The 234,363-nt window shown below is 42.4% G+C and overlaps 5 protein-coding genes across 6 annotated transcripts in view; 4 read left to right on the top strand and 1 right to left on the bottom strand.

The window, feature by feature from the left end:
* Positions 1–23,563, top strand: part of SLC5A1 (solute carrier family 5 member 1) — a 26,273-nt gene extending 2,710 nt beyond the window's left edge. The window contains exons 2-15 of the mRNA XM_041488611.1: positions 1,708–1,779; positions 9,057–9,161; positions 11,154–11,213; positions 11,564–11,668; positions 16,018–16,123; positions 16,340–16,420; positions 16,757–16,977; positions 17,908–18,043; positions 18,809–18,916; positions 19,936–20,086; positions 20,578–20,746; positions 21,764–21,979; positions 22,264–22,366; positions 23,141–23,563. Of these exons, the coding sequence (XP_041344545.1) occupies positions 1,708–1,779; positions 9,057–9,161; positions 11,154–11,213; positions 11,564–11,668; positions 16,018–16,123; positions 16,340–16,420; positions 16,757–16,977; positions 17,908–18,043; positions 18,809–18,916; positions 19,936–20,086; positions 20,578–20,746; positions 21,764–21,979; positions 22,264–22,366; positions 23,141–23,364 (1,857 nt within the window). The 3' untranslated portion in view covers positions 23,365–23,563. The remainder of the gene's footprint in view (positions 1–1,707; positions 1,780–9,056; positions 9,162–11,153; positions 11,214–11,563; positions 11,669–16,017; positions 16,124–16,339; positions 16,421–16,756; positions 16,978–17,907; positions 18,044–18,808; positions 18,917–19,935; positions 20,087–20,577; positions 20,747–21,763; positions 21,980–22,263; positions 22,367–23,140) is intronic.
* A 7,236-nt stretch (positions 23,564–30,799) lies between these two features.
* On the bottom strand, positions 30,800–102,446 carry RSPH14 (radial spoke head 14 homolog). The gene is made up of 6 exons (XM_041488683.1): positions 102,248–102,446; positions 100,889–100,991; positions 100,588–100,706; positions 34,329–34,554; positions 32,044–32,180; positions 30,800–31,059 (listed from the first exon to the last, which is right to left on the bottom strand). The coding sequence occupies exons 1-6, from the start codon at positions 102,444–102,446 to the stop codon at positions 30,800–30,802; spliced, it is 1,044 nt and encodes a 347-aa protein (XP_041344617.1).
* Positions 68,831–96,956, top strand: GNAZ (G protein subunit alpha z). Its single transcript, XM_041488682.1, has 2 exons — positions 68,831–69,658; positions 95,024–96,956. The coding sequence occupies exons 1-2, from the start codon at positions 68,936–68,938 to the stop codon at positions 95,366–95,368; spliced, it is 1,068 nt and encodes a 355-aa protein (XP_041344616.1). The 5' UTR covers positions 68,831–68,935; the 3' UTR covers positions 95,369–96,956.
* A 4,342-nt stretch (positions 102,447–106,788) lies between the features above and the next one.
* Positions 106,789–117,339, top strand: RAB36 (RAB36, member RAS oncogene family). Of its 2 annotated transcripts, XM_041488824.1 has the most exons (10): positions 106,789–106,885; positions 108,045–108,133; positions 110,651–110,716; positions 111,381–111,482; positions 113,123–113,187; positions 113,777–113,828; positions 115,188–115,269; positions 116,257–116,347; positions 116,891–117,010; positions 117,241–117,305. In XM_041488824.1, exons 1-10 carry the CDS (start codon positions 106,817–106,819, stop codon positions 117,303–117,305), a joined length of 801 nt encoding a protein of 266 aa, XP_041344758.1. In that variant the 5' UTR covers positions 106,789–106,816. The 2 variants fall into 2 exon arrangements, with proteins under 2 accessions (XP_041344758.1, XP_041344759.1); XM_041488825.1 differs by lacking the exon at positions 111,381–111,482 and having other exon boundaries at positions 117,241–117,339.
* A 5,279-nt stretch (positions 117,340–122,618) lies between these two features.
* Positions 122,619–222,774, top strand: BCR (BCR activator of RhoGEF and GTPase). Its single transcript, XM_041488525.1, has 23 exons — positions 122,619–124,807; positions 170,474–170,658; positions 180,730–180,834; positions 181,326–181,511; positions 185,041–185,148; positions 186,552–186,612; positions 187,063–187,115; positions 187,466–187,606; positions 196,111–196,232; positions 197,462–197,630; positions 198,916–199,035; positions 199,646–199,721; positions 200,407–200,511; positions 201,094–201,168; positions 201,735–201,832; positions 202,510–202,641; positions 210,264–210,323; positions 210,443–210,552; positions 211,370–211,509; positions 212,924–213,058; positions 213,666–213,771; positions 214,576–214,738; positions 215,481–222,774. Exons 1-23 carry the CDS (start codon positions 123,298–123,300, stop codon positions 215,568–215,570), a joined length of 4,050 nt encoding a protein of 1,349 aa, XP_041344459.1. The 5' UTR covers positions 122,619–123,297; the 3' UTR covers positions 215,571–222,774.
* Positions 222,775–234,363: the final 11,589 nt, after the last annotated feature.

The following is a 234,363-nucleotide window of genomic DNA, read 5'->3' as shown; positions in this document are numbered from 1 at the left end:
CGGGACAGGGACGGGACAGGGACGGGACAGGGACGGGACAGGGATGGGACAGGGACGGGACAGGGACCGGGACAGGGACGGGACAGGGACGGGACAGGGACGGGACAGAGACGGGACAAGGACGGGACAGGGACGGCAGAGCCGCCTCGGCCGAGCTGCGGGTGCCGTCGGAGGGCAGGTGCCGGGGCTGTGTCTGCAGGGGCAGCCCCTCTGCAGGGCGCGGAGCCGCGGGGCTGTGAGCAGGGCCAGCACCGGGGCTGTGAGCAGGAGCAGCCCGGGGCTGTGAGCAGGAGCAGCCCCAGAGCTGTGAGCAGGAGCAGCCCCGGGACAGGCGCTGGCAGCGCCTCTGCTCGGGCCGAGCCCCGAGGTGCCTCCAGCGTTGCCAGGGGAGCCCCGAGCCCCGGGAAACAAAGGCCCGGCAGCCAGGGGACAAAAGCAGCGCTGGGACCCCAGAGCTGAAGCGTTTGAGAGGATGGGCCAATGCTCTGAGCCACCCGGGAATGGCACTGAATTCGGGTTTCCCTGGGGTGAGCCCTCCTGGTCACCTGAACACCTGACCAGTAAGGAGCAGAGAGGAGGGATTGCCCTTCAGGAATCCTCTGCTTTCCAGGAGCATCCCGGCAACATTTCACAGTGCAGAAAAGTCAGCTGCAGAACAAACATCCCTTTCTAACAACCTGGCAATATTTTGAGGGGCACCAACAATTTACGGTTTGCATAAAGTGGACACAACCTTTTCTTTGCCTCTTCAGCACAGGAGCAGAGGCCAAAAATATAGCTAAAAACCTGAAGCCTCAGTCCACCAGAACACCTTGTCTGGCAGGAGGGAACTGGGTCTTACCATGAGAGTCTGGCTGTTGCTGTAGTTGAACTTCATGTTAAAGATCTCTGACAATAAGGGCTGATCTCTGCCTTCTCAAGCCATTGTGTGCTCAGTTAATTCCTGGAGCCTTTTCTTTCCAGCCATGAAGACATGGTTACTGGACAAATACTTACTCAGTTGCTATGTGCAGTTAAATGTAAATCCATCATATTTACTTCCTTTCTTCTGCATCGTAAGAAAATACATGGATATTTTTCCCAGGTCTTCTTTCTCTATTTACCTGTTCAAAGTCCATCAGAGATGACAATGGAAATCCAGTAAATAACGGCTCAAGGTCATTAATAAAAATTGGAGGAAACTTCCCTCTAAAGCCCATCCCTTGACAAAGACAATATGAGTTTGTAAAAAGGAAATTTTAGCTGGCTTCTTTTGGAACTTCAGAGGAATCAGACACAATGCTGATATAACAAGAAAACAGATACCTGTAGGGGCAGGATGGTATTGAGTAAAAAAGCTGCATACTTTCTGTAAATAAACTTGCACCTTGTAGTCTATTTTGATGCCTGAAAGCAAAGGCTTTTCACTCCAATGAAAAATTCATGTGAGCTTTTACTTGAGTGATATTTTTTTCTTGGTTAAATTTAATTTTATTTAGTGTTTCACACTATAATGAAAGGTAAAGGAATGAAACTTGAATGGCTAATGCAGACCTAGATAAAAGAGTCATTGTTCCATTGTATAATTTTCTTCATCATAAGGTTGTTCTCTGTTTTTTCCACTTTACCCTGCCTGTGTGTTTTTTTTATCCCTTCATTCTAGCTGTTTGTTCTCAGCCTGTGTACACTTGAAATATGATGAAAACTTTCTTTTTTCCTTTTTTGCAGGCTATGTACTCCACCAACCGAGGCACAGTGGGGGGGTTTTTCCTGGCTGGACGCAGCATGGTGTGGTGGCCGGTGAGTGCTGTGTGTGAAAACGTGGCATGGGCATCTGCACCCTGGCACTGCCCAGTCTGACATATCCAGAGCTCTGGGACACTGCCCAGGCTGTGGTGGCTTTGTTGTGTGGCTGCAAATCCAGCTCTTTCTCCAGCCCTGGTGTCACAGGGCAGACTGCACAAACAAAGCCACGGGATGGGCAGGGAAAGTGTTGGGGAGGTTGTCTGAGCTGTCTTGATTATGTGATCAACTTGTTTGAACATAAATGCATTGGTAATGTCAGTACAGACAAATCCAGTGCTTTGCCTTTCATCCCACTTTAAAACTTTCCAACATTTGGACTCTGTTCTTTTCATTGCAATCAAAGAATCTGGCTCATTTTAAGGTTATCACAGACAGGAATTAATTTACTGAAATTTTCCCCTTTATTGCTCTATTGTTTCTACTTTTGGTAACAAATTCTGGTCTGCACAAGGAGAAAAATCCTGGAAATTGGTAAAATATATTTTAAATGTATTTAAAGATTAGCTGTGTCTTACCTTGATTGTCTTCTGTGGATCTCTATTATCTTCTAAGGTAGAGAATGGGAGTCAAAGCTACAAAGTGGTTTTAGCCATCCATTCCATCAGGCCATTTGGCAGAAATGATATTAGAAACAATTAGCTGTTTCTTCCTGATCATACAGTCTCTTTAATATGAAAAGCAAACAACTTAGACTGACCTGCATTTTCTGTACTTGAAATCCAGGAAATGTAATCATGTTTTACATGATTCTGTTTGTTTGAATGAATTCCTCAACACTTCTGATCTTGCATTCACTCTCAGAAAATGTTTCTGCACTTCATTAAGATTTGGGAGTCAAGACTCCACACACATTGATTCAATTACAGGACCAGGAGAGTGAGAGTAAATATTGGTTCCCTGAAGATTTAGGATTTTTTTTGAAGTAGGCTGCAGAAATACCTACAGACCTTTCAGTCCTGTGCTTCAGGGAGCTGCTCTGTGCCTTTAGAAGGCATTGGGACAGCCTCTTTAAGGACATGAAAGGATTAAAGGCCAATGACAGTAAAAGGTTTCTTCATCTGATGTGGTAGGTCTAAGAAAATTCAGGTTCCTTTGGAAGATTGAGGAAAGAGAAAGTTTCCAAGTAATTTTAAGATAAAAGCCATTGTTCTGGAAGAGGAGAAGAAAACCTAACAGATTACTCTTTTGACTGTAACTTTAATCAGGAGGCTGGTTTTAACCTTGTGCAGTTCTGTCTGCCTGACAAGGGGATATGAATATCCTTTTGTGCAGATGTAAACGGAGATGGAGGCAGCAAGGCAGCCAAGACTCACCATAGGAAAGTTCTGTCTTGCTCCAGTGGCACTGAGAACTCCTCAGGATCCCCCTGAGGCTCGGGGGAGAGGATCTGCCACCGAGTCCTCTGCCAGCACAGACCCAACAGACCCAGCAAGCTCCCCTCCTCCAGTGGGGAGCCAGCAGGGATCACCCCACAGTTCCTGCCAGGATCCCCTCTCTCCTTCCCAGACTCTGTGAGCTCAGTGTGGACAAAGTGCTAGTCCTCAGTGCAGTCCTAGATCTCCTCTTCAGTCCTTCCCTTTGGAATGCCAGGAGTTGCTTCCCATGCCATAAAAATGAACCCTTCTTGCTATTCTTCCTCGTATCACTCAAAATAAACAAAGAGCAAGCACTCCAAAACCACAAACTAAATAACATGTCAGCAGCACCACCCTGGAAAGTTTGCCTTGGTTCCAAAACACCAATTCTCACAGCTTAGCAGGTAGATGGGATGTCAATCACCCAGAGCAAACTGGGCTGAAATGATGATGAAACCAAGGAAAGTATAGGAAGTTTAGTCAGAGATGTGATCTCAGCTCTGCAATTGCTAAAGCTGTGTGTGATGTTTTACTTTGTGCTTTGACTTCTCTGTTGTGCCAAGTCAGGGCTAACCTGGGATGGTTCTGGATAGCCTCAGTGCATTTCCACAGAAAGGGTGGGGGCAGTTGTTTCGCAAGTGGACTCTTGTTTGTCAGATTTCTCCCCTGCCATTTCAGGATAATGACCCTTGTCATGTAATTGCTTTCTGGAACAGAACAAAATGAAGAAAAAAATCCTTCCACAAACTTGGTATAAAGTTAAATCCCCTCAGCTAACTGTGTTTTTCAGTTATTGTCTGTATTCTATGCTCTGCAGGGCTTTTCTGACCCTGGAGGGAAGGAGGCTCATTAGCAGTGTGTTAGGATCTCTTAATGACAAACTGGGGAAGGGATTCTCTTCACTTAAACCATCTCATATCTCTGGTTTGGTAGACTAGAGGAGACCCTGGTGATGAAGAGCTAGAGATTATTCCTACTTTTACTGTGGATTTTGAACGTTTTAGTCACTGGCAAACTGTGATTGTGATTTGATTTCTCAATGTATAAAGTAGGACCAAGACACATCTTGGGTCAAATCTGTCCTGCTTTGGCTCTGATTGTTCTGCTCCAGCAGAATCCAGGAAAGTTGCTCAGCATTTTGCAGAACCAAGCCCACAGAGAGTTTTCTGGCTGAGGTGAGAGTTCACTTCCCTGGAATCACTGCCCTTGCGCAGTGGCTGAGCCATCTCAGTAGTTCCATGGTTAATTAGGGATAAAGGTATATAAGAACATTCTCCCAGATTACCCGAAACTGAAATCTGTTGTTGGTTAGTCATAACCTAAGAAATGCTTACGAAATGCTGTGCCCTTTCCACCGTCTTTTCATAGAAACTGACAGAAGAATCTTCAAGAAACTGGTCTTGGTCTCTTGGGCTTTGAGGGAAATATCTTCAGGAAAGGCTCATGGCTCTTTAAATCCTCTTAATCAGCTCTGCTTTTTCCAAAAAGACACAGAGGAGTTCAAGGCAATGACAGCTCTGTAGCAATGGGCCTTGCCAACTTCAGCTTCCTTTGCCAGATGAAGGAGTTGGGTTCAGCCAAATTCTCCCTGCCACTGTAGGACATGAAGTATCTGTTCCTGCAGAGCAGTCAGCTTTGGTAGCAGCCACTCTCACAGGATTGACAGCCCTTCATGCAAAATTAAAAAACCTCAAACTTTTGAAGCTTTCCTGCTTTTGAATTTTCTTCTTCAGGTTCTGTAGTTTTGCAGACAGATCTCCTGCACAAAATTATGGGTTACCTTCTACACCTCATCTCCTGAGGCATGGATGGTAATAGGACAAAGAGTATCTGCTGGGCATGTGAAGGGCAGCTCTGCTAGAAAGATTTACTGAACAGCAGTGCAGGGTCAAGGGCACTCCAAAGAGAAATGTAACTCAGCTTGTTTCTGGTCATGTACATCTAGATCTTTGTGAGACAGATAAGAATTAGGGGAAAAAACCCAATAGATTCTTGCTTCAGCTGTGCACAGCTAATCTTTGTGGCCATCAGACCTGACCACTGGCATGATTTCTCTGATCTTTGCAGCCAGGTAAGTTTCACATAGTGTCAGGATTTTGCCCACTTGCTGAATCTGACACTGCTATGAGGAACCAGGAACAACAATTCAATTCTGCTGTGAATAAGATTTGCATTTCCTTTTCTTAGGTAAAGTAGAATGAAAAATTACCTTGTCAAGAAAAAAAAAAAAAAAAAAATTGTTAAATCAATAGTTTTCAGGGTAAAAAGAAGAATGAAGTAATCAAAGCAAAGCTCTGATAGAAAAATAAAAGTTCAGTGAAATGGATTTCTATAGAATCTGTGAGACTTTCCAGCTGGCTGGGAGGTGTTTTTTCTGTCTCAGAGTACAAAGTGGGTTGGTGTCAGATCCTCCTGAGCCTGAGCTGTTCCAGGTTTGTTGGAGCACAGACATTTTGATGATTATTGTCCATCCATCCCTCTTGTTTAGTACACTGGGAATTGTAAAGATGTGGTTTAATTGGGTAATAATGCAATTCATAGAATTTTCAGGTTAATTGGGAAAGAAGACTAAAACCCCACACTTCCTTCTTTGGGTCTCAGAGCCCTGGAAGTGTGGCAGTAATATTGCATTGTACTGATTTTTCAAAAGTGACTGTGATCCCAAAAACTCAGGTAGGAAAAGTAATGCCTTTGCATCAGAGTAAAGTCACATGTTGCATGGCAGAGCTGTTAAAGAAAAGCATGAACAGCCTCAAGGAGTAGGAATGAGGAATGTGTCAGGGAAGAGGGATTTGGGAAGCAGCTTCTGCAGGGGTGATACCTCAGGGATGGCTCAGGAGCCTGTGGGTGAGAGGAGCCCCTGCTGCTCTAAGGATCAGTGGGAAGAGGTTTGGTACTGAGCTAATGCCTGCAGGAGGGTGGCAGGGGGCAGGGGGATGTGCTGGCAGGGAGAGGAGCCACAGGCTGTGCATTCTGCACCCTGCAGAGTGCATCCATCCAGCTGGGAATGGCCAGGGCCAGGATGTCACTGCATCCTCCACCTAGTGAGAAGAGCAAGGTGAAAGAGTTAATGAGTAACAGGAAAAAACACAGTGATCATCATCTGTTTCAGGGTGGTGGTACTTCTGCTGAACAGAGTGCTCTTGTTAAGGCCTGACCTCTTAAAATATATTAAAAGAGTTAATGTTCCACGTTTGCCTCAGGTTAGTTCAGGTTTTTCATCCTCTTTCCCTCTTAGCAGCTTTTGTCCCTTTCAACCAACTTTCTTCTCCACCTTGCCTCCTAGATCTGTCTTTAAAGTCAGTTTACTCACACATTCACTGAGAACAGTTAACACTTGCAGAAGATTGTTTCCCTCTGCCATTCCCAGTTTCAGTTTTTAAGATGTTCAGCAGCATCTACCAATGGCAGATCAAGAATTCCAGTAATCAGCCTTTCCAGTACAAAAATCCCACAGTTCTCCAACAAGGCAGCTTGGGCCCAGAGCCCATCTGCTTTCTTTCCTCATCCTTAAAATATGGCAGATGGGAAATTTCTCTTTCCCCCCGGCATCAGCCGCCAGTGGGCTGTGAGGGTATTTGGTCAGCACTCTTCTTGCTGTGACCATGCTGCAGATTTAAGAGTAATCTGCATTTCCCTGGCTGTGAGCCATGTTCTTCCTTCCCAGGTGTATGACATAACTGAAACCTATTTTTAAATTGCATCCATTATTAGCATATGTTGATCTTAAAGTTCTGCTGCACTGGATGTTCCATAATTCAGAGAAAAAAATTTAGGATGTGAATGTGGGATTTGCATTCACATTGTTTTGTCCTAGTGCTGGTCCTGAATATGTTGGTAGTTTTGCATTAGTTTGGTTTGGTTTTGTATTTTTCTTTCAATACAATGCTATTTTAGATAAATTTGAGAACACAGCATGAGCAGCATTGCCTGCAGCATGTCCTGGGGTTTCAGGCACTGAGCCAAAGCTTGTGCCTGTCAGTTCTCAACGTTCTTCTTCAGCCGCTTTTGTTACTTGGATCTGCCTTTAAGCTTTTGAACCAGGAGAGGGAACACATTAAATAAAATCAGAGATTAATGTGGTTAATATTTTCTGGTGATTGCACTTCTAGTAACCTAGATTTAAGTTTAATTATTTATCTCCAAGGAAAGCATTGGGCAACAGTGCTAATGCTTGGTAGAAGTGGCACTTTTTTCTTCACTATCATTTCTGGAAAACTGTTGCTGTCACAAAGAGGTTAGAAGAAACAGAGGTCTTTTGTTTGTTGCAAAACTTATCAGTCCTGTAGAAATGTCATATGACCAACTGGTTACAGTTCTGTAGGGCACAAATGGCTTTTAGAAATGTGTAGAAAAACCCCAAATCCAGTACCGAGTGAACTTAGAAACATAAATTTCCTGTCCCAGCAAAAGAACAGTTTGTCTGCAGAAAAAGACTTGAAGAAATCAGGAGATCAAACTGAGGGAAGAGAAAAACAGCCTGGAAAAGAAAGAGTGGAACCCTCTGAATTTTATTTGTGTGTTGCAAATAAAAATAGGGGAGGATAATCTATTTGTTATCAGAGATCAGGACTGGGGGTTGAAGAGTGTGGTTGCTATTTCTGGCTATGCCATAGCTCTGTAGAATAAATCTGCTCTGCAGAGGTGGATTTCTAGGATGAAATCCTTCATCCTCCCAAAGCTCAGGTGATCATCCCTGTGCTCCCAGACACATTGCTTGAATATTTGCTGCTATTCAAATCAGTTGGACCCAATGATCCTTGTGGGTCTCTTCCAACTCAGGATATTCCATGAATCAAATGAGAGCCTTGGAAGAGGTCAGCAGAAATTCCCTTGCCTGCTTTCTATGTGGTTTTCTTTTTAACCCTGTTTATTGTTGTTGTTGTTGTTTTAGCTTTCAGAGGATGTAAGAGAAAAAGAGAGAAGAATAAAAAAATGTTCACTTTATTTTTTCATCTCAGAACTTTTCCAGCTTTCTTGTCCTCTGCCCACAATACTCAATCCAATCCAACCTCTTTTTTATGCCTGACTTCTCAGCCTACATGCTTCAGTACCTGATCCAGTAAATTATCACTGGGTATTTCTGCTGCCTTTAATGTGTTCATTTGGAGGAAATGAAGCTCATTCCTTTTCATCTTTTCTATTGTCTAAGACACTTGATTAAGAATTATATCTTTGTGAATGGCTCCTGCCTGTCTGTAAACCAACAGGAACCTTTCATTTTTTTAAATCTTCCCTGTTCATCAATTCCCATGTTCTCCCTACTGTTATGCATGTACTCCATACTGTTTGTATGATAAGTGCAATATTTGGGGGTCTTAAAGATCCAGCACTTCTTAAATATAACTCCTTGATTTACTATTACTCCTAGCTTCCAGAGGCATTTTCTCAGCAGACATTCCTGCTATGCAGCTTTCAGGATTTAATTCAGTAATCAAATACCTTTTGGCTAAAAGTGAACCGAGTCCAGCTCTCACCAATGGCACGTTTGGATGCACAGGCTGTGCAATGTGGAACAGGGAGTGCAGGTTTGGCAGGTGGGGATGCCCTGGTCACTTCCTCCTTGAACAAGGAGATCACAGTCTTCTTCCCTGATTGCCTGGATGTCATCCCAGTGTCTGTTTGGCAAGTTTTGCAAACATTTTAAAATCTATATTGGTGTAATATATTTTTTGACTCAACTGGAAGATATTTTATTCAACATCCTATTCTCCCTCACTCTTGTAGATGTGATGGCTGGAGGCTCTGGTTTCAGGGGGAACAAGTGGGAGTCCTGCAAGTTATCAAGGAAATCGATTGTCAGTCATTGTCATCACCACCACCACAGACAGGCACGAGTTCAATGTGCCAAATGAAGGGGATTTTTTAGCAATTCCCATGAACATAAGAGCCAATTTTTGTTTTTTCTCTTTGCAGATTGGTGCTTCTCTGTTTGCCAGCAACATTGGCAGTGGGCACTTTGTGGGAATAGCAGGAACAGCAGCAGCTGGAGGAATTGCCATCGGAGGATATGAGTGGAATGTAAGTGGCATATATGTCAGGGAAATACTTGTGACATCTGGATTATCTGCAGAGCTTAATCAAAATAACATTGCCTAGTAATTTAGGACTGTCAAAGTTTGTGCTTGGCAACATTTGTTTTCTGTACAGACCAGTAAGAGCCAATGTAATCTAGCATTTCTAAACCACTGGAAAAGGTGACACTTTTCAGTTGAGGCTTTTTAGAGAGCATTTGAACCAAATAAGCTGGTGGATTTTCTTCTCTATGCATATATTTTATTACTTTTAAAGTATTTGTGAACAACATTTTCAGACTGCGGGATGCTGGGAAGAATTTATCAGGTAATCCGTGGTAATTTTTGCAGCATTTTGCTATGTAGAAATTATTGAAGAGGCTTTGATTTCTTCACAGGCTGTAAGGAATTTTGAACATCCTTCACAAGCACCTGCATTCCAAAACCCTTTTCTTCTTTACCTTCTCCTTCCTGTAATTCTGCTCGTGTTTTGCTTATGGTTCCAGCAGAGGGTAGAGACATCCAGTACATGTAATTGATACAGAAATGAGCTTCCCGGAGTGCCAGGGTCGGTGTCAATGCAGCAGACTCCCCCGAACGAGTGCAGTCCCTTTCCTTGTGCTGTCAGGCTCTGAGGGTGCGGCTGACAATGTCGCTGTTGTGCCCAATTCACCCTCGGGGAGGGAATTAGCCATGACACGAAGGGTTGAATGAGCCTCCACAGGTCGATGCTTCCCTCGAATTTACTGCTGGGCAGCGAAAGAAGCCTCCCACCCTGGGCGATTTGGCTTCTGTTCCTTTTAGCAAGTAAATTGTTGCTGCAAATAATCAAGTACTGGTATGATATAAATGTTTAAGGAAACGGGACAAAGCTTAAAATGCACTGTATGAGATGTGCAGTTTCTGTCAGCTCCCTCTTTTTGGTTTTATCAGGCCTATGGCAGACCTGATTCTCCTTCTTTTTCCAGCAGAACAAAGCAAATCAATACAGAACACCAATCTCTAGGCCCCATATCCTTCTTCAGACATCTCTAACCCTTTATCTCCTGCGAGGCTCCTGCTGGAGCAGCATCAATACGGCTGGAAGCAGCAGTGATGTCCGTGGGTGTTTGGGCACACACACTGCAGAGTTCATGACTTACAGTGGCACAGTTAACACACTTAACAGAAGCAATGAAAGTGATGCCAGGTTTGACTGTTGTCATCCTTGTGTGTCCCTGTTCCATTCAAATTATTTTTATTTTGTATCAGAATGACAGCAGAAGCTGACCCAGTGTTTCTTGTCCATCTTACAGTTTTGACCTAAGGGCAGAACTTAAAAGATACAGTTTAAAAGCCCTCTAAGCCCTGTGGACAAAATGAATACAGAGTGCAGCTCTGAGGGCAGGAATTTGTTTTGTATTTGTTGATTTAACTCGATATTGGACAGCATTCCAGCCATTTAAGTCAGGAAACTGTAGCACTGCTATAAGTAAGATCAGTAGTTCACAGAATACACATGGACACACAAAATATATTATTAAATTGCAATATAAAAATACAAAATATTTTACAAATTGCACGTGGTGCATCCTGTACAGTCAATGAAATTGTTGTAAAGCATTCAACCATCGTGGGCTTGCTCTGAAGAGAGCTGGGATAGTCTGGTGCCTCTGGTGGAGTTGTCATTCAATACTAGAGGGCAATCCTGTGAGGAGAAATCAGCTGATGAAAAATTCTGATTTTATGTAGAAAATACATAACCATGTGTGCTTCTTTGGGACAGCTAGCATGAAACCTAGGCTGCATTATACCTGATGAAGTTTTTAGCCAAGATTCCATCTCCAAATTTTCAACTGTGAATCAAAGGACAGAGCAGAACCTCCTCCCCCACACCCCTGCAGTACCCAGGTTTTTGTGATTTCACTGGTCTCTAGCTGCTGTTGGCTCTGATAAATGGTCTTTGGGAGCAGTGTCCAGAGACAGGAGGCTAATTCAGCTGCTCTTGTCTTGGCTGCAGGCTCTGATATTTGTGGTGGTTCTAGGATGGATCTTTGTACCCATCTACATCAAGGCTGGGGTAAGTCAAACCACACCATTGCTCTTGTCTTTGCTGCTCATTTCTGCAGCTCGGGGCTGGAGTACTGCAAACTCATTATGAATGGCACGAGATCCCAGTGTGCCAGAGCAGCACTTTGTTGTATCTGTGTACTTGAAAAATGAGGATTCTCTGTTCTAAGGCCAGAGCTGAGAAGTACTTGGTGCTCTCTCCTTGTTCTCCTTTGATTTCTGGAGCTGCTCTTCCTTGAAACTGCAATTACAGTCTCCTAATTTTGTGCTCCACTCTCACAGTATCTGAGTGCCAAAAATCTTCCTGTAATTTGATTTGTACCTGTTCCCCATTAGCTGAAACCTTCTCTGCCTCCCCAGGTGGTGACAATGCCAGAGTACCTGAGGAAGCGTTTTGGTGGGAAGCGGATCCAGGTCTACCTGTCAGTCCTGTCCCTGATCATTTATGTTTTCACAAAGATCTCAGTAAGTGAAACTTCTACAGCAATTTCTTCCATCCTACACTGACCTAAAGAAAAGAAATGCCCTTTTACAATATTGCTCTCACAACTGGTCAGCCATTTCAGGTTTGGAGCTCTTGGCTGAATCAACTTCTGTCAAAATATGATTTTGTGTTTTATTTATTCTGTCCAGTGAGACTCTGTGCTGCAGTCGAAGGTTTTTTCTTCCTGGCAGTGTCTCTTGCTGCTTGTTGTGCTTGTCCTCTTTTTAAAGTTTTAGAGTTTACTTTTATATTTGCTCTTTTCTAGAAAACATCAGAGTGGAGGGAAATTTATATTGTATTATGGTCTGTTATCTTAGAGATCTGTGAAATCCAGGGCAGGAATTTTTGTCCCTAGATTTCATATTTATCTGTTTTAGTATCCTCTGGTGAACATGCCATCAGTAATATAGATGAGGGAAAAGAGCAAGGGGACTATGGATAAAAAAAGAATAACAAGAATTAGAAAATGTAAGAGTGGGGAAATGGAAATGATGGAAATTGTATCAGCTGAGGTGAAAGGAGGGAAGAGGAGATTCTTTTAATGGGCAAGTGATTGGTGTAAACTTTAAGGTACTACGAAGTTAATGTTTATTAAGTAAATGGATGTGTTTCTGTGGAGTAGTAAAGGGAGCTGGTATTTTCCATATGTCTTGAAAGTACCAAGCTTCTAAGGAAGTCCACAGTTCAGGCATACTTCAGTCTGTTGTTTTGCAGAAGTTGTCATGGCAGATTAGTCTTTGCCCTCTGAATGGGAGCTGAGTGATAATAGTGCAATTTAAGCTAAAAGATTGGCCTTTTGCTCTCATTCTCACATTATAACTGATCCTTAGAGAGGTTATAAATTAAACAGGTTGGTAGGATGAGCTGACCTCAGAGCTGGATTTCTGTATATTTCAAAAGGATTAGAGACTTTGCTGTGGTTGTGCTCAACTCTCAGAATCAGAACTCCTGGGTACAGCACAGAGTTCTGGACGTTCCAGCAACAGAGAAAGTCCTCCAGTCAGAGGCTCACAGCCCTTTTCAGCAATCAAACATGCTGGTGGTGAGCCTATCAAGGTGCTACACAGGTTCTGAATTTACTATCCAACTTTGATTTCCAGCCTGTGTCATGCCTGAGGCTCTCATTATGGGATTTTTCACCATTTCAGTTGGAGTGTCCTGTTTCCAGGAAAAACAGGTTCTTCATTTAAGCTTCCAGTGCGGTCATGAGCATTAAACACCCTCTCCATAGTCAAGGGATCCAACAGCAGCAGCTTACCTGGGCCCCACTCTAGCACTGGCCCACCCCAGCTTCCCATTAGCCCCTTTATTCCAGGTGTTTGTGGGGAGCTGCCACGGAGCTGGGTCTCTGTGCTGTGCAGGGGAAAACATGGTGTTCCATTTCCTCTAAGCATTTCTTTTGTTTCCCCCAGCTGCCCTGAGCAGCTCTGGCAGTGTCTGTGCCTGTGCAGGTGAGATTCCTGCAGTGCACAGGCAGGGCTCTGCATTGCTGCCTCGTGCAGTGCATTTGGATGGGCAGGATCTGCCCAGGGCTGACTTATTTGCTCTGTCTGGTTCAGATTAGGCAGAGCAGCCAGGCCTTGGAGGTTTCAGGTGCTGTCAGAGGATCTCAGAGTAGGTTTTGCTATGCCAAGCTGTGCAGCCCCATGTCCACACGGTGGCCAGAGCAGGGAGGGAAGGGCTGCAGGGAGCTGTGCTGTGGGGAGAGGCACAAGCACAGGGAGGGAGCACAGCCTCCCTCCCCACAGACACGTTGGAAATCCAAACACATTCACGTGTTGGCAAGCCATTGTATTTTACTTCCCGCAGCGCTGCCTTGGCAAACACTCCCCTGTGATCACTGGGGCTCTCTGGGATTTGATAGAGAAGGATGGGCTGCTGCCCTGCCCGGAATGGGAGGTCACACCCACCAGCAATTCTCACTGCCTCTCATCCTTGCAGAAGAGTGGCATCTCTTGCTTCTGGGGTAGTTATTTCATGTGCTTCTTCCTTGCTGTGTTGAAATATTATGTAGTATACTTAATAACATAATTATAACAATGCTTTCTAGGGAGCAGTATCACATACCAGGTGGTGACTCCTGCTGTGCTTTCTGGCACAGTGCCACCACCCTCTGAGGATCAGATTCCCTTCACACACCTCTACAGTGTCCTCACCATTTCTCTTTCCTTGCACATTTTCTGTGAGTTTTGTTGATTCCTTACCTTGCTTTGTGGCTAATCAGCCACTTGACAGACAAGGACATGCTGCAAGGAGTTCATCCTTGGGATCAGGACACATGTGATTTTTGAGCCCAAAGGATCTCTGTCATACAGGGACCTCAGCTGTTCCTGCTCCCTAAGTGTGCAGCACATTATGAGTAGTGCCCATAGCAGCTTGCAGAGGCTTTTTAGCCACTAGTGTTGATGGTGTTGGTCATTATGCCAAAGGAAATGGTCTGGGAAAAATAAAGTCTTGATGGATAGTAATAGATTAAGTTATGACAAGACAAAAAGGAATTAAGGTCTGAATGTTGTTGAAGAAATCAGAAATCATAAACTGAAACTTCTAAATCTGTTACAGCATTGTCTCTCTGTTCATTGTGCATAATTTCAGTAGGAAATCTATGAGCATAGACTTCCCAGGGGAAAGAGGAAGAGAAGAATAACTTTCTCCTAGGAGTGCACAGTTCAGGGGTTAGAGTAGGTGCCCCTGCTCTGGCACCCACAGGATACACCCAGCTGCACTTGCCTGGCCAGCTGTCCCTTTGTGATCCCTGCCTCTGCAGAGATAGCCTGTAGTGTACAGGAGAGAGTGACTCTAATTAGAGATTAGCTAAAGATTGTCTATAAAAGAGTATGAATGGAGAAACAGGGAAGTATTGGAAGGCAATAATCTTACTAGGGAGGAGGAGCAGTGAAGCTGGAAGATAACTCAGCAATTTGAAGACAGTGATACTTTTCTCAGAATGCTCAATAATTAACTATACATTTCTTGGTGGGAATCATTTTAGGCCCATCAATATTTAATGATATGTAGGCTAAACTAAAGCCAAGAACAATAAAAGAAATGTCTGGAACATAGACTGATTAGTGGTGTGAAAAGATAGGAAACAAATTACCATAGAGAGATGGGGCAAAGGATATGGTCTGACAGCCACTGGGGTAAGAGCTAAAGGTCCTGGTTCCCAGTGCCAAGGGAAAGCCTCTAAGGAATCTGCTCCAGAGGCGCTTTTGGGAGTGGGAGCTCTGCTGTGACTCTGCTCCACAGCAGTGGCTGTGTGCCAGCACAGTGGGGCTGCAGGGGCCCAGCCCGTTCCTCCTTTTCAGCAGGAGCCAGGGAGAGCTCCTGCCCTGCAGGCTCATTTCGGTGTCTCGGGAATGAAGATGTTTTTTCCCTCTGGCATCTCCCAGGCTGCATCCCTCCCAGCTGGGCTGTGACCCCCGGCTCTGGCCGGCCCCTGGAGCCCCCGCAGGGCCGCTGGAGCCCAGGGCTCGGGCAGAGCTCTGTGTCTGCTTCAGCTGGTGGCCCCCACGGGGACTTGCTGCCAGCTGAGCACGGCAGAGCCCTCCGTGGGCGCTGGGGATGCAGAGCAGCCCGTCAGCTGCGTGCCCAGGAGCAGCCTCTAATGAAAGCATCATTTACAGTAAGGCACCACAAGTGCACCGGGGCAGATTATTCTGATTGCAAACTTGTGTAAATAACATTGATGCCAATTATCTCTGAATCAGGAACTGATTTAATGGGATTAACATCCCAGTGTTACTCTGAAACCTGAACAATTCCTTCCTTACGCAAGAGCTAAAGGTTTCCTCTCTTAGCCAACCACTGTCAATTCTTCTGACAGGAACTGAAAAATGGAAACCATGTAAGACGTTTGCCTTTAATGCAAATGCAGCATTTGTCCTGAGCCAGCAGGACAACCTACACCACACCTGAGCAGTAAAGGGAAAGAGATTTGTGGGTGACACTGAAGGAAGAGAACTGTCCCGGAGGTGTCACACAGTCCAGCCCTGCACACAGCAGCAAATGAACTCACACTCAGTTTTAAGCAGTTTGTTTTGAATCTGTCTCTTAGTGCCTAAGTACTGAGCAGTGATGTAACTGTCTAGAGAAGACAACCCTGGTAAAAAAGGCCTGGAAATTCTCTGAGGAGTGTTACACCTCTTGTACTAAGAACTCCACAGTTCTGAGGGGACACTGGCAGGTGCACAAAAATGGTTTCTATTTTCTCTTTGATTTGTGTGTGCAGTACTACAAGGGGCAGAGTTGTGTATTTCAGTGCCTTCATTATGGAACTATGTCACCATGAACCTAAACATGGCTGAACCTACCATTTTTTCTTTTCTAGGCTGACATCTTCTCTGGAGCTGTATTTATCCAGCTGGCCATAGGGCTGAATCTTTATTTGGCCATAATTATCCTCCTTTCTATTACTGCTCTTTACACCATCACCGGTGAGTTTGCAGAGCAGTCTGAAAAATCAGAGATGTTGAGGGAGGCAGAAGAAAGAGAAGTGGAAAAAAAGGGAGAAATGAAAACCTGAAAGGGGGGTTATTTATAGTGGTCCTTGAATGACAGAGGTGGTGAGAAAAGGGAAGAAAAGAAAAAAGCATTTCCACTGAGACATTTGCCCAGGACTAACTTATTTGTCCTGACTTCTCTGCCATCAGGTGGCCTTGCAGCTGTAATTTACACAGACACCCTACAAACATTCATCATGGTATTGGGATCCTTTATTCTCATGGGATTTGGTAAGTAAATCAGATGAATTAAACTGGAATGTTCAGCCACAAATCTTGCAGTGGCTACAGGAATGAATCCTGCAGTGTGAAACTGTTACCTTAACCAGGAGGTTTCAGCTCCTGTATCTATTTATCAGGGAAGAAACCAGGCATGTTGCCAAAAGTCAGGCATCTTTAGTCACTGAGTCTCTGTCTCCCAAGCACAAGTGAGTGTGTAAGGTAACAAACAGCATCCCATGGCAGGATTTTTATGCCCACATTAAGGAGGCTTTTCTCCTCACACTCTCAAGCTCTGAGATTTCAGTAATAAATCCTTTATTGCCACTTTTATTTTCTACGTTTCAGCATTTGCTGAGGTGGGAGGGTATGAGGCTTTCATGCAGAAGTACATGGCGGCCATTCCCTCCAACATCTCCTACGGGAACACGGCGGTGGATCCCGCGTGCTACACCCCCCGCCAGGACGCCTTCCACATCTTCCGCGACGCCACCAGCGGGGACCTGCCCTGGCCAGGCCTGGTCTTTGGCCTCAGCATCCTTGCCATGTGGTACTGGTGCACTGACCAGGTAATGTGGGAGCCCAGCACCTTGCAAAGGCCAAACACAGAGCTCTGTGCTCCAGGGTGAGCTTCCCCTGCTATGCAAAGCTGGGCCACAGAACTGGCTGTTATTTCAAGACTGGTCGGTGACTTTTCAGTTCCTGGTTTCAAGGCATCTCTCACATGTAGGAAAGTGGGATGGGTGTTCTTTCAAATCTTCCTGCACACCTCTGCCCAGCAGATACCACGTCTGCGTCCTTTCTCATTTTTTATGTGTGGCATTGTGTGAAAACAGAGAGGTTGTGTTGTGAACGCTTACTTAGGAAGCCATGGAACAAATGGCCCTTGTTAGACTGGGTCTAGATACCATTCCCTTTTCAGTAAGACAAGTTTGTTTCCTGTATATGCAGCTTTCATCTTTGCTTGCATAGCCTTGGGGGGATGTTCTTTATATGTTTGGTCTTTCAGCCTGGAGACTCTTCCCCAATCATCCTTCCTTCTCTCTAAAACCTACTGTCCAGTTTCCTCAAGAGATAACACTGACATGAGTAAAGAAAAAGGTGTTCCTGCAACATGTGAATGTGTCTCTAGCAAATGATCTCTCTGTATCCTGAATTGTGAGAAAGATAATCTTCATGATTTTGCAACAAATTAACAAAATCCCAATACAACTGTATTTACTGCTCAGTTAAATATTCTATTCCTTTTTGGAGTTTTAGTCTGTCTGCTTTAAAAACTTATTGTGAGAGAAGTCTTACCTCTCAAACACACACTAGATAAGTAATATTTTCCTATATCTTATTTCAAACATATTATTTGATTTTCATATAGATTTCACTTTTCCTAGTGGCAGAAATGCTAAATAGGCTCTTTTGCTACCACAGAAGTTAAGAAGTACCTTGTATGTGGAACATGGTGTGATCATGGAAATGTTATAGCTGCCACGTGTCATTGACAGGTTATTGTCCAAAGATGTCTGTCTGGCAAGAACATGTCCCATGTGAAGGCTGGCTGTATCATGTGTGGGTACCTCAAACTCCTGCCCATGTTTATCATAGTGATGCCTGGAATGATCAGCCGGATTCTGTACACAGGTATGACATGGATACAGAAATGCAAAGTTCTTGCTGCCTGCCTTTCATTGCCAATCTCTCTGTCCCTTCCAAAGTACCTGTTATGTTGTCATCTTCTCATCCAGATAGTCCAGGGACCTTCAGCTAACTGCACTGTTAGAAGCCACAGGCCTTCCTTTTTTCCCTGATCCCAGGTTCCTGCTAATACTATTGCTGTCTGTTTTAGGGGGAAGAAATTCCACAGGGTACCTCCCCAGCTGTCTGTTTGTTACAGCCCCACTCTGACTGAATGAGTAGAAAATGCTGTCCAGGACAGATACTGTGCTGGCAATTGGAGGGACAGGGCCATCAGTCACAGACTGCAGGGTTTGGGGCCATGGACAGTCCCAAGGGCAGCATGGGGAAATGCTGCTTTCCTGTCTCCCTGACCAGCAGAGATTTTGGCTGTGTTTGGCAGCAGGCAGAGGAGAGAGGTTCAGGCTGCAGGGAGTGGGCTTTGTGTTCCTCTGCTTGTTTTTCTACTTGGTTTCCTTGTGTTGTTCAGCCCTGGTCTGACAAATGAGTGCTGATTTTCTTTTGACCTGCAGCACTTGTCAGTATCCTTTTAGAGAGGAAGGGAAGGGAAGAGGTTTAGAATCACCTTCCTCCTGCCAGCAAGCCAAGGATGAAGTCAAACGTGTCAATCTGGTGGCTCAACACCGAGATGCATTCTAGAAGCTCTGTTAATTTGGGAGCAATCTGTTGTTTACATGACCTTGTCTCAGTGTCTCATTATCCTCTCCTCAGATGTGGTGGCTTGTGTTGTGCCTGAAGTCTGTCAGCGCTACTGTGGCACCGCAGTGGGCTGCACAAACATTGCTTATCCAAAAATGGTAGTGGAGCTTATGCCAAATGGTAAGACACTGTCTGTATTTGTTGTTTCTTTGTTTTAGGAAAGCCAGACTGTAAAAACAAGTGATAGAGGGAGTCCAAGACCCATACTTAGTTCCAAAATTCTTGCTAGAATTATGTACTATTAACCAAAAGGGTTGTCTGTATTAGCTGTAGGTGCAGAATGACTCCACACTGACAGTGTCAGCCCTCAGCTGGCACTGACTGCATGCTGAAATGGTAAATGAGCTCCCTTTTTGTGAAGATAAAATATAACCTGCTTGGCCAATGGTTTATAAAAGACTCTCTGCCAGGATCTCTGAGCTGGAGGCCTATTCCTGTGGTCCTCCTGCCAACCCCAAAGAGATGGGTGCTGGCTCATAAGGCAAAAAAGCCAGGTTATGATAGAGACTGTGGTGCTTCCCTGATGGCTTTGGTACTTTCCCATCCTTGGATAATTGTTAATTAAAATCCTGCAGTACTTCCCCATGCTCTATGGCCAGACCAGACCACCTGGAAATGTGGATTTACTCTGGTTTTCAAACAGTAAAAGAAACTTGGTGTTATTTTGGGCAAATAACTGGTTCACAAATATACTATAAGCAAGTGAGCACTTTCCTGCAAACAGAAGGAATTATTTTTAAAATTGTTGGGAAGAGTCTGCTTAATATTATTTTATCATTTAGCTAGAATTCACTAAAGAAGTACCTATGTGCTAAAAGCTCAAGAGTTTCCCTGGCACTGCTGTAAACAGCTTTTTGCAAGCTCTGCTTGCCCAGCAAGGGAATGTCAGGCAGGATTTTGTGTCAGGCACATAAATGTGCCAGACAGGCTCAGAGCTGGCTGATGGAAAGGGTCAGGCAATGGTGCCAGGTACTGAGGCTGTCCACGGAGCACTCATCCCCATTCCCACCTCTGTGCTCATCCCTGTCCCATCTCTGTGCTCATCCCTGTTCCCATCTCTGTGCTCATCCCGTTCCCATCTCTGTGCTCATCCCCATCCCATCTCTGTGCTCATCCCCGTTCCCATCTTTGTGTTCCAGGTCTGCGGGGTCTGATGCTGGCAGTCATGCTGGCCTCCCTTATGAGCTCGCTGACATCCATTTTTAACAGTGCCAGTACTTTGTTCACGATGGACATTTACACCAAAATTCGGACGCGGCCGTCAGAGAAGGAGCTGATGCTGGCGGGCAGGTGAGCTCCCGGCGCCTCCTGCCCGAGCCCGGCCCCTGCGGCTGCGGCCGCTGTCCCGCCCCAGCTCTGGCACAGCACGCAGTGTGCAGGAAGAGCCCGGCCGATTGTCACTGCTTCCCACTGCTGTTCCAAGGAAAATCTTTTAAATTGTCTTCCTGGGCTCCGTGCTGCACCAGGCTGCAGCATCAACGAACTGGTTCTAGTTCATCTGCTATTGATTTGTCTCTGGGCATAACAACCACAGGAGAAAAGTGATTTTGTATGTTTTGATTGCATATTTAACCATGTGCTGATGGATATTTGACATACACAATACCCAGCTTGGATTTCTTTTGTTTGTTCAGTGCTAATTTGCCATTATAATTGATTTCACTAGTTGAAATGCAAAATGAACATGTAAATTATTGATTAATTGATGTTCTTTTTTCTTTCTGATAGATCATAGATACTTCTAAGCAGATGGCTAATTGAATATCTGGCTGTGTTTACAGGGCATTTATGTTACTCTTAATTGGCATCAGCATTGCCTGGGTTCCCGTGGTGCAGTCAGCTCAGAGTGGGCAGCTCTTTGATTATATTCAGTCTGTTACCAGCTACCTGGGACCTCCCATTGCTGCTGTTTTCCTGCTTGGTATCTTCTGCAAGCGTGTCAATGAGCAGGTAAGTGCAAATTAGGAAACAGGTATGCCACGTGTTCCTTTAGGAATTGGGAGAACTGGGTTTTTTTTTTTGTTATGAGCAATTTCTTCCTGTTTATTTTAATCCCAGTATAGCCCAGGGATTTTGTGTCTCCATACCCCAAAGCCTGAGGTTTCAGAGATGAGTTGGATAAAGTTCTTTCATAGTCTGATAGATAAACAGTCACCTAGGAATTCATAGATAGCTCTGAAGCTTAGGTTACCTATCACTTTGCCAAGAAATGTGTTAAAAGGATAATCTATGGACACATATTTGAAAGTTTTCATTTAGGATATTGGTCACCAAGCTGCTTTACCAAACAAACCACCTCTTACCTATCCTGTCCAGTTGGGTTTTGAATATCCCCAAGAGTGGAAACTGCACAGTGTCTCTAGGCAACCTGTTCCAATGATCAAGCACCTTTACAGTAAAACAACAAAAAATTTTGTTTAAACAGAATTTCCCATGTTTTAGTTTGTGCCCACACATACCTGTGTGTTTGTTACACCAGGCACCCATCAACAGTTCTGAGAATTAAATAACTACTCAGGGCCATTAGCAGGTAAACCAAACATACATTTCAGGAAGGATGACACAACATTCTGGCTGGTTCCATTGTGCCAGAGCTGTCAGGGATTAAGTCTTCAAAGGTAAAAAGGTATGAGAACAGCCCCTGAGGTGTGAAATCCATGGCTGAAACCCGTCCTGTAGAAGGAGGCAGTTGTGTGGAGCCAGATGGACTGTGAGAAATGGTCTGGATGCAGTGTCCTGAGGTGTGCCTGACATCTCAGAGCTGTTTGTTGCCCCTTTCAGCTGGACTCATACACTGAGCTGTAAACAAGGTAACTGAAAGGCTCTGGGTTAAAACCCACATGCCAAAGCCATTGTAACACATAACTACATCCATGTTTCCTCCAGCAGCTGTTTGAGAGCTCAGAGTTTATTTCCACGCCTAAAATGACTCATTTTGATCCCTTCTTGTCACACCCTTTTCTGCAGGGTGCCTTCTGGGGCCTGATCATTGGGCTGCTGGCTGGACTCAGCAGGATGATTGCAGAGTTTGCCTACGGAACCGGCAGCTGTGTGGCCCCTTCCAACTGCCCCTTCATCATCTGTGGCATTCACTACCTTTACTTTGCACTGATCCTCTTTGGGGTTTCTGCCATCGTCATCCTGGCAGTCTCCTTCATGACCAAGCCCATTCCTGATGTACATGTGAGTATCACTGCAGTCCTGCTCCTCAAGAAATGGAACCACCAGTTCGTACTTGGTGTGTTACCCCTCGACACTTCAGCCACCCCCAGCATACAGCTCTTGTAAGAAAGCAAAGGAAATAGTCTTCATTTACCTGTCACAGATCTTCAGTGACTCCTGATAGCCTGGGACATCCCAGACATTGGGGATGCTGTGGCCTTACAGCCAGCTCAGGTGCTGGCCAGGCTGGCTGGTCTCTGTGTAGTCGGCCCATGATCAATTCAAGTCCTTTTGTTCCATGGCAGCTTTACCGCTTGTGCTGGTCCTTGCGGCACAGCAAAGAAGAACGGATTGATCTCGATGCAGATGAGGAGCAGGACAGAGCTGATGAAAAAGATGCTGAATCAGGTAACTGTTGAATACCTAGAGATTTTGTCATATATTTGAGTATCCCTGTTTCATTCCTGAAGGAACATTAACATGCTTGATAGTTGAAGACATCCTCCCTTTCCCCAACAACAAATCCTCAGCCCCCACAAATTTAAATGGCTCATGAGCTGCCTTTTCCAATCTCTCAAGCTCAGTATAAATCAGAAGTGAAGTGGATTTGAAGGGAGAAAATCTTATTCTCGTGGTATCTGGGTGGCAGCTCTAGGACTAAAGCAATGGCAATGCTGTGGGTCAGAGGCACTGTGCATTGGCAGAACTGTGTGTGACTCCAGCACTCGGAGGGAATTCACCTGCAAATAGTGGGTTGTGGTCAGGATTGAAGGCACCATGAAAGCAGACTGCAAACCCACCTGCTCTCTTTACTGGGTTTCTGGTTCTGCTCCCAAGCTCCTTTTCAGAAATATCCTCAAATTAATTTATTTGTCTTTCAATTAAGAGTGTAGAAAGTATTGAAAAAATGGAGTTTAAGCTTTGAAGCAGTTTGCTTCTCCAATACCAGGACAAGACTCTGGGCTGCAAAAGGCCCAAGTGTCTTTTGCAGAAGGCTCTCTTGGAACATGTAGAAAATCCTGTGAAAACACAATATTAACTTGATTCTTGTACTGTTTTGTACTAAAATGCTTCCACTGAATTACGTCCATAAATCAGAATGGGAACATCCCCAGTCCCAGAGATCAAGTGTGTGCCATGATCTGTACTCACCTTTCCTGACCACAGTGTTATTCCTTCCAGTTAATGAGGAAAACCAGGAGGACCCAGGATGCTGTAGGAAAGCTTACAACTGGTTCTGTGGCTTGGACCAACAGAAGGGCCCCAAGCTGAGCAAGGAGGAAGAAGAGGCACTGAAGAAGAAACTGACAGACACCAGTGAAGTGCCACTGTGGAGAAACATTGTGAATATCAATGGCATCATCCTCTTGACTGTGGCTGTGTTTTGCCATGCCTACTTTGCATAACTCCCTGATCACAGTCCTGAAATTGTACTGCATTGTTCAAGCAAAAATGATGGTTTGTAGATTTACACAATTAGATACACATTGTATTTTCATCATCTACATTTGTAAAACACCAGAGTGATTTACTCACTGATTTTGTGATCATAATTTCAACAATTTAAAGATGAAGGCCACTGGGATTTCAAGAGAGAGAATTTCTATTTAGACATTGAACCAATCAAGGGCTAACTGAGGTTCAGAATTTCCATCCAGTATTCTCTCTGCTCATGATACATTTCATATTTTAGGTTCAGAACAAGGCTGTGTGAGCCATATTTCATATCAGGTTTTGTGAACTATCTTTTAGGGTTCACGATACTATTTTGATTTTCAACCCTTCCTCTGATCATTCAATTTTCCTTTTCCTTTGGCTATGATAATTTGATTGCAAAAAACTCACAACCACTGAGGGATTGTATTACAAACTCAAATTAAAACGTTGCTTTTGACCCCCTACCATAGGATCTTTATCTTAAGTAAAGGATTTATGTATATATCAATGTATTTGATATTACATATAATTTTCCATTATCAGTTTTCCCCCCTTTTTCTCACTTTCCACTGGGTTGTGTTTCTCAGTTGTCAGTGGAACACTAACCTCTGAATTGATCACATTTTGAAACTGGGGAGCACGTGTCTTGATGATCCTAAGAAGAATTTTGCTTACAGTAGATTATCTGTTTAAGGTTAAGTTCCAAAGGTCCTCCTCTCTTGATATTTTAATATATACCTTTACTTGAATGTGAAGCTTTTTATACAAAATACATGTATTATACATACACAAGCAATACATTATGTATATGCACTATGTATATTATATATATATTTAAAATATGTATTTATGTGTGTGTATATATATTTATTTCTTACTGCTCAATTCCCACCCTGGTGTGTTAAGGCCCCCTTAATGTGGGCTTGGAGTCAATGTACTGCCTCTGTCTATGGATGTGCTGCAGCCCAGCCCACGCCCATGGTGAAACATCCCCAGCATTGGAATGCTGGGCTGCATTGTGCAGATACATCCAAGGGCTCTGTACTGCTTTTCTGCAAAGCTATAAATCTTTCCTCTGAAGATTTCATTGAGAAATAGGATTCCTGCTGCATGGCAGCATGAGTTAGCAGTTCAGGAAGGAGAATAGCCACAGCTGTGGGATATCAGCTAAACCAGGGTGATTGTCTCCACTCCATAAGTTTGGTACCAGCTGGGGACACAGGAAAAGACAGATTTAACACTTCAAAGCAAAAAGCAATAGATCTTCTTTTCATCTCATTCAGCTTCCTGGGGAACCAAGTGTAGAAAGAAGATGCAGGTTGCTCAGTCAGGCAGTGCCACAGTTCCCTGCTCCTTTTTGCACACGTTGGTGGGACCGCGCTGTCCCGAGGCTCTGCCACAGGGTGCTCCGGGCTGGCAGCGAGCGCAGCTGCAGGGGAGGGCAGAGCAGCCCTGCAGTGCCACAGCACACTGCTCTGCCTCCTGGGCTGTCACCACTGCCGCTTCTTCATCTCCTGGCAGCATCTTTGCTTCATTAGGATCTATCCCCAAATGCTCTGGATTCCAGCAGAATTGCTGCTCTTCAGTAGAACTGGTGCTATTCAGCATAATCCCTGCAGGGTCCTTTGCATAGGCCAGATCAAATCAGTACTTCAGAAATACCAGTGCAAACCTTAACAGTGATAGAGTATTTTAAAGACCATGGAATTAATTGTATTTAATGAACGATGAAGACTTGTATGTATTAAAGTAATTGTATGTTTTGAACTATATGGTGTCCACAAAGTGATGGGATTCTTATATAATATGATGGAAGACAGAGAAACTTCATTTGGTGTCTAGGTTTTGGCTCTGGGTAATAGTAATGGATGAAAAACAAACAAGGAAGGCGTCACTGAGGATTGCCCAGGTCCCTCTTTGTCATTCTTTGCTACAAAAATACAGTGAAATTATAAAGCTATTTGAATAAAGACAAATAACACAAGTGATTTCCTGGCAGTCTGAGCAGCCTTTGGATGACCTCCTGGTTAATCAGGCATCATTGCATGATTTTGCTCCTCAGAACCACAGAGTTTTGAAAATCTAATGCACAGTTTCCCAGGGATATTCACTGTATGTCCTCAGCAACCTGATTCATTCTGGTCTGAAGGTGGATGTTGTGGAGGGAAGAGCTCAAATGTTTGCATAAAGTTTGACAGCTACTGTTGACTCCTGTAATTTTGTAGAATTTCAAAGAAAAATTGCCTTATATTGTGAACAGTTGATAAAATTGTAATGTTTACTTAACATTAAATGCCAAGTCAGGTTGGTAACTATTGCATTCATGATTTTAAGAAAGAAAATGACTTTCCTTCAGTTTTCAGGGGAGCTCTGTCCATGAGCTGTTGTTTGGGAGCTGTTTTACTCAGCTAAAAGCAGTAGCTTACACTGTTCTGGGCATTGTCATGCTTTAGAGGTGGGAGGTGTGAACACACCCTTTTCCCCAGTGTTTGATTATACATCTGAAATACCTCTGGTTAGTGCTGAGACTCCAAATAAATCTCTGGCTCACAGCACAAGGTACCTGCATGGCATGTACAGCATAACACAGCTCTGTTTCAGGGGACCTTGAGGCATCCCAGCTTACCCTGTGAGGTAAGATATATGGTTAAAGCTTATTTTAGTGAGCTTTAGTTAGATATACTGAATTATTTTAATAAAATAAAATAAAATAGGCTAGGCACTTAGTAGCATTGTCAGCAGATTGTGACACTGCTCTGTAAAGAACACACACTAAACAAAATCATCCATTTAAGAAATACTACATAGTTCTCAAGAAAAATCCTGGAAAAGGGTAATCACTGTTCATTTAATTTGTCTGTACCACCCACAAAAATGTATCCAAGTATCTCACAAATATTTAGTATTGATGATGACGAGAACACCCTGTTCTTAGAACTCAGAATTTGGGTTTATTTCTATTTCATTACTGAAAAACCTCATGCACTGAGATGCCAGGGGAGGGAAGGTCTGGGACTTTGCCTGGAATCAATCTGCAGTAGGCATGGTTTGGTTTCTGTAGGCTGTCTGGCCGTGCTGAATGAGGCACATTCACAAGGCTGAGCTCCTCAGGTGCAGCTGATCGTGGTGATTGGAGCCCAGCAGCAGCTGGGACTGCCAAGGACTGCTCCCTGACCTTCCTCAACTGGCACAACCAGGAGTGTTCCTGTAAAGTAAAAGCCCACACAAAAATGAGGAGCAAAGCTAAACAATAAATCCAGGTACTGTCAGTCATTGTATTTGAAGGGCACTTGAGCTCATTGGTTTGAGGTGTGGAGCCAGAGGAGTCTAGAGCTGACATTTCTTGGGGCAGACAGCACAGAACAGGGCTGGGCACAGGCTGAGGGTGACAGCAAAGCTGCCCTCAGGAAAGCTGCTGGGTGCTTTAATTTGCTTAGTGGCCTTATGTGCAGGTGTCTGTGCCCTGCAGTGTTCTCTGGGGGAGCAGAGAACCCACAGAGAGGGAAGGAGCAGCAATCAGAGACCTTTCCTTGTGCTGCACTGAGAATCTGCAGTCCCAGATTCAATAACAGCAGGCAATACACTGCTGGAAGAGATGGGAAATACAAAAAACCCCTGGCTTTATTTGGTGATTCATGGCATTTGCTCATGGAGTGTGTATTGTAGGCCTGTGCTGGAGAACATAAAGGACAGACAAAACTTCACTCACTCCAATTTCTACCACTGATGCAAGACAGTATAAGCAGTGCCTCCAGTTATCATCCTTATTAGTAATAAAAGAGGTTCCCTTTCTTGTGCCTCCTGAAGAACATTCCTTCTTGTCCTCTACTATGGGCAGCTGTGAGAAAGAATAATTCTCCTGGAGCTCCTGAGCCCACCCTCCCCTCACCTGGCACAGCTGAGGCCAGAGCAGCTGTGCCTGCCTGGGCCAGCACCTCCACTCCTTTTCTGAAGGTACCTGGAAGAGCTTCAAGCTGAAGTGTGGGTTTCTTGTCACTCCCTCATGCATTTTTGTTTACAGAAATGGAGCCTATAACTTTAAAAGTGTAGTTTTTATGCAAGGTATGCTAAAACAAATTATTAAAATGGGTTTTATTAATTCAAATTGCAAACTTTGTCTTGCTAAAAAGAAGTCCTGTGCTTTGAGCATATTAGCTTTGTGTGTAGCTGTCTCTGCCCTTCTGGTTTAATGTCATTAGCCAAATCTGATTTTCCCAGACTATTTTGTCCTTAGACAAATTTCTTGCTATATGATTTTTATATTTTTTTTAACAGGAAAGGTAGTGGTGGGAAACAAATATACTCCCTGCTTTGAAACATGAGGAGGTGGAATTAAAAGTTGTCATTTTCCAGAGCAGGGCAGAATGGATTTCCACCCCTTGGCCTTCTGAAAGCATGCAGGGACAGGGAAAATGAGTCTGTAGTTGCAAGAACAAAGAGCCATAACATTCTTAACCTTCTGGAAACTGTTAGAAAAAATTCAACATGACCTCTGCCTGGATGGGACACAAGACTCCACAGGGAAGTCTTGTTTCCCATGGATGCAGCTCTCTGGTCTTCTGGTGCTGCTGAGGACTGCTGGGCAACTGGTTTGAAAACTCAGCCTGTGTAGAGTGTAAGTGCATTAATTCCAGTATTGACCTGGGACCATATTAATTATATCTGGGCCTTAATAATTGTTGGCTTCAAGCTAAAAAGGCAAATTGATTTCATTGATGTTAAAAATTTGCCTTGGTGCTAAAGCCATCAGAGCATAGAGCACTGGGGAGGGCACAGTGCTAAAACCAGAGACTTGCTGTGCACAGCATTTCCTTTGAAAGGGTGAGTTTAATTAGGGTGTGGGTGCCAGATCCTGAGATGTTAATTTAAGTATTTGTAATGTGTACAAAGCAATTCCAAAAGATCTTCAGTATTTTTGTGACCAAGTCTGTGGTAGCTTTATTATGGATTATTCTTGACTGAAAGCTGTCAGTCCAGGGAAAGTGTTCATCAGCTGTTCCTTTGATCCAGCCAATTGTTTTACTGACACCTACAGTGCTAATTAATTCCCAGCCTCATGAAATGGGGACTCTTGTCTCTCATCCCAAAGCAGGGAATTAGCCCTCAGCACAGCCTGTGACTTTTGATTATTATATCTGCAACCACCTTTTTGTCAATAACGCAGCTTTGCAAGTAGAAAACCACAATTAACAGTGGTTAACAGTGGCTGTTCCATACAATGACTTTAAATTCTGGCATTTGCAGAGGCAGCACATGGTCAGTACAGCCCAAGGGAATTCTTGTCGTGTTTGGAGTATGGTGGTTTCATGTTGTCAGGTGTAACAGGGCCAAAGAATTGCTGAGACAAAAGCTGACATTGGGAGGGCCCCAGCAGTGTCCATATCTCAGAGCTCACCTGAGGCTTTGTTCCATTTCTGTACTGTGTGTGTAAGATGAGAACACTGATCCATGCAGAGGCTTTTTTGGGAACAGTTTATGTTGTCTTTAAAGCATTGATCAGGCAGATACTTGGAACACACTATTTAAGGTCCAATCAATTTCTTCTAGTCAGAGCAGCTCAGTGTGGATGATCTTATTTCTGCACCTGAACAAGCTAATTATTTTGGGAACTCACTGAAGAGTGATACCTGAATTATCAGGGAAGGCTGTGGCAAGGTTGGACCTGGGTTAAAATGCTGATTCTTACCAGATTTTCCTGCAGTTCTGTAAGAGCAGCTGAGCCTACACTGTGCTGCTCTAGTCCTTTAGCATGTTATTAAAGCTGCCTGGCTTCTCTTATTGAGTTGGATGCACTCTGGCACCAATATGTATTACGTACGAGTGCCTTATGTGTTTAAAAGGCAGAGTTCCTCCAAGATCCTGCCTGGAGGGAATGAATCCAACTGACTCAATACTTTTAAATCACATCTTTATAAGAGAGGAAATTCACCCTTTGGTTACATTGTGGAAGAGAAACATTTTAACTGTAATCATTCCTACAGGAAGAGTTTATCCTGTGTTAAGGGTAATGCAGTTTGCAGTGGGACTGTGGGTTTGAATGGAAAAGCAGCTCTGACAAATAACCCCTTTTATAGACCTGATGCAGCTTCTTTGTAGCTACAATTCTGGATATAAAACTCTCATGTGAGAACAAAACCCAAGTGAAAACAAATGGGACTTGCTGTGAAGCTGTGCCAGCCACGCTGTCACATCTTCCTTGGTGGCTGAGAATGGCCAAGGCTGTCCTGCTCATTTGTGTTATTTCTTTGCCCAGGCCTTCTGTTGAAGCCTCTTAAATTACAGTCTTGTAACTGCAGACAGAAATTTGCAACATGTCAGTAGTGACCAGCCTTGAACTCCCAGTGAATAAAATGCTACTGAAACTTCCCCCACTTCCACTGCCCCTCAGCTCAAGGTGCTGAGGTGATTTTGTTCCTTATTACAATGTAATCATTCCTACAGGAAGAGTTTATCCTGTGTTAAGGGTAATGCAGTTTTCAGTGGGACTGTGGGTTTGAATGGAAAAGCAGCTCTGACAAATAACCCCTTTTATAGACCTGATGCAGCTTCTTTGTAGCTACAATTCTGGATATAAAACTCTCATGTGAGAACAAAACCCAAGTGAAAACAAATGGGACTTGCTGTGAAGCTGTGCCAGCCACGCTGTCACATCTTCCTTGGTGGCTGAGAATGGCCAAGGCTGTCCTGCTCATTTGTGTTATTTCTTTGCCCAGGCCTTCTGTTGAAGCCTCTTAAATTACAGTCTTGTAACTGCAGACAGAAATTTGCAACATGTCAGTAGTGACCAGCCTTGAACTCCCAGTGAATAAAAACTTCCCACCACCTCCACTGCTCTTCAGCTCAAGGTGCTGAGGTGATTTTGCTCCTTATTACAGGTAATTTCAACTAGGGACCAGAGCCCTCTCTTGTTGGAGAGGCCCCAACACAGCTTTACCAAGGGCTATCCTGGTAAAGGCTTTCTGACTTTGGTCTTAATCCCACGTTCAACAAATGTTTGCAGCAAAATACACGTGAATTCCTGTTGTTAGATCAATTTGTCAGTATGGACAAATTGCTGGAGGGGTTAATTGTGAACCTTTCTAATATAATTAATTATTGATTAGTGTTTGATAGGCTGAGGTTTAAAAAAAATAAAAGGAGAGAACATTATGAAGAAAACAGAAAGGGTTGCTGTCTTGTATCATAGGGAAATCTTGGTAATTTGGGCAATTACTCCTCGTGGAGAACTCCACACTTCTTTTCTTCTCCATTTTTCTGCTTGTGACCTGCAATATAGACGTGAAACTGTTGTCAAGTAACTTTTCGGGAGAAACTAATCCAGAGTAAGTGAGGAGCTCTGGTGTTGAAGGTCTCATGTAATCGCGTACCTTTTACAGCCAGACAACAACAGAGGGCAATAGCTCGCTAGAAAAGATCGCGGCTGCAGAAGGGCTTCCAGTCGATCACGGTGATGGCGATCTCGGCAGCTCTTTGCACGGCCTCGCTGGGATCATCCAGGCACCGCTGGAACGTGTCCCTGTGATCCAGCAGCGCCTGGCGGCCCTCGGGCAGCTCAGCCAGCAGGGTGAGGGCTTTGATTGCATTCAAACGCGCTTGGCTGGTTTCCTCAGCAACCAGCGGCAGTAAAGGTGGAATGGCTTCAGCACCCATGGCTGTGGATCTCCCTGCAGGGAAATAAACTGGCTTTGAAATGTGTAATGACAACTAAGCATCATCCTCCTGGACTGACATCTTCCATTCCCTGCCTGCCTGCAGCTCTGAGCAGCCCTGCAGGTGCAGTGCACAGAGACAGAACATGCTCTTCTTTCAGAGACCAAGGCTGGTTCCCAGCTGTTTATTTTTAAGGAAAAAAATCTTTCATGCTTAACTTTATCTGCCTTGCACATTAGTATTTCATTTGCAACAAATTATCAAAAATACACGAGGCACTAAATGGTAGAATAAACTATGCTTTGGAGGGGGGTGAGGAGCGGAGTTTGTTACATGCCCTTAAGAACATCCTCCAGTCTTTCATTTCTAAAAACACTTCAAAGACCGAGATTCACTCCTGAGTTGTCTTTGGAAGCCCGAGGAAGGTTTGCAGAGGAGGACTGGAACACAACTGCTGTTATTGAGACTTTTATGTCTAATTACTCATTCATCACACTGGAAATTTAACAGTTAGTGTTTTCTGTGTCGTGTAAGTTACTTGGGATTGCTCCAGACCTTATTAATATTCATTGCTCTTCCAGCTGTGAGAGAGGAGCTGCCTCTAATCCCAGAATGTTTCCAGAGAGCAGCACTCCTCTGCTGAGCACTGGTGATTCAGGGCAGCTCCAGCTTTCTGGATCTCTGTGTGGTCTGGACTTGAATGGAAAATGTTCCCTCTCTGGAGGGAAATGATGCAGGTGAGGTAGATAAAAACTTCTTGACCTACTTAAGGGAATGAAATGTGAACTATCCTGTCCCCCCTAGGCACTGTGACGAAGCAGCAATAGCTGCTAAAGACAGTCATAAAGAAATGTCCCAGTCTTAGAGTTTCTTGAGGACCATTAACACTGTCAGGAACTGAGGACTTGGGGAGGTGGGGGGGCAAATATTTTGTTATTTAGTAGCCCTAGAATTGGATTTCCAGGGGGTACTCCAACAGAATTGCCTCTGTCTCTCACCCTGAGGTGCCACAAGAGCAAACATCAGCGCTCCCGTTGAGCTGACTTGAACTTCGGGCTGGGTGTCTTCCAGCAGGCTCAGCAGCACAGGAATCACCTCTTCCTGGCACACGGCGATTTTCCCCTCAGCATGAGAGCTGTGGAGAGAAGATGGTTCAGCTGAGTGAGCCCTTGAACTGTTCCTGCTACCTGTGCAGCCCTGTGGAAGCCCAGGGCACTGGGAATATTTCTCTGTCTGCTCTGGGGTGCCCTGACACCCAGGGGAGCACTGACTTTGACCCTCATTCATAGAGAAAGTTTCCTAGACTTCAAGATAGACTAGAATCCACGAAAGTCTGAAATAGATTATAGAGAGTAGTGTAGGTGTATCACCTGGAGAGAAATTTAGGTTTTAGAGAAATTAGGGATTTTTAGTATGTTGTGGATGGAAGCAAGATGGAGGGCACGGGGTGCTGTCCTGGGTTTCTTCTTTGTGCTTCTTCTTCTTGGGTTTGGGTGGCATTCTGTAATTGGGCAAAAAAGTCTGCATTGGGGCATAGAGAAAGTTTCCTAGACTTCAAGATCCACAAAAGTCTGAAATAGATTATAGAGAGTAGTGTAGGTGTATCACTTGGTGGGAAATTGAGGTTTTTGGATTTTTTGTATGTTGTGGATGGAAGCAAGATGGAGGGCACAGGGTGTCCTCCTGGGTTTCTTCTTTGTGCTTCTTCTTCTTGAGTTTGGGTGGCGTTTTGTAATTGGGCAAAAAAGTCTGCATTGGGATCTTTGGGATCAGTTACTGGGTTAAAAGGGAAAATAATCTAGGTGTCAGTTCTTAATTGGATAGTTTAGTCTTAAAAGACCTTGTAACAAGAGCTTGTTAGCCATTCTGTGCATTCTAATGAAAGGCTGCTGAACTCACAGTAGTGAGACTGTTTTACTGATAAGAAATAATAAACACTCGAGTCCAAAAATGAACTAGCATCTCAAGTGCCTTCAATCCAGACCCAGAGAAACCCACAACTGCTACCCCCCGGCCTCTGGCCATGCTGGAGCCACAGCCCTGTCCTGGTGCCACCAGCACTGTCACAGCTGCTGTGTCCCCCTGGATGACTGTCCTGCCCCCCAGGCACCCGAGGGGATGGCTGTGACTGTGGCTGCTGAACCCACCTGCTGATACAGGCCTAGGACACCACACCCACCTGCTCAGACGAGCATCACAATATTCTAGGTTATTTTTAGGTGATATCTGGATTTTTAAAAAAGCATTCTATGGTACACTGGACACTGATGGGCAGCTGCATGTAACAGGATATAGGATTAAGGGTGTTGCTGGTCATAATTGCAACAGATTTACAAACCTGGCTGGTGAAGGCTCTAGAGATTTAAAAACCTGCTAAACCAGAGGACTAAAATGAATTCTTCTCCCAGATCACTTTTCTCTCTTTCTTTCCAGCCTCTCTAATGAGGAGAATATTTAATGTGGCCCAGCTATTGCAGGGACCTAGAATATAGCTCATATTCATATTTCAGTTGCATTTTGCTTTCTTTCTATGACTCATGTTAATTATACTCTTTTCCTCTAATACCTCACTTTATTATAGGACACGAGGAAATGTGTAGTACCAGTTGATATGTAAACTACATCAACTGCAGACCTTTTTAAATTAAGCATTTGTTGAACACTAATATTTTCTGATTGTAGTACAGTGGACGTATGTTATTCCTTTCATCTATTCTCTGATTTAATATCAAATTTAATATAAAGATTGTTTTTTTCTGATCCATTACTGATGTATGTGGCAGCCTGTGGCAGAAAACTATTTCTGTCTTCAATCACAGTGAAAGTTTCCAAGGATCTCTAATTTTCTGAGAGAGAGCACTTTTCCAAAAACCTAAGGGCTATTCTCCCTACCTCCATAGTGGTCAGAATTCTGTTTCTACAAGATTTTTTCATGTAAGAATTTTTTCCTAGCAGTGCTGTACCAGGAAAAAATCCTGATTCACTGCCAATACTGAAAACAAACAGAAGGAGAAGGAATGACTGATCAGCAACTCCTTTCTTCAGTCATTTATAGCAGTTAGGAATTTTTAAAGCCCCATGTGTCCCATTTTGTTTTACCCATGTGTGCATTCAGGCTGATAGTGCTTTACATGTGAAATGTGGCAGCTTCAGTGTGTAGTGGAACACAGCTGTAAATGAATGGCATTTATTTATTCCTGAATTAGTTCTGAATTTACTCCTGAATTTATTCCTGAAAGAATTAGTTCTTTCTTGGACTTAAGCATTAGAGAGGTTTCTGTACCTGATTTCTAAGAGGACCCAGGCTGCTTTGCTCCTGATGGCTGTGGAGGGGTGTGAGAGCTTTTCCTTCAGCACAGTAACAGCACCAGCTGCCAGGGCTTCAGAAATCTCCACACGAAGGCAGTTGGAGAGTGTACCAAGGATTAGCTCCTGGATCTCATCCAACTCTGTCTTCAACTTCAGGACCAGTGGGGGAATCAAACCAGCCTGCAGGACACCACCAGCCCCTGCAGAGGGGACAGGAAGGAACGTGGGTGAGAGCTGAGTGCAGTTACCATTGCTACCTGCACCTGGAATTTCTTCAAAGGATCAAAATACATGTGGGAACTCATTTCCTTACACAGAAGTGGAACTGAGAGATGGAAACTACTCCAACATTCCCCTGTTTATAAATGTCATCTCAGCACTGCTTCTTTGGGAAGCTTCCCCAAAACCCCTCTAAAGAAATCAAACCAAGTAATAACCAACATGACAATTGCTTTGATGTTCCCAGTTTCTCTGTAATATTTCTCCCAAAATTATCCTTGCAAGGAAAATATAGGAAATATACATACATACAAAGTCACCTCCTATGCCGCCTTTCTAACTGTTCTCAACATGAACAGATGCCAAGAGAGACAGAGATGTTGCCTTTAGGGCTCGTTCTTTTGCTCTCATGGTGGTTTCTGGTGGGGGGAAGTCAAGCTTTTGGGAACTGTCAGCTTCCTCACACATTTCTTTGTAGTAGTTCTGTCAAGGCAAAATTTTAAATTCTGAACTTTCCAGCAGTCAGTACTCTTGCACTGGCTCCTAAAATATAACATCAAAGGCAGAGAGATGATACCTTGCCCAGCAAGTGATGTCTTTGCTATGAGCCAGGGTCTGATTTGTACCATTTCTCACCCTTTACTAAGCCAACACTGCAACAGCAATGCCAGGGGAAAGCAGAATGTACTGTCCACGAGTAACTATGTGAAAACAAAATTCTCCAGCTTGTCTCGTTGCTAAGACTGATTCTTTGGTTGCTATGAGAAATGTGGCTCCTTTCAAAGTGATTAATATATGGTTAGATAAGGAAGTTTTGTGGATAAGAGTCATCAAGGTATGTTCAAACGAATCTTCACAGCAGAGACAAGTGGCAAAGACATTTTAATGACCCTTGGTAGTGCATAAGAGAAATCCCTCACCTTGATAATTGGGTGAAAAATAGGATTCTAATCTAGAGTTATTCTGTTGTACACATTTCTGAGGCTTTGCTAATACTGAATAACTTCTTATGGTACTGACTTCTTAGGATCCACATTACAATACCAAGGCAAAGAAATGCCTTGGGGTGATATTACATCTTTACTACCTGTGCTAAATTTGGAGGTCAGTTTCTGTGAGAATTCAAATAAATAAGGAAAACCAGTTCCAAGACAATTCACATTGAAGGCTAACAGCATTTTACAAACAAGGATTTCTCCTTGTGCCAGAAAGGCAAAGCAGGAAAGGCAAGTGAAATAATCTCTGAAACTGTGGCTCTGTGTGTCACTACACAGGGGGGTTGGTGCTTTCACTGTGAAAAAAACCCAGCCAACCCTATATTGTTCCCTGGAGGAACAAAAGAAATTTGTCAAAGAGTAACTCCAGCCCATTTGTACTGTTCCTGCAGAAGGATGTGACAAAGGACACCTGCACTATTGCTCTGCAAAGGGCTCTGTTGCAGGGTCCCTGGGAAGGAGGCCAGCTCGTCCATGACCAGCATCAGCCCTCTTGACAAGGATTGCTGGGGTTTGGATTGTACATTATAGGTATAGAAAGGTTTTGGCAGGTTAGACAGCAGCAGGAATATGTCTGGGAATTCTCCATGCCTTATGGAATGCCAGGCAGTAGTGAACTGCTCCCAAGGAAGCAGACTAAAGCAGTTAAATCATATCCAGGGCTCCTTTAGCCACACTTCCCAACAGTCTTTTGAAATGACCTGTGAAATACAAGATTTTTCAAATGCAACTTTTTAAACTCCTCCCAAAGTTTTTCATTAAAACAAAGTTTTCATTAAAACAAAAAGTTTTTCACGGCCTGAGTGCATGAAAATTGGGATCCCCAGCCTGCTCACGGTCACCATATGCACTTCTAAATTCTGGGTGGAAATCAGTACAGAATCTCGGCTTCAGAGGAAGAGCAATAAATCAGATGTGACAGACTTAGGCTCACACTGCCTGTCACAAGCACCTGTGTGTAGCTTTAACTCACATGGATCCCAGTGTTCCTTGGGACAGTCCATAAGCAAACCCTTTTTGCACAGTGCAAACACACTCTGGTTTGAGCCCAGAGAAACCACTGCTTGATTTAACTTAACTTTCCATCTGTCTGTAACAACTGCTGCTGCAGCATTCCCTCTACTTCCCTCGTGCTGGGAGATGTACTTGGCTCTTTCCTGTTTTTTGTATTTGCTTTCAATACTCACTAGCCATTTTTTAACCCATCACGTTAAGTTTCATTTTCACTTTGCTGCAATTCCCTCTTTTTCAGGACTTCCTTGCTAAGTTCTCTCAATTCTCTTGATCACTTTATCACCATACAGCCAGGAAGTATAACCAGCATTCAGGTTTCACTTCTTTCTGCCTGGGTTTCAATTATCTTTAATGTATTCCACCAATACATTGATGCAGCTAGGGCTGCTTTCACTTGCCCTTGGCTTTATTCCTTCCAGTTAATGTTTATTGACTTTCTTTGCCTCAGCCATCCCTCATTCATGGCACTTCATGTCTTCTTTTGGGGCTGGCCTTTACTACGGCATTGCAGTCCTGGGTGTGAAAGCCACTTTGTGTCTGTGTCCCTAAGCTGCTGAGATAATAACATGTACAATGTTGTCTAGAACAGCTTTGATTTTGTGCAGCCATTAACCAGTATTTATTCTGGGGCTACTGGTGCTCATTTTGTCTGAAGACTTGGGATGTTCTTATGTTTTTTTTTTTTAACTGATTTTGTTTTACCAGGCTGGGTCTCTGTACCAGGAACTTTCTTGTCTACTGTTTTTATCAAGATGTCTGAGCTCAAATGCTGTCGTGCTACTAGAGGGAGCTTCCCAGATATAAATATAGAAATAAAGATGAATTGTTTGACCTTGTCAAAAGTCTCAGTGTGGTGAAGAGAAAGAGGGTGGAGAGGAAAGGCCATCAACAGCAACAACAAAAAGAGACTACCTAACACTGGGACTGAAATTTCCACGTGGAAATTCGTCATGATTTTCCCAGGGGAACCACAGGTTGAAAGGTCTAGGGAGGGAAAAGGGAGGAGGCAAAATCAGTAGCAATTTGTTTGGGAGTCACTTGTAAATGAGAGAAGTCTCAGATCCTTGGATCTTAGTGGGTGAGCAATAGGAGGGGAAGGTAAGCTGGGGTTTTGAGTAGTCCTGTACTGAAAAATACAGTGGCATCCTCAGGATATCAATTTTTTTCATTAAAATACTGTCCTTTCAAAGGGGTTTGTCTATTGCAGAGAGTGTTCTAGATACCCTGGGCCCAGTGAAGTAGTTGGGAAAAATGTTTTCAAAATGCAAATAGTTGCATTTGCAGCTGCATAGTTAATGTCATTATTGATCTGTTTTTCTGAGAACTTGTAATCTTCCCCTGGGCTGCTTTTTATCTGAGCACTCATCTCTTCCTTCTCATAACTGTCTGGCCACTCTCATCCTCCCCTTCCTGATTTTTTTTCAAATAGGCCCAAAGAGGAGTTGCCATTTATTCTGTTCTCTCAGTATGGCTGCAGGGCATGTAAACAAGTTAAATTTAGTAGAAGATGAAGGAGTTATTTACAGTACATAAGAATGGTGTTTTGTTTTGGTTTTCAATTACATAAATCAAACCACATTGCAAATCCTTTTCCTTAAAAATGCCGGTTTTCAACTCAAAATGGTCTGGTCTGAAGCATGTGCCTCATGCATGGCCACAAAGTGATGATTGGTGTAAAAGAACACAGAAAAATAATATGGAAACACAGATTCTCTGGAATATGAATCTTTGTTGGCACCTTGGATGTGTCTCTGCAATGGTCACACAAGTATTTGAAATGCTCCAGTAAAGGCATTTGTGCTTAGGAAGGGGCACACAGGAAAAGCAAAGCAGAGCCATGGGAAGGGAACCTGCTGCCTGGCACCTCAGCCAGCTGGCACAGCCCTGGGGGAGCTCACTGCCTGAGGAGCCAAGTGATCCTGACTGAACTCCCAGAGCAGCAGCTCTCTTGCTTGCCCTGCAATAGTTTACCAGCATTTCAGAGGGAAGAAAGGGATTATTGCCCTTGGGAGTGCCACCATACATCATAGACACTGGCTAACAGTGCTGGGTGATGCTTCCTTGGTGCCAAGAGTGACACTTTGAGTGACAAGATGAGTACAGGGGATGCTGCCCCTGCACACCTTCCTTAACAACTCCTTGATCACTGCAGTTTAAATGGGAAAAATATAATTTATTCTGGGAAGATCTCTGAGTCACCTGTCACAAGAGCACAGTTTATGAACCTTGTAGTAGCTTATTTAATGTTAAGATTCAGCATTTTGATTCTCAGTGCTTCCAGCATTATGGCTGTGTCAGGGAGCAGATTGAATATAATACTAGAAATACTATAAAACTGGGATGACCTTTCTGGGAGTGAACTTTGGAGCAGGAGGCAGACCACATTCAGTGAACTACAGCTCACCTGCCTAGAACCCATCAGCTTCACCAGGACTCCTACCTGAAGAGGATAATTCTCTTGACCTCTTTGAAAATCAGAATATTCTGCTCTTCTTTGCAAGAATAGTTCTCTGTCTCTCCATGACAATTTAACAGGAACAAACAGCAGTGTCCCAAAGGATGGCTGTGCCTAGAGACAGAGGCCATCTCTTATCTGAAAGGACTGAGGGGTGGGAAGTCCCTGTTTACATGAACTGAAGAGCTACTGGGATATTAAGAGAACTGAGGAAAACACTGCAGAGATTGGATCAGACTAGAAATAGTAAACAATTCTGTATCAAACCATTTCAAATGGAAGCATTGGCTGGAGGTATTTATCTTATGAGAGCCCTAGGGATTCACCAGGTACAAAATCACAACCTCAACAGTAGTGTCTGCCAGATTTTCATTAAAAATACAAGAGCTTAATAAAACTTTATAAGCTTTATAAAAGCATTATGTGATCTGCTTTTGAAGCCACTGAGAATTTTTCCAATACTCAATATTTTGGGATGCTGTCTGAATAAAAGATATGACAGAAATTAAGGTTATAAAAATATTAAAAAGTCAGCAGTACCCTGCAGGAGCACATAATGTGGCTGCCTCTGGGGATGGTTTAAAAACCCAGAATGTTTCCAGCATTAACAAGGAACACGAAAGATTGGTCTGATAAACAAGAGGTTCCTAAGCTTCAGTAAAGAATGAAAGAGATTCCTGCATATCTTGTTTTTGTTTTTAGAAACTTTGAGTGTGTGCAATTGTAATATCAAAGCACCACTGAAAAAAATAGCATAGAAACTACATCTGATATATCTGCATTAGTTCCTCTGGTATAATTTAGAAATCCAAGAAACAGGTTACTTAAAAAAAAAAAATTGTCATTTTCATAGTAATTAAGACTGCCTGTGACCACCTGCTTGAAAGGAGCGGGTTTAATTATTTAAATAATTCATGGCCAATGAAAAGAGGAATAATATCTAAATAATTAAAAAACTTTAGTCTACAGTTCTATCATATCTCTAAAAATTCTGAGAATGAGTTAGAATAGACTTGTGTTTCACACAGAAATTATCCAAAATGAGAAATAAACCCTGGGTTCTGTTTTTGTACAAGGACTAGCTACAGTCCAATAACTGGCCAAGACAAATCCCCTCATTCTGACTGAGGGCAGTGTCAGATCCTTCAGTGGGAAATGCCCCAAAATACAAAGGTGGAAACAATTAAATGTGCTCTCTGTTGTGATAATGCATAATCCAGCAGCTGTGGATTGCTGCTCACTCATGTGGAATCTGAAGGCAGTCTCCACAGTGAAAGCAACTTTTCCTTCTTTTACTGAAACTATATTGACTTGTTATCACATACAAGAAAGTAAAAAATCAAAATGAAGGTGAAATAATTTTTTTTCCTAGCTCAAGTTGCTGATAGTCTGCCTGTAAGTTGCAGGATAAGCTGTGCTATCTCTTGCAGGGTTTTTTTTTTAGCCCTTCAGAATTCCAGGTGCTTGCACCTCCCTTTTAAGTAAATTTCTATAAGTTTTCTAAATTTGTAACTTCATCTATAGACACCCTCACAGTCATCCTGTGTACCCAAATGTGTGAATGCATGTGTACACACAGCATGCATATCACTGATCTTCCATGCAGATTGATCACACAAATTGGGAAATTGCTTGGATTTTATTTCTCTGACAAAATATCATGTGTACACACAGCATGCATGTCACTGATCTTCCATGCAGATTGATCACACAAAATATCTTTATCATTTAAAAAAAAAAATAAAAATCAAAGAAAAAATTCGTAAAAATTCACCCAGAGGGTTGGAGGTTTTTTCCTTGCTCTTTTAGATGAAGAAGGAAATGTCACCCTGAAATTTATTAATTTCCTCTACAGGGAAGACTTTGCCAAAATACATGGAGGAAGGAAAACAATCTGACATGTGCACTACTCGTGCCAAAGTCCTCAGATCAATAACTGTAGAGAAAATTAAAGCCTTAAGTTAACTACTCCCAAAAAGCTGAGCCTCAGCCACTGAGGCTATCCCATTTCAGATTTTCCAAGTCAGAATTTGTCCTTGTTTTCTGCTGGTCAGTGATGGACACTGTAGTTCTAAGATGAGACTAAGAGGGAGCAGGAGCAGTGCAGCCTTTAACCACAAGAGCCTCTTGAATTTCCACTTCCACAAGTACCCGCTGGGACACACAGCATTCACAGAAGGCAGTGGATTTACTGTGCCTGACAGAAAACATTCTGAAGAGAAGCTGGACTGGCACATTCACAAACACTGACTTAAATCTTGGATTTTGTACTTTATACCAAGCACGAACATCAAGTGTTTGCAGTTCCTGTAGCAAGTTTCAGTCACAGAAAAATTGATGCTGTAAGGTGAACATGACATTATCAGTTTGACAAACATTCATATGGTTATTACTTCCATTGTGGCAATTTTTAGAGATTCCTGTGGAGAAAGGTCTGCCTTGTCACAGAGGTTTGTAAAGATGTGTGAGAGCTCATTTCCTCCAGAGATTGTCTGGCTGGCTGGGGTGGAAGGAGTGGCTGGGGAGGAGGGAGGCAAACATTGTTTCAGGCAAGTCAGTTGAACAGCTGAGAAATCATTCAGAGACATTTTACACTAATAAAAAGAGTTTAAAACTTTTAAATTCAACTGTCTTACAAGCCTGTAATGTGAGAGCAATGAACAATTGCAAGTTTTCATAACTTCTGCTGAGAAAATAGGTTGAAAGAAAAAGAAATCTTTCTTCTTTTGGGGCAGAGGGACAAATAATTAAAGCAGAATGAATGAAGTTCAAGAAACAGTTTTCTCAACTATCTTAAATTTCTGCACCTGGAAGTTATACCTGTGCAACTGGAATTCTGCATTACAAAATGGCATTACACAGCCAAGTGACCATTAGAACATCTTGGTTATCTTTAAGGTTCACCTTCTGTAACCAGTGAATTAACCCCACACATGCTCAGACACCAAAGAACTTTTTTTTTTCAGTTTTGTTCCTTAGGAGAAATGTCATTAAGATGGTGAAATCATTCTCTGAACTTCCATAGTACAATTAAATGGCAATCCATCAGAAACAGAGGTATATGAATGAGAATGTTTCCTATAGAGATTTGATTATACTACTGTCAAACATTAAAAATGAGAGGCTTAAAGCAACCAAATATCTAGAATTAATTATGTGTCAGATTCTGTAGAATTTTGTCCTGAAAATTAATATAAACTTGCTTTGAAGACATGAATCATTGCACAGACTGAAAACTGAACAGACTGAAAAACTGCAAATAGTGGTAGAAGAAAACAAGAAGAAATTAATGGGAACATGAATTCAGTCTCATTGTGTAAGCACTTATTTTTTGCATTTTCTCCATTGTTAGAAGGGTGGGAGATATGTTTTATGTTATATATGTTACATATGCTATATGTTATATATGTTATATGTTATATTACGTTATTTTTAAAACGACCTGATAGAAATTTCAAAGAAGAAGGAACTGGAGAAATTGTAGTGCTGACAAATCCACTGCTTCTGTTAGCTGGTCAGGCCTGCTGGCAAAGCTGCAATAAGACAATTTTATCCTACAGTTCACAGTGCTTCCACTGATGCCATGATGAGCACAACTGACTGGTGAGAACTGATAAAACCTCCTGAAAAGAAGAACAGAGTACTACAGGTGGGTGAAATCCTTTTCTGCTTCAGATGCTCTGGCTTGGAAATTTTGTTTGAAATGAGAGCAGAAGCAACACATCTTGATTGGAACCACAGGCCCAGATGGCTGCACGACGTGAGTGGAGCTGGGTGGAACAGCAGATTGAGCCTCCCCTCTCCACTCAGACCTGCTACTTGCAGGTCTTTTTTTTATTGCATGAGGAGCCATGTTCTTAAGGAAAACTGCTTTTGCTACTCAACGAAAATTGCATTCTGTTCAGACTGAGGCTCTACAATAGTGCTTTCCAGTGTCTTTTAGCCCACATTTTATTTCAAGCAGTGATAAATTCAAAAATCCTAATTGAATACAAGCCTGCCAAGGTGTGGGTTGCTTTGAGGATGATTTGTTTTTTAAAGTACCTCCCCAGTAAATGTTTGGCACAACAGCAAAATGAAGCTGTTACTTAACCTGAATTAAAATATTAGGTCTGGCTTCTGTAAACATGCCAGATTAAGCACAGGCACTTCAACAGTACTACTTATGTGCTTATCTATTAGAACATTATATACAGAGGATTCAAACCACTGTTAAACAGAAACAGAGAACACACTTTGTGTCTACTTTGTACTGTCTATAAGTGGGCTGGTAGATAGATGGGAAGCTCTCAGAGTTTATGTAGGTGCAAAACCACCCGTGGGCCTGACGTTAAGTGGACAATTGTCCAAAACCCAATTACTCAGTCCTGACTGCAATATTACAAATTTTTTAAGAACTGGACTGGCATTTGAAGTCCCCATATAGTAAAGCTACCTGGATATTCCCAGCTCTTCTTCCATAGCTTCCCAGAATTACCTTTGTGTCCTCAAAAAAAAATTGTCCCACTTTTTATTTTTTTAATTACCAAATATTTTCTGTTAATCAGACACAAGGAGGTTATAGAACAGATAAATAACTGTGCCTTATGAAATTGTAGTTATATCTTGTGGTTCTTACATGAAGTGGAATTATCATGCTTAAAGGACACAAGAAAATGTGAAGTCCAATGACAACATTTTTTCTAAGTATCTATTAAATTATATATAATCCTTCTGAGGGCCCAGTTTGGTACTTCTTCATCTGGTAAGAACATAAGTGGCAAAACTAAATAGATTTGAAATCAATAGATTTCTTTTTGTTATTACAAAAAAATTTAAAACCCCACTAAATGCCTACTGATGTCCTCAAGTGGGAGAGACCTATTTTCAAGGCACTCTTCAGTGAATATTTAATCATTCTTATGAAGTGCAAAACCCCCAACCAGGAAGATTGCAGGAGGGAAGAGGGTGCCCTAAGAATAACCAACAACTTGTTACTCAGACCATTTTAACAGAAGATCCGAAGCTGGTACAATTTGTTTTAAAAGCTTTGGCTTCAAAAAATTCCTGGCACTCTTTAATTGCATTTCCTGGTGTAATTCCTAAAGATTTCTGTATTTTGATATCAAGTGATTTTTTTCTGTTCAACCTTCATGGATCCTTTGTTGTGTACTTTACTAAGTGATCCCCAGTTTGGGTTAATATTCAAAGGGTTTTGTTTTGGTTTTTTCCCTGTTCCTTTGCCCTTAATAGTGAAAAATCAGCAAAGAATACTTAAATTCACTTTTTTTTTTTTTTTTTTTTAATAACATAATAATACAGCCTTGAAGGACGTGCTCTTCACAAAGAACTATGTTCCTTTATCTTGTTTCACAGTATCACTGTAGCTTTCTTCCCATGGAGGCTCTGAAGGAATAGGAGTGCATGGATCCATCCCAAAGCTTAGGATAACCAAGGACTGCTGTGGAAAGTTTCCTGCACAGGAAAGCCAAGATATCTTCCAGGGCTCTGGGAGAGCAGCTCTCCTCCAGCTGCTGGATTTAATGTTTGTTTTTCTCAACTTGGCTTCAGTAGCAACTGCTGATGCAGCAGCTGAAACAATGAGCTGCACACACAGTAGGTACATAATAGAACTGTGAAGGGAGGGATGTAAAGCACTCAACGTTTGTAGGGTTTGGTCGTTGTTTTCTTTTTAAAGAAGTTCTCTTTTAGTTGATTGTCTTATTAGATGTAATGAATTGTTCACATTCACATTGCCAAATGTCTCTCATGATTTGCTCTCATAGAAAGAGTAAACTGCTGATATTAAGCAAAACCCTCAGCTGCCTGAAGGGTGAGAGAAGATAAAAGGGTGAAATCCTGGTAGAAAGTGAATTTTCATCCTAAATGATGAAGCCAAATGAGGTCAGGCTGATACCACCTGATAGAAGGTGCATTCATGATTTTTCCCCCACCATCTCACAGTCACTGATACAAAGCAACAATATATCAGATAGATATAAATATCAGATCCAAATCATCCGTACATTATGCTATTTTAAACTCTTCCACGTGAGAAAAATGGTTAAAAATAAAGATACAGCCCTTTTATTATCCTTTAAATGTTCTGTTCAGCTCTTCATGCTGAGAGAATCACAGACCTGTCTATAAATATCTAACCCAGATCTACAATTGCTTGTTAAAAAGAGAGTGTTTGGTAGAAGACTGAATGAAATACAAAATGTCTTTTATTATGTTTTTATTACAGACCAGATGTGGCCTCTAAATTTACCATCTATCATTTGGAGATGTACATTCACCAAGAACATTGCAAGTGTGCATGTAAATATTTTCATGTTGTCACGGTATAATAAAGAGTAATTGATTAGAAAAATCCCTATGGGATTTTCCACTTAAGAGCACATTTTTGTTTTAGCACTATTGTCTTCAAAATAAACATGTATGAAAGCATCTATTTTGATTGATCCAGCAGAAAGCAGAGTAAACAGGCAAGGCTTTGGCTTTTGGTTAATGAATAGCACTGGCAAGTTGAGTGAAACTCGTGCAGCCAATGAGCCCAGGAGGTTGTGTCTCGGATGCTGCACCTCAGCAGTCCAACTGCTCCCTCCAAACTCAAGCCTGCTCTGCTGGGGCAAAAATGGTGACCTCACTGACATAGGAGAGGAAATGGAAATCCAGTCAGATTGCCCAGGTCCCTAAAATTATTCTTTATATTTCCACACAACTATTCACTTTCTATAGTTATTTCTGTGCATCAGTCTATCTGTTTACAGAGCACAACATTCAGAGTCTTGGGCTAAGGACCTGGATTTCTGTGCTGTTTGACTTTGGCATTTAATCACCTGTCCAGGCTATTTGGAGACTTATTTCTCTTTAAATTCCTGTGGGAGCTTAGCTACATGTAATGCAATCAATACATGCTGAAAGGCCCTAATTGAGGATTTCTGGATGCAGGACAAGGTAACACTGAAGAAAACTTAGACATATCTGCTGAGGCATTTTTCAGACGAGTTGGTTTTTAACTCTGCTATTAATCAACAGCAAGCTCCCATATGGTGGCATTGAAATAATAGCCCCTAAACTTCTCAGACCTGTCCCATTACTCAGGTACTGCAGGTTTGTAATTCCTTCACTGCCAGCATTTGATCTATGCTCTGGTGCCTCCCTCAAAGCTGGAGGAAAGCAGGTGCTCTGTTATAGCAATGGAAAGTGCCTAAAGCTGCTCTCTCTGTAGACAGCATGCAAACGATGATCGTCCTAGCCAGGATGATGGTGGTTGGTGCTTTATTTCTGCCACAGTTGGTTAGTGTGTGGAAGATGCCTTTTCTCACATATCAAGTACTATGCTAAAGATACATGTAATGTGACAGTTTCTATAGTAACTACTTGTTCTTTATGGAATTGCAGATTAAACCTGTACACCTTGTTATTGTTCCTCTATCCCATTATCTAGACTACTCAGTTACCACAGATACTTTTTTTTTATTCTATTCCCTTGCCAACATAACTATATCAGGGATTTATGCACTTGCAAGTAAAGAGTATATACGAAAACGAAAACACTTAAAAGTTTTAAATTGACCACTATCTGATATTATAAATGCACTGAGATGTTTGGGCATGTATATCGAAAGCTAAAATTTTAAAACAAGACTGTTGAAATACTTTTATTAAAGCAGGTCAAAAGTATTATTTGAATATTATTTGTTTTTCTGGGAGAACAATGCAAGTTATGTATATGACATTTATTTTCTAACAAATTTTACTATAAAAAATTTGCCAGTCTAGATGTACTGGAAAACTTCTAATGTGAACGACATCTAAGATTCCTTATTATAGGAAAATTTTCTCAATATGGTGTACTGATTTTTACATGACATTATTTCATTATTATAATTCGTCAATGCTACAGCTCTGCTGATAATATCAGTACTGGAAGTGATATAATTTACAGGAATCAGATGCTTTCTGCTTTGTATTATGTTAGCCTTATTGTGGGAAAAAATGCCTGCATCCCGTCTGCGTGTGACAGTCTCTGTTGCTATCTCCAGCAGAAGTGTATCAGTTACAAATCAAGCTTATAAAATTAGCAGTGTAGGGAGAAATCAGCTACTTGATCAGGGCTGCAGATTCAACAATGCAACTAGTATTGTAGCCAAAAGGAAAAAGACACTAGGAAAAATGTAAAATACGAATTGGGTAAATCCATTAATGAGATAAAAAGAAAATGATACTCATGGTTAATTAAAAAAAAAAAAAAAAACAAAGCTGTAGTAAATTACACATACACAAATGCAAAAGGCAGAAGGGGAAAATCAGAAAATCCTCCCAGTACTGAGAGCAGCTGAGTGATGGTAGAAGCGGAAAGCAAACAGTAGATAAATTCCGTGTAATTTAAGAAACTGTTTTTTCTCCCTTTACCCTTGACCGTATCCTTCCAACATGTATGTGACTGGTTCGCTCTAAAACAGGCATTGTGACATGAATCCTGGAACTCCTGCCGCTGCCAGAGCCGGGCACTGCTGGGCTGCAGCGAGCCTGGACCCGCAGAGCGGCCCCGGGCGCGGATGCAGTTGTGCAGAGGCAGAGCCCGCGGCACGTCTGTACCCGCACATTATGTAACGCGCGAGTGCAGCGGAGCGTACGAGCCGGGAAAGAGGCACAAACCCCTCGCCAACACCCAGCTCCTTCTGCGCCGCGGCGGGGCGGGGGCTGCGGGGGCTGCGGGCCCGGCCGCCCCCCGGGCGGGAGCCGGAGCGGAGCCGCCCGCCGGCCGCGCCGCCGCCCCGCCCGCGGTACCCCCGCCGTTGGCGTGGAAACGGGCTGGCGGCTCCGGCTCCTCCTCCAGCGCCAGCCCCGCGCTCCCCCTGCCCGGCTCCCCGGCGAGAGCGCGGAGCACCTCCCTGTCTCCCGCGGGGGGCCGCCGGACAAGCGCTCCCACGGCCGCCTTTAGAACAGCCCGGGTTTTTACGGTTGTGTTTTCTAGGGAGAAGATGGGAAAGGACAGGTTCCTGCTCCTGCTGGGGCTGCGGGGCTAGTCCCTGCAGTCGTGGTGTGTCTGCTCGGCAAATCACAGATGCTGATGTGAAAAAGGGCCAAAGCAGAGGAGAGGCGTCAGTGGATGCGAGCGTTTGTACTGATGGATTGAGGAGGAGGTGGAGGCTGCCTGCCTGGTGCTGGAGAGGTGAGTGCAATATTCCGCATTTCCTTCTCTCTTAAATCAGTTCGGTGATGGACATTTCCAAAATAAAAAAAGCACTTCTATAGCAAGAAGGAAAAGATGTCATTTTGAAACAATAAGCTATGCTTCTGCTGGATAGAGAATATGAGTGTCACTGTGAGGTAGGAACATTTTGCTGTGTGTAGACAAAAAATAGTAAAGGGAGGCAGGCTGCTGATACAGTGAAAATGACCTTCTCAAGGGATACCGGCCTTCTATTAGCTACTGCTTCAGCTTGGGCCCTTCTTCTAAAAATTAAGTGGTCTCCCTTTCCTAGCCTGAATCGTAACCTATTAATTGCCAACACCTGAGCCTTAATAAGATCTGTTGTGTTCCCTTAATGATTCAGAAAGATAATCCATTAGATTCTGCCTGTTGGGAGAAGAACCTCCACGCTATGTAGCACCTCCTCCCAGGGAAATGCAGCCTGGATAACATTCTGTCGGAAAAGACTCCTGCTGCCAAATTTCTGTAATAAGTGCTCCTGGTAGCAGTCTCGTGTGCTCATTGGAAGGATGTGTGGCTCTGCAGAGCCTGGGTGCGTTCCCTCTCCGTGTGTGCCCATGCATGTGAAGGAATGAGGAGAGTTCATGTTAATCTGCACCTGTGGACGGCTCCCATCTGCACTTGTGAACCACAAGTTTTTTGGTATCTTTGCATTTGCATTTTGGGAGAGTGCTTCATACACGAAACCCCCAAGCCTTCAATGTTAGCTGAGAGAGCTGCAGACAAATAGATGTCAGCTTAATTTCTGCTCATAGAACTGATCTGATCTGCTTTTGGCTGTTTCACTGTAGAAGCCATAAACCGTTTAACATGTGTTCTTGCAGTATTTATTCTGCAAGATACTGACCTATCTCAACATTTTCCTGGGAAGATTTGAGAAAAAAATCACTAGATTTCCCTCCAGCATTTCTTTATATTTGTTTTAATCCATTTTCTGATAGCCTCACACCCACAAAGTGATTTTTATTTGGGCTCAGTATTTCGCGCCATTGTGGGTCACACCCTTCGGGTGGCCATCAACATTTCGTCTATAAAGGTTACTACAGCAGGTCAGGTGCTCTGAATACCTACTTATGGATCACAAAGGGGCAAAAAAAAAATGAGTGTATATTTTGGATTTAGGGGAAATTTTATCTGACTTTATGGATATAGATGATGGAAGTCCGAGCTGATGCCTTAGGTGCTGTTATAGGCAGAAATCCTCACTTTTCTTCAACAGGCACAGATTTGACAGCTGAATAGACACAGCTCTGCAGAGCAGAGAGTGTTTTGCCATTAACTTGGCTGTCTCCATCAAATCATTTGTTTGGAAGCTATCATGCAAAAAGCACAGATCCCTGCCCTTGGATTAAGGACATTATCAGAGGAGAGGCCTATGTGTATAGAAGGATGAAGATCCAGTCTTCAAGAAGCCAGTGACAGGTGTAATCAAAATAAAATCTCTTATCTATAAGGCATTTTTAGGAGAAAAATCTCATGCTATCTTTTGTTATCAAAGCACTGATTGCATTTTCACAGAAGAAATCCCTTCTGTGTACATATGCATAAGGAAGAAAAGCTGATTAATTCTGTGCAAGGCATGGAAATTTCACTCTGACAATGGACCTTACAGAGAGGAATAAACTCTGTGTGCTACATAAAGAATGCTACACCTCTGGCTGAGATTATTTGCTTGTCACTTCACAGGCCACAGGTGAGAAGAGTTGAATAAGTCTTCTGGAGGTACTACCTTGAATTTTGTAAACCTCCAGAACAGTTTCATGTTTCAGTTGCAGACCTTGGTTTTGAATTTAGTGTTGATAATCTAAAAATAACAGCCAGGTAGCTCTGAAGGACTGAAGTGAAAGTGTTCTGGTTGTCTCAGTTCTGACTATGCACAGATGGAACAAGGTATGTTAAATTTTAAGAAGTGTAGATAGAAACAGAAATGTGTCCCTTCTTAAGGAATCTACCTGCTAAGCAGTGGGGAAGGGGATAAGGATAATAGAAAATTCAGTAGGCAATAAAAACTCAAATCCTTAAATGGTGAAGTCAGCTCTTCCTCTCCAGCTTAAGCAGATAAGGATTTTGACAGCAGCCTTGCTTGATACACAGGAGTGAGGCAATATAAAGGAATGATGCCTTTTTCTCTCTCCCCCTCCATGAATTAAAGAAAAATACTTTTAATTCCTTTGGGTTAAATCACAGTAATCCCACTTATTTCAGAAGAGATTCTTCAGATTTATGTAATTGAAAATGAGAGTTGAATCTGACTATTTCTGCTAAAGTTTTGGTCCTGCTTTCACAGGAGTCACTGGAAGTTTTGTCATTTATTTTAGTTGGAGAGAGCCCGGCACACAGTTTCACTGATCAGGTTCTCCCTTGCTTTTAGGAACAACAATGCTGAACAGTTTTGTAGTTGGTTTCAGGAAGGTCACAGGCTTAATGACAAATTCAGTAAACTAATTCATAAATTATCAGTTATTTGAATCATGCTGTTTTACTGAGAACATGGAAGAGTTATTCCCATGTTCAGGCTGACAGTACCCATCCTCAGCAGTAATAGTTTCTACACAAGCAATCAACTATTTTCTTTTTCCTAAGAGAAAACTTATTCAAAGGCCCTTAAAAATCATAATCTTGGCCTATGTGCATAAAATCATATTTATACTTAGAGAGAATTGTCCTATTTTTATTTTAAAAAAAGGCTGAATTTTGTTCTTTGTGATGTCCAAAGTATCCAGAATTAATCCACATCCATTACTAGTTACAACAGATTCCCTTTGTTTGAGAGGATAATATGACTTATATTTTGTATGTTATATTCAAAGTTCACATTTTTATTAAACTTTCCAGAATTCAAGAGTGGTGATTAGGTCGTCCAAATTTCAACTATTATATTGATGAAAGAATAATCCCAAGAAAGATTATACTGTTCCAAAGCAACCAAAATCGATCCTCTTTGCAAAGTTCCCTGGCAATTTAAGGTATGTGGAATAGACAAGATGACAGAGAAGGGCTAAATACAGTTTGATTTATTCTGTTATTGAATCAGGAGTTGATACATATTAACAATTTTAGTTGTTTTAGCTTTCAGGTGGAATCAAGGACAGAATTTAACCCCTGACATGAAGGCTACAGAGAAAATACTCTTCTCTGAACTGTTGCTTTTCCTTAACACTGCAGGGCACTGGTAGAGTTGAATGGAAGGAACAGATTGGTGATGGTGCCATCTCTTCCATCCTACCCAGACTTCAAACATTGGTTACTACTAAATGCATTTAAACTGACAACTAACATTTTTTTTTTTTTTTTTTACTTCTTCAACTTAGAGCATTTTCTCTGGTTTAGCAGAAGCTCGACTCTCCTCAGAATCCCATTTTATTATTTAGTATTGGACACCCAGTGAATCATTAAGGAACATGGTTTTACCCAACAAATCCTATTTGCCTTTTGTTTTCTTTTTAATCCCCTTATACCAGACAGTTGTTTCTTCTCTGGATTCCTAAGCCATCACATCAAAAAGACAAATGTGATAACACTTCCACATGATTCTACATTGCAGAAATAACTGTTGGATTACCAGTCAACATCTTGGCCAACAGAAAATTTGAAGAGGCAAATCCAAAAATTCTAGGTATTTGTTTTGCTCACCCACATCAAAAATAATGACCAGAAAGTAAATAATAATTTCATAGGAACTACAATTGCTTAATCTGTTATTTTTACAATGGATTTATTAAATAGTAATTGCCTGGACTTGGCAGTTGGAAGGAATTATTCTCATCACTTTCAGATGTCCAGAACATGGACATGTACCTACAGAACAGTTGTTAAGACTTCCCTTTTAGCTGGTGGAAGAAAAAGAGATTTCTCCATTGGAGTTACCCAGACTAGTTTCTGACTACCACGTTAGTGTGAGATTGAGCTGACCTCTGGAAATGACAGCTCCTCTCCATTGCCTCTGAGGGAAGCACTGAGTGAGTAGCTCTGAGATAGCCACCTACATGCAGATGCTAAATCTGCACAGATGAATCCCACTCTTACTGTCTATAATGTAATGTTTAACCAAGATTTACTAGTTAATTATGAAGATATTTTCATGGTTCACCATACATATTTGTAAGTCATAATGCAGTTGCCATTCCCTACCTGCCTGCCCTGTTTCCTTGACAGTGACTGGGCTGGCACTGGCTCCCCACTCAGAGTGTCTCAACAACGGTTTGGTCACGGCGCTGGAAAGGCTTCACTGGAACAGCACCAGGAATCCAAATCTTTTTTCACTTTTTCCTGGTTATCCAGGCAGTATTCTAGCACACATTCCCAGTGTATTTCTACTGATTTTCTGTGCCTGCTTTCTATATTTTCAAACCTTGCCCAGACAATGTGGAATAAGCACCTTTATCTTCATAAGCTGCACGAATGCAAATACAATTAGGCAGCATAGCAAGTGTTGATGTACAAATACAGTTGACACAGTTGTGTTGTGGAAGGAAACAACACAGTGGAGCTGAATTGATTACAATTCAGTGTCATGGCACAGTAACAAAAGCCCAGCTGGGTGTTTAGCTCTGAGAGGGCTTGCTGTTCAGAGGGGGCATGCACCTGGTTATTATATTCCTTCCTTTAAAAGAGAAAAGTGTGTATGATTCAAAAGGGTACTTACCTACCAGCTAAGGGAACATCTTTCTGAAGATAATACAATTTGAGCTATTAGATTGGATTTTTCAAGTACAGAGTTTTGTCTCTGAATATTACCAGCTCAAGTAATATATTACAAATACTGGAATGTGTTAACAAAATATGATTTCTTTTGGATGTATAATATCTATTTATACATATATATGCATTAGAATATATTTTTTTGTTTGGATGTCTTATGAGGAAAGAAAGACCAGGATACTGGCTATTGCCCCTCTCCAGTGTTTATGTTAAAGAACAGGATTCAAACCAATACGACAGGAAATATTTTTTATATAATTCAAAGCACTCAATTCAGTAAATTAATGCATATGATGCTAACCAAATCCATTACAAACTACAATTTTCCAGAATTAACACCTTTGCACAGGAGCATCTCTTGGTACTGCCAGCAAGTTGATTGTTGCAACAGGCCTTGGCAAGAAGATTTACTCTCAAGATGCCTTTCTGTGCCTGACCTTTTAAATTTGGCAGAGTTCAGGGTACCACAGCAGAAGCCATTTTGTGACAGGAAGATATTAATATATTCTTACCATTGCTGAGAATCTACTGAGCTTCCATGTTATATTGCTCAGTAATGGTAGAACCTCACCTTAATCAGTCATTTCAGAGACATGTTTTTAATCTCTTTTTCAATTCATCTATGTCCATGAACAGATAAACTCACCTTAATTTGTAATTCAGTGACATTTATACAGGTATTTAAAATTCTAAGGCTAGCCTACTCCAAATTTGAACAATTGTTCTATTATCATATTGTTTCTGTTCCCTGACTAGATGTGCAATAAGTCCTCTGATTATGTTTCATGCTGTGAATGTTCCCGAAAGCAAATCTGAACTTTGCCTCATAGCTGTGATTACACAGGTGTGTCAAGTTTGCTTTTTGCATGTGTGCTCACAAAAAGCAACAGAATACTGAAGACTTTATGTAATTTTTTTAAGTTACAGGAACAAATTTTTGGCTAATAGGTTCAAGGGATCAACAATTGTTTTAAATGTGGCAAGACTTGAGGCTGATGTGCAGTTCAGTATATATCAGCACAATATTATTTGCTCTCACAGGTCAAGTAAATACACAATGTTCTAAACAAATTAAAGTATCAGGTAGCATCAGGAAGAGGTAGGAACCAGTGACTTTTAATACTGCAGACTACAATTCTCCCTTTTTCTAGAGAGGCCTCATTGTACCCTGCAGTCCTGAATCGTGCAAATTCTATATAAGAGAAGTTAAAACATCTATAAAGTAACAACAGTAATAACCTACCATATAGACAAAGAACTGAATTATTGGATCTCTTACAGTCCTGTTCTCTGTCAGCACACGCGGGTCATAAACTAAAATTAAATGTTTACAGAGCATATTACTCTGGTCTGTGACAAGAAAAACCTCTCTCTTTGCTGTATCCATGGCATAGCAATTCTACCTTTTTCCCACTTCTGCAGTCAAGGAAACCAAGAACAGCCACTGATATTGTGGCCTCTTGGGATCATACCTGGAAATTGTTCTAATTCACACTGCAACTTAGGCAGCCCCAATCTGGCTTTGCAATAAAGGCGGGATCACGAAAATGCCTTTCTCCCTCAGATTAAGACTAGAAGTGTTTGAGTTTCTCTGTATTTTTGATTACTTTATGTTGCTTTTCTAGTTGTGTCTTCTGATACTGGAAAGCAATGAACCCCATGTAGAAAATACTGGAATATTCCAATTCAGAAATCATTTAGGCAGAATAGATCTGAAAGAAATGGATGATGCCCATTACAGTAAAAGTGTGCTTTGAAGGGGAGATTGGGCACACAGGCATATGAAACTCTGGGGCTACCTTTAAATATTATAGACTTAATTACCAAGTGATGGGAGAACTTCTCAATGAGCAGCACAATTACAGTCTCCAGGTATTTTCATTCAGTATCTTCTTTGTGGTGGTGGATACCTCCAATGACAGGAGCCTGTAACTCATCAAAGCTTATCTATACAACTGTAGCTTTGGATTTTGGATGCATTATGTTTTCATGATTAACCTGTCAAGAATTATTCACAGACCCCATTGAAAGTTTACATAAACAAGTCAATTCAAGAAAATAGTCAAGTGTTTGTTTTAAAGAAGACCAGATGGAGTGCTGTCAATCTATGCAGCACTGTTCTTACTCAGCTGTGAGATTTGGTGCAAATGGAATTTCTGAAACATGGCATTTATGTTCTGTCCTTATCTATGTTGCAAAGACTTATAGTTGATGGAGGTATGTTAACAGTACATCAATCTCATTGTTTACTTGGCGTCTGCATCTTATTATCAGAATCATCAATTATAGATTCCGTAATTTTTAAGATGTAATTTAAAAGGATATGTTTTTTCAGAGTTAGCTAGTCACAAAATACTATTTTTCACTACAGTTTCTTAAGCTTCTATTGGTCAGAAGCAAGTGGTGATCAACAGAAGACAAGAAATGGAAGGTCAAGATTAAAAGATTTCAGAAAATAATACAGATGTGCAAGAGGTCAAGGACTTGGCTCTTCCTTTTAACTTTTGCAAAATCCTTTAGAAGTGTCACCCTTACCAATGAGCTCTCTCCTACAATCAACACAAAAAATGGGAAGGGACAGTTAAAATTATTTTTGTTCAGAGCACTAGTTAAGAGTGGACATGAGAATCTGAAATACAAACCAAAATTGTACCTCATTCTTATGAACTGAAAAAAAGAGTTCTCAGAATAGCCAAGGAGACACGAACAGTACCACGATGACAATGCACTGACTTGTTCAGTGCCACTCCTGTGTCACTACTACTTACAGCTTTTCGTGGAGGTTTCCCTATTGCCCTGAGCCTTCAGCTAGCAAAGAGTTGACACAAACTGGGGTTTATTTCTCCTGAACTATTTGGCACAAAATATTCTTTGGGATGAGGAGACTGCCAGTAGGTGTGTGTCAGTGGCACTGCATCCTAATAGGATTGCTGCCAGCTGGAAGAGATTGAAACCAAATTGGAATTGCTGTAAGGTGCGTTTGGGCTGAAAGCTAAGCCAGCTGTGAGCTCTGTAGCTCTTGCCTGCCTTTGTGCCTTTGGCAGAGGTGGGGAGGCACCTTATCAGGCATTTTCCTGCAGTTGAGAAGTAACAAATTTTATGTGCCTTGTTTTCTGGAATGCCTGTAGCTTTTTTGGGTAGATTATGGGCTGTTCTCTTACTACGAAGAATGCATCCTGAGGGGGAATTTTTCAGTCTTGCTACAACAGAGATGTAAAAGTTGTTTGAAAGCCAGAGATAGCTTTAAAAGGCAGTAGCCCTTTTCATAGTTAAAATACTGATCCAAAATCTCAATTTAAAAGTCTTGAGGTATACTGTAAGTGAACCAAAACATAACAAAAGCTGTGCTCTTAGGCACAATTATCCTGGTAGTTATCAATCAAGGAACAGTGTGATACCTAACCAGTGGTACCTGAGCTCACTGAAAATGCAGACCCCACACCTCACCCCAGTCAGCCAAGTGCCCTCAGAGATGTCCTTGTAGTCCTTTAATTAAGTTTTCAAGGTGAATTATTGTTCTGCTGTGCATTGTGGATATTTCCCTCCCATCCTCTCCCCTTGGTAAATCTCCTTTGTGAGTTTAAGGTGGATTTGGAATCCCTACAGCTGCAATAGCTTTTGCACTGTTTTGACCCAATATGGCTTGCTGAGAAATTCGTGTCCTGCCCCTCTGCTGAAGGCTGGATGTGCTGTGGGCAACCCCCACCATATGTGTTATTTCATCTCCCAGATCTGTGCCTTTTTCACAGAGCTGCTTCTACAACGATATCAACACTAGATTTTTAGTGAGCAAAAAGAAATAAAATGGTGAGTCATCAGCTTTTTTCCTGCATATCTCATCTGTGTGAAATGCAGAATGCTAACTAGAAGAGTTAGGCATCAGCGATAAAATTCCAGCTTTATGTGCCATCTTAATAGTAGGCTACAGTGTCACCAGAAGTATTTTTTTCCTGGTAATATGAGAAATGAATAACTAAGGATCCACTGCTGAATAATGAATAAACTAAAGGCTCGATTAGCACCTTTCAGCTTTCAGATAATTTTAGTGCTGCAGCTGCTTGAGTCAAGAAAGATGTCACTGAGAGTAAAAGGAAGAGAAAAGCAACTACCTGAGATGCTGCTGTTAAAGCTGTGCTGTGAGGGTGGTGGTGTACATGTGGCTGGTCAGCAAGGCTCCCCCTTAAGCCGACAGGGCAGCCTCATGGAGACAAAACCTGCAAAATTTGGGAGTTTTACTATTAACAGTAGCAGTAGATCATGTGTGTAGTCTCATAAATCAACCCATCAGTTCTCAAAATACTATTCAAGAGCCTGCTTCAAACAAAAGGAATGAAATTACCAGGGTCCCAAAATGGTGAGCTGACCTCTATGTACCTTAAAGAGGAGGAGACAAGTCCAGTTAGGGTGTGATACAAAAGGGAAACTTTTCTGACCTCAGCAAAGGAGAACTTGTACAACAGGAGACACATGGATTCTTTAGAGACAGAATTGAAGGACTAAAGGATAAGTAAAAATATAGACATATTGGCTGCATGACTAGGAAGTTTGCAAGACTACAGAGAATAAAAAAAGATGCGGGAAAATATCTGAATTAGGAGAATGCCCTTACAGGCAACACAACTTGAACAGGAGCAGTGATTACCCTCCTCCCTCTTTCTCTCCACACACACACATATGCACAGAAAAGTACAGATAGTGTTAATAGAACACCAAAAAATCATCAGCATGTGCAACAAAATTGGAAGCTACACCTGCTAATATTACTAGTAGTGGTACAGTTAGCAATGAAAAATAAAACATCAAGAAAAAATAGTGAATTTTGTTTTATCCCTAATAACAAAAATAAATCCATCTATCATTCGTATGTTTCAGGTTTGGGGAAAAATAACAATTTAAGCTTGCTTGAGGCTGAAAAATAACAACTTTGCCCAGCTAAATCTAAATCATGGTACTTCTACGTTAAAGTAAATACCAAGATTAAAAATCTACACAAGCTACCTCAAAAGATGGACTTACATGTAGCAGCTTATTTTGTTACTTATCCATTTTAAAAGTAATTGATATTAATCAATATACAATACCTAAAGTTTTGTATTTGTTTTATAGACAAAAATCTGTTACTGGAATGATATGAAAGCCATCCACAATTTTGACAGAAGCAGTATAGCCCTGTGAATATGTGAAGCCATCCAACCAAGTCTTGTCATAGCATGACTCAAAATGGATATGGTCAAATCTGGCCTCTGCTCTTCTAAGACTGATGAAATTAGGAACAAACATAGTGAATACCTGCAGAAGCCAGGCTGGGAACATGTGCACAGAGCAAGAAATTGGTGTTGAAACACAATGATACTGATCATGCTTCAGCATTTCCTAGAAATACAGTCATGCTGAGATCATACAAAAGCAGGGAGCTGAAAATTAAAGTATTTTTGTATCTATTTTTACAGAAGTTCTCACCGTAGATATTCCGATATATGAAGAGTATGAATCATGCACTGAATACTAAATTTTCATCAGTAAAACAGTCTCTATTGCTGGCACTTTGGTATCCTGCTTGCAGTGTTGTTAAATACATTGTTTTTATTTTCATCCCGTTCAAAACCAAATACAGGCTCATTTCAAAACCTACTGAAGTCAACAAAACCATTACTTTTTATGGTAAGTGGATCACAGCCACAGCACTTCACAGGGTTTGGAATGTTTTTACTCTTATTTTCTCTTAATAAATACTGTCACTGTTTCTGATGAGGAAGAATTATGAATACCCTCACCCTAAAGTGTCACTTATCATAGGGTGCCATTTCACCATAATTACTTGAGTTCCTCTAGCTCATTTTACGTTCTCATTTAGTGCCACATAGAAATATTTTTCATCTCAGTAGAAAAAGCAAGGTAGAATAAGGAAAATCCTAACATTATCTAAGGAACTTAAACTCTTCAGAGCACAAGTGGTGAAAAACGCACTGAGACTATTGCTAGAGATGTTTGTACTGCTACTTTAGCTTCACTTTTTGGATAAATCAGGCCTTCATCTTCTTCAAATCTGCAACTTGCATCTCTATCCATAACCAACTTGCATATTAAAAGACTTTTAAAAAGGTCTGATGAAAAGAATTTAACTACCAGTGTCCTCTAATATTCATTGTAAGTTCAACATAAGCTGCTTATAATCATTTGTGAGTTAGCAGCCAGCAGGGAGTGACTGGGATCCCTGTGCCGCGTGCTGGTGGGTGTGTAACTGCAGCAACTGCAGCTGGGGTGTGAGCAGGGTGTGATCACCCTGCAGAGGGAGAGAATTGAAAGGAGAGACTGAAGAGAAATCCTCATGGCTGCTAAACCTCAGAAGGATGTTAGGTCCTTTCTGGCATCAGCAATTAGTCGGTGGTGGGGTTTTGTGTTGGTGTTTTGTTTTGGTTTTGTTCAGGGGGAGGTGTCAGTGAAGGAAAAATGGGAGCCAAAGAAGTTGATGCATCAGATACCAAGGTCTTTTTGCTTTACTGTGAGTGAAAAAGAACTTAAGTTCTATAGATCTTTAGAAAACTTTATCTAGATGGCAAAGTGATGGCTTGGCTTGGCTTTTGAAGCCAGGAGTTTATTGGCCATTGTACAATGTTGTACTTAAAGGTTTCTGGTTGCAGAGTAATTTTCTTTGAAATAAAGTATATCTGTGTTTTGGATTTGGCACAAAACAATTTCATATCAAAACCAGAATATGGGTAACTTCCTTCATATTCATCTTATAAAAAAAAAGGTCCTTTGAATTAGAGAGTGACTCCAACAACAGCTCAGCTGTCTGAGATGTACCTGCTGAAGCTCTTGCAGGCAGCAGGAGTGTACGACTGTCAAAGCTTCTGAATTTCAAAAGAGAAGCAGAATGAGACCAGGCGTAGGCTGCAGCTGTAATCTGTGCTTGGTAGCATCCAAGTCCTCTCCCATGAGTCACACTGCTGAGAACATCGTGGATTCTCTTTAGCCTCTTGGGATTTATTTTTTTGGCCCTGGACTGCAGTCTAATACTTCTTCCGCTTCTCATCTCCCTTCTGCAGGTAAAATAATGTTTAATTTGAGTTGTTAAGAAGAAACCTAGCAAATCCACAGTTCTGATGTAGATACCTTCTGACATAGTTCATATGGTTAATTTTACGTGTGGCCTAGGGCTGGAAAATACTCTCTACCCTACCTACCCAATTAATCCCTGATGATGGCCCTGCCTTTTTTTGCTGATATTGACACTCTCTTCCTTTCTTTCTCTTATTATATTAGGAACAGCATTTTAATCTGTGATTCTGTCTTGCGTCCTGACAAAAGTGCTGAAGTTTTCTTGTTCTTCCCTAAATCCCCTTGTCCTTCCCATCATGAGAACTATTGGTTTTATTCTTCCACTGTACTGTTTTCCTCTCTTCCATTTTGACCAGCTATTTGAGTTTTTTTCTACACCATGTTGCTCTTTCCTCTCATGCTTTCATTGAGCTGCTCCCTCTGAACTCCCTTACGATTCATGTGAATCTTCTATAATCCTTTTTTGACTTTTTCTCATGTTGGGAACTTACTGCTCCTGCATACTCATTCAACCTATGTCTGTTTTTCTGTTTTTTCATTCACCAAGGTTCTTTTGATTTGTTCTCTTTGAAACATTACTCATTCTCTGTTGCTTAGTTTCCAGTTTTAACCATCACATTGCCAGTCCTCCCATGCTTTCACCCAGCCTTTCCATGAATTCAGCGTTTATTACTTCTGCTGTAATGGTTCCTGTATTTTGCTCTTCTCCTTTCAAAACCTTTTGCTCTGCCTCTCCCTGCAACTCTGTTCTTGACAACTTTCCAGTCCTGATCCACTCCCAACAATGTCCTTTCTCTAGCAAAACCATTCTGATGGAAGTCTGATGATCTAGGCAATTTTTTCAAACATGAACACCCTGCATTTATTCTCTCCTTCTTTTTTTCTCCTAGTGTAATTAAATTCCATATGTGCAGACCCATCTTTACAGATTTTGAGTCAGTCCTTTCCCTCTGTTCTTTTTTTTCTCCTGTGTGCAGATTTTTGCTGATCTTATGCCAGTATGATATAGTAAGATGTGCCCATCTGCTCTTCTCGCCTCATCTTTCGTTCCTCTATTGCTATCTCTTCCTTCTTTTTTTCATGGATATAGGATTTCTTGCTTCCTGTGAATATACCATTCAATTTACCTTAGAAATCTTTCCTAGCTTCTGTGTGTTTATTCTCTCATTCCTTGCTTTAATCTTTCCCATTCCTACAGTTCTTTCCCTTAAAACCAGCAGAACAGTAGTGGTGTATTTCTGTCTCCAAGATGCTTTCTTACACATCATCACACATAAAACTCATCTGTTGTTTCCAGGATTCCCATTTGCTGGATTGCCATCTTCTCCTTGCCTCTTGCTTGGCCTTGAGCTTCAATCTTTGAGGCTTCACCAGCTGATTTCTCTACTGCACTAAACAAACTTCCTGTCTTCAGGACACTGTTATCTGTACCCAGACTCTCATGTTCTCACTGCAGAGATTCCCATAGCTCATGCCTGTCACTGGAACAGCTAAAGCAAGCATGGTTGTGCTTTATTATGTCACCTTTAAGGCATGGGAAGAGAAATTTCCTTTTCCAAGGCTATACTGTTCTCCTGTTACAAATCCCTCTGAAAATTTCTCTTGCTAAAACTACCAAAATGCCCTTATCTTTTATAAAGCATTGTGTGCAATAAGGTTGTATAAGAGATAGGAAACTTGCCATTACATTCATGAAAAAATTCTAATGTTTACTAGTGCTTTTTTAAAAAAATGTAATAAAATAATCTCCTTAGCCCTGTAAGATTCATGAAACAGCAACCCTGTGATAGTGAGTCTTAGCTATTGAATCACCCACATAAGGCTTATGGGTCCCACTAATGACAAACAGCAACAATAATGAAGACATAACCTCTACTGCTGTCATCACTCGAGTGCTTACAAAACACTGAGTGGCTACTGCATTTTGTTTGCTGCTTTATTGCACACTTTTAAACGGCTCTGATGTTTGTATGTCCCTAAAGCAGCTGCTGCGTGTGTTGTTTCTTCTCACCCTTGTCTAGCAGCCAGGATTTCCTGCACACCCACTGCTAGACCCACTGTAATATTCTTGTTCTTGTGGTGCTTTTTGATGCCAGCCTAAAGGTCACCTCGAGCGTGGCTGCTGTGGCAGACTCTGGTTTAGTCAAACCGCTGAGAAGCACAGCGGCTCCCTGGGCAGCCACTGACCCTGCTCTGGGTTTTGGCCATGCAGCTCAGAACAGAACTGTGGTGTACCTGCCTCTATTCAAGAATCAGTCAGTCTCATGTTTGGTTGTGCTGGTGCTTCTTCTCACTGTGTCACCATAGTTTGTGGATGTTGTTAAAACAAGTCATAATTTAAATAACTAGTAAGTACTTTAGGTATTAATGCTTCACAGGATTTGTGTTTCCAACTTCCTCTAGTAAGTGGAGTGTGCACAGTTAAAAGAAAAATAACCAATAGATTTTTGTTGAATGCTTGGTTTATAAGAAATACTATGTTTTCATTGTAAGGTCTTAGATGTCCCTAATTCTTGGATGAAGCCTGTATGCTAAATTTTGGCTGGGTGATATACTTAGCTGGTGGATATCCCTGACCAGCATAATTTGTATTGTGGTATGCTAAAGTTTGTTGGATATTTTCCAAACAATAGATAAATATGTTTGACCTAATGAATGTAATATCTCACTGCAGCAAATCTGTTCTATCCCATGTCAGGCACTCTTGATTATACACTGAGAGGTCTATGCCTACACAGTAAGTAATTTTCTTTGCATTCTCCATTATCTCCTTGTAAAACTTCCTTCTGCCATGTATCACAGAATGGTATCCCTAGGTGGCAATTCTATTAGTTGAGCTCAGATTTTATGCCACAAATCTGAGTATTTCTATAAAATCACAGTGGGAATCAGCACATGAGAACCTAATGGACCTACCAATTGTTCTTCCTGCAAGGGTGCTGAGAGCAGCTGGGGCTGGTAACAGTCAGTGCTGGTGACACTACGGAGCTCATGGTATGGCACCAGTTCTGATCAGTGCCCTTCTCATCCCCTGCCTTGGTCTGAGTTCTGAATTAAATTTTTTTAATCATTGTCCTTTTACCTTCTTTGACAACCTTTATTGTAAGAATCCCATCCTTACACAGCAGCTTCTGTTACTTGGTGTTGTTTACTGTGGCTGAGGTCCTGTGCCATGAATATGCATTTCTTGACTCACTTGGCTATTCCTCTCATTTTGGTATCTTTTGCACAGACATTAATAATTTCTTGGCTCTGTCTTGGGGAGTTGGTATAGAGGATAGGTCCTATTTCTCAAATAGAGATCACGATAGATCAAGTGAAAAAAGATTATTTATTCAATATTTAAATATTTAGAGGCTGATTATACTTGAAAACTCAGTGCATTTCTTTGTCACAAACAGTATCTCAAATTGGGTATCTAAGAAATGAACAAGCAGAAATCATCTTGGAAAAGATGAGCTTAAGGGAGTTAATTGACATCACAAAGAACCCCCATGACAAAGAGGGACAGAATTTGGTAGTGTCCAGTTAAACAGCTAATTAAATAATGACACTTCTTCCTTCACTCATCTGACTAACAGAATACACATTTTAACTGCTGCAAAAAAATAAACCTCAGATACATCAGCTTTCTCTGCTGTTTTGTTCAACAACTACATCTGGCCCATCCTTTGTTTTGGGTGGGATTATAGTGCCTTAATGTGTAATTGAAAGTTTTGCCATAACTTGAACATACTTCCTTGTCTTCAGGTTTCCATGATTGTATAAAGAGAATGTCAGTAATATCTGTGGCCATAGTTTTAAAATAACTTTCTTCTGCTATAAATGGACTGCAATCCCCATAAATTAAACAGTAAATTATTTTCTGTGAAGTTATTTCAGCCTTGTATTTCTACAGCATGCATGTCTGGGACTCTTTCCTGGATGCTTCCTAGATCCAAAAATCTGGACCAATTTTCCCATTTCTCGTGAGCCTCAGTTCCTTTATTTTTCTCTCTCCCTCAAAAAAAAAAAAAAAAAAGCCTGCTTAGTAGAACACTTGATTTCTTCCTCAGTAAATGCCTTGGGTATGTCCTGATATATCACACTCCCTTGTGTCTTCTTCTCTTTCATTAATAGTATAAAAATGATTGAAAGTTAAAACATGCAGAAATAAGGTTTTGTTAAAGTACAGAAATTCTCAGAGGATGTGTATAATCATTAGAAACTGATTACAGTAGCTTGGCTTACACTTGTAGGTCTTATATGAGTTCTGTGCCACTTCTTTCTAGATTTGCTTGAGTTTGCTTTTACATGGGTGTAAAAGCTTTTTACTGTGTGTGAGTAGGCTGGTGGTCATGAAGCAAAATTATCAGATCACTTGCATTTGAGGGATAATACAGCTTTGTGCCTACATCTCCAGCTAAAATTCCTGCTGCCAGCAGCATGCTGTGTGCAGTCTGTGCTGTGACAGTCACAGCCACTGGTTTTGTTCTCAGCTTAGTAGTCACTGCATTTCTACAAGATCATGGGGGAAGCATCTTCCCAGGCAGCTTCTGTAACTCTGTGTTCCACGGTGACGTGTCAGTAGCTAATGAATCCAGAGACAATACTTGGATCTTTCCTTATGGAAGTATTTACAATTGAATTGTGGTGGTGCGTCGTTCTCCTTCCCTATGCCTCTTCTCCTTCTGCTGCCATAACTTGGGAACATGCTGGGAAAAGGGATAAGTGTTTGTATTGCAAATGGATCAGTTTGCACAAGCCAGGAGTGATGGACAGGGGCAAAGAGCGAACCTAGATATGAAACCAACAATAATCACTGGTTTTATTGGCTACAAATGGGTGGTCAGAACATGGCAGCACTAAACAGCTGCTCAGCTTAATGGGCTTCAACATTTTAACATAGTAACCAGCGCAGAAGTTTGTTCAGGTGTCCTTCCCATTCCAGGAATTGGTAGCATTCCTCTTTTGATAGTGGCAATAGATCACCATTAGGTCAGGATTTGGGGCATGTTAATCTTATGTTGTGGGAAAAGCTACCCATTCTGGTGATGACAAAATAGCCCATCTATATCGTCAGACTTAAAAAAAAACATGTTTTCTTAAAAATTCTGAGTCTTCAGTTGTCAGGAGAAGGCAAATATGTTAGTTTAGATACACAGACACAGTACAATCTGGTCATTTGAATAATAAGATTTTTTTTAAACAAACTTTAGACAAGTGTGCAAGTGAAAGGAAGCAATAGGGCTTTCCACTAGATTAACTGAAAATACACTTAACTAATTAGAAACTTACAGCCATAAAACACTTACATGTTTAATATGAAATCTGATTTTAAGAACCCAACAAATTCTAGACTGCCTTATTTTCTGAGTGTATTCCAAGAAAAAGTAAACCTGGTAAGAGAAAGTTCATCTGTATGTAGCCAGGGCAGTAAACTGCAATAATGTAATAGTTTGTGAAGTTTCCTGAATTTTAAAAAGTATTGATTGTGAACATGAGAGATATTTTTCACTGTATATGGGAAAACTTACTAAAATACACCAAACTTTCTTACTGTAGTGCTTTTCTGTAGTGCCTATTTGAAAATAGAATGTACTACTCTGCTTTACAAAGCAATAATATAATCACCTCATTGTGTTACCACTTGAAATAGCGATATCCAAATATCATTGCAATGTAAGCAATAGGAAAGATTAGAATAAAAAAAAAAAAAAGGAATTAAAGAGTGCAAAACTAATATGTATTTACATACTCCTGGTCTTTCCTACAATAAGGAGGTCCTACTTTACCTTTTTTTGGTGTTAAACATATTAATGAATGGCCAACAAAATAGTTGATATGTAAAACACTGTGGAATATGAATGATGCATCTGAATGTGTTGTGGAAATATGCAACAGGAAATACTCTACAGAATGTACGAGCTGAATGAAAACAAAAGATTATTCCTGAGAGAGTCTTTCTACCCAACCATTTGTCATAAGTGTTTGAGGCAAATAACATGAAGTTTAAAAAATATCTCCTTGTCTTATATAGTCATAAAATCTGCAGATTGCTCCTAAGACTGCTGCCTTTTGGCAGGAATATGTGCCCTCTTGCTGCTCGTTGCCAGCAAGCCTCTTTTGGTCAGGATGGAACTGAGAGAATAAAGAGAGGGAGTCTCATGTGTGTTTCTTGCAAAATTCTTCACCTGTAATCACCACAATATATAGAAAATGCCATAAAGAATTCAGCAAGTGGTTTTATCAATGACATGAAAATGAGGCCTGTGATGATGAGGATTTAAAGGAGAACCAGTTTGAAATGTCCTGAACGTGTCAGAATAAGTGAGATTAGTGGAAGCAGCACTGATTTTTATGTAAAATAAGAATCTGGCCTGATATCTAATACAGGCATTTCATTCTCTCTGCATGGCCAGAAAGTTATTAATTAAGATACAGCTTCCTCAATTCTAATTTTTCATTTTCTGTGATTATTGGGAAAAGTGACTTAGTTGAAGAAAGTGTAACTCCTCACTTGGGAGTGTTTTTCTTTCCACATCTTCAGAGTAAGTAAAGTTGTGCTAATTACAGTTCTATTAATGTGTACACTAATATTTTAATTTTTCATTGATTAATCTGTTCTTCATGAGCTAATGTCCTGTCATACAAAGAGAAGTAAGATAAATATAGCTGTTATTAAAACTCTTTTGTAGAATTTCAGACCAGGTGAGAGCAATACATGGTGCATTTGGGGCAAAGGATTTGGATGCCTTTACATTTAAGATATCCAAAATCCTTAAATTGCCAGTCTGTGGTCCCTTCAGGCAAAGACAAGAGACAAGCATTTCAAACTGCTATGGAGAGGTGACTCTCTTTACTGACTGGATAGTTTAGAACAACTCAGAGTAAGATTCGTTTAGAATATAATTCTAACCATATTCTATAACCATTAGAATAAGGTTAGTTAGAAAGTTAAATACATGAGGTTGCAAGTAGTTGTAGTTATACTTTTCTCACAAAAGCTTGAGGCTCAACATCTGGCTTGGAACATTCTGTCTCTCTCCTGGTAGTGTGGAATCATTCTCTTTAGCTTGTATTTTAATTTATTGTCACATCTACATTTAAATATTGGTAAGTTCAAACAGGAAAACTTCTAAAGGTTTGTAGGGCAACTTTGAAAATGGTATTGGGAGACTTAGTTATATTAAAATGTACTAGAAAGTTTTCTTTAGTAGACTCTGCAAGTTTCTGTAAGGATCTCAGTGCCGTGTACTTTGGTTTGCAAATGTGCTCACTGAGGAGCCTGCAGGCCCAAGTAACCAGGCAGCAGGAGAGGTGCCAAGGTGTGCTGGGGCAGCACTCGAGGAGGAAGCCGTACATCTGTGATTCCGCTGCCCACTGTGCTCAGAGCTTAGTGGGAGCAGCAAGCCCTTCCTAGAAGAGAGGCAAATGATCACCAATCAGCTGTTAGTAATGTGTTTTCCCTCTGCCAGAGTAACTGCTTCCTGCTGCTGCCTTCTGCAGAGTTCCAACTAGTAGGCTTAAACTCTAATCTGGGAAAGCATAATTGCTCCAACAGTCACTGAAAAGCTCTCTGCCCTTGCTTGGGATGGTGTTTCATGTGCTTCTTGTATGAAAAATTCACCTTGTAGTCACTGTTCTCTTTTACTGTAGCTCAGAATTTTCCTGTATTGAAATGGAAGGAGAGGAGGCTCAAAACCACTTAGCTGCTTGGCTATGGAAAGAAGCTTACAAAGTTGGCATCTCTTTATTGATTAAGCAAGATGCAGGTACTGTGTTTAACATTACTGTTCTCCAAGGGGAAAAAAGAAAAGAGCTGCTACAAAGATCAGTAACTCTTCCTTTCTCAAATTCATGAAGCAAAGTTAGTCAGTGTCCTTTACTTCTTAATTTAGTTATTTAAATGTTCAGTGGAGATAGATAAGATGAAAGAAAACTCAGGAGGACATCTGTCTGAGTACAAGACGTTGATATAAATAGAGAGGCTGGGAAAAGTAGTTGTGAGTGTTCATTTTCTACTTCAGACAAACCAGTCAGAACAGAACTGTGCAGGAAAAGCACTGCCATAAGCTCTTGCTGAGGGAGAAACTGGGGCACAGCTCAGCACTGTTTGTTTTCATGTCGGTTTAGATAATAAAACACAGAAGGCTGAAAGGGAGATTTGATTTTACTATTGTTCAGAAACCACATTTTCTTCATTTGCGAGTTTCAGCTGTCCCTATGCTTTTACTATAACTTTAGGTATTTGCTTTTCTTTACATTTTTTTCCAACTGTATTTTCCATTTGGCATAATAAAAGGTTTAGAAGTCTAGAAGTGGAGGAAAAAGTGAGTGGCTTGCTGCAAGGAAGCGAAGTCTCTCATTCATTTATTTTCCCATTGTTTGGCAGGTGGAAAGCACAGATTTGCAGAGCTGAACTGGATCAGCTGAAGAAGTGGGGGAAGAGAAACAAAACAAGTACAGTACCAGTGAAAAGAGCTTCAGCTTTATCTTGCAGCATCACCACAGCAACCAGAGAACACGATCAGAAGAAAAGGCTAGAGCAGAGAAGGCGAAAGTGCAGCTTCTTACCTTTGGACAGAAGGCAGCAAAATCATTATGCAGAACAGAAATGGGTATCTGATGGTTCTAGACAAACTGTGGCAAAGGGAAGTGTCCCATCATTAACAGGAATGTGCCACAGTTCATGCACTGGAAAGGGGAGTGCCATGAGATCTGCTGAAGAGACTATTTCTGTGGCTGCATACCTACATGGGTTTGCACCCTTGCTGGGACTCAATTAGGTGGCTGTAGGCATCGGGGATCACCAGGTGTTGGATAGTGACCTTTATTCCATTTGGGGTGTACCTGGCACGAGAACTGAAAGACAGCGCAGATCTTTTTGAGAGACGCCACCAGAGTGAGCCAATCTGCACCCCTTCCCTTCTGTACCTGCCTGCTGTACCATGGGATGTCGGCAAAGCTCTGAGGAGAAAGAGGCAGCGCGGCGGTCCCGTAGGATTGACCGCCACCTGCGCTCTGAAAGCCAGCGACAACGAAGAGAGATAAAACTCCTCCTCCTGGGCACTAGCAATTCTGGCAAGAGTACTATCGTAAAGCAGATGAAAATCATTCACAGCGGTGGCTTTAACTTGGAGGCCTGTAAGGAATACAAACCTCTGATTATCTATAATGCAATTGACTCTCTCACGCGTATCATTCGGGCTCTGGCCACCCTCAAGATAGAATTTCACAATCCTGACAGAGCATACGATGCAGTGCAGCTTTTTGCCCTGACAGGCCCAGCTGAGAGCAAAGGGGAGATCACCCCGGAGCTGCTGGGGGTGATGAAGAGGCTGTGGGCAGACCCCGGCGTGCAGGAGTGTTTTTGCCGCTCCAACGAGTACCACCTGGAGGATAATGCTGCCTACTACCTGAACGACCTGGAACGGATCGCAGCCCTGGACTACATCCCCACGGTGGAAGATATTCTGCGGTCTCGGGACATGACCACAGGGATTGTAGAAAATAAGTTCACCTTCAAAGAGCTGACTTTCAAAATGGTGGATGTGGGTGGACAGAGATCTGAACGCAAAAAGTGGATCCACTGTTTCGAGGGGGTTACAGCAATAATTTTCTGTGTGGAGCTGAGTGGGTATGACTTGAAGCTGTATGAAGATAACCAAACAGTAAGTGCACCTTCTGCTCCTTGTTCTCTTTCCTTCTTTTCCTTCCTCCTTCATCAGTATTTGGTCTTTTATCTCCCCCTCCTTCTTTCCCTCCCAAGGCAGTAATCCCCAATCATTAGGAAAACCCAGAAGTTATGGTTCCTTTATTTGGATGGTTTTCCCCACTGGACAGAGTTAGTTATTTAATGTTACTTTTGGGAAATGGAGGCACTTTTTACATGTCAGCCAGTTTTTTAATTTTTTTGGTGCCTTTAGCTAAAAGTTTACATGGTTAACTGTTACTTCAAACACCACTTAAAAAGGTAGGCAGTAGTGACATCCTGGTGTACAGGGATGGTGCATTTGGATACCATGAAGGTCCTGGGAAATGTTGAAGATAAAATAATAGTAAGTAACAGTTTCCTCCCCCTTTTTTCCCCAGGATTTTCAAGAGGAATTTGGGATTAAATTAATATTTAAAATGAATTAAACATGTTTTTAAATTAATATGACATTTTCATATTTAAAATTTTCTTTGACTGTTTCTGGTTAAATGGCCAATTTGCCTTGTCCAAAGAACAGCCATTCCCATTTAATAGTCTTTAAAGTTGTTAGCTTCTGGTTTTCACAGCATGCAAACACAGCCATGGGAAATAGATGAATGCTTACAGATACACAAATATGTATTTGCTGTGACTTTCAAAGTGTCTGAATTAAGCTTCACAGGGGTTTTACTTGAATTTTTTTTTTTTTTTTGACAGCCTTGTAAAACATGCTGTTTAAGAGAAAGGAGTTTGTGGACAGGAATGCATGATGGCCCCTTTTGTGTTGGTATAGCTTATCACACATATGATATTTCCCTATTCTTATCTTCTGTAGTGACTTTACTGTTTATAAACAGTACTTCTATTTTCTTCTCTGTACTATTCTGATGAGCCATTCCACTGTCCGGTGCGTGGACTTACCCTTCACTATCTGGAGATTCTTGCCTTGACATTAGTGCCTTCTTATTGTAACAGATTTCTGTATCTGCTTTTTGTTTAGTAACCTGCTCTTGACATGAGCGAAGCATTGCCACTAATTATTTCTCCTCATTTTCAGACATATTAGGAAAAGCATTTTACATTAGACCCTGACTAGGAGTTTCTTGCAGTTCTTTTGACTTTCCTGCCTTACTGTTCAGATTTAAAAATCAAAAAGAACTACCCGAAAGGGAAAAAATCAATATACTCTGAAAAATCCTTATAAGCATTGGTCCATACAAGACCAACAATAGTACTTACATTGGTACATTACTGGAACTGCAACACTGAGACTGCCACTCATGAGAAAAGCCCTACAAATGATGGAGTTGCAGAGTGTAAAATGCTTCCTGGTGTAGTATCTGTGGTGAAGAGAACTGCTAAATAAAACTAGTCTATTGCCAAACATAACTTACTGCTTGAGAGAGCATGTAAGAATCTGGCTGATTTATAAACTGTGAAAGTTGAGCAAATGATCTGTATGAATATGAAAACTTCTGTGATCCTGTTGACAGAAGTGGAGAAATGCTATGCATGAACTCTGTCTTTATTGAAGATGCGTTAAAGTAATGATTGACAGATATGGTAAAAAATGAGGGGAAAACCAGTTCTGCACACTGTGGGTTCTGATTATAGCTGAGTCGTGAAGTCTGCTGAGGGTGAGATTGTTGTAGTGACACCAGTGAGCAGAACAGGGGAACAAAAATAATGCCTGAACTATCGGCTGCCTGGACAACTTTTCCTTTGTGTGACATTTTAAGTGACTAAGTTAAATTTATCCTGCCTGAAAACAAATAACAGAAGGGGAAGGCTGACTTTTTCAGGGGCTTTTGTCTTTCTCCTGCTATGCTTTATTCTGTAACATCACTCCTAGGAACAAAATCACCTGAGCTGACAGTTTGTAGACCTGGACAAACCAATATTTTTGCTTGTTTGTTGAACATATGTGATATTTAGCTGTTTACTAAAGAGAAAGATAAATGAAGAATTACAGTTCACTTTTTCCCTTCACCTTGTATACTCTGTCACTCTGTTCCAATATTTTTCCTGCTTATGTAGGGTTATTTGGAAATGTGATGTGTGTCTGGTTTCATTTCTAGAGTACCTTGGGAGGTTTTTCCCCTACCTAATCTAATAAATATAGCTTTATCATTTCATGCACCATGGCTAGTTAGCATGACTCAACCTGCTGCCTCTTCTTTTGACACAGTTGCAAAATTGTAAAATACCTTTGGATTGCTATTGATTTATTGTATGATTATTATTCCTGACCAGCACTCTGAGAAGGTTGCCTTAAGTTTTTATATCCCATGCTGATTTCTTCTCTATTATGTCAAATAAATTACTTGTCTTGTTTTTTCATGGTCCTTAGCAGCTGATTGACCCATTGTACCTTTTATTATATATTAAGATGCCATCTCTGGCCTTTGATAATGTTACATTATCAAGTAATAATTTTTTTTTCCTTCTTACATGTTGCATCCTGCACTTCGAAGGAATACCTAAGTGTTTTATCTTTATTTCATTTTCTCTTTAAATGAATGTGTGCTAGAGAGTGTCAAATAATCTGTACTCTCAGAAGTCACGGCTGCTGCCTGTCCCCATGGAAAGGATTCTTGGTTTCTTTGTGAGTGTCCCCATCTGTCCAGCTCTGTCCTGCTGTACAGTTCATAGATGGTTTTATTTCACAGCCTGTAGCTGCAACAGGGTTTGAGACTGAGAAACATGTCAAAGGTGCAACAATAAAGTACATAATGAACTGAGTTAAACAGGAGTGTGTGCCTGAGAATTCCTGAGGTCAGTAGTCACAAGAGATTCACATGGTGCAGGAGGTACCAAGTAAAGGTTGTGCAGGTCTAGAAATGGCACTGGTTCAGTAATAATATAAATATGGATGTTAGAGGAAAACTGCTTGCAGGTAACAAGTAATTTTTATTCCCTTTCTTATAGCCACTGCAAATGAATATAAAAATTAAATTTTAGGCTTTTAGAGGCTATTTTTTAATATCTTGTTAAAAGGAAGATGCAGATGAAAAAGTCAGAATGCTGCAGCAAACAGTGCAGGTTGGAGTAGGCCTCATGCAACACTAATTGCTGGGGTCATAATCAAACCTCTCAATTATCTAATAATGACTGGGAAGCCTTCTGTCATGTTAATTGTATGAATTTTGAACAGAAATCCTGTTTCTGTAAGAAATTTTTTTATCAAGTAAACAACATTGGTAACAATGATTGATCAATAGCCAATTTGCAGGTTTTTTACTAGATATTCTTTCAAGTCTGAATATTTATTTTTGTTTACATTGTTCATTACAATTGTATGCTTCTTATGTGAATATTCTCACAGAGAACACATGGGACAGCAATTTTTCATATTTTGGATTTGTTGCCATACCCTGAACTTTACATTCTATGTAACTTCAGATACTAACAGTAATTTTGTATGCAAATAATTCTGTCTGTATGTTCACTAAATTATTTCCTCTAATTGGAAAAAAACCCCCAATAAATATTATAATGTGCCACACTACAGAATAGAAAAAATAGACTCACTCTAATGGCATTGTATGATTGCAGGAAGATGCTGGTATCAGATTGTAAAAGCCTGGGAAGCTTTGCTGTGAGGCTTATCTATTTCATGTCAATAGACTAATCCCTAAGACAACCCTGTATTTAAACGTACAGATAAATATTTCTGTCACTATAGAGCAGTAGAAGAAATGCACAGAAATGCACTTTCTGGGGCATGCACTTCTGGGGCATGCACTTCTGCAGTAGAAGAAATGCACTTTCTGGGGCAAAACCAGAAAGACTTTTACCTGTTTTGGCAAACCATGGCACAGAATGAATGGACCTACTGGGCAGTATTTGCCTGCTTTGGTATCCAGGGCTAGTTGTCAGACTTACATCTGAATTAGATGACTGAATTTTCTGACGTATTTAGGTAACAGCAGGCAATGTAAAATCCCCCATGACAAATGCCTGAGAGATGATGTAACTCCCTGGTTTTGGTCTCTGTGACTGGCTCTATTCAAAAGTACTAGGTATGGTGTTTTGCTGTGATTTTTAAATGAATTTCAAGCATTACAGCACTAAGGTAAGTAAAACATTGGGGCATCAGGAGTGGCAGAATGCTCCTAAATATCCTATGAACTTCAGGCTCAGAATAGTTCTTAGGTGGAAAGACATGGGCACTGACAGATGAATAAACAGAACTTAAGTTAAAATCTCAGTGATCCAGTAACACTGCTGCTCTTCAAACTATAAAAGAAGGAAAAAAACCCAAGCAAAACCCAGCTGAATTCCAGGACATGTAGAGGCAGTAAAGCTTGCTCTGTAAGTGCAGGGTTAAAGCAGCCACCAGCATAGTACACATGAATACAAGGCACCTGTCAAGCACTGGGAGAACTGTAATGAGTCAGAAAGCCACAGCCACTGACAGGCAGAGCAGCTGATCATACACACTGGATAATATCAACTGGATAAAGAATTGGTTTGTGAAGGAAAGAACTCAATGTCTCTGCCTCTCTCAATGCGGGTGGAAAGCCATGAACATCTCAAATATATTGTATGGAAAGATCCAAGTGAAATTGGAGAATTGGTTATAGCAAGCAAGGAGTTAGAAGAGGAATACACCAGAGCTATACAAGTTTTTTCAACAGCATATTGTCATTTTCATGTGCAATTCTCTAGATGACTCTATTGCAAATCATTTCCTTAAAAGCAAGCTGTAAATTTGCCCTCAAAGAATCCCTTGAACAGTAAGGCATGACACATAATTTTAGGGCTGTGAGGCACATGTGACAAGCCTGGCCTAGCCTGATGAAAAATATGCTTCTTGGACATGTAGAGGTTTAATCTTCAGAAGTTAATTAGATTCTCTGAAACTTAATGCATATGAAGTAGAGCTGCACAGTTCAGGCAATCAGTTTTACTTCTTTGTGTTGAAAATCTGTAGCTTTTAATGTGAACTTAACAATAAACTGAGCAACTTTTAAAAGACATATGAGAAATATTGATGATATAGATGCAGCTTGGAAATTCACTTGACTGCATTGTAGGGGGTCAAGATCACACTGAAGCCCAATGCCACAAAAACAATAATGTGGTTTGAGTTTAGAAACTTAGAATCCATCTAGTGGGTAGAGAAGTGTTGATATAAACTCTCATAATTCTGTATGTTGTCTACTTAACAATCACAGTGAATAGAAATGTGCCAACATGAGGAAAAAAAATAGGAAAATTCCATCCTGGTTTAGAAAAACAGCTGCTTTGGGTTATTTTTGTAGGTGTATAAGCTGTAACAACTCTCTGTGGTATGCCAACCCTGGACAGAGTAGTGGAGTCCAATTAGCCTTAAAAACAAGCAGAAATGCTGGAACAAAGGAGGATCCTTGCTGTTAATACAGCTTCAGAGTGAGTTTTGGTGGTGGTGGATTTTTCAGAACTTTCTTCCATTATTACAAGTCAGTAATTTAGATTGCAGGTCAAATCAACAACCTTGTCAGGCCAGCATTGGCCATAGACTGGTCCCTGAGCATTCTTGTTCTTGGAGGGCTACAGGATTCATCACGTTCTCTTTTTCAAAATTTACTATTAAGTTTGTCTACTGCCTTTACACTAATACCCTTACAGGGTAATCATCCTAATAGCCTTTTATACCAATCAGTGCAACATTGGCTGAGCATGTTCTGGCTGAGTTAGACAGCACTGGTAAAAGGAGCCATTCTAGGCCCTGACAGCAAATTTACAACTTAAGAAAATATAGATATTTGTTAGAGGCTGTTACAAGAGGTGGTCAGTTTTATTTAAGCTACAGAGTTTTGCAAATCCAAATTTTATCACCAAAACATACCTAGAAATATTCTCATGGGGAGTTTGAAGCAGCACTGAATCTAGACTACAGCCTTTTCAAATGTAACTTTCTTTGTTCCTTGTTTTTTTGCATATAAAATATTCTGTGTATGCAAAACTCTTACCCAACTTGAAACTCATTTTGCTTGTTTCCTTTGTAAGGATCATTAGTGACTACTCTCTGTCAATTCTGCAAAATCTCTGAATTGAATTACTTACATGAATTTTAAAAAATCTCTGTGACTTGGCATAGAGCTGAAATTAATTCTAATTCTGCTATATTGTTTCCTTAATCCTGGCCTGTGTTCATGGCATGTATTAATGTAGTGTTATCTGTTACTATAGTTACTCCTTCTGTCATTAACTAAGATATTAAACAAGCTTGGGCATTAAACAGATCCTATACACTAGCAGAGATTTAGTAATTTGCCCTTGTTGCTGCAGTTTTACTGCTTTCAGCTTTTTGCTTTTTTTTTTGCTTGTGTGCTGCCAAGACTGAATACGTATGCCTGTATCTTGGGAAAGATTTTTGAGCATCAAAATGCATTTTTTGAAAGCTATTAATACGCTCAGTTAAACTTTTAACTTGTCAACCAATGACAGTGTCCCCTGATTATACTTCAAAATTAGCAGACAATGAATAACTCCTCTACTCCAATTAATTCAGCTCTCTAACTCCTGTCACTTATTTTTTAGATATTTAAGCTTGATACTGTCCTTTCTTTCCATTATTAAGCTGATTGAAACAACTTGCTTTCAAAATACACAGTCCATGTATCCTCTGTGTACTTTTTCTCATTATTTACTGACTGGCCATATTTTACTTTGCTAATAGGAACCAACTGCCAGCCACTTCCCATCAGTAATAAAAAACTGTTGATAATAGTTTAAGCCAATTTAGCATAAAATGAGAAGCAAGAATCCTTCAGTCTCTCAGTTATGGGGAGGAAGCTTGTGCCTAAACTGATTTTGTAGAAGGCCATGGTGGTGTGTCAGACATGTTGCATCTCCTCCAGGACAGCTGGGCCCCTCAGTTCACCACCCTGATGTTCTCTCCCTCTGCTCTGTCCCTGCCAACACAGCACTGGGTGTCACAGCTGCTGACAACGGCTTCAGCCTGGTCCTGCCAAAGCTCCCAGTGCTTCCAGCAGCCTGAGCTTTCCCACTGCAACTCTGACATAGCAATGAGCTTATTTCCATTAATATTTCCTCAGATCAGTTGGAATTCTGCTGGAGTAAATGTTTATGCAGTAGCACTCTGGTAATACTGATTAGGGATGTCATTGGACTTGTCAGAGTACACTAATTTTTATAAAGCCTGTACTGATAGAGTGCGTTCTCCTGGCAGTGCTACAGAGAGGGATGGCTCCAATAGCAGCTTGCTGGGTGCCTTTGCTGTTCTTCAGAGATCAAATCAAAGTAGGATTAGAAAGAAAAAAAGAAATACCCTCAACAACCCACACATGGAAAAAGGAAAAAAATCCAACTGAATTGGAAATGTGAGAGGTTAACAAAGGAGGTTAAAGATATGTTAAAAAAAATAAAATGAAAGTTGACAAGAGTAAATGCTTTGTGGCTGTGCCTAAAATGTCCTGGAGGCAGTGTTCTGCAGAGCATGTGGCTGTCATTGCTATCCAGCAATCCAGACTGAGACTTAGAGCATTTAAGAAGGTTTCAAAAGGTTAATTAGTTTTATAGAGCTAAAAAAAGTGAAGTACCTGCTTAGTGTATAAATACCTGAAGGAGCAAAATATGCTCAATATTTAAAGAAATACATAATCTAATAGAAAAAGGCAAAGAACAACTGGCTGGAAGTTAGGTCAGATAAATACCAGGGGGTATTTATTTATGAAATAGTGGGGGGTTTCATTCTATTTTTTTTAGGAAAGAGGCTGAACCAACTTTTCTCTGGCAGCTAAGGCTGATCCAGGTGGCAGCAAAGACATAAAGGTTATTGATGTGTTAGAAGTCATGGAAAAGCCTGAGAATGGTCATGAGCAGAAATAGTGCTTGTTCCCCCAAAAGTGGTGGGATCAGTAGCTCAACTGAAGTGCATCTACACCAACACCCACAGTATGGGTAACAAACCAGGGAGCTGGAAGGCACTGCACAGCAGGAAAACCATGACATAGCTACCATCCAGAAATGTGGTGGGATGACTGGCACCACTGGAGTGCTGCAATGGGCAGCAGAAACTCTGCAGAAGGAATAGGAGAGCTGGTGGGTGATGTGCTGCTTGCAGGCTGCCCTGGCACAGCAATCACAGAGTGACAGTTTGCAATTCTCACAAAGCAAGGAGGGAGCTCAGCAGAACTGACACCTCGCACTTGGCCTGTTTAGGAGACTGGCTGTCCCTTGAGGGGACAGTCCTGAGGCCAAGAAAGCTGGACATCCTTCAAGAAGGAAATTTTAAAGGCACAGGAGCAGGACAGGCTGTCCCCATGTGCTAAAAGATGAGCCAGTGGGGAAGAACTTGCCTGGGAAACCTGTCTGCTCCTGGCTTCGATGGGTGTAGTGGTTTAATAGTCCTGTAAAATATACAACTAGCTGAGGAAAATCCCTATGTTTATATCATCATACATGGAGCTGAACAGTTGAAATATTTGTTTTACTGAAGAAGAAGTACTGGGAAATTGCACAGAATTGTAACAGATTATATTGTAGATGCTGATTTCATTTTATTGATAGTAGTTTTCAAATAACAAAATGAATTCAAATATTATTACCACTGATTTTAATATGAGCAAAACCAGGCTCCAGATTTTAATTCTTTGTATTTTGCTTTCCTGATTAATACTTCTGTATTTCTGTGCTGTTTGCATTCATTATTTGCTGTAAGGAAATGGCTATTTTTTATTAGTATGAATTTTCTTTATTAATACTGCACATTGTCAATTGTTTCCTTTATTGGTAAATAGATCCTGGATGATATCTTGCTTTCTGACTCATGAAGCTGACTTTCCTATTTAGAAATCAGTTTTATATGCAATTTGTTGCATTGCTCGATGTACAGGTACAATGTAAATAGGGAAGCTCTTGTACAATATCAGAGAGAAGTGAGGCGCTGTACAGCTAAGAAATATAGAACAAAAAAGTCTGGCTTTCCCCAGTTTGATTTTTCAATCATTCTCCCTCATCAATATAATTATTTTCATGAATAATTCATCCCCAATCTGTAATACCACTATGTCACTTTTTGAAGTTGTCATAGCTCAATAACAGCTCCTGCTAAAAGGGCATCACTCACACAGCAGGGCAATGTCAAGTGAGGTGCAGCTGGCCAGCAAAGAGAAGATGAATTATAAGATAAAGCCTTGGCTCACCTACATGATTATGTATTGAATTTACAGGCCATGCTGGTACATTGCTTTATTGCTTGGTATCTGAAGTCTTTCCCATCCATAAACCTCTGAAAAAAATCTTAGTTTTTTTTTTTTAATTTTTTATCCCACTTATAAGAATCATTTTTAGGTTAAAGATGACATAAATTAGTTTTCAATTTTACACTAGAGGCATAAAGATTAATAAATAATATGATTTTAACATTTATGCAGTAGTATTTTTACTGAGGAGCCCTGTTCCATGTTTTGACATTTTTTGCTCCAAAGTAGCCAGCATCTATCTTGAATGGAAGGTAATTGGGAGTTATTAGTTAGAGATTTAGTTGAAAATTATTCTGAATATGGATTTTGCAGATGGCATGATTTCAGTTAGTTGCAGGTTCTACTTAATGTGAAGATTTTTGAGAAATTATAACCCTTTTTCCACTGAGGGCTTTTGCAAGGTGCCTTCTCAGTTTGCCTTACACAAAGGATTCTAGGGCATGCTCATTAAGAAGTGATCAGTTTTCTGGAACAGCTTGACAAATGCTTTTATAATTCTACTGTTTTCTCTATTACGATGATTATCCTCTAAACAATAGGGAAACTACATGATTATCAAAAAGTGCAAGCTGGAAACCAACAGGTTTTCTATGGTAATAAATCCTGGACATAAAATGCCTCCACTGTTCTTAAAATTCAGTGCTAAAGTGGTATCTGTGTCACACAGCTCTGATTAGGGCATGCGGCACTTCTGGTGGAGAAAGAAGTTTTGAAAAAATGGAAGTGTCATATGATGACAAATGCACCTTCTAGAAAGAATGATTGAGTCACTGCTGTCTAAATCCCCTAATGTATCCTCAAAGGATCTTTCCTTCAGTAGTTGTTTAGTGTCCTGCTGTTCTCATTCAGCAGATGACAAATACTCCCCCTAAGTCCTTGCTGCTCCTTTTGATGTGCTCCTCTTGATTCAGTGTTGGCATTTATGTCATACATTGCCAGGAGCCCAATCCCCAGAGCTGAGGCCTGAATGGCAGCATCACAGTACAGAATTGTGTACAAGAGGGTGTATATTGGTTTTTAAATTTTAGTTATTAAACTTTATAGATGCAGTCAAAAGTGACTCTACAACAGTGACTCTGCAGTGACTCTACAACAACAATTCCTAAACTTTTCCATATATTAATGTTGCTTTTCTGTGGTAGAGCAGTGGAGATGAGGGGTTTATTTCTTGATTGTTCTATCAACTTGCTTCAGTGGCTTAATCTTCCTTGTCTGTCTTGCTTTTCTCAGTTCCAGATGTGTATGGCTTATAAAAAAAAAGATGTTTTTTGAAAGAGATGCTTCTTTAAACACTTTTTTAGCATAAAAATGTCCCAGAGTATTTGCTGCATGCAGAGCTTGGATAATTGGTTTAGCAGACTGGCATATCAGCCTTGTTTAAAAGGCTTTCAAAAAAAGGGTTTACCAATAAACATGCCTGAAGTCAGGCTGATTTTATAGATAAAGACTAATAAACATTTGGCTAGATCTTCATCAGTATGCATTGGTCATCTGCCTTATGATTTGCATATTTTTTTGAAAGTAACTTCATGCAAACAAGTCAATACAACATTCCTGACTTCCTTTATTAAAAGGGACAGTATTTTGACATATTGAAGTGTTTATTTTCATAGACTTATATTTTAAAAATACTTTTGTTCTTGGAAAATGAAAACCACACCAAGTCACTATGCAGTAAATGTTCTAACAGCAAGCTTTTGAATTATACATCTATTTACTGTTTGTTTTTAATACATTTTTAAAAGCTGCCTTTATATTACTTACTGTACTCCATTCTCCTTGAGGGTCAAAGTACTGCAGTGGAATCTGCCCATGAAATGGTCTTTTAAGGACTACAGTTTATATTTTGAATCAGAAAAACAGATTTCCTAGAATATAAATGCTTATTTATACTACTAGAATAATTTTAGTAATGCTCAAGTTTCAAATCCCTATAATGAGTAAACAACCAAAATAATTAGTCTGAATAAGATTCATGAATAAAAATATAGATAAGTCAGTGTATTTCCTGCTTCCAGTTAGATTTTCTGAGATTAAAAGAATGTTGAGGTTTTATAGTTATTTTAGAATATTCAATGTACTCAAGAGTTCAAATATATGAGAGCCTTTTTGGAAGGGTTAAATTTAAATTTTGCAATATTGCAAAATTCCATTTGCAATAACTGAAAGGAATTAGAAGCTTTATACAGGTAAGATTTTAAAACTTAATTAAATAGTTTGGAGTTGTGCAATATTTTTTTCAGTTAACAAAAGTAATTCTGTAAGCTTAAATCATCTTCTCTTCCCCTGAGAAATGGTTCAACTTCTAATAGCAAAATCTTAGCAGCATTGTATTTTGCATTGTTCTGGAAATCTTGCATCCCATTCCTGCCTTCTCTGCAGGTCAGGTTTGTCCTGCCTATCCCTTCTACTACCACTGTGAGGAATTTATTCTGGGCCTGCTCTCTCCAGAATACATTCGCTTACACACATGATCATTTACAGACAAGAACCCTAAATTTGACTGCCTGCTTCAGCAATACAGCATCTGTCATTTAAACCATCTCTTTATCCCTTTTTATGAATATTTTAATGCCAAGAATATAAGCACACTTCTGTGCTATTTCCATGGAAACCTGAAGAGGGACTTGAAATGAATGCAGTGGAAAACAGAAGCTGGAGGAGAAGGCACCTCGGGTTCTCTCTCTGTGCTTAGGACAGATTCAGGAGTCACGGGACCAAAATTACTTTCTGTTACAACTGGGTAAAAAATTAATTACAGTATTTCTGACCTAATATTTAAACACTAAGTTGAAAATAAGAAAGCAGTATACAACCCAAGAGCTTTTTTCCTTTTAATGGGTTGAACAGAAAATCAGTGTACACTTCCTTAAGAAATCCGAGAAATGGACAAGTGATAAGCAGCCTTGCAAATAAATGAAATCCCTTCCAGCCTGCAAAAGCTGGTAACTTGGTTAGTTTTCCTCTTTGTTTCCTCTGTTATAAGTAATTCTCAGAATGTCCTTTTCTTGATTGAATCCTAGATCTATTAATTAAGAGTCCTCCAACCAGACAGGAGTTATTTTACAGAGACAACACTAGAAGTTGATTTGTTGCAAAAGACATCAGGCAGGCTGCCAAGGCTGCTGCATTGTTACTCACATGGAGTAAACCTTTTTTAAAAAGTATTTTAAAAAGGTTAGTAAACATTAAAAAAAAAAGTTCTGTAATATCAGAAATAATCAAATGTTCAAATAGCTTCTCTTTTTCCTTCCCCGTTGCTCCATTCTCTTATCCAACTTGTCATTACTCCACCAGCACTTCCTGTGATTCCCCTTGTGATCCCCCAAGAAGCAGTTCAAGTGACACAGTAATGTTTTGGAAATAAGCCAATAATGCTGTTTCTATTGTCTCCTGAGAGCAGCAGAGTCCCACGAGACACTTCCTTGTGTAACTCAGTCTCAGCACATCTGACACCCCTCTTGATCTCAGCTATCAATTTCAGCTGGAACTATTAGATGGCAAGATAAAATAAATAATGTGATGTGTTAGATGTATGGAATCCCACAGTTTAAGGGAAAACAATCTGGTCTCACTGAGATTCACACACACAATCAACAACAAAATTTGGTGATGGATGTACAAAAGGCACAGCCCTATCTTCTAGCACTGCCAATTCTAGGATTAAAGTACCACAAAAGCTTTTCCCCAGTGTAGGAGAGAAGGAATTTTAGAATAATACAAGAGGATCCATTTAGAAGTAGCCACAGCCAAGATTCTTTCTCAGAATCTTTCTCTGATGCCTAGAGAGACCTTTAAATACACCAAAATGACTCTTACTGTACCAAACTAGTCATGAGGAAGCTGGGGACAGAAGACAAAAAATCTGTCTTCCTGCAAATGGTCAAATGTATGGTGATGATTGTTAAAAAATTATTCATTTGCAGGAAAAAAATATTTTAAACCATTATTATAAAAGAAAAACAATTAAGAATTTCATTATTTTAACAAGAGCTTTATATTTCAGATGGCACAGCCAGGGTCTCAGAGGTGCCGAGTTTTTTTCCTAATTCCTTTGCAAGTTTGAATTATTTTAAACTCTGCAAATTTCTGTGCTAATATGAATGGTACAAACCATTATTATGGAGATCTGCTCAGCCTTTAATGGTACAAAATTATATAAGCACTGTTTCTCATCTGGAATGTACAAGTCAGAGCAGGAAACAGCACTGGAAGAGTGAGGAGGTTGGAAGTAAGTTTGAATTGTGAAGCATTGTGGGTTGAGGATGAGGTGGAGAGGAGTTTAAGTGCTCTGGTGCAATCAAACAATCAAGAGTTAGTAAATGAGAGAATGTTGTTGTAACCTTATTTTGACTGTCTTGTTTGTGTATATTTTGATTCCAACTTTCTATTGATTATGGGTTTTTTCCACAGATTTTATGCCTCTTTCAATGAATGCAATGATTTTTCTATGATTAATGGGGGCTCATGTGACAAATAAGAATGTCAACTGCAGGAACACTGCCATCATCTCTAGCAGAGGGAGGAAAATGTGAAACGAATGGAACACAGGGTTACAGGAAAGCAGAAAGTTAATGTGGCTAAAGCAGTGCAACACTACTGAAAAACTGTACTAGAACCTGGCATAGGTCCATGTTCCTTTTTAGTTCCAAATGTGTTTATTAAATGACAATTTTATTAGGTAATCCCACATTCTTCCTTATTTTTCTCAAAGGAACCTAATTTGAGATGCTGTGATTTGATTTGTAGTAGGTCTGATTATTCAGAGCTATACCAGATATCACTGATACCTTGAAAAACCTATTAATCTTAGTTAAATACATTAATATATGTGCTGAAAGCTTATGTTCTAGAAAATTAGATTGGGTGTCTAGAATTACTGGGTTCCTTCTAACTATAATTTCTCATTGTATAGATTGTTTCTTCCCTATAATTTCTCATTGTATAGATTGTTTCATTCCCTATTTATAAGTTCCTTTCAACAGCACCTCTTGATCTGACAACATGCTGTGGAAACAAATGTAGTCAATGAAATATTCAGATACAATAATTATAAGCTTGAGAAGAAACCAGTAATTCTGGTTTTTGAGCAGTTCATAAACAGCAAGTCTATAGTAAAGCATGAATCTATAAATTGAGTTGTGACTCTAAAGACAAATATTGACTAGCACAGGACATTGTCCATCTTGCAAGCTGAATGAGACAGAGTCCAGTGAAGAGACAATGTGTTCCTGTAACCTAAGACCACAACATCGGGTTGTTTGGGGTTTTCTTAAATACTGTCCTGATCGAACAAAATTATTTTTACTTCTTTGTCTGTAGTCCAACAGATTAGAATTTCCATCTCAAATATGAGAGAAGCATTTTTTCAGCATATATCACCATTTCTTTCATTCTTCTCCAATTGTTCTGAAATAACTTCATAGAAACTATCTCTTGAAACTGATTTGTTCTGAATCTCAGTAATGTTGTTTAAAACCAAAAGAATTTATTGAAAATGAAGACAAGATTCTCCATGATGCCAAACATGCTGGTTTTGCACTCTTAGTACTCTTTTTTGCAGCTCTTAGTCAGCTGGTGCAAAAAAGGCCAAGATCAGACCCAGATTCAGACCCTCTGCTTGAGGCTGCTTTGCAGTTTCCCTTCAGTTTCTTCCTCTTGCCTTTTCATTCTTGACTTTGAACCCTGACCTTTGTGCCCCTCAGCCTTTGTTTCTTCCAGGTTAGTAGGAGGCAACCTCAGAACCCCACAATGGGAAGAACTTTGTTAGAATTACAGGCAAGGGTGCTAAAAATACCCACTTGCTCCTGCTACCTTAATCTTGCAACATGGACAGGCTACAAAGGGAATGCAGCTGTTGTTCCCACAAAAGCTCTTGCTGTGCTAAACTCTGTAAGCATCCTACCCAAAATATCTTCAAAGGTGCAATAAAACAAGAAGCCAGTCTCCTGCAAGAATTTCAGCTGCCTAAGCTGTGAGGGTAAGATGCATCCCTCTCCACATGTCCCACAGTCTGAGAAATGGTCTCAGGGTTTGTGAGACTTTTTTTTCCCTGCAGTGAATTTCTCAGTATAAAGGGCCATTTACCTTTTTTGGTGTATAATAGGCTGCTTTTATTGTTCAGATACTACTGAAGAATGAAACAACTGGCCAACTTATTCCGGTGAAAACTGGTTCAGCATCAATGTGAACCAGTCTCTCTTTCTTACTTTCTTTGTTTGTCTTTCTGTCATTTAAACACTCCAGCATTGGACAAAGCAAATTACTAGAGGTCAGTACTTCTAGTGCCAAGAGCCTTTGCCTACCTTTCAATGAGAAACACTCACTGCTTGAAATGATGGTGAAGTTTGGGAAACAAACTTTTTCTAAGCTGGGCAAGACTAATGGGAAAGGCAAAATTGCCTGGGAACTGAAGCGATTTCACATGGGTTACATAAGGGAGAAATTTTCACCAACAGGGAAATAAACAACTGATTTCTCCCCAAGGATGAGCTGCTCTGACAGCCAAAACACACAGACCAGCTGCACTAGGTCACAGCCAGTACCTGCAGCAGTCTGTGTCTGACTGTGGGCAACAATGGACATTTAGGAAAATTATGGGAACAGATCAAGCATACACTGATATTTCCTGCAATTTACCCTCCCAGGTAACTGAACAGCAGATTGCATCAACATCTCTTTGTTTAAGTGCCCTTTTAATTTAATTGCTTCTTGAACCCAATTACACTTTTTTGACTTTTACTATTATCATTATGATTCTCTAACATCTCATGACAGAGTTTTACATTTAATTATGCACTGTATGGAAGGAATACTTGTCTGCTGTCAGATAAATGAATTTGATGTTTCTTACTTCTTGCACTGTAAGAAATGGTGAAAAAATAATCCGCTATTCAACATTTCCATACCATTCATGGTTTTATGAGCTCTGCCGTGTTCTCCCTCAACTATTTATTTTTCCAGATTGAAAAGAACTAGTTTATTTAAATTCATATGATAATCATTCCATGCTTATGATAATTCTTGCTAGTTTTCTCTGTTTTCTAATGCTACTGTTACAAATGACTCCTCATGTTACATCATTCATAAAGATCCAGAGTCTTGTTTGAAAGGTGGGCTTGAGTGTGCTGAAATGAAAACCTACTTATTAGATAAGCACTCTTTTCTCTTTATCATATGGGTATTTTCTCCAGAGAAAGGGCATTCATAGGCATGAGATTTTGCAATCTGTCCCCGTGCCATTTAAAAAAGAATATTAATTTCCTCTTATGTTACCAATATATTGTTTTACTTCAATTAAGAGAATTGTAAGAAAGCAATATTCACCTATTAATACCTTTTCCCACCCTGCAATGTATTAGAAAAATGCCCATTTTAAAGAAGGTGCAATGAAAAGCATTCTTTACACAGACAGTATCAGCAAAAGCTTGGATTATGAATAAACTATACAGAAGTAGGTTAGTCAGTAGCCTGAAAGAGTGAATAAACATTTCTCTTTTCACTCGTGTATTCCTGTGTAGTTCTCTTGCAGATTTCTGCCCTATTTCAATAGCTTAAGGGCTATTCCAAGGACCAGAGAGCATCAAAGAACAGAAGAGAGTAAACCCTGGATATTTCAGAAAGGCCACAACTCTATTCATTAACTATTTCCTTTTCACCCTGCCTCAACAACAGGATAGAGACTCTTTCCATCAAAGGACAGCCCTTGTGCTTGAATTAATCTCTTTGGGAGGCAAAGTTTGAGACCTGCTCAGAACTGCATGTGTGAAATTGACTTCTTATTTATGCATTCAACTATAAATATGTTTTTACATTGCATGGAATTACAGAAATGAGGCTGGATGTGATCCCTAAAGGTCTGGACTACTGCCAACAGTAAATCAGGCCAGCTATGGCTTTATCAGTTAGTTGAGTGAAAATCCTCTACGGATGTATATTTCACAAAACTCAGCAAATTGTTGCAGAGCTGTGCTAGTCTTCTAGAGAAAATCTAACATCTAATCTGAACCTCCCAAACTTCAATTCATGTTCATTGCTGTTTATTCTTTCCTCTAACACTGCTGGGAAGAGTTCTGTGTCACCATTACTTCAAGCAATTGTTAGACTATCACCCTTTGGCCTCTTCTTTGCCAGCCCAAACAAGCTCAGCTCCCTCAGCCTCTCCTTGAAGGTCAATGCAGAGTTAAGTTCTGTCTTCTGGGTAGATGCAGATGGGAAATTAGGAAGAAATTATTAACTATGAAGGTGGTTAGGCCCTGGCACAGGTTGCCTGGAGAAGCTGTGGATGCCCCATTCCTGAAAGTGTCCCAAGGCCAGGCTGGATTGGGCTCTGAGCAACCTGGTCTAGCAGAGTGTGTCCCTGCCATGGCAGAACTGGAACTAGGTGATCTTAAAGGTCCCTTTCAACCTAAACCATTCTGTGATTCTGTGAATGTCTAGACACAGAAGGCTGACAGTAAGCTTAGGGGTCTGAAACAAGGACAGCTAAAGTCCTGAACCACCTTATGTGCAAAACAATGCAATATTTCAGCTGTGTGGAATATATGCTTGAAATGCTCGTTTTGCCCTTGAGCTAAGCAAGCAATCTAAAGACCCTGAAGAAAACAAAACCAAAAAACCCACCACACTTGGAAACACTGAGTCAGTGTTGAAAGCAAATGAAATATATTACCAGGAATAGAAAAACTGGACTCTATTACCACATAAAAAGCTCAATCTAAGGATAACACATCCAGGTATTTACAATTGAAATATGGATTTTAATAATACTTTGAACATATTTTCAAGAACAGTGACATTTTAAATTACTATGCTTTTATCAAGAAATAGATAGATTTTAAGCTAGATTTTTGCTAATCTCCAGAAATATGCAGCTTGCCTGGGATACTGTACAATGCTCAAAAAACTCCACCTTCCAAAGCAAACATACGTATTATATGCTGCAATTTTACTTTTTAGAATGACATGAAGATCCTAATTTGTACTCGGAAATCTTAATTTGCTGGCTCTGTGAAAGACCCTGGAGATTTATTTTTTATCTTTATAGGATGTTTGCCCTCTTAGTAGTGTTTGTGCCCCAAAATGATCCACAGAGGAGCAGAGCACATGCACTCATAACACAGCAGCCAGAGGCTTCTACAGCATTAAACTGTGCTGGCTTTGGGGCAGTAAAAGCAGAGTGTTAACAATTGTTTGCTGAGCAACTGAAACACATCAAGCTCTCCCTTAAGGAGAAAAACCAAGCTACCTGCCCATTTTGTGATTCTCTTGGGTGCTTTTACTGCAGGCCTGGCAGCACTGTCCTGGCTGGACACTGGCTGGGAAATGTGTAGGTTTCATTATGCTGGCCCATTGGGACACTGAGTTTCTTTTGGCACCTGCAGCAGCATTACTTTTGCCAATCTATCCCTATTACTGCTTCCCAGAAACATTGACTTGTGTGGCAGTTCTGTCAGGCACAGGACCAATATTGACTGCCCCATATTTCTATTTTCTTGAACATACCTTTTTCTAGAACTTTCTTCTAGACTTGCAATTCTCTTATGGGTAATGATAAATATAACACCTATCACATGCCCATTTTGTGATTTCTAAATACAATTTTGCTGTACTTCAGCTTACTTAAAAGATATGTATAGCCAATCACAAGTAATAAATCAAGTCTATGAGTATTTCTCCATTTCTATTTTGCCCCTTTTCTTGTTTGTGGAACAGCCTTTAATACTCTGGCCAGACATACAGGAGTAGTAGCCTTTATCTGGATCTTCTAGCATTTCTATGGAATGATGAATGTCCCAGCCTTTCTGATCCTTGAACTCAGTTTCTACTGTTCTTCTAAGACTTTTCTATATATCCTTTCTTTAAATTCCCTTTAATTTATAAGTCCTAGCAGAAGCACCTGTTGTCCTGCTCCTTCGCTTGGAAATCCCCTGGCCGAAAATCTAATCCTCCAGTCAGGAAATTTAACCAAACTTCATTCTCAGCTCAGCTTTCTTTACTACAACCATAGCTTGGTGTCAGACTGTAGTTAGCAGGATTAACAATTCTGCATTGTTCCTGATCTAGGAATATAAAATAGTTTTGATAGATAGTATTAAAGATTGCTTTACCCCAGTCTGTCACTGGCACAAGCATTACACATATGTAACAACTACATACCAATGTTTAACTGAGCATGCACTCCTAAAACATGACTTGCTGCAGGCCTGAAACATTTCAGGGATTAATTTTCAAAGACAAATGTTCAGGATTGTGTTAAAGTAATATTCCCAATTAAATCTGCCTTGTCTGGTTCAGTCCACAGTAAGCCTTAGTAACACTGCAGGGTTTTCTCAGTCACAGAGAACATACATGATAAAATATTCATGATGTTGCTCATTGTCATCCCATACAATAGCCAAGCCTAAAGGTCCTCTTGTAATTCTCATTCACACTGCCAGATTCAGTTATCATCTACAGGGTTCTATGTGAAGACAATAGCAATATTCAACAGGAAACCATCATGGGAGATAGTATGCTGTACTATCACTTTATAAGGTTTATTTTCCCTTGCTTCTCTGAAAAAGAGGTATCAAATACTGACTACTGCCTCCTCTACCAGTTCTACATTTGCATGTAAAAACTGTAAGCATGAACAATTGCAGTACATTATCTTTAAAATAAAGAAGAATTAATTTGGTAGCTTACAAATTTTGTTTGCTAATATATAGTTTCATCCTGATTTAAGAATGAATCTGATTTAAAAAACTCAAAACAAACTTGTATCATGCTTTACAAATTTTTTTGCCTTCACAATATAAATAGATATCTCCATATCAAAATTACACAAAATTTCTTCAGGGCTCCACTTCATAATGCATAGATTTCTCAGCCTTCTATAAGCTCATTTCATAGTAGAGATTCAATATTCCTACAATATAAAACATTTTACCATCCCTTTCAATTTCCCGTCACTGTGGTGGTATAAACTAACATGCTATGCTAGGTTTTCACCTTTCTACACTTCACAGTCCTCCTATATGCAGGACACTGAAAGGCATATTGCTAGGAAGGACATAAATAGTTGGCATGTGCATGCATGGATCTGTATGGTAGGTGCTATATTCACATAGCTGTTTTTAATTATCCCAAGCTGCTTCCTGTTTTGTTTACGATGTGACTGAGCAGGATTTCCTGCAGCGGTTTTAGACCAATGTAATAAATTGTTTGGGTGATGGGATAATGAGTTTGTCTGCTGGCAGAATAAGTTACGCTGCTAAGTGTCTTAAGGACACTTCTTAGTGAATTCACAGTGGGACTTACTCGTCTATGTCACCTCTTCTAATTTTGACAGTTTAGAATTCCAACATTTTCCAGAAAAACTTTGGGCTCCTAGGATTGGGAAGAAAAAGTTTTGAAACCAAAACAATTTTGTCTAGTCAAATCCCTATTGCTTACCCCATCCCTTCGGGGAGATGCCAAGGCTAGAAACAGGTATCTACAGGACAACCCAGGTAAAGAGCTGCTCTTGGATTTTTAGATGAAAGAAATTTTTAAAAACTCATTAAATTATCATAATTTTCCCCATTTTGTTCAGCAGCCACCTTAGCATATACATTCTTTAGAAATCTTCCTTTGAACAAAAGATGAATCATACAATAGTTTTGTATGCCTCTCTTACCCAGCACTCAGTCAGGACTGCCTGACTGCGACACAGGAAGGACATTTCAACTAGCACTCGTAGTCTTTTTTACAAGAAAAGAGTGTCTCTTTGTATTTACCCAAGCTATCACTTACTTTCTGTATTTTTGTTTGTGAAATTCTTCTGTTTTCCCTCTGCCTTTACTCAAGCATAGTTTGAATTCCTGAACTACTTTGACTATGAGTGTACTGGGCAATGGTATTTCCTTCATTTGTTTTGTAGACTGTCCTTATTTCAGAATGGATTACTTTTTTTTTTTCCCCTTTTTTTTTCTATTAAAATTAAGGCAAAACATCCAACTGATTCAATTACCTTTTTACCCCACTACCCCTTCTTTAAATACTTTAGCTTCATCTGCTTTCTTCAGAAGATTTTAAGTCATGGATCTCTAAAGAAGGTATTTGAAATAGAGAGTTTCATGCCATTTTGTGAAATAGCTCATAGCTACCAGCATATGCTAAATGTCAGCCACTATTGCAAGGAAAGTCTCTACAGGAAAATGGCAATAGCTTCCAGTGGTTATTCCAAGATTTACTGACATTTAAAGATTTTCTAACTTTTCTAGAAAGTAAATATTACTATTCCTGCACAAATTTTATTCATTATTGTTGATGCCTTACACAAGAAAAATTTTACGTGGTTTAGTTAGGGTTTTCAAATCCCCAAGTGCCTACCAGTTTTAAAATAATGATGATGAAAGAGATATAATGACTGAAAGATGAAGTTCTTAAGCTTTTAATACAAATGATAGTTAATTCCCCCATTTGTGATAGTTTCTCTCTTCATAATTTTTCATTTTTAATTTCAAAGCTCTCCCAGCTGTGACTAGAAAGCTTTAAGATAAAAGCTGAAAGGAGATACTACATTACAATTTGGCTCCATTTACAAACTCTGTTTTTTTAATTACTTGCTATCTTGATAACTGGGTCTTCCCTTTTGAAAATGCTTACTTGTTCAGAACTCTTTCCTGCTAAGCACACCTCTACTGTTCCAGAGGATGACCAGGGATGCTTGTGCCTCTGCAAACTATTGGAAGCATAAAAGCAGCCATCTGTTCCTTAGCATGTTCTTTCCCTTAAGCAACGAATTCCTTGTTCTTATGCGCAGAGAAGAATTTGCAATTAGCCCCCAACAAGGCCATCTGGGTAAGGCATTGGCATTATCTTGCTTATACTCCCAACTTATACTTATGAAATTACAGCAGCACATTTTTTTCTGGCCACCTGGCTATGTACTCCCTTCAGGATTCCAGAACTGGAAAAAACACTGCAGAGAAGAATGCCTATCATTATTTTACTATGTTTTATTACACCTTTGGGAGTCATACAACAATTTATTCTATTTTTATTATAACAAGCCATAACCCTCTCAAGTTCACTTTCCCGATGATATGTAAAGTAGTTTTATAATATTGTCAAAAGCAGAAATGAGCCTGTTATGCTGGGAGTATATGAGTGGCTATACCATGTATGTTTAGTGTCAGCCTCGACCTTAGAACTGTGGATATATCACTTAAGGTATGGCAAGAAATCATGTGGGATGAGGAGATGGAACAGTGCTGGGGAGAAGGACTTAGGGGTGCTGGTGGGTGAGGGCTGGCGCTGCCCTGTCCGTGTGTGCTGGGACACAGAAACCTCCCTGTGCTGGGCTGAGCCCCCAGCGTGGGCAGCAGGGGAGGGGGGATTCTGCCCCTCTGCCCCACTGAGGTGAGAACCCACCTGCAGAGCTGCATGCAGCCCTGGGGTCCCAGCACAGGAAGAACATAGTGAGTCCAGAGTTGGAGTGAGTCCAGAGGAGGGCCACCAAGTTGAATAGTGGGATGGAGCACCTCTCCTATAAGGAAAGGCTGAGAAAAATTGGATTGTTCAGCCTGGAGAAGACAAGGGTTAGGAGTGACCTCACTGGCCTTCCAGTACAGGAAAGGAACCTACAAGAAAGATGGAGAGAGACTAAATACAAGGGCCTGCAGTGATAGCACAAGGGGGAATGTCTTCAAACTGGATGACAGTAGATTCAGATTAGGTATTAATAAGTAACTCTTCCCTGTGAGAGTGGGGAGACACTGGTACAGGTTACCCAGAGAATCTTTGGATGCCCCATCCCTGGAAGCATTCAAGGTCAGGTGTCCATGGCCATGGCAGGAGATTTGGAGCTAGATGATATTTAAGGTCCCTTCCAGCCTGAACCACTGTATGACTGTAAGATTTCAAGACTTGGGTCTTCCTTTCTGATATATTTTCTCATTGTTCATTGATACATTTTCCTTCTTTGTCTATTAAAATCATGACCTGGATTTGGGGGGTTCATTTCCCAAGGTATATCACACATTTATACCATGCAACCACAGCCTAGCACTGGCAAAATATCATCTGCATCTTTGTTGCAAATTATTCTTGATTGGCTTACTTGCTTTTTAACTAAAAAAAATGGTATTCAGTTTAGTTAAGGATATTATGACTTTCAGATATTGAGCCAATACTAAAATATTACATTAAAGAAGAAATTTCTTAGGTGTCAAGATCAACAATTTACTAAAATTTTCTTTACATCATACAAGAGATCACCAAGTTTACAATAACTTAAAACTGTCTGTCCTCCTGTACGTCTTCATAACATCTCCCAATTTATGGAAGAGTTTTAACTCTCTGCTTTTGTCCTTGGATTACAGATTCCAATGGAGGATTTGGTAGAGAGACAGTGTTATGATTCACTACAAAATACAGTAGTGAACCCAAACCTCTTAAAATGCAATATCCAGTTGATATGGTTGTTCTGAGAGTTGGCCAAAAACCTATATTAGCTCTAAAAGATTTTTTTAAGACTATTAGTAGCAAAAGCATTTTGACTGAGATACAAGTTTCTTGCTTGGTTATTTATCAGATACAAAATCAGGAAAGGAAATCTTGAGTATTTGAAAACAGATCTATGATGTTTCAGGGGATTATCTGTTGTGTCAGTATTTACACTGTGAAAAGAAATGCAGAAACATATTTTTAAAGCTATGTTTTTACACCTATAAATCTGTCTATATATAAACCAGGCTGGAGTGTCAAATGACCCCATGTTACAAAGGAAGAAGTAAACAAACAGCCCCCAAATCAGAACTGTCTGACTGAGCTTGTGTTTCAGTGTGCCTCAAGAGGCTGGTGAGTCAGCTTTGCCCCTGGCTGCTGAGGCAGTGCCAGCCTTGCCGGCACTCCTGGGGCTTTGGGAATGACCAGCAACTGCCACCAGCCCTGGGTTTCACTGTAAACACAGAGCTACATCAGAGCCTTCATGGAATTCAGAGAACATAGGATGCAATTCTGAGCAAGCAACCCTTAGCAAATGAAAAGGAGTAATAACACAAAGTGAGGAAAGTCTAAGAGGTAATTTGAAAAACTTATGTAAACCAGTCTGCTCCTATTTCAGCAACTATGCATTTTTAAGAGGCATCTTTTCATTATATAGCTTTGGTGTAACAATAATGACCAAAACTGTTGCAGATTTCCTTTGAAATAATAACAATATATTTCATTTTCAAATAAAACAACATGAAAAAGTAAACTTTAAATAAATTATATTTTCATAATAATTTTTGTGCAATAAACAGTGCACAATTATTCTCTCTTCCTCTCACCAGGTGACTCTACTGAAGTCAAGGGAGATGCACTAGACACAACTGATACAAACTTCAGGAGAATTTACAATTTATATTAGAAATACTTTATTTCTATTAAAAGCCAAAGTCATCCTCTTTCCTCCACTGTTTGTTCCTTCCAAACTGGAGAACTGGCCTGAATACTTCACAGTTGAACAACAAGAAAAATGCCCAGACTCTGATTATTTTCATCCCCTCTGAACACAAGCCAGACAAATGGAACACATACATATTTACAAATAGTCTTGTAAACCAAATATACCCTTGGTTTTTGATATCCCAAATCCCTGCTGTTCATTACCCTGGATCACTCCCATGACTCATGATGTATGCATAACATTTTCTGAAACCTAAACAGGCTGGAAACATATTGACCTTGCCAAAAAAGCCTGATTAAGACATTTTCTGTATCTACTTTGGACAATACTTGAGTGATATTTCTTTTAATAATCTATAATATTTTATATTCAAAACATTACATTTATTTACACCTACTTACAGGTGTAAACCAAGCAATAAACACAGGCTCCCAAGCGCCGGTACCATGGACAGCTCCAGCTGCATCAGTGTCAGTGTCACCGTGGCAGCAATACCCCAGGAACATTTATGACAGCTGCTGATTTTTAACAGACCTCTCTCCTTTCAGTCTATAGCAGCATTGGATTTTAATTTCCAAACATAACTGTGGTGGAGATGCTCAATTGTTCTTAAATGAAGTTCACCTGCTCAGGGCAGCAGACAGAGCTGTGAGCTTCTCACAGTTCTGCTGAAGTACTATTGCTGACACTGTTGTTTCCTCTCCTACAGAGTCGAATGGCAGAAAGTTTGCGTCTGTTTGATTCCATCTGCAACAACAACTGGTTTATCAACACTTCCCTCATCCTTTTTTTGAATAAGAAAGATCTGCTGGCAGAAAAAATCCGACGCATCCCCTTAACAGTCTGCTTTCCTGAATACAAAGGCCAAAACACTTACGAGGAGGCAGCAGTCTACATCCAACGCCAGTTTGAGGACTTGAATCGCAACAAGGAGACCAAGGAGATCTACTCACACTTCACCTGTGCCACTGATACCAGTAACATACAATTTGTGTTTGATGCAGTGACAGATGTCATCATTCAGAACAATCTCAAATACATTGGCCTCTGCTAAGAATCCTTGGGTTTAATCTCTTTTCCTGAAGTGATAAAAAGGGGGCTAACTTCTTCCACTTCTAGTGGAAAAAAATTGGGCAATGCTTAATAGCCGAAGGAGAGAAACGGGGGAAATCTGATATATGAACACAGTTCCTCTTATGCCCCCTTAACCTGCTACATAAAGCTCCCCAAATATATGTTCTGGAGAGTGAGAGCCTCCTCTCCAAGAAAATCAAACACCCCCAGTGAAAAAAGAAAAAACCCAACCAAAAACTCAAAACCCCAAAAAAAAGAAAAAAAAGAGATTGAGGCCAAACTCTGTGGAGATGTTTCACCACAGTCACTGCACTTTTATTCCATTTGTTTCATTCCATTTCCTACAGTGGGAGTGTTATCATGTTCTGTGTAAGAAATGACTCTTCATCCAGTTGTCCTAAAATTTTATTGACATAAAAATATAAATCTGGTGAGTGACAGATGAACTTGTTTGCAGGGTGGGGAGCGGAATGCTTGTGTTGGGGAGAAAAGCTAGTTCAAACCAGAAGCTACTGAGTGAGAGAGTTAAAGCAAAATACTACTTAAATCTGTAGAGAGTGGGCATGCACCCACAACATTGGTATCCACAGTCAAGAGTATGTACACATCCATCATGTATGCACATGCACATGACTCTCAGCATATACTATGTACACACCTCTGCTTTACTTTACTGTTTCTCATGGACACCTTGCCTATTAAAGGAATTGTTGGTGCGCAACTGTTTTGTGAGTTCCTAAGACTAGCAGCTCTTTCTGCTCTTTCTGGCTTCAAATATGCAGCAAAACTACATGAAATGAATCTTTGAATAGGCCAAATTTAGGTCGGTGTTTCTTCTACTGTTAAGGAGTTTTATACATCAAAACAGTCTTCTTTTACATCTTTTTTTGCCAAATCTTGTGGTGTTTCATGAAAAACCAAATTATATTTAAGAAGTAGGTTAGTGTTCCTTTTTTAATACAGATTAAAAAAAATAAATCACAAAGCAATTTTTAAAATTATTGTTGTAGTGTCTGGATTGCTGAATGTGAAAGTTGCCAACGGACAATTATGTTCCACTGCTCCAAATACCTTCTGGGTATTGTAATATTATAACAGATTTCCCAAGAAGCAGGAGCCCTGGAGATTGTGTAGTGTATAACCTCAAAAGTCTTTTTTTGTTGGTTTTTAAAATTATTTTTAAAATGTGATGTGTTATTAGAAGGTTAAAGATGAGCGATATGAACAATAACTAAATGTCTTGTTATTTCAATTTAATAATTTAAATTATTTACAGTTTAGTGAAGTTAATGAAACTGAAGAGATGCAATCCTCAGCTCCAGGTTTCATCTCATAAAGAAACACTACTGGATGGAGTAACATTCCTGCAAAAGTTTGAATGCATAAGAAGCTCTGTGGGACTACACTGGAAAATCTCATATGGATTATATAGACCTAAGTCTTTGGTCAGTTGGTTCTTTCCCCTGCCATAGAAAAGACTTCTTAAAGACATCAGTGTAAAGTTGGTGTGTAAATAAATGTTTGATAACTGTAAAGCACATACGTACACAGAGACACAGACACACATGCACACTGGAAAATCACCTTCTACTACTTTTGTTCCCCTTATGTACTATGATTAGTGCAAGAAATCTCAGCCAAGGGCTCTAAGAAAATTAAAACAAAATGGTTAATAACATCAACATTTAAATTGTCCACTTCAAAAATAAATAATTCAAATGATACTGAATGTGTCTCTAGTGTGTTCATTAAGTAGTGTTATGACAATTACTTGATTGTGAAGTTTTCTTCTAATCTGTCTAATTTTGAACAAGATATTTTATCCCTGTACTGAAGACATGGGGTCCCTTTAACATTCTCTACCAACATTTACACCTGAAGAGTAGAGTCAAAAGAGCAAATGAGGCTGTGCCTTCAAGGTATAAAGGCACACAGAGATCTGTCTGTCATGACACACAGAGAGTTTTTAGATCTCATTTGTAATGAGGAGCTGCTGCCTGCTTGGGATATTTGCACTCAGGCTGCTTGGCTTGGCAAGTTTACTAAAATCTGTATACAGTAATTGCCAGTACAAGTTCCCCTAAGCTTTGTTTACTATTAAATTGCTATCATTTACCTGGAAAATTGTGTAATATTTCTAGTTTAATTTGCTTTTTTACATGTAGTATCCAATTATTAGCCAGCTGAATTGTGGAAAAGGTGGGAAGTGAGTCAGGGCTCCCTTTCCCAATGAATGGTCTATTAGATGTTGTGTCTCCTCCAGCTCTTTCTTTCATCAGACTGTGGCCTATTCATACTGGTGAAAGAAGACACAAGAAAACGCCAGCTTTCATTACAGCAAAGTTTCGAGGTAAGAAAGCTGGATGAAACCAAAAGTGTAGTCAGTTATCAGGAGGGTAGCAGACACTTTATGTTAAAAAATAGATATTTATTCAACTAAGAAGGTCTTTCTACCATAAGTATTAGAGATTATGAAGTGGAGAACATTTTAACAAAGACCCAAGGGGATTTCTAAAGCAAAGCAGCTAGTTCTGGTTCTCATTGACTGAAAGCTATTTGGAAAGGAGAAATGAAAGTGAAGCACCACCTGTGCTCCTACTTGACTTAAAATCAGAGGCATGGGGAGGAACAAAGAAGTAAATAATTATGTTTAAATAATCAAGTCACATAATCATGTTTTCTGAATAGCAATTTCTTGCTATTAACTCTCGAATAATTTAATTCCTATGATGTTTTTGATTTTAGTATTCTGTGTAATTAATGGTTACTCTGTTTTCTCTCTGAAGAATTCAAGACGTTAAAATAAATTATGTTTTATACAGAGTTTTCTGTAAAAAAATTCTGATTGTATAAGAAAACTGAGGCATAGGAAAGTTAGAACTAAAAAGTCTGTTGGCTGAAGACAGGTGCTGAAATTAAACCCCTTGACTCTTAGTCATCCACCTGGATAAATCATGCAATAAATTTGCATCTATTTTCTCAGTTCTCAGGTTTATCAGTGATGCAGTACACTGCCACCTGAAAGAGCTGCATTAATACAGCTGGGATTTCACTTCACCTGGGCAACAATGACATTCACAGAAGAGATGTCCCATCTGCTGCAGTAAGAATGCCATCTGTCCTTTCAGCATTTGCACTCCATACAGCAAAACAAGTTTTGAAGGGAAAAAGGTATCCTTAAAGAGTCCTTATCCACACATTCAATTAGTTATGATTTCTCAAGGGTGAAAGAGTGGAGACACTAAGACTCAGCAGTGTAGGAGGAATATTATCTCTTGGGCTCCTCCCAAACAGAGGTTCTGGCAAGCTTAAAAATCCATTGCCCCATCCATTCCACCTCAATCTTCACCTAAAAGGATTAAGTACCCATCAATGACAGGATAGGTAACGGGTAAGAATTATTAAACCTTTCCAGTGTTAACCACACAATAATGAAAGACATTTTTTCCTAGAACTATTTTTGCAGTTGCTATTTCTGAGGTCATTTATCATTGCACAACACCCCTTCACTAACATTATCAAGTATTATATATGTCAAATAATTGTTTTTATAAAGAGAGGAAGTTTTGCTATTAATTTCTTTAATGTTCCTAATTTTCTCCTCCTGCTGGCCCTTCTCCCTCTTCTGTCCTTTACTGAACATATATATCTATCTATTTTTGTCTTTTCTGCCCATTATTTTTTTCCACTAAGTTGTTGTTCCTTCTGGAAATGTTACTCCTCAGTGTTCTCCCAGTCTTTGTGCATTCTCCCACCTTTTGGTTTTTTAACTGTCCCACAGTTCCTGGAAGATACTGGTACACATCCTTAAATTTAGGAACCAAAAATACTCTGTAAGTGGATTTGCTCAAAATAACCGTATTTTCCTAAATTACTCCTTTTTGGAGTAAGACCAGGTGGCCTGGCATAGAGCTAGCTGGAGTCACTGACCACTTCCCAGTTAAAACAGCTACACTTCATGCCAAGGGCATGTACAGCCTCTGCTCCTTTTTGTCTAGCACAGAGCATGTTGCTTTATTGGCCCTGCAAATTACCTCAGCTCTGGAGAAAGCACAAATGGAGCTGTGGAGTGCTGCAGTAGCTGCTGACCTCCTCCAGCTGATCCAAGGTACACCTGTTACCCTAGGACAACATCCTATCTCACTTTCTGGATGTGAGGTGTGGAAGTGAATGCAAGGAGAAAAACAGTTTCTTGGCTAGCTGAAAGGGGCTGCATTACCAAGCAGAGACTATTTCTGTATCTGTAATATGTCAAATGAATTACATCAGGCCTTTTGACTCTTACTACTTATTGGAAAATATTTGTGGTTATCCTTGACAAACTGTCTCATAGCAAAAAGTTTTGCATCTTTTTGTTTTCCTTTCAAGTTGCCCTCTGTATGTGAGTCCATTCTACACTGACACAATTCTGCTCCAGAATTTATCTTCCAGCCCTTAAATACAGGCATGTATATTTTTATAGACACATTATGTTTTTATTTAAATAAACAGAATACATGACTCAAAAACCACATACTCCAAGAGTAATTACTCAGAGCTGCTTTTACAGACTTTTCCATACTGATGTTCACCAAGTTGTTTGGCCAACATACTAATATCCTTCAAATGAATGGAATTATTGAAGACTTTAAAAAGGATTGCTTGCATGTAAAAATACATATTTAGATTTTTTAGAATTCATGTACAGTTAGCAAGGCTCTAAACATTCATTTAATTCTTTTAAAGCATCAGTAATGAAACTGAATTTCTCAGACAATATACTTTGCTATGAATTTAAGCAGCATGGCTTTTTAACTGATAATTTCTACTGAAATTTTATTTTTAAAATTGTAATTTTTATCAACTGGAAGAGAAGTTTAAGACTAACGCTCAGATTAAAACACTGATGAAACTAATGCACTGTGATGAACAGCTGCTCCACACCTTGAACAAAAGGGAAAAAGTGAAATTTTGATGCAAGATTCTGAAATACCAATTCAAGCATGCAGTGCACTGCATCTTGAGCAGGTAGCTTAAACTTGCATAAAACCTAAGAAAGTTAACTAAGAAAAATTAAGATAAGCAAAAATAGACAAGATACTGTTTTTAAATATGAGTTTCAAGGGAAATGGAAAAAATTAAATCTGGAGCATAGGTGAATTTACCTGATTTCCTCTCTGTGTTGTCTATTTGAATACTTAACTGCTTAAAGCCTCCTACCTTCAGGTAATTTTGCCAGCATGTCAAAAATCTGATGGGTGTTCTTCCGACAGATATCTACTGGATCATCCAGGAGCCCAGTGAGGGCAGAAATGACTCCACTTCGTATTAGCCCTTCCCTAAAAACAACAATGGAGGACAGATTTAACACAACGTAATAAAACTTGTATATATTTGAGATATTTAATCTTAACTGCTCTTCTTTACGCTGCATCTGTCTCACAAAACTTAGGAGCTGCTCTTATTTCTCACTGAAACATCACTTCCCACAGGGTTCAGTAAGCCTTGCAATTGCACCTACCTGCCAATACTATGCAAAGCCATTATAGAGAGAACTTCTGTTGTTTTCTGCCGGACAGTTTGGTCTTGATGCACCAGCAAAGTCTTCAGGCTATCCAAAAATCCTATGAGACATCAGAGCACATTTTAACATTTCTTACTTCCAGCATGAATTTGAAATAGCAATATTCATCATTTATCTCACAATTTGAAGTGCCTCAGAATTTTCAGCTTGTCCTGACAGTGAAATTCTCATTGTCATATCTTAAGTAAGGAAGAAACTTTCAAATTTCAAGGCCTACTGCCAAAAATGTCACGCTACAAACAAGCTCCTGACTCCTTATCAAGTTAAATCCTAATCCTGCAAATATGAAGTGACATAACTCTAAAAATAAGACAGTGGAGCTATTGATGTCTTTAGAAAAGCATGTTTTTGCAGGATTGACACTCGTCTTTTTTGAACAGAAATAAATGTGGTGAACCATTAATGATTGTGTATGCACATATGGCACTCAACCACAGCCAAAAAACCTTACAACCCCAAACTAACAACAATCTCACATCGCTTTGGCAATCAACTGTTCATCAAACACTAACTTAATAAATTTTGAACATGACTAGTCTCTTTTATGAGAGGAAAAAAATGTAAAGGAAGTAAATGGAGAAAAAAGCAGTAGCAAACAAGGATTTTTTTCTGTGTTACATAATGAGCTGTGTAGATATACCACAGACTGCTAAAAATTGCAAAAATAAGCTTGTGGTTAGGGGTTTTTTCACTCCCAAAAATCAAAACTCAGGATTCTTCCAGGCTTTCAAAATAAGTGGTGGCCAGATGTCGTCCTGAGAACTAAGTTACATTTGGTTATATTAATTTCTTTTCTAATTTCTCATTAGGTTCCAGGCGAGTGGGTGATGATGGTGAAGGGGTTCTAACTTGGAACTAATTAGGTGGAGGTTTTTTTATTAGCCTATGTTAGGAATTATCTAAAATCGGAATAAAGTCTGGGGACATGTTTTAGTGGTGATCGTGGCAGGGCAGAGTTAACAGCTGAACTGGATTATCTCAGAGATCTTTCCCAACCTTAACAATTCTATGATTCTATGGAAAGAAAGATTCTGCACTACTTTTGTATTTAGGTGTTGATAAAACTTAGAATGAGCCAGTGATGAATCCTAAAGTGATGATAATTCTTATAATAACTGTCATATACATTGTATTATAATATTCTTTACCTTTCTAAGGCAAAACAAACAGGAAACTTTTCCCGGGCATCTTGCGTCATCAAAGATATTATAAGGAAAAAGGAATGTAAGAAAGTGAACTAGGGTTGCCCCCTCGTCTTGCCCACTGAGTCAGAGCTAGTGAGAACAGACCACTTACCCAATGCTATTGCCTGGTAGACTTTTTCTGGATCGTGGACCAGATCGCAGAGAGCCATCAGCGCCCGCTGCTGTGTCAGCAGCTCGGGAGACTGCAACTCCTCGTTCAGTTTGGGAAGGGCCCTCCTCCCAAAGGCCAGAGCAGCTTTGGTGGGGTCTATATCAGGGGGGAGGTAGGCTGAGATACGAGGTTGTGCCATCCCAAATCTTCCTGAGAAAGATTCTCCCTATCCCTAAAAATAGTTCAAAATGGCTGTACTTGGTGACTGGGCAGACAATGTAGCATAAAGACACCTACTGACTTTAAACTGTGTCCCCAGGGAGCTCTTTTAGCAAACATACACTGTCAGGAAGCTGTGAAAGAGGCTGGAATCGTGCATCATCAGCACTAATGTGTGTTCATCTGCTGAATTGTCTTAATCTGGTTTAATTCTCACTGAACACTGTAAAGAAAAGAGAGAGAGAGAAAGCTTAAAATTTCAAGGAAGGATGTTAAAATTGATAAAGGGAATGCTTTTTAAAGGATTAAAGGATTCAAGTGAGGCAGCCCAATGCCCAAAATCGGAGCGGACTCAAAATAATAAAATTAAAGCAAAGGAAAACAAAATACCTCTTTTTTTCCAAAGGGGGGTGGGGGGTGGGGAAGGCATTTTAAAGGGATCTGGTTAAATCCTGCCTCAGAATTCGGTAACGTTTGATAGAATACGTAAGGGCTGCCCCCCCAGCCCCCCGCCCTTCCCTTAGTACGGAAAGTGCCTCAGCTGATTGAATACTGAATACTGAAAACTGCTAACAGCAAAAACAAAACCAAAAGTTAAACCAGCCTCTAAACAACTCCACTTCTCCCTTCAAGGTAAACGAAATAACTAAATAATCGAAGGCGCCGTGCACCATTACCGAACCCCCGCTCCAGCCCCTCAGCGCCGGCCGCCCCTCAGCGCGCGCGTGCCCTGGTTGCCACAGCGCCCGCTCTTTGCGTAAGCGCCTCTTCGTGAATACCGACTAACGCCGCCGAGCCCCGGGTCCGTCTGCGTCACCAGCGTGAGCGCCGTATTTGACAGTGCCCGCGCTGAGGGAGTTACGTCAATGGCGTAGTTGGCAGCGGGGCGCGGGGCGGGTGTGGGCTGAGGCGCGGCCGCTGAGGGGACCCGTGAGGGGACGGGGATGTCGCCGTGAGGTCGCGGAGTGGTGGCCGTTCTGCCTCGGTTCTCTGCTGAAGTGAGGAGTCTCCCTCCTAGCCTCCTGTTTTCAAAGTAGTTTTACTTGAACAAAATCGAGGAAAATTCAGAGCGAACAAAATGGTGGTCGAGTTAAGGGCAGAAATACAGCAGGCGAGTGCCTTGGGGTACAAGGTCTGAAGGGAGCGCAGTAGTTTTGGACTAGATTTTCTTTCCTGACCTTCTCCAGAATGTCACTATGAACAGCTAGAATGTGTAGTAAGGGTTTCCATTATTACTTAGTTTCACATGACGAATGTACACAGAAAGAACGGACCATTGCAATGTTGTGGCACAATTTAAGGGTGTTCTGGATTGTTAGATGTTATCTGGCATCAGGAAAAAACTCTGAACAGCTTGTGCTGTAAAAGGATAGTGCAGATAGTGAAGTCGTTGAGACATTTTTCATTATGTCTGAGTAACAATTGTAATAATCAAAGTTCTTAAAAGGATTTTACAAATCCAAAGTAATTCTGATCAGCTGGATTAAAATGCATCACAGGAATAGGTTCTGGTTTGTTGATCTTCAAAATCCATAAAAGAAAAATTGCTACTTTAAAAATTAAAGGATTCATTTTTCTGCAACATTTTAGAACTGATTATTTACTTTACAGGTTATTTACCTGAATTAGATTAGACTTCCACTATGTACTTGTAAAAGTTCACCTGATTTCCATAGGAACAACATGAACTTTTCTCAGTGTAGAAAGAGCAGGACCAAATCAGAGACTTGTCTCTCAGTGTTGCCTCTGCTTTTGGTATGAGTTGTTCTGTCTTGTCCTTCACTGTGGCTTGGAATACTGATTTTGTTAGTGGTCATGATGTTAACTTATTTTATGTATGCCTTCTGAATGCCTTCCTCACATCCTTTGTCTATCCACAGAAGCTGCTGGCACTACTGTTCTTGCAATGTTGAGGTGAGGAGGGTTGTGATGCCATGGAGACACTGTGTTCCCAGCCCTCCCGGGTGACTGAATCCCCTTTCAGCTCATTAGGAAGAGAAAATATGCATAATTCTCAGTATGTTTAGCAGCTTTTTATTTCTTAAATTCTTTTCCTGTAATGGTGTGTCTTATTTGTTGATATGATGAGTTGGGATATGCTTATGTGTGTGTGAGATTTAGATGAAATACATTAAGTATAAGCGAAGAGGGTGTCTCAATTTTGAAATGTATCCGTGTGGTTGCCTTGGTCCCTCCTATACTTTGCATTCACTGAGATGGTTGAACTGTGGTTTTTGTAGCTGAGTTGGTGAAAGAGCTCTAGGAGAGGAGCAGTGAGTCAATCTGTGTACACATGACAAGTGTTTACCATGCTTAGGAGGTGTTGAACTACAGCTAGAACACGCAGAAAACAAGTTAGTGTTTGAAACACTTACCAACTCGTGGAGTTCTTGTTTTCAGAACTATACTAATAGTTCTGACATTAATGAAGACATTAATATTGCCATAAAATCATTCAGGCTGGCCAGAAGGGCAGAAGCACACCATAACAAGGATCTAGATCTCTCAAGGTTTATGGTCACAAGTAGCCTAAGTAGAACTCTCCACATGGTAATGGATAAATACTGTAATGTCACCTTCTTTGCTACAAATCTGGGTTCTTTGTGGGGAAGTGGCTGTCTTGGTGTGGTTGAGATCATATTCGTGCCTGAAGTGATTTAAAGCAATTTCTTGTGGAGGAGAATAAAACATTAATTCTAAGTGGTGACTAGTGATTTTCTTAAGCATTATTCTTTATGTGTGCTTGTAAGACACAACTCTAGCATTTTTTCTTCTGTACTTGCTCACTGTTTTAAATTACTGGTCTGCTTTGATGTGCCCTTTAACATTTTTAGTCTGCTGCAGAAGTGGGAGAGACTTGTCTCCTGGTTCAAAACCTCTTCCTTTACCAAAATATGACTATTAGAATGGGAGAGATTTGTTTTCTCCTGAAAGTTGAAAATTTAAGTCCTAATAAAATACACGGCAAAATCTTTTAGCATCCTAAATTGCACTCTGACTTACCAAATGCTGTCTAAATTAATGAGTTAATTGACAAAACTTAGGTAATGCAAAATGGCTGTGTAATTTCTTATTCCTTGTCTTTGGTGTTTTGTACATTAGAAAGCAAGATTATTAATGAGTAGAAAGACATTTATATAATTCAGAATGTCTCATTAGTGGCATGCGCATTCTGACTTTAAAGCTGAGATGAAATCAAGTTGAAATGCTGAAAAATCCCTTGGGAGTTTCTTTATAATTGCTGCTATGCTTAATATTAGCACTGTAACAGTTCCCACTCCGTTGCTTTCTTGTCTAATAGGTTAATCCTGCTCTTTGTATCCATATATACAACAATCTTTGAAGAAGATGGAACTGGTGTCTTATTCAGGATTAGGGACCATTGGGTTTATTGAGGAGCAGTTTCTGATCAAAGGAATCTGTATGACCACTAAAACGAGTTTGTTGTTTCAAAACCACTGCTCTGTGTATAGTTCAATTACTCCATCTCCGCCTTCTCGGTCTGTGGAAGAAGGGGAGGAAGGGAATTGTTGCAAACCTGTTGCTATGGCCACGTAGCAGGGGCTGGGCTGCTTGTGTGGCTGGAATCCTCTGCATCAGCTGCTGCTCGGTGAGTCCTTCCTTACACTTTGCTACATGATGAAAATGCTCCCTTTAGAAATGTTCTTTTGAATGCCAGTAAGAAATCAGTACCCTAATAAGGGTCCCCTCCCCCAGCAGCCCACGAGGTTTCCTTACATAACCAAATTGATGTAGCTCAGGTGAGACATCTGAATGCATTTGTGATTTTCATGTGAACATTATTCTTTTTCCATGTCAGACAGATTTCATTCTTTCTGAGCCGATCTAGGATGAAAGTTGATGTTGTGCCAAGAAATGTGGCAGCTTCATCTTTCTTCCCTTCTTCTTCTGACCACATGAAATCTGGGATCCCTAATGTTAATTAATGCACTGAGTGCAGAGGCATTTGAAACAATGATGAGCAAGATTTTAAAATTAAACACTGCAGAATCCTTTGAGGGCTAAACTGCAAGCACTTGGCTTGAATTAAGTGAGCAATTTTCTGCCCTCCCAGAGAATTCGAGTTGGTGCATTGTAGTTTCAGAAGGCCACTGTTTGCTACTACAGCTGTGCACAGTGAGGCAGTCCTGTTTACATGAGAGATGGCTTTCCCTCCTTGCAAACTGAGTTGAAGAACCACCAGTTGTACCGAAAAGAAAAAAGGAAAAACAAAGATGACAAGTCTGCAGGAACTTCTTTATCATGTTGTCCCTGTATTGAGGTAATTCCTGAATACTGTGTTTCTCTTTACATATTTTCAGACTTGTAGAATTTAACTGAACTTGGAGGATGAAGTCCAGCCTAATGCATTTGGTTCCCCCAGTGAGTAGAGAAAGAATAATCTCCCAGTTTCCCAAGGTAAGCAGTTTTTATCCCTTTGGTCACAGTGTGTAGCCCCTGCCACACTGATCTATCTCTCCATTGTGCTAATATGATATTTTAATTTAATTTAATGTACACTTATTGTCTTCTGTTAAAATTGCAAATTATTTAAGATTCTTTCAAAGTTTAATGTGACCTCATAGTCCCATCCAGTGCTGAGCTTTTTAATAACAATCCTCATTCTTCTTTCTAACCTTTACAAAAATTACTCTTGTGACAAAAGTGTTATCTTAAAATATTTATATTGTTTTTTCAGCAAAACAGTAATAATTACATGCATAAGAGCTCCAACACTGAGAACAAAGAGGAACCAGAGCCGACATTAAATTTGCCAAAAAAATCTAATTAGGAGTCTTTGGTTAAAGAATTTGAGCCAATTTTAATTTTCTGTTTGTACAAGAACCTTAGTCATACAGTAAATCAAATGTAGTAGGCACTGTAGAAACACAGACAAAATACCTTTGATGTCCCTAAAGACTTTTGTATTTGAAGTATAATAGAATGGTTAAGGACAGGGAAGGGCAAGGAATTACCTCTTGTTTTTTTTAAAGTTGTTCCAAAGATCTTTTTAAGGGAGTTCACTTTTTTTTTTTTCCATTCTTGATCTCAGCCACATATTTTGCTTTTAATGAAAAATACCACAGGTATTTTAAGCAAATGCAAGGGAAAATATATTTTCCTCATTTTTAAGCCAGTTAAAGGGCTATTAATAAATAATAGCCAGTTAAAGGGCTATTAATAAAAACAGTGCTTCAGACTTATAAAAGACTGAAACTGGTGTATGCTCCCATCCGTGTTTGTCTTGTGTGTCTTAGATTGTTGGGATAATTGAAGGCACTTCCTGTGGCACAGAATGATGAGCAAATGGATTTGGCCATGGGTGCTTAGGCAATGCTGGACACTGACACTCAGAAAGGTGCTCAAAGGATGGTGTTGTCCCAAGGAGTTTTTACAAATACAGCTCTGGGGAAACCTTACTGCCTTCTAACCCAACCTACCCCTTTTCTTATGCCAGGATAACCCTGTTCTTGACAAACCCTGGGAACAATCATTTCATCTGTTTTTTCTTGCCAGTTTGACTTCTTGCCAAGTAGCCATCACCCAGTTTGTCCCAGCAGCTGTTCTCTCTTTTCAGTGGTACACACCTGAAGCCTGTCTGCAGTTCAAAGAGCACTTCCATGCACAGGTCAGGACTGCTTGTCAGCAGAGCACTGGAACAGCTGGGTAAGTTTGGAATAACCCAGGTATGCAAGGAAGAAAGTATTTTAAGCTCTTTAAAACCTCCTTTCTTCACTGGCTTTCCCCCCCACCCCTCATTCCTCATGTTCCTCACTTCAGTATGTTTCAAGGCAGCTAAGCCCCTGCACGGGGCAGTTCTCTGACCTGTTCCACAGTACATGAATCGAGTGCCTCTTCTTCTGTTGGGATAGGTAGCACTGAAAAAAAGATATAGTAGTTTAGAAATGAACAGGTTTTTAACACCCTTTAAATAAACACTTCAGTTCAAAAGATCTAACACATCAAGCCTTGCTGTGTTCTCTGTAGATGTTCCAAAGGAGCAGTTAATAAAGGCTTCGCAGGGATATAAAGGCAGCAGTTCTAAGTGTCTTGGAAAATCTGGGAATCTGGTTTCAGCCTTTTTGAAGTATGCATGCTGAGATGTTCTCTTAAAAGGTTCCCTAAAACTGGAGCAAAATTCTGGTAAATATATAGCATTTAAAAATCAGAATAAGCTGATTTATACTCTACTAATAATCTTGAAGTTTGTTTTTTCCCCTGCACTATCTCTCCACCAGAACTGTTACTATTACTGATTTAATCTCTGAAGCAAGGCAAGAAAACTAAACTGTGCTGAAATCATCACTATTCAGTTAAAAAAATAGCTGTACATTTTAGTGATAAATGCTTCAGGTTTCAGTGTGAAGTATCCTCCATAAAGTGGAGCTCCTATGAATACTGGCAATTAGCTCACTATTCCTCCAGCTCTAGAGTTGCTGACATGAGACTTGTCATGATATCCATCTTTAAATGCAACTTTATATTCATTTCACTAGGGAGTCTTGCTAAAAAAAAATTACTGAAAATATGTCACCCTGAGAGACATCAGTGGCTTTATTCCCTTTTTAGAAACACAGTCATTATCTTAGTTTCATGTAAATTTGTTACAAGTGTCTGGACAATTTTCCAAGACATGCTTTATTGAATTGAGGTATTATTTCCTTCCATTTCCAAGATGTATTCATTTGGGATTTTTATTATTAGTGGTTTTTTTTTATTTCTGTATAGTAAACCAACTCTCTATGTAATTTATTCTGGTAACAGAATATAACTAAAAAGCTATATATTTTGTCTTCGTGAATAGAACTAAACTACTTTTCTGTCACTGCTTTCTAGATATGATTATTATTTAGTCATTTAGGTCCTTTTTTGGTGGAATGGGTGTACGAAAGGCAGCCAGAGTGTTTTATACAGTTCTTGTAAAGCTTGACAGGAATAACCATTACCTTTTCTTTCTCCATTACCCCAACTAATAAAATATTTCTTTGTCCTTTGCAAAGCTAGTCTGATAAATTCAGCAGCTAATGGCTTTATTTAATACTCTCCTGACAGTCCATCACTGTGTTAAATTATCTGATCTAGGGAGTTTTTTCCCCCAGTACAAATTAATGGAACACACACCTCTAAGCAATCACTTACTCTTTAGCTTTTCCCTTAAGGTTGTTGATTTTATTCAGTATTTTCTCAGTAACAATAATCAGGAGCACAGGGGCCTGTGGCCACCCAGTTAATGTTGACTGGCACATATAACTTTTTTTTTTCTTTTTTGAAATATTAGTCATGCAGTTTACCAGTCAATTTTTCAGCTATTTAGAATAGATAACTTGGAATCAGCATCACATGGAAGTTGATGGTTGATGTAACCAAAAATAGTATTCATTAGAAGATTAACTCCTTTGTTAAAAAGCCATTTCTTGATAGAAAAGGACATTAAAACTCTTAAGGCATTTTTGCAGCATTTGCACAGGAGATGTCAATCCAAGTTTAGGTCAACAAATGAACTTAAATTCACTTATCCACCTGGATCTCCTGAAAGAGACACAGTTTCAATTTTAAGAATGCAGGCTGAGTCACCTAAAGCCCATCTGCTGTATCCTGTGGGAGGACCTAGAGCAAAGAGGATTATTTGCATGAAACCAGGTTCAGATTAATATTATTCCAGATAGTCAGATAATGTATTGGATCTAACCCTGTGGGTTGTTTTTCCCAGAGGCACATTCTGCAGTGGGTTATTTTATTATCAGCAATTTCTTATTTCTGCACTTAGGACTTTGTTTGTCCTATTAAAGTCAATGAGAAACTTGGGATAAATTGTGATACAAAGGATGCACATACACTATGGTCTTATGTGTAAACTTATATAAAATTATGCCAAATGCATATACTTATAGTCAAAGCAATTTTAATAGGATAAAATTTGTTCCACTGAATTGAAATTAAGGAAAAAAAAAAAAAAACAGAGTAAGAAATGGACTATTTCTGCTCCAGAAGGGTTGGGGTTTTGGTGGCTTGCTTTCTCGCAGTTAAAGACTCAAATTGTGCAGCACAGTGGCACGTAGATAAACTGAAGTCACAGGTACATGTGCTCTTCACTTGCAATTTAAAGATCTAAATCAGAATTTTTAGAAGGAGACTGTGAAATTACTACTAACACTATGTAATATTTTCAAATATTTATAACAGGCTGAAGATATCCAAAGTGGTTGTGGTAGGAGACCTGCATGTTGGGAAAACCAGTCTTATCAACAGGTACAGTATATCTCAGCTGATGGTTTGATTCTCCTCTTTCTCAAATAAATATTATAATGTTTCCATTGCTGGCTTTAGAGCAGTGCTTCATGGTTCTGGTTTGAACCTGAACCAGTACTTCGTGGTTTTATTATTAAATGAAGACAAAAGAAAGTCAAGAGTATGAGACAGTCTTGATACATCAACACAAAAAGTTGTGCTCTAGCACTTCAATCAGTATATGTTACATTCTTAGGTATTTTTATCCAGTCAAATATTATACAGTGTTTTCTTAAGGAATCCAGTCTAAAGGCTAAACAATTAGAAAACAATTTCAGTGTCTGAGTCTAGGTCATTATTTATGACCCGGAATATATTCCTTTGTAACTAAAAGTGGAAAATACTGTACCTGCCTTGAGAGCCCAAAGATTTTTTTCTGAGTCTCATATTATCCTGAGAGTTTACTAGATATATGTGCTTTCTATTTGTTAAGCAATATCTCCTTTTCTTTTAGTGTCTTTATGTTTTTATGTCTGCTTCTACATTGTATAGCAAATCTACATTATATAGCAAATCCACAGTTAATTTTTTCTTTTCTTCATAATTTGCTCTAGACAGTGTTAGTTTTGCAGTTATTTGTACTTGTTTTACTAATTTTTCATCCTCTTTTTTTTTTCAATTGCAGATTTTGCAAAGATAATTTTGACCGAGACTACAAGGCGACCATTGGAGTAGATTTTGAGATTGAACGTTTTGAGATAATTGGAATGCCATATAACCTCCAGATGTGAGTTGAAAGAGCATGGTTAAGCATTGCACAGAGTACAGTCTCAGCAGAGCTTGAATTGCTGCAGGCTGTAGTGAAATAAAGATTTAAAAAATATAATACAATTGCACAAAGAATAATGTGATCTGAAGAAAAGATTCTGTCTCTGGACTTGCAGTTTTAGTAGAAATTTTACTCTTGGATTTCTCATGCCTAAAAAAATATTACAAGCTTGTAAATGAAAATTAATCTTGAATGTCTTGCACTGCTTCAGTGGAATTCTGTCATTTTTACTCAACATTCATGAAAGAGAAGTGGCAGCTTTTGTCACAGCCACCAGTGCTGGTGTAACCCCAGTCTGTGATTTGAGTGTAGTAGGCACAGTGAGCACTGAGCACTGAACTTGGCTTTACTGGGGGTTTTATTTCTGCAGTCATCGAAATTAAAGATAAGGTGTCCAGTGATTTCAACATCTCTTAATTAGCAACTAATTAATTATCCCTAAATCATAGAAAGGCTGGTGTGGTTTTATTAGAATGTGAACCTAATATCTTTGATTTTCAACTTTGCTTGTCAGAGTAGTGGGAATCCTGCCCTTCTTCCACCTGCTTTGGGTCTGTGGAGTGGTGTCCCTTGGTGTTTCTGGTGGCCAGAACATTGTTCTGTAGAGGGCATTTTGGAATCATGGATAGTGTGACCTAGAGCAGAAATAAGATGCTTTGCATGAGATATTTCAGTGCATGAATTAAAAAAACCTTTTTACTTAGGAACACTTTTCTGGTGAGATCACTGATGTAAACGGATAGCTCGTGGTATTTATTGAAAAATCCATTTCCCACTGATTTCACTGCAGTTGTGTTTGGGAAGTTTTGCCAGGTGCTGTCCTTTTGGAACTTGAGTCCCTCTAAAAATCCAAACTCATGCTTCAGCATTTTGCGAACTGGGACAATAAGGTCAGGTTGCATTATCTGCAAAGTCTTCAGAAGCTGGGTAGAACATTTCCATACGACAAGCACTAGTGCCCCCTCTTGCTGAGAGATTTCCATTCAAGATATATTTGCAAGTATCCGTGACTGGCAGTACAAGGCTACAACAAAACCCAAACCTCTGTAGTGCTGGCAGTAGCTGAAGGCACTGCATATCATGTTCATTAATGAGAAGGACATTCTTGATTTTATTTAATGGTGTCATTAGTACCTGCTAGACTGAGCTGCAGGTCTCTAATTTGTAGTGTAGAGACAGATACCTTATCTAGTGGTTGCAAGATTCTAACATGGGCTAATACATGATATAGCTAGTATTAGCACAGAAAATTTAACAATACTATATTGCCCTAGAAATGCATACAAATTACATAGGTGAAAGAAAAAAATGTTTTAAGTAAAGGACATTACCATGCAGAATACAAATATTTGAATTGTCTCCAAAATGATTAGTATTTTTTAAGAAAAGGTAAAAATGGTGTTTGCATGTCTTCTTGACTAATAGAGCTTTACTGTATTTCTATCAGTAGTTAATGAATAACATGTTCCAGATGGTGACACCTCCCTGGTATCACATTCTTCTTTGCCTAGTACCAGTCTGCTGCTTCATTAACATGTTTACTCAGGTTACCCTGGGTTTCATTAACCTGAAATTTCTTTTTTCCCCCCGTTGCACAGATGGGACACAGCAGGTCAGGAGAAGTTCAAGTGCATTGCATCTGCTTACTACCGAGGAGCAGAGGGTGAGAGCAATATTAATTTGATCCTGCTTTTGGTGGGAGACTGTATTTTGTACAGCAGCTTATATCCATGTATGCTCCTTGGGAAGGTACCTATTCTCACACTGTGGTGGAATGGATTGTCTATTGTTGAAGGGAAGAAGGGATGAAGAAGTTTTTGAGTTGATGTGTTGTCACATCTGCAAGCTCTGAGTGTTCTGATGGTGCAGTGATAGAAAGTGGCACTTGTGACTAGGGGGAAAGAATTTGAGGTTGAGTGAGATTAATGCTGGAGTTGGAAGTGGATATTTCTGGCTTTCCCTTTAGTAAAAGACAATCCTGTGGTAATCTGTGGTCCCAAAATGAAAGGGTTGATAGCACTATAGACTGCAGATTATAGATACAATGTTGAAGACGAAGGACTTGGGTCTTATTGGGTGCTAGAAAAAGAAAAGGAATGAGCAAATGGATAGTCTCCCACCTCCTATGTCTTAAATCTGTTCTTACACCTTATACATAAACATTCTCTCTCTTTCACAAGACAGGTTGGAGAGACTTCAGATACACTTTCTAATTTAATTACCTTTTTTTCTGTTCTTGTCTTTTGTTGCAGTTATAATAACAGTGTTTGATCTGGCTGATATCCAAACTTTGGATCACACCAAGTAAGTTTCTGCATTTTGGCTTATCTTTTAAAGGTTTTTACAGCAGGTTTAATTGCCTTCCATATGTAGGTGTTAAGAGCTTGCTGGATCATGAGTGTATTTTCTATTGAGCTAAGAAATTAAAAATGACAGTCACTAGTTTGGATTACATAGGGAGGGATTTTTCTGAAGAAAATACAGGGCATAAATTTGAACTGCTTACACTTGACTTCCTTTAAAGTCAGTGCAGAGAGAAAGGCACTTCAGTAAAAGCTTGATCCTTCCAAAGCTTGACATGCAGGAAAAGATGAAGTGCACTCAAAAAGCTTTTTTTTTTTAATTCATTTGCTATAAATAGAATAACAGGCTGGAATCTAATGTAAATGATAAAATTGATGAGATGCATCTCATACATAGTGTCTCATGAGCCTTTCATTTTTTAGGTGCACTGTTACCCAAAAATTTTTTCTCTAGTTTCTGTGGTTCTGATGGGAGATAGGCTGTCAAAAAGAGGAGAGAAAATTAAAAACTCCAAGTTCAGACGCAGCTAAACTTACTAGTTCAGATCCTTGTAATGATTTGGTTACAACAACACACTAATTGTTATGAGTAAACTCATTCTGTTTTTAGTGCAGGCTGCAAAACCCTGCATGGATCTATGATCCACACTGCTGTCACAGCTCAGAGTATATGTATTTCTAGCGTGCTGTTGTGACTGTAATGCAGGTACAGACTTCTTTACAACCTGTACTCTGTCTTATTTGAATGTGTACTATGGTGCTTAGCTCATTTACATAGGACTTTGTAAAATAATATATATATTAGTGTCTCTGCTTGGCTGAAAGTAATTGAAGCCTGTGAACCTGATTTCCCACACACGCACACACTCCCTTCCCTCCTTGACTTGTGTTGGATGACTCAAGAGAAACTTGATTGCCAGAGTAACGAGAATATAAAAGCTTGTGAGACAAGAATCATACAGCCTTCATAGGGAGCTGTTTTATAATGCTGAATAGATTATTTCACTCTTTATTCCTGTTTGTATCTAACCTGCTATGTGGTTCATGGCTTTTCAGTTGCTTCTTGCTTTCTTATTTCTTATCTCACACCAAACTTTGCCCTCTCCCTTACACTGAGGAATATCCTCCCTGGGTGCTAAAATGATTGTTGAATTTGTACCCTGCCATGGGTATGATTTTTTTTAGTAGGAGACATGTATTCAAAGGAGTTGGAATAGCTACTGCTCTCTCTGTCTAGAAAAAAAGGCTTTTGATACTCTCACATAAGTTCTTCCACTCACTTTTTTTGTGACCCTATTATCTGTCTCCTGTACTCCTTGTTCCCTCTGACTGATTTTTATTTTTTTTTTTGGTATTTCAGACAGTGGTTAGAAGATGCATTGAGGGAGAATGAGCCAGGTTCCAGCTTCATCTTTCTGGTTGGAACAAAAAAAGATTTGGTGGTGAGTAAATTGAGTGCAGATAAGGAAATCAGATTTTCCCTGGTTCCTCAAGCGATTTCCCTTGCAAGTCATGCACAATGTCATTGAGATAAAGACCTTGAGTGAAAACTTAAAAGGTAAATTGAACAGCCCACTTGAAACCAATTAAAGAAGATACACTGAAAAAAATGGGTAGTTAGTGAAATATTTATTGCATGACATTTTTCAAGCATATATAAACATACATAGTGATCTTGAAGGTTTTGTTGTTGTTCTGTAACTGTTCATAGGTTTTCTTCTTTCTCTCCATTTAAAATAGCTACAGTATGAAATTTAGAGTATTATATGTATTTTTGTTATGCCAGCAAGCCTGACATGCTGGATATGAATCCTAGAAATATGGAATTCTAAGCTAAATACTCACAACTGAGTATTAGAGTTCAGAGAGCTATTGGAAAAATTAGAGGGAAATTGATTTTTAAGGAGTGGTGTGTTCATTACTCAGGAACAGGGAAGGTTTCTTACTTAATTGAATATCACATAATTTTTAAAAGAACAGGGTGAATGCAGTCTCCCTATACAATTCTCAGTCCTGTGTTTGTCTTTCTGTAGAAAAAAAGATTTTTAAAGCTTTGAAAACAAACTTGTTTATTCTAGTTGGTCCCACAGCTCTTCTGCTGAGAATGATGGGGTGACAGGGATTTAAAGACCATTAACTGGGCTGCTGACTTGATAGTTCTGTACCAGGGAATGTGTTAGATACAAGGGTCACTTCTTAACTCTTGTTTTGTTTCAGTGCTGTGGGAGCTGGGTGGAGATTTCCATTTAAAGCCAGTACTAAATAGTTGAACGTTCTTGCAGTCATGTCTGAGTGCCCAAGTCTAGGCAAGGTCAGAAAGGCCACTGAGAAAACCTGAAGCATCACAGTGTAGGTGCTATGGCAGTGCCTGTGTGCTCTTCCCAGCCCAGACACACTTCTGTTCAAGCTGTTCCATGTTGTTTGCCCAGTCAGATGCTGTGTGTGAAAGGACAGAGCTGGATGCCATCCGTTTTGCCAAGGAGATGCAGGCAGAGTACTGGTCGGTTTCAGCCAAAACAGGTAAATTACTGCAAAGGATGTAAAAATAGCATAACCACGAGGGCCGATGTTGGAGTGGGAGGAACTTATTATCCTCCCATTGCCAGGTTTTTTTGTTGTTGTTCTTGTATTTTGTTGCTATGAGAAACTTCAGGCTTATTAATGGCTGATTTTATTTGAGCATTTGTATGTGTGCTTTCACTGTCGTGTATGCAGAAAGAAATAATCAAGCTGCTTTGCAGTATCTGAGCATGTATAATTCATAGATAGTTACATAAATACACATGTGCACTACTACTCAACGTTTGCAATGGAAAAAGATTACACCACAAAATGAATTCTCTCTGTTGCTGGCTAAAAATAAAGGTGCAGCACAGGGTACAGTATTCCAAAGTAAGAAAATCAGAAATTCTTTCTGCAGTGATCAGAATGGGAGACAGATTGTTGGAGAGGCCTGTTCTGTCCCAATACTGAGCAGTCAGCTGTTCACAGATGTGCTTGTTGTGCTTGATCATCTGTTGATGTGCCTTTATAAAAACACATAATTTCTGCCTTGTTTCCTAGGAGAAAATGTCAAAGAATTCTTTTCCCGAGTTGCTGCCTTGGCCTTTGAACAGTCCATGATAAAGGAGCTGGAGAGCACTCCTGGGCACGGGGCCCAAATTGGGGCAGGAAATCTCATCAGTATGTGGAGTTTTGCTTTTTGTGTGCATTTTTCTTGTTTATAGTCCAAAGGATTGGGGGGGGGTTTTCAAGCATTAGAGCCAGTTTCAAACACCTGCAAGCATTTTTATATCATTGTCTGCCCAGGTTTTAGCCTACAGCAGTGACTGGGCCTGCATCCAGTTTTGGTACCCTTAATATCAGATGGTATAATTTCTTGTACGTTGATTTTATAACTTTTGTTTCCACAGAACTAGAGAAGAACATTATGGAAGTCCCAGAAGACAATGCTCAAGGCAGCCTGAGTTGTTGCTGACTGTCAACTGTTTCTGCAAATGCCACACTACTCTGCAACAATGCTCTCAAACCAGAAATAGAGAGCTTTAATTTTAGAAATGAGGGAGGAAAAACTTACCCAAACTTTCTTGCTGAGAGTTCCCTTGCTGCTGCAGGCTCCCTGTGCAGGTGGTACAATTGTTATGAAACCTTTCTCTGTGTAGCTGAAACACAGCATCCTTGTGTTAATGCAAGAAGACATTGCCAGTGCCATGGGCTCACCTGTCTGCCAAAAAGGCTTGTAGTCAAAAATGTTGTCATTTTAGTGTGTTGTTTTTGATAATTCTCTCTTAGCTATTAAAGTGGCATTCTCTTGTGGGAGCAGAAAACAAGTGGCAGTTCAGAATGAAGGGTGGTATCAATACGGTTTTACCTTTTAAAACCATCATGTAAAATAACTCTGATTGCTTTTATGCATTCCAAGTATTTTAAAACTATTTGAAAAATCAATCTTTTTAAGTATCAGGCCTGGAAGTCCACAAATGCAGACTGCATAGTTTCCACTGTGGTTTCTCCATCCAGGAAAAATGTTTATTACTTTTCATTTTCCACTTGAGAATCAGAGCCCAGTATTAAATATTTCCAAGCCTAAAAGAAGTCCAGTTAGGAACTTGGTTTTAACACAGCTGTCTAATATTTTGAAAAATGTTGCCAGATAAGAATGCTATTCTTTTCCATTCTCTTGAATAAGAAAGAATGGTCACACAGGTGCATAAAATGGAAAACATATTATTTCCCTCTAATTTTTCCAATAGCTCTCTGAACTTTAATACTCTGTTGTATCTAGCTTAGAATTCCATGTTTCTAGTATTAATATCCAGCATGTCAGGCTTGCTGGCATTAAAAATATATATATAATGCTCTAAATTTCATATTGCAATTATTTTAAATGAAGAGAAGGAAAACCTATGAACAGTTACAAAGTACTGTTTCTTAGGATATTGATTCAATCATTGCAGAAACAACACTATCTTTAAAATAATTATAACAGGACTCAGGTTTGAGCTGTTGAGAAATAAAGAAATGTTTGTTAATAAAGAAATGCATCAATCTGAAAATATTCTGGATTCTCTGCCATTTTTCCCACTTTGATAAGAAATTGGAAAAAGTGGAGAAAAGATAGCTTGAGCATGCTTTTTATTGCTTTTTCCTTTTGACGTAAGTTAGAGCAGCTTCCTGGAATATGATGAATAGAGATCTAGGAACTCTGTGTCTTCATTATCAGACAATCTTCACTTTGGCAATTGTGCTGCCTGTTGGCAAGGACACAAATGTAGCATTTGGTGGAAAAAATGAATCTGTGAGGGTATAAAAGGAGCTCTTTATCCAAATGTGTAATATTTCGACCTTATGATGTTCTATGCAGTTGTTCACTTCCAGGGTCTGTTTCAGCAGGGTTCAATTCCAGAGTCTGTTTCACAAGGGAGGTGAATTTACACTGTGCTTGTAGCTCGTGCTGTGCTGGATGTGCAGCATGGCCACAGTCTGTGTTTCCTGAGCCTGAGTGAGAGTGGAGGTGGTTCACTCTGCTGCAGCAGATCAGGTTAGCTGGGCTTTGGTGGTGACATGAAAAACAGTGTTTACACTGCAGAATGACTCAGGAATGAATCTAAGAAAAGATCCATTTTTGGTGGTTTTTTTTTCCCCAGCAAGAAATATATCTCCTAAGGGTTTCTTCTGTTGATGAGCTCAATTATTGTACAAAGTCACAGAGATGCAATCTCTTCAACAACACGATCATGTTGCCTGGGAAATCAACTGGGACAGTTTTTTCCTAGGGATTCAGCACATTGCATGATGTCATTACTGTTTTGTATCATCTGGAGCTCCAAAAACTTCACGTACAAATGTAATACTCTATCAGTCATCAGCTATCATGGGACAATAGCCTGAGTCTGTTTATTAAATGGTGGATGCTTTGAGACTGGGTGGGTTTTTTTGGTGGTTTGTTGGGTTTTTTTTGTTGTAATTTTTTGTTTGTGTTTGGGGTTTTTTTGCTTGCTTGATGGTCTTAAGGGTGTTTTTAGCACCACCAAAACCTCCCCTGCAAAGAACTGCATATTAATAATTTATCATCTAAAATGAATCTTGGATCATGTAGCAAATGATGAGTTGCTTAGGAAAGCACAAAGGAAACTAACTATAGAAAAGAAATATAAATTTGTAAGTTCTACCTGGCCAATGTTTTATCTCTGTAAATCCATTCTATCAGCAACTTAATTGACTTTGAAGAAGCCTTAATATTTTGGAAAACAGTGTTGAAAAAACTTTATTAACTCTAACTATAGGTAGATTTCTATACCAGTGGAAATCCCCGCAGTGATCATGGCAACAGTCACAGTTTCATCTTCCTTGTGGAATTTGCAGGTGAAAGATTGAAGTAAACTCTGGAGTCAGTCTGAAGCAAAGGTAAAGAGCAATTGTAACAATCCATTTCCCAAAAGAAATACTGAAGTTGTGCTGTTTCTTGTCTTTAATAAGTAAAAGCTAATGTGTTCATGGATTGTGGATGCATTTGTGCTGAGCAAACCCTCTGGTAATGGATCAAAAGCCATTTAAGAAAGACACCTGACAAAGTTAATTTCTTACTATAAAAGCCTTTTCTTTTAACTTTTAACAGTGTGATTCATCTTTTGAGTTATTTTTTGACACTTAAGGTATTATTGTTTGTACTTACATAGGTCATGGGATTCAGAACTTTCTAAATCCTGTTGGTTCCCAGCTCAGGTTGACATTGTGGTGCAACTGGAGTCCATTCTCTGTGAATAAATCTGTCCCCCTCTGTGTTTTCAGCTTCCCATTAATAGTTAGAGGTTGTTCTAGTGTAACACACTGGTGAGTGAATGCTCTGAACACTCTGAATAACATCTCTGAGCATGCAAGTTATAATGAAATGTTTGGCAAGTTGTAGGAGAATATGTATTTGGTGATGGAGAGGGTTGATCAACTTTCCGTGGCCTGGAAGTTGTTCTCACAGTGAGAAATTGCCATTGTCTGAATTTGGAGAAGGAGAGTTCCTTTTTTATTTTTTCTCGGGTTCATAGAATGATTTAGACTGAATGGGACTTCCCAAGACTTGTCAGCTTTGTCAAACTCCTTCAAGAGTGCTGCTTTGTGTTAACAAAAATGCGATTTTTTAGTTTCAGCCACATATTAATCAGAAACTATGTTTTATTTCTCATTTTAAAAGTTCCGTTTATGTCCTACGGTTTTTTGTTTGATTGCTTGTCCTTAAAAACCCCCGGTTCTTCCGCGTGGGATGATGCTGAAGACCAGCTCTCGAGTGACAGACAGCTCGAGAGCTTTACGCAGAGCCAAGCGGCTCCTTTTTCCCACAAGAGGGAGCCCGGCGGTCGCCGCTGGATCAGATCCGTGCCGGCTCGGAAGCGCTTTGCGATCTCTCCGCGGCCAGCAGAGGGGATGTGCCGGGCAGGCCGGCCCGAGTTTAGCCCCTCAGCGCAGCATTCTCAGTCTCAAATCACACGTGAGTGTCTGCCACCGTAGTCTTAAAGAAATTTGTATCCAGTTAAAATACTGTTCTCTTCAACGCATAAAGTACCAGGAAAAATTCAGAGAACACTTCAATTCCCAGTGGGATTTCTGGAGTTGTGCTACCTCAGTGGATAAAGAGGGTGTAGTTGTTTAACAGTATTATTCACTGAAAGGTAAGTGTGCACACAGAAATCCCTCATGTGACTCATTACAATTCTTCCTCCCTCCAGAAAGGACGCAAATGTCAGAAAAGTGGACCCAAATAGAAGTCACTCCAGAAATAAATCAGAATGGTGAGCCTTCAGTAAAAGTTCTGTATGAATTCATGTCACATACCTGCCATTGTTTATAACCATGCCAGTACAATCTTATTATTCCTAGAAATACATTGCATGTCAGAATTTTGTTGGTCAAACTGCCACTAAGCAAACAAATAGTAGAGAAAAGGCAGTTTATTTTATTTCTGTGACAGATTGAGAAGCCCTGAATGATTTATAGAGTTATTTATTAAACATATAGATTTTATAACTATTTAGGTCATAATCTGTTTTCCATATAGGTCAGCCAAAGTCTGTTATGTGTTAAAAGCTGAGGAAACAAGTGCAGGAAAAGCAGTTAAAGCCAGGAAACAAAACCAAGAGGGATGAACTATGTAAAAGTGAATACATGAGTAGCTATTTGTGATATAGCTGAAAGTACCCCAAAATATTTTCATTGGCATATAAAAAAGCATGGAGAGGAAAACTGTTTAATGGATGTTGAAACAGTACATATCTCAAAGGTAAGAAAGCTACTCCCATGGAGTTGTGCTTTTCATTCCTATGGGATTTTATTTGTTCTTATCAGGGCTATATCCCACTCTCTTTTCTAGCAACATGTACCAGAAAAATATGCTTCACCACAAACATGAAAGAAACAGTTTTATGGGGGATATGAGGCGTACATGTCATCTTTGCCTGTACTCCAAACAGGCAAGATGGAGCTTCGGTTGGTTTTTATCCTTTTATCAGAGGCTGAATTAGTACACAGAAAGGACACATGCTGTCAGCAAGGTTAAGAAGGAAGTGTGATGGTGTGATTTCAGAAGGAAAATAATACCCAGCAGCCAGATTTCTGTTTAAATCATTTGCCACCCTTCACCCAGAGGTCAAGTGTGGGACTGAGTTACTGGGGCTAAATAATATACAGGACAAAAGTGAGACTAATGCCCAAACAAAGCAGCCTTTACTGTCAGTATCAGAGTTATTTTGGAGTAGCAGTTGCCCATCTCAGAAATCCAGTTTATAATTTATTGGCAAGGAAGGTAGGATTGAGTGAATGACGAGACTGCTACTAACCAGCACTTACAAGAGTGGGGGAAAACGTGACCTTTGAAGGTGAGCTGCATCAATGCCTGGGGGGGAGCTTTGCTATGAACACAAGAGAGAGCACAGAGACGTGCTGGTGTTTATACATAATATATGAGGGCATGGCTGTATGGACGGGAATGGATACCTCCCTGTGCACACAGGGCTGTGTGCATGGCATGTTCTTAACCAGTCGTAGCTATGGTCACGTCTGTACGGTGTGAGGATGCCCAGGCCTGTGGCTGCAAGGGCCAGCGGCCGGGACCGCTCACGACTCTGCCTTTGTCTCACGGGCAGCCGTGAGGAAGGCGCCGGGCCCCCCACCCCCGCGGGTCCCCGGGCCCGGCCGGCCCGGCTGCCCCTTTAAGAGGCCCCAGCGCCGTGTCAGTGCCTGCGCCGGGTCCTTCCCTCCCCTCCCCTTCCGCAGCGCCGCCGGAGCCGGGCCGCGATGGGCCGCCGCGGGCAGCGGGGGCTGCGCCGCCGGGGGGGCTCCCGCGGGGCCGCGGGGCGCTCGGGCACCGCCGGGTAGCGGCGGAGCTCGGCCGGGACGCGCCGCCGCATCGCCGCCCCGCGCGGGGACCGTGTGCGCCCTGAGCGCAGCACAATAGCCGGGAGGAGGAGACAGGGAAAGGGGCAGGGGGAGAGGAGGAGAGAGAAAGAGAAAGCACAACACGGGGGCTGGCGAGGCGGCGCGGAGCGGAGGGCTCCGGAGCGTGGCCGCGCTGAGGACCGTGCCCAGGACGGCGGCGACAGGAGGTGGGTGGGGGGCGATATTTACCTTCCCTCCCCCGCCCCGACCCCGCTCCTTTGTCCACGCGCTTTGAAGTGCTGGGGGATCGTCGGGGTGGGAGCATTGTTGTTCGCCAGCAAGCGATCAGTCATGCCGGGGAGAGAGTAGCGAGTGTACGCGGGGCTGGGGCCGGCAGAAGCAGAAGGAGACGGGGAGGAGAGACGATTGCGAGAGAGGATTGCTGCCTGCCTCCCAGTGCCCTGCATGGACCGCGAAAGAGACGCGCTGAGTTGACCCTGCCCGAGCTGTTTCTGCTTCTACATGTGAGATCCGGTTGGTTTTTTCTTTCCACCTCTTTCTCTCCAGCCTCCTTCTCGTATTCTCCACTTACTCCCGTATGCAAAATGGTGGACCCTGTGGGGTTTGTAGAGGCTTGGAAAGCACAATTTGCAGACTCTGAGCCTCCTAAAATGGAGCTGAAATCTGTGGGAGACATTGAACAGGAGCTGGAAATGTGCAAAGCATCTATCCGGAGACTGGAGATGGAGGTTAATAAGGAGAGGTTCCGCATGATTTACCTGCAGACTCTTCTGGCAAAGGAGAAAAAAAGCTATGATAGACAGAGATGGGGTTTTAAACGTGTTTCTCAGTTGCCTGAAGGGGGTGCAGAGCAGCAGATCCAGGACCTGCATCATCACCAGTCTGCTGACCAAGACGAATATGAGAAAAGCAAGTCACATCACGGGGAGGAAAAGTTCAAACCCAGGATACCCTCTATGCGGAAGCTGTCTACCCAGAGTGATGGGTCAGACCTGTCACCTTTGGACAGCCCCCACCATGGGGAAGGAGAGCAGGACAGGTGCAAGTACTATGGTGAAGAGAAACTGAAGAGAGTTGTAGAGGACATGGAGAATCGCTGTGATACAGATGGCTCTCCTTCAAAACACAGATCGGCTTCCACTCGCAGACTGGTGGGATCTGCTGAGAAGGAGGGATCATTTGAACCTAAGGAGAGAGGGAACAGCACCAGTGTGGCGGCCCTGAGGTCCAATTTTGAGAGAATGAAAAAGGTTAATTCACACTCTTCTGGTGATAACAAGGATGTTGTTGAAAAGCCCTTCTATGTGAACATGGAGTATCATCATGAGAAGGGTCTCGTAAAGGTCAACGATAAAGATGTTTCTGATAAAATAAGCTCCCTTGGTAGCCAAGCCATGCAAATGGAACGCAAAAAGTCTTTGCACTCCCTCCCTTCTAACATGGTACCCAGCTTCAGCGAGTTCCAGAGGCCTGCCTACAGGGGAAGGTCCTCAGAGAGCAGCTTTGGCTATGATGGAGAATATGAGGATGCTGAACTGAACCCCAAGTTTCTTAAAGATAACCTGATTAATGCCAATGGCAGCAACCGCTCACCTTGGCAGCCCATGGATTTTCAGCCGTATCAGAGTATCTACGTAGGTGGAATGATGGGGGAAGGAGAAGGAAAAGGACCTATTCTGCGAAATCAGGGCCCACCGGACCAGGAAAAACATCTCACGTGGCCCAGGAGATCTTATTCCCCCAGGAGTTTTGAAGATATTGGAGGAGGATATACTCCTGATTGTAGTTCTAATGAGAACCTTACCTCCAGTGAGGAAGATTTCTCCTCAGGACAGTCCAGCCATGTCTCCCCCAGCCCCACCACTTACCGCATGTACCGGGATAAAAGCCGCTCCCCCTCCCAGAACTCCCAGCAGTCCTTTGACAGCAGCAGCCCACCAACCCCCCAGTCTCAAAAACGGCACCGGCAGCAGCAGGTCATCGTGTCTGAGGCCACTATTGTGGGTGTACGAAAAACAGGACAGATCTGGCCAAGTGATGGAGATTTGCCCTCTGCGAGATGTCACCAGGACAGCTGTTTCCACGGGGATACAGGTGTGTAGCAGCTTTTTCTTGGTCTTTTAAATCCATTGAGCAGGGAATGGCATCGTGGAAATGAATGGGAGACCCTGGGTGAATCACTGTGAGGGGGCAACTGTTTCATGTGAGAATTCTGTGTTTAATTTGTAGTTTTGCTGTTTTAGGAAGATCCTACAGAAGTATATGCCACACTGCATTTTAGGAATTTAGTCTGGATTCCCAGATAGGTTGACGCAGGCTTCTTTTGAGAGGATCAGTGGAGTCCCATGTTAATAATTTCTTAAAGTTTCAGTCTGAACACTGAGCTTAAAAGGGGCCAGAACTTCACCAGGTATTCACCATTTGTGGTGAATTCACACCAAGTTTATTCCCTCCCTCATATTTGTGCACTACGGAGTAGTTAAACTCTACCTCAGAGGTGGTAGTGTGCCAACAAGCCACAACCTGAGGGTTTTGCCAGAGCTTTACCGATAATGATGCTGCTCCCACAGTCTTGTTTTTTCCTGTCTGTATTAATTGCAGTGCTAGTTTCTCGTTCTGTCTCGTGTCAGCCTTCAATTAGAGCTGATTGGAGGTGATGATTGTGCAGCTCTGTTCTTGGAGCTTTCTGCTATCGCTGAGTGAAGAAAGAACTTGGAATATCAGGAAGCCCTGAGGGAAAAGTGTTAACTAAATTTCAGCAGAATAAAACTTTTCATTTGGGGAAGAATGGGCAATGTTTGAATCCATTTTCATGTAACTCATTCAGGCATGCAGGTGTGTCTGTGGAATCACAGTGAGTTTATAGGTGGAAGAGGCACAAGGAATTGTATTAATTCAGATGCAGTTTTTGAATGTATGTGGATGTCTGAACCTATTTAGCAAGGCAAGGCATGTAATGTAAATATCTTGTGCTAACACCTGTAGTCTCCTGTGCAGTAAACGAAAATCAAATCCAGGAATGAAGAAAATAGGAATGTTTGTTTTGACAGATTTCTTTAATTATAAATGTGTGAGTTCTCTCATGGGTTTTCTTTGTCTCTTCGAATCTCTCATTTTAATAAGGGATTAACATGTTATTTGTCAGTGGGACCAAATTCCTGTAGTATTGGGTGAATTCAGAGGTCTGTCAGAGATGTCACTTTCTCAGGTTGTGAGAGTTTGCTCTATTACTTCTCAGAAGAGTAACTGCTCAAAGGAGATGCCTGGCTTTACTTTCCCTGCTGATTGTTTTTGTCAGCAATACTTTTGGGAGCAACAATGAAGGGAGAACTCTTCTGTGCCTTGCTGCCATCCTCTTGTCTCGTTGTGTTACTGGAAGGCTGGACAGTTGTAGTGGATGTTCGGTGTACATGGAAGCTCTGCACCTCCTCACAGTGACTTCTGCCTTATCAGATTGGATTGACATCCCTGTTTTCTCTCTGGGACTGCTGCATTCTTCCTGGGTTTTGGGGGAGAGGCTGAGTCTTGTGCTCATTTGAACTGAGCTCAGCCATCTGTCTCTGCTCTTGTTTACTGATGCTCTTTAGATGACTGGGAAGCCTCCTGGCAATTTCAGTTTTTGCAGAAGGGTACAAAGGGGTAAAAATAACAAAGGTTGATAAAGCTTGAGGATAAATTCAGCTTTCAAAAAGGCAATAGGTAATTTTTATTTTAAATAATTTTGCTGGGATGCAGTGATAAAAAAAAGGCAGCTGAAAAGTCAGAGCACTTACAATTCCTGGATGTGCTGGAAAGCTTTGTGTGTTCCTAAGGATGACCACACATTGCAGGCAAGGACATAATGTAACTGATCCACCTTCTGCTTTCCTCAGCACAGGGGGTGACATGGCAAGCTTAGCAGGAACTTTCACCAGATGGCTAATCAGCACTGTCTTGCACATTAGCTGGTGGCAACTTTTTACTTAACTGAAAAGGCTTATGCCTTCAGGAGGGCTGTGTTTCTGATTCATTTCTACTGAGCATCATTTTATAGGAGTTTTCTTTCCTTCCCGACTGGGATGAATTTTGATCTGAAACCAGTTGGCAGCACCTCCTTTTCATAAAACAAACAAAAGGCCTGAGAGAGCCCTGTGTGATTATCTGGCTGGCTCCCATTCCCAGCTACCCTGCTCTGATGCAGGCTGTTCTCCATGACCACGTGGTACCAAAGCCATTCACAGATCCAGACAGATTTTCCAGCACCTGTGGTTCAGTCACTGCTTCTGCCAGGCTTCCCTAAAGTTTTGCTTGAACAGAGTGCAAGTTTCAATCACAGTAGGTTCTGGCCAGCCTTCATGTTAATTAGCATCAAGTGGGGTTTATTCAACAGTACTTGACTTCCCTGTGTATTCAGATTGTTGTGTTTTCTGGCTTTGCCTTTGATCACTCTTCCCATAGTAATGCTGAGTGTGCTGTGGACAGGTGCAGTGTGAAATTTCCATCTGGATCTGTCCCAGTGCACCTTGAGCTTGGCCAGCAGACACATGCTGTTCTGTCCAAATTATTTCATGACTTCACAGTTAAGTGATGTTTTCCTGATTTTGGATTACAAAAAAAGGATGTAACTTTCAAATGGATGTGGTCTGAGCCAAAATTTGAATCTGGGTTTTTGGAGGTGGATTATCAAAAACATTAAAGCAGATAAAGGTATAGTAGGCTTTCAGTTTTTTCCAAGGAGCAGCATGAGAGCTTCAGGGTTGAGATTTGGTAATAGCTGTACTTTCTATTAAATGTACTTAATGAAGCCTGGGCAAAGATATTGATATTAGGATTAATTATGTATCACTAGTTTCCTGTAGTGGGAATAGAAAAAAAAATCACATCTTAACTTTGCATTAAGCTTACATGTCTTTACTATGATTGTGAAGAAAGAACAAGATTTTTAAAATTCTGCCTTCTGTTAAACATTAGTTGCAGAAATAGACGTGAGAAAAGCCACCCATTGTGCATTTCTGCTTATGGTCAAGGGGAAAGTTGCACAGAACTGTTATGGAGCAATGAGATCTTGCAATGGCCTCAGCTGGGACAGTTTTTAACTAACAGCATTTTGTTAATGAAGAGCACACTGGAGCTGTTGCTTGGCTTTGGAGCTTGCTGCATAAAATCAGTGTTCTCTGTGTGAAATGATTTCATCTGTCTGCATAATAACATGGAAACTTTCTGGAGTCCACATAAATAATATTTACCTGCTGCCTCCCTCAAGGTGCCCCAGGACTAACTCTGTTCACGTGAGAAGACTTGGTGGTGCTCTGAGAGAGCCACCAACCACCACAGTGCTCAATATGAGGTCAGTCTGGGGATATGTGTCATTTAATTCCATTGGAGTGAGGTTTTACTTATTTTAGCCTCTACTAAATGTGGGAGTTCTGAATGTCCCTTTCTGGAGAACATGGAACGTTCCCTATTTTTCAGAGAGTTTATTGTAGAGAAGGGAAAGGGCAGTGGAATTTATGCATGTGAACTGCAAACCTCACAGTTCCTGTTATGTCAACAGAAGGCCATTTTAAAACTGCTGCTTACCTAGAGCTGTAGGTTCTTCAGTTTTTGTGTGCCTTAAATGCCTGACCAGATAGGCAAGCATCTGAATTTCCTGCTTTTAAGGCAAACTTGACACTACTTATTTGTAAAGCCCCAAGAAATCATGTAGTGTGTCATCATGGGAGGACCTTATTCTGTACCAGTTTCTGCAAGGGTTTGCTTCCTGAGTTATTTGCATCTTCTGAGATCTTAGACAAGTTTCTTAACTCTGCACTTCTTTCACCAAATATTGTATTCTGTGAATTTTAGTTTGGAGATGTAGCTTGAAAAGTTCTTTGTGGGATTTTGCAGACTCCTGAGGCAACATGTCAGTCCTGTTGCTGTTGTTCAGAAGCACAACTTCCCTTTGAGCAGCTGAGGCAGACTTCAGTCCACTCTGTAGAGATTCTTCCTTCTGAGGAGCTGAAATGTAGGAACTTTTATAGTGTGCAGATTGCTTGTTAATTTTAAGGCCTGCTGGCCATAGGTCCTCCTTTCCATCTGTGACTTACATTGGATCAATAATGCAATTTAAATGTTCCTGACACTTGTTTAGTTCATTTTGCTGTTACTTCTTAGACATGTTTTAATTCTTTCCTGTGATTATCAGTGATTTCCTAGGAGCACTGATGCCAAGATGCTGTTTAAATGTGATCCCCCACCCTGCCTTGCTTTTCAGCGTTTTAAGTGGCTTTTGAGATTTTGGTGATTATCAGGATGCTTGCACTACCACTCCCTTCTTAGTCTGGGAGAGTGAAGAGCTCCCTCTCTTTCTCTTCCAGATTTCTCTTTCCCTACAGCAGAGTTTAATGGAATCTACAGAGCTGCTGTATGTCCCCAGTGACTACAGTGGACTCTGAAGTGTTTGTTTTCTTCCTTCTTCCACAGAGAGTTGCTGATGTTTACCTCAGGCCTACCAGAAGTAATAGCATGTAGACAGATTTTATTTTTTCTTTTCTTCACCCTAGATCAGGTACTTCTGCAGTCACAAAGCGCCTGCCTTTGAAATGGGAGTGAAAACCAATCCACATAGTATTGTCTGGTACTGGGGAGCCCTGGAGACTGCTGGTGTCCCCTCATCTGCCTGTGAGAAGCCCATTTTCATGGTCCATGGCAGGGAGATCAGAGTGGGACTGCCTTTCCTATGGAGTAAGCAGACAGACAGCTGTGAATTCTGCTAGTAGGGGGTCAGAAAGCTGCTTGTCCTCCCTGCACCCTTTCCAGCAGTTACAAAGGGTCTCTGGCAGTGGAGATGAGCTCACTTTGTGAGCTGCCACTGCTGCAGGAGGGCTTGTGCCTGTTGGAGGCAGGCAGTGGCCTGTGCTGGGCAGGTGAAATGTATTACCAGTGCAAGCTTGAAGCTTGGGAGTGGTGTAGGAGCTGAGCTAGGACCAAGCAGCCCCAGAGCCATAGGATATCCATGCAGCATCCATACTGTGCTGAGCACAGATGCAGTGCTGTGCTGGATACAAAACTGTTGGACCCAGGTGATTGCAGCTTGGTGATTTCACAGGGCAAGAGGCTCAAGCCCTAAAGCTTTGCAGTGACTTTTGAAGAGATTTACTTGTGTGTGTAGGTGATAGACTTTAAAGCACTGAATTATATTGGTGAATGAAGTGCTTTGGACTCCTGTGTCTTCTCATCTCTAGCAAAGCAGTTGATGGATGTGGTGTTAATCTTGAAGATTTTTATTGTTTAGTGTAAATATACATGACCCCATGTACAGACTTACAGGGTGCAGAACTGGAACATTATATTCTTAATTCTTATAGGTATGCTATCTCGAGCTAATGCTGAGAAAAAGAAAGCTAAGAGCTTGCTAATTTGTGGAAATAATTGCTTTACCATTTTTCCTAAGTGTTTCCATTTGTCTAATATCTCTGGTTTGGATATTTGGATGAAATGCTAAGTACTGTGTTCAGTTACTCCTTCATTGACAGCTTGCTTTTCACTGCCACCAGAAAGTTTCACTGAGACCTGAGCAAAAGTAGTAAAATGAGTTGACTGGAATAGCAAGGAGGCATCCTGAATAACAGATCTGGGATGAAAGAAAAATAAGGTTTAATTAGAAAATTTGCTAAACCTTCAAGTGTGGGTTAGGAAATGCTTATTTTTGACTACTGGGCAGCATACTAGAGTTATATACTGACACTTAAAAGAAGTGTTGTGGGTGGGGGCTGTGATTTGTAATCCAAATTTGGCTTTGAAGGCTCTCTAAAAGAAGGGCCAACAAAGGAGGCCTAAGCCTGTGAAGGTTTGGGCCCCAGTAATAGGCTGGAAACAGTTCTTCTTTCAGTTCTAGCATGTTTAGCAGTTTGCTCTCTAATGCCCTCCCTTGCTCCCCAACCTCTTAGGGGTAAACAGCTATCATGCAGAGGCAAGGGGGACCTGTATTTCAGCTTCAAGGAATTTTGGAGGTCAGTCCATAAAGGTTAATGAGGTGAGACTTGGCATGCTGTTTGGGAATTGCTCCATTTCAATTACCACAGGGAAGCATATTGCTGCTCATGAAAATCAGAGTGTTGATTGGAGGCACAGCTGATCTGGAGCTTGCTTTTCCCCAGAGATACCAAGACCAGCAGTTTGGGGTTTTTTTTACTGTCTCCTCTTTGATTTGTTCTGCTCAGTCAGATAAGCATGGAAAGAGTAATAAGGGTCTGATCCTGTTCTTGCCCTGATGAAATATAAGTAATCTCTTGCTGGCACATGTAGGAAAAGAAATGGTCTTCCAGTCCAGGTTGAATGGGAGATGGATGGAGGGGTGGGCTGCAAGTGACCACAGAAATGCTGGCTTGGATTAGTTTGAGTGAGCTGCATGTGAATGAAGGATTTCCAAAACATCAGTTTGAGTGTCTTGGGTTACAAAGCAGGTTTTGGCCAGCTCACTGATGACAAAGTGGATTGCTTTCCTGATCATATCTTTAAATTACAAGTGATGTGAAAGTAACCATGAGCTGTAAGTAAATCCTTGAATGTTAGTCTGTCCTTCTACTGAGACAGTTTTACAGATCAGTAACTTCTCTAGTTTTTTTTTCAAATTGTACTGAATGTGTTTTAAACAGTAAAAGTGTCCTGTGTAGGACAATGTGTTGTATTTCTCTCACAAAATCTGGCTAAATTTGCAGATCTGTCTGTTATTAAAACAACAAAGCATGTCTCCCTCTCCCTGTCTTCTTCCTAAGTGCCAAAATGGTATCTCTCAGACCCTTTCTTAACCAGGTTATGGCCATGTAGTAATCAGATTATTGCAAATGTAATTGGAGTCTCTGCTTTACAGGAGGCTCTGCCCAAATGTAGCAGCTGGAGTCAAGTTAGTTGCTCATGGCTACACGGATACTTGAGGAGTATGTGTGTGAGAATCCAGGAGGACTGCCCTGTAGGAAGAGTGAATTGCTAAAGTTCAGTGTGGGTTTATACTACTAAATTGTGCCTGTTAGTATTACAGGCCTTTTGTGTAGTTGTGACCTTTTTTTATTTTCAGTCATTTCACCAATCTCTGTTACTACTGGGTGGGGTGGGTTTTTAAAAAGTTATTTATTTTATCTTGTGGACGAGAAAGATTATTTTCCAGAAGAGTAGATCTACCACAACCTTCTTTCTTTTAAAAATAATATATTTTTTTAAAACCCTCAAAACCACCCCATCCTCTTCAGGAGCTTCTGCACAACTTCTGAAGTATCCAAAATCCACAAATTACTTGCAGATTGGTCTGTGACAACAGCACAGTAGCAGCTATGGCAGGCTGCTGTGGATCACACAGTATTATCTAAAATCTAAGCAGGCAGCCCTGGCAGGAGGAGTTACTTAGTAGTGAGTAACTCCTGTGCTTGGACTCCAGCTCCCCTCCTTGAGGTGTGGAGAAGTGCACTGTGCAGCCTTGGCTCACTGTGTGTGTTTACTTCTTCAGAACTCCAGAATATTCTAGACTCCACTCTGAAATGCAGCTCCTTCTCTGATGGGGTATTTACCAGCTATTCTGTTATCAGCAATTACGTACTCCCTGGCTGCAGAGCTAAGGAAGGAGTGCCCATTTTGAACCCACAAGATGGGTGAGGCTGGAGCAGGCTGTTGTTAGATCAGTTTTAAGAAACACAACACACAAAAAGCCACCAAAAACTAACAGATCCCTCAGTTGCCTACAGCCACATCTGTGTGTTCCTTTGAAACAAGGCAGCAGCTTCCTTGAGTAATCTGTTCTGAAGGAAAATACCTTGTTCCCTGGAGCATCAGGCTCCAAATATATTTGAGCTGCTGAGAAGTGAATGGAATTGGTGTGCTGCCATCAGGGAGGTGTCACACAGACAGGGCGCTGATTTGCTGCAGTGCAGTTACATGGCAGGGTATGACTGCCCAGCAGGGCAGCCCCTGGCTGGGCTCAGGGTGTCCCAAAGGACGTTAGATTATGGTGCTTACAGTGAGCCAAGGCACAGAACACTTGTTTCTGTGCCTGCTAGTCCAGCTGCCTCAGCTCATAATTCACTGCCTCATTTTCAGTTCTGCTTCCTGCTAACCTAGAGCTGCTCCGGAAATGTTTTCATAGTGGCCTGAAGTGACACTATGACACAAAGTTTCAGAAAATAATATGGTCAGAACAGTAGATAACTGTTGGAAGACTTGGATGCGTTTTCCCTTGTCTTTGCCTGTCACTTGTATAAACTGTCCCCTTTGTTTGAATCCTTTTAGGTAGAACAAGTCTGGGAGTCCCTTCCCTGGGCAGGACACTTTTGCTTTACACTTTCCTGAGGTGGTCATTGGAGCTGTCAGTCTGACAAGGATGAAATCACTGAGATTGTTCTGAGAAAACACAATAATGCCTCAACTGTCCTTGAGGAAATCATGGTATTCGGATGAATAAATCTGTCTTTGCCAGCTGTATCAATAACTTATTTAGATTTCTAGATTAGTGAGCAGAGAACATCCGGTTGCAAAATTCTCTTGCAGTTCTCCCACCTAAGCTTAATTGTGGTGGATACCAAAGCCAGTGCTTAGCTGGGATTGAAGGTGTCTTGTCTAGGTGATGGGCATCCTACATTACATCAGTGGCTGCAGTGAGGAGAGCACATCTTACAGTCCATTCCTTGTTTTACTTTTCTCAGTTTTCTTAGAAAGCTGATGAGTGAAATCTGAATTGCAAGGAAGAAGAATCTGACAAGCTGTCAGATGAAAATAGTCTCTTTAGCCTGGGGACATACACCACTTCTCTAGTTCTAGTATTGATCATCTGTGGCTCCTGATCTGGGGTAAATGGGTATCAGGAGGAGAATGTTTCAGTCAAATCCAGAGTATTGTCTCAAAGGCTTCCTAAGCTGGAACCTCTCAGCTCACAAAAGCAAGATCCTCAGGGGCCCTCAAGAGCTGCTTCTGACTCTGACAGAAAGCTGGTGCACTTAGTGTGAGCAATACATTGGGCTTAAAAGTCACCTGAATAATTGTTTGGGTGAATCTTTTGTTCAGCCTTTTCTCCATTGGCATCTTTCCTGAGGAACTTAGGGGAATGAAGTATACTGAATAACTCATTTGAGTTCTCCATTGTCTGCTCTTGCCCTCTTTCCCTTGAAACCTGTGACTGTAATGGGTCCAGAGGCAGATGCTGCTCTAACAGAACTCATGATAAGCATGTGTGTGATCAGGTGAGGGGGCTGGTGTGTGACAAGGAGGATTGTGTTTAGTACTTGAGTATATCCAGAAGAGCCAGTGTGTGCTCAGCTCAACAGGGAATCCAGAAACCATTTGCTGTCTTACACTAATTCAACAGTTCAGTTTTTCTTCTGGCAGAAGGGCCATTGGCAGACCTGGCTGATGGAGGACAGGGATAAAGAAAATTCAGAGGATAGGGATCAAGAAAATTCCCTTGTTTTCCTTTGGTATTCCAGGTGGTGTATTGAGCTACAGGCCTGACTGTCTTCTTGAATTGATCTGTACTGCATGACAGGGATGAGAGACTGATTGCAATTTTGAGGTGGTTTACATGGTCTGGTGCTCTTGCCATTCAGGTGAGGGCTGGGTTCTGCTTCATGTGAAAGCAGAAGGTCTCTCATATCTTATGAATTTATATGAGGCCACAGTGAAGACAATTGTTTTCCACTTCCCTGTATTCTTAAGTGATGTTTTAACACACAATGCTGCAAATGCAGACCTGTCACCTTTGCAGAGGCACTTGCTCTGTTTGACTTGCTGAATTTCTTTAAGGTCCTCACGAGCACAGCTGAGCAGTTCCACAAACCCATAAACCTTTGCTTTTGTAGTTGTTGAGAAACCACACTGCTTTATATCGAAATATTTACACAGGATTTGAGCATCACTTTGACCCTTCCTAATACAAATTGATTTTGCAGCTTCTGTATGCACTGAGTGAAATTTGCAGTCAAATTGCTATTACCAGTTTCTCTGTGTTGCTAAAAGGGTCAGCGTTCTCAATAGGAAAAAATACCAGGAAAGAAGGTATGCACTGGAATAAGTAACAAGGAAGGAGCAGGAGAGCTTAACAAATTTTGGTTGTTTGTTTGTTTTTTTACTTGGATTATTGTTTTTTTGGTTTTTTAATAGTTGAAAACACCAGTGGCTACCCTTGAGACCTCTAACAATGTCTTTGGAAAGAACTGATTTGAGGTCTTGCTGATGCCAGGAGATTTCTAGTGACTGTTTTGCTGTTTGTGAAGCTCCACAGCACTAGCTGTTTGTTTCTATGTAACTACCTGAAGCAGAATTTCCCAAGATACTTTGATTTTGAAGTTTGAGCTTGAGCTCTGACTTCAAAAGCACTGATAGGGTCTTCACAGGCTTAGATTATAAATGTTTTAAAACTGACATGCATGCAGGTTATGCTGTTTCAGTAGCAATACTGATGTGGCTGAGAGCTGGGTCAGAGCTATGCTGGGCAGGCAGTCCAAAACTGTAATTTTGTTTTGAAGTTTCTTGTAGCTCTTGGAGAACTGTGTAAGCTGGCCATATGTATCTGCCATGCCTCCTGATTAGGTGCTATGGCAACACTAATGTAATTTGGAAAGCATTTTTACTTTATTTAATAATTCTTTTAGCCATCCTGCATCTGCCTTCCTAAAGGGGAAAATGGCCTGACAGAGTGAGAAAACAGTATTTACATCAAAACATCAAATGTGTTCTTTCCAGTTTGCCCAGTCCTCTGAGCTAGGACTCTCAAAATGAGTTTTGGTTAGGTAGGGCTGTTTCAGTACTCATGGAGAGAAAAATCTGTCTGTTATGTCTCTAAGGTGTCTGAGACACCAGCAGAAGGTGCCTTCCTCTCTGCTGGGCCATTGTCTTCAGGCAGCTGAGGCTGTGTCACACCCTGCTGGGATGGGGCTGTCCCAGTGGCACTGACCTGTCCTGTGTGCTCAGCAAAAGTGCCCTAGGCCTGACCTTGGCTACCCCAAATTCACTCAGCCTTGAGCACTGACCTATACATAATTTGTTGTGGTCTCTGCTCAAACTGAAACACATACTAATGTGATCTAAGCTCTGCTTTGTTCTGTGCTGCTAGGTAAACACAATGAAATATTTTCTCCTGCAGATAAAGGGTTGCACATCTTCCTCCAGTTAGTGTCCTCCATTCCTGAGCATCTTAGGAATCTCAGTATCTCCACTTAAAGCAAAGAAGGAGACCTGATTATCTGTTACGTAAATGCGTTCTGAATATTTATGTGCACGAGAAGAATCTGAAGAGGAAGAATTTTTAACTTGAATATTTTATTCTGTATATAGGTGTTTCAGATTGGTTTCAATGTACGTGCAAATATGCGCTGATGCAAAGATACAAGCGAATTTAGAGAATTCTACCTAAACTTTATAAGGAACTTTTCCTTGTAATTAGATCAACATCTGGGTAAGGAAGCATTCTGATGCTAAAACTGGTTTTCCCATTAATAGACATTTGCCATCTAGGGCTGATGCACATTGAAACAGGCTTGTTTAATAGCTTTTAATAATTGGTTGCTTTGTGGTTGTGTTTTTTAGTCTGTAAGGAAACGAGTCATTTGCAAGTTTTTTTCCAAACACATGTAAAGAATGAAAAGGGAACCTTAAAAAGAAAAACAGCCTTAGGTTTATAGCAAGCTTTTATCTTTATATAGTGATTTGCATAAATAAATTTCCAAGTGTGTTAATGAGGAAATATGCAGCTCAGTCTTTTGAGTTGTTGAAACTCAGGGTTTTAGCTGCATTTGGTGAGTGGTAGTGTTCTGGAATCAAATTCAGTGCATTTCTCCTGGATCACGCTTTAGTTAGTAAATTGATTAACTTCCTCTATAGGTACGTGTTTAGAAAATGTTTTGTATCCGTGTTTAACTTTTAAGAGAAAATACTGTCAAAAATACCCCAAACTCACAGTGGAAAAAAACCTGAGTTCTGTTGCTGGAGGGCTTGCCCTATCACTGATTTCTACAATTCATATGCTTGCTTCCACTATTTCTTTTTTTCCTACTTAATTCTGTGTTCATATTAACTCATTCAGTTTCCTCTCTAAGTAAATAAGCTCAGAATCTGGGGTTTTGCCTGTGGCTGTGGTTGCTCCTTATGTGTTAATCTCTGGGTTTTCTACTTCTTCCTTTTTTTGGTTTATTTGCTTAAAATTGGAAGCACGAGCTGCCTTGTCTTACAACATGTATCTGTGTATGTCTTCCAGTATTTTCATATTATGCCCCTTGAGGCTAAATCTTGATTTAAATTGTCTCTGGTGCTAAAGCCTCATGCTGTGACCTGCTGCCCTGTCAGCCGTGCCAACAACTGCTCATTTCTAGCTTCACGCTGGGAACTGGATCAGGGAATTTATCTGTGGCATTTTTGGGGGTTTTATTTGGTTTTTTCTGAGCCAAAATCAATCAAACAAAAATCACAAAACTCACCCAGCCAAAGCACAAACCCCTCTAAGCATGGGTCGTAATCTGTCCTCCTACAAATGTTGCTGGTGGAGCAGTAACTGATGGGGTGGTGTTGGGGCAGAGAGTGTAATGCCATGAAAGACAATTTACACTTAAAGCCCCAGTCCCCTGCCACTCCAGGGCTGTTCATTCAAGTAACAATGGAACATGAATGCTGAGAAGTCTTGTTTAACTGCAGCAATTTCACTTATGACTCTCCAGCTGCTTTGGGGTTTCACAAAGAGGTTTGGAGTGTCCTTTCAGCAGAGTTCCTCTTCCCCAGGAAGATGCCTTTTTTCTGCTGCTGGCAGAGTGTGAATGAGTAAAAGCTGCCTGAGAGCTTGCAGATATTTGAAATTGCTTTGTAGAACAAATCCAAGTGGAATGCTAGGACTGAAAATGGGAGTATTTGCAGTAAGACAGACCTGATGACATCCTGGTGACCTGGTGCCTGAAAATACAGCTCTGTGACTGCATATGCCTGATGACACATTTTCTGTATGAGTGACTCCCTTTCCAGTTGCCTACATAAGTACTTTGTGGTTTCAATTATTACTTCAGCAAGTACTTTGATTGGTTATGACCAGGAGAAAATGGAAGAAAAGATACAATTACTTGTTTTTACTAAGACTTCAAAAGGTGACCAGCTTCTGCCAAAAGGTTGTTTAGATGATAAATCATCTGAAAGGAGCACAGGAGGGATGCCAGGTCAGCACAGCTTTTAGAGGTGAGTAGACCTCCTTTAGTAATTTGTGTTTGCTTTCTCTGTGTGTGTGAGTGTTCATGGGCTAAGATTTAATGTCATTTTTTATGATGCAATTACTGTAATGAGACATCTGTAGAATTACATCTTATAACTATGGGAATATTTTCCCTTCATGAGTGTTTTTGGGAAAGTGGAGTTTTAGAGGTCATTTGTAGGCCTTTTTACTTACATTTGTTTGCTTTGAATTATAAAATGTCATGTCCTGGCTTAATAGTGGAACTAAGATTTCGATCAGATGGTGCGATTTGCTTAAAAAGCTCAATCTTGGACAAGGATAGGGCAAGAGTCAACACCAGGAGAAAATACATGTAGCTTCCAGCATTGAAACATCTTTACGGTTTCTCTGTTCCGTTTTATTTTGAATGCTTACGTGACTCCCAGATAAGACTTCTATTTTTACCTGTGACTGCTGGTTCTGCAGAGATTTGTGAACTCTTCTGACTTAACTCTGCTGAATTCCTGCCTGTGCACCAGCCAGGTGCTATATTTCTGGCTTCCAGCTTCTTTTACTTTTTCTGTTCCTGTTCAGTCCACAAACATGGGAAAAAAATGCCCCACCCTGCTGACTCATTGAGCCCAGAGCAGTCCCTGTATTCCCGAAATAGGATTGCTATCTGAGGCACTTTGAGCAACTCAGCAGAGCTGGGTCTGGTTCTCTTTTCTAGAACCTTTTAAAATAGTTGATTTCTTGTTCTTGGCTGCTGCTCTGCCTCAGCCCCAAGGTGATTTCCTTAGCTCGTGTTCATTTAAAGGGCTTTTACAACAAATGCAACTGTTGTAGAAATCAACTCGTATGTAGAATAATCCTTTTAACAGGTTTATTCTGATACTCTGTTGGGTGTTTAAGTGGATTTGGCTGCATTGTTTAGTATGTCCTTGAAGATGGCTCCAAATGAAACCTGTCAGAGTGTGTCCTATCTGTGTGTGCATACCAAGTGTGCCTGGGAGATGTCAACCAGTGCCGTAGGCAGTGGGGAGGAGTTGCTATTTGTAGGGAAAAACTGGGGTAGCAAACCTTAACACTGTGCTGTCTACGACTCAGTCTCTCAGACAGTGCTGAGAAAGTCTCCTTGCTCTGCCAGGATTCAGCACCTTGTTACAAAGGCAAACTCGTGTTCTTTTGCCTCTTCTTCTCTTCTCCTCCTTGCACAGCCTGCAGGTGTCCAGTGGCTCACCCCAGGGCCAGCTGTACTGCTGAACGTATCCCTTCAGCTTGATTTGCCTTGGGACCAAAGGACTGTGTGAAGGCAAATATCAATTATTAATTCGTGGTTTTAAAAATACACAAAGTGACACACTTTTTGTCTTTGATTGAAGTAAACAGCAGTCTACTGTCTACTTTCTGTCAGCAATGCTGTGCAGCCCTGTTGAAATGCCGCGGGTTTTGAGTTCTTGCAGAAAAGTACATCCTGGAAAGGGCCGTGGTTGGCAGTGAAATAGTCAGCAGAATGCCTGGAAAAGAACATTACAACCTTGAGCACAGCCTTTTGGAATGTAGCAGGTTCCTGATAAGGCAAAAATTGGGTGGGTGAATGTTTTTCAGAGAAGCAGGCGTGGAGAAAGGAAGAGTGTTAAGGATGGTAGGAGTCCTGTGCTTAGAGAGTCCTGGGGTTTGTTCTAAGTATATTGAAATATAGTTTTAATAGTATGAAAGTCTGTGTGAGACTTCTGATTAGGGTCAGTTATTTACTTTTAAAAGGATAATTTGCCATTTTGTGTTGCAATATGCAAAATTGGTGGTTGGCTTAAAAAAATGCACATGGAGATCCTATACCTGACATGGGAATGGGGAATAGAGAACTCACTCTGAAATCTTCTGCACAAAAGAAGAAGGATACACACTGTTAAAACTGGGGGCTTCTTTCCATATGTTCTCTTGCACTGCTGTAATGATATGGGCTTATTTGTTCTTGGGGCCTGCAGGTAATTCAGAAATGTGGGTACATTCCCTGTCCATCCAGGGAAACACAAGGTTTTTTTTGTCCTAGATCATTTACAGATGGTAGTCTGGGGTCTTGACCCTGGACTTTAGTTTTGGTTCTAGAACTTACTGCATACATCTCATCCATGATGTGAGGTGGTATCATGAATGCTAAATTAGCTTTGGCCCCTCTCATTTTGCCTGTAGGGGTTAGATCAGTATGGTTTCCTCTTTCTTTTCACTGGTTCTGGTAGAGCACTGCTGTGGATAGGACCTGAATGGCCCTAGTTACTTAGCTCTGCTGCCTTCTTGTTGGCTTATGCTGCAGTATTTGGATGATAAAGAACCATACTGGTGACCACATTGTCTTTTATGTAACCAACCAAACAGCTATTTTTTAATTACTAATGCATGTAAATGAACTGAAGCTATAAAGTAGTTTGTGTCTCCTTAGCAGGCTCCTAATTGGGAAGCTTTTCTGTCTTTCTTTTTTTCTCCCAACATTTCTGTGGCTCTTGGCACAGCAGAATCCAGGGGTCTGACTTTTGTTCTCTTACTACAGTGCAAGAGACACTTCTCTTGACCATAACTGTTGTTAATTGAATGGTACTTGGCAATACAGAAATTTTGTGGCAGGAGAATATTTCAGGGAAATCCAGTCTATTCTCCCACTGGGTTTGCTTAAAATCAACCAAGCCTTTAGCTGGCAACAATAAAGGAGACAGGAATTGAAAAAATTCCATTTTTCCTGTGCTACAGGATTGACTGCTAGCCTAACCGGCTTTTCTTATTTGCAGTTCTCCAAAGGCAGATCTTATGTTGGGGGTTTTTTTGGGTTGATGTTTGGTTTGGGGTTTTTGTTTGTTTGCTTTGGATTTTTTGTTTGGCTTTTTGTTCGTGTTTTAACTGCTTAGAGGGGTGAATTTACAGTAAAGGTAATTTGTGTTTCAGAATGACTTACTAACCAGTAAGTTCCTGCCAGAACAGTACTCCCCTAAATTTTAAAGCCTTCCAGGTAGGTCTCATTAACATTCTCTTGTGAGATCTGTGTGAGAAGCTGGTGTACTCAGCCAAGAATGCAACTGTCTTGTGATCTGTGGTATATTACCAAGCCCAGAAACTGAAAGTTTCTTCCTTGCAGCAGCTTTGCCCAGGTTTTCACTGTGTGGTTACTTATTTATACCCCTTGTACCTATTATTTTTTCCAAAACTCCATTATTGTGTGCTCTGCTTGTTCTGCCTCTTAAGGAGAACTTTAAAATCTGATGCTCTGAATCCACAGCTCCCTAAACCAGTTCCTGTGGTGAGTCTGTTTACAGTAGTGTCAAGAAATAAAGTGGCACTGTTCAAGAGAAAAAGAAATAGCCAGCCCTCAGGGAATGAATGGTTTGAGAGGAGCAGTACCCACACAGCTCTCTTGACTCTGCTGAGAGCAGCCCTGCTGAGCTGAGCCCTCCTGCATGTGCAGCACTTGTTTGCTCCCCAGCATGGCTTTCATCAGCACAGGGGCACACTTTGCTGGAGAGGACTGCACCCTTTTGTAGCTGGTGTTGGGAGGGTATCTGCCTTTCCTAATGCAATGAAAGGGACAACTTGGTTTATGCATTGGGAAATTGCTTTTGTCTTCAGTGTTATTGTTCCTTCTGCCCAGCTGTGTGGTCTGAGCTGTCAGATATTGAGCTTAGGATCTCCTGATGCTTTGCCATGATTTTAGTTGGTTTTTTCTTCACTGCTGAAATATGTTCATTTTGCAGTCCCATGAAGTGATGATTACTTCTGCCTGGGAGCAGAAATCTATCTTCTCTAGAAGTGGCAGTGGCCATGTCAGATGCTGATTTCTCTCCTTGTTGGCAGTTTTTGGTTGTGGTGTTTTTCTCCTGTCTCAATGCCCTTTACTATTCTGGTATCCCTGGTGTCTATGTGCTGTGCATGATTCAGTTTCATATGTAATTAGTTTCCTCCTTGGTGTTGATTTGTCTGTTCTGAGCCTAATTAAACCTTAATTGCTCTCTGATACCTGTGTAAGGATTCTTTCTGTGTATGATTTGCTGCTGCACAAACCCACACTCCCTCATTAGTCTAGCTTAGCCTTACCCTGAGCTGGCTTTAAACCAACTTTTATTTGAGAGTCTTTGTGTTCCTGTCTCAACACTGCTTTTTATCGTTCATTTCCCTCCATCCCTTGGCCATCGTCTGCTTCTACTGCAACGCGCTGTCACCTTTGGGGCAGTGTGGGAGAGAGGAGGGTGGGAAGGTTGCAGTTACAGCAGCAGCCTTGGGGAACCCTAGAATCATGTGAATAGGGGCATGTGAACCCTTGGAGGGGGCAAATGGACTTGGCAGAGATGCTTCTGACTCTGCTTCTGCTAAAACAGTTATTCTTTATCCTTCATAGAGAGCATGTGTGTTTGAGTATCAGGTGATGGATGGGAGTCAGGCTGTAGTAAAGAGTGTATGAACAGAGAACAAAGAGATTTGAGATATCCGAAAAGGTGTTAAAACAGTAAAACTGCCCTTTATCTACTCAAAGCCTGTTGTTCTGTTACCCTTAACCTTTGATAGCTTTGTATTTATTGTCCTCAGGGGTCACCATACTTCTACAAGTTACAGAAGAGCTGTACTGAGGAGCAATAGAGTTCTAGGAGTACACTGCACCTGAGTTAGTACAACCTTCATCAGGAGGGTTTGTGAGACTGCTGCCAGCACATCTGTAAGCAAAGGCTTAAGGAAAGGGCAGTAGTTCTGTGGATTGCATCCTTCTAAATTGTTGCCAGACCCTTTGGATTTTCTTAGTTTTGTTTTTTCTCTGACTACCATTTCCCTGAAAATCACACATCCCCTACTGAGGTGGTAGGGAGGCAATGTCTGCAAATCAACAGCATAACAAGAAAGAGTATCTGCATTCTGTTGCTCTGCTTTTGTCTCTAAAAAATGCTGTGGCACCATTTCTAGCCCCAACCTACAGAGAGGGGTTTTCCAGAACAAGTTGTTGGTGATCCAGAATGGACCTGCCAGAGGGAGGGTAAGTAGCTGTCACAAACCAGGATGAATAAATTGCTTATCTGATCCATCCTGAAATGTTTAATCTGTCACAGGTGTCAGAATCTGGGTATATGCTGGAGGATAAGCTATATTTACGTCATGTCTTGGAGGGTGTGCAAGAGAGAGGTGAGGCTGAGGGGGAAAGAGGTGACGTTTTGCTTGCTGAACCCTAAAGGTTTGCTTTGTGTTGATCTGCTCCCCTGCACTTCCCTCCTACTTTAATGGCAGTGTTGAATGACAAATGGAGGCAAAGCAGTGAAAACAGGAAACATAGTCCCTTAAAAATAACTGGTGGGAAAGGAGGAAAGAAACTGTAAATAAAGGAACCCCTGCTTTCATGGGGCAGCTCCACAGAACAGCTAGTTGCATGCCAACAAGAAGGAGCTGATATTCTCTGAGGTCACCAGAGAGTCCTTTTGAGCTCCTGGAAGGGTGAGGAAGACCTAAAAGCAGGAGAGCTGTGGTCTGCTCTGTGTTGATTTTGTTACGTTTCTTTTTTAAAAGAAGGTTTAGAACCACTTGTGTTGACTACAGTGTGAGGTTTGGCTGGGATGTGATTTATACCCACACGTTGTTGTAGGCTGCAGGTGCCTCAGTTTTCTGTGGCTGTGGGAGGCCAGCCTTGCTTCTGTACTGCCCTGTGGTCATTGGGAGCAGGAGGAGCGGAGGAGAGCTGGCTGCAGGACTGGATCTGCTCAGGGACGGAGCCATTCGGAGTAGTGAGGAGCTGCTCAGCAGGACCTGTGTTGCCTCAGACTGGTTTTCTCATGTGGCTGTCTCTGGACCTTAGTTTTTATTTCTGCTATGTAAGAGAGGATGGCAGTGTCACGGCTTTATTGCGCACCCAGCACAGTTGCTGTTTGAGGGGTGGGCAGAAAGAGTTCTGGTGGGCACAACAAAAATCTCTGCCAATGGAGCATTTTAGGAGGCACCATGTTACCTGCTTGGCAAGGTTGAAGGCTCAAGATTTCCACAAAACTTGATTAAAGATGGCAGACAGGGACATTCTGCCAGTTCATGTGGCTTATCTTACAGGTCTTTTGATGCCATAGCTTTGGGGGGGAGTGTTGGATGGAGTGCCTTCACTGGGGAAATTCTTGAGGTTGAATAGAAGTGAAGAAAGCAGAAAGGGGAATCTCTAGTGCACTCGTACATCCTCTGAATAGCAGGTGCTGAGTAGCTTGTGGAGAAGTTACTGACCTAATCTGGTGAACAAGGTTCTGCTGGAGCCCAGCCTTCCCAGCTCCTGTCTCCTGATCAGCTGATTTGGGATGGTAAAAGGCAATTTGCCTTCTGACTGTGCTGATTCCTGTTCAAGAAAGGAAAGAGAACCTGAAGGGAGCAGGATCCCTTGGGTGTGGCTCAGGACAGTGAAAGAAAGTGGGACTGTTGAGAGGGATGTTCTTTACCTCTGCACCTCTATCATCTTGTGGAAGATGAAGATTTTCTTCATAAATTGTAAATATCTTTGTTTTAAATGTCACTTACTGCAAAGGGTGACCGAGTCCATGGCAGAACTGCCTGTGGATGTGTCTGAAATGCCCCCTGTGGCAAGTCCCTTCATTAGGAACAGCCAATGGCACTGCCAAGCTTTGCCTGTGTTCACATGCTCTGGTTAACTTTGGTTTGGACACCGTTCCTAAAGCAAGCTGGGCACAGCTTCCCTTTTTTCCCCCCTAAAATCTGTGAGGATGAGCAGCTCTGTAATATCTCATCTGAAATAGCTAGAGGAAGAAAATAAGTGACATGGATCAGTACATTGAGCCTTTTGTTTCCAAGTGGAGCCCACGTTAATGGAAAAATGGTTCCAAACGTGTGCCCAGGAGCTGCCAGGTGAAGACTGGCAGCCACAGTTGCCTGGAATGTGGCAGCATCTCAGATGCTGCAGAGTCTGGCCTCAATAAAGGGGTACAAGAAAGGCAGGTGAAAAAGCTGGGTGACTCACCTGTTTATTTCTTGTTTTCTTAGGACTTCTGTTAGTGGGGTGTGGATCCATAGTAGTGTTAATTTAACTGTAATTAAGTCAGTGTTAGAGAAATTTGCCTGTGCATATTTTTAGGTAGTTTCAGCCACTACTTGTATGTTTGTATATGTTTAAAGAGTTTGAGAAATACTGTTTGTGTGGCTCTTGTACTCTAGCCTCTCTGCAGCTATGCTTCCATTCTGGACTTCCTCAGAGTGCTGCTGCTTATGCATTTGCCTCATCTAACCCCTGTTAATCCAAGAATTTAGTGCTCAAACTTCTGCTGCCTGGCCTGCCCCTTAAGTTTGCAAGAGTACATACAGAAAACAGCTGATGGACCAGCTGTGACAGCATTAAAAACCAGAAGGTGCTGTCAAAGCTGAGCTGATGTTTGTTACCTGAGCTGTGCTGTGGAGTGAAATTCCCTGCTTAGCCTGAGAATTGCAGGATAGGCCTGAGAGGAATGTTGTAAGTATCTACATTTGAGTATCACCGCTTACCTGAGTTTAGAGGAGTAGCAATTCTTCAGCTGAAGGAACACTGAGGACCAGAGGAAGGCACAGGAGAATTTTTGAAAGGGAACACACATTTCAGTGTTACCAACTGACTGGTAAATGTTACCCAGGCATGTTTCATTGGTTCTCCCATTGTCCCTCGTATGGTTACTCTGCCAGTTTTGCTTTTTATCTGATGGTTTATGGCCTGAACTTGGAGGACTTGGCTCCAGGGAAAGCTGCAGCTTTTCCTGCTGCCTAGGTTCCCTTTCTGTCGCCACCACCCTCCAAACTCACTGCTTTGGGCTCCAGCTGGGTTCTGCTGAGAGCTGTCACCTGTTCAGCTGCTGCTTCCCTTCTGTGGCTTTGTCACTTGCCACTTGTTTGACCCAGCTGTTGCCTGTGGAATGGGAGCTGTCACACACCCTGGGGTGGCATCTGCTGCTGGCTCTGGGGCAGGACTGGGGTCCTGCAGCCACATGCCAGTGCTCAGGGCCACTTTGGCTTGTTCTGGTCCTTTGTCCCCTGCACCTTCTTGAAGCCTGGCTGGTGGAAGCTCTGGGTGACTAAGGTGCTTTGTCTGCCAGCCTTCTCTCCACTCCTTTTCCCAGAAAGGCTGCAGGCAGGTGAGATTGTACTGTGATTCACATTTTCTTTATAAATTCTCCAGCCTTAGGGGGACTTGGAATTTCCCCAGCATTAAACATTAGCCCTCAGAATAAATAACTGCGAGCTGGAAGGAAGAAGAGGATGCCAATACATGGCATCTGTGTGCTTGCTCTGTTTCCCCGTTTTCCTGAGTCCTTTTTTGTCCCCTGTCCCCTGGGTGAGTTGGGGAGAGCCCCCTGCTCCCAGCCCCCCTGGCTGTCCCTGCAGCTGCCAGGGAGGGAGGCACAAAAGCTGCCTGGGGAGACAGCTGATGGCTCAGCCCTGCTTTAGAAATTTCTGCTCAGCTCCAGGTGCTGGGCAGGGATCAACGCTGCTGCTGTTTCCTGGGGGAATGGTGGGAATTCTGGAATTTTTATCTGCTGCAGTGGGGAATGACAGAAAGGGGTCCTCCACAAACACACTTTGAAGGATCTTCAGCCTTTTCCTGCCCAGTGTAGCAAGATGGGATTTCCTCTGCCAACTACAGAGGAATTTGTTAAAAAACTGTGGATTGATTTTGGAGCACAAGTGCCTTTGTCAAGGTTGCTGTGCACTCTGGTACAAGGGTTATTTATTTCTCTTTTAAGGGAGGAATTTGCAGTCAAAATTTGCATTTTGAAAGTTCTGTGCATTGTCTCAGTGTATCCTGTCACTTGTAAATATTCATCACCTTCAAAGAGATTAGTGAGGGCAGTTCTGAGCCTTTCCTGACAAACCTACCCTAGAAATCTATGTATTTGTTCAGCTCTGATTAGCAGCCATTTGGATCAGTTTGGAATCTGATGTAAATTAAAGTGTACAGGCAGACTTTGTCCTTCCGTATTTGTTTCCATGGGAAAGGTGGAGGATGGTGAGAAGTGGAGAGGAATATGGAAGACAATACTATTTTTGATTGTGATAGGGATAGAAAGAATGCCATTGTGTAAAGGCTGAGATGAAGGAGTTATCTTTGAAAACAGCCCTTTTCTCTACAGTCTTTGTGTTTAGGTACTACTGAGAGTGTGCCATCTTCAGGTACACAGGAGTGACCTAAGGACAGTGTAAAGTGTGACAAGAGAAGTTTCTGCTTGTGTTTTAAATAGAAAACTATTACCTTATTACATGAATATAGTTGGATTTAAAAAGCTTGAAAAAATTATGGCTTGGATAGACAGTCACTGAAAGCTGTGAAGATGAAACACAACTGAAATTGTCTTTTCTTGTGTTTGTTTTCACTGATAAACTTCATGCATCTTCTGGCAAGGAATTAATACTCAACAGGAACAGAATGCCTGACTCTCCTGAGGTGCAGTCATTTCTGTAACTTTTTCACTGCTCAAGTCAATGACACTCAAGATTACACTTAGTATCTGTTACCACAGTTTCTGGTTTAATTTAGCCTTGTTTCTATTTCCCTGGCAAAACATGAGCTGGTTCTTGCATTGGCTTGTTTCTTTCTTTCAGCTTAGTGGTAACCACACCCAGAGTTCAAGTCCCAGCACACTTAACATTCCTAATTTTTTAACTGCTGAAATACTGGTCAGAAAGTGCCAATAAATTTGTTTGGGGGAATATTTATTTCTGCCTGAGTCTGAAGTATCTGGGAATGTACTGGAACCTTAAAAATGAAAGTGTGTCACGTACAACTGTGAAATCCTGGCAAAGAAGGTTCCTCAAAGCTCTGCCTGGCACATTTGAAGCATTGTCTGGGTGAAACTCTGTGATTTAGAAAAGCCTTGTAGTACCAGCTCTGAAATCCTGTTCATTGTCTCATGCTGATTCGTCCATGTGAACATGTCAGAAACCTTTCTTGCTCAAAAGACATTGGTCTGCAGAGTGTGACATCATACATTGAAGTCTGATTCTAGAATGTCTTGATGCTAAATTGTTACAACTGAGTCAGTATGTTCCCTTTGGATGACATTTAATTGGGGATACACTGTCCTTGGGAGACTTTTAGCTGCAAAGCTGGATTTAAGAATGAAAATTAATGGTTCAGCTGAATGGAAAATCTGTATCTTTTGGTTTACTTTTTTGTATAATTTCTTTGCCAAAGTCTATCGTAGTCAAGGTCAGATTTTATACTGAAGCTGAAAACTGGTGTGAGAGAAGAGTAATTTATTAAATGAATTGTTACTGAGGCTTTCAAAGTCATGATTTATCTCTGAGCAGGAGCCCAGACTCCTCGTGCTGGTACAGCAGAGGGATGTTCCCAGAGTGCTGTCCAACTGGACTGGCAAGCTGTGTCCTCTTCTGCCAGGAGATGCTCCTTCTTCCCTTTTGGTCTCCCCTCCTCTCTGGGGATGCAGTTTTGCTGTGATCAGAGCTGAGACTGCAGAAATACCTACAGAATTTCTTAATTCCCTGTCAGAGAAATATGACAGAGCAGCAGCATATAAAGCATGTAATGTTGCCTCTTTTTTCCTGCAGTAGTGCTTCATTTGCCTGGCAGGTTCTTCGTTGGACCTGGCATCCATTCTCTTTGGTCTGTGTTGCCTCTGGGGTAGCTGTTTCCAGAGCCATCTCTTTGTACTCCTGCTCTGTCAGTGCCTACTTAACCAGACTCACTGCTTGTTCATTGTCCCTTCCTTTGATGTCCTTGCTGTCACTGTAAGGTGATACAGAGGGAAAGAGGTTTTTATCACTGCAGTAATCCTCAGACAGCTGGTTCTGCTGGTGTTAAAAAACTACTTCATACTCTCCAGGAGGCTAATGTCTTCAGAATTTGTTGAGTAACTGTGTTATGACTGCAGGCGTAATAAGCTATAATTGCAGATAAATGCATGTACAGGTTGGTGACTGACACCATTTCTGTGCATGCATAATGCCCTTATCTGTGTTCTTTTGGATAGCTCTTGCAGTCTGGTCTCACTTGCTCCACTGTGGCAACGCGGAGAGGCTTCTTCCCTAGGAAATCTGGTTTTACAGTGTTCTGATAGCAAGACAGACAGACTCCTTCACGTGTGCTATAAAAGATGTGCTTCTCGTGTTATGGCTTGCTGTGCACACACTATCAAATGTTTTAAAGTCCTGTGGAGAGTGTTGATGGTTTTTGTGGTTGTTTTTTTTTTGGTATTGCAATGTGCAGAATATTTAATGGTTCAGCAGTAAGGCCTTTTCTCTTCACATTTGTGTAGTGCATAACGTGTGAGTTCATTTGCAACTCTTGTGTCAGAAAATACACAATCTCCTTCACTGACATACCAGGTTTTGACATCCAGTATTGTCTGTAAATATAATGTAAATTTATTTGTTTAGTCAGCATAAGAGCTCTGACCCTGGAAGGCTTTGGCACTGCTGAACTTTTTCTTGCTAAATGTGCAAGCCTTGGTTGGGGTGGTTTGGTCACCTGGAGCATCACAGCTGTGCCACAGCTGCCCACAAAAGCTGAGAGTTCTCCTCTCTCAGGCAGTCTGTGCAGAGGCTGATGCAGAGCTTCTCTTCCAGAGTCAGTGTAAGGAGGCAGTGGCTGCTGCAGAGCTCTGTGCAGGCCCTAATTTCCCTAAATATTTAATTGCATGGTGTAGGTTACCCATGGCTGTGTGTTAGTGTGGTCTTTGCTGTCTGTGTGTGCTGCACAGTGTGCTGCTCGTGCAGCCCCTGAGCTCAATGTGTGCCTTGTCAAATCTGAGCCCCTGCTCAATGACTTGCCCCAATCATTGCCCCAGGGTTACTCCTTTTCCTCACTGAAGGGCACTTTCCTGTTTGTTTTAATTATGAGTGTTTCTTCTTTCTATTTCAAATAAAATGCTGTATGTTTTTTCCTAAACTGACAGGCAGTCTTGTAGTACACTGTTAGGAGCCATTGATTAAACAAAATATTTGGATTTGCTTATCTAAGTGTTTTTCTGTTTTTGCTTTTTGTTTTTACATAAGCATTTTAAAGAACTGCAGTAGGTCAAAGGATCTGCAGATCTTAGCTGTGCTTGTATATACTGAGGGCATCTTGCTTTGTGTTTCTGGGGGAGTGTTTTTTTTTGCTCTAATTTGGATTATTCTGCAAATTACTTTCTTGTCTCAAGTAATATGTGCTTCAAAGCACTGGAATATTTGACTTTTTAGTGTTTCTTCTGACCAAATGTTCTATAATGAAATATAGTCCCAGTAGCTTCAGTGAAAATAACTTCCTCAAATGAACTATAAGAATCTTTTTTCTGATACCAGTTTCTTCCTATTTCTTGGTCTGGCCCACAGCTATCTCAGACTTTTCACTGGGGGGAAAAAACGGTCTCTGAGGGAGACACCAGACATGTACATTTTTAAACCCAGAGTAGTAAATATTTTAGTGCATTATGTGTAGGGATCACCTCAGGAGTTCAGTTCAGAAATGTCTGTGAGGTGTAGACTGTCTGCTGAAGATCAGGCTTCAGTGAAAATAACTTCCTCAAATGAACTATAAGAATCTTTTTTCTGATACCAGTTTCTTCCTATTTCTTGGTCTGGCCCACAGCTATCTCAGACTTTTCACTGGGGGGAAAAAAGGGTCTCTGAGGGAGACACCAGACATGTACATTTTTAAACCCAGAGTAGTAAATATTTCAGTGCATTGTGTGTAGGGATCACCTCAGGAGTTCAGTTCAGAAATGCCTGTGAGAAGATCAGCGCTGACAAGGATTCACACAGGACTTGAGTTAACAGAAGAAACCAGCCTGGAAGGGGAAGCATAGAGAAAATCTACTTAAAGTGCTGGGCAGCATTTTGATGAACAGAGCACATTATTGGAGTGCAGAAACATTGTCTCAGCTGTTTGACTAAGAGTTTCCAAATGTTTGGTAGTACAGACTTGTTTTCTTGCATCTCATTTCTGTGACCTTATTTCATGTTAAGTGTAGAGATGGAACTCCAGATTTGTAATGGCAATTGCCATGCTGATAGCTGTCTTTAGGAATGTGGCAACAGCTAAAAAGCACTGGAGAATGCAGCACATGAGCATAAATGAGAAGCACAGTTGTTGAAATGGGTTTAGGAATTTGCTTAATCTGCTTCTGGATTTCTCCAAATACTGTCTTCTTTTATTCCAGGGGACAAACATTATCTGTAAGGATGGGCGGGGTGACAGGGTCATTAAAAGTGCATCTGTTCTGTTATAGCTTGAGGTGGTGAGAAGTCCAGGCTTTACAGTGCCATGATGTTTGGAGTACATTTTCTTTGCCTGTGGGCAGTAGCATGCGCAGTTAAGGGGCACCAAGTAAGTTTTCACACACCCTTCTTAAATCATACTATTGTATTTTGGGACAAAATAAAAGGCAGGACTTTGGCACTTCCTGACATTTGCTGAAGTACTAGAATTACAGTATATTTTAAATGTTCCTCACCTTTGCTTTTTTGCTCAGTCATGTCTTTGATACTCTTTAGGTGATGCTGCTACCTGTGCCTCCCTGCAGAGGATGAGAAGACAAAGCTTCCTCATCTGTTAGACTGTGGTCTTCAAATTCCTTTGTGTTAAAGGGAGTTAATGTGGCAAAAGGCTGGTTTGAAAAGCTTTGCCAGTAAGTGTTGCTCTCCAAAGAACGGTTATCCACATCAGCTATTCACCCTCAGTTTTCCTAGGGAGGAGAACTAATTTTCTTTTCTGCAGAATTATAAGATTTGGTTACTTCCTGAGCCTAAAATAATGTGCCCTGCTGCTTAAACCTTGTTAGCAAGCTTAAACTTGCTGAAGAAGCATTTGCTTCTTCCACTCCTCAACCTGTCAGGTTTTCAGATTATCCTTGCTTATGTCCTGCTCGTAGAGCCAGGTGGAAAATAATAAAGCCCCTCTGCTTATCTGTGGTCAGCACTGACTGAAAGGGAGAGCTTATCTCTCCTCCCCATGTGTCCTAGAGGAAGCCAGGCTGCAGCACTGGATCCCGTTCCTAACAACAGGAAAACCCAGAATTTGACTTAAAGGGGATGATTGATTGGAGAAAACAAGCAAACAAAAAAAAGATCCCGAGTAAGTGGGATGGGTGCCAAGTGGCTGAAGGTCCATTTGTGGCCTGCTCAGGTGTGGCAATGCCCAGCTGCCTTCCCACTGCAACTGCAGAGCCCCCAGAGCAGAGCTGGGGCTGCACCAGCAGTCTGGTTATGTGTGCTGCAGGTCACAGCAGCATCCCACAGATTCATTTTTATTTGTTTTTTGAAGTTTCATTCTGGAGAAGCATGTACAGCAGGTTTCAGCTCAAGGAAGAGCAGGTGTGAGCAGAGGGGTGGTGCAGGATATGTCCAGGAGCTCAGTCTTTGTTCACCTTCCTCACACGTCAGTGCTGTGCCAGCAGATGTGATGTTGTATTCCAGGGCATGATTTCAGGAGAACTGCAGGTTGTGTGGGAGGCATGCCCTTATACAATGACCTTCCTACCTGTAAGCTCTCAAAATAATAGTGCAGAAGTGTTCAAGATGTCGAGTCAGTTACTGTGTAAAATTGTCTGCAGAGCAGCTGCTGGGACTGGCATCCATCAAGAGGGTGCAGAAGGGTAAAAACAGGAAACATAATGAATTTGAGACTGAGGAAGATTTTTCTCCATGCCCTTGCAGAAGCTTTGACTAAAGGATTGGTAATAGAACAGGTAAAAAAGGAGTAAAGTGCTGCATCCAGAAGAGCTTGACTGCAGAATAGTGCCTTGAAGGGGATAATATGCAAGATTTTGGGGGTCCTGGATTTATGTAATTCTGAAATTCCTCTGTTGTGTATGACAGTGCGTGTTGCTTGTTTCTATAGTAACTTAAACCTGTCTAGTTTTCCGTGTCTCTAAAAGCTGTTCCTGAGTGATACTTTGGAATTTCTCTTCTTTGCAATTGAATAATTCGGCCCTTAACTGTATAGGTTATCCTGATTCACTTCCCAAACCCTCCCTGCTATGAAAAGTGCAAGTGAGAAGCCTGAGAAGAGCTGGTTACCTGTAGGAAGTGACTTTTGCCCAAAAACCTGCAAATAGATATTTTTCTAGCTTTTACTTTACAGTTCTGAGTATAGGTAGCTATTATCTCAGGTTAAAAATTGAGAAAGTCAAGGCATTGCTGGATGCTAATCTGGCTCTTCCTAGAGTCAAACTGTTCACCTGCAGAGCAAAAGGCCCTGATCTCACCTGTTGTCTTTCTGTAAAGTGTCCTTAAAGTAATGGATAAAATGGTATATTCAGCACATCTATTCATGTTAGAAAGTTAAAAAACAATGGAAGAATTTGGGCTGTTGTTTAAAAAGCCACATTTCTAAAATATCATGGCTTTTCCCTATTACATGAAAGGAATTGCTGTCCCAGATGGTTGGACCCAAAGGGATTTGATATAGAGCAGGATTTTGTGCCATGTATTGTCTTAGTAACCATGGTGCCATGCTGTCAAACCTTGCAGAAGAGATTCCTAGATACCTTTCCAGTGATTGCTGTGAATCACTGGCTCCATTTTTTTTTTAGTCAGGCTTTGTACATCTACTAGATGCAGAGAAGTACAAGTTCATGGTGCCAGTCTCATGAAAAATGAGCTGCCCAGGTGATACTGGAAGTAGGGATATTTTTTGCCAGTTTCCAGAGCAGTCTAATTGCACTCAGAGAGCTGTGATGTTATAAGCAATTGAATTTAAGTTACTGGAATACTTCTAATTTCCAGCAGTCCTGGAGGCGTGGAAAGTGTCTGCCTTGGATTTGCTGCATGCCAGAACTTCTTTTCTCCAGCTGTCATTCTCAGAAAATCCACCTTCTCTTTGCCATCCAGTCTTTTTGGATTGAATTCTCTGTTTGTCACCAGCTCTTCTAGCCCTCTATGTCTCCTCAACTGAAATTTTTGTTCCTAGCCTTGCAGACAGAAGTATACCTAAATTAGGCTTTAGTCCTCCTGATTTGCAGCTCTAGCTCAGCATGTTTCCCTGTAAATTAGTTTTATCTTTTGTGGTGGAATTATGCTAAAATTCTGATGTTACCAGGATCATTTATTAGCCACTGCCAGGAGAGGCATTAACTTATATGCATGTAGAATCTATTACAAAGGTGACATTGAATGTGTTCCCAGGTAAGGGAGAAAAAGGTTTCAATTTCTTTAATGGGGTAAAAATCTCTGTAGCCAGGAATTCCTGACCCTTTGAATGGAGTACTGAGGGAACATTCTGAAATTACTGGGATTTGTTTGCTTGTGCAGAAGAAAGTTGTTTGATGTGTTTCCATTTGAAGCAACTGGCTTTGAACTTCTATTTCATGCTTTTTCTTCAGTGTTTTCTCCCATTTCTTCTGGACAGTACTGCAGGATGTCTGCGCTCCATTTCTTGCAAGGAATGACATCCCCAGAAATACAACTTCTTTTTGCATGTTCAAGCTCTTTTCATCCCTGACTGAGAGCCTTGCTCTGTAGGACCAGGCTCGTGGGCTCTGTGGAAGAGCTTTTGGCATTGGTTGCCATTGGTATAATGCTCCTTGTACCTGGCATGAGAACAGAGGGTAAGACTGGGAACAGGGAAATAGGTTTGACTAGACCTGTTGTTGCCACTTAAAGAAACTAGCAGAAGGGGCTTGTCCAAAGTGGTTTCCTCCTTCCCTTTTACCAAACTCAGTAACCATGGACAGTGGAGAGGGAGAGATTTAAATTATCCAACAAATACATAGGGAGTAACTCCTGACATCAAAGCTTCTATTCATGTCTTCTCCCCCTCCTTGCTTCCCTTAAATAATATATATTTTATACACAGCTTTTGGGCCTATTAATTGAGCTGGTTTTGGTAGGTTCAGAATGGGAATGTGGTGTTTTGAGGCTGGGCACTAAACCACAGAGCTGAGCTCATTGAGTGGTGCCTGAAGTTTTATGGCCTTGGCCTCCCTTTGCTTGCAGGCCTCCAGATGTGGAGCACAACCCACACTGGCATTCTTAGGATTTCTGTAATGTATGGACAGCATTCAGTAGGAAAAGCAGATTATTAACAGAACTTGAAGGAAGTGGGATCTTCACTGAAAGTCTCTCCTTCCAAGTTTCTTACCAAGCTGCATAGGGCAACCTGCTGTGCTGGAAGCCGGGCCTCTGTGCAGCAATGGGGGGTAGCATTCTTCCCAGCATTTTTGTAAAACAAGGCTAGAGAAAGAGGAATATTCACATCCAAAAACTTTTCCAGTCTTTTGCAACCTTGTGGACCAAGCAAGAGGAGTCCCAGCTTTTTGGAAGGCAAGAAAAAGCTTTACATTCTGTCCAGAGAAGCAGCGAGGAGAGGCAAACTTGTCATCTCCAGAGGGCAGATTAGAGAGAAAATACTGTTACTGGGGGAGAGGGGTATTTTAATCCTGGACTGTTCATATACCTGAAAGGTGAGTTTGAGTTTGAATAAGAAGTTGTACATCTGGGGGAAGTTCATTTTGCAGTATGGTCATTCCAAGTTTTAGCTGAGTGGATTTTAAACCCTGTCTTCTGAAGGCACAAGCCTGCCTAATGCCAGCTGGTGCCCATCTCTCCACATTCCCAGTCACAGGATGGAATTGCCTGTGCTTCCACAGTGGTATCTGCTGCTTGGTTACCACACCTGGTGAAGAACAGCATTGATCCCTCATGTCCCTGTGAGGCTGTGTTGGGGTGCCAAGACCTGCTGGTCTCGGTGAGCTCGGGTTCCACCTGTGCCAGTGGCCTGCCCTGCAGTGTGGGAGTGGGGCCTGAGCTCCTGTTTCAAGGCTGCTCTGGGGCTGAGCCCCATCAGCTGCTGTTGGTAGCTGTAGAGCTAATTCTGTCATCTGGCAAGGCTCCTGCTGCAGTAACTGCGCTGCTCTTTATCCCTAGTGAGCTGGGCTGTTGTGGCTGTGGTACCTGCTGTCTGTGCCATCCCTCCTGCCAGGACCGTGGCCAGCCTCGTGTAAAGAGCCCCCTCTGAGAGTGGCTGATAGCCAGCAATCCCTTCAGAAAAGTCTGTGTGCTGTGAGTGTTGTGCTGCAGATCCCACTGTTACTAAATTTTACATTTCACCCTTGGCTTTTTGCCAGGTCCCATGGGAATGTTGGTTTCCAAGAAGCAGTTACAGAAAAGGAATAGTGGCTGCTCTTGCTAGGGATCTATCAGGCAGTGTTCATCCTTCCCTGGGAGGAGAGGGAGGCAGCCCTGAAAGGTGGGATCACTTGTTAGGCTCAAATCCTCCAAACCAGGACTCAACAGCAGCAGGGATACTTTGTGGTACTCGATTAAAATAGTCCCTTGTGTGAGCACTTCAGGTCCTGAGACTCTCCCTGCCTTTGCTCCCATGACCTTTTGTACCTCTCTGAGGCAGAGCAGTGTGTGCATGACTTCAGGGTAATTTCAGGTTTAGTCCCAGACTAAATCTCCAGGCTGGGGAAGAGGGACCTGGCAGATGAAGGTCCTGCCATGACTGTAGAGAACAGGGACAGTGACTGAGGACCCAAGTCCTGTGGCTGACATGCAGGTTGTCGTGTCCAGGCCATTGTAGTGCCACCCTTTGATAAGCTCAGCTGTGCTTTTTGGTTTTGCTCTTCTTGTTCCCCTCCCATTTGTCAGCATCAGGTGCTGATCGTAGGGGCTGGAGAGCTGCCTTGTACAGAGCTGAGCAGAGGGTGGGTCCTTGTGCTCCTGCTGAAGGGGGATGTAGTAACCAAAGGCAGGAGACCCATCTCTTACAGATACATACAACATGGCATACAACTGAGCACTGAGGGCTTTAACCTTTGAGAGGGAGTGGCTGGGCACAAGGGTATGCTGGCTTTACCTGGGAAGTCCTCACCTTGCTCACTGAGTTTGGCCTTCAGCTTCAAGAAGACTTTCATTTAGATTCATTAATACACATGGATCAAAAGTGCAGATTATGAAACTTTATATTTTTTTTCTGAGCTGTTGCATTCAGGAGTAATATGCAAATAGAGTGAGTTATGCTTGTTTTGATTCTCTTCTTGTTCCCATCTGTTAAAAACAAACCCTTAAACAAAAATGAAGTCATTCCATCGTCTTTCATCTCTACCAGGCTGCTGTTAGAAGACAGCTTTGCCTTTATAACGTGCTGAGGTCCAGCCCATTTTTATTTTAGGACAGAAGAGACATAGAGGCTTGTTTCACTTCCTGCAGCTCCTGCTGTGTGTAGCCACTTGTGGTCCCCAAGCCCTGGGTTGCTGATGTGAAACTAACAACTTAAACGGTTGTGATTATTAACAGGAAGAAAGTGCCTGAGGATATTTGTCATCTCTTTTGTGTGAACTCTGTTTCTTCCATTACAACTTGATGTCATTCTCTGTGGCATCTTTAACACCTGCTGGTTTTATAGTCTACACTTATTTGATTGAAAGCTTCTTGGCCAAGGATCTAGGCTAAAATTTGCTCAAATACCTTGAGTCTAAGTCAAGTTACTTGGGCTTGTGAGGTACCAGTGTGTTCCCAGAAATTCCCCATTTTGACTTACATTCCCAAGACGTAATTCCTTCTTTTTTATTTTTAATGTTTTTGGTTTAGAAGAAGTTAATATTTGGGACAGAAAAGGAGCCCCTTGAAGGTGGTAATTATTGTTTTATGGTAGTGGTGTCCTGAACAGGGTTTCCATTGCCACATACAGCTTTTGTAGTTAAATATGTGCCCCCTGTTCTGGGTAAGTGCATTTTATGAGCTATATAAAATGTGGACTGAGGCATGCTCCCTCTCCGAGGAAGTAAAACAAATCCCCAGGTTAAGGTTTATTTTTCTGGGAACTATCTGTCAAACCCTGTTCTTGGGGGAGGATCAAACTTTCCCCTTTATGTGAGTGGATGCTGTGCTTGAAATAATTGGCTGGCTAGTCTCATGTAGCAACTTAGAAGTAGTGTTTTTTCTTTCTGCTGTAGTAATATTGACAGGAATCTTGTCTAATCCTATTAATTCTTCAGTATTTCAAACCTATCAAAGTGTGTGAGTCTGTCAGACAGTGTAGTTGTTGTTTAAAATTGCTGCAGAAAATTAAAAGGAGCATTAATGCAGGAAACGTAGTGGCGTGCAGAGGTTTTGTAGAAAACAGTGGCTGTGCTGTTGAACAGTATCTGCTCTGTGCAGCTTGCAGTCTGAAACGTCAGAACTTCTATTTCAGGGCTGTGGCAAATTGCTTGAAGCTTTTTAGGGCTGGACCAAGCATCAACACAACACGTCTTCCAAGTTTCTGTAACAGTCCCAGTAAAGCAGTGTCTAAATATAGTGCTGATGTACAAGTGTTCCTTTCTTTTCCCCTGTTGTGTTTTACTTGCTTCTGGTTGTACGTGTGTTCCATTTAAAGATGGTTAGGCTTTTTGCTGAAGTTTTCACTCAAAATATTTGACTGTCTGCAAACACGAGATGAAAGGCAAGAGATGAAAATAAATAAATACATTTCCTTTAAAAGGAATGAAGATTTGAGGCAGCTGTGCTGCATGGAGGAGTGCAGCCATCCTTCTGGGCGTGTGCTCCCCTACTGGCACAAGCATTAACTGTACACACAATTTACTCAGTTCAGAGCAATAGCTGGGCCTGGCTAATCTTTTTCCCTTTCAAAATGGTCCAGTCAAGTCAGAAACCATGGCCTGGATCCTCTCCCTGTGACAGGGGAGCATAACTGTGAGGATTTCTTCTGTTGACAAGTGATTGATCCCCTTCCAGTAAGCAGTTTATCCCATCTAAGATTTTTGTTTGCTTCTGGACATGCCTCTGGACTATATAAGGAGTTCAGGTTGACAGAATTTCTAAATCAGTTCCTTGGGGGTAGGTGGGGTTAAAGTACTTTCCACTGCAATACAAGTTGCTATGAATTTCTACATCCCACCTCTGTTAACTTGAATTGAATGAGGCCAAAGAGCCATTTAGGTCTGTATTCTTTCAAGATGTCTGGTTAAGGTGCCAAGGCCATATGTGCACTTGTAATGCATTTTGGCACCAAGTTCTCTTATCTCTTGCCTGACATAAAGGGCTTTTGGAAGCTCAGTGTCTTCAAGATTTTGGATATAGGTTGCCCTCCATAGACCTTCTCTTTGTGTTTCTGTGTTTGTAGAACCATTCTCCTCTCAAAATACTGATTGCAGTGTCAGTTCATGCAGAACGTGTCACAGCCAGGGTTTGCACAGGCACTGGTGAGGTGCCAGCTCCCTGCAGCACTCAGCCAGGCCAAGGGCTCAGGGGTCCCTGGCACAAGGGGAGCTGTTCCCCATCACCAGCTGCCCTCTGGGAGCTGCCCGGGCAGGGCTGTGGGTGCACTGGGGCTTGAGAGCTCCTGACAACAGCCCCTGCTCCTGCTGCTCCCACACACTTTCCTTTCTAATGCTTTGTTCTCTAGCAAAATGTTCCTTGTAAAGGGGGAGGGAGGAGATCCCAGGCTATTATCTGCTAAGTAGGTTGTAATTCTGGTAAATAATTGATTTTTTTTTTTTCAGGCTTGAAATCAGAAGCAGGTCTTAAGTGCCAGTGTCAGACCACTGTGATTATCACTCCTTCTGGAATTTCAGTGCTTCAGCTTGAAGGATAGTTGTCTGGCTCTTTTGGGAGGGGTGTGTCACTGGAACTAAAAGGAGAAAGTAATTCCAAAGCCATATGGAAAAAGCATTTATTTTGCTGTGCTATTGGTTTTTAAAGTTTTCTTACTTTAAACTAGCTCCTGTGAAAATTCTCTGCCTCTGGCTTCTATTATGCTCTGGAATAGCTGCTCAGACTCCTCACCTGTTTTTATTAAGCAGTGGAATTTGGAGATGAAAGTGTTAAGAGCAGCAAGCATCATCATTGGCTGTGTCTGCTCTGTATGTGACTGTCCATGCTGTACTGCTTAATCTTTTAAAATCTTACCCTGCTGTGCAGACTGCCCGGTAGGAGTCTGCTGTGGATTGCTTGGGTTCAGCCTGTATTTTGGCAGACCAAATCTGCTCCCAGATAGCTGGGACAGCTGGTCATTCTTCTTCTGTGGGGTGTATATGTAAATGTGTTGTGTTTATGTACAGACACTTGGTGTATGCTTTGTGGTTTTTAACTCTGGACACAGAGTGTTTCCTTAACAAGCTTTTTCCACCTCAAGGGAAAGAGCTCTTGTGCAGGGATGTGGGGTGTGGAGACACACTCCCCTGGAACTCTGTTTATTTTGTGACTTGCCTGGGGGTGAGTCCTCCCTGTGGGCAATCCTTGGCTCCATCACCTGCAGTACAGCAACAGTGCAGAGGCTGCTCTGGGGCCCGCAGTGGACAGAGCTGGTTTCACAGGTAAGTCCTTCTCCTGCTTTGCCCTCTCCTGCACCAGCTGAGCTGAACTGCAGCTTCTGGGTGCCCTTGAAGAATGTGTGTGTGTGTGGCTGTCACGGCTGTTCAGGCAGCCAGGCTCTGATCCTGCCTGGCTCTGTGTATCCCTGCATATCCACAGCTCCCCTCCAAGTACTGGGGAGCTGCAGGAGCTCAGTTCTTAGCTTTGGTGCAAAGTTACTGAGTGAAACTGCTTTGGGACTTGCTGGGCATGAGAACACTCAGTCTGCTTTGGGAGGTGCTGTCTGAGCAGGAGCTTGGTATGTACAAGTCTGGGTACAGAACAAAGCTCTTGGGGGGCACCATCATCTGCACAGGTTGTTTTGCCTTAGTTGGGACTGATGTGGTCCTGTTTTCCTTTGGCTGGAATTCATTGGTGTTTTAGTGCTTCCCCTTGGCATGTCTTCAAAATCCCTTGTTGGCTCATTCATGCTGTAGGATGGCAGGGCTTAATGAAGTGGTGGTGTAACACATCTGTGTTACCAAAATAAGCTCCCTCTTATCCCATGTTTTAATAAAATCTGAACAGCAATGAATCAGTCAGTGATGCTGAAGTGTAAACCAGCATTATTGGTGTCTGATGAAGTACACCACGAGCTTGGACTGAGAGGTCCTTCCTCTCATCTGCTTTTCAGCTTCTCAGAGAACTCTGGCACCACTGTTGTGCTGCTTGTTCTTGAATTGTGTTTTTCTAAATTTATTCTTCATAATAATTGGAGGAGGGCTTCCACTTCTAAAAGCAGGTTCCACACAGGAGCACACAGTTTGTGAAAAAGGTGGTGTGGTATGTCAGCTGAGAACTTCCTAACCCAGAGCAGACCTTGACCTTCACCTTAACCTAGTGGTTTCAGGGGGATGGAGATGGGGAGAAGATGGTGTTTACTAATGCTGGTAGGAAGCTGTGTTCCGCCTTCAGCATCTTTAATAAAAGAAGTTCCTATAACTACCTTGCCATGATTATGAATGACACAAAAGTGTTTTTTCTTCTCCAGCCAGATGACAGGAAGGCACTGAGCTTGGGCAGCAGCTGTGTTCAGAAGGGGTTGTCAGTGGTGTAGGCAGAACCATCTGCCTAGCAAGGCGTTTAGCTTGGGCTGCTTTTTCTAGGCCAAGATAGTAAATCAATAGCTTATTTTTCACAGTGTTACAAGTAAGATGTCACTGGGTAGATTTACAGTGTAAACAGGAAGAGGGAGCTACCTTTATTGGCTTCTTAGTGTCCCAGATGCATTAGTGAGAAAACAAAACAATATTGCACAAAAATAAAGCCAAAGCAACTCACCCTGAAAGAGGTTGAAGATCTAGAAAAACAACAGTGTTCTTATCAGACATTTTACTGTTTCTTTTAAATAGACTTTAATACCCCCCACTGCCTAGGGCTGACCCTCCCTTCCCTTCTCAGAGAACTGTCAGTTCAGTTAAACTCTTGTTTGAACAGGCCCTTTCCTCTCCACATGCCAGCACTGTTGGTCTGCTCTAGTTAAATAAAGGAAAAGGTGTATATAGAAATGGGGAGGGGTTTTAAGAGATCATGGGGTGAGAATTGCTCCATTTTGTTTCAGTTAATTTTCTAATCTCCTTCTCTGGAGATTCCTGTTGCCAAATGTTTGAAATGACTGCAAAAGTCTGAGACAGCTGTGAAGAGCAAAATAGTAAGTAATATGCTGGTCATGGTTGGAATTTTCTTCCATTCACCTGGCAGCTGACAGAGCCACCTGGGTATGAGAGCAGCAGCCCTCCCAGTGCAGTCAGTACATGCAGTTTCCACTTGGGCTTTGTTGCTGATGGTTTTTTTAGAACTGAATTGAAGGCTGAGGTTTGAGCACAGCAGTAGTGCTGACCTGAGCAGTCAGGTTTGCTGCATCCCACCTCTGTGTTCTCAGGCTGCTGCATTGTGTGGAGAGGATCAGTGAAATGGAATAGAAACTGCTCTGGCTTATCAAATAACACTCTTTACAGTTATTTTTAGCTTAGCCAGCTCCTACTGTGGTCTGCCATGGTCCCTGCAAATGTGATTTAGGGGACAGTGAGTGGACGTGGACAGGAACCTATACAGGGGGAACTGCTTGAATCCTGAAACTTTAGCCCTCATAATGAAGGCCCTGCTTTTGTTGGAAATATTTTTGACTTCCAGGTTCTTCTTACAGCAGTGCATGGTTCATGATTGTTTACTTGTTTGGTGTTTTTTACCTTATTTTTCATGGAAACTTTTTCAGTCAGTTTGCACCTCTGATCTAGTCAATGCTAAAGCTCCTGGTGCCTTTGGCACAAGGTCACACGTACTTCTGAATGTAGCTGCCTGTCCGCGTGTCTCTGTGCTGAAAAGTCTCTGTATGTGAACAACCAGGCCTAAAATTTGCTTTCTGCCTGTTAGACTTGCAGTAAATGAGGATAGCTAAACTTGGTGAATCCTGAGCAAGGAGTGGAAAAGAAAACTGCAAAAGTGTTCCAGTGTGCTTTGGGGTTTCCTTTGCCAAGGACATCCAGTGGCCTGACTGCCAGTAGGAACTGAACATGGAAACCTTTCCAACTTGCCTGAGAAAACATAGAACAGGAGAGGAATGTAAAGGCATAGATGCTGTAAGGAAAGAGATTAGTTTTCTGCTCTCTCTAAGGCAGAAACCTGAGGTATTCATCCATGTTATGGGGTGCAATGTTGTGCCATTATCACTCAGTGGTAAACAGAAGGGACAGTGAAAAAAGAAAAGAGGTAATAACAGGAGTTTCACTGCTTTGGGCCCTGGCCTGCACTGTGGGTATTTGGGCTCTCTTCCTTGAGTGGGTGATACCTTTGTAATTCAGCCTTGACCAAATCTCTCTGTCTTTACCTATTGGCAAGATATTTGCAGCCAGTGATGCTGGGAACGTCTCTTGTTCATGTATGTGTGTGATTACTGTTTAGGGCTCTAAGTGGGGCCATTAAACCTTGTGAGTGCCTAGAAGGATGTGCAGCAGCCACTGGGACATACAGGCACTGTCAGCTGTCAGAGGCATGCTCAAGTCTTGCCTTCTGCACTGGCGATGGGTGTAACTTTGTCTCCTAATGTTAGTCACACCCCACTGCTTGTAGTATATCCTAGAATTTACAAATGGCTGTGGAGACACCCTGTATTTGAATGGCCACATCTAAACATGTGTTCTCCTCCTAATCACAACTGTTGTTATCAGCTGGACTCCCCTGGCTGGTTTGTGGTGTGCACTGCTTGTGCTTCCCTCCCAGTATTTCAGCTGGATTGAAACTGCTCTAAGTGTCAGATGTCTTGGAGAGATGGGAATTTACACGTGTGCTGATGCTGCCCTGCTGTGCTGTGCTGGGCACTTTGTGCAGGCCTGGCTGGGTGTGAGGTGTGTGTGATTCCTCACTGTGTGAGGTGTGTGTGATTCCTCACTGTGTGAGCTGTGTGTGATTCCTCACCGTGTGAGGTGTGTGTGATTCCTCACTGTGTGAGCTGTGTGTGATTCCTCACCGTGTGAGCTGTGTGTGATTCCTCACTGTGTGAGGTGTGTGTGATTCCTCACCGTGTGAGGTGTGTGTGATTCCTCACCGTGTGAGGTGTGTGTGATTCCTCACCGTGTGAGGTGTGTGTGATTCCTCACCGTGTGAGGTGTGTGTGATTCCTCACCGTGTGAGGTGTGTGTGATTCCTCACCGTGTGAGGTGTGTGTGATTCCTCACCGTGTGAGCTGTGTGTGATTCCTCACCGTGCGGCACTCCGGCGCTGCTCACTGGAGTTGTCAAGATGAGCAGCAGGGAAGTTGTGCTGGCAGAAGGGAGATCCCTGGAATTTGCATGCTCCAGAGCAGTCGTGTCTGGACTCTGCTGGATAATCAGGTTAGCTTCCTGGATTTTTCTAATCACGCTCAGTAGCTGTAGTGAGCAGCTGCTGTCCTGTGGGAGGATGCCTTAGGTTTCCCTGAGGTGGAGAATGGCCTCAGTAGTCCCAGCTTTCACGTAATGGGTGGATCATGGAACCTCTCTGCATGGGCATTAGATCTGCATGGATGTTTAGTCTGTCCCCACAAACACACCAATGAGAGCAAATGCAACATGTTTTAGTAACAGACTGCTGCAAACAGATCAGACCTGTCCTCTAGTCTCTACATGAACTCTTCATGGAATATATGGGCAGATTAAAGAACTCTGATCTTCTTTTTTAGATGTTTAGTGATCTGGGTTTGACACACCTAAAAGATTAAAAGTGGACTGCAGTTAATTCATCTCCTAAAGACTTAAAGGCGCTGTCTGCTATGGGGATAAAGCTCATCTGTGGTAGAGACAGGAGTTTCTTGGAGGCTGGTTAACATCCATGGCCTGGGATCCCCCCGGGGGAGGGAGGGTGGAGAGAACCACCAGCTGTCTTGCTGCTTCCATATGCAAGGTACATTGCTTTCTCCTCTTTCTATCTCAAAAATAAGATGCAGTTTGCAATCTGTACATACACTTGACTCACCTGTGAGTCTCACCCTTCCTTAGCAGCCATTGAAGCTTTGTGTAAAATTCACATGTGACACGTCTTGTTCCTGCAGCCTCTCCACATGATTGAAAGGTGATTTACTGGAATGAGAGAGCAGAGGATGCAGACCTGAAATGGATGTTGGTGATTGTGGGAAAATCTGCTGAAATTTTGGACTCACAAACTCCTTTTCTGCATGCTGCATAAGCTGCAGTGTCATTCTAGTGTCCAGCAATGTATTTAGCAACCTCCCTTCCTGGGGTGCTGTTTCCCTTTTGTTCTGTTCCCTGGAGAGGCTTTCATGTCTCCTGCAGAAGGGACAGTGCAGCCTGGGTGAAGCTGCTTGTTTAGCTCTGGGTTTGAGCTGATGGCTCTTTCCTGGGTGAGCTGTGTTGTGTTTCACTGCAGCCCATGCTCCCAGTCAGCTTGTTCCGCAGTGTGAGGGATCATCCCCTGGACATTTTCAGTGATGGAGTGCCTGGTAAGAGTCTGTCAGCACTGACAGCTGGCTTCACTTCATGTTCCTAAAGGAGAAACATGTTCTGAGGCCATAGGCAGGCTTGGAGCTAACTTGGGATGGTTTTGTCTTTGATTTTACCTTGTACTGAAGAATGAGTTTACAAATTAATGGGACTTTTTGTTGCTAAATGAATTGGTTTTGTACATGAGGGGGGGCTTCTGGGTTCACTGAACATCCTTACATGTAGGTGTGCAGACTTCACGTAGAGAAGAGATAGAAAGGATGAAGAAAATAGTTTGTTTTTAATCTGTTTAGCATCCTAGCAGAGCCTTTTCTCCATCCATACAAGAAAAATAAATGTGTAGGGATTTGACATGGCAAACATATCTGTTCTTTTTCTTTTCAATTTGATCTTTGTGTCCTGGGGGACAGGCTCCTGGTATAGGTAAACACCATAATTATAACTTGTGGATCTCAGTCTTGTGTGAAATTGTACATATTGAGTGTGCTGTTTCCTGGGTTTGGAGATGATGATTCAGGATATGTCAAAGAAATAAGCAAGATGTTTAGCTTTCCTTAGCTTAGTTATTATATCTTTTAGAGAATGGTGCTGTATTCCCCAGGCAACTGCATTCACAGCCCATCCGCACTGATGTACTTGGACATGTGCTCAGCACTGGGCCTGAATCCCTGATCCTTCTCCAAGTAGCCTGGCCAGCACTAAGAAATAAAGTGACATGTTTCTGTATTGTTTATCACCAAGTAAACAGTGATATGCAAAAGCTGGAGCTAAGGTTGGAAGGCACGTTAGTAACTTAAAGGTTACAAAGGAAAAACGAAAATAGAAGGGGTGTTGCATTCCGGTAACTTATCCCTAAAGCAGCCACGTGTAAATCCCAGGAATTGACTGAGCTTCAGCCTGAAGGAAAATGAAGCAGTGTTTTGCTAATATGTTCTTCAGTTGCAGTAGAAGCTGTTAAATGTACCCACCCCATGTCTACTGTGTGTGTATCCTTCCAGTTTGGATTTCTGAGCCATGAACTAGATCACAGAGCTGATCCAGCTTAGAAGGGAAGCGTCAAAGATATTTTTCTTTGAGCTGGCTGAGTTCTTTATCTGGACCACAGGCATCTGCGGGGCTGCAGAACTAAGGGGATAAGAGGGGAAAGGGCAGTGAAGTGGTTTATGGCTTGGTGGGGGAAACCTAAAACCCTATTGCTGCCAAGACAATGCATTGTCAAACTATGGCCTCACACATTCCCTGGCAGAGAAACACAAGGGTGCAAACTGCCTTAGCTCTGTTCTGCTCTGCAGCTGTGGGGATGTTTTTGGAGTGAGTGTAGACATTACAAACTTGTGCTAGCTGTGGTACCATTCACAAAGAAGCCACAGTGATGTGGGGCTTTGGCAGGATGTACAGCTCCCTTCCCCCTCCAGGATTCTAGGTATTTACTTAGGCAGGCAGGTCTGAGCTGCTGTGGCTTCACTGCTCTTTTAGCAGGATTAGCTGGAGCACAGCTCGCTTGGAATCTTCTCTGCATGCTGCTGTTAAGCCTCTCAAGCAGCTATGGATGTTGTGCTGCTGTGAAAGTATGACACGTGCATTTGAACCATTGTGTGGCTGTGGATTAGATGCAGATAATCTTTCTTTTTACTTAGTAGTTAATTTCTTTTACCCTTCCTGCTTTCACATTAGGTCTATGATTTCATATTTCCAAAGAATGAATGTGGCACCCAGCAGGAAGGGTGTAGGCACCAGGGCAAGGGAGCAGTGTTGCTGTGCTCTCCCTGAGTGCCAGTGAATTTGTAACTGTAAATTTGTTAGATTCTTCCTTACCCCCCAGTCAGGTGAAATTTGAAGCAGTGAGGGGGGGAAGCAGTTTAGAAAAGGGGAGGCACAAGGTCACAGGGGAAAGGAATATTATATTTGAGTAAAACAAAAGAAAATTAAAATGGGACAGAGATGAAAAACAAGATGAAAGGATGGAAGCAGTAACTGAGGAGGGAAATGCTAGAACAGACTGAACATAAAAGCTGAAGCAAAACAAGGCTGTTGCTGTCAGAAGCAAAGGTAGAAGTAAATGCTTGAGTGGTTTTTTGCAGAATGGGTGAATTAGTGATGAGCCTTTGTAGCCCCAGGTGGTTCACAGCCCATTGTGCTGGTGCAGGAGAGTAGTAGTGCGAGAGAATGTTAGAGGGCCAGGGGTAGAAACCTCCTGTTGTGTGCTGAGAGGGCTCATTTCTGTAAGTCACAGCTGCTGCTCTTCTCTATGGGATGAGATCTCTTTCAGGTCACCCAAAGAGGAGAAAGGGCTGTGCCTGGTGGTGAGGTGAGAAGCAGAGCACACGTGGAGCCGTGTCCTCTCTGGTGCTCTCTCAGCACACCGTGTTGGAGCCATCAACCTCGTTTGCCTGCCCTTTTTCTTGTCAGCAGTCATCTGTTGTTGCGGTGGTTCATCTTCCTCTGGCATGGATGGCAAAGTTATTGATAGTAACTCTGAGCCTGGCTGGCCCTAAAATGAGAATAAGAACCCTCTTAATATTCACCTTAACAGACTTTGGCTGAGAAACCAAGTGCTCCTGCTTGAGCCCATGCGCTGTCTCCACTTGCCACCGGGCGTAGCAGCACCTGGAGCAGCTGCTAGTGTCAGAGCAGGTGAACTCCTGGCTCTGATCTCTTTGCTCTGGTCCTTTGCTCCCAGGTGGAGGCTGAGCAGCCTGAGAGCATTTTGCTGGGCTGAGGAGATGTGAATAACCCAGTTTCCCTGGCAACAGCGGGCTCTTTCATCACATAGACACAAGGCTACCTCTGTTCCTGGTGCTCAGGCTTGCATAGTGTATCTGGCTATGGCAGTACTTTGCTTTTCTGGGAATAAATGGCAAATAAAAGCAAGAAGGTCTTTCTGCCTTTGAGATAATTAAAATTTCTGTAGGTAGATTTCAGTGCTGCATTCAGCAATAATAGAAAGAAGAAGGATTATAACTACTTCTAAGCTTTTTAATGTGTGAAGAATCCCTGGAGGATACAGAAATAAAGTTTTAAATTCTGTGCAGGGCTTTATGAACAGATCTCATAGCAGTCTGTGACACTGATAGATTTGTGAGATGACTTATTTTCTTTTTTATGGATAGGGAAACAAAGTGATTCAAAGGTAGACTGAATCTTGTTGCAAAGCTGGGAATAAATATCCATCTGAGCTGATCCTCCACCTGGTGTTTCCTCCAGTTTCAGGTAAAGGTTTTCCTGTGCAGTAGGAGACAGAACACGTTAGGAAGGTAGAAGTGTGAAGCTGTTTTTTAGCTGGAGAAAGTGAGGAAAGTGGAAATACTGTTATTCACTGCAAGCCTTTCTGCTAATGTATTTTAGTCTGCATTTACTCCCCCACTAACAAAAGTGGAGCAAACTATTCATTTTGAGAGTGAGCACAGGGAGTGAAAAAAATAATCCTGCCTTAATTTCCACACAGTGACTTGGTCTTGTTACTGCAGGAGTGTGGAGAAATGGTTTGGATAAGATTAGTTTGAAGAAACTTCTGCAGGAAGAAGGAACTCTTCCTTGAGTGGGCTTGAGGCCAGCAGAAGTGCCCAGTACTGATGTTCCTCCTTGGATAGCACCCATGTTCATTTGTCAGTGATGTATCACAGGTTTCTTGGGTTAGAAAGTTCCTGTTTTCAGCAACTCCCATTCAAGTTGCTGTTTAGCAAATCAGCTTATATGGTGTTTTCTGAATGGTTGTGGACTCTGGAAACCTCTAACATCTAGACCAAAGTTCCTTCCAGAGAACAGATACCACCTGCCCTCTTGTTGCTGTGATTGTGCACAGTCTGACAAGTCTTTTGAGGAACTCTTGAGAGCTTGAGCACAAGGTAAGAACTAGAGCAGGTGGGTGACAAAAAACTCACTGAGTTTGTTAAAATAATATTGCCACAGTCCTTCAGCAGCCTCAAGGCCTTGTACCAGGCTGTTGCTTAGCTGGGTGACATTTAGTACAAGCTGAGACAGAGGCTCACATCTACAGTGAGTTTATTGTTGGGTTTTCAGTATATTGTTTGTGTAAATTCCCAGACCAGCTCTCCCTCCTGAAAAAGCCACATAGATCAAGTTTTATTCTGTTCCACATAAAGTTCACATCTTTTACTGAAATGAGTCATGCTTTAACTGCGTTTACTGTGAGGGAGGAAAGTGGGCTTTAAAATGTTACTCCTCCACCCTGCCTTAGTGATGTATAACAGGATTATTAGTATGCTTGGCAGCAGCTGCTTATTATTTTAGCAGAACCTGGATATTTGTGAAAACAAGAAACTGCTTCTGCTTGTGTTCAAGTGTAACTGTTTTTCCTTTTTTGATGGCTTTGTCTCCCATAAGGCTCGCTGGCTTCTGTAAAGGCAGATCTAGCTTGTCTCCTTGGGGTTATTTTTCAGTTTGGGGAGAAGGGTGGCATTCTGTGACTTGCAGCTGAAAGAGGAGGAGCAGCTCTGCCATTCTGTGGCCAGTGGGCTGTGCATGGCTGTTACTGTCACACACAGGACACTGCTGGCCCCTGGCAGGTGAAAGTGCTTCACAGGCCCGTGGACATCATGGTGCAGTGTCACTGTGTAGACCAAACTTGGCTCCTCTGAGAATATTTATTTGTGTAGAGAGATGAAAAGCTTTTTAACTTATGGCAGAAGGAGCTGCTCAGTGTGTGTCCTTGTTACAGATTTTTGCAGGAGCAGTGTCTATACACAGCAACTAAAGATGCCATAACCAGTTTTGCTACTCGTTTTTCCTGCAGAAGTTCATTGCTGTCTCATGCAGTAATGGTTAGCTTGACTCCTCATACCACCATCCTTTTCTGCTTGTGTTTTGGATGTGTTGTTTTGGGGCTTTTTGGGGGAGGGGAGATGGGATGTATAGAAAGGAATGGTGTGGTGGTTTGTTTATTTGTTTAAGGGGTTAAGCTCAAAATAGGAGGAGGGGAAGTCAACAGAAGAGGACCTTTTAGGATTTTATTTTTGTCAGTAGGTTGGTTCACTTGACATGTAGGACCTTTCTTTCCTACTCTTCTTGTTGCTGAGAGGTATGGGGAGAGTTACAGTTCTCCCCTGAGTTATGTATTACCTGTCTTACCCAAACTGGCAGGGGCATCATCTGCTCTTGACTGGCAGAAAACCCAGAGTCTGTTGCCCAGTAGCTTCCTAAACTCAGACTGGTAACTTTATGGAGCTGGCAAAAGCGTTTATTTTGATGCTAATGCTTTTGAAGGAAGATGAGGGAAAGAGCTGTAATTAAATGACAACTAATGCAAGAAAGGACTTTGCCTTTTAGGACTTATTCTAAGTGAAATGAACTTCTGGTGACAACATGAATGTAATGATGTGTGTTTGGCTTTCCCGAAAGCGACCCCCGGAGCCGTGGGGCCGTGCCCTGGCTGTGCAGGCTGAGCAGAGCCCGTGTTGTGTTTTGCAGATGCCCCGTTCGGGGGGACCCCGCCGGGCTACGCGTACGATGCTGACCGCGCCGAGGAGCAGAGGCGGCACCATGACATGATGCCCTACATCGACGACTCGCCGTCCTCCTCGCCGCACCTCAGCTCCAAGAGCCGCGGCAGCCGCGACACGCTGTCCTCGGGCTCCCTGGAATCCACCAAATCCGTGAGTCCTTCCCTGCCTCCCTGCTCCCAGCAAAGCCTTGCAGCACTGCCAGGGTGCTCGGGCTTAGTGGGGCACAGACGGGGACTGCCAGTGCTCTGGGGCATCACCCTGTAGCCATGATATTTTATGAAAAGTCCTGTGCTAGGATTTTTCTCTTATTCTAGCTGAGAAGCCTCAGAAAAGAAATGTAAACAATAACTATCTGCTGCTGTGGAGTGCAACAGGTGCATCTGTGGTTGGTGCATGTTGGTTGTTTCTAATTAATGGCCAATCACAGTCAGCTGGCTCAGACTCCCTGGGAGTCACGAGCTTTTGTTATCATTCATTCCTCTCCTGTCCTTGCTAGCCTTCTGATGAAATCTTTTCTCTCTATTCCTTTTAGTATATCATTTTAATATAATATATATCATAATATAATGAATCAGCCTTCTGAAACATGGAGGCAAGATTCATGTCTCTTCCCTCGTCCTGGCACCCTCGAACACGACCATATCACCTGACATGATACAGCACTGCCTGGTCTTGTACATTGTACATTCTACCTGATGCTAGGCCTAAACTTCAGGGCTCAGCGTTAAGTGTATATGATTTTTGAGCCCTTTGTGCATTTTAGTGGAGAGAATTGGTGACTAATTGCAGTTGAGAGGATTTGTAAATAGCAGGTATTTTGGAATGGAGGCTGTGGCATGAAACACATGCATACGTCTCTGCATGTGAGTTGTCACTGCCTTTCACAAGGAAAATAAAAGTTATTTTCAGGTAGGTTACATGTTTTGATCAAGCATCTGGAAGATCTATTTCCTTCACCCTGTGAAAAGGGAATAAAAAGAATTAAAAGTGAAATGGTGACTTTGGGTGGGAGATGGCTCCTACTTGTAATGGATTTGACTGTTCACTAAATAGCTGTCTATATAATCAATTATCATAGATTAAAAATACAGAAGGGGCTGCTTTGCCTGTGGTTTAAACATGGCCCTTCCATCTACCTTGCTTTGATTTTGCTTCAGGTTCAGTAGCATGGCTATAGCTTGGAACTTCAGGAAAATTTCTATTTTGTGTTTTACAGTATTCTTGGTAGTGGGTCATCTGCATGCCTTGATAAAGAACTTTTGGCTCTGCTGTCTTCACAGTCCAAAATGTTTTCATTTCAGCTTGGATTAGTCCCTTTGACTTTCAACCTTTTGTTTCTTTTTTATCCTTTTGCAATAGATTGCAGAGCACTTGAGTCCCAAGTTGCTGTTTTCCTGAATATTTTTGTCATTTTCAAACTTTTGGGTTTCCCAAATCATTGATAAAAATGTTCAATAGCACAAAGACAACTGTCACTTCCTTCCTACAGCACTTCAAAGAAAATGTGCCAAACAATCTTGACTTCCCACATTGTAAATGACACTTTGAAATCTCTCATCCAAGTGTTTTAACTTATGTGTTGCCTTTATATTGTTCTTTCCTGTTAATTAAGATATCATGGAAGATAATCATGGCTATTTTAGAGATATCAGTGTATGTGTAAATCAACACCATCACCATTATCAGGCAGTTTTATTTATCTTGCATCAAAAGGCAAGTGCCACAAACCATCAGTATACACATCCTCCTGCTGTCTGTTGGTTATTGTCACAGCTATGCTTACTTCTTCCAGGATGAATTCTAGGCTAAGAATCTTTCCTGGTACAGTGTCCTAGTTCTTTCTCATTTATAAAATTCATTGTCACGATCTCTTAAAGCATTATTGAGTAGATATATTGTTGCTGTTTGCTTAATTTTATTTGACTGTAAAGTGTAGAATCCAGTTAGCTGCTTATGCTTTAGTGTATTTGTTTTGAGATGCTTTCTTATCTCTCAAGATGAGAATTCTTGTGATATGTAAGAGGCTTTTGAGTGAAGAAATTAACATTAGTAAATTCAAAAAGCTCCAAAACCATTTTAATGTTAGCTTGAGCTTTTCAGGTTATGTTTCTCATGATGAAGGAAAAACCACTGTGTGACTACACATGGCTGAGAGTTATCTTCAAAGAACCAGTTATGACAGTGCCTGTGACTGGAGGCCTGGAAGAGACACTGCCTAATAGTTAATCTTCTTCTTTATTTGTTTGAATGTTGCCTCATAAGCATTTAACAGTAGTTAATTTAAAAGTTACTTTAATAACGCTTGAAGGCTGCTTCTTCAAAAATAATTTTTAACATAAACAGCTGCTTTATTTTCTCTGACAATAAAAAGATGTTTCATGGCTTCCAAAAGAAAGAGGTGTCCTGATACAGATTGGACTTCTAATCATGAACCTCAGCTGCTTCACTTGATCCTGTCTGTAATCAGTCCACAGGTGACAGTCCCTGGACAGTCTATGACAAGCAGAAAGAGACTAATTTATATCCAGGTATTTCCCAAGCAAGTTAAGCTATGTTTTCAGCTGTAGTGGAAAAGACATCAGTAACAAAGTTAAGTGTCAAACACACTGCTGAGCCAAGCACATAACATGTGTTGGACCAGAAATACCAAGACATGTCTCTTCCATTTTCTTTTGTACTAAACTTGATTAGCAGAAAACATGTTTTGTTTAGATCTGTTTGCTTTTTAAATTGTCTTCTTGCCCTTTTACTTTCAATTGAGGTGCCTGCAGTTACTTCTGAAAATTTCAGATTATTTTTATGGCCAGAGTCTGGAAGTGAAGTGAACTGTATGCAGCAGCACAATGCAGGCACTACATACATCATGGCAAAGCATTAAGGTTCTAAAGTCCTTGAATCATTATGATAACTTTGAATTACTCAGCTGTCCCATCTTTCCTGGGGGCTCCTGCATTGTGCAGTGGATACAGTGAATGGTACTCACTGGATTCAATATTTCATCTGCAGAGCTGCACCTTTTACAGGACACTGCAAACTCCAGTCTGGGTACAAAAGTATTCATTTCATTAAGTCCAGGTACAGCTGGAATGCCACACAGGTCTTAATTGTCCTTGCAGTGTTCCTGTGAGATAAGAGGATGGAATGTTCACTAACCACAGGTATCAGGGCAGACAGGTTATGGGAGAAGCATCTGCTAATTTTGGGTGCTTAATGTGAGATGCATAATGTTCTGCAAAACCGGGTTCTGACTTTTAACACAGCTTTCTTCACATTAAAGTAAAATTCCTTTCATTTCACTTTGCTACCAAGAGTTAACTGCACTTCAGTCAGACACCCAGAAAATGGAAAATGTAGCAAACAATTATATTTAAAATAATTTTTAAAATAAATATAAATCTAAGTAATTCACTTATCATCACACAGGCATTGCAGCTTTCTGCTGTGATGTTTATCTGCCTCATCCATGGGACCTCTTGGGAACTGCATTTTTGCTATCTGAATATCGAGGGCATTTTGCTTTGACTTATTTTATGGGCTTGCTCTGGGCTTTGTATTTTTCTGCCAGGTGTTTGAGCTCTTCCACCCCCCTAGAGCAGCTATAGCCCATGCTTGGGTAGCACATCAGGGTTCACCTGCTCTGTCCAGCCACCACAGAGAAAGTGCAGAGTGCCAGCAGTGGTGTCTCTTGCTAGAAGAGAATGAATGAAGGAAAACCTCCTGGACTGCTTGTGAAGGAGCTTCCTGCTGTTCCCTCAGTGTGCAGGGTCCAGCTGCCAGCACATTCTGTTCCAAGAACTGAGGCTTGCAGCTGACTTCCAGAGGTTTGTGGTGTTTGCACTTTGCACCTGGGCAGTGTTTTCTACTCCCTCCTACCACCTGTGTCTCCTGAGCAGATGAGGAGGTGCTGCCTGCTCTGCCTCCAGACTGTGCCACTCCAGCCACACTGGGGTACTCCCATTCCCCTGTTCCCTGCCCACTGCTGCCAAGCAGGAGGACAAGGCTGCACTGGCATTGGTTTTGTCTGTGACCCAGAGAGGGACAAGCAGCAGAGCTGTTCTAGTGTGGATCTCAGCAGCCCTTGACTTGTCATTTGTGTGGAAAGGAGGCCTTAGCAAATGTTTGTAGAGTCTGACCCAAGTTGCTCCATTTCTTCTGGCTCTTCTGGAATCTCAGGCTGGGCAGCTGATGCGTGTTCTGCCATAAAACCAGTGCTTTTGCCAAACTTTGCTCTGAAGCAAGCCTGCAGGGACAATGGAAAAAGAAGAAATAGGTTCCACTAATGCTTAAGATGTTTGTTTATTTAACTTGAGAAGAGATTTAATTTTCCCAAACCTTCCTTTCTGTAACAGCTGAACTGTTATGATTGAACTTTACAGAAATTCTGGAAACCTCTCTTGGAAAATGTCAGCCCAAATGTTTGCCAAATAAGACAGTGCTGGTAGCTTCAGAAGGTGTCAGACTGTTGGTAAAAAATAGTGATAATTCACTCCCAGAAGGAGAGAGAGTATGTGTCTGTCTTTCCCATATAGTGAGGGTGAAGAGCAGAGAAAATACCTGGATTAAGTTAGAGGAGGACAGAGGGAGAGCTTGGTACAGTATTCTTAGGCCACAGGAAGGTGTGTGGACAGCTGGAAAATCAGTGCCTGGCACCCTTCAGAAGAGAAGAGTTACTGCCAGGAGTTCTGGAGTGGGTAGCTAGCAGCCTGGAGGCTGAAGAAGGCTGGGAGAAGGGCAAGCCTCACTCACGGCCATCCTGGTGCTGCTCCTCTTACGAGGAGAGGTGGCAGCCCTGGGAAGTGCAGAAATAGGAAAGGCTTTTGAGGGTGCTCCCAGCAGAGGCAGGCTCAGGGATGTGCATGGGGCTCTGTGGAGCTGGGGGCAGGGCAGGCAGTGGAAAAGCAAAGCTCATTCCACTGCCCCAGGAAACGAGGAGAGTCCCTTCTCAGGAATTTAGAAGATGAGTTTTTGACAAAACAGATCTTTCCAATTCTTGCATATATCAAAGCAAGGGAGGCAAGAGTGCTAAACTCCTGCTACAACTTCCTACTGTCTGTTCTGTTTGGAGGAGGAATTGGCTGGTACTTACAGGCTTTCAGGTAGAATTTCTCTTTCCTTTTCTGCTGTGCAGCCATGGTTGGTGCAGCATTGGCAGCCATCGCCTGTCCTCAGATCAGATCCCTTTGTTCCTGCTGTCTGCCAGCTCAGCAAGAGCAGGGCTGCGGCAGAGCAGGTTGTGGATTTTGCTCCTAGCTTGGTCCCAAGGGGATGCAGAGAAGCTGACCTCTGAAGCTACACAGTAAATGGGATTACTGCTCCTCTTGGTGCTACTCTTGCTAGCTTGTCCTTCCCCCTCCAACATTTCCTAATCATTCTCCTTTCTTCCTCTCAGTATTTGAATTAGTTTGTTTTGTTTTACTGTCACTTTCCCCTCACCACCCCCAAGAGATGAAGCTTTTCCTTTTTATTCTCCAATTCTTTGCTCCTTAAGGCTCTGCCTGGATGTAAGCCCTTCCTGAGGAGAGCTGGCACACCAGTACTGATGTTATAAATAATGTTGGCTCCTCTCCCTGCTGCTTCCCCTCCCCACGTGGAGCATGATTGGCTTGATTACAGAATTTGCCCCATTTAATATCACCAGGACAATGAGACACCTCCAGCAGAAGCTTTCAAACATATTTACACTTTAAAAATTGAACAGAATGTTTTTCTCCTTGGAAAGCTGGCAGCTTCTGTATGAGATTGTGAGCTGTCCTTATGGGAAACCTTGCCTTTGAACACATTCATTGCATGGTGTATGAACAGCCTGTACCAAAGGAAGAGTTAAAGTGCCTTTTATACACCCACTTTGAATCCCTGATTCTCTTTAAAGAGCTGTGTCAGCAGCAACCTCTTTGCAAAATCTTATGTATTGTGGTTTCTAGATTCTTAATCTCTGCTCTTCTAACATTTGCAAGAAAACAATGATTGCTGTTAATTTAAACAAGAAGCAGGAAGCTCTGAGTTCTTTAACCAGAGTCAGGAAGAGCTGAATCTGTCTAAACCTTGGAGCTGGTGAATGTCAGCCTCGCAGTAATTGAGCACAGCACACAATGCCAACCTGGTTAGTAAACTCAAGTACTTAGGCTGACAAGCTGTAAACACATTCAGCCCAGCCATGGCTCGGGGCCAGGGTGTGCTCTCTGATATCTCCAGAGCTTCCAACCCCTCTCACTGGCCCTGGTTCAGGTTGTAAGATTGCACTGTGACTCGATCTTTTGGTTTTTAAGGCTTTAGAATAGCCAAAAGCATCACCCAATTGAGAAGAGAGGAGAACACCAGGAACTTATGTGCATGAGATACCTGTGTAATTTCCTGTAGCCTGCTTTCCACCTTCCTTACTGTTTTGGTGGTTTTTTAAATGTAGTTCACGAGGAGTGGAAGCAAAGCACTGATGTCTTGTTTGTTCAGATCTGGCTGGGTGCTTGGTCCTCACAGCTCCCACGGCAGGGAGACAGGAATGCCTGACTGCTGCCCTGGTACAGTCCTGTAAGATTTATTCTGAAACACGTGGGTGGAGAGGTAGCCAGAAGATGGGAGAGCAGTGGAGAAAGGCTAGACAGGGATGCTGGCATCAGAGAGGCAGGGACAGTCAGAGCATGAAATACCAGTCAGACTTGTACAAGTGGAAAACAGGCTAACCAAGCTGGGTAGGAAGCATGGGATGGACTGCTGACCACCTGGCACTCCCTGCTGAGTGGCTGGAGTTTGCCAATACAGGCTGCTCCCACATCCTGCTGGGAACATCCCATCTGCACTTTGGTAATAGGTGTATTTTCCCCATCCTCTGTGGTCTGGTATCTGTGGTACCAGCCCTTCCACTTGCCACAAGCAGCTCAAAGATTTCAGACTGCTCCCTTCTTGCCAGGGTAGGTGAAAGGAGTCCTCAGCCTTGGCAGGTCTCCCTGTACTGGTGGGAAGCTTGTGATGCCCAGGATGTTCCCTCTCAACTGTCCTGGCTGGAGAGCAGGAACAGAGGGGCAGCCAGGCTGTTGGAATCAGTGATGCTCTTTGTTTCCCTCCCGTGCCAGACACAGGCAAAGCAGAAATGCCCTTGGCCCAGAGTGCATCACAGCTTGGCTGCTGTGTGGGCAGGGTGGGAGGACAGTCCCACAGTCTCTGCCTGTCACTGCTGTCCTGTTCTGGGTGAGCAGGTGAGCTCCCAGCTCTGGAAGTGAGGAATGTTGTAATACCAAATAATAAACTTAGGTTTCTTCCTCCTGATTTTGGCACCAAGCGAATTTCTGAGTCTTGGAGTACATTTCATAACACGTGTGACTTAAAAAAACCCTGAGGCTGAAGAAGCACAGGGGCTGTTTTCCAGATGTTCGTGGTGCTCCACGCAGCCCCAGCTGACACTGTGAGCAAGGGCCTCCCTCAGCAGGAGCTCTTGTCAGGACACAGCTCCCGGAGGGAGCAGGAGCAGCAGCACAATGCACACAGCAGCTCCCTGGTGCTGCGCTGATCCCTGACACAGCAGGAGCAGGGGATCATCTTTTCACTCTGGAGGAAGCTGTATGTAAATTTGAGGTACTGCATTGGAGATCTTGTAATGTGCCCTGTGATTCTTGGAACAGCTCCCCTGAGGGTTTCTTGAGCAATGGCTGTGCAGAGCATAAAGCAGCCAGGCCCTGCCCAGTGTCCTGGCTGCCTGTGGCCAAGGCTGCACTTCTGCAAGCATCACACTTGGACAAATGCCCCTGTTAACAAAGGCTTAGGACAAATTCGTGGACTTTGCACAGTGCCCTTGTGGTAATGGGCAGGAAGGAAGGCCTGCAGTGTGTCCTGGGAGATGTTTGTCTCTCTGAAAGCGCATCTCTTAAAGGGAGGAAATTAACATTCCGCTGTCTCCGTCAGCTGACGGTGCCCAGCAAGAACTGGCTTGTAAATTAAAGCTTTTACTTGTGAAGAGAAAACTGTTCTCAGTGCTATAAGGAAAACTTTTGTGCCACTGTCGTGATGGGGAAGTTTAAGTCATTTAAATAACTTGTCATTGTGTGCTGCTCTTTACAGATGTTACAAACATACCCAGCTGGTTTTTAAATCCTCACCTCCTCCAAGAGAACCTGGTAAAGATAATTATACTGCTGTGTCAATATTGACCAGTTACCTCATCCTCAGCAGTGCAGACTTTGGAGCACTGTTAGTTTTTCTCAATGCTTCTTTGTGTAGCTGCACTTTTTCTTTTGTAAGTGTTGTAAGAAATCTTTGGAAACCAAGATCAATTGTGTTTTTCTTGCACCAGGGCTGCCACATCCCTTCCTCTTTGGATGAAGGCAATCTTTGTTAACCATGTTGGGGCTGCCTGTCTTGATTACGTGTGAGTGCCATGCCTTGCAAAATGGTCCAAGAGCTGGCCATGCAGGCCCTCCTGGCACACAGACCATGAGGAATGGTCACAGCCTTGCTGAACATCCCTGTGCCAGTCACACGGGTGTCCATGGATGCACAGTCTGGTGCAGTGTTCATTTTACCATGTAGTTTGTCACCTGTGTTTTTCTGAAATCTTCTGAACACAGACTGGTGAATTACAAATTTCTGCCTTCTTTGAGATGCCCTTTCAAGATTATAAAAGGCACTGTGGTTCTTACTGAATCTCACTGAAGGGTGGGATGCAAAGAGAAGTTCTTCTTTCCATGTAGTACCTAATGTGTGTGTAAATCTTACTCATTTCCTTAGAACAGCTTCTGTCTGCCACTTTTATTTAAGAGGTGGTGGTGGTATTTGACACCTTGCAAAATTTTTATGAAGTAGTTGCTGCAAGTCTTTTAGGCTAGAATATAGCTTGTGAAATTTAATGAAACTGTTCAAAAATCAGGATGGTTATTGATGAGACAGAATCCAGAAATATCTGGGAGCGTGAGGATCTGTTTCTTTCTTTGTGTTGTGCGTGGGCTCAAAGTCACACTCAGGATGTGATAGTTCCTGCAAACTGAACCTCTAGCCCAGGTACCTCATGTGTGCATCTGCAGAGGACCCTAAGTAAGTGGAGCTTTTTGGGGGGCAGCTATAGGGCTGTATATTCAGTCACCAGAGTGCAGTGTACTGCTCTGCTTCCCGATCCTCCCACTGTGAAATCAAAAGCTGAAGATTCCTCTGGATATTAAGAGTAGGATGGAGCCCCAAAAAACCTACCCAAATCCCTTGAAAAGCACGTACCCTTTCAGAGCCAACTTCTGACTCTATTCTTAGAGACATTTAAGAACATAAAAAGGCTGCAAGAGTTTTAAAATGCTATTTCTGTGAATGACAGAAATAAAAAGAACTGGGAATAGGACTCTGTAAAAGGGGGATGTTTCTCATTATTTATAACCTTCATTGCTCGACCAAATTTTTCTAGAGTTTTTGGAAAGACTCAGTTTCACTTTATCAGGTTAAAACACTTTTTCAGGTAACAGTTTTGAGAGGAAGGATAATTGAAATTCAACAGAAGGGATTACTGCTTCCCTTAACACTGCATGCCAGTCTTCCCCATTAGCCCTTGAATGTAGTTATGTGGGGCATTTCCCCCTCTTTCTTTAGATTTTTGGTTAAGAATTCCTTCATGGGATTCCAGTAAGAAAATCAGCATGTGCATTCCAAGCCATGCTGATTATTCCATCCTCTCATTAAAAACAGACATTGTGCTAGGTGGCACTGAAAAATAATTTAGGGAATAGTAGAGAGTGGGAGGAAGAACAGCTCTGTGGAGCCAGGTCAGGCTGTGACCGTGGCACACCTGGGGAGGTGTGATCCTGTCTGCTCACAGAAACACAGCTTTGGAGAGCTCCTGTGGAAGGAGGGAGGGCATTGCACAGAGCAAGGGCCCTAGCATTTGTTAGGAGGATGAATTCTGAATTTTTGAGTTCTGTGTTTTGAATTGTGTGAAGAGGGCTGGGCACCTAATTGAGACACCACTGTTGGATGACTACAGCTGAAAACTTTAAATAATCTAAATGGTATCTGTTGCTGGTAAATAAAAATTTCTTTAATGTTTTATGTTTGCATATTTCTAGAAACAAGATGCTGAGCACAAGTGGATGTTTTGGTTTTTAGTCTGAAAGTAAATTGAAAAAACACCTGTACTCTGGTTAACTGAATGGTCTTTTACTCTTCATCCTCATTCTTGGGGCTTTTTCTTACTCTCCCTGCAACCTGCTCTTTACTTTTTTAATTTTTTTTTTCTCCTAAACAACTATTTTGTAGAGTGAGCCAGACTTGGAGAAAGGCCTGGAGATGAGAAAATGGGTCCTGTCAGGAATCCTAGCCAGTGAGGAAACCTACCTGAGCCACCTGGAGGCCCTGCTGCTGGTAAGGCTGGGGCCAGATGCCAATGCAAACACTGGTACTTGAATTTTCACTGCTGCTTCTGTCCAGTTTCCCTGAACTTCACATACCATGGGTGCAAAAGGTACCTGTTACAGCTCCAGAAGAGAGAGAGGCTTAAAGGAAGGACTGGATGTAGCAGAGTTTGGGAGCTGTTAATGTGGCAGTACCCAGGAGCTCTCTTTAAGTATCCTGTGCTAATTATTACACATTGCTGTACAGCTGGACAGAGATTAGGGAAATGGAGTGCAAAGGGATTTTCATTGCAGCATTAATATCCAGGGAAAATCCACCTACCAGGAGTGGCTGATCCTCACGAGAGAACTTGTTCATGTCTAGCTTTCAGGACTTGTGTGAATGCAAATCTCACTTTTCATTAGGATGAAAACTAACTCTATGGAAGGACATGTTGCAGTGTGGCAAAGGTTAATGCTCATGGTTTGCATGATAATTATTTCCATCTTTCCTCATTTCAGCCTATGAAGCCTTTGAAAGCTGCTGCCACCACCTCCCAGCCCGTGCTGACCAGCCAGCAGATTGAGACAATATTCTTCAAAGTGCCTGAGCTCTATGAAATCCACAAAGAATTCTATGATGGGCTCTTTCCCCGAGTGCAGCAGTGGAGTCACCAGCAACGTGTTGGGGACCTCTTCCAAAAGCTGGTGAGTGAGCTGCTGTCACCAAAGGTGCTGGTACCCCTCACCCACCTCACTCCAGGAGCTGGAGGTTCCCTCTGGTGTCTGCAGAGACCAAAGGGATCAGAGTCTGTGGCTGGAACAGATGAGAGGTTTCTCACCGCCTCACTTTGCCACTGCAGTGGAGGCCCTACAACAAAAATGGCTCTTTCATTGTCTTTAATTAAAGACTGCAGCAAGCTGTGGTGGTAAAATAAATATAATTTCGCATAAATGTTGAATCTCCAGGGTTTCTGCAGAGTCCTCAAAGCATTTCCTTTAGATGGAGGTGGGAGAGTGGCAGTATTACCAAGTGAACTTAACACAGCAGTGAAGCATTCCTCATTCCTGTTGAACTCCCCACACATCCTTCCCTCTCTCTCTGGTGTTTTTCTCTACCTGGTGCTGATTTGCTGATTTATGGTCATCACCATTGGCTTTGCTTTTCTGCCACTATCCTGGCCTTTCTGCTCCCCTTGCTGTTATGCTGATGCAGTCAGCCTGCAGCTGAGAATCCTCCAAGCAACCTCAACAAAATTCTCCGAGTGCAGAAAAGGACAAAGACATATACAGCATACTCCTGAGGCTGAATTAAAATTGCTGAGTTTCTGAGCCAGATGACAAATTGTTTGCATTCTAGAAGGTTTTCTTGGGCCCTTTAGCCTCTCCCCTAGCATGTGCAGAGAGCAAAGGATTAAAGGAGCTGTTTTTTCCTTTTTAGAAAAGAAAAGAAGCTCTGCATTCCTGAGGTGCCTCTGGTTCTCAGGGTAGGAGTGACATTCCAGTGAGGGGTTTGTTGGCTGGGGAGTGTGCTTTACCAGGGTCCATCAATTGTTAGCAGCTGTGTAGCCCAGCATCAGCCCCATCCCCTATGGAGCAGGGGGAGCTGGCCTGGAGGAAGATGCTTTCTATACATGCCAGCAGCTTAAGATGAAAATACAGGAATCTGCTTTTCCCTGCCAGCATGTTTTAGCCAGGAGGGGTCAAGTTGGTGCCTTGGTGAATAGTTCATGGTATGCAATTTGAGCAGCTGGTTTGAGAGGACAAACCCAGCTGCTGCTGGGTGCTGAAGCAGACACAGGAGGCTGCTGGAAGTGGCAGCCCCTGGATGTGTGGTGCAGCAATGGGAATAGCAGTAATTGGAGAAGACTTAAACATATTCCTTGTCAGGGCTGTCCAGCAGCTCTCCACTCACTGCACACCTCCTCAGGCTTTTGTTTCAGACCATTTCTTGTTGCTGGCTGATCTCGGGTGCAGTAGTTCAGTCCTTCCTCTACTCTTATGTTCCCCTGATTTTGCTGCATTTGTGACAGAATTGTTGATTTTGTAGGGTTAGCATTGGAAACAAAGGAACAAACTGCCCTAGTGCAGGAGGCTTTGAGCTGCCATAGCAGTTTTAGTTTCGGGTGGTTTGGTACAGCAGTGGTGGGAATTGTTGGACGAGATAAAGCTAATAGTTCTTGGCAGGCACTGGGAAGCAACTAGATGAGAGAGACAGCAAGAACATCAGGCTTTATAAGGCATCTACACTGGATGTACATCACATCTTTTGGAGCAGACTGTTTACTCGTGGTCATGTCATGCAGTCTGATGATAAACACTGAAATATCCAGATGTCCCTGGGGACATTAATTTTCTGTACTCACGCAAAAAACAGCACAGTAGGTTGAAGTTACAGATAGGGGATGCAAAGAGTTTTAGAATTCCGTGTGTTCTAGTACAAAGTATGATCTATTTGCAACATCAAATTGACTGTTATTGCACCTTTTCCTGTTGAAAAAAAGAAAAGATGCCAGGCGTGTGGGAGTGAAATACGCTTCTCATTTTTGGAGAATATATTGTGCATATTTTTTTATAGCTAGAAAGGAAACTCTTTATAGCTCTTTTTAGAAATGAAGACATATTTAGCAAACATGCTCACTGATAGGCCTCAGAAATAAAAAATGTCCAAAAGCCAGCCATTTCTACCAACTCTTGTTTCATTATCAATGGGTTCTTTTTAATTGAAAAAAAAATTAAACAAGCATGAAAATGGTGTGTGAGCATTATTGCTTTTATTGGAAGCTCAGTTTTTAATGAAAAAGATGTCTTTGTGATGACACATTCACAGGAGGAAGATGAAACCTTAGAAAGACTGTTCAGGAGTAGCAGGAAATGAAAGAGCTGCGTGGGAATGGAGAAACTTTAAAGCTCTGCCATGTTAGCTGGCATCATCCAAATCTGAATGGCATAAGCTCTGCAAATGGTCAGTAATTCTGACAGCAACTTCTTCACAGGATTGTGCCTCAGTGGCAAATAAAGATTTCATTCTCTCCATGCTGCTGGGGTCATCCCTGCTATAAGTGAGCACAGTTTTCTTCAGCTTCAGACATAACTGTGTCATTTTGCATAAGGGTTGAGATTGGTTTCTAGCCTTTCAATAAAGTGTTACCTAGGAAATAGCTCACTGTTTCTCAGCCCTGTTAACAGAGTTTGTGCAGGGAATGTTGTCCTGGGAGTGGCTTTTTCTCTTCCATCACCTCTGGCACAAAGCTCCCCAGAGAGTGGGGAGCACGGTGGTTATGAGAGAGAGCAGGAGAGGGAAGGAGCAGTGGGGAAGTTCCCTGCTCTGCCTGTTGCACATCTGGTGCAGCAGTGCTGAGGTGAGTGCAGCCCCTGGCAATGTCTCCTTGCTGCACCCTTGGCTCAGGCTGCCAGGAGTGCCCAGCCCAGCCTGGCAGCTCGGCAGCACAAAGCCAGCTCTGCACTCCAGACAAGCTTGGAGGCTACCCAGGGATTTCCCATGCTGGGTCTTGTGTTCTCTGGCATGAATGTGGCTGAAGTTCCTAAGTCAGCAAATGGGATCAGTGCTAAGACTGTGATAATAATGACTTACTACTGCACTCTGAGGCCTGTTCCATCCTCTTCTGGACCAATTCCATATTCCTTCTGCTGCAAAAACTGCCGTTTTCTGTCACCTAGTGCCCCAGTCACTGCCATCCAAACAGATTGTGCTCTCTTCTGTATTTTCAGCACTCTGCTGCTCTTATAATAATGCTCACTAAGGCAGATCTGGGTAATATCTGGGTTGATTTAGTATATCCATCATGCAAAGGCCAACAAGTAGCTTACTGGGGTCACATTTGTGCTGTTGGGCTGAATCATTCCTCCCTGATTCATATGTTGTGGCAAAAAGCCAGCAGCTCCAGTTACATCAATGAGCTGCAATATTAATAGATACTAATCTGGCAGTTTAGAAGGGAAAAATAGATGTCAGAAATAAGGATGTGTCACTCTCATAGGCTTTCACATCCTTCACAAGTAAACTTGTTCAGCATAGGGTGGAACTGGGTGCATGAGGGCACAAGTGCTGGTTGGACAAAGTTGAGGGGTCAGAGATGTCGTTCTGGGCCTGCTCAGCATTCCCTGCAGTTGTTTGGTGTAAAAGAAACATGACCTGGTCACTGGATACCAAGACTGACCATCCCAAACTGTCTTCTTCCTCAGCATTTATTATATTTTGTTTTGCTTCCTGCAGGCCAGCCAGCTGGGAGTGTACCGGGCCTTTGTGGATAACTATGAAGTTGCTATGGAGACAGCAGAGAAGTGCTGCCAAGCCAATGCTCAGTTTGCTGAAATCTCTGAGGTAATGTCACGGTGTTCAGACACACGAGCTGTCTGGCTCTGACTAATACCCTGCCATGTCACTCCTGTCTATTCTCCAAGTACCTCTGCAGCCCTGACTTCTGGAGGAGTTGTGAGCTCCCACAGACTCCCTGGTTCAGCTCGTGCTCTTACACTGAATTGTACCCTGGGCTGGTCACAGACACAGCCTTTGTCTGCTGTCCCCACCCAGGGAATCTGCTAGAGACTGGCATTGCTTTGAACTTCTCCAGCTCTGTGCCACCTTCATGCATTTCTAGAAGGGAAAGCTCCATGGGAGTTTCTCAAATGTTTCTCTTGCTAATGATGATTCTGGCTGTGGTATAAAAGCCATCCTTAATGGCTTGCACAGTGGCTGTCAGTGGGATTGCAGGCTTCACTGGCATGGAGAGGAGAGGGTAATTCTCTCATGAAAAAGGCAAGTGTGTCAACCATAAATCTATAATACTACTCTTTGGCCTGCTCTGATTTCCTCCCTGACCTACCTCTCTCAAAGCATTTTGAATATTTTTTCAGGCTTCCCAGACCATCAGCTTTCCCTGCAGTGCATGGTCTCATTGACTCTTTGTATTGCAGTGATTATTTCTTGAAGAACTCAGTTGCCATGAAAACATGAATTTCATATGTGTCTCCTTAAAAACAATCCGATAAATCATCAGAGCTGAGTACTACCAGGTGTGTTTAGTGCTCTGAGAAAACTCCTGAGTACATTCTATATCACATGTCCCTTGAGACTTATGAGAAAGAGGTAAAAGATGATCTCTCAGTTTTGCTGTTTCTGACAAATAATTCTGAATCATGCCAGTATCTACCGTGTTTGGAATGATGGTGATGGTACTTCTGCATTTGTGTCCTGGTGAGGATTTTGGAGCTGAGCACATCAATGCATGGCATGGCCCATGGCAAAGAGCAGAGTCACAGACAGTGCTCCTCTGCTGCTGTGGAAGAACTGACGTGTCCAAGGTCACCCAGCTCTGAGTACAGGAGTAAGAAGTATAACCTGAGGGTATTGAATGCCACTCCTGTACTTTATTTATTGGTGCTGGGACAGTGGCTGTGTCCTTATGGATGTCTTTCTTCTTCAGGTGATTTAAAAGCTCCCTCATCCCTGTTGCTGTAGGTGGTTCCCTGCTTTGCTGCATGTCTATTGACAGGTGCTCCTGAGAACATTGCTTAATATTTGAGATGTGTGGGTGCCTCTGACATGGCAGTGGTGGATTTACCAAGAAGGAAAGTGCATTTTTCCATCACTGACTTGAACTGTGTCAAGGCTCTCCTCCTTTCACACCTAGGCCTTCCCCTGGAGGAGCAGATAGTCTGTTGTGTTCCTATGTGATATTTCAAGGTGACTGACCATCTGCTACATGGGTTTTCTTTTTCTTTTAGAATCTGAAGGCCAGAAGCACAAAGGAATCTAAAGATCAGACGACAAAAAATTCCTTGGAAAGTGAGTGATCCATGGAGAGGAGACTGGTCTGTCAGGACTGTGTGGAGGCTGTTGCCAAACCTCCACCCTCCCTTTTTCTTTTTGAATGCTGCAAGGTTATGGGGTCTGCTGGCTCTGCCTGGGAAGTCAGTTCCCTTTTGCTAAGTAGCAGAGCTCATGCAAGGTAGGCTGCCTGCATGGGGAAGTGCCTCCTGGCTTCAAACCTCATCAGTGCCTGTGTGCAAATCCAGCCCAAGCACTGGGCTGTTGTGATTTTAAGAGAACATCTGCTACCCAGTGATAGCACAAATGCAACCCCAGCAGTGGTGGTTTTATGGGGGCATGTAGAGAGCCTGGTGGAGATCAGGTTCCACAGTGCTTGTCTTTGTGCACGTGAGTAGAAGACACCCCATGCCAGAAGGAGCTTCCATACTCACTCTTCCTGATATTCCTGCTGCTTTGTTTCCACAGCTCTGTTGTACAAGCCAGTGGATCGAGTGACCCGCAGCACACTTGTCTTGCATGTAAGTATCTGAAGGGGAGTTTTCAAACTTTAGACCCCTGTCCTATTTTCTTTGACCTTCAAATTTTCCATGGAGCTGCAGGACTGCAAAAGTAAACCTGTTGAGCTGCATAAGAGCCTCTTCTTTTTACACCAAGGAGATGGAGCCCATGGGTAGGGTGCTGCTATCTTTGCAGTGATGTCACCAAGAAGTGCAGGGTATTTTTATCTTTATCTAGAGATAAAGCCTTGCTCTCATCTGTATGAAGAAGCTGGAGCATCTTGTCCTACAGCTCTGATTAGAGGTGCATGAGCTCTCCTGCCATCCAGTGCTGTCCGTGACTGTGGTCTCTGTTTGTGTTCTGCTGTCAGGATTTGCTCAAGCACACTCCTGTGAGCCACCCTGACCATCCCCTGCTGCAGGATGCTCTGCGGATCTCACAGAACTTCCTCTCCAGCATCAACGAGGAGATCACTCCTCGCCGGCAATCCATGACTGTAAAGAAAGGGGAGGTGAGTCTTCCTGTCTTGTTATTTTCTCAGTTTCTAAATACTGGTTATGTCTTTTCTGTAGAACTTAAGTTATGCTGTTAAGCTGTTTGTTGCTAAGATACAGTTTATCCAATGTCCTTGTTCTCTAAAGGATGTGGTACACCTCCCTCTGTTTTCTGTTCAGAAAACAGTTTGGAAACTGAGAGGAAAAGTATGATTAGAGTTTTGTCCTTAGCATTGTTATAATCATTTGTCATACGTAATTCCTGTGATGCACTAAATGGATTTTTATTTTACCTGCAAACTGAAACCAAATGGGAAGGCTAGGAGGAGAAAAAGATGAAGGAACATCAGAAGTCATCCAAGATTAGGAAAAGCTGTTTTCCAGCGTCTTCATTTTCGCCATAAAATTAATTTTCTGCATCTTTATTCTAAAGGAAAGTGTTGTAAATATGACTGGAAAGCAAAATGCATGGGTTGGGAAAGCAGAGACATGATTGACTCCTGGTAGTGTAATATAACCCTTCTCAGCTCTGTAAGGAGCTTACTGCACCCAGAAAGGTCTGAGACGTGCAGATCCTTCACCTGCATGCAGTGTTGTGCAGGGAAACCACGCAGCTTCTCTGTGGTGCAGTCTGCATTCCTCAGTGCCTTGGTGCAGCTGCCTCAGCAGTCCATTATAAAGGGACTCGGTCCCTCCTGATAAAGAAAGGCCAGGACTGGCAGAAGTGTTGAGAGAGGGAAGGATGTAGGAGATTGGACACAGAGAGGTGCAGCTCAGGTAGTAAAGGTGTAAGAAGAGCTGTGGCAGCATTCCAGACATGGGCTGATCAGCAGTGACCCAAATTACCCTGTACAAAAACATCTCTTACAAAGCCCAGGAGATTGTTAAGATAGCGTGAACCTTCCTGATTTATTCCCAAATCCTGACAGCTAAACATGCTTGCTTTTAGCTGTTAAACTGATTTTCAGCTGACAAAAGGTTTGCTGGAAGCTGCAGTTCTGGGAATTTGGTGCACTTTGTCCTGCAAGTCTTGCTCATTGTCTCATTTTGTCAACCGAGGACACCTCCAGCTGAGAAAAGGAGGGGCCGAGCAATTGGAGGCTGAGGTAGAAGCTGAGCCATCAGTCACCAGAGCCTCAGTGACAGGGGATGGCCTCGTTAAAGTGGCTGCTGATTGAGTCATAGCAGAAAGCACAGGCTAGAATGCCCCTCGCAGGGGAGGGAGCAGTTTGTGTTCTCTGGTTGTCTGTCAGCATCTCAGTGAGGGATGCAGGCTTTGAAAGGTGTCATGCAGAATCCCAATGAGGTGCCAGAGCCCAGGCAGAGGAGGGGGCTCAGGAGGATGATCCTGCTGATGGCTTTTTGGAGCGGTGTATTTGTCAGATCTCAGAAAGCAGGAGGGGAGGCATGGCAGGACGGGGCTCAGCAGGCCTGGTCACACTCTCACTGGTCCTGCAGTGACTCCAGGTACGATGTGGGGAGGGAGGAAGAGTACATACCAGAGGAGAGGGCTGTGGGTGTGCTAGGGGGGACTGGGAAGCCTTTGTGCCCCTCCTCACTGCAGACAGCTTTTTCTGAGCCCGGGGAAGAAAAGGACTCTGGGAATCTGACCATGAATATTTTCTTTAGTCATTTGGCACCAATATCCCACTTCTATCAAAGCAATAGTGCCCCAGCTGAACCCTCTGTGTCCTGAGAGTAGGTATGTTCACTCTCCATGTAGTAATGCAGAGACACAAATCTGCTCCCAGCTACTCTGTGTGGGTTAGTGATGGCTGTTCCTTCCTACAAGCTGCTCAGCTTGGGGTCATAACTGGGTTTTGTTTATGCCTGTAAATCTTTCCTTTTCTACTTATCCTTTCCTCCCACTCGCCTTGCTGGTGCTTCCCCCAGGGTGACAGGACAGTGTGTGGATTGCATCTCCTAATTGACTGCTCTCAATGCATAATGCATTTTTTATTTTAATGAATCACCAGCTTGCTTTGATGGCTTTTTTCATTATTTGTCTTCCTCCCATTGAAGTTTCCTTGGTGGAAAGGAAGGAGGGTAAAATAGCCTTTTCCCCTCATGTATTGCTTAGGTGCTGATCTCAGTTATCTTTTTTCCCAGTCCTTGCCTTTTATGTGGAGTATTTTTTCCTTTTGAGTGTATTGTGGGGAGGAATCAAATCTCCTTTGCCAGCTCTTGCTCCAGCTCTTTTTTTCAGGATTGCTTTGAACTGGGGGAAAGCAGCCAGTTGTTAATCTCCCTAGTGACAGGCTGCTAAGGAGGGGAGTGCAGGTCAGGAGAGAGTACAGGCTCATCAGCACAGTGTTGTTCTGTTTTGCAAGGTGATTCCCTGCTTTGGGAGCAGTGACTCAGCCCGCCCTGCCTGCTGGGCTCCCTGTATGGTGCCAGGTGTCCATCCTGCACTCCAGCCCCCCAGTTCTGCTGGGCTCCAGAGGCTTTGTTCTAATCTAGACTTATGCATAGAAACTGGGATGTTTCTGTTGTGTGGTTTGATTTGCTGAGCTGGATGAGTATTTCAGGTAGTGCAAAGAGATGGGAACAAAGGGAGTAAAATCCCTCCCTAGAGGGCCAGAAAGAGCTGCAGCAGGGAAGGCAAAATGCGTGCAGCAAGCCTGTGAACAGAGAGTTTGGTCCTGTAGCAGACTTTGCTGAGGGCCATGGTACAGAGGAGCCAGCAGAGCCTCAGCCCCAGCCTGGTAACACAGGGGAGCCAGAGGGGCATCTCTGGCCTTTGGGGTCTGTTTTCATTCAGCTTGATCCATCACATTCTCTTGCTCCCTTCTTTTCGTCCATCTTTCTACTTTCACAGTTTTACCTTTTTTACAGTTTTTTAATGAATTATCTACAGGTACCCACTTTGCTAACCCTCCAAATAACCAAGCAAATGCATGGAGGGGAAGGGAGTCTAAGTAGCCCTGTACTTTGTGGCTTGTGAGTGGTGAAGTCACCCAGCCCTTGGGGCCATGGAAGAGGCATCTTCTTGTCACTGCTGATCCTTCTGCACCACTGTTGTCTTGGTTTAATTAAGGAATGAGGTTAAGGTTCTGCTGGGGATGGTGCCTTGGGGAAGAAGGAAAACAAATGCATTGGGATGAAGGATGTGCCACTGTTAGGTGCAGGAGGGCAGTGATAACCTCTAGTCTTATTAACAGAGCAGCTCTAGGTACTGCATGTTGGGTTTTTTCAGCTAAGCCCAGATGCAAATGACTGTAGTGCTTGTGCCTTGGCCTGCCAGAGGTCAAGGCTGGTGTTTCAGCTAATTCATTTGTGCAAAGCAGAAATGAATGAAACAGCAAAAAATTGCAGAGTTCACTTGAGAGGTCATGGTTCCTTTCTTGACTGCTGCTCCTCTCGTGCTCTTTGCAGTGTTGTTCCAGGGCAGTACAGACCAACCTGAGTGTGGTGGCTGCCACTCTGCCTTGCCCTGGCCATGTTCTCCCACCCTTTCTGAGTTGTTCATACTGATGTTTGTGTGATCCCACAGCAACGCAGAGGAAAGAACCCGGAGTTTTGGGTCACTGCTGGCTGAGTGGCTTCATGTCTGGTCTCATCAGTACCAGTCTAGACACAGGGGAGCTGACAGGCAGCTTTTTCTGGGAGCAAGCCCAGTAGAGCACATCACAGATCTGCTTGTGCTACTGCACACCTTTGTCCTTGCCCTGGAGAGGAGAGGCTGCTTGGCAAGCTGCTCTACTGTTTCTAAATGTGGTTGCAATCTGCAGTCAAGGGACTGACTAGCATAGCCTTAGGCTTCAGTTTGACTTTGTAGAGGACCAAATGTACTAGAGAAGGGAAGGGACAAAGGACGTGTGCAAGGGAGCAGAAGTGCAAACTGAAGCCTTTGAAAAGCTGGAAGTGATGCTTAGACACAGCTGTGCACAGCATGGGACCTGGTGCCTACTGCTCCTGGAGGCCTTGGGCAGATGTTGGCAATAGAGCACTCAGAAATTATCTTGGCTGCTTCACACTCTGTCTTACAGCTGGAGCCAGAGAGCTCCTGGTGACACGAGCTTTGGGAAGAAGAAAGAGGCCATTAAAATGCTCAAAGAGCAGCCAGTTTAACTCCCTAGGCAGAGCATCCCTTTTTTTTATTTTTGCAGTGCTGGTCTTGCAACACACTTACACACACGAGGAATCATTTTCTTCCTACGCTCTGCAGAAAGCCAAACCACCTCTTCCTCACTGACATGTGCCAATACCCATCTCCTGGTTTTCCCCTCCTCCCTGTGCCTCACACACGTCCCAGCCCTTCCTGGGGCTCTCACCCACGCACACTGCAGGCCTCTGCTGTCAGCACATGGGATGAGCTCCTTCCTCAGCACACAAGAGATGGCCTTTTGTGCAGCTGTGGGTCTGCTTGAGTAGGTTTTTAAATTCCACTTTTTGTAATGTGTCTCAGACAAGCTGGCCACACTTCCTGGAGTTAATCAGTCTGTGACAGCAGCAGGATTTATCATATGCAAACAGCACAAAAACACTGTAGGATGAAAAGATGAGCACACAGGTAGTCGTGAGCTTGGTAGCAGAGGAGGGGAAGATGCTCAGTGACAGAGGTAAGAGGAGGAGGAGGACAGCAATAAGCAATCCAAAGAGGATAAGTAAGCTCTGGAAAAGGTACAGGGAGAGCTCTTTTGTTCAGAGCACTGAGGTGTGTGGGAGAAGAAGCAGATGAAAACATGCAAAGAAAAGCAGGGCCTGGAAAAGAGATGTGGAACTTATATTGCACCAGTACAGGAGCTTTGCAAGAGCCACTGAAGTTAACATCACAGACCTTGTGTGAGAGACTAAAGATGATCCTAATTCACTCTATTATGACACAAAATCAAGACTTTTCTCCCACACTTCCTGGAACATCTTTCTGAAGCTGAGCTGAGCTCCTGTGCTGGACACTTGCCAGACTTCGGGGCTGTCTGTGGATGAGAGGGGGTCACTCTGCCACTTTCCTGCCACTGTCACCCTATCACCCTAATCTTATGTTCTCTTGGATGTTTATTTGGTGTTTCTGTAGTCAGTGTTATTTCAGAGTATTTTAGGAAATCTTTAGCACCTTTGGTTATTTTACCAAACAGAGTAACTCTGGGAACAAGGTAGAGTGATGGTTTCCCACACCAGAGTTATTGTATGTCAGTACAGCAGGCTCACCCATCCAAAAACGCTTGTGTTTCAGGAGACCCCATTTAACTCCATTCAGGAGCCCACCAAAGGAATAGCTGTTGTTTGCCCTGGGTGGGAGGAGTTAACCAAAGTCTTGGCTCCAAAACTGCAGAGCTGAGGTGGCACAGGCCTCTGAGTGGCACAAGCCCTGTCTGAGGGGGCTGCTGGCTCCCCGAGGGTGGGAGAGGATGGGCTGACTCATGTCAGGAGGTCCAGGAAGGTGCCCTTTGCTCCCACACTGTGGGGTTTGGCGGGGATCTGGTAAGCCATTGGGAAATCCTTTTATTGTTTCCCTCTGACCTGCTGAACCTCCCGGCAAGATGACTCATTTGCAGCAAAGGATGTGCCCCTTTGCTGGAAGTGCCCCTCCTCAGCTCCACGGATGCTGAGCAGCCTGGGGCATGCCTGTTTTACCCAGTCCTAATGAAAGTTCTCTATTCCAAGAAAAGCTGGTAGTGAGGAGAGATTTCCTGACTCAATCCACAAATGTTTTCTCCTGTACTCTCCTTCCCAGATGCTTGGTTTCTCTTATGGCAGTTCACCCCCGCTGCTTGCTGGAGGAACACCTTCCCAACTAGCTCCCACGAGCAAGAAGATAAGAAGAATTAAGGGTTCTGGGAAGCTCCATGTTTCTCTCTGACTGACTGGAATATATCTCTTTCACCTCTTTCCTTCTGTTCCAGCCAAGCTTAGGAAGTACAGGCTTGTCCTCTTCCAGCCAGCTCTCTTTGTGTCTTGCTGCCTCAGAGTTGCACTGTGTCTATATCATTGATAGGATTTGATTCCCAGGAGTGCTAACCCAAATAAACTCAGTGCCACCTCAGCCCCAGATGGGAATGAGAAGGCTGTTGGGTCGTTTGGCATGGAATGCCTGAGCTTTCTGTTCGGGTTTTGGGGAGATGTGCTCTCGGCAGGGTGCTGGGCTGGAGCCCTGGCTCATCTCACACACTGCCAGTGCCTGGCAGAGGCAGACAGAAGGTCAGGACAGGACTGTGCCCTGTCAGTGCCAGGCAGGGAAAGGACAGTGCCACATCCTGCTGGGTAGCAGAGATGAGTAAGCTGTGAGAACGTCTTTACACCTACGAACAATGAGCAGAGGTTGAGCTGGCAGCAAGCAGCTATTCTCATTGCTCCAGAGGAGCTGAGCTGATTTGCAGTGTAATTAATATGCATCAGATCTAGAAACCTGAGATCAGGGGTTTGGCTTGCTCAGAAAATATCTTTCCCTGCTTACTATTATTGCTCCCAAATGAAATTCTTTGCAGGAGTGGAGAGTGTTCCTGCGCTACTGACAACATACCTCCTCCTGTTTGTTTATTTATTTGCAAAGCTCAGTGTTTCTAGTTTCCTGTCTGGGGCTTGCTCTCCCAGGCAGGAGGGAAAGGCGTGCTCAAGTGCCCATCAGCAGCAAAGGCAGGAGTGCAGGCAGGAGTTCTCTCCAAAAACACTGAGAAGAAGCCAGGACGATCACACCCACCTAAAAATAAACACTAACATATGTACAGGACTTCGTGAGCTGAATCACTGCTGGATGCCAGATCTCCCCAGAGTCCTGCCCAGAGATGGTGCAGCAGTCTGCCAGGGAGCAGCCTTGCTTCCTGCAGCTCTGGGGGAGGTGCAGCTTTTGCTGCCATCCTCACAGGTTTCCAGGACCTTCATGTAATGGAAGACAGCACCAAGATGAGCTGCTGACACTGCTCCACGTTCTTTTGCAGGTAGCTGTGGTGCTCTTGTAGCTGCAGACAGGAAAATGCAGGCTCCTAGTCCCTGTCAGGAAGTGTAGGGTGCCGTGGGACAGACTGTGGAAAGAAGAATTATGTCTGCAAGGGCATTTCTTTGTCATGTGTTCCTTGCCATGATGCCTGCTAGGCTCAGGACTGATGTGGTTTGTTTTAATTTTGGAGAGCCAAGATGCGAAGAATGGTAGGCAGGAGGAGAGGCAGCACGGGGGTTTGCACTCCCACACCCTTGGCAGGGAAGGCGTTCAGGGTTTGTTAAGTCACACAACAAACAGAACCCTGGGGCATCACCTGAGAAATGGAGGCATCACTTGTGGTGTGGGTGTCCTGACCTTGCCCAGGGGAGCTGCTCTTGTGGTGCTGCCCCTGGAGACCCTTGTGTGTGTGCAGATGTGGGATGTCTGATCTGTCACTTAGGGATGGCAGAGGAGCGTCCTCTTGGCTGGAATAACAAAGGAAGTACAGGTCAGGGAAGAGCTCTTTAGCATACCTTAGCATGTGTGGGGAAGCTGATGGTTCCTGCTTGTACTGGCTGTGAAGTGAGGCAACACTGACAGTTATACATATTGGTGGAAATAAAACCTGCCCAGAGCTGAATGCCCTGACTTCTGCTTGAAAATCGGTGGGAGGTATCTGTTCCAGGTGTCCACTGAGTCCTGCTGATCCTGACAGCACAGTGGAGGACCTGAGCGCAGAGCAGACCATGAAACTCCTGTCGTGGTCACTGGAAGGAGCAGACAGCCACCTGTCTACATGCCAGCATTCCAGCCTTTTGGGCTTTTAACTATCATCTGTCCCATCCCTCCCCCATAAGGGAATTAGGAAAGCAATGGTTCTGCCTACCAATGTGTGCCCCTTCTTTAGGAGGCTTTAAACTCTGTGGAACTAGAAGCAGGATTAAAGGCATCAGAGTTGTGCAGCTTCTTTTCATCTTCTAGGTTTGGGGAATCTTTATATGATATATAAAGAAGATTCCAATAGGCACATGGTGAGGGTACGTCCAGATGATCCTTTTAAAGCATAGGCTGATAAGGGACTCCTGAGAAGTTTGCCAGATACACATGTTCAGGAATTATCCCTTAACAGCACTTGTAATGAAGAAGCAGCCATGGCGTTCACCTGTTAATGTTGACAAAGCCATTCTGTGAATGGGAGAGGAAGGGGTCGAGGAGAGCTTTGCTGTCCCTTCTGGGCTGGCTGAAGCTGGTGCAGAGGCTGGGAAGTGACTGAGAGAAGTGGCGCTGGGAGAAGCGGTGTGTGCTGCTCTCTGCTGGCTCGGGAGGGGACGATCCGCTGGCAGGGATTCAGGGACTCGAGCTGGGCAGTGACTCACAGCAAACTGCACTTGGGCTCAGGAACAGGTGATGGAGAGAAGCCCAAAGTCTGACCCAGCACCAGGGTGGGGAGAAGATGCATGGCTCTTTCTGCCTTTGGAGAGAGGGCTGTAGCAGGGGGCAGAGTTGACAGCAAGGAGTATTTAGTAGGCTTTATCATTTTTCTGAATTAGACAAATGTACTGAATTTGCTCTGGTAGGAGTCAAGTTTAAGGACTGTGTTGCCCCAGTGCCAAATGTGGAGCTCGTATTGCACTGGAACATTTTTCCTGTTTTTTCCCCCAGCACCGGCAGCTGCTGAAGGACAGTTTCATGGTGGAGCTGGTGGAAGGGGCTCGCAAGTTACGCCATGTCTTTCTTTTCACTGACCTCTTCCTGTGTGCCAAGCTCAAGAAGCAGATTGGAGGGTGAGAGTTTCCTTTTGGACTTTGTGCTTTGCAACAGAATCCTGGGTTTAGCCTGCAGTTTCAGTTGCATATGGATACCCCAGACCTGGGTAACCATAATGCACAAGAAGTAGTTAGATAAGAAACGATCAGCAAGAGAGGAATCTTTACTGTATGAGATCCTGTCTTAAGTCCTGACCCCTCAGGAAAGGTAATTCCTCCCATCCCTGCCCTGAGCCTACCTAGGAGAGCAGGATATGTTGTAGCGGCTGATATTCTGGACAAATGTCAATCATTTTTCTACTTCCCCTTTCTTTTAATAGGTGACATTCTTCATTTTTTTTTTTTATGACTAGGGTTGTTAATTTTGGCTTTGCAGCTACAGCCTGTTAACAGTTTTACAGAAAAATGGCAAAGGTGCAGTAAGCAGACTATGTGTAAAGCCCAAAGAGCAGTTACTAAAGCAGTTTTGCTGACAATTTTCACATGTGAGGGGGGAGGAACCATTACCAATGTATTTGCCTCAAATAGGGCTTCTCTTCATTTGGTAAACATTCATCCTGGGGAGACATCTCTTATCATCTTGCCCTCCTCAAGCAAAAAAGTTATGCCTGCCCTTTTCAAAGCATGTGCTTGTGAGGAATGAACCTTCAGAGGAGTGGGACATTCCCAAGAGTGGATGTTCCTGACAACAGAGGAGAAGAGGGAATAAATTACATGAAACATTTAAAAAGTGCTGCTTACCCTGGTGAAATCCCTGGAGAATGGCAGCTATGAGCTGTAGTTTCTCTCCCCTGGTTGGATTACACAGAGGTTTTTGTCCATTGGCTCACCTGCCCCACCTTGGCCCCAGCTTGGGCAGTAGAGACCCAGGTTCAGATCCCAGGGGGCCACCAGGTCACAGGCATGGCACAGCTTTAGAACTTTGCCACAGCAGAGGCTTCAAAGAGAGAGCACGCAGAACCCAAATTGTCTTCAGGAGATGGATGTGGTTTCTTAGGATGCAAAGAACTAGATAACAAAATGAGTTTTTATGTGATGAGCCTTTTTATGTGCTGTACCAGCTAGCGGCCCTGCTAGGCTGTCTTGCTGAAAAGCAGCCTGTTGCCAGACTTTTTCCATATGGGAATCACAGTAAAGTTGGGCCAGTATCTGCATCTTCTGCACTATAGCAGGGAAGAGCTTGTGGGAAGGACTGGGTGTTGCCAAACACCAGTTGCAGTAAAAGGTTTGGACCTCCTGCCTTTCAGAAAAAGCCAACAATATGACTGCAAGTGGTACATCCCACTCACTGACCTCAGCTTCCAAATGGTGGACGAGTCTGAGGCAGTGCCCAATATCCCACTGGTACCTGATGAGGAGCTGGATGCCATGAAGATCAAGATATCCCAGATCAAGAACGACATCCAGCGGGAAAAGGTAAAGGAGTTGAGCACTCGAGGGCAATGCAGACACAGGGTCTGTGCTCAGATGAGGTGCTGGTGGCAGCTCTCCCAGGGCTGCACAGTGTGGGGACCAGGCTGCAACAGACTGTTCAGCAGGGGCTTTGCTCATCCGAGTGCACAGCCTGGGTGATGCTGCCCTGTGAGGAGGCAGAGACAAAAAGACCCTGTGGTTGTACCCAGCAGCTCCTCTATTCCTATGAGTATCCATGTGGAGGGCAAGGATCTTATGCTGCAGACATGAAAAGGACTGGAAGTGTTATTTGCCAATTTCTGGCTGGTAAATTATGATCCTGCCAGTGATTTTGGTCAGAAGCCATATACTCCTGAATTTTAGCAGGCTCAGTTATGCCTTTGAAGCTTTTTCCTACTTCACTGATGTCAAAGCAGCAGCAAATGTAAAAAAACCAGCAATTATGCTGTCAGACATGGACATGGTGTCTCTGGTCCAGGCTTCTCTTTTTTCAGAGAAGCATATCATTCTCAGATATGTTTTCTGAGAGCTGTTAGATCCCAAACCCTCCTGGAGCCTAAAAGAGAAATAAGAGTTTGAACACTGGTGGTGTGTAGGGCAGGATATGAATAACATTGAGCATGCTGTGGGAAGGTTATTCTCCACATTTCGAAAGAACACCTCTCAGCCCTGGCTGGCTTTCAAAGAGGGCTTCCTGGAAAAAGTAAGATATTAGGAAGAACTGTGGAAGCTGTTTACTCACCAGCTGCAGGTGTCTAAGATTTGTGCTTTGGTGCATCAGTGCTAAACAATACACATGGCTGAGTTTGGTACTGGATTTTATCCAGGAAAAAACATATTTTCAGCAGACTTCTGATGAAAATGGATCAGTGGGTGGTGAGTGGGAGAGTTCTGGTTGGCTTCTACAGAAGTTCCTTAGAGTCTCCTTAGTTAAGGACACTTGGAGGACCTGGCAGTGCTATGGCTGCCCAGTGACATGATGCTGCTGCAGCCTCTGGAACAGAAAATACAGGGTACAGCTGGGACAGTGGCCACACACCTCTGCACTTCAGCTGGGACAGCTGGAATTAGGGAACAGAGCCCTGTCCATGTGTACAGATTGTGCAAATAATACCATTCTGAGCAGCTGGGAGTCCTGTGGATCCTATTGACAGCATTTCTTCTGCTCTGGGGCCATTTGCCTACTCACAGGGTAGAGACCGTGGATTTCAAAATAGCAGTTTGTGTAAATGAGGGTAGACTGAAGAATAACACATGTCCTCTGCTCCCTCTCTTCCACACCCTTCAGAGAGCCAATAAAGGCAGCAAGGTCATTGAGAGGTTGAAAAAGAAGCTGTCGGAGCAGGAATCCCTCCTGCTGCTGATGTCTCCCAACATGGCCTTCCGGGTACACAATCGCAATGGCAAGGTGAGAGCACCCGCCACCCTCAGGCCAGGGATCCTGGGGGCTGGTGGCTGAGACTGCACGTGCTCCTGCACAGCGAGGCCTTTGTGGCCTCTACTGTGTGTCCTCAAAGCACTTTCCAAGCAGCAGACACCTCACCCTTGCTGTGCCAAAGTTATGATGGCATCCTATAAGTGTGTGACTAATTTGCATTCAAGACTGGCATTTAAGAAATAACCATAGAAATGAATCCCCTGTCTCAGCACCAGTCCTGGTGCAGCATGTCACTGCTTCATCACAGCACTGCCTGTGCTGGAGGCTTTTGGCATTCCTGGTGCAGCTGAATTCCTATTGTGAGGAGTAGCACAAGCTGCCATGGGAGCTGCTGCAGGGCCACAGCTGCCCTTGGCAGGGTGGGGCTCTGTGAGCCCTGACTGTCCATGTTGGTACCATGGGCACGTTGCCAGAGCCCAGCCTGTCTTGACAGAAATGTGATGCAGGATAAGTGGCAGGAGTGCCAGCAGAACAATCTGTCCAGCAATTTGCACTGGGGGAGGGTGGGAGCAGGCAGGCCCTGCCCTTAGTGCTGCATCAGACTAATGCGTAGCCTATTTTCTTCTGTGTTCCTGGGTAGAGTTACACATTCCTCATTTCATCGGACTATGAAAGGGCAGAGTGGAGGGAGAATATCCGGGAACAGCAGAAGAAATGTGAGTATCCCTCAGCTGTCATTGGTACAAATGCTGTGATCTTAAGAGAGCAGGGCTCCAGAGGATGGTGTGGGACAGGCTTCCCTGCCAAAACAGAGATCTGCGTTGAAATCCACAGCACAATATGGATGTCTCCTGTCTGAGGCTGTCTGGGGAATTTCTGCTGCAGCAACATGTGAGGAATGTGTAGAGAGAGCAGTTAGTAAGTAGATGTGTGTAGAGATTCTCCCATTTATCCTGGAGATCAGAGCTCAGTGCAATTCTAGGGAGAGGGAAGAGCTGCACCCTTTTCCCTGACTCCCTTCAAAAGAAACTTAGTTACTTTAATGGCATGGTGTTTTTGGCTTTGCCAGGAACTAAGACCCCCTCTAATTCTGGTGAGCCATCCTGAGACTTGGAAGAGTAACTGAATATGCCCCCAGCAGAGCTGGGCTGCAGCAGCAGCAGTACTGCCCTGAGCAGCTTGGTGCTGCTGCTGAGCAGTGCCCAGGGAGCACTGTCCCATGTGTGCCCAGGATGAGGTGCCCAGGGAGCACTGTTCCATGCATGCCCAGGATGAGGTGCCCATATCCCATGTGTGCCCAGGATGAGGTGCCCAGGGAGCACTATCCCATGTGTGCCCAGGATGAGGGGTCCAGCCTCTCCTTGGAATTTTTACTCCTCTCTCTTTCAATCTCCTTGGCAGGCTTTAAAAGCTTCTCACTCACATCAGTGGAGCTCCAGATGCTGACAAACTCCTGTGTGAAGCTTCAGACAGTGCACAACATTCCCCTCACCATCAATAAGGAAGGTAAGACCTTTGGGTTTTGCTTTCACATGGTGCAGCTGCAGTAAAACTCTCTCCCTGCCTGATTTTGTGCTTTCCCCTAGAACTGTTCTTACTGTTCCCTTTTGCTACAGGTTGCAGGCATCCTCCAGTATACATTAATCAGCCATTAAATGGTCCTTGCACGCAGCTGTTGTGCAAGGTGTTGGAGTACCTGGTGGGGTCCTAGCCTGGGACAGCTTTGAGCTATGTCTGAGAATTCTTTGGAACAGCACTAGCTGGCCAAAATTGTGTCAGGGATCATCCTAAATTACTACTTAATCTGCTAGTGTAGATTTAGCCTCTGTAATTTACTTTTTCTCCTTCGAATTTCTTCCATGCTGTCTTGCTGATGAACTGTCAGTGTAAAATTCCCCCAGTGCCAGAAGGTATTACAGGTGCCAACTGTGGAACAGTCTCCTGTCTTGCTGATGTGGTTGTTACTTGCTCCTGCCATCCCTGGGGACAGTTCACCCTCTGCTCATTAACCTGTGTAATATCAGTCTCATCACTCTCACTCTTGGCTCCATTGTGAATGTAACAAAGTCCCTTGGGTCTTTTTTACAGATGATGAATCCCCAGGTCTCTATGGATTCCTGAACGTCATTGTCCACTCTGCCACGGGATTCAAGCAAAGCTCAAGTGAGTTGCAGTTCTGGGACACACAGGAGGTACTGACAGGGGGTGGATAAGCCATGTGCTGGGACAGCTGAGCGTGGATTGCAGCATCTGTGGTGATGGTGAGGAGGAGAGGTGTTTTGGGGAACTGGAAGTTCTACTCTTAACTTCCAAAAAGATCAGCATCAAGGATCGTGCACACAGCATTTATTGTTAGGCCTAGTCTGTGTGAGGTTTTAAGCAATTTGCTGATTACCCAGCTGTTATAGAAAAAACATCCTGAATTCTTTCAGCTGTATTTTGTTTCACAGTGAAAGAATGAAAGGTGTTCTCTGGCATCCAGAATTTTTGTTGGGAAGAAAGTGGTGTTAAAATTCAGGGGAATGATTTGACAGAGGGATCAAAAAAGGTGACAGAGCTTCTTAAGGACAGTGGGGCTGATGAAGGTGACGAGATTTATATGGGATGGTGTTACTGGTACTAATACAGAGATGATGGAAATGAAGGCACCTTGTGCAACTGATTAATGCAAGTTAGGAGATTCTAGATATTTTCTTGAAGTTTTTGTCTCCCCTGTCTCCCCTCCTCAGATTTGTACTGCACGTTAGAGGTGGATTCTTTTGGGTATTTTGTGAACAAGGCCAAAACTAGAGTTTACAGAGACACCACGGAGCCCAACTGGAATGAGGTAGGTTTGATTTTTCTTGATGTGCCTTGTTCCATGTGCCAAACATCAATGCATGATGGGCAGAAAGCCTGCCAGTGGAAGAGGCTGCTGCATGCTCAGCACTTGTGCTGCACATGCTGCTTCTCAGAAAACACTTTTCTGCCAGGTTCATTTGGCTGTCAGGGCTTGCAGAAGATTTTCTCTTGGATTAGTGGTAGTTAAACAAACAATTTGATATAAATGGGTCTTGTCCAATATTTAATCTTTTAAACAGATGCATGCGTGATATTTTTTTTAAAGACACAAGTAAAAATATGTTGAAGGAGATGGTTTTGTTTATTTGTTGAGAGGGGGAAGAATTAGCTATAGACATTTTGCCTCTTTACAGCCAACTCAGACCTTCTGGTGAGCAAAATTTCTTAGAAGGAAGGTGAGCAAATTTGTGTCTTTGAATAATGTTTTGCTGAGACCTGTGAAACCTGACTAAGGAGTGAACCATCTTAGTCTCCAAACTTGACCATCTTATAGATACAAAATACAATTTCAGCTTATTTCTAGACCAATTCCAGTAGGGAGGAGGTTTTGGCCAGTCCTTAAGTGCTCTTCTGATGAGTATTAAAGAGACTGTATTGATTATTCTGAGACTGGTGTCCTGTTGTGATGCAGCCATTGCTCTTTTCTTTCCTGGTGCCCTGCAGGAGTTTGAGATTGAGCTGGAGGGCTCCCAGACCCTGCGGATTCTGTGCTATGAAAAGTGCTACAACAAAACCAAGCTCACCAAAGAGGATGGAGAGAGCACAGATCGCATAATGGGCAAAGGACAGATCCAGGTAGGACTGTGCTCAACTCATTCCTGATACCCTTACTGCAAAACATCACAGGACTTTGGAATCCTGCAGTTCACCACAGAGGTTTTTTCTTCTGATTGTCTCAGCATTGAAGATTTTTCCCTCAGATAGTGAGGTACACAGTGTGATTCACAGGCAGGAAATCAGCAGCTTTGTCCCTCTTGCTTTGTGCTCTGTGCCTTGCCTGCTCCATGGAATAACTGCTTGTTTTGATCTCTCATTTGCCCATTAACTTCAAAACTTCCACATCAATGTATAGGAACTGCCCCTGGGCACTGGTGAGGATGCTTCATTTGTGACAGGAGGATGCAAGAATATTCTCCCTACTCTGTAAATCATGTGCAGAAAGGCTGCCATCTGTGTGTGCTGGAAGTTGATGGATGTGTTGGCCAGGCCCTGGGACAGCCTGCCTGTCCTAGTGACTGCCATGCCCAGAGTGTGGTGTCCATGACAGCATCTGAGGAACATTTCCATTGCTGGGAATTGGCCTGGGACACTTAGTGTGGCAGATGTGTCATACAGTGGGGGAAGGTGATGATTGGAAAGGGCTGCTGCACTTGGGGAGCTGCTGTGTGACAGAGCACTAAAGCTGGATGTAGGAGAAATCAGGCCTTGTGTGGAGGAAGACATGGGGAACATATGTCCCCCATCCCATTCCAGTTTATTGCACTGTCTGTCCACAACTCTAGGAAGGTATTTAAAAGACTGCTCTGAGGACACATTCTTTGTGTTGGAGTGGCTGTTGAACAGAACAGGGACTCTGCCCAGATACCCTTTCCTTTCTGGCATGTTTAAAGATCTCACCAGTTCCCCTCCATTTAGGTCTGGCTGTTCATCTCCCTGTGGATTAAATCTTTCCCTGGCCATCACTGGAGTGATGGTCATGCAGACCAAGGCCATTTGTGGGATTGCAGAAGCAGCTCAGGGTGAGGGTGGCCTGTGGGATCACATCCCACCTTTGCTCTGGCAGGGTTCATTGCCTAAATGACTTTGATCAGGCCTCTTCCTTCCCCCTCTCCCTGTTTTCAGGGAGATCTTTTGTCTCAAATGCATGGTGGGATTTGGAAGGGAATTTGTGTGCAGATCAATAAATGCCAGCACAGGCTGGCTCCTGTGTGTGTGTCTCTGCTGACCAGAAATCCCTATGTCCCTTCAGCTAACAAAGGCTGTTTTCCACAGAGCTGAGCAACTACAAAAGAGCAAGTAGTCAGCCCTGAAATGCCCTGGAGATTTGTGTGCTCATAACAGAGAACCCTGAAATCACTGACCTGCTAAATTCTACAAATATGTTACATAGAAAGATTAAAAAAAAACCAAAATATTTTAAATTTTTGGCAATTTTTTTTCCTTCTCACAGCTGTGGGCATTTTTATGCACAGCAATTGTATATTTTTGTAAATATATTTTATACTTAAATAAATTAAAATTCTCTTTGATGGCAATTAAATATTAATTGCATCTTGATTCTTTTAGAGAAACCTAGACAGTGGGAAGGTTAAAAAATCAATTAAAATGTTTTTAATCAATGTACAAATGTTGCATTCTGTTGTATCATAAAAGGCACATGCAAAAGCTCTTTTGCTTTCTGTAAATCCCCTTTGCAATTTAAAAAGAAACTTGATGAATTGCCAGAATAACCCCTTAATTTTCAGTGATTTCTGTCCTATCGTGAATTTCAAACCCTTTTGAATCAGAGATAAGTCATATGACAGTCTGGTAAGATTTTGGATTGATAAAAATTATTAAAGGTTTTGATTTTGGTTTTGTTCTATTTTTGAAGGAAACACCATTTCTCTATTAAGAAACCATAGTAATGCAACAACAAAATCTGATTACAGCCTGAAGTTGGCTGTTCTCCCAGGTGCTTTTATATAAAATTTTGTTTACCTTAGAGTTTGTAGTTTATCCTGGGTTTCTGATTTGTTGTTGCACTGCCATTATTCAGCCCAAGTCTGTCTGTCTAAAGGCAAGGTCTGTGAGGTTGGGTGAGGATTTTTGTTTCATAAATTCCTTTTAGTTAAAAACTCTGGGAACATGAAGAGTCGTGCCTGCATCCTCTTGTTGATAAAAGCAGAGAAGTTTCTCTGTTGGCCAAATTGCAGTGTATTGTTAAGCCACGTCTTATTGTAAATATGCAACTTCCCACTACTGGGAATTCTGACTCACCAAATACTGGGCCTCAGTGATGAAGACAATCAAGGAGACTAGGACTGTTTTGGCTGTAAAAATGTTTATTAAATCTCTCCGTTACATTATGGCAGTGAAGGAAGGAAGGCTGGAAATTGGTCCATGTCACAAGTTTCCAGGAATGGGCAGCAATTTTAATAGCTCCCATTGCTCATATTTTCTTTTCCTATGGAATATTTTATTTGTCTGTCTTTACAGCCAGATGCAAGACCTGCTTCTTTCCTGCAAGTTTTTTATCTCTGAAATGTAAACCCATGAGGTTTTAGTGTAGGAGAACTTCCTGTAAATGTGGGAGTGAAGTCCTTACCAGACCTGGGCACAGCAGTGCTGGGTGTGCAGTGTTGAACTGACTGGCACACATGGCTGGGGCCTTCTGTGCACCTCAGGCATGAGAAATACTATTCCTGAGTACACTGTGAAACTGAAATTACTGGGGGAGCTGGAGGAGGATGGAATGGACATCACTTGGTGGGAGGAAATGTGAGGCTTAGCTCAGCTGTGGGCATAAGCCCCTCTCATTGTGAGCACCCTGGGCTTTTCTTTCTGTTGTTACCTTGCAGTCCATCTTTTGCACTTGGCTGGCCCTTCGGCTCCTTGAATTTTGCACTTCATGTGGCAGACACATCCCCATGTTTGGAGTGCAGCAGCCTTTTTTTGGCATTGAGACTGTACCACTGGGCACATGTGTCAGCAGGACCAGCCTGGCCTTGGGAACTGTGAGTGAGTGAAGTGATACTTCACCCTGTGATCCAGCTCCTCCCACTGGTGCCTCCTAGAAATGTCGTTTCCTTTGCTGTTTTCTTTTTCTGCATGATCAGCTCAAGCTAAATATTTCCTTCTCTCTCACAGCAGTGCTGGAAAATCAGGGAGGATGTGACCTTAGATCACTCATTCTGTGGAGCACCATTCCTCTGTTGCCTTGCAGAGCACTCTTATCTTAATTATCTGGGATGTCTCATAGCAGTGCCCATGGCTATTTCAGGCATTAGGTTGTTTTCCTTGTAAACCAGATTGTCCCATGCTGTACCTCCCAAGTGTTAACTTGGAAACCTTTTACTCACTCAAGCTTGTTTAAACAGTTTGCTGAAGCAGAACATTGTCCCAGCAGTGAAAAGAGGGGGGAAATGAAGAAGGCAATGGGTCATGCCTAAAGGGTGATGGTGGGAAAGATTAACCTGTCAGTGGGGAGCTGTGAGAAGAATGGGGTTATGGCAGGACTGGGAGTTCCCAGCAGCAGTGAGGCTCTGACAACATGGATGTCACATTAGTTACAGTTCAAAATTGATGGAGTGTAAAGTTGCTTGGGAAATTTAATAAAGGGAAGAAGTAATGTGAATGAATACATAAAACACACTAACCTTAATGTTCCACAGTCCATGCTCTTTCATTTCCACTGAGGCTTCTTTGTTTTTCCCTCCTTCTGCATGTTTTCTTTTCTCTCTGGGGAAAAAGAAATCATGATCAAGCTCTCTGTGGTGGTTTCCTGGGGCAGAGCACAGACACCGTTCCTAGTGCCTGGCTTGCATTTGCCAGAGCAGCATCCCCAGTTTGCCTTTTTCCAGCTCTCATCGTGCTGCTGTGCACTCTCAGCCTTTCCTGACTGCTGTGCCCTGTTTGAATTCAGTGCTGAGTTACTACAAGGGCCAGAGACCTGCACTCAGAAACCCCTGTGGTGCTGACCTGCTTTGTGCTGCTGTGTTTTGGGCAGGGTACAGAGGGTATTGGCTTGATTCATTAGTGACTTTGGGGCTGTAGCTTGCCACTGCAAATACCAAAGGCCACAAGGGGACTGGAGGGAGCAGCAAACAGACAGAGTGGTTGGTTTGTATTTTCCTGTTCAGCATGAGCTTTTGGTGGGGGCTGTGCAAAGAAGCCCATGAAATGCAGTCTGTGAGGGTTTTAGCAGGTCTGTCCTGTTTGCACAGAGCATGGAAACAACACAGTGGCTCTGCTTCAATGGAGACTCAAACCAAGCAACTGTTTGGAGGAACTGTGTAGAGGAGCAGTAAATTCCACTGTCAAATGCAGAGGCAGCAGCTGCACAGTGCCTCCCCTGCTTGAGCTGGCACAGCTTGCTCAGAGCTGCCTCCCTTTGCCATGCTGGCCGTGGATTGCATTCTTCTACTCAGTGCTCCTTCTTTCAGGTCACTGATTCCAAATCAGGCCAGAAGACAGCATGGCCCCATTTGTCCTCTCTGCTGGAGCATCACTCTTGCTAGCTCATTGTCCTCAGTGTGCTCTCTCCCTGCCTGCTCCAGTTGTTGTGCTTTCCCTCTGTTGCTCTTGCTGGCCTCAGAAGGTCAGTCATCACGTGGGACCACGACTGAAGCTTGATTGAAGTCCCAGTGACAGTTCTTGGTTTCCTGTTGACTCTGTGATATCCTGCTGTGACTTAACAGACTGTTAGACCTGATCTTCCTGTCTCACTCAGTGTTGCTGAGAGTTTATTCAAGCTTTGCTCTTTTAATAGCTTCCATCATTTTGCTTTGTTATTTAAAAAGCACCTTGGAGGAGTTTGGGTTTTTTCCCCCTTAATTACTGTTGTTATTGCCAGTGATTTATGCAGGGTTGGCTGGGTCAGCCAGCCATGGTGCTTGTTCTCCCTGGCTGTCCCCATTCAGTACAAGGCATTTTCCAGCAGGAGTCAAACAGTAGGAGGGAGTGCAGGGGTCCTGCCAGCTCTGCAGGAGAGCTGAGAAACAAGGGAGCAAGAGGCAGCAGCAGGTACATGGAGGTTTGCTCGTAGTCCTGGCTCAGCCCCAGCAGTTATCCAGCGAGGAAAAGTCTCTCTGAGCTCTCAGCTCTAGCAAGGAAAAGTCTTTGCGAGTTCTCAGCTCCAGCACTCTGCTTCTGCTCGTTTTTTGCAGCAGAGTCAAAGTTACTCTTGAGAGAGAGCAGGATGGTTTTATTTTTTAACAGCTATTTACTTGATTTTGTTCTGTGCCGTGGCAGGAATTCCCTGGTCATTACTGAGGCATACCCAGTAATACCTGTTAGCTTAAATAAACCGTAACTAGATTCTGCTGGACTTTCCCTTTAAAGTTTTTGGCAAATATTCAAACCCTCTTTCCCCTTTAGTCTTAAACTATAAATAATATAACTCCCTACTATAAATAATACACTCAGTGACTCCATTCTAAAAGCATATGGAAAACTGGTTCCCAGCAAGAGGATTGGCTGTGACTGTGTCCATCAGCAGGGCCATTTTGGCAGCTTAACCAGATGACTCCTCAGAGCTGGAGATCAAGCTTTCAGGAATACTTAGCATGGTTGCTCCTCATAGGAAACCAGACACTTCAGAAATGGTTTCCTCTTGATTCTGGGAAAGAATTCCGTTGTTGAAAGAAATCAAGCTTCCAGCACGGAAGTTCAGGGTAGAACAGCCAGCTCGTAGGGCCCTTGGCCAGCCCCACAGGCGGGGCGGATCTGTTCTGCCGGAGTTAAAAGCGAACCCCCTTGGTGAGCAGTCCTGTGTTTGGGGTTGCTGAGGCACTGAAGCCAAGCACTGCTGCCCATTGGCGCCCTGGACCTTTGCACAGTCCCATAATGTGGGAGCTGCTGGTTACTGACAATTCCTTGCAAGGGCTCTTCAGGAATTTCTGCCAGCGTTGCACCTACAGGAGCCGGTCCAATTCGACAGGGAAGCATGTGTGTGCTGGCAGCATCCCGCTGTGGGCTCACGTCCGTGACAGAGTGCGCAGGGATAAGGTTGGCCTTGCTTGTTCTGTTGCTGCTTGGGGTCTCTGCAGTGGGAGGAAGAAGGGAGGAACTTTGCTCTCTGCTGCTTGCCTTTCTTTGGAGAGTGGGGAAGGTTGAGACAGGGGCTTGTCTCTGTAGCTGTCAGCAGCACTGGGCTGCTCTGTTGATGATCTGAGTGCGACCATGACCATGTCTAAGCTCTCCCAGAATTTCCTGCAGCTGCCATTGTTCCAGCATTTCCCTCGCCTGCCAGAGCTCTCTGGCCCTGCACAGGGCTCTGTGAGAGGGGGGAGCTGTGCTGCAAAGCAGCTCTGGTTATGACTGCCTGTTTGCTGACAGCAGTAAACTCAAAACAGTTTGCTGCAGTTGTCTCCTCCCGGTCTTATGTGCCTCTGTGTTCAAGAGCCAAGTGTTACAAAGTGTCGGGGTCCGCTGTTATGTGTCTCTGCCCCGACACGGGGAAAGGTGGTTCTGAGCGGCCGCGATCGCGAAGGATGAGTCTGGACTCTCAGATTCTCGGTCTTCAGTCTTGTTTATTATCTCTTATCTACAAAGTTTTCTCTCTGTCCAGCCAAGGTCCGCTCAGCAAGACAGTCAAGTGCACTCTCCCCCGCCCACAGGGTGGCTGTGTCTTTTATAGTAAAAATTACGTGTAACATATTTACCTTTATTTCCCAATACTATTCACCCTTATAGACAAGTGTACCTTCACCATGAACCAATCCCCAAGTGCCAACATCACCACAGAAAATGGAAGACATGAAGAAGAAAGAAGAACACAGGACCACGCCCTGAATCCTCCATCTTGCCTTCATGACCCCCCTGTACCTATTTTTCTAAAATTTATATTTCCCTCCATAAATGTATCATTCACACCCAAGAAGCTCTCATTTCCTCATTCACAGGTTCTTCTCCTTTTGATGGATCGAAATCCAACCACCAAACCCTTTTGGCTGCATTCCAGGGTTTCCGAGCCCCCCAGGGGCTCCCCTGGTGCCTCTGCACATCCACAGTGATGTGTTGAGATCCTACAACAAAGCTGTCTCAGGAGGCACTGAATTCTTGCTTTGGCTGGTTCCAATGGCTGATCAAGCCCCCAAGAAGACAGCTCCTCCTCTCTCTTGACAATCTCCCTGGAGCTGAGTGCCACTCCTCAGCCCTTTGGATGTGTTTGGGCTCTCCCAAGGCAGTAGTAGAATTGCTGGGTGACAATCTAACACTTGAGTCAGCTGCTCCCCAGCCTCACAACTGTCCACTCGAGAGATCAAGCAAAGCTGAAAATGAGAGATTGGAACTTGTTTCTGTTTAATGAGTGCTTGCAATAGCAGGGCCTGGTGTTCTTCCTGCCTCTGTGTTCAAATAGAAATGAAAAGGAATAGGCTGTTTGAAGGACAACTTTCCATGACTTCTCAGCAGATTCAAATATTGGTTGTGCTCCCTGAGGTTGCCTTTATTGTTGAGCAGACACTGCTCTCATGTTGCTGGGTTTTCCATGTGTATGAACCCTCATCAGCCCCTCATCAGCCCTGTTTAGAGAACTGCACAATATCCAAAACCTGGTTTCCCTGAAACCAGGGAAACTTTGGAGTGTGGGTTTTCCTATGGAAAAGAAATAGCAAGGTAAAAGTGATTATCCTCTGCTCACTTGCAGAAGCCTTCCAGGCTAGCTGGCTTCTCTGAAGTCTGTTCCTAACTCATGGGTAACTTCTGTTTTCCAGCTGGACCCACAGGCACTGCAGGACAAAGATTGGCAGCGCACAGTCATCTCAATGAATGGGGTAAGTGTGGCACACAGAAATTAGCTCTGCTTCTGTACCTCCTGTGGGCTTTATTTCATTGCAGCATGAAGAAAAGAAAGAAAATGTTTAAAAAGTAACAGCTGTTCTCTTTGGTTCAGGTGGAAGTGAAGCTGTCAGTGAAGTTCACCAGTCGGGAGTTCAGCCTGAAAAGGATGCCGTCCCGCAAGCAGACGGGCGTGTTTGGGGTCAAGATTGCTATTGTCACCAAGTGAGCTGATGGGTCACATTTCTCCCCACTGTGTTTCAGGAAGACAACTGGCCAGTGGGGTGCACTTGCCTATGTCCCCTTGAGGGGTTTGGCAGTCCAGCTGCTCCACTGGTGTAGGAGTATAGATGTGGCTGCAGACAGGAGATGCTTTACAATCTCTGAGCTTCATTTTTTGCAGAGATAAAAGCCAGTGTGCACACAGGCTGTTTACTGACAGCCTATTACTCCTCTGAATTCCGGAAATCCCCCTTGCACTTGCCTTCTCTGTAGTTAGCTGACATGGTCACAAATTTCCAGAGCCACGGAACAGTGATGTTTCCTTTCCATAATCAAAAATGTTCAAGGTCTTTGGATCCCATGGTATTATTTTAACCCCTGATCTTTTGTCATGAATCATTTGCCGGCAGAAACCTGTTTGTTCTGTTGTATGGTTTGGCAAGTGTGGTATTTCCTCCCCATGGAATTGCATCAGTTTGAAAGCAACAGAGTTGCTATGTATCCAAGGGTTGTTTGGGAATCCTCTGATTACCTGAGCAGTCACAGGCTGTGGGGGCACTGGGACCTGGCCAAGAGCTCAAGCACTCAGGAAAGCTGCAGAAGAGCTAGAGCAAGGCTGAGACAGTCAGAAAACCCTCTGCAGTTTTAAAAGGAGTTTTTCAGCTCAGTCCTGACTGCCTGCTTGGACTTCCTACCACCCCATTTTCCAGAAGAGATTTGCACAGGGAAATGTGGGGGTGCTTGTAGCCATGCTGGCTGGCTGGGGAACAGGCACGGAGGGCCTGGGCTGAACTGAGCTCTTCTGTCTGGCTTCCTTCAGGAGAGAGAGGTCGAAGGTGCCGTACATCGTGCGGCAGTGCGTGGAGGAGATCGAGCGGCGCGGGATGGAGGAGGTGGGCATCTACCGCGTCTCTGGAGTTGCAACCGACATCCAGGCTTTGAAAGCTGCCTTTGATGTCAGTAAGTATTTGGGTCTGATTTTTCCCTTTGCTCTCTGAGAACCTGCCTGAGTTCCCTGTCAGGTGGCTGTGCTATTTTTAATCTTATGTTGCCCAAGAAGCATTAAGAAGTAGAGATTCTCACTCAAGAAAAACAATTTTAACCCTGGCTGCATATTTTATTTACTGATATAACCCAAGACACACAACAGGATGGATCCTTTACCAAACCATGCTTTTTTATTCTTCCCAGCAGAGATGAAATGATGGCTTTACCTGCCTTGCCAAATCTTTGTAAATGGCAGACATCTCTCTGGGGAAAAACATCAGCAATCAGAGGTCATAATTTCTTCACTGCTGTGAGGTGTCCAAATTAATAGAAGTCCTTAAAATAAAGAATGTTTTGTGAAAGCCAGTGTTCCTTAGAACTAGGAGCGGTATTTATGAAACTAGGGTTGGGCGGTCAGGGCTTCTGTCCCTAACTCCATCTGGACTGATGTGTGCAGGCTTAGAAAATTAGATCACTTTGAGCAACCTTTGCAAAGCTCTCTTTGATCTTGAGCAGACAAAGGCTCCTTACTGGTGCTACATTTAAAAGAGTGGCCTGTATTTCCCAAAAGGCACCTGAGATCATGCAGGTGAAATGCTTCCGAATTGCTGAGGTACAAAAAGTGAAATTTTTCCCTACTTTCAGCTTCCATGTGATGATCCAAGAACTGTTCAAGCCACACTCCAACAGTCACAAGATCTGTGCCAGACACCCAAATTCACCCTCCCTGCATTTTTCCTTCAGTTTCTAGTGAAATTCCCTTATTGTGTTTTCTTTTTAATCACCCTAAGATATAAAAAAACACGGATTAATTGCCACTAGTGCAAGTAAGGGTCTTTCACAGTTTGAAAAACAACTTTCTTCATTTCTGTAAAATGCTGGCTTACACTGCTTTATGAAACCAATGCTGGTTGGTGTTTAGTTCAGGGAGAGGGGCTGGTTTTGTTGTTCTTAATAGTAACAAAAGGGATATAAGCCCTGAATTGCCTCAGCTACACTCAATGGGGAGTTAGAGAATCTCAGAATCTCTTAGTCTAAGCTGTTAGAAGCAGGGAATTGGAATAACAACTGCTGTCAGTAATAAAATTGAAATGCATATAAATACAGTCAAGTAGGGCTTGTTCAGATTCAGGCCAGGTTTGCTGGCACAGCACAGCTAGCCCGGGGATGGTGAGGTTCCCTGGCTTGATGTAAAGCAATGAAGTGTTTGCAGTCATTTGTACAGTGCTTCTCACTGGAAGGTTGCTTATTTAATCCGGAGAAATGTAAACAGGAAAACTCTTAGCTCTTTGGGCAGAGACAAAAGATAAACAGACCCAAAGCAAGGAAAAGAAGGAATGCAAGGCCAGCAGTTCCTTTACCCTCCCTCTACTCTCCCCTCTTTCAGATAACAAGGATGTGTCAGTGATGATGAGTGAGATGGACGTTAACGCCATTGCAGGCACCCTCAAACTGTACTTCCGGGAGCTGCCGGAACCCCTGTTCACAGACGAACTGTACCCCAACTTTGCTGAAGGCATCGGTAGGTGCAGCACAAGGAACCCTTGCTTCCATTACCAATGGAGACTCTTCCATAGGAGGCTGCTTGTAGAGCATCATAAATATCATGTATTTATAGTGTTGGACAAAAGCTGGAACAAGCTGTGTGGGGAGTGGAATGGAGCTCAGAATGGCATTGCCTTCCCATGTGGTGCAGTATGGGCGCTTGCCGTGCTGTTCTGCAAGCTGCACAAGCCCAGGTTTCTGAAGGATAGGTTTAGGACAGAATGCCAGCCTGCCTGCTGGGGCCCTGCACACTCAATGCCCAGGCAGGCTTCAGGGAAAAGCCCCCTTTGGAAGGGAGGGGGATGTATACCTCATCTTATCTTGATGCAGAGAAAAACATCAATGATTGAAAACCTCAAAGCACTTGAACTGCTTTGAAAAAGTGAGAGAACGATTCTTAATGCATTTGAGAAACAAAGGAATGAGCTGCTGTGGGGTATTGATGTGCATCTCTGACCTTCCAGCCTATGATGATGTAGTCACAGTCCTTTTGGGACCATCTGTATTGGCTGTTTTGGGACGTGGCTCAGTCAGTCAGATTTGCACTCACTGCCTGTGGTGATGTCTTGTTCTCTGTCTTGTAGCACTTTCAGATCCTGTTGCAAAGGAGAGCTGTATGTTGAATCTGTTGCTATCACTTCCAGAACCCAACCTTGTGACATTCCTTTTCCTTCTGGACCATTTAAAAAGGTAATATGTGGTTCCTTCAGAAATGCATTTCATGTGTAAAAGCATCAGCTATTTTGAAACGTGGAGCCTTTTCTTTAAATACCTGCTGAGTCACAGAAATGAAGAAGTATTTGCTGATCTGCTGTGAATGCTCATCAGATAACTATTGTCTCATACTCATTTAGTGAGGTAGTAGATCCTGAATTCCATTTCCACTCATACTGAAAAAGGATTAGAACTGGTGGAAAGGAGTAACAAAAGAGTCAGGGCTTATCTATCACAAATGCAAATTTCTGCTGCAATGTCACTGAGATGCACCTGCATCTGGATACACAGACCAGGAAAGGTTTTTGTATAAACCATGAAGATTTACCTATATTTAAGGTCTAGGGAACCTTGTCTCAGAAGGTGTCTGAAATCCAGTACAATCTATTTTCTAAATTCCAGCATTTTGCCTAACTGCAGTTGTCAGTTCCTTTTGTAGTCAAGTCTTTCTGATTTTGTATATGTCTTTGTAATATGGTTGTGCCTGTGAAAAAGTATTGCCATGCAATTGACATTAATGCAATAAGCTGGCTTAATGCTTGCCCAATGCGTTGATTTGCATAAGTATGTTGTACATACCAGAGACTGTCCCTGGAGACATGAAAGATCATTTTGTGATTGAGATTGTGGATTAAAATCCAGGAAATCTGGGCTTTAGTTGTGTTTCTGCTGCAGACTTTCCTGCCCTTGGGCAAATTTTTTAAACTTTGTGCCTTGGTTTCTCATTTGTAAAACTCAGATATTTATGAAGGTCTGCCTTGTGCATGTTTCTTCTCCCAGGGTTGCTGAAAGGGAAAGCATCAACAAGATGTCCTTGCATAATCTTGCCACTGTCTTTGGACCAACACTGCTCAGACCTTCGGAGAAGGACAGTAAAATCCCTGCTAACCCAACCCAGCCCATCACCATGACTGACAGCTGGTCACTAGAAGTCATGTCCCAGGTAAAATCCTGAATGTGCCATTCCATCTTCTGAAGACGCTCTCTCGGAAAGCACAGTCCTGTGGCAGGCCTGACTCATTGACCCTGCTGGGTTTTCATGGTCATTTTTTTGGTAAACATAAAACAACTTTTGCCCTCACATAGACATTTTAACCTGTCTGTAGAACAGTGTTCCTTCTGGCAGGTCCATTTGCATCTGTACAAATACAGCTTTTCATGAAGGAGTGTCTGTGTGTGTGCATCCTGTGTGTGCTCGTGCATGGGAAGAGTTTTTGGGGAGCTGTGTCCCTGCACCATGCTGCTGGGCTGGGATAAAAGAATTGGCAGTGTTTCCACAATGCTCCTCAGCACTTAAACCACATTCACTGATCCACAACAAAATTATTTGGCCACTGCTGCCCCACTGCTGCCTTTGAAGGCTGCTGCCTTTGAAGGTAGAGGATTGGAGCACAGAACCTGTGTCACTGAGTCAGACTGGTTTATATTTCTCTGTTAAGTAATGGCAAATTCTAGATTTAGTTTTTTGAGTGCTGGAACCACCAGCATGATTTTTCCAACCTGGAATCTAAAAAGAGTGTCTCTGAAGCATGTCAAGTTCTACTATTTCTACTGCTGTTATACAGCATATTAAATACACAGCTGCTAGATGTCCCAGAGAGAGCTGTGTCACCAGCTCTCGCATAGCCAGGATAAGAATGAATTTTTACAGGGCTTTAGTATTACCTTGTCATTTCTCTTTCCAGGTTCAAGTTCTTCTGTACTTCCTGCAGCTAGAGACTATTCCTACCCCAGACAGCAAGAGGCAAAGCATTCTCTTTTCTACAGAGGTGTAGGTGCCTGCGGTACCAACAGGACACAAACTGCTTTTGGCATAACTCTGTCACCCTGGGAAAAAGATGACTGGTGTTTCCTGTGCTGGGGAATTCTGGCCCTCAGTGCTTCTGCAGTTTGTTAACCAGAGACAAGCTGGAGAGAATGGAGAAAAACCTCCTTGTGCTGGTAGAACCAGAACTAACCGGAGATGGAGCTGTGCGGAATCTCCACTAGAAGGAGCAATAGACACTTGGACAAATGCACCACAGAATGTGGTGATTATTCTTGTTAGGAATGTGACAGAAGGTATTCCTCATTTTATGGATTTAATTTATCATAAAGAAACTTCAAGATTTCTACTGGACCACTTGATAGGACACCCCTTTTTGGGAGAGGGGGCGTTAAAGGATATATCACAACTGTGTCTTTAATAACTGCTGTTTTTCAAGTACTGTTTGAGGCCACAAAAATTAGCATTGCTTTGCAAGAGGAAGGAGAAGAGAAGGGTCTGGGATCTAAAATTCTCTCCACATAAATTCAAGTCTTGATTTGAATATGGTTCTAAAGAAATCAAAGAGTTTAATGTACAGCTAGAACCGTTGTCTGGTTGGGGGCTGGGTTTTTTATTTTGTTTGTATGTTTTTTTTGGCTCAATCAGCCCTTCCCATAGAAATTTTTGTACACCCCGGGGAAGGAGATGCCCTGCTCTTGCCTATGTTGCACTTCTGATTGGTTTTGTTGGGTTGAGAGAGACTCAACAAAATTAAATAAATAAATACAGCAAATTAAAGAGAGGCAGGGAGGATAACAGTCAGTTATTCTGTTGTTTGTTTGCTTATAAAAGCAGGGGCAATATTATCTAGGAAGGATTGCTAAATTCCTTAGACCCCACCAAACTTAATGAAAATTAATTGGGAAGACTATTAATACCCAACACTCCAAAGAAAACACGTTATCTCTGCAAAAGTAATTGCAGTATTTCTGGATTAAAAAAAAAAAAAATCAATGGCTCTCAGTTTGGCTGGCTGCTTATTCCAGACTTTTATCAGAACATCTTTTTTTTTGATACTTGAATTTTTGGAGGCTTTGTACATTGTTTCTACAAGAGTCTTTTTCTGATAGATACAAACGCTCTGAAAAAATGCCAGAATGTACTTTATAGACAATCCAGCAAGTAGCATGCATTGTGGATTCTCCAAAAATTCCAACTCTGTTTTAATTAAGAGCAGTGGAGAAATTTCTGCAGAACTCCATCTAGCAGTACAAAAGGTCTGGCCAAACACCAATTTTGTATTTCCCTCCCTTAATCAGTTGAAGCTACAGGGGTGGAAAAGGCAGCAGTATTTGTCCAGGGAATTAAAACTGCAGAATCTAATTGCTGGTATCCAGAGCCAGCATTCTGGCTCTGCAGCAGTTGTGCCAAACATCCTGGGGGTGGGAGCGATGCCATTGTCCTAAACTATTCCAGCCCCTGCTACTCCTACCCAGCTATGCAGCATCCATTTAGTGGCATCTGTCCATCATCATCCTGGCAAGAAGTACAGCTGGAAGACAAGGGAAGGAATTGGCACAAAAAGGGGAGGGAGGGACAGATGTTGAAGAATTGGTAGGGTCAGGCTGTCAACATCATTTGCAGGGAAAAATGACACAGAAAGCAACTCCTCTTGTGATGAATTGCACATTTTCTGATGGGTGATCTGCAAACTCTCAATTTAAAAACATAGCAAAGGAGTGTTTCAAGCAAATAGAAAAAAATTAAAGGGAAATGATTTTGTAGTCACTGTAATTCTGACTGCTGCAGAATATTAGAAATTATTGTACTGTGAAGTTGCGAAATCAGAAAGAAACAAATATAAATTTCAATTTTGTGAGTATATCAATATTTTGCATGCTTTGTAAGGATTCTTATAGGAATTTAATATTGCTTAGTATCCCTCCCTCCTTAGGTCTGGGAGCAAACCTCTTTGTAACGTAATGTACAACTAGAAATTCCTTCTCTCTTGTATGTATTTCCACAACATTCCAACTTCTGAACCCGCAAAAAAGAAAAAACTGTCTGTAGTAGGAGGTGCTTTTTGGGGGAGGGAGGGAATGAAGGCAAGGAAACTTGAAGGCTTAAGATTTTGATTTATTTTTAATTTTTATATTCATTTTTTGCCTGTTTGAAGGTAAAAATTGGTCACAATCCTGAAAAACCATTGACTTGAGCCATGTCGTGCAGAGCAGTAAAGCATTCTCTGTGTTTGTTTCTCTGTATTTGTTCTCCCTTTTCCCCAGCAGCTCCACAGCAATTCTTGCACTCCTGCCTGCTCCCACTCGGGGGGATGGACCTGAGGCAGGAGCACTGCTGATGACTTCGTGGAAAAGGGAGAAAACCCAAGCTACACCTGGTGCTGGGTGATAGCCTTTTCCTTTGGTGTTTGCAATCTGTGGCTGCTGCTTGCAGTATTGAAACTGGAAAGTAATACCATAATGACTGTGCCAATTTACTTTTGCCCAACTTTTTAATTTTTATTTATATAGGAAGTTAATTTTAATATTAGATCACTGATCTATAGTATGTAACCATGAGAACATTGCTTTTGCTTTGGTTACTGTGACAGGTTGTTGCTGTCAGTCTCTCATTACAATGCTCAGTTCTAATGTAATGTTATCTAACATGCAGGCATGTGGATCAGGGAAAAAAAGTTAATTTAACTTAACCCGTTAATTATTTCTGTTAAGTATGAATATGTTTTCCCCAAAGCTGGTAATTTTGGGCTGGAAAAGATAGTGGACCATATTGCTGATGATGAAATAATGGACTGATTTGAAATACGAGAATTGATTTCTTGAATTTCCTTTAATTTTGCAACTCATTTTTTTTCCAGTAGTCTTATGTTTTCAGAAATTAAGTATTTCCAAAAGCTTTTATGTCTTTTTTTCCCAGGGATGTTGGTTGGGGTTTTTGTTTGTTTGGAGGGGTTTTTTTGTGTTTTGGCTTTTATTTTCATTTTATTTTTTTAATAAGCCTTATCATACTTAAACAAAAAGGGAAATGCAAAACTTGGCTTTAGAAAAGGCCTTCTGATTTCTTCTCTTATACATTCCCTTGTGAGTTGTGTCAGAAAACTGAACTCTTTAATTTTCTATGTTAAAAGGTACAATATAAACAACACAAGAGCAAACTAGCAAGAAGTTACCCTTTATGTGTGTACTGGGAGATTTTGCTCCTTCAGTTTCTAATGTATTGGAGAGACTTTTCTATAAATGTTGCTTTCAGGAACAGGAATCTGAAATGGTTAAATTTTCAGCTAAGGGAATTCAGGTGATTATGATAGTCTGTGTCTCTCCAGTTTAAGGAGGGGAATAAGCATCAGTTTCTTGGCATTTAGAAATTACCTTAAAATTCTTGTGGGTTTTTTAACACTGAATAGGTTTTTAAGTACAATTTTAAAAAGTTAAGTAAATGAAGGGGAAAGTTTTCAAAGATGGACAAGAAATAACAGTAACTAGCTCAGAGTCAGCTTTGTGTTTGTGTATGCTTTGTATAGGAGGGAAGTGTCAGAAACCAAATTGAAATACATCCATTCAAATGCTGCTGGTGTTCTTTATTCTTGCACATTTTTAACAAGTTGAGGTAGTAGCTAAGCTATTTCAGGCTGTATTTTAATGCTGCTATTTTTCAGTGTATAGCTAAGGGCAAAATGCAGCAGTGGGGTGCCCGTCCTTGCCAGTGCCCACTGCCCGCCTCGGCTCTGGCGCCGTCGCGCACACGCGGAATCGTCCGGCACCACGCGGCCCTCGTGGTGTTGGCCATGGGGTGCTGGAACCACAGAGGACATTTATGGGAGGTGCAGGATTTTTAGAGTTTATGAGTTTTACCTGTTTAAAACTGTTTTATGGTTGTTCCTGTTCGTTTTCTATGAGTTTATTTAAACAAATGGACTGTTCCTTAAGGCAGACCTGGATCTCCAGATTAGTTTGTCACCTGTGTAACACTGGAAGGCATCACAATGTGTTCATTTACCTTAATGTGCCATTCTTTCACGTGTGTATGAAATGTAAACTGACCAGTGTGGTTTTAAAAATGTTTAAAGTCTGATGGCAAAACCCCAACCTTCTCCAATTCCTCACTAGGTAATCCTTTTGTTTCAGTGCTTGGTCACCTACTGGGATAATTTTACCAGATGTGGCATTCTTCTTATGGAAGTTTTAGTATAAAATGGGAAATGTTTTAAGAAAAGATCTTCCCCTTTCTCTTTTTACTTTAATTCAAGATGACAGGGACTTGTAATAACAGAAGACCAATACATTTGTGCAGGAACTTGAGGGGGATTTGCTTCTGTTCCTTAAAAAAGAAAAATCTGAAAGGGCAGTTCGTCGATACAACCAAACTAATCAAATTCTCGTAGATAGTAACTTGTTTATGCCCTCTTAAATTTCTGCTCCAGGGATGTTTTTCTTTGTAGACTTTGCTAACACTGTCCTACTACTATTAGTGAAAAATAAACATGGTGCCATTCCCTTCCTTTAACACAGGGCCTGTACAACTGAGATACTGGAGCCTTGGACTAGTATTAGCAATTCTGCATTCGGAACTAGGACGAAATAAATGTTCGTGTGTTCTGTGAACTTTCTAATTGAATAGAATTAAATCCATGGATTGCCCTTAAAATCAGCAGAAGCTATAAAGGAAGCACTTATAGTTAATAGACTGTTCGTTAACAATCATTAGGGAATGAAACCATCACAAATAGAAAACGGAAGCAGAATTAGGAATTGCTCAAGGTCATGTTGCTTGGGACTAGAATGAGGCTCTCATTTTGAGTTACAGAAGGTGGCTCATGCCCTAGATAACTGAGCAAAGGCTCTCTTGCCAGTAAATAAACATGAACATGGGAATGCCAGGAATTCAGCTACAGCAGCCTCACAGTTCTGATGTGCTTCGACCCCTCTTTCTTGCTAGTGAACATTCACAGTTCAGTGCTAAGAAAACAAAGCTTATCACTTGCTCTCAACCATTTTTCCCTGAGGCAGCAGCTATAGCACCTGTTCTTTAAACTAGGTGCTATAGCTAGGTGAAACCACCACAAGGAAGAAAAAAGCTCCTAAACTCCTAGAACCACAAAGTTGGACTATTGTTTAAGCTACAAGTCTGTTTTTGGGCTGCCAGGATAAAATGCCACAACAGCTGTAATGACAGAAGTGTTGGGGCAGTAGGACCAAAGCAAACTTGAGTGTATGTGTTGCCTTCAGTCTCCCTTCCATGATCTCAGCATTAGATTTATGCCTCTCAGGTCAAGCAAATTCATAAATGCTCTTTTCGAGAATGAAAAAAATTATTAAATTATCTAGTTTGCCTCCAGTGTTGGTTCTCTTGTGTTACCATCTTACAGTGACGTTGCTGGAGACCACTGCAAAACATGCAGCAGTTTTTACATCATTTTTTTCCTGCTGCCAAGTTTCTCCTCACAGTAAGACAGGTCCTTCCTTTCCCAACAGAACCACTTCACATCTTTCTGCACTTTCATTGCACTGTAGCAAATACCACACTGAGAGATTCAGTTTGTAGCAGAGCTACAGAGCAGAGCCCTGGAGATAATTAAAATATTTCCAGTCTTCTTGTGCAGAGCAAACCAGGTAGTGCTAAAGTTCTGGGCTCACACAGGGCTGTGTTGTGAGCTAAGTAAAATTCTATTATTTACAGCTTTTCAAGCATATTTGGAAATTAATACAATTACAGAGTGCCCAAGCCTAGCAGAAGTGTTTGCTCTGCTGCTTTGTCTTAATAACAGTCATGTCCAAATCCTCTTGTCAAAGAAGGTTCACCAGAATAGAGAAAGTTTTATTTTGTGCTAGAGCTTTTGCTTGTGTGACTGCTGTGGTCTTTTCCCCTGTGGTAGGATGTTCTGAGAATCTGAGACATTCTACAGATGAGCTGTTTCTCTAATCTGCAGAATGATTTATACCACACGGCATTTTATATCCCTGTGGATGTACAAAAGGGCAGGCTTGTGTACAAAAGAGCTTCCTGCCTGCAAGGAGACTCCAGCAGCTTCCTGGAGATGACCCTAGGCGAGGGTCACAGCGGGTCCAGCCCACCAGTGAGCAGAGGCCTGGCTGGTGCTCCCATCTCCCCTGGGCCAGTTTGATGAGGCTCAGAAAGCAGCTGTGAGTTCCTTCTTCCTACACCCAACCAAGTGATCAATTGCTGATCTACAGTAACTCAAAATTCCTCTATTTTAGTCCCATTTTGGGAGAAACAGGGGCAATGCTAATTTGGGATTATACAAATAGCTGAAAACAAATCTATATCTAAAACCTATTTCATATATAGTAGGTGGTAATGTAAAAGCTGCTATAGCAAAAGGTCATTTCTCCACAAGAGCCTTTTCTACTCCCTGCCTTCTTTACTGCTTCTTACAGCCTAGAAGAAGTCTTGTCTAGGGTTTCACAGTCACATGCAAAACTTGCAGAATCCTGGATGAAACTTAGCTTCAGGGACCAATGTTTCAGGAGTACTAAGAGTGATTACCAAGGTAGCAGAAAGAGGGTAAGGAATTGTTGTGTTGGGATAACTGAAAAGCATCACAATGAAATGGTGAATTTAAAATGATCTCACAACAGGACACTGAAATGTTGTCCTTTCTGTGTCTGTCCAGCAAAAAAACCAAAACAAAGCAACTCAGCCTTCTCTTGCCTATGTAAGTTGTGTAGTTTGTTCTTATCTCTAGTATTATAAGTGTTTATAATCCATGAAGAATTCCAAGGAAAGGAGTTAAGACTATTTATTTAAATATAAATACAATTAAATTATATAATTAGTCCTAAATTATCAGATGTAGAAGACAAACAACTTGTTATTGTTTGGATAATTTTGGGTTTCATCAGAGCTAATACTGTTGGCATTATTTTAAACACTACCATGTTAGGGAGTCAGTTTTTGACATTTTATCCTGCTGTTGGTAGTGCTTCAGTATCTCATAGTGCTCAGTTTTGGGGAAAGAAAACCTAATCCTAATAGTTTAATATGGAAAGGTGTTGAAACCATACTGCTGAACATCTCTCAGTTTAGGCCCAAAGGGAAGGGGAAAGGGAAAAATTGTCATTCTGGATTTTTTTAAACTTTCTGAGAAAAGTGGTATGAAAAAGGGATCCAAGAACTGTATTTGGGGGAAAAATGTCTTAAGGCATTTGTAGCCTTTCTTTGTACACAATGTTAAATAAAATCTCCTGTATCTATGTTGTCAGGTTCTTTTGGTCTTATTTAGATAAAAGTGGGCCTGCATTACACTGAATGTGTGAATTGCATTCAGCTGAGTTTGCTGGGAATTTAACACTGCTGTTTCAAAAGAAAAGCTGTTTCTTGTTTTACAAGGTAAAAGCTGTATCACCTAAAATCTAGAGGTTAGTACAGAGAACTAAACTGAAACAACTTGAATGTGTGGAAATCTTTTACATGGAAGGTGGAGGAATAGCTGAGCAACCCAGTCCATGTTCAGATCTTAATGAATCCTTTTGTAGGAGTTCTGCTTCAAAACACAGCCTGTCTCAGACTTCGTCAACTTTCCGCTTGTGTGCAGAGCACTTGAACTGTAGTTAGTGTTTACTAAGAAATCAGCTCTGGCCTCCAGTTCTTCAAACACTGCATGAAATTAGTGGGATTTTGTAGGAATCAGTGTGGAAACTGAATCGGTTATTTAAATCAAGTTAACTTGGTGCTTTATTTAAACATTGTTTAAATTATTAATGTAATTAAAGTACATTTATGTTTGAATATAGTCCAAATTTAATATAATATATAAACCTTTCTATAATAAAAAGATACTTGCTTGAAAGCTCTCTAGCCCATTTCATTAAGTGTGGATCACAAAGATTACAGGGTTCCATTGCAACATTGGAAGCAGATAAAATGTAACTAACTGACTGCAGTGTTTAAAACTACGCTGAGTATCATGCTTACCCCTGAACTGGGCAAAGAAAGGGAAACTCAATGACAATTATGAATACTTCTGACCAGTGGTGTGGCTGTATAATATGAAATAGTTTTCCAATAGCTTCAGTGTGGAATTCTGCCAAATGGTTCTCCCTCTCCCAGAAAGTGAGCCCTTGAAGTGCAGCCACATGGAACAGCAGCCCCTGGCTGAGCCTAGAAGGGATCGTGTCCTGCACCAGGCACTCTGCACCCACAACCAGCTCCTACCTACCGTGTCCAGCTCTCCACTGACTGCCAGCCTGGAGCATCCCAGCCACTCCTCCTGGATGCTTTTCCCCCACTGGAGGCCCCAGGTGAGCCTGGTGCAGGCCTGAGCAAAGCAGCCGGCACACACCTGCGGTACCTGGAACGAGAGGGAGCGAACGGAACCTAAGGCTGGAGCAGGATGAGAAAGAACATGAGTATAATAACCACGGATGCTCCGTGCAAATTGCTCCACCTGAGCAGGTGTCTCTCCGTTTTCCAGACAGCCCTGAGGCTTGGACAGGCTGCCCTGGGGCAGCAGCTCCCCTGAGGCCTGCGGGATACAGCTGTCAGTGTGAGGCAGGATCAGCCGTCCCTGCCTGACTCCGAGAGGCGTTTGTCTGCTCTTTGTTAGAAGCCTCCAGTTATGGAGATTCTGTAATCCTCTGGGGCAGGCTAACCCAGGACTAAGCACAATGAGAAAGCTTTCCTAGCAGACAGCTGAACCACTCTCGCACACGTTACAGCACACAATACTGCCATTTAACACATTTTTTCAGCGACCTTTTAAGTTCCAGAACCAAGATCCAAGGCATATGCACTGTCAGCTAGCAGCTTGTCCATTAATTCACTGAGCTGAGCGGCTGCTTCCTGCTGCAAAACAGAAAGCTGAGCTCTTTGTAGGCTACCGTGAGAAACACATTGTTCAAAACAAATGCCGCCACTTTTCACATCCTTAACGCAGAAGCAGTGCCATTGAAATGCCATTTTTTAGCTGATAACTTAAAAATCAATCCAAAGGTAGAAACAGGACAACATTTTGCTGAAGGTATCACGGAGCAGAAAATGTAGCAGAATGACATTGGTCACAGTGTAGGAAAATAAACAGCGGGATTATTAGGCATAAAGGAGCGTTTCACTGTCAAACGAGTGCACCGTGTCTGTGCAGCTGCCTGCCAGGGGAGTCCCAGCAGGTAGGAGGAGGCAGAGTGACACAGAAATGTGCAGGGAAGGGCATCTCAATGAAATTGGCTTTGTAAGACACACAAACAGAAAAAATTTCCCACCACCTAAATCAAACGATGTTGTAATATCTGGCAGCACACATCCTGCCAGTCTTAAAGGGAATTCTGATGTAATAGAGATATCATTTACTTTGATTTATAATATTAAAAATTTAACTTCACCAAAGATAATGAGGAAACTGTAAATCATACTTGCCTACCAGTCTGCAACCTACAAATTCCATATTCCTGTGGATTCTATTCCTATGAATTCTAGGAAGGAATGTACCTCAAGGGAGAACATGCAACTCAATCTTACACTGAAATGTTTCTTTTGCTAAAACAGCTGAGTTAGGAGAGAAGCTTTAGCCTGAATAGATGGAAACTTTTACAGGAATGTGTCAAATCATCACATTTTCTTCATTACTGTGTTCACAGCATTTCCCAGACAGTGTCTGTAAATACAAACTCTGTTGTACCTCCCACCAAAGCACCCACGCTGCAATTTGGGGTTATTAACTTCAGTTGCTGGTTATTCATGACAAGTCAAACATCCTGCACGGTGATGGGCTACAAAGCTGAGCTTAGTGCTTAGTGCATTTGAAGGGAGCTCAGACTCTGAAAGCTTGTGTGCATGTGAGTTCTTGTCACCTAAAAGAAGGCAAATCTATTTCCTACCACAATGTGCTGGTTTTGGCTGGGGTAAGTTAATTTTCTTCGAAGTGGCTAGTACAGGCTATACTTTGGGTTTGTGCTGAACAGTGAAGAAAACTCAAGCCCGTTAAAGCCAGGACACACACTTAAACATCATCTTCTCACTCGAATGAAAAGCTGCAATTATAAATCTGGACAGCAAGGCACAGGTTTACAAGACCCACAGCTCCCTCACTCACATTTCCTGCACCGTGCGCACTTGACGCCAGAACTTAAAATATGCATGCTTATTCCTCGGCCCCAAAAACCCCCACAAAATAATTGATTTTTTCACCAGTCCCAGATGCGGGCCCTGGGCCGGGGCTGTTGCCGCTCTCCCACCCTCAGCAACGGGAAGGGTCTGGAGCACAGGTGTGATGAGGAGCGGCTGAGGGAGCTGGGGGGGCTCGGCCTGGAGAAAAGGAGGCTCGGGGGGGACCTTGTGTCCCTCCACAACTCCTGACAGGAGGATGCGGCCGTGAGGGGTGGGGGTCTGCTCCCGGCAACAAGGATGAGAGGAAACGGTCCCAAGCTGCGCCAGGGGAGGTTCAGGTTGGACACGAGGAGTAATTTCTCCACAGAAGGGTTAATCAGACATCGGAACGAGCTGCCCTGGGAGGCGATGGAGTCACCGTGCCGGGAGGTGTTTAAGGAAAGACTGAACTCACTTCACGGCCGTGTTCTAGATGACCTGGTGGTGTTGGGACACAGGTCAGGCTCTACCACCTCAGAGTCTTTTCCTCCCTACCTGAAGCCGCTACCCCGCGATTCGGAGGCTGAGGGGCTGCCCCGCGCACGCGCCGCCCGTGTCCGCGCCCCGCCCCGCCCTTTCCCCTCACGGCCCCCGGGCGCGGGGCGGGCTCGCGCGCCCGCGGCCGCGCAGGCTCCGGCAGGGCCTGTGTCCCGCGCCCCGGCCGCAGCGCCTCGCGGCCGCGGGAAGCCCCGGGCTCGGCCCCTCCTCACCGCCTCCCCCTGAGGGGCCGCGCTGTCACCCCGCGGCGGTGACACCGCCCCGCGCCCGCCTCGGGTTCCCCGCGGCACCCTCCGCCCGGCCTGCCGCGTCCTCCCTGTCCCCCGTGTTGCGACGACCCCGCGGGGCAGGCGGGGAGCAGCGGAGCGCCCGCGGGTCCCGGCTGGCGGGGAGGCGCAGGCTGGCCCGCATTTGCATCCCGCGGTGGAATCGTTCGCTTCACGCTGCTGGCTGTGGCTGTGAGAGAGGTGGCGGGTGCGTGTGGAGCTCCCTGAGGAGAAACGCGGAGTGCCCGCCTTCAGCAGCTTTCTAGCTGGGTTTTGATGTGTTCGGGAGCACCTTTGTCTGGATTCTGGTCTCATGCTTCTTTGGAGCGCGGTTTTTCTGCCTTTTTAGAGCTGAGCGAGCCTCTTAAGTTCCAGTTTTGTGCCTGCTGTCTGCCATCCTGTGCCTCACTATTTTAGCTTCCAAGTCTGTCATGACCTCGTATTACTAGGGATGAAGGAAGGCAGTTTCCTATAGCTGGGCCAAAACCAGTCACCAGCCTGTTCTGAGGGGTTCTGTACTCTGTGTCTTTAGAGAGAAAAACAATGCAGTGCTGTGCTGATGCTCAGCAAACTGCACCCTTCTCTCCACAACAGCATCTGTGATCTCATGAAGTGTCTGTCTGTGCTGGGATCTGGAAAACACAGTTCTCTTGTAGCAGAAAATGTGTCATGTAAGTGGTTCTGCTGGGTGCAAAAAGCTCTAAGGAGCCATGGGTTCTGTTGAAGGGCATAGTCTATGCAAGCTCTGCTCACCCCAAAAGCAAACATAAACCTTCTGGAGCTGCTTCCTGCTTCATTAATAGTGTGGACTTTGGCTGCTGAAAGATAGGTAAATTAAAGCCACTGGCTGCTTTTAACACTGTGGGTCACCGTATAGTGCTGTAGTAGCTCAGAAGAAGAGAAGCAGTTTCTTCTCTGTCTCCAGCCTGAGTTGGTTGAGTGTTGTTAGGTAGCTGCTAACAGAAATGAAAAGAGAGGGTCATTGTAAATAGTCTGAGATTAAAACTGGGAAACTGAGACGGGAGTAGTCTCATGTTTCTTGTAACACTGCCACTTCACTTTCAGCTAATGGAAAAACCAGATTCCAGGCTGGTAAACTAGGTGAAGTAAGGAAAAAACCCCTTGATTTCTCAGATGTTTTTGCATGGCTGAAGATACATGTCTTTTTCTTTCTTTTTTGAATATGATACATAATTGGGACTAAAACCTCTTAAATATTTTAACGTATTTTTCTATTTCTGTCAAATAAAGGGCCATCAAGTTAGATAACGCAGCCCACATTTTCCCAGTTCTTTTATCTGCTCAAGCTAATTGTTGACGTGTGTTTTAGTCTGATCATCGGTAAAGATCTGTCTTCTCTCTTTGATTGTTTGAGGGTTTATTATATTAAATCCTGATGAAGGTGGAACATCACAGTGGGAAAATCTCTGTGCGGGGATTTCCAGGTGTCATGGACTGTTCCCTTCTATTGTGATTTGCAGCTCCAGGGCATTTTCCCTTTTCCCTTGTGCTCTAGGCTGGTGTGATCTCTGTGGTCTTCCAGGCATCTGCCAAAGGTGTCTTCTGCATCAGGCTGGAGCTAAGGTTTCCCTCAATGGAGAGAGAAGTCAAAGACAATTTGGGTGTTAGGCTGAGGTCTGGCACGTGCTTGGCCACATCGTTGTCAGCACGGGCATTGGCATGGCTTGCTTGGGCCAGCTGGCATTTTCCTGAGCCACACCTGGACATCATTTAAAGGTGGCAAATGTCAGGGCTGAAACTTCTTGAATTTTAGAGGTTTCTGTCTAAGCACGTGTTGGGATGGATATTTTTATGCTGCAAAGATTTGATTGTACAAAATAAATCTGATGTACAGTCAACATTTTATGTACTGATAGATATATACTTAGAACTAAAATTTTGAAGTCAAATTTGTGCCATTTTTGCTTTACTATTGGTATGAAGGAGGAAAACAGATTCTCAGTAGGTGGAGGCTATGGAAACTCCTTAGGAGATTTTTCACTAATGTAATTCAGAAGCTCTTTTTTGACCTTGTGATGTTGGAGCCTGTCTTGCCAACAAGGATCCAGTCCTAGCAGTGTGTAATGCTATTAATGGGACTGAATCACTATTGCTCATTGGGAAAACAGCATAAGAAATGTTAGGCTTGTACTTCCTGGCTTAAAAAATCACCCTATTTAGTCTTATTTTTGGTCTTTATACTGAAAAAGGGAGAAAGAGCAATGTTGGAAGCTGATTTATGTACATAATGGTAGCTTTACATGACTAGTTACAAGGAACCTATTACTTGTTTCTTTTGAGCTTATTCCAACTGAAATGCTCGGCGAAGCCACCATTTGGAGTACTTAGCAGTAGTGCAGCCTGGAAGTAATCACAGGATTCTATCTTTAAACATAAATAATTCATTAGTAGAGTTTTCACACATATGTGCATGATTTTCTTTGGGGAAGAAGATTTTACTGTCCTACACCTACAAGGTACTACAACTTTTGATCTTCATCAGACATACAACTTTTGATCTTCATCTTTTTGGGGTACTTCAGTTTTGCAAAGAACTGACACTGTGTTGCAAATCAGTGGCAGAACTAGTAGCTTCCCAAATTGCAGGGAAGAATAATACAAGGGTAAATTCTGAAGTTAGGTGAAAGGAGACTTTCTGAAGGGTTTCAATCCACGAGGTTTCAATACCAAAAAAAAAAAAAAATTAGAATAAGTCACTCGTTGCATATTAAATGGTTATAAAGCCACTAAAGCAAAATTTCGGAAGAGTAAATAACAAGTTTTTACTTACTTCAAAACTTGGTTTGACATTTTTGAAAGATAAATCTTGCATAAATTTTATTTTCCATCACTGTGTGCTAGCATGGAGCCAAGGTGATGACTGGCTGCAACGAATTGTTGGATATGTGGTTTTATTCAGGAAAATAAACTGAGCACCTAACATGTAGTATTTAAATAACAGTAAAAAAGAGTTAAGGTAGAGTTAAAGTGCTCAAGTGATGTATTTGATGATGTCAGTCTGAAAGTATTTGTATATTTTGGATGCTAACAGCATTTCCTTGACTGGTCATTTGGCCAGCGTGGGATACATGCTCTGCACAGGTACATGAGTGAGTAATGGCTTTCTGTGGGATCTGCCTTTGGGGAGGTGGGTGGGAAGCACGACCAGTGTGCTGGCTTTCTTACTGCTCCCTGAAACTTTGTGTTCTTCTTAATGCATTTCTGTGGATGTTCTTAATTAAAAGCACACAGTGGTTTTGGCAGATGGAGCCTTCTTGAAGCTTTGGCTGCAGAATTTCCTTGCAGTGTGAGGGTTGGTGCTGGAGAGGCTCCTTCAATGTATTCCACTGCTAGAATGTTGGCTGTCTTTGTATGGACAGGTCTTAAGTGACACGGGCAAGTTTATAAAAATGATCTGCTAAAGTTTGACTTTCTCTGTTTAGCTGTAGGATTTTAAATTTTTTTTTTCTTTTTACTGAGTTGCCGGATTATACTGAGCTAAAATTTTGTTTTATTTAGCAAAGTAAATGACATTGAGGGTTGATAATGGGTGTGCATTTAAAGTAGCATCAGCTGTGCAGTGTCTTTTCAGACAATGGTCTTGCCTGTTCCAATTTGCTCTTCCCTAACAAGTGACCAGCACTTTAAATGGTTAATGGCAAATATTTCCTTCAAGTCCCTGAAGGAACATAAGCTTTTTTGGAAGAGAAAAGGAAAACTAAAGCTACTTTTATAGACATGATTCCTTCCACAAATCTGAGTAACTGGGTACGCTTGAAGTTTTAGTTTTGTTTTTATTTCTTTCTGTGACAAAAAAACCACCAAAACCTTCTTTCCTTTCAGTGACAGAATTATGCAAAGCTACTTTGTATCTGCACTTGCTAACATGTGATGGACAATTAATGTCTCTTTTGGAAATGGTGAACTTCTTAAATACATTCAGTTGTTGGTAGTTGTTGTCATCAAATTATTCTTGACTGAGGATTTGTAAATATGATATGCATCCTTGAATGTGGCAGTATCATTGGATTGAAATATACTGAGGTCATAAAGAATTAGCATGTTAAAATGAAAACTTTGTGACATAATGTTGCTGTTCTTTCTAGTTTTATACAAAATGGCAGGAGAAGGTTTCCTCAGCCTGCAGCGTGGCTGTGCCTGTGACTTTGGAAAAATTTTAAGGTACCATCATGTGGTTCTCCAAAGGTTTTGGTAGTTTGCTGAAATAGATACTACTTTAAACAATGTAAATTCTGTTTCTGAAAACTCAGGAAAAATAGTAAAGACATTTTAAAGCGTATAGATCCAAGTGTGCAGATGAAATGACAGTCTGCTTTGTTTCATATTCAGAACTATATTTGCTGTGTTAAAAACATGAAATCATACAAATTCTTGTTAGAAAAACTTCTTGACTGTTTCCTGAAAATCTTTCTATATACACACTTGTAAAAAATAAATAATGTTTATTTGCAGAAGAAAATTAAGTCTATCAGTTATGGACATTAGTGTTGTAATATAAAGGATATTTGAAGGGAAAAAAAAGTCTTCAGTATAACCTTTTCTAATAGAAAGACTGCATTTTTCTGGAGGAAAAACTATTCTGAGGCCTTCAGTCACACATCAAAGGCTTGCCAGGAAACCTGGAGATCCAGGAGCTTTTCAAAGAAATACCTTAAAAGTGTTTCACAGTGGAAAGTGCACTTGACATTCCATGAGGGTATCAGCACATCAGCAGCTACATCAGCTAGGGATGCTCTACTGGGCTTTTAGTGCTTTCCCAGGCTTTGTCCCATGTAGAATCCTGCACTCCTCCAGCAACCAAACTGTCCCAGGGAACAGTGGTTCCATAAACTGGCTGGTGATTCACCCTTTGCTGGAAGGCTTGGAATAAAATTTGGACAAGAAATAGTCTTACCCTTTCTCCCTGGGGAAATAAAAATTTACCAGTAGGTGGGAACCTCTCCATCCTGTCACAAGGACTTTTCTTCCATATGACTCGAATTTGTGTCCTTGAGCTTCCGTGCTGGGGCCGGTAACTGCTCCTCCTTTAGTGATACCAGAGTATTTAGGAAGGATTTGCATGTGGCTCTGTCTGGGCTCTGCCAAGCCTGAAGCCTTTAAACTATGTAATGAGTGTACTGTTGACAGGTCTTGGAGGTGAGGAAAGATGTGAGCCACTGCACAGAATTGAAATCTGTAGATAGCCAGCCTTCAGACCCCTCAGTGGCCTGTTTTGTGACGTGGTGACAGTGTAAAAATACCACGGTTCATCTGTTCCCTGGCAGAGTGTGTCTTGGAAAGCATTGGTGGTTTGGTGGGGGACAGTAAGAGGTTCATTTAAAGCAGGGCTGTTGCTGAGAGGCCAATAGCCTGAAACTGAATTAAAACAAACTTGGGGCTACACCATCTCTGAAAGGATGAGACTTCCTTGTTGTTCCCAGTCCCGCTGCTTCCTTTGCATAGTATCTAGCAATTACAAGGTGAGTCAGATCAGTCCTGATCTGTCTGAAAGACCAACTCATCAAAAATGAGCTATGATCTCTAGAATGGAGAGAAGGGAGAGGACTGAGGAAGGGGTGGGACTGCCTCTTTAGGTGGCAAGGTACAATTAAGTTATTTTCATGACTAACTTAAGCAATCCCCAGCAGGCACTTCCCTCCCCCAGCCTTCGCAAGATTGACTTGTGCATAAGCCGTTCCCATTCAGGCCTTTGCTGGGTGCATCTGAGACCAGGATGGTCCTTCTGGGCTTGGGAATCCCAGAGCTGTAAGCACCTGGGGCCTGGGAAGGTCCTGAGGTGATATATCTCTTTATTGCTTCTTCTGTTCTCTGGGACTTTTTTGTTGCAATGCCTTCAAGAATGTTGTCAGACCAGGCTGGTGGTGAAGTGGACATGGCGAGCACCCAGTCACCTCCCAGTTCCAGATGGCCAGGCAATAGAAAGTCCTTAAGCTGAGAATTAATCAACTGCTGGCAGGAACAGATCTATCACCGTAACCATCCTGATACTGGGAGTGTTTGGATTTTGCATGAACTGAAGATCTGGTGGAGTGTTTTGGATGAGCATGAAACCTAGTCAAAGTTAATCACTTCTCTTACAGGTTTTACCTGTAACACATGTTCTGGGAGCCACTGGTCTGCCTCCTGAAATGGCTCTTTGCACGTCCTTTCTCTGTCCCCTTCCTGTCTCTGTGATGGGCCCCTGGCTGCTGCCTGCCTTACTCCTCCCTGGGAACTTGATGCAGCAGAAGCCTTTGCTGCAGTTGTTGATATCTGAGTTCAGCTGACAACATTTACAATGGACTAAAGGGAGGAGGTCACCACTGGTCACCTGCTCTTTTGACTGCTGGTCAGCAGCATTTTTGGTAACAATTGTGCTGGAGAGAGAACATTGCAGTGAAATGTTGTATGCTGAGCCAGTCAGTTTGAAAGGGAAGGAAGCTGTTGTGTTGATCCTACACCTTTTGTTGTGCTGTTCTACCAACTCCTGTGGTTTTAAAATTGTCATGGCTGGTTTTGAAAGTACTGCCAGGCAGTGCCAGGGGAATTTCCACGTATGTGTTTGTCAGTAGGACTCATGACTGTAGGAATCACAGCAATTAACACTGTAAGCATTCTACCAGTGGACTTTGGTTGTTGTGTGAGGAATACAGTATATGCTTAAGGTTATAGGACACTTAATGCACCTTTGTAACTGGAAGGTAGTTGAGTTTTAGAGTAACACTTGCTTTAGAGCGTGCTTGGAATAACAGGTAAGAGCACTTCCAATTAATTAACTGATCACGTATCACTTTTTGGATTACTGGGGTTTATGCTTAAAGCTGGCCAGTCCTTTGGCTGGGAAAAGTTGTGTGTTAATTTTTTTTATTTTCATGGAAAGCAAGTGTCACTGTAGGAGTTGGCTCTGTTTTATCAGAATACTAACCCAAGGGTTTTACGAGTTTTAAGGGAAGATTGACATTTGTTCAAGCATGTAAAATCTGACATAGAAGTGCAATTGCTGTCCAGGAAATAGGTATATGCTGCCTCATCTCTTAGTGTGTGGCTTAAAATTGGGATGCAACTCTGAAATTTACCAAAAGGAGTGAAAAATGACAATGTAACCAAATTACCTGTATTTTAAACACCAAGGAAACAAACCCTACTTGATAGTAATGTGGATGGTGTTTTGATCTGGACTGTGAGCAGCTGTAGTTAATGGGCATGCTGAGGGTACTGAGCCAACATAGAATGTTTTGTAATCAGCTCAGTGGATAGGATGGATACCAGTAAGGTATGGATTTACCTGGTCTGTTATTCTGTTTTTCAAAGCTATAATTTAAGAAGTCTTCTGAAGCTGCAGTCCGTGTAGAAGCTCATGCTGAGACCAAGTCATGGACAGCGTTGCCCTTCCTTGTTGAACAGTTTCTCCATGCTAGTTGATGAACGGTTGTTTTTTCTTTCCTTGGCAGTGGTTTGAAATAGCAGTTGTTTGAAATAGGAGCTTGAAAACAAGACTACAAAATTTAATTTTGTTATGAAAAGGCCTTTAGAGCACAGTTTGTGAGTTCAGGAGTTCTGTAAATGTTCCTGTCACTTGTCTGGAATGTTAAGTATTGCGACGGTTACACATCGCTTGCAGCAGCTACAGCTCTGAAGTTTTCTCCAAAGAAGGAGTAGAGAAATTGAGGTGTGCAACAGTCAATTCTTGCCCAGAGCTCTAGTCTTTCCTCCCTTCTGTTTGAAAGAGAAGTAGCAATAGCAAAATGCAGCTTGAAAACAGTGGATAGATAGCATAACTTAAATGCAGAATTCCTATTTTTGTAATTCTTGTAATGGAAAACTGTAAAGGCTCTTCAGAATTTTGACAGAAAGTAATATAAAGGTCTCTTCTCTCTAAAAGACTCCCTGCAGCCATTGCTTCAGGAGTGCAGCCCCATGTGCTCCATCTGTATTGCA

This window comes from Pyrgilauda ruficollis, unplaced genomic scaffold (genome assembly GCF_017590135.1).
Source record: "Pyrgilauda ruficollis isolate IOZ18807 unplaced genomic scaffold, ASM1759013v1 scaffold9, whole genome shotgun sequence".
Taxonomy (NCBI): domain Eukaryota; kingdom Metazoa; phylum Chordata; class Aves; order Passeriformes; family Passeridae; genus Pyrgilauda; species Pyrgilauda ruficollis.
Note: the sequence above shows the minus strand (reverse complement) of the source record. Positions and strands in the feature narration are given on the sequence as shown.

What these genes read in the sequence shown, in the direction of transcription:
- GNAZ (XM_041488682.1), top strand. Translation starts at nt 68,936, where the DNA reads ATGGGATGTCGGCAAAGCTCTGAGGAGAAAGAGGCAGCGCGGCGGTCC. An exon ending in TGTATGAAGATAACCAAACA is followed by an intron (nt 69,659 to 95,023) that starts GTAAGTGCACCT and finishes CCTCTCCTACAG; the next exon opens with AGTCGAATGGCAGAAAGTTT.
- BCR (XM_041488525.1), top strand. Translation starts at nt 123,298, where the DNA reads ATGGTGGACCCTGTGGGGTTTGTAGAGGCTTGGAAAGCACAATTTGCA. An exon ending in GAAAGCTGCCTTTGATGTCA is followed by an intron (nt 211,510 to 212,923) that starts GTAAGTATTTGG and finishes CCCCTCTTTCAG; the next exon opens with ATAACAAGGATGTGTCAGTG. An exon ending in CAACTTTGCTGAAGGCATCG is followed by an intron (nt 213,059 to 213,665) that starts GTAGGTGCAGCA and finishes TCTGTCTTGTAG; the next exon opens with CACTTTCAGATCCTGTTGCA.
- RSPH14 (XM_041488683.1), bottom strand. Translation starts at nt 102,446, where the DNA reads ATGGCACAACCTCGTATCTCAGCCTACCTCCCCCCTGATATAGACCCC. An exon ending in TGGGTCCTCTTAGAAATCAG is followed by an intron (nt 32,181 to 34,328) that starts GTACAGAAACCT and finishes TTCTCTCCACAG; the next exon opens with CTCTCATGCTGAGGGGAAAA. An exon ending in TGCTCTTGTGGCACCTCAGG is followed by an intron (nt 31,060 to 32,043) that starts GTGAGAGACAGA and finishes ATTTCCCTGCAG; the next exon opens with GGAGATCCACAGCCATGGGT.
- RAB36 (XM_041488824.1), top strand. Translation starts at nt 106,817, where the DNA reads ATGAAGTCCAGCCTAATGCATTTGGTTCCCCCAGTGAGTAGAGAAAGA. An exon ending in ATGCCATATAACCTCCAGAT is followed by an intron (nt 111,483 to 113,122) that starts GTGAGTTGAAAG and finishes CCCGTTGCACAG; the next exon opens with ATGGGACACAGCAGGTCAGG. An exon ending in GAACAAAAAAAGATTTGGTG is followed by an intron (nt 115,270 to 116,256) that starts GTGAGTAAATTG and finishes TTGTTTGCCCAG; the next exon opens with TCAGATGCTGTGTGTGAAAG.